The sequence below is a fragment of the Ranitomeya variabilis genome, chromosome 8 (assembly GCF_051348905.1).
Source record: "Ranitomeya variabilis isolate aRanVar5 chromosome 8, aRanVar5.hap1, whole genome shotgun sequence".
NCBI classification, from domain to species: domain Eukaryota; kingdom Metazoa; phylum Chordata; class Amphibia; order Anura; family Dendrobatidae; genus Ranitomeya; species Ranitomeya variabilis.
Window position 1 is genome coordinate 86,711,111 of NC_135239.1, and position 288,358 is coordinate 86,999,468.

The window sequence follows — 288,358 nt, forward strand, 5'->3', positions numbered from 1 at the left end:
CCAGTTTTATCTGTAAGTTCTCTATCTCTTTCGAGAACATGCCAATGCTTATGAATTACAGATCGGATCTCTCGATCTAAAGGACTATATTGAAAGCAGAACATAAATCGCTGCTCAGAAGTGGCAGGGGCCGTAATAGGGGAATGCAATGTCTCATTCTCAACTCGACTAACTGCTGATTTTAATACATCCTCTGGATACCCCCTCTCTCGAAATCTAGAGAGAAGCTCTTTAGATTGTGTCATATAACCCTCTTGTGTGTTATTAGTCCGTTTAGTCCTCACTAACTGACTATATGGCAGAGCCCTCCTAGTGTGATATGGATGGAAACTTTTATAGTGTAAGAGGGAATTTACTGCGGTAGGTTTCCTAAAGACCGACGTTTTTAACCCATTATCTGACACCTCCACTGAAACATCTAAGAAATCAAGACTAGACCCTCCAAACTTATAAGTAAATGACAAACCCATAGTATTGCAGCTGTTAAGATAAGTGACAAATGATTCGAATTCAATTTCTGTCCCATCCCAAACTACGAATAGGTCATCAACAAACCTCACAAAAAATTGTATATGTCTCAAGAACCTGTTCTTGCCTGAATAGAGGTAGTCCTCTTCAAAGACGGCCATATAGAGGTTGGCAAACGTACATGCGACCGGGGTCCCCATGGCAGTCCCAGTGGTCTGTCTGTACCAATCATCCGCAAAAGTAAAGGAGTTGTGTGTGAGTAAGTGGAGCCGCCTGAAGAATAGTCAGGTCATTTCTTTCATGCTTTGAATGTCGTGAAGCGGCTAACAGAAGCTAAAAAAAAGACAGAACATGTGCACAGCAAGTTGTTTTTACATTGTTGTGTATTTGTTTATTTGGTTTGGTGTTTTTTAGCACTTCCAGGCAAAATCTGTCTAAAAGGACGACATGTGTACATACACTAACAAAAGACTAAATGTCAGAACTTACCTTACATTAGACATATCATTGACTATGTTTGCGAGACTGACCTGATCTGAAAGAAATGTATTTCTAAAAGTGCATTTAGACTTGCCGAATGTAAAAGGGGTTGCCCAGTATTAGGCCTCCTTCACCCATCTTAAGGATTCCTGTACTGGAAAAAAAGATACTGGTGTAATCCCTGGTCCATGTCCGTGTGCCATCCGTGTGTCATGTGTGTGCCGTCCGTCTGTCCGTACTCTGTCAGTGTCAGATATATGGAATAAAACGCAGCATAGAATTTAAATAGTTTTATGTATTAAAGATGTTCAAAGATAGAGATGAGGATGATGATAGATATAAATAAGTAAATAAATAAAAATGGAGCGGGCTCCCTCGTAATTTTCGTAACCAGCAGAGGGAAAGCCCATGGCTGAGGGCTGATGTTTGTCGTGGCAAAAATGGATTATCGGAGGACAGGTGAGGAATACTGTGATTTTTTTATTTTTATTTTGAAAATAATAGATGGCTAAAAGATAGTTGTGGAGTTTTTATTTCAAATAAAGGAGTCTGTGTTTATTTCAATTAAAGGACTTTTCTCTGTGTGTATCTTTATTACATTTGACTATGGGGTTAGTAATGGTGGTGCTTACAGAAACCTCTCCGTTACTAACCTGTGGGCTTGACGTGAGCGGGCATAAAACAGCTGGCATCAACCACACAACTATTACCCCACTTGCCACCACACCAGGGCAAGTGGGAACAGCAAGGCAAAGCACCAGAATTGTTGCATCTTATGGATGCGCCATTTCTGAGGCGTCTGAGAGCTGATGTTCTTAGTATGGGAGGGGGACAATATCCATGGCCCCTTTCTAGGCTATTAATATCAGCCCACAGCTGTCTTGTTTAGCCTTTGCTGGTTAGTAATTATTATAGAAGGGACTCACCATAATTTTTTGGGGGGTCTCCACAATAATAACCAGTAATGGCTAAGCAAACAGCTGTGAGCTGATATTAATAGCCTAGGAACCTTAATGGTTATTGGCCCCTTGCCAAAATATTAACATCCGCTCCCAGCTGTGGGCTTTTCCTCTGTTGGTTATGAAAATTACGGGGGACTCCACGCTGATTTTTTTTAATTTATTTATTTAATACGCACTACACAGTGGCTGCTAACTACAACTGTCATCAGACTTGCCTGGTCTCGCTGATGGCAGGGAGACCAGGAGACAATGATGACAGTAGGATTCAGCACCCGGTGCCTGGGAGCAGTGAGAACTGTACTGCCTTATACCAGGTGCTGGTACACAAGGATGTGCGTACCACCATTGAATACAATGGGCATGCATATGTCTGTATTTGCTGTCCTTAAACGTGTGAAGGGGGCCTTAGTGACTCCAGACTTGTGAATCCTTGCATCCCATGCCCTGTGTGCTGTGAGGATTCTCCACTACCGGCACCAGGAGCTGCAGGTGTGTGACCACGAGTAAACAATTTGTTTACATGCGATCGCGTGCCAACTAGACGTGCACAGCCTCGCTCAATGCACGCTGTGAGGATTCACCAGTCTCCAGTCACATAGAGTGACTGCAAACTTGTCATCTAAGGCTGGACAACCCCTTTAAAGGTCCAACAATCAGATAAATGTTTGTCATTTGGTGGTGATTTATTAGCCGATAATCAGCCAGTGTGATTGCACCCTAAGACTCAACCTGCTTTTAATGTTAGTGTCCATTGAGTAGACTGACGTGTGTATCCACCTTTATAACTCGGCTCTCTCCACTCTACCTTTCTGCTTGAAAGTTAATCATTTGTTTGCCTCTATCTACCAGAACTTCTTATCTTCTCTCCTGTCACTTTACAACCTTAGTTCTGTTATCACATTGCAGGTGAAACATGTGACCCGAATCAGCCAATAGAGTGCGATAATCTCACTCATTACATCCCATCTCCAAATGGGACGGATGGTTTACAACAGGTCAGTAATGCTCAGAAGAGTACAGAGTCCAGGCCGAGAAATACCTGTTACTTTCTGCACTAGGAATCAGATTCTGAAAGTCTATAGTAACTTTCGCTGGGATATGCCAGAGTCCATCTGATTCCAAGGCCACCACATTACAGTTTTACAAGCAGTTCATTAAGAAAATCGATGCAGTATTCAAGGACGTGGACAATTTATGTTTGGAGTTGATCATGGCTGGAAGACATGAAAGTGTCATCATACAAGAGCCTATGAAACACGGATATAACGCGCAGGGTAAGTGAGCGCACTTTCTTATGCTGACCCACAGGGGGCAGGAGGAAATCCTAGGTGTTTATGGTACAGCTGAGAGGCAGATGTCACCCAAGGCTTTGGGATCCTACATTAGTAGGACCATACTATTAGTAAATCTTAGTATGGAGTTTTTTAGGAAGGCATTGGGAAATATTTTGCTTTATTTCCACTGAATGCACTTATTGAGTAATGAGAGGGATCTGAAATTGGGGCATAATTACTTATATAACTGGAAAATGCAAGCATGGAGGGAATTGATTCAGCTGCCTATGACTTACAGAACCTGGTGTGCAACAACCAGGGATTACAAGATGTATAACAGAATGGTTACATAGGATTATGGAAGAATAAAGGAGGTCTCAGGGTGAAATCGTCTGGACCAGTGGGAGGAGTTGAGAAAAGCAATAGGAGGAGTATGAAAAATAGGTGATGTCATATGAGGTAATGGGAGAGCTTGAAATTGTTTCAGAATTTCATTCAGATTCAAGACAGATGTTTTCTCAGTTTTCATTCTGTCACTTTCAATGAGGTAACAGAGGCATCAGCGACGTTACTGGAAGTGATCATCTACCCACCCCCATTAAACAGCGGTACTCTCCTAACAGATGGAAATGGGGTGTACCGTAGAGGATGCAGATGACATGTATATATAAAGTTTGCTTCTACTGAGCTTCTATATAGTCCCTGTGCCCAGCGTCATTTACATTCCTAGCATAAAAGATATGTGCATACTTATAAAGCCTTAAATATATATATATTTATACATATATATGTATGCTTTGGAGCTCTGGTACAGACTTGTGCAGGAAAGTAAATGTTTAGAAGTGTTAAGTGTTGCAGTCTGGACTGTGTCACTTTGGGTCACTTTAGCTGTTTCCATTCATTTGCACTGTGTTAATTAAGTAATGACTCCAGACTTGTTTTATACCACTCTGAAATGTCATTTAAGTGTGAATTTGAAAGCAAGGTCACACCTCAGAAATTGCTACCACCATGTGATTAAAGTGATGGCATTGTAGAGCAGACGCAGTCCAGAAGAGGAAGCTTATATGTTAACCCCATATAAATGGCATTTTCTGTTGATTTTCTGGTGAAAGAATGAATGAGCTGCCAGTCCAGCCTGCTGCTTTCTTACAGGGCCACACTGGTTTGTGCAATAGCACCCACTGAGCTCCGTCATTCCATCCAAACTAATTTGAGTTTAGCAAATGCTTTCCAAGAAATCTACCACTTAGATGGTAATGTGACATGTAGTGCATGCCTCCTGTCAGCCCCCTTACTCCTGTAGCTCATGGGCTTTAATGCAGGTGCTACTGCTCCTTCTAGAACAACATAATTAGAAGTTCTTGACAGATCTGACTGTAAAGTTGCCTGTCAGAAGACATCCTCTTCAATTTAAATGTTAACCCTGTGAAAACTCACCAAAAGACCACTAGACCATTTAACTCTATGGGTCCATATAAAATACTGGATGGCAGTCGGATGACATCAGAAGGTGGAAAAGCTTTTTTTTTCTCCACCTTCCCAAAAAATCGGATCACATTCTGATCAAATTCGGACCAAACTCTGATCAGAGTGTGATTAACATAATTGGACCGATTTTCTCGGATGAGAGTAACAGTTGTGTGACTCTAGCCTTAAGAAGATTATCCCTTTTATCCAGACCAGATTTCCTGCCACAGATACTGTGGTGTAGGTAGAGTCCGAAGGGCCCCGATGCAAGATTTGGACCAGGCCCATCCATCCTGGTGTAAAAATATACTGTATATTATTATTATTATTATTATTATTTATTCAGCACCATTAATTCCATGGTGCTGTACATGAGAAGGGGTTACATACAGAGTTCTAGATATCGTTTACAGTAAACAAATTTACAATGACAGAAAGGTACAGAGGGGAGAGGACCCTGTCCTTGCGGACTTACATTCTGCCTGTCCATCCTGGTTAGTGTCCCCATTCTGCTGCTGTTCTTTAATGCATAGAAAAAAATAAACAATTATGCTCACCTTCCATCCACTCCCCCGATGCGCTGCATCCTCTTCTGAAGCCGGCAGCTGACTTTAGCATGCAAGCAATGGGAGCTCATGATGTCACTGCCATGCACCACCAGTCAAGTGCATGCCAACATCAGCTGTTGTCCCCTAATTAACTGGCAGCGTGTATTGCCAAGCACGGATCCAACAGGTATCTGCTCCGCAATACACTTCATCTGAATGTGCGTCCGAGGTCACACATCCAGTTGAAGTTTGCACTAGCATCGATGGGGCCTTCACTTGCATGGGCCCGGTCGTGGTCGCTACCCCTGCGACCACAGTTGTTACGCCCTTACATGCTCGTAATCTTCTAAGAGCAGAAACACTATTTCTTCAAGTCAACTTTTCACTGCAATTTTGAATAGTCATTTCAAAGCGGTTTTGATGATTATTATACTAAACCTCATCTCTAGCTATTCCCACCATTATTGGTGTATAAATAGCTAACTTGTGAAACTTGATAAAATCACTAAATCATAGAAAGGGTAATACAGTGTTCTAGTAATCTCTCTCCAGACTTACTGGCAATGTCCAGGAGAAAGAAAAAAGCATGGAATAGTGGCGGCAAATTTGGAGCGACATTATTTACCGGGCAACTATGATGCTCAGAAGGTTTTCAGTATGAACTTTGCAACTACTAAGATACCAGCCAAAGCTTTGAGACCATTTTTCACCTTTGGTGCCTGGTGGTAATGGATTTACTTCCATTCTTAATTAGAACTTGAAATTCTCTTGGCTATAATGTCTTCTTTATAAGCAATTTTGTACTTTTCTGGCTAAAGGTATCTATGGTGCTTTACTCATGTATTTCATTACTAGAATACTTGTATTTATATATTATGCAAGCTCGTAAGTCCACCTCATATGACAAGGTTCTTGATCTCAGTGCACATAGTAAAGTTCAGAACAGATGTGCAACTTCAAGATTTAGGCCTCATTGCAAAATCTATAATAGCCCCCAGCAACCATTTCTTGCTGTATGTGTTCTTCATATTGGGTAGATGGAGTCTTCTGCCACCCTCAATCTCCAGAACCTGGGTATGATGATCACCTCTTCATTCCCTACTGAAAACCACCTGGTTACAAGGCAACATTTATAATTGGTTCCTTGAACGTTTTGGTCTTTCATTCCTAGACTAAAGCGCCCCATACCCATAAAATTAAAGTCAGCTGCATCTATCCATGCAGGTTCAGCCAACACTTTAATGTGTATGGGATCACCGACTCACTGATTGTCTGGAGAGATATCAATTGGCATGTACAATTTCGGATTGCCAATCACTTTGTTCTCCTAGAGAAAAGCCATGGATAGAAATGTCAGTCAGAAGCTTTTTCAAAAAGAACGCAGGAGTGCTCAGCCAAACAAGCGCTCCTGTGTATGGGAGAGCCAGTTGAGATAGCCGGCAGCCAAGCGATCCGCTGAAATATAGTTTAACTAAGGGTACTGTCACACAGTGCAATTTTGATCACTACGACGGTACGATTCGTGACGTTCTAGCGATATCGTTACGATATCGCAGTGTCTGACACGCAGCAGCGATCAGGGACCCTGCTGAGAATCGTACGTCGTAGCAGATCGTTTGGAACTTTCTTTCGTCGCTTGATCACCCACTGACATCGCTGGATCGTTGTGTGTGACACCGATTCAGCGATGTGTTCGCTTGTAACCAGGGTAAACATCGGGTAACTAAGCGCAGGGCCGCGCTTAGTAACCCGATGTTTACCCTGGTTACCAGCGTAAACGTAAAAAAAACAAACAGTACATACTCACATTCCGGTGTCTGTCCTCCGGCGTCTCAGCTTCTCTGCACTGTGAGCGCCTGCCGGCCGGAAAGCGAGCACAGCGGTGACGCGGTGACGTCACCGCTCTGCTTTCCGGCCGTTGTGCTTACACAGTGGAGAGAAGCAGAACGCCGGGGGACAGACACCGGAATGTAAGTATGTACTGTTGTTTTTTTTACGTTTACGCTGGTAACCAGGGTAAACATCGGGTTACTAAGCGCGGCCCTGCGCTTAGTAACCCGATGTTTACCCTGGTTACCCGGGGACTTCGGCATCGCTCCAGCGCCGTGATTGCAAAGTGTGACCGCAGTCTACGACGCTGGAGCGATAATCATACGACGCTGCGACGTCACGGATCGTGCCGTCGTAGTGATCAAAATTGCACTGTGTGACAGTACCCTAAGAGCTGTCTAATGTGTATTGGGACCTAAGGGGACCATGCACAATAGATAGCTGTCGGCTGAACAATGGTCAATCCAATCATTGGCCAGCAGCTATCTTTCCCAACTCCCACATAAACAGGAGACAGCTTATCTTGCAGAGAACTGTTGTGAATTTGGATTCTGGGCTCCCCCGGTGGCTACTGGTGGAATTGAACTTGTGACATCATCTTCCCTGTTCACCTGTTCTGATTAGATCTGGGTGTCGCTATATTACCTGGCTTCTCTGTTAGATGCTTGCCGGTCAACAATGTTATCAGAAGCCTCTCTGTGCTTGTTCCTGCTCCCAGACATCTACTAGATAAGTTGGACATTCGTCCATGTTTTGTTTTTGTATTTTGGTTCCAGTTCACAGCTGCAGTTTCGTTACTGTGTCTGGAAAGCTCTTGTTGATCAGGAATTGCCACTCTGGTATTATGAGTTAATGCCAGAGTCCTAAAGTAATTTCTGGATGTGTTTTGTTAGGGTTTTCTACTGACCATGAAAGTATGCTTTCTGTCTTCTGCTATCTAGAAAGCGGACCTCAAATTTGCTAAAACTATTTTCCTGCTGCGTTTGTTGTTTCATCTCATATCACCGCCAATATATGTGGGGGGCTTGTCATGATCTCTGCAGGCAGAGATCATAGCAAGCCTATAGAGGGACAAGCTCTCGGAAGATGGAACTATACTGACCATGAACTAAGCCTGCCGCGCAACTAGAAATAGCCAGGTAGCATTTCCTATTTATCGCTAGATGCCCAGCTCTGGCCTAAGACCTAAATAGCTAGCAGAGGGAAATATAAGACCTGGCTCACCTCTAGAGAAATATTCCAAAGAAGACAGTAGCCCCCCACATATAATGACGGTGAGTTCAGATGAAACAACAAACGCAGCAGGAAAATAGTCTTAGCAAATTTGAGGTCCGCTTACTAGATAGCAGAAGACAGATAGTATACTTTCATGGTCAGCAGAAAAACACTAACAAAACACCATCCAGAGATTACCTTAAACTCTGGCATTAACTCATAACGCCAGAGTAGCAATCCCTGATCAACGAGAGCTTTCCAGACACAGTAACAAAACTTCAGTTGTGAACTGGAACAAATAGGCAAAACAAAACATGGACAAAAGTCCAACTTATCTAGTAGTAGTCTAGAAGCAGGAACAAGCACTGAGAGGCATCAGATAACATTGTTGACCGGCAAGAAACCACCAGAGAAATGAGCTTAAATAGCGACACCCACTACTGATGGAATCAGGTGAAACAGGAAAGAGGATGACAAGTCCAATTCCACAAGCGGCCACCGGGGGAGCCCAGAATCCAAATTCACAACAGTACCCCCCCCTCAAGGAGGGGGCACCGAACCCTCACCAGATCCACCAGGGCGACCAGGATGAGCCCTATGGAAGGCACGAACAAGATCAGAAGCATGAACATCAGATGCATTGACCCAAGAATTATCCTCCTGGCCGTAACCCTTCCAGTTGACCAGATACTGGAGTTTCCGTCTGGAAACACGAGAGTCCAAAATTTTCTCCACAACGTACTCCAACTCACCCTCAACCAACACCGGAGCAGGAGGCTCAACTGAAGGTACAACAGGTACCTCATACCTGCGCAATAACGACCGATGAAAAACGTTATGAATGGAAAAGGACGCAGGGAGGTCCAAACGGAAAGAAACAGGATTAAGAATCTCCAATATTCTATAAGGGCCGATGAACCGAGGTTTAAACTTAGGAGAAGAGACCCTCATAGGGACAAAACGAGAAGACAACCACACTAAATCTCCAACACAAAGCCGAGAACCAACACGACGATGACGGTTGGCAAAACGCTGAGTCTTCTCCTGGGACAACTTCAAATTGTCCATAACCTGCCCCCAAATGTGATGCAATCTCTCTACCACCGCATCCACTCCAGGACAATCCGAGGATTCCACCTGACCGGAGGAAAATCGAGGGTGAAACCCCGAATTACAGAAAAACGGGGACACCAAGGTGGAAGAACTGGCCCGATTATTGAGGGCGAACTCTGCCAATGGCAAAAAAGCAACCCAATCATCCTGGTCAGCAGAGACAAAACACCTCAGATATGTCTCAAGGGTCTGATTAGTCCGCTCGGTCTGGCCATTAGTCTGAGGGTGAAAAGCAGACGAAAAAGACAAATCTATGCCCATCCTAGCACAGAATGCCCGCCAAAATCTAGACACAAATTGGGTACCTCTGTCAGAAACAATATTCTCAGGAATACCGTGCAATCGGACAACATTCTGAAAAAACAGAGGAACCAACTCAGAAGAAGAAGGCAACTTGGGCAGAGGAACCAAATGGACCATTTTAGAGAAACGGTCACAGACCACCCAGATGACAGACATCTTCTGGGAAACAGGCAGATCTGAAATAAAATCCATCGAGATGTGTGTCCAAGGCCTCTTAGGAACAGGCAAGGGCAACAGCAGTCCGCTAGCCCGAGAACTACAAGACTTGGCCCGAGCACAAACGTCACATGACTGCACAAAGACTCGCACATCTCGTGACAGAGAAGGCCACCAGAAGGATCTTGCCACCAAATCCCTGGTACCAAAAATTCCGGGATGACCTGCCAATGCAGAAGAATGTACCTCAGAGATGACTCTGCTGGTCCAATCATCCGGAACAAACAGTCTATCAGGCGGACAACGATCCGGTCTATCCGCCTGAAACTCTTGCAAGGACCGCCGCAGATCAGGAGAAACGGCCGACAAAATTACTCCCTCCCTAAGGATACCTGTGGGTTCAGAATTACCAGGAGAGTCCGGGTCAAAACTCCTAGAAAGGGCATCTGCCTTAACATTCTTAGAACCCGGTAGGTATGACACCACAAAATTAAAGCGAGAAAAAAATAAAGACCAGCGCGCCTGTCTAGGATTCAGGCGTCTGGCAGTCTCAAGATAAATCAAATTTTTGTGGTCAGTCAATACCACCACCTGATGTCTAGCCCCCTCGAGCCAATGGCGCCACTCCTCAAACGCCCACTTCATGGCCAAAAGCTCCCGATTCCCAACATCATAATTCCGCTCTGCGGGCGAAAATTTGCGAGAAAAGAAGGCACAAGGCCTAATGACGGAGCAGTCGGAACCTTTCTGCGACAACACTGCCCCAGCTCCGATCTCCGAAGCGTCAACCTCAACCTGAAAAGGCAGATTCACATCAGGCTGACGCAACACAGGGGCAGAGGCAAAACGGCGCTTAAGCTCCTGAAAGGCCTCTACAGCATGAGGGGACCAATTAGCAACATCAGCGCCTTGTCTGGTCAAATCAGTCAGTGGTTTAACGACATCCGAAAAACCAGCAATAAATCGGCGGTAAAAGTTGGCAAAGCCCAAAAATCTCTGAAGACCCTTAAGAGAGGAGGGCTGAGTCCAGTCACAAATAGCTTGCACCTTGACGGGATCCATCTCAATGGAAGAGGGAGAAAAAATATACCCCAAAAAGGAAATTTTCTGGACCCCAAAAACGCACTTAGACCCCTTCACACATAAAGAATTAGACCGCAGAACCTGAAAAACTCTCCTGACCTGCTGGACATGAGAGTCCCAGTCATCAGAAAAAATCAGAATATCATCCAGATATATTATCATAAATCTATCCAGAAAATCGCGGAAAATATCATGCATAAAAGACTGGAAAACTGAAGGGGCATTAGAAAGACCAAAAGGCATGACCAAATACTCAAAGTGGCCCTCGGGCGTATTAAATGCGGTCTTCCACTCATCCCCCTGCCTGATCCGCACCAAATTATACGCCCCACGAAGATCAATTTTAGAGAACCACTTAGCACCCTCTATACGAGCAAACAAATCAGTAAGCAATGGCAATGGGTATTGATACTTAACAGTGATCTTATTCAGAAGCCGATAATCAATACATGGTCTCAAAGAGCCGTCTTTTTTTGAGACAAAGAAAAACCCAGCTCCCAAGGGAGAAGAAGATGGACGAATATGTCCCTTTTCCAAAGACTCCTTTATATATTCCCGCATAGCAGCATGTTCCGGCACAGACAAATTAAACAAACGACCCTTTGGATATTTACAACCCGGTATCAAATCTATGGCACAATCGCACTCACGGTGCGGAGGTAACGACCCAAGCTTGGGTTCGTCAAAGACGTCTTGATAATCAGAGAGGAACTCAGGGACTTCAGAGGGAATGGACGACGAAATAGAAACCAAAGGTACGTCCCCATGAATACCCTTACATCCCCAGCTCAACACAGACATTGCTCTCCAGTCCAAGACTGGGTTGTGAGACTGCAACCATGGCAATCCCAGTACCAAATCGTCATGTAAATTATACAGCACCAGGAAACGAATAATCTCCTGGTGATCCGGATTGATACGCATGGTTACTTGTGTCCAGTATTGTGGTTTATTATTAGCCAATGGGGTGGAGTCAATCCCCTTCAGAGGAATAAGAGTCTCCAAAGGCTCTAAATCAAAACCACAACGATTGGCAAAGGACCAATCCATAAGACTCAGAGCGGCGCCAGAGTCAACATAGGCGTCCGTGGCAATGGATGACAAAGAGCAAATCAGGGTTACAGACAAAATAAACTTAGACTGAATGGTGCTAATGGAAACAGACTTATCAAGCTTCTTTGTACGCCTAGAGCATGCTGATATAACATGAGTAGAATCCCCACAATAGAAACACAATCCATTCTTCCGTCTAAAATTCTGTCGCTCGCTCCTGGACAGAATTCTATCACACTGCATACTTTCTGGCGTCTTTTCCATAGACACCGCCAGATGGTGCACCGGTTTGCGCTCCCGCAGACGCCTATCAATCTGAATAGCCATTGTCATGGACTCATTCAGACCTGCAGGCAAAGGGAACCCCACCATAACATCCTTAACGGCATCAGAGAGACCTTCTCTGAAAGTTGCCGCCAAGGCGCACTCATTCCACTGAGTAAGCACAGACCATTTACGGAATTTTTGGCAGAAAACTTCAGCTTCGTCTTGCCCCTGAGATAGTGCCATCAAAGTTTTTTCTGCCTGAAGTTCCAAATGAGGTTCCTCATAAAGCAAGCCCAAGGCCAGAAAAAACGCATCCACATCGCGTAACGCAGGATCCCCTGCTGGCAATGAGAAGGCCCAATCTTGAGGGTCACCCCTGAGCAAGGAAATCACAATCCTAACCTGCTGAGCAGGGTCTCCAGCTGAACGAGACTTCAGGGACAAATAAAGCTTACAATTATTTCGGAAATTCTGGAAGCTAGCTCTATTCCCTGTGAAGAACTCCGGCAAAGGAATTCTCGGCTCAGATACCGGAGCATGTACCACAAAATCTTGTAAATTTTGTACTTTCGTGATGAGATTATTCAAACCCGCAGTTACACTCTGGAGATCCATTATTGTCAGGTGCACACAGAGCATAAAGAGATTAGGAGGAGAGAGAGAGAAAAGACTGCAGCAAGGCAGACTGGAGGAAAAAAAAAAAAAAAAAAATTTCAGCAGACTTCTTATAACTCTCCTTTCTCAACCTGGGTCTTTAACACTTTATTGGCCGGTCAAACTGTCATGATCTCTGCAGGCAGAGATCATAGCAAGCCTATAGAGGGACAAGCTCTCGGAAGATGGAACTATACTGACCATGAACTAAGCCTGCCGCGCAACTAGAAATAGCCAGGTAGCATTTCCTATTTATCGCTAGATGCCCAGCTCTGGCCTAAGACCTAAATAGCTAGCAGAGGGAAATATAAGACCTGGCTCACCTCTAGAGAAATATTCCAAAGAAGACAGTAGCCCCCCACATATAATGACGGTGAGTTCAGATGAAACAACAAACGCAGCAGGAAAATAGTCTTAGCAAATTTGAGGTCCGCTTACTAGATAGCAGAAGACAGATAGTATACTTTCATGGTCAGCAGAAAAACACTAACAAAACACCATCCAGAGATTACCTTAAACTCTGGCATTAACTCATAACGCCAGAGTAGCAATCCCTGATCAACGAGAGCTTTCCAGACACAGTAACAAAACTTCAGCTGTGAACTGGAACAAATAGGCAAAACAAAACATGGACAAAAGTCCAACTTATCTAGTAGTAGTCTAGAAGCAGGAACAAGCACTGAGAGGCATCAGATAACATTGTTGACCGGCAAGAAACCACCAGAGAAATGAGCTTAAATAGCGACACCCACTACTGATGGAATCAGGTGAAACAGGAAAGAGGATGACAAGTCCAATTCCACAAGCGGCCACCGGGGGAGCCCAGAATCCAAATTCACAACAGGGGCTTCTGTCTCCTTTTTGGGCATTTCTCTAGAGGTGAGTCAGGTCTTATATTTCCCTCTGCTAGCATTATTTAGTTCTCCGGCCGGCGCTGGGCATATAGGGATAAAAAGTAGGACATGCTACCTGGCTACTTCTAGATGATGCGGTAGGTTTAGTTCATGGTCAGTACAGTTACATCTTCCAAGAGCTTGTTCCTATTGAGGCTTATGCTAGTTCTCTGGCCATGGAGATCATGACAGTTTGACCGGCCCACTAAAGGGTTAAAATCCTTGGCTGAGAAAGGAGAGAAATAAGAAGTCTGCTGAAAATTTTTTTTTTTTTTTTTTTTTCTCTAGTAGTTAGTGTGCTCTTAATTGGATCACTTGCCAGTCTGTCTATGCTGCAGTCTTTCTTTTTTTTCTCTCTCCTTCTAATCTTTGAATGGCTCTATGTTCACTTGTCTATAATGGATCTACAGAGTGTAACTGCAGGTTTGAATAATCTCGCCACGAAAGTACAAAGTTTGCAAGATTTTGTTGTTCATGCTCCGGTATCAGAGCCGAGAATTCCTTTGCCGGAATTCTTCTCAGGGAATAGATCTAGCTTTCAGAATTTTAGAAATAATTGTAAGTTATTTTTGTCCCTGAAATCTCGTTCTGCTGGAGACCCTGCACAGCAGGTTGGGATTGTGATTTCCTTGCTCCGCGGCGACCCTCAAGATTGGGCTTTTGCATTGGCACCAGGGGATCCTGCGTTGCGCAATGTGGATGCGTTTTTTCTGGCCTTGGGCTTGCTTTATGAGGAACCTCATTTGGAACTTCAGGCAGAAAAAACTTTGATGTCCCTATCGCAGGGGCAAGATGAAGCTGAAATTTACTGCCAAAAATTCCGTAAATGGTCTGTGCTTACTCAGTGGAATGAGTGTGCCTTGGCGGCTACTTTCAGAGAGGGTCTCTCTGATGCCATTAAGGATGTTATGGTGGGGTTCCCTGTGCCTGCAAGTCTGAATGAGTCCATGACAATGGCCATTCAGATCGATAGGCGTCTGCGGGAGCGCAAACCAGTGCACCATCTGGCGGTGTCCACTGAGAAGACGCCAGAAAACATGCAGTGTGATAGAATTCTGTCCAGAAGCGAGCGGCAGAATTTTAGACGGAAAAATGGGTTGTGTTTCTATTGTGGGGATTCTACTCATGTTATATCAGCATGCTCTAAGCGTACTAAAAAGCTTGATAAATCCGTTCCCATAGGCACTTTACAGTCTAAATTTATTTTGTCTGTGACCCTGATTTGCTCTTTGTCATCTATTACTACGGACGCCTATATCGACTCTGGCGCCGCTTTGAGTCTTATGGATTGGTCCTTTGCCAATCGTTGTGGGTATGATTTAGAGCCTTTGGAGACTCTTATTCCTCTGAAGGGGATTGACTCCACCCCATTGGCTAATAATAAACCACAATACTGGACACAAGTGACTATGTGTATTAATCCGGATCACCAGGAGACTATTCGTTTTCTGGTGCTGTATAATCTACATGATGATTTGGTGCTGGGATTGCCATGGCTGCAGTCTCACAACCCAGTCCTTGACTGGAGAGCTATGTCTGTGTTGAGCTGGGGATGTAAGGGGACTCATGGGGACGTACCTTTGGTGTCCATTTCATCATCTATTCCCTCTGAAATCCCTGAGTTCCTGTCTGATTATCGTGACGTCTTTGAAGAACCCAAGCTTGGTTCATTACCTCCGCACCGGGAGTGCGATTGTGCTATAGATTTAATTCCGGGTAGTAAATACCCAAAGGGTCGTTTATTTAATCTGTCTGTGCCTGAACATACTGCTATGCGAGAATATATAAAGGAGTCCTTGGAAAAGGGACATATTCGTCCATCGTCATCTCCCTTAGGAGCCGGTTTTTTCTTTGTGTCAAAAAAAGACGGCTCTTTGAGACCATGTATTGATTATCGGCTTTTGAATAAAATCACGGTTAAATATCAATATCCATTGCCGTTGCTGACTGATTTGTTTGCTCGCATAAAGGGGGCCAAGTGGTTCTCTAAGATTGATCTCCGTGGGGCGTATAATTTGGTGCGGATCAGGCAGGGGGATGAGTGGAAAACCGCATTTAATACGCCCGAGGGTCACTTTGAGTATTTGGTGATGCCTTTTGGTCTTTCTAATGCCCCTTCAGTCTTCCAGTCCTTTATGCATGATATTTTCCGCGATTTTTTGGATAAATTTATGATAGTGTATCTGGATGATATTCTGATTTTTTCGGATGATTGGGACTCTCATGTCCGGCAAGTTAAGAGGGTTTTTCAGGTTTTGCGGTCTAATTCTCTGTGTGTCAAGGGTTCTAAGTGCGTTTTTGGGGTTCAGAGAATTTCCTTTTTGGGATATATTTTTTCTCCCTCTTCCATTGAGATGGATCCTATCAAGGTTCAAGCTATTTGTGATTGGACGCAGCCCTCTTCTCTTAAAAGTCTTCAGAAATTTTTGGGCTTTGCCAACCGTCACCGTCGTGTTGGTCCTCGGCTTTGTGTTGGAGATTTGGTGTGGTTGTCTTCTCGTTTTGTCCCTATGAGGGTCTCATCTCCTAAGTTTAAGCCTCGGTTCATCGGTCCGTATAAAATATTGGAGATTCTTAACCCTGTTTCCTTCCGTTTGGACCTCCCTGCATCCTTTTCTATTCATAACGTTTTTCATCGGTCGTTATTGCGCAGGTATGAGGCACCGGTTGTGCCTTCCGTTGAGCCTCCTGCTCCGGTGTTGGTTGAGGGTGAGTTGGAGTACGTTGTGGAAAAAATCCTAGACTCCCGTGTTTCCAGACGGAGACTCCAGTATCTGGTCAAGTGGAAGGGATACGGCCAGGAGGATAATTCTTGGGTCACTGCATCTGATGTTCATGCCTCTGATCTGGTTCGTGCCTTTCATAGGGCCCATCCTGATCGCCCTGGTGGTTCTGGTGAGGGTTCGGTGCCCCCTCCTTGAGGGGGGGGTACTGTTGTGAATTTGGATTCTGGGCTCCCCCGGTGGCTACTGGTGGAATTGAACTTGTGACATCATCTTCCCTGTTCACCTGTTCTGATTAGATCTGGGTGTCGCTATATTACCTGGCTTCTCTGTTAGATGCTTGCCGGTCAACAATGTTATCAGAAGCCTCTCTGTGCTTGTTCCTGCTCCCAGACATCTACTAGATAAGTTGGACATTCGTCCATGTTTTGTTTTTGTATTTTGGTTCCAGTTCACAGCTGCAGTTTCGTTACTGTGTCTGGAAAGCTCTTGTTGATCAGGAATTGCCACTCTGGTATTATGAGTTAATGCCAGAGTCCTAAAGTAATTTCTGGATGTGTTTTGTTAGGGTTTTCTACTGACCATGAAAGTATGCTTTCTGTCTTCTGCTATCTAGAAAGCGGACCTCAAATTTGCTAAAACTATTTTCCTGCTGCGTTTGTTGTTTCATCTCATATCACCGCCAATATATGTGGGGGGCTTCTGTCTCCTTTTTGGGCATTTCTCTAGAGGTGAGTCAGGTCTTATATTTCCCTCTGCTAGCATTATTTAGTTCTCCGGCCGGCGCTGGGCATATAGGGATAAAAAGTAGGACATGCTACCTGGCTACTTCTAGATGATGCGGTAGGTTTAGTTCATGGTCAGTACAGTTACATCTTCCAAGAGCTTGTTCCTATTGAGGCTTATGCTAGTTCTCTGGCCATGGAGATCATGACAGAGAACAAAACAATCGACAGCCCGAAATTGTTCATGTTGGATGCTTATCATCAGGGGAGTACCAGGAGGTCCCCATACATTGTCAGACTAAAGCTGGAGTCACACTAAACGACTTACCAACGATCACGACCAGCGATACGACCTGGCCGTGATCGTTGGTAAGTCGTTGTGTGGTCGCTGGGGAGCTGTCACACAGACAGCTCTCTCCAGCGACCAACGATCAGGGGAATGACTTCGGCATTGTTGAAACTGTCTTCAACGATGCCGAAGTCCCCCTGCAGCACCCGGGTAACGAGGGTAAACATCGGGTTACTAAGTGCAGGGCCGCGCTTAGCAACCCCATATTTACCCTGGTTACCATTGTAAAAGTAAAAAAAAAAAAACTACATACTCACATTCTGATGTCTGTCACGTCCCCCGCCGGCGTCCACAGGGTTAAAACTGCTTTCGGCAAGAGCGCTGCTAATGCACGCGCTGCTGTCGAGAGCTTCCCTGCACTGAATGTGTCAGCGCCGGCAGTAACAGCGGTGACGTCACCGCTGTGCTCTGCTTTACGGCCGGCGCTGACACATTCAGTGCAGGGAAGCTCTCGGCAGCAGCGTGTGCATTAGCAGCGCTCCTGCCGAAAGCAGTTTTAACCCTGTGGATGCCGGGGGACGTGACAGACATCAGAATGTGAGTATGTACTGTTTTTTTTAAACTTTTACAATGGTAACCAGGGTAAATATCGGGTTACTAAGAGCGGCCCTGCGCTTAGTAACCTGATATTTACCCTGGTTACAAGTGAACACATCGCTGGATCGGCGTCACACACGCCGATCCAGCCATGACAGCGGGTGATCAGTGACCAAAAAATGGTCCTGATCATTCCCCAACGACCAACGATCTCCCAGCAGGGGCCTGATCGTTGGTCGCTGTCACACATAACGAGATCATTAGCGGGATCGTTGCTACGTCACCAAAAGCGTGTTGCAACGATATCGTTAACAATATCGTTATGTGTGACTCAGCCTTAACTTGCCGATATCATCAGGTTCACCCACCATTAGTCAAATATGTATGGTGTCTTTAATGTCTTCATGAAAATAGTGAATAAAGTCTTGTGTGTCTGTATTCTCATAATATCCAGCCTGTTTCCATACAATACCAGGTCTCATCATCTGCAACGTATCTCCAAATGCACAATCAGTCATTTCTAATACAAACTTGTGTCTTGAATATTCATCCTATAAACAATTTCCCTTTTCTACCTTCACGACATGTGTATGCATTTTATAGGGTGCTCGTATATGGTTCTAAGTTGTAGTTTGTAAATCCAGTCATTCCACCTCTGCTTTACTCGTATTTTCAGTCTCTGTCCCTGTGCACTCATGTACTAGCTCACTAGATGCTCCAAAATTGCTGACCACTTGAGAAATGTGACATCTGGAACGACACTGTAATTTTCCATATCTGATAGAAAAAAGAAGTATGGAAATTATAAGCATTCTCTAGATTAATTGTTTTGGTTTTTTAACTAATTAGTTATACATTAATTCTATATTTATTAAAGTAATTAATTAAAACACAAATTAATTAATTCTGAGATTTTCTGTACAAATTTTAGAAAAATGAGAGCTCAATATCTGTTACCAAAGGTTCAGACAGGATTAAAAATCTATGGTTATTTCGGCACATCGGCACATCTGTCCATAGATGGTGTCTGGTATCTAAAATTAGTCACAAAGCAACTTTATAAATCTCTTACTGTTTTGTGTCTATAGCTCCTATGCAGACCACTGTGTTTCCATATAACAGACTACAAGTTATCTATATCAACTGACCCTACAAATATACTTCTTTCTCTCTGTCCCCTATTTTTTTTTTAGTAACAAAGTCAAATAGATTATTTTATATGGAGTTGTTCCCCTAGGTTTAGTGTTTGTGCTTGAAAAAGCTCAAATCATTCAACCTAAACATCTTCACAGGGGTCAATTAATCGTAATTAAGCCAAAAAAAGTGTTCTTTGGTCTCCATGTGGCAGGAATATGTCACTATAGTGTGAAAAAAGAAGTATGCAATAGCATAGCAGACTACACTATTTTCAGATATGGGATGCTGAAAAAAACATATTTAAACCGGTGCTATATTAGCTTATAGGTGGCATTCGTTTATGGCATAAGTTATGAGTATCCATTCAATGGATACATTATGATCTTTCAATAGCTTTTAATGATGTATCTGTAAAACAGATGTCATTTTAGCCTATAGGGAACTGTGTCTGCAACAGATCTATCAGCTATAATGGAATCCTTTAAATGGATATATCATGAAAAAGATCACAATGTCTCCATTGTATGCATACTTCGGGAGCTCATGGCTCCTATTGAAGACCCCCATGACATTTTAGTATAAAACTCAGGTATAGCCCCCAAAGGGGAGTGATAAAAATATGTAAAAATGTGAAAAACAAAATTTTAGTCAAGTGTAGAAAAATGCTACTAAGTAAGAATGATGTAAAAAAAAGAAGTGTTAATAGTCTGCTTTGCTAATTAACAACATGCAAAGTGAATGGACAAAAGAGAAATCTAAATAAAATCAATATTCGGTGTGACCACCGTTTGCCTTCAAAACATCATCAATGCTTCTAGGTACACTTGCACAAAGTTTTTGAAAGAACTCAGCAGAGAAATTGCTCAAACCATCATGGAGAAGTAACCACAGTTCTTCTGTGGGTGTAGGCTGGAGTATATCCTTCTATCCCTGCATGTAATCCCAGACACAATTGATGATCTTTAGATCCAAGCTTTGTGGGGGCTGTATCATCATTTTGAGGGTTCCTTGTTACTGAAGATTCTTTAATGACAGTGGCTGTATGTTTAGGGTCATTCTCCTGTTGTAAAATAAATGTGGAGCCTCCTCGAAACAGTAGATGCATATTGTTAGGTCCAACCTGTTGATAACAGTTCTGATCTGATGGCACTGCTGGACACATTCCAGTTTTCAAGGGAACAAAACATAATATGTCCTTCATCTGCTGTACTGTAAGTTTCTGTGGCTGACCACTGGGATTTTGGTTCTCAAAGTTGTCCATTTCTTGGTGCTTTTTCAGAGAGCTTGAGTAGCACATTTTGAAACCTTAATTTGCTTTAAATATTTTTCCTGGGTGAGACCTTGCTCAGTCAGTGTAACTACCTTGTGTCTTGTTGATGTACTCTGTCTTGCCATGGTATATGATCTGTGAAATGACATTCTGTTCCACAGCCTCACCTTTGTAGCAGAGTTTGGCAGTTCCTCACCCAGTGTTAACCGTCACACACAGCTGTTTCTATTTCAGTTAAAAACTGTGTTTTAACTTAATATACTCGAGTATAAGTTGACCCGAGTATAAGCCGAGGCACCTAATTTTGCCACGAAAAACTGGGAAAACTTATTGACTCGAGTATAAGCCGGGTATGCGAGTCGCCCGCCAGGGCCTAGGGGCACTTGGTACCGCGTCCGGTCATTGTTAAAAAGGAAGTCATGGTGGCGGTGACCAGGTCTGTGGCCCTGGGCACCCAAGTAAAAGGGGAACAGTCTTTAAAGGGGATGTGAAAATAATAAAAGTTTGTGACACCACCTGTGGTTCTCGATCAGAGGTGAGCAACACTGCTTAAAGGGATCCTCTGGGAGGGATGGTGCTGCAGCAAAGATGGTGTCGCTTCCCACAGGTGAAGCGGGGTCCCCAGGGCTCCCGGTGTGTTTGGTCAAAGTGGTGTGGTGCCAGAATAAACAAAGGACACAGGGTTGCAATGTCTTTACTTGGTTTACTGTTGGCAGTCAGTTTCAGTCCAGGGTTCTGGCAACAGGCGACGGTGGAGTCCAGGCAGCCTGGAAACGGATTGAACCCCCTTGGTCAGGTCAGATTGGGAGTCTTCCACTATGCACTGAATATTAGTCCCTTGCTGCCTGCGGCTTTCTGGCAAGGTACTCTTTCTCTCCTGTCCTGGGACAGTACCTGCATGGTAGGCAACTTGAGCCGTTTCCTTGGGGTCTCTATTCACGGTGACTTCAGGCTCTGGTTGTTGCTGTACCTCAGGTGTAATGTGGGCAAGTCCCTTTCAGTTTCCTGCCCTCCGGTTCTGCCGTAGGACTTGTAGTTCCTCTCAGCTTTGGGCTCCCGGTGTCCGGTTTATGCGTTCTAGCTTAGAGGGAGTCCACTCGCAACTCTCTTCTAGCTCCTGACTTCTCCTGTGCTACTTCTCTGTTCCTTGTCTGCACCAGACTAACTAACTTCTCCTCCAGACCAGAATGAATATTATCTAGGGAAGTTCCCCTGAAAACTGGGTTCAGAATGTGTTGAATGCACAGCTTACCTGCCAAAGGGATTCTCCTCGTTTACAGGCATGGCATCACCCTCACGGAGAGAAAGGCAATACCACTGTGGTACCTGAACCCCTTGGGTGCCACATATGCATTAACTGCTCATCCCTATCCTGGTATGCATGGCTCCCCATCCCTGTGCTTGTATGCATGGCTCCCCATCCCCATCTTTGTATGCATGGCTCCCCATCCCTGTATGCATTGCTCCTTATCCCCTTCCCTGTATATTGGTCCTTATCCCCTATCCTTGTATGCATGGTTCCTATATAAAAAAACACATCCTACTTACCTTCACTGCGCGCCCTTGCTACATCTCGTTCCGGCGCCGGCAGCTCTTCCGGCCGAGCGATTAGGTGTTACCGCTCTTTAAAGTAATGTATGGGACTGGAGAGGGGTGAATATCCATTACCTTAATGAGTGGGGGACACGTGATCACTCGGCTGGAAGACTGGCACCAGAAGGAGATGCAGCATGGGCGCGCAGGGAAGGTAAGTAGGATGTGTGCCGGAAGCCGGCAGCTGCAGCAGTAACTGTGCACGCTATAAGAGAAATGAATATTTACTGCCAGCACAGTTAATATTAATTTCTCTTTAGCAGTGGGCACAGTGGCAGCCACAGCCGCTGGCTTCTGCCTCCTGTGATCCGCTATTCTGCCGCTCCCTCTCCCCCACCATCCTTCTGGAACAAAGCCGAGGGGGCATTTTCAGCACAAAAAAAATGTGCTGAAAAACTCAGCTTATACACAAGTATATATGAAAATTATTATTATCACCTCTGTGGTAAAATTGCCTACTCATACACCTAACTGTAACCCTTCAAAATCCCTGACTTTGTGCAATTGGAAATAGAAGAACTAATTCTGTTTCAAAGGTATATATGTACATATATATGTGTAAATACATACGTTGTGTTCACTTTGCACTTTATCAATTAACAAGATATAATGTGAATAATGAAAAATAGAAATGTCAATAAAACCAATTTTTTTGTGAACATTTTTTGCTTTGAATGTTTAATTACAAACTTTAAATCACCTCACCACTTTTCCTGACACTTATTATTTTTATTCTTAGATTTAAGAACTAACATGTTTTGTATGCTTGTGGGAATAATTGTCCAAGCTATTAAAATATCAAAATATCTATTCCTGAAATAAAAAGTCAGAATAGCTGTTTTTTTAATCACTTCACCCAAAAAAATCAGAATTAAAATAAATTAGACTGACATATGGACCTCAGAATTGAACCTATAAACACTACAGCATACTCCCCAGAAAGAAAAAGTCCTTATAAAATTCCATCAATAGAGAATCTCATAATATGGTAACTCTAAAACAATTTTTTTTGCAAGTTTTATATTTTTTAAGAAATGAAACAATAAAAACTATATAAATTTGGAATAACCATAACCAAACAGACCAAAAGTTACCGGGTCACTTTTACCACTTAGTGAATATCATTAAAACACAAAACAAAAAAGTATGTATGCTGAATTTTTAAATTCCACCCCACTTAGAATTCTTTTTCCTATTTTGCAGAGCATTATATGATAAATATTATAATTCAAAACTACAGTGCACCCAGCAAAATAAGCACTTACATGGCTACTTTCCCACTTAAGGGAACTCTGTCAGCACAGAATGACTGTTGGACTCAAGTTGAGGTGCTTGGTGCTTCATGGTAGCGCCAATCATGTAAATACACCTTCGCACCTGCTTGTTTTTCCTCAATCACCACCTCCTTCTTTGATTAACATATCTGGCTTCATAGAGCTAGAGAGAAGGGTGGAGACAGAAATAAAACAAGCAGGTTGGAAAGTGTATATAAATGATTGGCCCCGCCATGAAGCACCATGCGGTGTGACTTAATTTGAACAGTCCTTCTGTGCTGACAGAGTCCCTTTAAAACAGAAGAGAGTTATACTTCTGACTACTAGATTCTGCTTTTAGTAACAATCTTCTCAAGCCAGTTGAGAAGGGCATAAATTGGGGGTTCTTCCAACTGTCACTCTGTGTTGGGATGTGGTAATAGCCGCTGCTCATACTGAGCAATGATTGAAGCCACCTATATAACTGAAAGGATTAAAGTTAAAGAAGCACTCCTTCTCCCATGAAAACTTTTATCCTCTTAATATATTGCAGTTAGGGCCACAAACAGAGCATTATTGCCTATACTGGCGTATGGGGCACGTTGAACAGAAGGGGCCCGGACGGGCCCCCTCTGCTCACCGGACCCCAACGGCAGGGGAATCATGCCGGTCCAGCAACTGAACGTGCATCCTCGGACGCACATTCTGTTAAACTCTAATGCCGCGTGGGCCCGTATGGCAATAGTTAAAAGCCTCCTGCCAATCACAGGCTGGCAGCTGATGTCAGCGCTGGCAACACTATCATACGCCAGCAAGTCCGCACTTCAAATGGATGGAGGAGGTGACAATGCTGGACTGTGGCCAGGTAAGGAGAAAGTGTTTTGGTTTTTTTATTGAAAGCAACAAGCCACAATATGTAGACAGATTTGGCAGCATTATGGGACACATAGGGCAGGATGGAGACACATGGTGCAGGATCATGGGGCACGATGGAGACACATGGGGCAGGAAAGAGACACAAGGACCAGGATCATGGGGCAGGATGGAAATGATGGAGATACATGGGGCAGGATCAAGGGACACATGGGGCAGAATCATGGGACTCATGGAGCAGGATCATGAGACAGATGGGGCAGGATCATAGGACAGATGGGGCAGGATCATGGAACACATGAAAGGTTTTTAAGGGGAATGTTCGTGATGCCACCTGTGGTATTTGGTCAGGGTGACCGGCGCTGCTTTAGGGGTCCGCTGGGGTGATGTTATGGCAGCTAGATGGTATACCTTCCCACAGGAGAAGTATGTCCCCAGGGATTCCCAGTGTGTATATGGTAGGATGGTGAGAGGCGCAGAGAAAAATGAGGACACAAGATTGCAGTCTCTTTACCTTTACTGAAGACTTCAGCATCCACAGTCCAGGTCACCAGATCACAGGGCAGGCAGAGTCCGGCCAGTTTGGAGGCAAGTCCAGAGTTCCCTTATCCAGGTTGAAATCAGTAGCCTTCCTTTGCGCTGCGGTGGTGTAGCCCCTTACTGCCTATGGCTTCACATAAGGGTCTCACAGATTCGATGTTTTGCTCTCTCTGTCCCCCATATAGGATAGGACAATACCCGTATGACTGGTGACTTGAGCCTGTTTATAGGGTCTCTTAGATAACCCGGCTCTGTAGGTGTCATCATGCCTCCTGGGTGTAGGTGCGGACAGGTAACCTGCAATTAGCTGTCCTGCCGGTCTCTGAAATAAGGCATAGAGGTCCTTACTCCCTCGGTGTTCCGGCTACCGGGATTTTGCGCCTCAGAAGGAGGCAGCCTGAGCGGGGCTGGTCCCCTTCTGGTATCCTCTCCTTTGCTTTGACTTCCTTCACACTCGCTGCAATACAGTTCTGCCTTTCAATGTCTCTTTCTGGGGGCTGCAGCTCTGAGGGCATGCACAGCTCCTTTAACCCTCCATCCTCCTCAGACTCTGGTCTGAAATGTTCTAACTTTCCCTACAGACTACCAGTTATATACAGTATATATGTGGGGAGTGACCTAATAAATAGGAGCAGAAGCTCCCCCTGGTGGTCTGGAGTGTGAAATGTGTTGCATGTTTGTGATAGCTGGATGCAGTTATCCTTCTTTGCCTCCAAATGTAGCATCTCTCTCCCCGAGAGGAAAGCAATACCACTGCGATGACCAAGACCCTGGGGAGCTGCAGAAGCAAGGCTGTTCCCACTGGCTGGTGTCATGATCCATTCCAGGGTTTTATCCTGTCTGACCTTTTCCCGGGTGGATCATGTCAAGGGCTAACTTTGCTCTGCCCAGTTGCGTAGCTTAGGGGCTGAGGGGGCCCACCCGGAGCTACGCTACTGTAACTGCATACAATTACATTCTGCGGCAGAGCAGGGAGAATCGATCTCCCTGCTCTGCCGCTATGGGGCCCCTGAGCAGGCGGGCGGCCCTGGTGCCAGCAGTGTGCCCCCCGCCATCATCAGAAGATCAGCTGTACTGGCATTTAGCCGATACAGCTGATCGCAATGATGGGAGAAGGAGCGCTGCGCTCCTCCTCCCATCATCCCCCTGCCGACACTGACAGCGGGCGCGATGATGTCACTGCCCGACGCCCGCTGTCAGGAGATCAGCTGGAGCAGCGCAGGAACCAGGAAGAAGAGAGGTGAGTATTCTTTTTTTAATGGGTGCTGCTGCCTTATTACAGGGTCTGCCTATGGGGGGGCTGCCTTATTACAGGGTCTGCCTATAGGGGTGCTGCCTTATTACAGGGTCTGCCTATAGGGGTGCTGCCTTATTACAGGGTCTGCCTATGGGGGAACTGCCTTATTACATGGTCTGACTAAGGGGGCTGCCTTATTACAGGGTCTGACTATGGGGGCTGCCTCATTACAGGGTCTGACTATAGGAGTGCTGCCTCATTACAGGGTCTGACTATGGGGGCTGCCTTATTACAGGGTCTAACTATGGGGGTGCTGCCGTATTACAGGGTCCGCCTATAGGGGTGCTGCCTTATTACAGGGTCTGACTATAGCGGTGCTGCCTCATTACAGGGTCTGACTATGGGGGTGCTGCCTTTTTACAGGGTCTGCCTATATGGGGTGCTGCCTTATTACATTATGCTATAGAGTCTGCCTATGGGGAGTGCATTATACTATATTGTAGACTATTTGGTGCATTATGCTACTGTATATGGAGGCTATCTAGGGGGCCATCATACAGTATGGAGATTACAGTGTGGGGGTCATTATACATTGTTGGAGCCATCAAACAGTTTGGGGGCTACTAAGGAGTCAGTATACTGTGTATAAGAGAGCATCATGCTGTGAAAAGGGGAGCTGTACAGGGGGAGACGCGGGACTTTATTAAATGTAAAGTGGGCAGGCACTTATTGTTATAGGGGAACTCAGGTTACTGTGGCTATCAAAGGGGCACACAGGGCATTATTACTTTCTAGGGGCAAAATATGGGCACTGTTTTCTAGGGCACTTGCACCTGACATTACTATATTGTAGAGAGTTGCTTTAGAATTTAGAGGGCACAGAGGACCACACAGCAGGGACAGTAATTGGGGTATCAGGGGCAGTAATAGGGGCATATATGGCAGCAGCGGCTCAGTATTGGGGTATCAGGTGCAGTAATAGGGACACATACGGCAGCAGCGGCTCAGTATTGGGGTATCAGCAGGATGAGGAGTTTGTGCAGGTTGGGAATAGATGGTGATGGGGTTGGAATATGAGAAGTGAAATGTGTCTTTGTTGTTTTCTCTGCAGGTGAGTCGTTGCTGGAAGAAGTTGTCATGTCAGTCTGGGCCAGATGGAAAAGATGGGAAAAATGAACGATTCCATCAGAAAGGACGTCACCGGTAAGTCCTTATCTGTAACTGTGCTGTGATCTGTTATATGTTCTGTAGGGCTGGTATTTACCACTGACCATATGGCGGTAATATCAATATTGGTCTTTATATAGAGATTATCTTCAGTAACAGTGCGGTCATCTGCTGAGGTTCTCCTCCAGTATTAGGGCGCTTCACCGAGTTATAATCAAGGTTACCTGGTTAGGGGCCTGTTATGAACCTGGTGGTTAGGTGCACCAGGAATGACCTGATAGTTAAACACGGAATCAGGACGTGCTCTGGGGAAATGGGAACTCTGCTGACCGCAAACCCTACTCCTATCAACACAACTAGAAACAGCCGTGGAGTGTGCCTGACTCTGCCTAGACGCCTCTTCACAGCCTAAGAGCTAACTACCCCTAAAGAAAGGAAACAAAGCCTTACTTGCCTCAGAGAAATTTCCCCAAAGGTAAAAGCAGCCCCCCCACAAGTATTGACTGTGAGATAAGAGGAAATCACAAACACAGGATGAAATAGGTTTTAGCAAAGAGAGGCCAGTCTAACTAAACAGATTGAGGATAGAAAAGGGATCTTTGCGGTCAACACAAAAAGCTACAAAAACCACGCAGAGTGTGCAAAAAATACCCCCGCACCGACTCACGATGCGGTGGTGCCCCTCTGCAACCCCAGAACTTCCAGCTAGCCAGGTAGTTTCATGATAGCAAGCTGGACTAGAACTTAGCAAGAAAAACCATAAGTAACAAATGAACAAGCAGGAACTTAGCTTGTGCTGGAGTAGACAGGTCCTCAGAAAGATCCAGGAGAGATCTGAACCAGTACTAGAACATTGACAGCTGGCATGGAGTAACGATCTGAGTGGAGTTAAATAGAGAATCAGCCTAGCCCCAAACGAGGGCAGCTGGAGAAGGAATCTCAGAACCAGCAGCTCCACTCACAGCCACCAGAGGGAGTCCACGGACAGAACTCACCGAAGTACCATTCACGACCACAGGAGGGAGCCCGAGAACGGAACTCACAACAGGGGCCCCCTCAGAAGCTTCGCCCCCCCTGGACCAAAAGCCTAGCTACGCCTCTTGCTCTGCCTCATTCTGGGTTCAAGTTTGCTATTTAGCTCCGATGCATCCTGCTGGCGGTGTCAGCTATAGTTCTGCCTTCGGAATGTGAACCTGACTCTGGTAGCTCTTGGTATGTCCTGCTGTGATCCCTGACTTGCCCCGTGTCTGTTGACTCCCTCTGTCTGCCCTTTTCTCAGCGTTTCCCTGTTTTTTCGGTTTTTGATTATCTGGCATCTGACTTGGCTTGTATTCGGACTCGCTTCTGCCTTCTCACTTTGTCTTATCCGCTTCTGACCATTGCTGAACCTCCTGGCTTGTTCCTGACCACGTGTACTGCTGATCCTTTTAGTACTTCCGCCTATTGTTGTTTTTGACTCGGCTTGCTTGACCACTCTCTCACGACTTGATGGCACCTATGCTGCTGCTTTGTGGTGCTTCTCTGTGTATGCAGTCTCACTTTGCTCTCAAGCTCCCTCTGGTGGAGGTTGCATTATACTGCACTGCAGCAGCATGACAGCTGGGAGTATGTATAACACATACATAACCTCTGGTCCCAGGTCAGAAACCAAGTGCGAGTGCTGGGGGGAATCATAAGTCTGTGGTCAGTGACTGCAGACTTATCGATTTGGATCGGAAAATCCCTTTAATTCTTCTTTTTTCTAATAGGTCTATGACATTGGATGGTTAAAAACTGACTAGCTCAATCCTTCTAAGCTCAATGTAGAAACAGGAAGTCAATTTTTCCTGCATGAGTCATGAGTCACTGCAAAAGTCTCTGCTTCAGGGAAAGAAAGAGGAGCAGCTGGGTGAGGAGTTAAAGAGGGGAATGATTTTTGTAGTGAAAAGAGACTTCCTGTTTCTACATACAGCAGAAAAAAGAGAAGAATTAACTGAGTAGAAAGACAAAATTAGCAATTGTAAGTACACAGTGTTATATAATACGATGACTGCAATATAAATATATTAAGAGGATAAAAACTTTGCTGGGGTGCTTCTTCAATTTCCTCCCAACAGCCGGGCTTTCAAAGCGGTGGATGCACAGCTTTAGAACGCTATTAACCTACATATTCACCCAAATCTGCTACTTCCGGATCATGTGCACCTACCCTTGGGTGCCATGTTTTGGACACAGTCAAGATATGCAGTGTCAAAAACTCATCGTGGGAACACAGCCTACATTCCCAATTCCTCCATTGCATTAGCTGAACAATGTGTACAATGCCCTGATGTAAATTCCAACTGCAATGCTCTGATCCTTACATCTGACATCCTAGACTTCAGCAATATGCAGGAGGAAATTAATATATTCATGCTTGAGGGAGAAGAAGTCACAGTGCAACTGTGGTAGTTGCATAATACATAGGACCTGCCACAGACAGGAAAGCTGGCTACAAGTCTCACAGGACTTCAAGGATTACAGTAAAATACATTTACACTTATAACCATGTTCTATCCCTTCCCATGCGTATACTCATACCACAAACCTCTTTTGGTCTTGCCACACTAGTTTACAGGATTTGGAGGCTTAATAATCATGAAACTGACAGTGACTATTATGCAATCATATCTATAAGGTGTCAATATTATGAAAAAGGTGGTGTGTTAAAAAGCATCTTTCAACTACAAAGTTATATAACTTACTAATACTTCTATTATGATAGATGATCACAGTCCCCTTCATATATACTGCTGATGATATTCACGGCATGTCAAAGAAATGCTGCAATGTGCCATGAACCCTATAGATGTATAGCTAGTTTGCACATACCCTTAGGCTCCTCTCAGTTTATACTACAGATATATTTTGCAATATGTGCATGAGATTTCTTAAAATCTGATGCACTTTGCTGACAGTGAAATGCAGCACATTTTGGGCAAATAAGCAGAGGAATATCTGATGTGTTTTTTTCACACTGTGCAAACTTATCCTAAGGGTGCATTCACATTGCATTCAGAGACGTGCTCAGTGGCCCTGTAGGGGCATACGCCTGAACTCTCTGCAAAACGGAATGTTGACATATGTGCTGAAGGTACCATAGATTGTAATGATGCCGGCAGAGCAAATATGCTGGAGGCGGACACTCACACATAATAGACTGTGTCTGGGTGTCCACCTCCAGTAGGCATACACTCCCAAAAATGGTGCACATCAGAGCCGCATGTTCACTCTGCCGGCACCACTGTAGTCTGCAGTCTACAGGCAAGTCTGCGCATACGTCCAATTCCCATTTTGCAGAAGGGTTCAGATCTACCCTTATTTTTCGGACTATAAGACTCACCGGACCATAACGAAAAAGCAATGAAGGACAGCATCCAATCCAGGTGAAATGTTCAAAAACGATTTCTTTATTTGCCAAATGCAACGCTTCAACCACAAGGGTCTTTTTCACCCTTGTGGTTGAAACGTTGCATTTGGCAAATAAAGAAATCGTTTTTTAACATTTCACCTGTATTGGATGCTGTCCTTCATTGCTTTTTCGGTATGTACACTTTCCATGGGGTCCAGTGGAATTAGGACTTGCATCTACGTGTCTGATGTGCTGTCGGCTACTTGCTATTTTGTCACCGGACCATAAGACGGACCTACAGTTAGGTCCATATATATTTGGACAGAGACAACATTTTTCTAATTTTGGTTATAGACTTTACCACAATGAATTTTAAACAAAACAATTCAGATGTAGTTGAAGTTGAGACTTTCAGCTTTCATTTTAGGGTATCCACATTAAAATTGGATGAAGAGTTTAGGAGTTTCAGATCCTTAACTTGTACTACCCTGTTTTTAAAGGGACCAAAAGTAATTGGACAGAATCAATAATTTTAAATAAAATGTTCATTTCTAGTACTTGGTTGAAAACCCTTTGTTGGCAATGACTGCCTGAAGTCTTGAACTCATGGACATCACCAGATGCTGTGTTTCCTCCTTTTTGATGCTCTGCCAGGCCTTCACTGCGGTGGTCTTCAGTTGCTGTTTGTTTGTGGGCCTTTCTGTCTGAAGTTTAGTCTTAACAAGTGAAATGCATGCTCAATTGGGTTGAGATTAGGTGACTGACTTGGCCATTCAAAATATTCCACTTCTTTGCTTTAAAAAACTCCTGGGTTGCTTTGGCTTTATGTTTTGGGTCATTGTCCATCTGTAGTATGAAACAACAACCAATCAGTTTGGCTGCATTTGGCTGGATCTGAGCACACAGTATGTCTCTGAATACCTTAGAATTAATTTGGCTGCTTCTGTCCTGTGTCACATCATCAATAAACACTAGTGACCCAGTGCCACTTTCATCCATGCATGCCCAAGCCATCACACTGCCTCTGCCGTGTTTTACAGATGATGTGCTATGCTTTGGATCATGAGCTGTACCACGCCTTTGCCATACTTTTCTCTTTCCATCATTCTGGTTGAGGTTGATCTTGGTTTAATCTGTCCAAAGAATGTTCTTCCAGAACTGTGTTCGCTTTTTTAGATGTTTTTTAGCAAAGTCCAGTCTAGCCTTTTTATTCTTGATGCTTATGAGTGGCTTGCACCGTGCAGTGAACCCTCTGTATTTACTTTCATGCAGTCTTCTCTTTATGGTAGATTTGGATATTGATACGCCTACCTCCTGGAGAGTATTGTTCACTTGGTTGGCTGTTGTGAAGGGGTTTCTCTTCACCATGGCGATTATTCTGCTATCATCCACCACTGTTGTCTTCCGTGGGCGCCCAGGTCTTTTTGCATTGATGAGTTCACCAGTGCTTTCTTTCTTTCTCAGGATGTACCAAACTGTAGATTTTGCCACTCCTAATATTGTAGCAATTCCTCAGATGGGATTTTTCTGTTTTCGCAGCTTAAGTATGGCTTGTTTCAACTGCATGGAGCGCTCCTTTGACCGCATGTATACGTCACAGCAAAACCTTCCAAATGCAAGTACCACACCTCAAATCAACTCCAGGCCTTTTATCTGCTTCATTGAGAATGACATAACGAAGGGATTGCCCACACCTGTCCATGAAATAGCCTTGGAGTCAATTGTCCAATTACTTTTGGTCCCTTTAAAAACAGGGTGGCCCATGTTAAGGAACTGAAACTCCTAAACCCTTCATCCAATTTTAATGTGGATACCCTCAAATGAAAGCTGAAAGTCTGAACTTCAACTGCATCTGAATTGTTTTGTTTAAAATTCATTGTGGTAATGTCTATAACCAAAATTAGAAAATGTTGTCTCTGTCCAAATATATATGGACCTAACTGTATGTTTTAGAGAAGGAAAATAGAAAAAAAATTGAATAAAAAAATGGAGTCAAGAAACACTGTTATGAGGGAGGAGCTGCTGCTGACACTGCTATAGGGGTAATATCCCCCATCCTGGTATATATGTCCCCATCCAATTATACATGGCTCCCCATCCAGCTATATATGGCCCCTGTTTCTGGTATGCATGGCCCCCCATCCTCATCCTAGTATATATGGTCACCCATCCTGGTATATACACGGTCCCTCATCCTGGTATACATGGTCCCCATCCTGGTACACAAGGCCACCATCCCCATCTTGATATACATAGTGACTGTCCCCATCCTGGTATACATAAACACCTTCCCCAGCCTGACCATTCCCATCTTGATATACATGGCCATCATCCCCATCCTGGTATATATGGCCACCATCCCCATCCTGATATACATGGCCACCATCCCATCCTGGTATACATAAACACATTCCCCAGCCTGACCATTCCCATCCTGATATACATGGCCATCATCCCCATCCTGGTATATATGGCCACCATCCCCATTCTGGTATACATGGCCACCATCCTATCCTGGTATACATGGCCCCCATCCACTATTCTAGTATATTTGGCCATCATCCACCATCCTGGTATACATGGCCATCATCCCCATCTTGGTATGCATGGCCCCCCATCCTGGTAAACATGGCCCCATCACACAGCACACATTAAAAAAATAAATAATTCTACTTACCTTCCTTCTGTTCCCTCGCAGCGGTGTCCTGTTCTGATGCTAGCAGCAGATTTCAGTGTGTAACTGCGCATGACGTCACTGCCATGTACTCTCACACACTGTGGGCAGCTGACCGAAATATTCATTGCTCTCCACGCCCGGGACTACAGGCTTGTGGAGCAGTGAATATTAATGTCTTTTAATAGCTGGCACATTGTTAGCTGCAACCGCCAGCTTTCTGCAGCAACAGGGCTATCTCTTGTGCCTGCTATTAAAGAGAATAATTATTCACTGCAATCCACTCCCATGGGCATCTTATAGTCTGAAAAATACGGTATGTCCCCACTGGGCCACTGAGCGTACCCCTAAAGGCAATGTTAAAGCCCACTTACATGTCCATTCTTCTGGCATTTTCTGCTATGAAGGTTCTCAATACTTTCCAACAGAAGTTAGTGGGAAGGCTATAAAGTTGAACCCACTGATTTTGACAGGCGCACACAGCAGCTAAGGGCTCATTCAGATGTCCGTGAAACTCAGTCTGAACACGAACCGCAGTCTATGGACTGGCCACAGGTCTGCGAACTTAGCAGCCTTGTGCTACTGCTTAGACATATGCGCATATGAGGCTGCTGTGTTCAGGTCACCAGACATGTGGCCAGTCTGTGGATTACGGTCTGTGCTCAGAATGAGTTTCACGGATGTCTGAATGAGCCCTAAGACTAGTGTTACATGGAGACATTTCATGCCACAGCAATTATCTGAAAAGTTGCTCAACAAAACATCTGTGCCACTTTTTTAGAGCAGTGTTTTTGCGGTAAATAAAACAGCCAAGTTGCTCATAAGTCTCATGTCGCGTTTGACTTGCATTGAAGTCTACGGCAAGTGTGTTGCATGCGACTTGCGACAGAAAATCCAGCTAATTTGAAAACATTTGCTATGTCACAGTTACAGCATGTTGCAGGTCCCAGTGCAATACCATAGGAAATAATTGTATCCAATGTTGCAATGTGTCGCTACAATTCCAGTGTCACATGACACATGTCACAGTGTAGTCATAGCATTAAAGGACTTGTCCAGTCCAAATTGTTAAGTCTGCAGGCACTCTGTGTGACTGCAGACTTATGAATTCCTCCAATGCACGTTCGGACAGCTGCGGAAATTCACCGGTTTCTGAGACGGGACAAGAGGGTATGTATGCTCCCCACCAGTGGGAGTGGCCTTTCTTCCATACACTTGCATTGAGTGAGGCCGTGCCCCGTCTAGTGGCTGACTCAGTCCCGTCTCAGAAACCAGTGAATCCCAGCAGCTCTCAGTGCATGCTCTGGGGGGATGCATAAGTCTGCAGTCACACAGAGTGCCTGCAGACTTAAGGTACCTTCACACATAATAATTTCGTTAATGATATCGTTGCAACGTCACGCTTTTTTGTGACGTAGCAATGATCCTGCTAACGATCTCGTTATGTGTGACAGCGACCAACGATCAGGCCCCTGCTGGAAGATCATTGGTCGTAGGGAATGATCAGGACCTTTTTTTGGTCGCTGATCACCCACTGTCATCGCTGGATCGGCATGTGTGATGCCGATCCAGCGATGTGTTCACTTGTAACCAGGATAAACATCGGGTTACTAAGCGCAGGGCCGCGCTTAGTAACCCGATATTTACCCTGGTTACCATTGTAAAAGTTAAAAAAAAAAACAGTACATACTCACATTCCAATGTCTGTCACGTCCCCCGCCGTCAGCTTCCCGCACTGACTGTGTCAGCGCCGGCCGTAAAGCAGATCACAGCGGTGACAGACATCGGAATGTCAGTATGTAGTGTTTTGTTTGTTTTTTTAAACTTTTACAATGGTAACCAGGGTAAATATCGGGTTACTAAGCACGGCCCTGCGCTTAGTAACCCGATGTTTACCCTGGTTACCCGGGTGCTGCAGGGGGACTTCGGCATCGTTGAAGACAGTTTCAACGATGCCGAAGTCGTTCCCCTGATCGTTGGTCGCTGGAGAGAGCTGTCTGTGTGACCGCTCCCCAGCGACCACACAACGACTTACCAACGATCACGGCCAGGTCGTATTGCTGGTCGTGATCGTTGGTAAGTCGTTTAATGTAACGGTACCTTTATCGGCTTGGAACATGTAGCCACTTTAATTATTAGGAAATGTACTGATGATGGGAATCCACTAAGACTTTCCTGAAGTGGCTTCGCTACTGGTCTTGTTGTTCTAGTCATATTTTTTCTGTAGTTTATACTATAACTAGTGAATGGCTTCCTAGCAGAAACAAGAGCAGTGTACATGTTATTTCTTAATGCTTGGTTTCTGAACCCTGAAGTGATTAAAAGTAGTTACAAAATTCTGAGCATGTGCACAGCAATGTGGTTTTTACATTGATGTGCAGTATGTTCATTTTCTTGCAGATTTGTGGCACTTATTTAGGTAGGATCTAGGTGTAAGCTGCCTAGACACTGTGTATATACTCTATATCCTTATTGTTGTCTCCTGACTTTTCCCCAAAGAGTAGAAATCAGGGGGAAAATAAAATGAAGTGTTGGACTTTAACATGCCCAAACTTTGTGCTCACAAGAGCTAAGCACCGTTCAGACCCTTATTCAGGGTCTTTCTTGGTGTGTTTTCTCATACACTATTTCTGGTCATAAACAAGCATGCTGTTTTTTTTATTTTCCTGCACACATAATTCTTGCCAACACTACCCAGCACTGTCTGACAATCATCTCTGAAGCTCTTTCTTTTATATGTGTAGGCAACCTGGATGTATCAAAGTGCAATTGTGTATCTGTGTATTTAAAAGCCTCATTATCACTTGAGCTAATACATGTGATAGTGTTTACTACCAGTCATTCTATTATACTTGAAATGTTTAACACTGATTTTTATCTGTCTGGATTTAATAGACTTCTTAGATAAGCTTGGCTTGTGATAACCTTTTCTTATTCATGACTAGTTTAGACTGGACAATGCTATGGCAGAAACCAAAGCACTTTAGCAATACATCCCAAAACTCACACTTAAAGGGGCTTTCCCCTACTTATAGTCAATTTACACTGGCCAACTTGTGGAAAGAAATAACCTCAGATTGGATACATATTTGCTGATTAATAGCCATTTAACAGTCTGTTTAGACAGGCAGACATGATCTCCCATACACACTGAACGATCAGTAATAGATTGTTCCATACGCCATGGACCATTGTTCTTGGAGCACATGTCCTGTTTACAGAAGACAAAATGCTACTGAGAACTACAAATTTTTTAAGCTGACCAAAAGATCATTCATGTTGCAGGTTTACCGGGAAACAAGTGTTTCTAGGAAGGCTCATTCCTAAAAAATCATGCAGTGCAAATGCACCCCTTGCGGATTTTGATGATGCGGATCAGCAGCGTTTTTGGATGCGTGGAATTGCAAAAAAATCTGCAGTGTAGTGCACAACCAATGTTAGTCAATGGGAAATCCAGAATTGTTGTGCACATGCTGAGGAAAAATCCGCGCGGATTTGCAGCGTTTTATTTTCCGCAACATGTCAATTCTTTTTGTGGATCTGCAGCGTTTCTGCACCCATTGACTTCCATTGAGATAGTCAAATCTGCAATCTGGTGTAAAAAGATTTGCGGATTTTCTGTGGATGTGCGTGCGAAAAATGCTGCAGATAGGGAAGAGGAAGAGTATGTGGGCGGAGACTATGTGTATGGAGATGTGCGTGTCTGTGTGCGGGTGTCTGTGTGTATCTGTGTGTATCTGTGTGTGTGTGTGCAGGGGGTCTGCGGGTGTGTGCGCGGCTGTGTGTGTGTGGGTCTGTGTGTAGGCAGGCATCGTCCCATCCGGCTATTTCTGCTGTCACATAGAACAGTGACAGCATTAGCCAATGATGGGACAGTAGTAGTCCCATCATCCGGCTACTGTGTTGAATAACAAAAAAAGAACACATATACAGTACACATACAGTACACATACTTACCAAACAGCTAATCCCCAACGCCCTTGATCTCCTGCAAAAAATAAATAAATAAACCAACAGTATACTCCCTGTTCCGGTGTAATGCATTTAATAACAAGTGCCCCACGATGATCTCCCGTGTAGGGCTGTCACATCGGGAGATGTGACCGTTCTACAGGGGCTCCAGTGATACAGTGACCTCCCACACTGTACCGCACTCCACCGCCTAGAGGTCACCGGAGTTCATACTGTCACTTGCAGCAGCGTAAGAAAATTCTCATGCAGAGGTAGTGCTGTAAAGTGAGAGCACAAACTCCGATGAAGTACACTGCGGGAGTATTATATCTGGTCAGTGTGTCATCGGAGGCCCTGTGGAGCGGTCACATCTCTCTACACAGGAGATCCTCATGGGACACCCATTATTAAATGGATTACATAGGAAAAGGGAGTATTTGTGTTGGTTTAACGTCTTAATCTTATTACAGGAGATCGAGGGCGTTGCATGGATTAGCTGGATAATACATATGGGAAACTGTGTTTAGTGTTTTATTTCATTAAAAGACTTTATTCTGGCCGTGTCTTTATTTAACCCATAACAACTATAGGATTAGTACTGAATAGGTGTTTTATTGACACCTCTCCATTACTAAGCTGGCTTGATGTCACCTTACAATACAAAGGTGACATCAACCCCACAACTATTAGGGTACTGTCACACAGTGGCACTTTTGTCGCTATGACGGTACGATCTGTGACGTTCCAGCGATATCCATACGATATCGCTGTGTCTGACACGCAGCAGCGATCAGGGACCCTGCTGAGAATCGTACGTCGTAGCAGATCGTTTGAAACTTTATTTCGTCGCTGGATCTCCCGCTGTCATCGCTGGATCGTTGTGTGTGACACCGATCCAGCGATGCGTTCACTTGTAACCACGGTAAACATCGGGTTACTAAGCGCAGGGCCGCGCTTAGTAACCCGATGTTTACCGTGGTTACCAGCGTAAAAGTAAAAAAAAAAACGTACATACTCACATTCCGGTGTCCTTCAGGTCCCTTGCCGTCTGCTTCCCGCTCTGACTGACTGCCGGCCGGAAAGTGAAAGCAGATCACAGCGGTGACGTCACCGCTGTGATCTGCTTTCACTTTACGGCGGCACTCAGTCAGAGCGGGAAGCAGACGGCAAGGGACCTGAAGGACACCGGAATGTGAGTATGTACTTTTTTTTTGTTTTTTTTTTACGCTGGTAACCACGGTAAACATCGGGTTACTAAGCGCGGCCCTGCGCTTAGTAACCCGATGTTTACCCTGGTTACCCGGGACCTCGGCATCGTTGGTCGCTGGAGAGCGGTCTGTGTGACAGCTCTCCAGCAACCACACAACGACTTTCCAATGATCACGGCCAGGTCGTATCGCTGGTCGTGATCGTTGGAAAGTTGCAGAGTGTGACAGTACCCTTAAGCTATGGGCACACATTGAGGATTAGCCTCTGAAATTTTTTGTGCGGATTCTGCATCTCTTGGCAGAAAACGCAGGTGCGGATTTCATGCGTTTTTTATGCGGATTTTGTGCGGATTTCATGCGTTTTTACCTCTGCAGATTTCTATAATGGAATGGATGCAAAAACGCTGCAGATCCGCACAAAAGAAGTGACATGCTCCCTCTTTTAATCCGCAGCTTTTTCGTGCAGAATTTTCCGCACCATTAGCACAGCATTTTTTTTTCATTAATTTACATTGTACTGTAAATCACTTGCGGATCTGCAGCATTTCTGCACAGTAAAAAATGCTGCGGACCCACAGTAAATCCGCAACGTGTGCACATACCCTTACCCCACTTGCCACCACTACAAGGCAAGTCAGAAGAGAGAGGTTAGTGCCAGAATTTTAGAATCTTAGAGATGCACCATTTCTGGGGCGGCTGAGAGCTGGTGTTTGTAGCCAGGGGGGGCAATATCCATGGCCCCTTCCTAGGCTATTAATATCAGCCCACAGCTGTCTGCATAGCCTTTTCTGGTTACTATTTATAGGAGGCGCCCAAGCCATTTTGGGGGCTCCCCTATTTTAATAGCCAGTAAAGGCTAAGTATATGGCTGTGAGCTGATATTAATAGCCTGGGAAGCGCCATGGGTATTACCCCCTTCCCAGGCTGTAAACATCTGCCACCAGTCGCTGGCTTTCCCTCTCTGGTTTTGAAAATTGTGCGGGAGCCCACATCATTTTTTTTAAATTAAACAGATATTGCATTTAAGGCCGGGGTCACACTTGCGAGAAACTCTCACGAATCTCGCACCTCAGTATCCGGCACTCGGGACCAAAGTGCGCTGCTGCATGTATTTCTATGCAGCTGAACGGTCCGGTCCAAGTGCCGGGTATTAAGGTGTGAGACTCGTGCGAGTTTCTTGTAACTGTGACCCCGGCCTAACGCAGATTGTGTGTGTGTGTGTCTTTATTTAACTCTTTATGTACCATTCTATTATGTTCATTACTAAACACCGGGCTTGGTATTATCTATCTATTTGTAGATCTATCTATAGATAGATCTATCTATCTATTTATAGATATATCTATCTATCTATAGATACATCTATCTATAGATAGATCTATAGATTGACAGATCTATCTATAGACAGATAGATTTATTGATAGATAGATCTGAATCGCCCCCATGGGGCCGTGGGGTACTCGGTACTGGGTCCTGCGGTTCACAGGGGGATGTCACGGTGGCTGACCCGGTCTGTGGCCCTGGGACGTCCGTGTAAAAGGGAAAGGTCTTTAAAGGGATAGAGTTTGTGTTCGTGACACACCTGTGGTATTCGGTCAGGGTGACCGACGCTGCTTAAGGGGTCCACTGGGGTGATGTTATGGCAGCTAGATGGTATACCTTCCCACAGGTGAAGTATATCCCCAGGGCTTCCCGGTGTGTAGATGGTGGATGGTGAGAGGTGCAGAGGAGAACGAGGACACAAGGTTGCAGTCTCTTTACCTTTACTGAAGACTTCAGCACCCACAGTCCAGGGCACCAGATCACAGGGCAGGCAGAGTCCGGCCGGTTTGGAGGTAAGTCCAGAGTCCCCTTGTCCAGGTGGAAATCAGTAGCCTCCCTTTGCGCTGTAGTGGTGTAGTCCCTTACTGCCTATAGCTTCACATAAGGGTCTCACAGATGTGGTGTCTCTCTATCTCTGTCCCCCATATAGGATAGGACAAACCCATATGACTGGTGGCTTGAGGCTGTTTATAGGGACTCTAGCATGCCCCGGCCTCTAAGGGATTCCACCGTGCCTCCTGGGTATAGGTGTGGACAGGTAACCTGCAATTAGCAGTCCTGCCGGTCTCTGGAGCAAAGCATAAAGGTTCTTACTCCCTCGGTATTCCGGCTACCGGGCTTTTGCTGTGTAGGTCTGGTCTCCTACTGGTATCCTCTCCTTTGCTCTGACTTCCTTCACCCTCGCTGCAATACAGTTCTGCCTTCTGAATGTCTCTTTCTGGGAGCTGCAGCTCTGAGGGCATGCACAGCTCCTTGGATCCTCTGTCCACCTCAGACTACTGTCTGGAACGTTCTAACTTTCCCTACAGACTGCCAGTTATATAAATATGGGGAGTGACCTAATAAATAGGAGCAGAAGCTCCCCCTGGTGGTCTGGAGTGTGAAATGTGTTGCATGTTTGTGATACCTGGATGCAGTTATCCTTCTTTGCCTCCAAACGTAGCATCACTCTCCCCGAGAGGAAAGCAATACCACTGTGACGACCAGGACCCTGGGGCGCTGCAGACCTATAGATAGATAGATAGTTCTATAGATATCTATCTATAGATATATCTATCTATAGATATAGATTGGAGTGCTGCCTGTTTTTTTCTGATTTTCTACTTTGGAGGTTTGGTCATCACCATTACAGGTTCTATTGCACCCAGGTTTGTTTTTTTTGGTAGTGCTGCCAAATTTTCTTTAATTATATCTATCTATACATATATCTATCTATAGATATATCTATCTATAGATATTCACTTTGTTTTGTGTGTGTAAACATTATATGTGAACATGGTATGTGATGATATTATGGTATTCAATGGAGTATGTAAAAGAAGAGGTTGAACAAAGAAATGACATCAAAATTCTTTTTTTTGTTAAATAGTAGATCTTTATTTAGCTTACAAAAACACATACAAATCTGCATGAAAAAAACGCATGAAAATCCACATCAAAAACGCATCAAATCCGCGTGGATTTTCAACTGGGTTTTCTGCCAAGAGAGGAAGAATCCGCGCAGAAAATTCCACAGGCAAATCCATAATGTGTGCATATAGCCTTAGGGCTCGTGCAGAAAACCATATTTTCGGTCCAAGTCCAATCCAACAAAACATCGAATCGCACACAGACCAATGTTAATCTATGGGGTCGTGCACATGCCCATTTTTTTCCTTGGACTGATTCTGTACAAGGATAAAATCACAGCGTGCATGATTGGCATATGTAAATTGACTCATATATGGCAATGCAAGTCAATGGGTCCATCAAAAAATCAGACCACGCTTGGATGACATCCAAGTGCGGTATGATTTTCACGGGCTGACAAAATGGAAAAGATGAAGACATATTCTCTTCCATTTTCTCCACATCTGAGAAAATCAGATCATACTCTGATCGCACTCTGATCAAACTCTGATCAAAGTGTGATTAGCATAATCTGCCCAATTTTCTCAGAAGAGAGAAAATTGGTCATGTGATCCTAGCCATAGGTTGGGTTCAGACGAGCGTATGCAAAATTATCCATATTTCGCCAAGAAAAAAACTATTGTTTTTACTTCGATATTTTGTTTCGTAAGTCTGTTTTTCATATCTGTATTGCATCGGTATGTCCATTTTTTTAAGTCCTTCTACTATCCCTATGTTTGCTTTGTATATGTATATGGCACCCAATTTACACATGAACAATTAATTAATTTAATCATTAATAAATGACAAATACAGATTCTTATCTTAATGTATTGCATCTGTGAAAAACATATTACCTTTGGATAGTAAACCATATGTGATGCGCTTTTGCCCACCCATCTATTTATATAATTGCCTTGTAATGTTTTCATTTCCTGTTCTGTCCAGATGTTGCTGTATCTCAGAATTCCAAGCGGATGAAGTTCACCAACCGCCATATTGGGACACCCAAGTGATGGGTGTCTCAATATGGAAACTGCTGCTGGTACCAACCTATTGCGCGGTACCACCAGCGGAACACCGACACACCACACACACACACTGTATACACTGTATGCACCACACACACACACACTCATACTCACACACACACTCACACACACATTCACACACACACACACACACACACACACACACACACACACTCTCACACACTCACACACACATTCACACTCACATTCACACTCTCACACTCACAATAACACACTCACACTCACATATTCACATTCACACTCACTCCCTTATTAGCCCCCTGTATACTGTAGAAGCTTGTTCTACACACAGTACAGCTATGCTGCCAGAATGCCAGCTGAGAGAGACTGCCCTGCACGATTGATCATAACCTGGACCTACTATAGGACCTTTAACTTGGAGAAGTACCTTGGCATTACAAATTCCTCTATAATCATTATTAGGAGGGGGGTTAGTGAAAGACATTTGGGATGCTCCAAAATCACTGGTTTTAAAAAATTGTTCAATAAAAAACTACTTTTATATACTATTTTATATACTATTAAGGTTTTCACTTCTTTTTTTACTGGGCAACACCATAGCCTGGTCTATAGTTACCTGTATATTTTATTTAGCTGGAAGTGTTGACCATATATATGGTTTCTGTATCAATTTTAGGACTTCGTTTTGTGATAAATGAAGAGTAAATAAAGCTTGGAGGGGCATCCTTAAGTGGGGTGATATGTGCAAAATGGGGCAGATATCAAAATATATGTGTACATTATTATAAGACTGCATTATGATTTTGGGAATAATCCTTAATGAGGGCTGTATTCACTAATATTGTCTTCCCATGTTAAAGAATATAACCTATAAATTACAGTGCCTTGCGAAAGTATTCGGCTCCCTGGAACTTTTCAACCTTTTCCCACATATCATGCTTCAAACATAAAGATACCAAATGTAAATTTTTGGTGCAGAATCAACAACAAGTGGAACACAATTGTGAAGTTGAATGAAATTTATTGGTTATTTTAAATTTTTGTGGAAATTGAAAAACTGAAAAGTGGGGCATGCAATATTATTCGGTCCCTTTAACTTAATACTTTGTTGTGCCACCTTTTGCTGCTATTACAGCTTGGGGTATGTCACTCTCAGTTTTAGTACATCGAGAGACTTAAATTCTTGCCCATTCTTCCTTGGCAAACAGCTCGAGCTCAGTGAGGCTTGATGGAGATCATTTGTGAACAGCAGTTTTCAGCTCTTTCCACAGATTCTCGATTGGATTGAGGTCTGGACTTTGACTTGGCCATTCTAACACCTGCATACGTTTATTTGTGAACCACTCCATTGTAGATTTTACTTTATGTTTGGGATCATTGTCTTGTTGAAAGACAAATCTCCGTCCCAGTGTCAGGTCTTTTCCAGACTCAAACAGGTTTTCTTCAAGAATGATCCTGTATTTGGCTGCATCCATCTTCCCATCTTCCCATGCTGAAGAAAAGCAGGTCCAAACCATGATGCTGCCACCACCATGTTTGACAGTGGGGATGGTTTGTTCATGGTGATGAGCTGTGTTGCCTTTATACCAAACATATCGTTTGACATTGTTGCCAAAAAGATAGATTTTGGTTTCATCTGACCAGAGCACCTTCTTCCACATGTTTGGTGTGTCTCCCAGGTGGCTTGTTTCAAACTTTAAACAACACTTCGTATGGATATCTTTGAGAAATGGATTTCTTCTCGTAACTCTTCCATAAAGGCCAGATTTGTGCAGTGTACGACTGATTGTTGTCCTATGGACAGACTGTCCCACCTCAGCTGTAGATCTCTGCAGTTCATCCAGAGTGATCATGGGCCTCTTGGCTGCATCTCTGATCAGTCTTCTCCTTGTTTGAGGTGAAAGTTTAGAGGGACGGCCGGGTCTTGGTAGATTTGCAGTGGTATGATACTCCTTCCATTTCAATATGATCGCTTGCACAGTGCTCTGTTGTGATCCGCTTTTTGGGCTCCCCTAGTGGTGGCTGGTGGTACTGGAGACTTGTGTGTTCTTTTCTGCCTCAGCTCACCTGCTTCCATCAGTTTTGGGAGTTCCCTATTTAGCCTTTCTCTCCAGTCACTTCCTTGCCGGTCATCATTGTAACCTGAGTCCTTCAGTTGCATGTTCCTGCTACCAGTCTGCTGATCAGCTAAGTGGACTCTTGTCCTTTTTGTTTTGTATTTTTTGTCCAGTTTACAGTTTGTCATTTCCTGTTACTGGAAGCTCTTGTGGACTGAAATTGCCACTCCTGTGTCATGAGTTGACACAGGAGTCTTAAAGTAATTTCAGGATGGGTTTTTGAAAGGGTTTTTCAGCTGACCGTGAAGTCCTCTTTTGTATCCTTCCTCTATCTAGTAAGTGGACCTCGTTTTGCTAAATCTACCTTCATACTGTGTATGTCTTTTCCTCTGAACTCACCATTAATATATGTGGGGCCTACTATCATCTTTGGGGAATTTCACTAGAGGTAAGCCAGGTCTGTTCCTTCCTCTTCCAGGTGTAGTTAGTTCTCCGGCTGGCGCATGGCATCTAGGCAGCCGTAGGAATGCTTCCTGGCTACTGTTAGTTGTGTGGTAGATTTAGGTCACGGTCAGCTTGAGTTTCCATCACCCGAGGGCTAGTCTGTTATTTTGTGTTTCTGATGTTCCCATGCCATTGGGGAATCATGACAGTATGACCGGCCGCTGTTAAAGTAATTGTCAGAAGAAAGGAGAGTAAAAGAAGTCTGTAGATTTTTTTTTTTTTTTTTCCTCACATGTTTGCTACTTAGTTGGCTCAGTTGTATTTCTGCTCTATTTACAGCCTTGCCTTTCTCTCCTTCTAATCCTTGAATGGCTCTGATCTCTCCGGTTTAAGGATGGACTCTCAGAGTTTGGCTGCAGGTTTAAATAATCTTGCTACGAAGGTTCAGAATTTACAAGATTATGTTATACGTACTCCTATTTCTGAACCTAAGATTCCTACACCAGAGGTATTTTCCGGAGATAGATCTCGGTTTCAGAATTTCAAATGTAATTGTAAATTATTCCTTTCTCTCAGACCTCACTCCTCTGGAGATCCTGTTCAGCAGGTTAAGATTGTGATTTCTTTGCTGCGAGGTGACCCTCAAAATTGGGCATTTTCATTGACACCAGGGGATCCTGCGTTGCTCAATGTGGATGCGTTTTTTCTGGCTTTAGGGTTGCTGTATGAGGAACCTAATTTGGAGATTCAAGCTGAAAAAGCTTTAATAGCCCTGTCTCAAGGGCAAGATGAAGCTGAGATATACTGCCAAAAATTTCGTAAATGGTCTGTGCTTACTCAGTGGAATGAGTGTGCCCTAGCGGCAATTTTCAGAGAAGGCCTTTCTGATGCCGTTAAGGATGTCATGGTGGGGTTTCCTACGCCCACAGGTCTGAATGAGTCCATCACAATGGCGATTCAGATTGATCGGCGTTTGCGGGAGCGCAAACCCGTGCACCATTTGGCGGTATCTTCTGAAGGGACGCCAGAGAAAATGCAATGTGACAGAATTCTGTCAAGAAGCGAGCGGCAGAATTATAGGCGCAAAAATGGCTTGTGCTTCTACTGTGGTGATTCCGCGCATGTTATATCAGCATGCTCTAAACGTACTAGGAAGGTTGACAAGTCTGTTTCTATTGGCACTTTACAGTCTAAATTTCTTCTGTCTGTAACTCTGATTTGTTCATTATCAGTTATTACCGTGGATGCCTATGTGGACTCTGGCGCCGCTCTGGGTCTCATGGATTGGTCCTTCGCCAGGCGCTGTGGGTTTGATTTGGAGCCTCTGGAAGTTCCTATACCTCTGAAGGGTATTGATTCTACACCTCTGGCTTGTAATAGACCACAGTTCTGGACGCAAGTGACTATGCGTATGACTCCAGACCATCAGGAGATGATTCGCTTCCTCGTGGTGCATAATTTACATGATGTGTTAGTGCTTGGATTACCATGGTTGCAATCTCATAACCCAGTACTGGACTGGAAAACTATGTCTGTGTTAAGCTGGGGATGTCGGGGGGCTCATGGGGACATACCTTTGGTTTCTATCTCGTCATCTATTCCCTCTGAGGTTCCGGCATTTTTGTCGGATTTTGGGGATATTTTTGAAGAGCCTAAAATTGGTTCTCTCCCTCCCCACAGAGAGTGTGATTGCGCCATAGATCTGATTCCAGGCAGTAAATTTCCAAAGGGTCGTTTGTTTAACCTATCTGTACCTGAGCATGCTGCCATGCGAGAGTATGTTAAGGAGTCCCTGGAAAAGGGACATATTCGTCCTTCTTCATCACCTTTAGGAGCTGGGTTTTTCTTTGTCTCTAAAAAGGATGGCTCGCTGAGGCCTTGTATTGATTATCGACTCCTGAACAAAATTACTGTCAAATATCAGTATCCGTTGCCGCTGCTTACTGATTTGTTTGCTCGCATAAGGGGGGCTAAGTGGTTCTCCAAGATTGATCTCCGTGGGGCGTATAATTTGGTGCGAATTAAGCAAGGGGATGAGTGGAAAACCGCATTTAATACGCCTGAGGGCCACTTTGAGTATTTAGTAATGCCTTTCGGCCTTTCTAATGCACCTTCAGTTTTTCAGTCCTTTATGCATGATATTTTCCGTGAATATCTGGATAAATTTATGATTGTGTATTTGGACGATATTTTGATTTTTTCTGAGGACTGGGAGTCTCATGTTCAGCAGGTCAGGAGGGTTTTTCAGGTCTTGCGGGAGAATTCTCTGTGTGTAAAGGGTTCTAAGTGTGTTTTTGGGGTTCAAAAGATTTCCTTTTTGGGGTACATTTTTTCCCCTTCTTCTGTTGAGATGGACCCTGTCAAGGTTCGGGCTATTTGTGACTGGACGCAGCCTACTTCTCTAAAGGGTCTTCAGAAGTTCTTGGGCTTTGCTAATTTTTATCGTCGATTTATAACTGTTTTTTCTGGTGTTGCTAAGCCTCTTACGGATTTGACTAAGAAGGGTGCTGATGTTGCCAATTGGTCCTCTGCCGCTGTGGAGGCCTTTCGGGAACTTAAGCGCCGCTTTTCGTCTGCCCCTGTGTTGCGCCAGCCTGATGTCTCTCTCCCCTTTCAGGTTGAGGTCGATGCTTCCGAGATCGGAGCGGGGGCGGTTTTGTCGCAGAAAAGTTCCGATTGCTCAGTGATGAGACCTTGTGCGTTCTTTTCTCGAAAATTTTCTGCCGCCGAAAGAAATTATGATGTCGGTAATCGGGAGCTTTTGGCCATGAAGTGGGCATTTGAGGAGTGGCGTCATTGGCTTGAGGGTGCTAGACATCAGGTGGTGGTTTTGACTGATCACAAGAATCTGATTTATCGTGAGTCTGCCAGGCGCCTGAATCCTAGACAGGTGCGCTGGTCATTGTTTTTCTCTCGGTTTAATTTTGTGGTCTCATATCTACCAGGTTCTAAGAATGTGAAGGCAGATGCCCTTTCTAGGAGTTTTGAGCCTGATTCCCCTGGTGATTCGGAACCTACAGGTATCCTTAAGGATGGGGTGATATTATCCGCTATTTCCCCAGATCTGCGACGTGCTTTGCAAGAGTTTCAGGCGGATAGACCTGATCGCTGTCCACCTGGTAGACTGTTTGTTCCTGATGATTGGACCAGTAGAGTCATCTCGGAGGTTCATTCTTCTACGCTGGCGGGTCATCCTGGAATTTTTGGTACCAGGGATTTGGTGGCTAGATCCTTCTGGTGGCCATCTCTGTCTCGAGATGTGCGTGTTTTTGTGCAGTCTTGTGATGTGTGTGCTCGGGCCAAGCCTTGTTGTTCTAGGGCTAGCGGGTTGTTGTTGCCCTTGCCTATTCCGAAGAGGCCTTGGACGCACATCTCGATGGACTTTATTTCTGATCTTCCTGTCTCTCAGAGGATGTCTGTTAATCTGGGTGGTGTGTGACCGTTTTTCTAAGATGGTTCATTTGGTGCCATTGCCGAAGTTGCCTTCCTCGTCTTAGTTGGTTCCTTTGTTTTTTCAAAATGTGGTTCGCTTGCATGGTATTCCTGAAAATATCATTTCTGATAGGGGTACCCAGTTCGTTTCTAGATTTTGGCGGGCATTCTGTGCCAGGTTGGGCATTGATTTGTCTTTTTCGTCTGCCTTCCATCCTCAGACTAATGGCCAGACGGAGCGAACTAATCAGACTTTGGAGACGTATTTGAGGTGTTTTGTGTCTGCGGATCAGGATGATTGGGTTGCCTTTTTGCCGTTGGCGGAGTTTGCTCTTAATAATCGGGCTAGTTCGGCCACTTTGGTTTCCCCTTTCTTTTGCAATTCGGGGTTTCATCCCCGTTTTTCTTCTGGTCAGGCGGAGTCTTCGGATTGTCCTGGAGTAGATGCTGTGGTGGATCGGTTGTATCGGATTTGGGAACAAGTGGTGGACAATTTGAATTTGTCCCAGGAGAGGACTCAGCGGTTTGCTAACCGCCAGCGTCGGGTTGGTCCTCGCCTTCGTGTTGGGGACTTGGTGTGGTTGTCTTCCCGTTTTGTCCCAATGAGGGTTTCTTCTCCTAAATTTAAGCCTCGGTTCATCGGTCCCTATAGGATTTTGGAGATTATTAACCCTGTTTCCTTTCGTTTGGACCTCCCGGCATCTTTCGCTATCCATAATGTGTTCCATCGGTCGTTGTTGCGGAGATACGAGGTGCCGGTGGTTCCTTCTGCTGAGCCTCCTGCTCCTGTGCTGGTTGAGGGTGAATTGGAGTACGTTATAGAGAAGATCTTGGACTCCCGTATTTCCAGGCGGAGACTCCAGTATCTGGTTAAATGGAAGGGCTATGGTCAGGAAGATAATTCTTGGGTAACTGCCTCTGATGTTCATGCCTCGGATTTGGTTCGTGCCTTTCATAGGGCTCATCCAGGTCGCCCTGGCGGTTCTTGTGAGGGTTCGGTGCCCCCTCCTTAAGGGGGGGGTACTGTTGTGATCTGCTTTTTGGGCTCCCCTAGTGGTGGCTGGTGGTACTGGAGACTTGTGTGTTCTTTTCTGCCTCAGCTCACCTGCTTCCATCAGTTTTGGGAGTTCCCTATTTAGCCTTGTGTTGTGATTTTGCTTTTTGCTCCCTCTAGTGGTCATTAGTGATTTGACTCTGGAGCGTCTGTCTTTTTCTATATCCTCACCTGGGCCGTTAGTTCAGGGGCGTTGCTATATAAGCTCCCTGGACCTTCAGTTCAATGCCTGGCATCGTTGAAATCAGAGCTAATCTGTTGTGCTCTTGTCCTCTGATCCTGGTTCCTGTTTTTCAAGCTAAGTCTGCTTCTTTGCTTTTTGCTTTTGTTTTGTTTGGTATTTTTGTCCAGCTTGTTCCTATCTGTATCCTGACCTTTGCTGGAAGCTCTAGGGGGCTGGTGTTCTCCCCCCGGACCGTTAGACGGTTCGGGGGTTCTTGAATCTCCAGCGTGGATTTTTATAGGGTTTTTGTTGACCAGATAAGTTATCTTGCTATATTCTGCTATTAGTAAGCTGGCCTCTCTTTGCTGAACCTGGTTCATTTCTGTGTTTGTCATTTCCTCTTACCTCACCGTTATTATTTGTGGGGGGCTTGTATCTTGCTTTGGGGTCCCTTTCTCTGGAGGCAAGAGAGGTCTTTGTTTTCTTCTCCTAGGGGTAGTTAGATTCTCCGGCTGGCGCGAGTCATCTAGCGATCCCCGTAGGCATGATTCCCGGCTACTTCTAGTGTTGGCGTTAGGAGTAGCTATTTGGTCAACCCAGTTACCACAGCCCTATGAGCTGGATTTTTGTATCTTGCAGACTTACACGTTCCTCTGAGACCCTGTCCACTGGGGTCATAACAGTATGCCAGGCCAGTATTAAATGTTTAATGCATTGCAGAAGTGGGATTATAAGAAAGAAAATTTTGAGGTTTTTTTTTCCTCTCTCATTTTTTTTTTTTTTTTTCTTTTCCCCTTTACCTCAGAGTGGCTTAAGCTTGCTGCAGACATGAATGTCCAGACCTTGATTACAAGTGTGGACCAGCTTGCCGCTCGTGTGCAGGGTATACAAGATTATGTTACCAGAAATCCTAGGTCTGAACCCAAGATTCCGATTCCTGAACTGTTTTCAGGAGACCGATTTAAGTTTAGGAATTTCAGGAATAATTGTAAATTATTTTTGTCCCTGAAACCTTGTTCGTCTGGAGACTCTGCTCAACAAGTAAAAATTGTTATTTCATTCTTACGGGGTGACCCTCAGGATTGGGCTTTTTCGTTGGCGCCAGGAGATCCGGCATTGGCTGATATTGATGCGTTTTTTCTGGCGCTCGGTTTACTTTATGAGGAACCCAATCTTGAGATTCAGGCAGAGAAAGCCTTGCTGGCTATGTCTCAGGGCCAGGACGAGGCTGAGGTGTATTGCCAAAAATTTCGGAAATGGTCCGTGCTGACACATTGGAACGAGTGTGCACTGGCCGCTAATTTTAGAAATGGCCTTTCTGAGGCCATTAAGAATGTTATGGTGGGTTTTCCCATTCCCACAGGTCTGAATGATACCATGTCCCTGGCTATTCAAATTGACCGGCGGTTGCGGGAGCGCAAAACCGCAAATTCCCTCATGTTGTTGTCTGAACAGACACCTGATGTGATGCAATGTGATAGAAAAACCGCAAATTCCCTCATGGTGTTGTCTGAACGGACACCTGATTTGATGCAATGTGATAGAATCCTGACTAGAAATGAGAGGAAAATTCATAGACGCCGGAATGGCTTGTGCTACTACTGTGGTGATTCTACACATGTTATCTCAGCATGCTCTAAACGTATATCTAAGGTTGTTAGTCCTGTCACCGTTGGTAATTTGCATCCTAAGTTTATTCTGTCTGTAACTTTGATTTGCTCACTGTCATCTTATCCTGTCATGGCGTTTGTAGATTCAGGTGCTGCCCTGAGTCTTATGGATCTCTCATTTGCTAAGCGCTGTGGTTTTATTCTTGAACCATTAGAAAATCCTATCCCTCTTAGGGGTATTGATGCTACGCCATTGGCAGAAAATAAGCCGCAGTATTGGACACAGGTTACCATGTGCATGACTCCTGAACACCGCGAGGTGATACGTTTTCTCGTTCTACATAAAATGCATGATTTGGTTGTTTTGGGGCTGCCATGGTTACAGACCCATAATCCAGTCCTTGACTGGAAGGCTATGTCAGTGTCTAGTTGGGGCTGTCGTGGTATTCATGAGGATTCCCTGCCTGTGTCTATTGCTTCTTCTACGCCTTCGGAAGTTCCGGAGTACTTGTCTGATTATCAGGATGTCTTTAGCGAGTCCAGGTCCAGTGCATTGCCTCCTCATAGGGAATGTGACTGTGCAATAGATTTGATTCCAGGCAGTAAATTTCCTAAGGGAAGACTGTTTAATCTGTCGATACCTGAACATACCGCTATGCGTTCATATATCAAGGAGTCTCTGGAGAAAGGACACATCCGTCCGTCTTCTTCCCCTCTTGGTGCGGGATTCTTTTTTGTGGCTAAAAAGGACGGATCTTTGAGGCCTTGTATTGACTATCGGCTTTTAAATAAGATCACTGTCAAATTTCAGTATCCTTTGCCGCTGTTGTCTGACTTGTTTGCCCGGATTAAAGGTGCCAAGTGGTTTACCAAGATAGACCTTCGTGGTGCGTACAACCTTGTGCGCATTAAGCAAGGGGATGAATGGAAAACCGCATTCAATACGCCCGAAGGTCATTTTGAGTACTTGGTGATGCCTTTTGGGCTCTCTAATGCCCCTTCAGTTTTTCAGTCCTTTATGCATGACATTTTCCGGAACTATCTGGATAAATTTCTGATCGTTTATCTGGATGATATTCTGGTTTTTTCTGATAATTGGGACTCGCATGTGGAGCAGGTCAGGATGGTCTTTAAAATTTTGCGTGAAAATCCTTTGTTTGTCAAGGGCTCAAAGTGTCTTTTTGGTGTACAGAAGGTTCCCTTTTTGGGGTTCATTTTTTCCCCTTCTGCTGTGGAGATGGACCCAGTCAAGGTCCGAGCTATTCTTGATTGGACTCAGCCCTCGTCAGTTAAGAGTCTTCAGAAGTTCTTGGGTTTCGCTAACTTCTACCGTCGTTTTATCGCTAACTTTTCTAGCATTGTGAAACCTTTGACGGATATGACCAAGAAGGGCTCCGATGTGGTTAATTGGGCTCCTGCTGCCGTGGAGGCTTTCCAGGAGTTGAAACGTCGGTTTACTTCGGCGCCTGTTTTGTGCCAGCCTGATGTCTCGCTTCCCTTTCAAGTTGAGGTGGATGCTTCAGAGATTGGAGCAGGGGCCGTTTTGTCGCAGAGAGGCCCTGGTTGCTCTGTTATGAGACCTTGCGCCTTTTTCTCTAGGAAAATTTCGCCTGCGGAGCGAAATTATGATGTGGGCAATCGGGAGTTGTTGGCCATGAAATGGGCATTTGAGGAGTGGCGTCATTGGCTCGAGGGTGCTAAGCATCGTGTGGTGGTCTTGACTGATCACAAAAATCTGATGTATCTCGAGTCTGCTAAACGCCTGAATCCTAGACAGGCCCGCTGGTCATTGTTTTTCTCCCGTTTTGACTTTGTTGTCTCGTATTTACCAGGTTCAAAGAATGTGAAGGCCGATGCTCTTTCCAGGAGCTTTGTGCCTGATGCTCCTGGAGTCGCTGAACCTGTTGGTATTCTTAAGGATGGTATTATCTTGTCAGCTATTTCTCCAGATCTGCGACGTGTGTTGCAGAGATTTCAGGCTGATAGGCCTGATTCTTGTCCACCTGACAGACTGTTTGTGCCTGATAAGTGGACCAGCAGAGTCATTTCCGAGGTTCATTCCTCGGTGTTGGCAGGTCACCCAGGAATTTTTGGCACCAGAGATCTGGTGGCCAGATCCTTTTGGTGGCCTTCCTTGTCTAGGGATGTGCGGTCATTTGTACAGTCCTGTGGGACTTGTGCTCGAGCTAAGCCTTGCTGTTCTCGTGCCAGCGGGTTGCTCTTGCCCTTGCCTGTCCCTAAGAGACCTTGGACACATATCTCCATGGATTTCATTTCTGATCTTCCGGTGTCTCAGGGCATGTCTGTTATCTGGGTGATATGTGATCGCTTCTCCAAGATGGTCCATTTGGTTCCTTTGCCTAAGCTGCCTTCCTCTTCCGATCTGGTTCCTGTGTTTTTCCAGAACGTGGTTCGTTTGCACGGCATCCCTGAGAATATTGTGTCAGACAGAGGATCCCAGTTCGTTTCCAGATTCTGGCGATCCTTTTGTAGTAGGATGGGCATTGACTTGTCGTTTTCGTCTGCTTTCCATCCTCAGACTAATGGACAGACGGAGCGAACTAATCAGACTTTGGAGGCTTATTTGAGGTGTTTTGTCTCTGCTGATCAGGACGATTGGGTGACCTTCTTGCCGTTAGCTGAGTTTGCCCTTAATAATCGGGCTAGTTCCGCCACCTTGGTTTCGCCGTTTTTCTGCAACTCTGGTTTCCACCCTCGTTTTTCTTCGGGTCATGTGGAACCTTCTGACTGCCCTGGGGTGGATTCTGTGGTGGATAGGTTGCAGCGGATCTGGAATCTTGTGGTGGACAACTTGAAGTTGTCACAGGAGAGGGCTCAGCGCTTTGTCAACCGCCGCCGCGGTGTGGGTCCCCGACTACGTGTTGGGGATTTGGTGTGGCTTTCTTCCCGCTTTGTTCCTATGAAGGTTTCCTCTCCCAAATTTAAACCTCGTTTTATTGGTCCTTACAAGATATTGGAAATTCTTAATCCTGTATCCTTTCGTCTGGATCTTCCTGTGTCGTTTGCTATCCACAACGTGTTTCATAGGTCCTTGTTGCGGCGGTACGTTGTGCCTGTGGTTCCTTCTGCTGAGCCTCCTGCTCCGGTGTTGGTTGAGGGCGAGTTGGAGTACGTGGTGGAGAAGATCTTGGATTCTCGTCTCTCCAGGCGGAGGCTTCAGTACCTGGTCAAGTGGAAGGGCTATGGTCAGGAAGATAATTCCTGGGTGGTCGCCTCTGATGTTCATGCGGCCGATTTAGTTCGTGCCTTTCACGCCGCTCATCCTGATCGCCCTGGTGGTCGTGGTGAGGGTTCGGTGACCCCTCACTAAGGGGGGGGTACTGTTGTGATTTTGCTTTTTGCTCCCTCTAGTGGTCATTAGTGATTTGACTCTGGAGCGTCTGTCTTTTTCTATATCCTCACCTGGGCCGTTAGTTCAGGGGCGTTGCTATATAAGCTCCCTGGACCTTCAGTTCAATGCCTGGCATCGTTGAAATCAGAGCTAATCTGTTGTGCTCTTGTCCTCTGATCCTGGTTCCTGTTTTTCAAGCTAAGTCTGCTTCTTTGCTTTTTGCTTTTGTTTTGTTTGGTATTTTTGTCCAGCTTGTTCCTATCTGTATCCTGACCTTTGCTGGAAGCTCTAGGGGGCTGGTGTTCTCCCCCCGGACCGTTAGACGGTTCGGGGGTTCTTGAATCTCCAGCGTGGATTTTTATAGGGTTTTTGTTGACCAGATAAGTTATCTTGCTATATTCTGCTATTAGTAAGCTGGCCTCTCTTTGCTGAACCTGGTTCATTTCTGTGTTTGTCATTTCCTCTTACCTCACCGTTATTATTTGTGGGGGGCTTGTATCTTGCTTTGGGGTCCCTTTCTCTGGAGGCAAGAGAGGTCTTTGTTTTCTTCTCCTAGGGGTAGTTAGATTCTCCGGCTGGCGCGAGTCATCTAGCGATCCCCGTAGGCATGATCCCCGGCTACTTCTAGTGTTGGCGTTAGGAGTAGCTATTTGGTCAACCCAGTTACCACAGCCCTATGAGCTGGATTTTTGTATCTTGCAGACTTACACGTTCCTCTGAGACCCTGTCCACTGGGGTCATAACAGCCTTGCTCTCCAGTCACTTCCTTGCCGGTCATCATTGTAACCTGAGTCCTTCAGTTGCATGTTCCTGCTACCAGTCTGCTGATCAGCTAAGTGGACTCTTGTCCTTTTTGTTTTGTATTTTTTGTCCAGTTTACAGTTTGTCATTTCCTGTTACTGGAAGCTCTTGTGGACTGAAATTGCCACTCCTGTGTCATGAGTTGACACAGGAGTCTTAAACTAATTTCAAGATGGGTTTTTGAAAGGGTTTTTCAGCTGACCGTGAAGTCCTCTTTTGTATCCTTCCTCTATCTAGTAAGTGGACCTCGTTTTGCTAAATCTACCTTCATACTGTGTATGTCTTTTCCTCTGAACTCACCGTTAATATATGTGGGGGCTACTATCATCTTTGGGGAATTTCACTAGAGGTAAGCCAGGTCTGTTCCTTCCTCTTCCAGGTGTAGTTAGTTCTCCGGCTGGCGCATGGCATCTAGGCAGCCGTAGGAATGCTTCCTGGCTACTGTTAGTTGTGTGGTAGATTTAGGTCATGGTCAGCTTGAGTTTCCATCACCCGAGGGCTAGTCTGTTATTTTGTGTTTCTGATGTTCCCATGCCATTGGGGAATCATGACAGTGCTCCTTGGGATGTTTAAAGTTTTGGCAATCATTTTGTATCCAAATCCAGCTTTAAACTTCTCCACAACAGTATCATGGACCTGCCTGTTGTGTTCCTTGGTCTTTATGATGCTCTCTGTGCTTCAAACAGAACCCTGAGACTATAGGTACCTTCACACGAAACGACATCGCTAGCGATCCGTGACGTTGCAGCATCCTGGATAGCGATATCGTTTCGTTTGACACGCAGCAGCGATCAGGATCCTGCTGTGATGTCGCTGGTCGCTGAATAAAGTCCAGAACTTTATTTGGTCGTCCGATCGCTGTGTATCGTTGTGTTTGAAAGCAAAAGCAACGATACCAGCGATGTTTTACACTGGTAACCAGGGTAAACATCGGGTTACCAAGCGCAGGGCCACGCTTAGTAACCCGATGTTTACCCTGGTTACCAGCGTAAAAGTAAAAAAAACAAACAGCACATACTTACATGCGTCCCCCAGCGTCTGCTTCCTGACACTTACTGAGCGCCGGCCCTAAAAGTGAAAGTGAAAGCACAGCGGTGACGTCACCGCTGTGCTGTTAGGGCCGGAGCTCAGTCAGTGTCAGGAAGCAGACGCTGGGGGACGCATGTAAGTATGTGCTGTTTGTTTTTTTTACTTTTACGCTTGTAACCAGGATAAACATCGGGTTACTAAGCGCGGCCCTGCGCTTAGCAACCCGATGTTTACCCTGGTTACCCGGGGACCTCGGCATCGTTGGTCGCTGGAGAGCGGTCTGTGTGACAGCTCTCCAGCGATCAAACAGCGACGCTGCAGCGATCGGCATCGTTGTCGCTATCGCTGCAGCGTCGCTTCGTGTGAAGGTACCTTATCACAGAGCAGGTGCATTTATACAGAGACTTGATTACACACAGGTGGATTATATTTATCATCATTTGGCATTTAGAACAACATTGGATCATTCAGAGATCCACAATGAACTTCTAGTGAGTATGCAGCACTGAAAGTAAAGGGGCCGAATAATATTGCACGCCCCACTTTTCAGGTTTTGAATTTCCCAAAAAAATTAAAATAACCAATAAATTTCGTTCAATTTCACAATTGTGTTCCACTTGTTGTTGATTCTTCACCAAAAATTTGCATTTGGTATATTTATGTTTGAAGCATGATGTGTGGGAAAAGGTTGAAAAGTTCCAGGGGGCCGAATACCTTTGCGAGGCACTGTAGTTGATCACTTTGGTCAATGTCTTTCCACTTTTCCAGTAGTCGCATACATACTATTTGATTGTATAGTATGACCTGTGCAGTAAAATAAGTAGCATGAGTTTCTATCAGTCATGAAGAGAAATAATAAATCACTCGCACTATCCTACCAGGTTTCTACATTTCTTAAGAAGCCTTTGCAAATGGGTATTTTTTGGTTATTTTTCTAACATTCATTTCTAGGTTTACATACTGATTCACCAACTAATCTTTGCCGTTTCTGGCTAACACTGCTTGAAAGATTGCATATTTTTTACATAAACCATAGATATGCAAACAATTAGTTACTTTTACCAGCTATAAGTCAGTCTCATCCAGCTTTGCCAACCAGCAGAGCTAAGACCAGAAGGGACATGGCAGAATGCTACCAAAAAAATTAGCCATAATTTTCACCACAGAAGTCCGCCCCTGCTGCATTGATGCAAAGCTAGCAAAGGCCATATTGGCTGTTTGACAGCTGCAACACATGTAAGAAATGCCTGTTTGTTAGCCACTGTGAATTGATATAGTATTCAAGCACGCTGAAGATACTTTATTAGCATTCGAGCATGTTCGCTCATCACTAGTTATCACCTATCCAGGTTAGGTGACAGCTTGTTGATCTATGAAGGTTGAATGGCTGTGAGCCGCACAGATCTGCAGAACAGTGCACTTTTATTTCCCTTAAGGTACCGTCACACTAAGCGACGCTGCAGCGATATCGACAACGATGCCGATCGCTGCAGCGTCGCTGTGTGGTCGCTGGAGAGCTGTCACACAGACAGCTCTCCAGCGACCAACGATGCCGAAGTCCCCGAGTAACCAGGGTAAACATCGGGTTGCTAAGCGCAGGGCCGCGCTTAGTAACCTGATGTTTACCCTGGTTACCAGTGTAAATGTAAAAAAACAAACACTACATACTTACATTCGCGTCCCCCGGCGTCCGCTTCCCTGCACTGTGTAAGCGCCGGCAGTAGCAGGGCACAGCAGTGACGTCACCACTGTGCTTTGCTTTCCGGCCGGCACTGACACATTCAGTGCAGGAAGCTCTGAGCAGCAGCGCGGACGCCGGGGGACGTGACAGACATCAGAGGGTGAGTATGTACTGTTTTTTTTTTTACTTTTACAATGGTAACCAGGGTAAATATCGGGCTACTAAGCGCGGCCCTGCGCTTAGTAACCCGATATTTACCCTGGTTACCATTGTAAAACATCGCTGGCATCGTTGCTTTTGCTGTCAAACACAACGATACACGCCGATCTGACGACCAAATAAAGTTCTGAACTTTCAGCAACGACCAGCGATATCACAGCAGGATCCTGATCGCTGCTGCGTGTCAAACACAACGATATCGCTATCCAGGACGCTGCAATGTCACGGATCGCTGTCGTTATCGCTGCAAAGTCGTTTAGTGTGAAGGCACCTTTAGGATACGTTCCCATCATGAGCTTTTGGTGAGTTTTTGATGTTGCAGCATTTCTGTGCCATTATGTAAATTAGGTTACTTAATGGTTTTTTTCATTGCGTTTTGGAGTGTATTTTTCTCATGTGTGATTTTTTACTTTGCATTTTCATCTCATCTTCGTATGTCATGTTTTAGCACCTTCACAACATGGCCATTTTTTATTTTCGTTTTTTTCTTTCTCTGCCAAGAGCCATACATTTTTTATTTTTCCATAAAAAAATAGGGAGAGTTTTTTGCGGGATAAGTTGTACTTTTGAATGACACCATTCATTCTACCACATAATGTACTGGAAAACATGAAAAAAAAATTGTGCGTTGAAATTGCAAAAAAATTAAATTTTACAATTTTTTTAACATACAATGTTTACTTAGGGCTCCTTTTCACTTGCGAGACATACGGCCATGTCTTGCAGGTTAAAACCCTCCTCTGGCGCCGGAACTTGGGAGCGGTGCATGCAGCTCCATGTGTTGCTATGCGGCCACACGCTCCGCTCTGGAGTGCCGGCGCCAGAGGAGGGTTTTAACCATGTCTCGCAAGTGAAAAGGAGCCCTTAATAGTAAAAATGACCTGGCAATGTGATTCTACAGGTCAGTACAAGTACGAAGATACTAAACATATATATACAGGGTGGTCGAAAAGTAGGTGGACAGAAAATAATATTTATTTTGATTTTTTATTATTATTATTATTATTATTATTATTATTATTTATTTTGAATTTTTATTCTGCTAAACCAGAGAGTTATGTGACACAAAATAGTTAATAAATAACATTTCCCACATGTCTACTTTACATTAGCACAATTTTGGAAACAACATTTTTATGTTAGGAAGTTATAAGGGTTAAAAGATGACCAGTAATTTCTCATTTTTACAACAAAATTTACAAAACCATTTTTTTTAGGGACCATCTCACATTTGAAGTCAGTTTGAGGGGTCTATATGGCTGAAAATACCCAAACATGACACCATTCTAAAAACTGCACCCCTTACGGTGCTCAAAACCACATTCAAGAGGTTTATTAACCCTTCAGGTGTTTCACAGCAGCGGAAGCAACATGGAAGAAAAAAATGAACATTTAACTTTTTAGTCACAAAAATGATTTTTAGCAACATTTTTTTTTATTTTCCCAAGGGTAAAAGGAGAAAGTGGACCCCAAAAGTTGTTGTCCAATTTGTCCCGAGTATGCGGAAACTTCATATGTGGGGGTAAACCATGTTTGGGCACATGTCAGGGCTCGGAAGAGAAGTAGTGACGTTTTGGAATGCATACTTTGATGGAATGGTCTGCGGGCGTCATGTTGCATTTGCAAAGCCCCTGATGTTCCTAAACAGTAGAAACCCCCCACAAGTGACCCCATTTTGGAAACTAGACCACCCAAGAAACTTATCTAGATGTGTGGTGAGAACTTTGAACCCCAAAAACCATGTTTGATAAATCTCCCCCTTCATAACCCTACTACACATACTGTCAACCTACTTTTGGACCACCCTGTATATCTAATATATAAAGCTGAATGTGTGTGTGTGTGTATGTATGTATGTATGTATGTATGTCCGGGATTGGCATCTGAACCGTAGCAGCTACAGCCACAAAATTTTGCACAGTCACACGTCTGGACCCCGAGAGCGTCATAGGCTATGTTGTGAGGTGAAATTTTAACCCCGCGCTTTCCAATTCACCAAACAATTTTGCCCCTATCTACATAATGGGGAAAAAGTGAAAGGAAAAGTGTTGGAGGCGTCGCAGCTACAGGCACAAAATTTTGCACAGTCACACGTCTGGACCCTGAGAGCGTCAAAGCTATATTGTGAGGTGAAATTTTAACCCCGCGCTTTCCAAGTCACCAAACAATTTTGCCCCTATCTACATAATGGGGAAAAAATGAAAGGAAAAGTGTTGGAGGCAAATTAACAGCTGCCAGATGTGAACAAGGGGGACTTAAAGAATGACAGCGATGGCACCAAAGAGTATATACTGTACAGTTGCTAAGGTGGGGCCCCAACATGGGATAATCACACCACCACGGGGATATGAACACACACACAAAATGCGCCACACACTACCACGTGCTCGAACACATATACCACCCTCAGTGCACATTTCACCACACATACACCAACCTCGCCACATAAAAGTAGAAACACAAAAGTCGCCGCTCAAAACTCGCCACGCGCAAAACTCTCCACATGCAAAACTCGCCACACGTGCAAAACTCGCCACACGCAAAACTTGCACACGCAGAAAAATTGCCACACGCAGAAAAATTGCCACATGCACAAAAGTTGCAACACATGCAAAAGTTGCCTCACACAAAACTTGCACATACTCAAAAGGCACCACACATAAAACTCGCCACGCGCAAAACTCCCCATGCGCAAAACTTGCTGCACACAACTTGCTACACTAACCTGTCACATGCAACTCGACACACAAAAAGTTGCTACACGCATGTCGCCACACAAAACTCATCTCACAAAAGTCCCTACATGCATGTCGCCACACGCAACTCAACACACACAACTTGACACACGAAACTCGCCCTAAAACACACACAAGTCTGGTATCCTTCAAAAATAAAAATCTGATTAATAAGCAGACAAACTACAAGAGCAACAAATGTACCATATAGGAATCCGGCAGCTGTCAGTCACATGACCAGTCTATTATGTGTATGTGTGAGCTAATATATACTGCCAGGGGGTGGGCTTACTGTTGGCTGGGGATTTATCAGGCTGCCATTTTAGCTTACAAATACTGAGGTAAAAATACTGACCAAATAACGTGTGAACGAGGGCTAATACAGGAGGAGATGGCATACAGCTATATACTATATACAGGAGATGACACACAGGTATATACTATTTACAGGGGAGATGACACACAGGTATATACTATATACAGGAGGAGATGACACACAGATATATACTATATACAGGAGAGATGACACACAGGTATATACTATATAGAGGAGGAGATGACATACAGGTACATACTACATACAGGAGGAGATGACATACAGGTATATACTATATACAGGAGGAGATGACACACAGGTATATACTATATACAGGAGCAGATTACCTACAGGTATATAGTATATACAGGAGGAGATGACACAGGTATATGCTATGTATAGGAGGAGATGACATACAGGTATATACTATATACAGGAGATGACACACAGATATATACTATATATAGGTGAGATGACACACAGGTATATACTATATACAGGAGATTACATACAGGTATATCTAATATATAAAGCTGAATGTGTGTATGTATGTATGTGTGTATGTCCGGGATTGGCATCTGTACCGTCGCAGCTACAGCCACAAAATTTTGCACAGTCACACGTCTGGACCCCGAGAGCGTCATAGGCTATGTTGTGAGGTGAAATTTTAACCCCGCGCGTTCCAATTCACCAAACAATTTTGCTCCTATCTACATAATGGGGAAAAAGTGAAGGGAAAAGTGTTGGAGGAAAATTGACAGCTGCCAGATGTGAACAATGAGGACTTAAAGAATGAGAGCGATGGCGACAAAGAGTATATACCGTACAGTTGCTAAGGTGGGGCCCCGACATGGGATACTCACCACACACGGGGATATGAACACAAACACAAAATGCGCCACACACTACCACGTGCTTGAACACATATACCACCCTCAGCACACATTTCACCACACACACACACCAACCTCGCCACATAAAAGTCGAAACACAAAAGTCACCACTCAAAACTCGCTACATGCAAAACTCGCCATATGCAAAACTAGGCTCACGCAAAACTCGCCACACGTGCAAAACTCACCTCATGGAAAACTCACCTCATGCAAAACTTGCACACACAGAAAAATTGCCACATGTACAAAAGTTGCACCACATGCAAAAGTTGCCTCACACAAAACTTGCACATACTCAAAATGCACCACACATAAAACTCGCCACGCGCAAAACTCGCCATGCACAAATCTTGCTGCACACAACTTGCTACACTAACCTGTCACATGCAACTCAACACACAAAATGTTGCTACACGCATGTCGCCACACAAAACTCATCTCACAAAAGTCGCTACATGCATGTCGCCACACGCAACTCAACACACACAACTTGACACATAAAACTCGCCCTAAAACACACACAAGTCTGGTATTGTCCTTCAAAAATAAAAATCTGATTAATAAGCAAACTACAAGAGCAACAAATGTACCATATAGGAAATACGGCAGCTGTCAGTCACATGACCTGTCTATTATGTGTATGTGTGAGCTAATATATACTGCCAGGGGGGAGGGCTTCCTGTTGGCTGGGGATTTATCAGGCTGCCAATAGCAACCAATCACAGCTCAGCTTCTATTTTGCTACAGTTAATTAACCTGAGCTCTGATTGGTTAATATAGGCAACAAAGACATTCTCAGTATAACAAAGCTAATATATGTTGTGAAATGCTTCTATTTGCTTAGTTTTTGCCTTTTAATAATTACATTTCTATCTATTTGTTTTGTGGTTTTTGTGTGCAGAATAAATTTTTGTTAACACATTCTATTTTGCTAACAGCAGTCATTAACCCGGGCGAAGCCGGGTAGTACAGCTAGTCTAATATATAAAGCTGAATGTGTGTGTGTGTGTATGTATGTATGTATGTATGTATGTCCGGGATTGGCATCTGAACCGTAGCAGCTACAGCCACAAAATTTTGCACAGTCACACGTCTGGACCCCGAGAGCGTCATAGGCTATGTTGTGAGGTGAAATTTTAACCCCGCGCTTTCCAATTCACCAAACAATTTTGCCCCTATCTACATAATGGGGAAAAAGTGAAAGGAAAAGTGTTGGAGGCGTCGCAGCTACAGGCACAAAATTTTGCACAGTCACACGTCTGGACCCTGAGAGCGTCAAAGCTATATTGTGAGGTGAAATTTTAACCCCGCGCTTTCCAAGTCACCAAACAATTTTGCCCCTATCTACATAATGGGGAAAAAATGAAAGGAAAAGTGTTGGAGGCAAATTAACAGCTGCCAGATGTGAACAAGGGGGACTTAAAGAATGACAGCGATGGCACCAAAGAGTATATACTGTACAGTTGCTAAGGTGGGGCCCCAACATGGGATAATCACACCACCACGGGGATATGAACACACACACAAAATGCGCCACACACTACCACGTGCTCGAACACATATACCACCCTCAGTGCACATTTCACCACACATACACCAACCTCGCCACATAAAAGTAGAAACACAAAAGTCGCCGCTCAAAACTCGCCACGCGCAAAACTCTCCACATGCAAAACTCGCCACACGTGCAAAACTCGCCACACGCAAAACTTGCACACGCAGAAAAATTGCCACACGCAGAAAAATTGCCACATGCACAAAAGTTGCAACACATGCAAAAGTTGCCTCACACAAAACTTGCACATACTCAAAAGGCACCACACATAAAACTCGCCACGCGCAAAACTCCCCATGCGCAAAACTTGCTGCACACAACTTGCTACACTAACCTGTCACATGCAACTCGACACACAAAAAGTTGCTACACGCATGTCGCCACACAAAACTCATCTCACAAAAGTCCCTACATGCATGTCGCCACACGCAACTCAACACACACAACTTGACACACGAAACTCGCCCTAAAACACACACAAGTCTGGTATCCTTCAAAAATAAAAATCTGATTAATAAGCAGACAAACTACAAGAGCAACAAATGTACCATATAGGAATCCGGCAGCTGTCAGTCACATGACCAGTCTATTATGTGTATGTGTGAGCTAATATATACTGCCAGGGGGTGGGCTTACTGTTGGCTGGGGATTTATCAGGCTGCCATTTTAGCTTACAAATACTGAGGTAAAAATACTGACCAAATAACGTGTGAACGAGGGCTAATACAGGAGGAGATGGCATACAGCTATATACTATATACAGGAGATGACACACAGGTATATACTATTTACAGGGGAGATGACACACAGGTATATACTATATACAGGAGGAGATGACACACAGATATATACTATATACAGGAGAGATGACACACAGGTATATACTATATAGAGGAGGAGATGACATACAGGTACATACTACATACAGGAGGAGATGACATACAGGTATATACTATATACAGGAGGAGATGACACACAGGTATATACTATATACAGGAGCAGATTACCTACAGGTATATAGTATATACAGGAGGAGATGACACAGGTATATGCTATGTATAGGAGGAGATGACATACAGGTATATACTATATACAGGAGATGACACACAGATATATACTATATATAGGTGAGATGACACACAGGTATATACTATATACAGGAGATTACATACAGGTATATCTAATATATAAAGCTGAATGTGTGTATGTATGTATGTGTGTATGTCCGGGATTGGCATCTGTACCGTCGCAGCTACAGCCACAAAATTTTGCACAGTCACACGTCTGGACCCCGAGAGCGTCATAGGCTATGTTGTGAGGTGAAATTTTAACCCCGCGCGTTCCAATTCACCAAACAATTTTGCTCCTATCTACATAATGGGGAAAAAGTGAAGGGAAAAGTGTTGGAGGAAAATTGACAGCTGCCAGATGTGAACAATGAGGACTTAAAGAATGAGAGCGATGGCGACAAAGAGTATATACCGTACAGTTGCTAAGGTGGGGCCCCGACATGGGATACTCACCACACACGGGGATATGAACACAAACACAAAATGCGCCACACACTACCACGTGCTTGAACACATATACCACCCTCAGCACACATTTCACCACACACACACACCAACCTCGCCACATAAAAGTCGAAACACAAAAGTCACCACTCAAAACTCGCTACATGCAAAACTCGCCATATGCAAAACTAGGCTCACGCAAAACTCGCCACACGTGCAAAACTCACCTCATGGAAAACTCACCTCATGCAAAACTTGCACACACAGAAAAATTGCCACATGTACAAAAGTTGCACCACATGCAAAAGTTGCCTCACACAAAACTTGCACATACTCAAAATGCACCACACATAAAACTCGCCACGCGCAAAACTCGCCATGCACAAATCTTGCTGCACACAACTTGCTACACTAACCTGTCACATGCAACTCAACACACAAAATGTTGCTACACGCATGTCGCCACACAAAACTCATCTCACAAAAGTCGCTACATGCATGTCGCCACACGCAACTCAACACACACAACTTGACACATAAAACTCGCCCTAAAACACACACAAGTCTGGTATTGTCCTTCAAAAATAAAAATCTGATTAATAAGCAAACTACAAGAGCAACAAATGTACCATATAGGAAATACGGCAGCTGTCAGTCACATGACCTGTCTATTATGTGTATGTGTGAGCTAATATATACTGCCAGGGGGGAGGGCTTCCTGTTGGCTGGGGATTTATCAGGCTGCCAATAGCAACCAATCACAGCTCAGCTTCTATTTTGCTACAGTTAATTAACCTGAGCTCTGATTGGTTAATATAGGCAACAAAGACATTCTCAGTATAACAAAGCTAATATATGTTGTGAAATGCTTCTATTTGCTTAGTTTTTGCCTTTTAATAATTACATTTCTATCTATTTGTTTTGTGGTTTTTGTGTGCAGAATAAATTTTTGTTAACACATTCTATTTTGCTAACAGCAGTCATTAACCCGGGCGAAGCCGGGTAGTACAGCTAGTATACATATATATTTATTTTTATTTAAGAAGTGAAAAAAAATCTGAAATTTGTAAGAAAAAAATTTGCTTTTGTCGCCACAGGCGATGTTCGATGTTGTGATCACCACAGGCCTGCCAATGAGAGCTTGAAATGATGTGTGCCCTTGTCAACGCATGTTGAAAGCTGCTGTCAGAGATTGACAGCGAGATTTAACAGGTTAACACAGTCATGGGTGGAGCTCCACTCAACCTAAAGGTACCTTCACATTAAGCGACGCTGCAGCGATAGCGACAACGATACCGATCGCTGCAGCGTCGCTGTTTGATCGCTGGAGAGCTGTCACACAGACCGCTCTCCAGCGACCAACGATGCCGAGGTCCCCGGGTAAACAGGATAAACATCGGGTTACTAAGCGCAGGGCCGCGCTTAGTAACCCGATGTTTACCCTGGTTACCAGCGTAAAATGTAAAAAAAAAAAACAGTACATACTTACATTCGCGTCCCCCGGCGGCCGCTTCCTGCACTGACTGAGCGCCGGCCCTAACAGCAGAGCGGTGACGTCACCGCTGTGCTGTACTTTCACTTTCACTTTACGGCGCTCAGTCAGTGTGGGAAGCGGACGCCGGGGGACGCGAAGGTGAGTATGTACTGTTTGTTTTTTTTACATTTTACACTGGTAACCAGGGTAAACATTGGGTTACCTGCGCTTAGTAACCCGATGTTTACCCTGGTTACCAGTGTAAAACATCGCTGGTATCGTTGCTTTTGGTGTCAAACACGACGATACACGCTGGTCTGACGACCAAATAAAGTTCTGAACTTTGTTCAACGACCAGCGATATCACAGCAGGATCCTGATCGCTGCTGCGTGTCAAACACAACGATATCGCTATCCAGGACGCTGCAACGTCACGGATCGCTAGCGATATCGTTTAGTGTGAAGGTACCTTAAGGATGATAGGGGCACATGACGGCTGATTAATTCAGCTGTCATGTGCAGGGAAAGATGCAGGGAGCCATACTATGTTTATGTGAAATATCATGAAGGGGTTAAATAAAGCTGCTTTGTTTTTGTTACTTCCTGGTAATAAGCTTTGACAAAACTTTATTGATAAAGTCACATGCGGATGGTTTATGGTGCAATTCAGCTGCAGAAGCACACTAAAAAATGCATGTGCATTTTTTACCTGCAGATTTTCTGCACCTTATGTAAGTCTATAGAAAAATGTTCACAGAAAACTCAGTGCACCTGCAAGAGAAATTGACATGTTGCGTATTTGAAGCAGGTAAGTTTGCACTGAGTAAAAAAGAAACACAGTGGGTGTGAGATTTCTACAAATCCCATCCACTTTGCTGGAACTGTAAGGCTACCTTCCCACGATGAACTTGAAGGGGGGCACAGGGCCAGTTTGCTGTGGGCCGGACCTGAGTTCTGGTTGCCCTGAAACCCTTATTATTATTATTATTATTATTATTTATTGTTATAGCGCCATTTATTCCATGGCGCTTTACAAGTGAGGAGGGGTATACATAAGGCTACGTTCACATTTGCGGTGTGCGCCGCAGCGTCGCCGCCGCAACGCACAGCGCAAATGTGAACACATGCACAACGCTGCTTTTTGCGCCGCATGCGTCCTTTTTTCCATTGATTTTGGACGCAGCAAAAATGCAACTTGCTGCGTCCTCTGCGCCCCGACGCGGGCGCCGCAGGGACGCATGCGGCGCAAAAAGCAAGTGCACCGCATGTCCATGCGCCCCCATGTTAAATATAGGGGCGCATGATGCATGCAGCGCCGCTGCGGTGCCCGACGCTGCGGCGCTAGCCGCGAATGTGAACGTAGCCTAACAAAAACAAGTACAATAATCTTGAACAATACAAGTCATAACTGGTACAGTAGGAGAGAGGACCCTGCCCGCGAAGGCTCACAATCTACAAGGGATGGGTGAGAATACAGTAGGTGAGGATAGAGCTGGTCATGCAGCGGTTTGGTTGATTGGTGGTTACTGCAGGTTGTAGGCTTGTCGGAAGAGGTGGGTCTTCAGATTCTTTTTGAAGGTTTCGATGGTAGGCGAGAGTCTGATGTGTTGTGGTAGAGGGTTCCAGAGTAGGGGTGATACGCGAGAGAAGTCTTGTATACGATTGTGGGAAGAGGAGATAAGAGGGGAGTAGAGAAGGAGATCTTGTGAGGATCGGAGGTTGCGTGTAGGAAAGTACCGGGAGATGAGGTCACAGATGTAAGGAGGAGACAGGTTGTGGATGGCTTTGTACGTCATGGTTAGGGTTTTGTACTGGAGTCTCTGGGCAATGGGGAGCCAGTGAAGGGATTGACAGAGCGGAGAGGCCGGAGAATAGCGGGGGGACAGGTGGATTAGTCGGGCAGCAGAGTTTAGAATAGATTGGAGGGGTGCGAGAGTGTTTGAGGGGAGGCCACAGAGCAGGAGGTTGCAGTAGTCAAGGCGAGAGATGATGAGGGCATGGACTAGGGTTTTTGCAGATTCTTGGTTGAGGAATGAACGGATTTGTGAAATATTTTTGAGTTGAAGTCGGCAGGAAGTGGAAAGGGCTTGGATATGTGGTTTAAAGGAGAGATCAGCGTCAAGGATAACCCCGAGGCAGCGAGCTTGTGGGACTGGGGAGAGTGGGCAGCCATTTACTGTAATGGATAGGTTCGTTGGGGGGGTCACGTGAGATGGGGGAAAGATGATGAATTCTGTTTTGTCCATGTTAAGTTTCAGAAATCTAGCGGAGAAGAAGGATGAAATAGTGGACACTGGACAGACATTGAGGGATTCTGGTTAGTAGGGAGGTGATATCTGGTCCAGAGATGTAGATCTGTGTGTCATCAGCGTAGAGGTGATACTGAAAGCTATGAGATTCTATGAGCTGTCCCAGGCCAAAGGTGTAAATGGAGCAGAGCAGGGGCCCAAGGACTGAACCTTGTGGGACTCCGACAGATAGGGGGCGAGGTGAGGAGGTGGTGTGTGAGTGGGAGACGCCGAATGTCCGGTCTGTTAGGTATGATGAGATCCAGGATAGGGCCAAGTCTGTGATGCCAAGGGATGAGAGGGTCTGTAATAATAGGGAATGGTCCACTGTGTCAAAGGCAGCCGACAGGTCGAGGAGGAGGAGAACAGAGTAGTGTCGCTTGCTCTTGGCGGTTAAGAGGTCATTGGTGACCTTCTTATAAACAGAAATCTGGGTGGAGTACGTGTTGCAGTACGTTCCTTAGGCCAGGATCACACATGCGAGAAATACGACCGAGTCTCGCATGTTAATACCCAGCACTGCAGCCTGCACTCCGGAGCGGAGCATGCGGCTCCATGTTTTGCTATGCGGCCGCATGCTCCGCTTCTGAGTGCAGGCGGCAGTGCCGGGTATTAACATGTGAGACTTGGACATATTTCTCGCATGTGTGATCCCGGCCTTACTCACTTTTGCTTCAAGAGCCCTTATTACCTCCCCGTCCATAGGACCGGATCCGGCTACAAAAAAGACAGAAGACCTTGGGTCCGTGTTAACAGGTCAGACTTTACTGTGCAATTCATTTACACATGGCTGCAGCGTACAAATTAAGAAAAGTCTCTTTTTAGTGGTTTCCTTGGTTTTGTACTCCATCAGTCCTTGTCCCCGTCCTGAGACCCACCATCTTCACCCCACTCCGCCACCTGGGTGACATCTTCCTCATCAGGGAGACAAAGGCATGACTCTCTATGCCTCTTCTGGACCTTAGGCCCAAGAGTGTCCCAGCATCCAGACATGGCAGGAGATGAGCCCTCATTCTTCTAGGAAACTTGCACTCACTGAACTCTTTCTTCTCTGCTTCACCTTCACTGCATTAGAACCTGCTAACTCTGCTATGTTTTTCCTTGCTCTTTACTCTACCCAGTACTTGCACTTACTGAGTCTTTGACTCTAACTAACTGAAACCTGGAAAACATTTTCTACAAAAAACTGGTCCAACCCCTCCCAAACTGTGGGCTAATCCCAACCCTATTAAGTATCTAATCCCTAGTGTATTACAAACTGCATCCCTATCTACTGTATGGTTCCCATAGTGGACCGACCTCCCGCATTCCCAGGGATGACCTCAGGCATAGCCTATAGGAGAACCGAACACACAACACCACCCGTAGAGATAACATGACTTTTATCACAAACATAACATTATTATATAAAACTTCACACAATATCCTAACAACCTCATTATTGCCATCTTCATCATCCCAGCCTTCCCCCTAGAAACTTTTGGTGAGAATCTGATGCTGCATATTTTTACTGCAACAAAATTGTAGCATGTTACAGTTCCCCCCAAAAAATGGATGATATTCATAGAAATCCCATGCTCACTGTGCTTCTTTTTTACCCTAAGTAAACTGACCTGCGGAGCCTGACTCAAATCCGCAACATGATAGTGTCTCTTGCGATAACACTGAGTATTCTGTGCATGCATGCATGCTTTTAGTGGGTTTCCATTGTGGATTTGAATCAAAAACATATACAACCCCTGGCAAAAATGATGGAATCACCGGCCTTGGAGGATGTTCATTCAGTTGTTTAATTTTGTAGAAAAAAAGCAGATCATAGACATGGCACAAAACTAAAGTCATTTCAAATGGCAACTTCCTGGCTTTAAGAAACACTAAAAGAAATCAAGACCAAAAAATGTGGTAGTCAGTAATGGTTACTTTTTTAACTAAGCATAGGGGAAAAATTATGGAATCATTCAATTCTGAAATAAAAATTATGGAATCACCCTGTAAATTGTCATACCCAAAAATAACACCAGCATCAAATTAGATCTGCTCGTTAGTCTGCATCTAAAAAGTAGTGATCACACCTTGGTGAGCTGTTGCACCAAGTGGGCTGACATGAATCATGGCTCCAACACTAGAGATGTCAATTAAAACAAAGGAGAGGATTATCAAACTCTTAAAAGAGGGTAAATCATCACGCAATGTTGCAAAAGATGTTGGTTGTTCACAGTCAGTTGTGTCTAAAATCCAGACCAAATACAAACAACATGGGAAGGTTGTTAAAGGCAAACATACTGGTAGACAAAGGAAGACATCAAAACATCAAAAGCAGAAACTTAAAGCAATATGTCTCCAAAACAGGAAATGCACAACAAAACAAATGAGGAACAAATGGGTGGAAACTGGAGTCAACGTCTGTGACCGAAATGTAAGAAACCGCCTAAAGGAAATGGGATTTACATACAGAAAAGCTAAACGAAAGCCATCATTAACACCTAAACAGAAAAAAACAAGGTTACAGTGGGCTAAGGAAAAGCAATCGTGGACTGGGGATGACTGGATGAAAGTCATATTCAGTGATGAATCGCGAATCTGCATTGGCCAAGGTGATGATGCTGGAACTTTTGTTTGGTGCCATTCCAATGAGATTTATAAAGATGACTGCCTGAAGAGAACATGCAAATTTCCACAGTCATTGATGATATGGGGCTGCATGTCAGGTAAATGCACTGGGGAGATGGCTGTCATTACATCTTCAATAAATGCACAAGTTTATGTTGATATTTTGGACACTTTTCTTATCCCATCTATTGAAAGGATGTTTGGGGATGATGAAATCATTTTTCAAGATGATAATGCATCCTGCCATAGAGCAAAAACTGTGAAAACATTCCTTGAAAAAAGACACATAAGGTCAATGTCATGGCCTGCAAATAGTCAGGATCTCAATCCAATTGAAAATCTTTGGTGGAAGTTGAAGAAAATTGCCAATGACAAGGTCCAACCTGCAAAGCTGATCTGGCAACAGCAGAGAAAGTTGGAGCCAGATTGATGAAGAGTACTGTGTGACACTCATTAAGTCCATGCCTCAGAGACTGCAAGCTGTTATAAAAGCCAGAGGTGGGGCAACAAAATACTAGTGATGTTTGGAGTGTATTTTTGTTTGTTTGTTTTTCATGATTCCATCATTTTTTCCTCAGAATTGAGTGACTCCACAATTTTTTCCTATGCTTGGTTAAAAAAAAGTAACCATTACTGACCACCGCATTATTTGTTCTTGATTTCTTTTAGTGTTTCTTAAAGCCAGAAAGTTGCCATTTGAAATTACTTTAGTTTTGCGCCATGTCTGTGATCTGCTTTTTTTCTATAAAATTAAACAACTGAATTAACATCCTCCAAGGCCATCATTTTTGCCAGGGGTTGTATAATCTGTACCTAAGTATATCGATAAAATTTTGTCAAAGCCAAATACCAAGAAGTATCAAATACAAAGCATCTTTATTTAAAGCATGACACACCGAAAAGAGACAATAACCGGAGTAAAAAATGCAATAAAAATGCATGTAAAAAAAGCGCACTCAAAAACGGTATGAAAAAACAAAAGTATCCTAATTAACTTAATAGGTGCAGAAATTCTGCAACACCAAAAACTCACCAAAAGCTCATTGTGGGAACATAGTCTAAGAGGCTGTTTTCTGACACAGCAAAAATACGCAGTGCCAAAAACTCAATAAAATCCCATCATGGGCACACAGCCTTAGATTGGAGAGGCAGCGCACATCCTTGACCATTGCTTCAATAGTTCTTTATGGGGCTCAAGAGTAGGGATGAGAGGACCCTGGTTTTGGTACTCGACCCAAACTTTATTCCAAAGATTGGTTTGTGTACCAGAGTTGAACCAGAACCTGAACCCCATAGAAGACAATCAGGACTTGAACTTTTGAGCAGTAAAATTCTCTTTCTCTCTTTTTCTCCTCTTCCCCCTGAACTCCAAACACTGCAAAGGCCTCCCAGGAAAAGCACCGGACGCTAACTGTCCAGTATGAGCCTCCACCTTTTAAGTTCGGGTTCGCTCATCTCTACTCAAGAGAGCTACACTCGGCTTTTCCCTGCAGCTCATAGAGTAAGAATGGAGCAGTAGTCGGGTATCTGACCTGCCACTCCATTATGTAACTGGGATAAAAATTCCAAACCCCCACCGATCAACCCACCTATTCTGTGGTTAAGCACACACTGGACAACCCTTAGAAAATGATTAAGGGCATTCATTCCATTGATGTCCCCAACTTTCTTTACAGCATACAGTATAAATGATAAATAGATTTATGAAAATTGTCTAAATGATGAACAGTTTCTGTTGCCAATAGCAACCAATAACAGCACAACTAACAATATGTCTAAGGCGTCTGAGAAATGAAAGCTGGGCTCTGATAGGTTGCTATGGACAACACAAACTTTTCTTCTTTTTTAGTTTAAACAATTTTAATAACTGAGTCCTAAAATGTTAAAAGCAGAAAACAAAAAGTGGACTTAAAAAGACTCTTTTCCCAATAATGGAGCAGGAGCCAATCATCTGACAAAAGAGCAAAATACTCGTTTGTCAGGTGAAATCACTTTTAAAATTGCTTAAAAATGATCATTCTCGGCAGCACATCATCCCATGTAAATAATATGTGCTGCTGAGAATAATGACAACCTATGGACATGCGTTTGCTTTGTGCACATAGGGAGCGCAGTTAGTCGGCCTATTTATGCAATTGACGATCTGCAAACATGTAGCTGATCGCCAGTTATTTTCGGCCATAGGTCATGATTCAGTATAAACCAAGCTATACAGGGGTCGACTAGTCTAGTTGCAAACATGCAAAGTCATTTTAATAAGTTTTATATGATCCATGATCCCCTTCACTTAAATGGATGGAAAAAAGACTATTGAAATAATTGGGATAATAAAGGTTTCGATCGATCATTTAAATACTGAAATGAAAAGGAATCTGCCATCAAATTCATTCTGCCCGAACCACAGGCAGCATAAGGATTGGTATGCGGATTTGTCCGCACTGTTTTTGCAAAATCCGCAGGTAAACCGCACTACGGATTTGCCGCGGATTTACCGCGGTTTTTGTGCGGATTCCACCTGCGGTTTTACACCTTCGGATTCCTATTGAGGAGCAGGTGTAAACCGCTGCAGAATCCGCACAAAGAATTGACATGCTGCTGAAAAAACACCTCTGCGTTTCCGCGCGTTTTTTTCCACACCATGTGCACTGCGGATTTTGTTTTCCATAGGTTTACATGGTACTGTACAACGCATGAAAAACAGCAGCAGATCCGCAGCGTCAAATCCGCAACGTGTGCACATAGCGTGAATCTGACACAGTGACGACGTGATTGCATCCAGGAATGTTTTACTCTGTAACACTGCAGTGTTTTACAGTAGACACACTTTATAAAACTGGCCAAGACTACAGCCCCAATACATCAAAGTGTATACGCTAGAAATTTGGAATAAAACACTTTGGAAAGGCGGTAAATTTTTAAGCAACGCAATATTTTCTTGTTGTTTTCAGTTTGCCAAAATTTGGAGCAGGACAGGGCATGGTGACACACTCAACTAATTTATGGCAAGTTGTGGCTTACCTTTTGCCACAGATATTACTCCAATGATGTTAGTAAAGGTACCGTCACATTAAGCGACACTGCAGCGATATAGACAACGATGCTGATCGCTGCAGCGTCGCTGTTTCGTCATTGTGTGGTCGCTGGAGAGCTGTCACACAGACAGCCCTCCAGCGACCAACGATGCCGAAGTCCCCGGGTAACCAGGGTAAACATCGGGTTACTAAGCGCAGGGCCACGCTTAGTAACCCGATGTTTACCCTGGTTACCAGTGTAAATGTAAAAAAAACAAACACTACATACTTACATTCTGGTGTCTGTCGCGTTCCCCGGCGTCCGCTTCCCTGCACTGTGTAAGCGCCGGCCGTAAAGCAGAGCGGTGACGTCACCGCTGTGCTCTGCTTTACGGCTGGCACTGACACAGTGCAGGGAAGCGGACGCCGGGGGACGCCACAGACACCGGAATGTAAGTATGTAGTGTTTGTCTTTTTTTACATTTACAATGGTAACCAGGGTAAATATCGGGTTACTAAGCGCGGCCCTGCGCTTAGTAACCCGATGTTTACCCTGGTTACCAGTGAAGACATCCCTGAATCAGCGTCACACACGCCAACTCAGCGATGTCAGTGGGTGATCCAGCGACGAAATAAGGTGCTGGCCTTCTAGCTCCGACCAACGATGTCACAGCAGGATCCTGATCGCTGCTGCGTGTCAAACACAACGATATCGCTATCCAGGACGCTGCAACATCACGGATCGCTATCGTTATCGTTGTTAAGTTGTTCAGTGTGAAGGTACCTTAAGATTTGTGGCGAGGCGTATGGAGGCACACACCACTTTTAAGATGCTCCCGATTAATGAACAGGTGTGTGCCTCTTAATGAACTCCTAAAATGCCTCAGACTGAACCACGCTCCTTCATCAAGACTGGGGTAAACAATGCCTGCCTTAATAAATCGAGGCCTATGTGCCTCGGCTGACTAGTCAGAGGTAGGTCCTTAGCCGGCTTCTCCCTTCCCCGATCCCTTTGACTGATAAGTCTCTCACTGTCAAAGACTTGCCAGTCAATCGAAGCAGGGCAGGGAGAAGCCAGTTAATCAGAGCAGGGCAGGGAGAAGCTGGTCAATCAGAGCAGGGCAGGAAGAAGCCAGTTAACCGGAGCAGGACAGGGAGAAGCCAATCAACCAGTGCAGGGCAGGGAGAAGCCAGTCAACTGAACAGGGCAGGGAGAAGCCAGTCAACTGGAGCAGGGTAGGGAGAAGCCAGTCAACTGGAGCAGGACAGGGAGAAGCCAGTCAACTGGAGCAGGACAGGGAGAAACCAGTCAACTGGAGCAGGGTATGGAGAAGCCAGTCAACTGGAGCAGGGTATGGAGAAGCCAGTCAACTAGAGCAGGGCAGGAAGAAGCCAGTTAACTGGAGCAGGGTAGGGGGAAGCCAGTCAACTGGAGCAGGACAGGGAGAAGCCAGTTAACTGGAGCAGGGTAGGGAGAAGCCAATCAACTGGAGCAGGACAGGGAGAAACCAGTCAACTGGAGCAGGGTAGGGAGAAGCCAGTCAACTGGAGCAGGGTATGGAGAAGCCAGTCAACTGGAGCAGGGCAGGAAGAAGCCAGTCAACTGGAGCAGGGTAGAGAGAAGCCAGTCAGCTGGAGCAGGGTAGGGAAAAGCCAGTCAGCTGGAGCAGGGTAGGGAGAAGCCAGTCAACTGGAGCAGGGTAGGGAGAAACCAGTAAACTGGAGTAGGGTATGGAGAAGCCAGTCAACTGGAGTAGGGTAGGGAGAAGCCAGTCAACTGGAGCAGGACAGGGAGAAACCAGTAAACTGGAGTAGGGTATGGAGAAGCCAGTCAACTGGAGCAGGACAGGGAGAAGCCAGTTAACTGGAGCAGGGTAGGGAGAAGCCAGTCAACTGGAGCAGGACAGGGAGAAACAAGTCAACTGAAGCAGGGTATGGAGAAGCCAGTCAACTGGAGCAAGACAGGGAGAAGCCAGTCAACTGGAGCAGGACACGGAGAAACCAGTCAACTGGAGCAGGGTAGGGAGAAGCCAGTCAACTGGAGCAAGGTATGGAGAAGCCAGTCAACTGGAGCAGGGTAGGGAGAAGCCAGTCAACTGGAGCAGGGCAGGGAGAAGCCAGTCAACCAGAGAAGGGCAGGGAGATGCTAATCAGTGACCACATCAAAATAGTCAGCTCTGTGGTTCAGGCAGCATGAATCTGATGACAGGTTTCCTTTAAAGACATTTTTCCATTTGACATTCCATTAAATTAGTTTTTCTGCTTCAACTTTTTTTTTTGTAACTAATGTATGGTGGCCTCACCAAAAATGATAAAATCATCTGTTACTTATCCTCCCCATGTAGACGGCAGAAGCCAATGAACCAAGTGATTGGTTGCAGCGCTGTAGTCTTGACGACACCACTGTAGCCTATACGCAATTATGGGAACAGCAGCAGACATGTGTTGATCCTTCCACTTTGAAGTAAAGTCAGACCACATTTGCACAGAAAAAATGTAACATATTCCAATCCATGAGAGCTGCTACAATGTATCACTACCACTGATGTAATTTGTTATTATTATTATATATTTTGATTTATATTTATTATTCTGGATTGACACATAGCATTTAGGTCTAGATTTTTTTTTCTTTCATACGCTGATGATTAAAACCACTATAGCCAGATGTTTGCTTGTAGATAATATGCATTTTCTGTTGTGTTTCCAGAGCACAACATGCCCTGAGACAGGTATTTTTTTTAGATGTTTTGCACCAAAAGAAACGTTAACTTTAACAAACTCTGCTTCCAAAAACTGCAGTGTGACCTTTGCTGCAGTTTTTATGACTTTTGCAGTGTGTTTTTCAAGCAGACCAAACAAACTGCGAGCGCAGAGGGCCTTAATGAACTTCTCCTGACCACAGTGTAAATATCACACCGCAGCTATTTTCACACAAGGTAAATTTTTTGCAAAAAATTCGACAACAGAAAATCTTGTTTTCTGCAGTACGGTTTTTATGTGCACATATTTTGCCAAACCCCATTCAGATGTATAGAATGTCTGCAAATGGTTCCATTTAGGGCTCATTCAGATAATATAATTATATGTAAATGTGCTGTCCTGGTGAAAATCGGAAATCTCGCATTGATCCTGTATCGATGTGGAAAAAATCACAGCATACACATTTCTATTTCAGATTTCGGATGAGACTCATCTATTCAAGTCTATGGGGACGCCAAAAAACTAGGATTCTTTACAGATCATACATTTTGCATCCAAATGTTTCGGATACATTGCAATTATTAACTTAAGAACTGTATTTGGCCATGTAAATAGTATTTACTGCTGATATGTAAAAACGGATGTAATAAACAGATGACCAATGACATACAGATGGCACAGAAATTAGAATTCCACACCTGCGCTTTCTACGAAACATGTTTGCAGAAAAATGTACAAAGACTTGCCTCGCAGTTGTTAATATTTCCATGATTTTTGTGGAATAATATTCTGGATATTTCATTTATTTGCACTTATTTTTCTCATAGTCCTTTTTATAAGCACTACAAAATTACATGAAAGTGTATATACTGTGCAATATAACAATAAACTACATCAAAAGTGCCAAGAAAAATACTTATAAACACCTATAATACTTTTAAAATCTGGCATTTTATTCTAAGCTTCCACTATGAGCATTCAGTGTGTTTTTGATGTTGCAGATTTTCTGCACCAATAAGCTGAATGGTTTTTCATTGCATGTTTAGTGCATTTCTAATATGCATTTTTATCTTGTTTTTATTATGCTGCTTTTGTCTCAGTTTGTCTCAGTTTGGACATTTTGCTCCTGTTTAAAATAAATCTGCCTCATTTTGGATACCTCCTTCCACTTGGCTGTGACAAAACTTTCTTGGTAAAGTCAAATGTGGGTTTCATGTGTTTTTAGTACGCTTTATGTGCAGAAACATACTAAAAACCTGTATGTAAATACCTATATATATATTTTACCTGTGAATTTTCCACATCTATTCAAGTCTAAGGGGACAATCCACAAATAAAACATATATTTACCGCAACAGGTATTGATCTGTTATAGATTTCATATACGCACCATCGGTCAGTTTACGCTGTGTAAATAAAAACCACAGTGGGCATGAGATTACTAAAAATCCTATACGCTTTGCTGAAACTGTAAGATGCCGGGCTTTTTAAATAAAGCCCCAAATATTTATATGGGGAATTTACCCTTAAAATATTTATTTTTTTATTGTATTTTAAAAAGCCTGAAAAGAGGATAGTGTGAACAACTACATTACATTGGGCAGGTTTTTATTATTCATTCATTCATTCCTCTATTCATTTTGTGTGGCTGTGTGTTGAATCCTGAAAATAAGCTAATGCAAATATAGATTATTATCTATTATAGCACCATGTGAAAGGATGATAGAGGTATTATATATATATATATATATATATATATATATATATATATATATATATATATATGTATATATATATATATATATATATATATATATATATATATATATATACCCCTTTCATAAGTAAAGCTTCATGGAATAAATGGTGCTATAATAACTATATATATTTGCATTAGCTGACTTTCATGAGTGTGATATGTGTGTATGTATATGTGTATGTGTGTATATATATATATATATATATATATATATATATATATATACTACTTTTTTGTGCTGTTCTTCTTTTATATATATATATATATATATATATATATATATATATATATATATATATATATATATATATATGATTCTGATAATATAAACATTTATTGGACATAATATCCTACTACAGGACAGTGTTGGGCAGGAATAGTATTCTGAGCTTAGTGTATACAATTATACATATATACACTTGACATATGTTTGCATATGCCTATAAACCTGTCCATGAAACAGTAAAATGAAATACTTTATGATCTGTGTCCATGTTTGCAGTGGGCAAAATGTCATTTGAAATTCTTGCAGTATAGTAAAGTGGGCTTGGCTGCCTGTAAAGTAGAAGAATGAAGCTGGTTGCTTTGCAATGTGAAGTCAGTCCACCCAGGTTCTCTTGGGATTTTTAAATAAACTTACACATAGGTATTTCCTTACAGCACCTTCCTATTTCTTACCTAAATACAATGCACAACTGTAAGAAACTAGAAGCTCCTTAGTGAAAAAAATATATAATAATTAAAAAAAATGTAAATTTACCTTGGGATTCTGAAACTGTGGATTTTGTAAAGATCTGTGGGTTTCTTTGTTTTGTTCTAACGAAATATATGTTTATCAGTTTGAGTTGAAACGATGTGTAAGCTGTAAGCACACAGAGATAGTAGAAAAATACAACTGGTGTGAAAACTCAGACTGGCTGACTCTTGAGCAAAGTAAATGTTAAGGGATTTGCAAACGAAATCCTTTAAGATAAGTGACAGAAGACGCAGCCTTTCCAGGACTGAACACAATGGAACGAGCTGATACTTTCTGCTTAATGAGGGTATTGTGGAAGATTCTGCTGATTTGTTGATTACAAGTTGATGAAGTGTCCAAAATCAGATCCAGTAAAACACATTCAACTAATATCCATCCATCAATAGATCCATCTGACTATCTAACATCGAAAATGTACATTTTTCTTATTAAATTGCATTATTTTGTATTAAAATGCATTGGATTTGTAACTAAACATTACCCAGAATTATAACTTTTTGGCAGTGCAGAAAAATCCATATATAATATTGACAGATCGATCATTTGTATGAACACGTTACTGAGTCATTAGAACATTTGTCATTTATGTATCATTTACTTTTCATTTATAATAGCATTTCCCTAACATGTAAAAGCTGAAATAATTATTCCAAGTAATAACATATTTGATATAAAACCTAATCATAATTTGAGGGGTGGAGGTTTCGTTTGTCTTTTTTGTCTTTGGAATGCTGCTGGATATAAATTGTGTGTTTGCACAACCTCTTGACTCCAGCAGTTACATGGCGATAAGGTTAATTTTTAATTCAACTGTGATGTTGCATTGTGTAAAGAGAAGCTTTATTTACATAGAGGGGAATAAAAAACTCAGGAAAACTCCGAACTTGTACTTTTCGGATTGTGCAGAGATAGAAGAGCAGAGAAAGGGTGAAACTGCTACCTGGGTGCTGGGAGGACCGTGCGGTGGCACAACACCCGGCGGCACAGGGGCTGCTCATGGCTGCGCTCACAACCTGCTAGTTTGTATCATTCTTACCTGGTCATTCATGGATTTGGGATCCACAGTTACTTTTGGTCATTTCTTTCAGAGAGTAAAATGAAATGTAATTCCTTATTATTTCTATAGTAGACAGACAAACAGCTAGATAGATAAACTATAGATGTTAGATAGATAGATAGATAGATAGATAGATAGATAGATAGATAGATAGGTAGATAGATAGATAGATAGATAGATAGATAGATAGATAGATAGATAGATAGACTATAGATGATAGATAGATAGATGATAGCTAGTTAGATAAACTATATATGATTGATAGATAAATGATAGATAGATAGATGATAGATGATAGATAGATAGATAGATAGATAGATAAACTATAGATGATAGATAGATGATAGCTAGTTAGATAAACTATAGATGATAGATAGATAGATAGATAGATAGATAGATAGATAGATAGATAGATAAACTATAGATGATAGATAGATAGATAGATAGATAGATAGATAGATAGATAGATAGATAGACTATAGATGATTGATAGATAAATGATAGATAGATGATAGATAAGAAGATCAAAGCCACACAAGCTAAAAAAAAAATAGTTGTGATCCCAGCCCAAAGTTTGCAACCCACCAAACTATAAAATAGAGAATTCCCAAAAAAATCTGTCAGCACTCAATACCTGATTTCAGTAAATTAGCTATTTTATTGACCAGTGTGTCAAGCTAGTCAAAGGCTTAGTTGAGCCAAAATGTTGTCAGTCACCTGTTCACATGGGCCCGTAAAATATGTACTTTACTTTTTGGAATCAGGGATGTGCTGCCAGATATTTCCTGATTGGATAGATAGCTAGCTAGATAGGTAGATAGATGAATAAAAGGAGGAAAGGAGGCTGCACTCCATAGAATAGGGCAAAAAACTTGAGATGTATTAGCCCATCTGGCTGTGGCAACGTTTTGGTCCTATCATTGAACCTCTTTATTCTTATATTGGAATGAACAAATTGGGTAAATGTCCACAAATCTTTGTACCTATCACGGTTTGAATAGCACTTTTGGGCTGTTCTACTGAGTTGTTATTATATAGATAGATGATAGATAGATAGATAGATAGATAGATAGATAGATAGATAGATAGATAGATAGATAATACTCCATATAGTTTTGGTACTTGGTGTTTTCTATATATATGAGATAGATAGATATGGGATAGATAGCATGTAAGGCACAGAGCTGTTCTGGTGCCACTTCCCACCTCCATTACTAGGCAGCGCTGGGGTGTAGTGACCCGGGTGCTGTATACGGGGGGTGCTGTATACAGGGCGGTGCTGTATACAGGGGGTGCTGTATACAGGGGGGTGCTGTATACAGGGCGGTGCTGTATACAGGCGGTGCTGTATACAGGGGGTGCTGTATACAGGGCGGTGCTGCGGAGGAGGCGGCTGCCCCCAGCTCTGAGCATTGACCCCTATAGATGGATCCCTCACGGACAGCGCTGATCCCTGCAGACACCTCTCTGCCGATCGTCCTTCTCTGGGAGTTATCGGGCGATCGTCCCCCAGCACCATCTGCACTCATAGATCAGGCTGTTACCCCACTGTTCAGCTGTGTCGCGGTCGTTCCTGTTTCTGGTAAATGTGAGTGAGGGGCTCTGTGGCCCCCGGGGAATTGGTCCCCAGCTTTACCAGAGCTCATCACTCACACAGTGACATTGAGCACTGCCATGCTACATAACCGGGGAAGATCCTGAGACTGGCGAGAGGCCGATCTCCGGTGCTTGCAGATATTAGTATTGCAGTATCCGATCTTTCTGCATTGCTCTCTGTTATCAGCCTCTGTGTGACCAGTATGCAGCCCGTATCCCCAGCGCTGACCGCCTGCAGGGTGGCACATGTCTGTGGACGGACGCTATGGGGCTGGCAGGCAGCGGGGTCTGACCGTGCCGGGCGCAGCTCTGAGAGGAGCAGGAATGTGCGGCTGCAGACAGAACACCGGCAGCGGAGCAGGGGGAGGAGCCGCGGTGACAGGCGCCCCGCCCCCCGCGCCTCACACGGGTGACAGCACAGGCACCGCGCACAGTGGCCGGCGGCGCTGGAGGTGCGGGGAGGTCCGTCCTGCTCCACACACCGCACAGGTGACCGCCCGGAGACCCGCACACATGGAGCAGCTGTAGACCCGCACATGTGCAGCCCCGGAGCTCACACCCTGACTGCGCCGCTCACCAGCACCGACCGCGGGACAGCCGCACTCTGCCATGCTGCCCAAAGTGGAGTCCGAAGCTCTGGGACTGTCCCGGGCACACGGAGAGCAGGGGCAGATGCCGGACAGCATGCAGGGTAAGTGCCGGGAGAAGGCGGTCATGTCAGCACCATGCATGTATATATGTGCCTGTATATATGTGCACTGCTGGTACATAGCACCGGGCGCAGCCTGCTGGGGACACAACCTATAGCGCGGAATACATATACACATGTGCGGCGCAGAGACCGCGCTTCATGGAGCGTCCCCCAGCTGTGGGCTTATAGTGTGCAGGGAGCTGTGTGACTGTGTGTGGGCACAGCAAGAAGTAGAGGCCCGTGTAATGGGTCTGCATACAGATACTGGGGTGTATAGGTGCATCACACCTGTGTGCCAGTGTGTATGGGTATAAAAGTCTGTGTGTGTGTGTGTGTTCCCAAGAAACAGCTGATGCGTTTATGTAGATGTGTGTGATGTATGTGTATACCTATATATAGAGAGTGTTTGCTTTTATATATGTGTGTGTGTGTGTGTATATATATATATATATATATATATGTGTACATATATATGTACATTTCCATATATACATATATCTATATATGCATGTGTATATGTATATATATATATATATACAGTGTATGTTATATGTGTATGCACTTGTGTGTATTATATATGTATAGATATTATACACTATATATATATACACACACTGGTGTATGTGTATTTCTATGTCTATGTACATGTGAGCGTCTCCTACAATGGCCACATGCCGCCAGTCCCCGCTGAGTATATAGGATATCCTACTATAGGATGGTGCTGACAGTATATAGCAGATATGAGCTCTCGGGTTACTTGGCAGACTACACACAATGTGCACATGGAGGGGAGGCAGGACTAGATTGTGACTGCGCCGAGCTATTATTATGTTATTATAATGGCACAGGGAGTATTAGTATAGTTAGGTAATAATCCTGCACATACCGGTATATTATCCACAAGGCTGTAGGCTGTGACTGTGTATTAATAGTAGACTTTAATTTATTGATTTTTCTTTTATGCCTTTTATGTGATAACACTTTAGCATTACTTTCTAACATGCTGTTAGCTATTCTTTTGATAAAAACTAATTGTAATGCAATCATATCCTACACACTGTGGACTGTATATACAAACACAGGTAGATCAATGATTAGATATTGAAAGATTGTAAGACATTGTAAGAGAACTTTGAATTGGCTATAAAGTTATTTCCATTTTGCTGTGTTATGTAGTTTGTTTTTAATTGTGCTTTTGTTTTATTGTATTGTTAATACACTGATTAGCATTATCTCAGTGTAATCTGGAGTGTAGATCTGGTTGAGTTTTGGATTGTGAGATTTTTTTATTGAGTTTGGGAAGGTTGGTACACCAGTTCTCATGATTTTTGTATTCTATATTTAGAATTTGTTACAATGCAGATAACCAGAAATGAAGGCAAAATAATAAATTCTTATTTCAGAATGTCCTAGTTATGCACAATACTGTTTATTTTGCCAGCTATAAGATTTGCAATTCATGTAGTATAGATACTGTGTATTGTGTGTACATGTATTATTTACTCTGTATAAATGTATATGTATCCAATAAATATTTTCAAATCGCTTTCATTCACATTTCTTTACAAGTTATATTTATTACACAATTCATTACAATAATTAACATGTAGTAGCACAATAGTAGCGTGTTGATGTTTTTTATATATATATATATATATATATATATATATATATATATATATATATATTTCTATTTCTATATATATTCTGCACGTGCAAGTGCCATTAGTTGCTTTGATTGCTAAAATCCACTGATTCTCATTCTACAAATTTGTAATTATTTGGACTATGCATAAAGCTGCAAAGCATTTGATGAAGGAACTTTTTTTAAATTAATTTCTCTTAATATACAAAAAAAATATGTGACACTGTCTGAACTCCCAATTCTGAATGATTGCATAACTTTTCCAGTTTTCGGTCACATTTCAGAGCAGACATCAGTTTCTTTTCAGTGAATTTCTCAGCAGACATCTCTGAGGAATATACTAAGTCTATACTGAACAGTGATCAGGGCTTTTAAATGATTTTTTGTTACATCCAGCTCTTCTGAAAGTAAATGGACTATTAACATAGAACCCTTCAATGACATATTCTTTTCTTTTTAGAGAAGCTACAAATGGTTCGAAATTCTTACCAACAAATGTAAAATGTTTGACGTTAATGTAGCTTAAAAAGGTAGATCATATTATGGATGGAAATTATAGATATTTATATGGTGGGTATGTATACGTTTTTGCAAGTCATTCAAAGACATGGAATTAATTATTTATTGTATTTTATCTGTTTAAAGTTTTAGATCTGTTTATTTTTCTTATAATTATATGTGTATAAATATATATAAAATTATATATTTTAACTATAAATACAGATAGTAGTTTATTAGAGCATACGTGGTAACAGTTGCAGATTTTCTCTGCTTATTTATTGATAGCTTGCAGACCTTCTTCATACTTTTAAGAAGAAAAATCAACAATGAACAAACAATGGTGTATGTAGTATTTTGCTAAAATTTTAGTTGAATCATAAATATTATCTGTACCTTTGGCCAAGTGTGGAGTTAGATATAGTACAGAAACAGATAAGTATATTAGATATGGGAGGGCAGTAGGTAATAAGATGGAATATGTGAAAGTTTTGGAGTTGGCTTTTGCAGGGTTTTATCTGACTGTTGTATTTTCTGATCATCACTTAGTACAGCATATCAAAGAGCAAGCCTAATGGGTGTGGTGTAACCTTCATGTCTCAGCCATCAGTAACATTTCAGTGGCCATCACTTACTGTATCTTACTAGAGACATGTCTGTGCCAGAAAGAGCCACCATCTGAAGTCTGTCTGTACAGTAGCTTTAATGTAGTGATACAGTGTATACATTTTATGGACTGGGCTTGGACGTCATAATTAATGTTGTACAAGTACTGAGTTTGTGCCTCCTCTTCATTCAGTGTCGCAGTTTAAAATGATGGGCTACTCATACGATGACGACTTGGAGGAGCTGTGTCCAGTCTGCGGGGACAAGGTGTCTGGATATCATTATGGACTGCTAACCTGTGAAAGTTGTAAGGTGCGGAGTTGTTATTATTATTTTATTTTGTCAGTTATTACCAAATTAATTTTCTCTTTTCCGGTGACAGATTGCAATCCATTCTTATATATATATATATATATATATATATATATATATATATATATATATATATATATATATATATATATATATATATATATAAAAGATGGTTAGCTACAGTAGATAAATAGATAGATATGTGATAGATATGTAATATATAGGCAGATATAGATGACAGATAGATAACACATATAGGTGTATGATCTGGAATGTTTTAGGACATGTGGACTTTTGGATCCTATAATGTGGCGATAGGCTAAAAACACTAAATTGTACATATCTGTTATGAATGAATAAAATCTGTTACAATTTATATAGCAATTCCCTGTTACGGAACTTTCTAAAAAATGTATCAGATATTTGAGTTTTACAAATACTTCTTGATACTTTATAACTATTTTTATCATGGGCTCATTGGAGGATGCTCGCAAGTTCTAAAATAACCTATGTAATGAAAGAATGGTAGCTTGTTGAAATCTTCCATAATAACCCAAGGTGTACTGTTCTTTAGGAAATAATAGAAAAGGATCCGTCAGCCTTCATGTGCATGTTTACTGATTATTCTGTCTTTCTCCATATTCTCTAGGGTTTTTTCAAGCGGACAGTTCAGAACAATAAAAGATACACGTGTATTGAAAATCAGACCTGTCAGATTGATAAGACCCAGAGGAAGCGATGTCCTTACTGCAGGTTTCAGAAGTGTTTGAGTGTAGGGATGAAATTAGAAGGTAAGATAATAATGGACGAGAACTGAAGAGGTATGTGCTGATGGGAAAAAAATGATAACAAATATGTACATCGATAGAGAATGGATAGATTATTATTTATTTTATCCATTTTTTTCTTAATTACAGAATGCATATTTGTATGCATATTCATATATATATATCACATTATTAGGCATCTCAATTGCAATCTTTTCAATTTATACTTTGACTATAAATGCATCAATTGTATTTGTGATAATACTTTTCTCCAATATTTTACTTAAGCTTGCTGATTTTATTTGTGTGCAATAGTATATCAGATATTTCATGAGTTATCTTGAGTTAGACATAAACAACCTTATCTTAATCACACAAAATGACTAAATATATTCTCAATACTGAGACATCATAGAAATATTCCCATAAGAATTTTCCTAAATCACTAGAATGGCTGTGATCCCACAGCAAATCTTTGGCGAATAATTGTAGCAAAAGTAAAGTCAATGGCATAAGTGATTGCATTACTTTCTGAAAACAATGGGACAAATTCAGATTCTTATTAATTACAAGACTCTGATGATGGTTGGATGAGCACAATTTCTATGGCCATTCATATAACTGTGCTTGTAGTGAAAGATACATATTAATGTGTGTAATTGTTCTATTCAGTGTTACAATAGATAACGAGTTATATGTTCTTGTTATAAAAAAGTCTATGATGTGGTTTATCCAACCAGACGGTGCAAATGCAATTTTACCATGTCTGTCCAGCTCCAGTCTTGAGGTTTACAGCTACACTTGTGGATTATTGTAAAAGCCAGACCCCCGATCATTGTTTATAATGAAGTCGCATTCATTTAGCAGAATAACATGTTCTTCAATGATTCAGTAAATATTCTAAAAAGCAAATCTAAACAAAAGTTAAAATGTATCGAAAGAGAAGGGCAGAAAGCGTTTTGCCTTTTCTCATTTCCCTTTATCTTTCTATTTTCTGGATGCCGACAAACTGCTTGTTCTGTCTATTGTATCCCTTAAAACACATAAATTGGACCCAGCGATCATTTGTGAAGCATATGGAACACATTTAAGAGTGGACGATGTTCACTATGAGATAATACACATATGTATTTCATAACGCAACACGTCTGCTATAGAAAAAGTCTAGGCAGCTGTGCCCAGTTGAATTTTTTTTATAAGTGCCAAAAAAACTTTATATATCAATTTAAGAACTGCTGCAAAGGGACATTACAATATATACAATAAGAATGGGATTCATTTCAGATTTTGTGCTTTCATTTGAGGAGGTGAAATTAGTAAAAACCTCAATTTATTTTCAAGTATATCATTCCTAACAATAAGTACATTTCTTTATATGTTATTTCACAAGTTTGTACATAAAGTAAATGTAAACTTTGATGACATACATTTATGTTATCAACTGGAGGTATTGCCCAAAAAATGGTATACTTGTATACCAGAGCGAATCGGCAGGTACAGAATTTGTGCCCGCAATTATCAGAAGGATGGAGCCTCTAAATGAAAAAGCTCCGACCTTGGCCATTTAACCCTTAATGCAAGGGTTAAAGATGTTTTTACAAGTTGTTTTAAATAAATTACTTTAGATAATTAAAAGCATAAAAAGGCAAGATTACTTTATTTATTTTTCCAATTCTAAAAACACAAATTACCCAAATTATTCATTATTTACATGTACTCTAAATTATGAAAAAATACATAACGTGTTCCAGTTTAGAACTTGTGCTGGTATGTAATCTGGTAATGTTTGATAGATTTCAGAGAAGAAAAATGAAAAATGTTTTATCTTGTCCTTAAAGTCAAAACTAGCTTTACCACCAAGGGGTTAAAGTGAAGCTCTGTGATTGAATAACATTGATTGTATATATAATGGATGCACAGTGAGGTATATTTCCAACAGATCATGGGGCTTTATTTCGTAATTCTTAATAACGTCTGAAAAAAACAACATGATCAATAAAAAAGAGTCAATAAACAGTTTAGTTGATATTTACAGATCTCATCAGTCTTAGGCCTATTTCACATTATTGTATTTAAACTATATTTTACTTCTGTTTTTAGGCTTCTTTTCCAAAATATCATTTTTTTGCCATCTTAAACTTTGCTGAACAAAAACGTAAAAATGCCAGTGACACGCATTGTATATGCTGTTTATATGCATTGATCTCATTTTTTTGATTGGTCTCATTTTTTACATTCCTTTTATTAACTTTTTCAAATCCTATGGCAAAGCCTTGTGTCACAAAGCAATACCACTTACACCAAAAAAACACTAAGAATGCTGCAAAAAACAACAACATGATATGTGTGAATTTAGCGAAAAGTCAAAACCAAGAGTAGTTATTAAAAGAAGCTAAAAATGGAAATATTTTCTACTTTTCTTGTTTTATATTGAGATCTAATTCTAAATTAAAACAATGCTGATTTACTAGGCAAATGTGAATGAGGCCTAAGTATGTGTGACTATTTAGTACTGAAAGCTGACATTTTGAATACTCATTTGTTAATGATCCAACTGCTGTAACTTAATCTTGCTGCCCTGGGTGTTCATAATGAATCAGGTCCCATGGGGTATCGAGGTGCTAATGTGACAAACAGAACCGCAGCTCAATTAGCACACTTGTGTACATTCAGAGAACAAACCATACAAAAAATAGGCTACCCTACTTGCTCACAGTTTCCATGTAGCATTGGAAATATAAAAGAAATGTAAAGAGAAGAATCTGCAAATATTTGAAAACAGAGAAACAAAATATGTAAGATCTCTTCAATAATATAGCAATGTTAGCCCAAGGTGGAGCATGAAAGTTATGTTTTTAATAAATTACATTCTCTCGCATGAGAAAACATGCTTTTTTTTTATACGCAGACCAATCAGTGTCCATGCTGCATCCCAAGTGCCTACCTTACTACATTTCTGCAGTTTTTTCACTGCTTCATTCCTTGAAACCAAGGAAATGTACGTATTTGTATACAGAACTTTTGAGGGATAATCAACGGTGTTACTCTGTTTTGTGATTTATTAGTACAATCAAAGCTCGCACATAAAGCAATATGTTTTTTAATACACTGCAAAACATTAATGTAAAAAAACGACCTAAAAAGTTAAGATATTCTACCTGTTAAAGTAGAAGGGGATATTAAGATTAAGGGATGTAATACCACATCACAGTCAATTTTCTTTAAAAGAAGTCCATTTACACTGCGTTCAGTGCACCTTGGCTGCCATTGTTCTCGGCAGCACAAGTCCTGTTTATATAGGATGATGTGCTGCCGAGAATGATGATGTCTTATGCATCATTTCACCTTTCTTGCACATACATTACCTGTTTACACTGTACGATTATCGAAACGGGGGTTCCTAGGAATACTTGTTCAAGACAATCATGCAGCATAAATGCACATTTATGAAGGTTTCCTGCATTAAGCACATATCCTTATATCTCTGCCAGCCAACCACCATTAAACCCCCCTCATTATGTACTTTATCTCTTAATATTGGAGCCTGATAGCCTATAATAAATGTAGAAATTACACTCCAAATTGTGTAATCAACACGTAGACAAATCCAGTATAATGAACGAAATTGAAAGAGGAATATTGTTTTTTCTAGTCCTAAACCTTTATACCATTGATGACGGCAGTTCATTTGGCAAGAGCAGGTTTAGAGAGAAAGGTCACTCAGGTCAACCAAACCACAAATACGTTTTCTGATTATCACTCTGCAACCGATCTGTTCATTTGGGACGTCAAATTTTTTTTCACTTAAAAATAAAAAAAGGACACTTTTATAGGTTTCCAGATGTGGAAAGTATAGTATATAGAAAGGCTGAAAAGAAAAATAAACGTAGCAGACAGGGAAATGTGAGAGCGTACTGCTTTTTCCTCTGGAACTTTTTCAAAAAAAAAAAATCTTCTCTGTGTCTAATTATTGAAGGAATTTCGGAATTGTTTAAAAAAATAATACAGATTAAAAGAATACATTTCTCAATCATACACATACATATATGGGTATGCGTGTCATAATAATACATATTCATATATTATCTGACTGTTTTTAGGCTTCTGTCTTCTGTAACGCCTTCTCCTTGTAATGGCACCACAGTGTGTACTTTACTAATAGCCCTATTAAACATAAATTGCAGCCTATAAATTACTGAGATTCATTAATTGCAGAAGTCTTTATACAAGATGTGTATGTGAGATCTCCATGCATTTTTAATGGGGTTGTAATCACTCCTTTGCATAAGAGCCACTGGCCAAGGTAGACGCAGTCAGTGTCACTTGCTATCCCATTAAACTTGCACCACAATGAAACTTACCGCTGTGACAAACCCCATTAAAATCCCCCCCCTGGCTGCAGCTGAACCACATTTCTTCTTAATTATTCCTAAAACTGAAGACGTTGCTATTCAGAAGCTTTAGTGAAAATAAAATCAAATTTTCTTTTCTGCAAACTGACATCATTAGGATTCCTGGAATAAGACAAGTCATCAACACAAAGGAGAACGTTATAGAAAATGCATGGATGGGGGGAAACTATTTAGTAACTATGTATCTATAGAGAATATACAAGTGACTCCTTTTACATAGGGAGTCATTATATCATGGGCAAGCAGTATTAGTATTTTTTACTTTTTATGAATTGATCTTTTTGTTAGTCATTGTTTCTCTTCTTTTTGTTACAGCTAAATTAAATATAATACAAGTATTAGGAAATTAGAACTTTCTGTTCAGCTTTGATGTTTGCCTTTCTTTATCCTACAGCAGTGAGAGCCGACCGAATGCGCGGAGGGAGAAATAAATTTGGGCCAATGTACAAACGGGACCGAGCTCTCAAACAACAGAAAAAAGCTTTAATCCGAGCCAATGGACTTAAACTGGAAGCTATGAGTCAGGTCATCCAAGCCATTCCCACAGATTTAACTATTTCTTCGGCTATCCAAAATATCCACTCGGCATCCAAGGGTCTACCTCTAAACCATGCCGCCCTTCCTCCTACAGACTATGACAGAAGCCCCTTTGTGACGTCACCTATCAGCATGGCCATGCCACCTCACGGCAGCCTGCAAGGTTACCAGGCCTATGGCCACTTCCCCAGCCGTGCTATCAAATCGGAGTACCCGGACCCTTATACGAGTTCTCCAGAGTCTTTAATGGGATACTCTTATATGGACACTTATCAGTCCAGCTCCCCTTCCAATATCCCACATCTTATAGTGGAACTCTTGAAATGTGAGCCTGACGAGCCTCAAGTCCAAAGCAAGATCATGTCATACTTACAGCAGGAGCAGGCCAACAGGAGCAAACATGATAAACTCAACACATTTGGACTCATGTGCAAAATGGCCGATCAGACATTATTTTCCATTGTTGAATGGGCGAGGAGTAGCATATTCTTCAGAGAATTAAAGGTAAGACTGGCTGATCTGGCCAGTAATCATCTACTCATCTAATAATTACTATTTGTAAATGGGAATAAAGAGTAAATGAACTATTGGAATTACCACATAGTAACCAGCTGAGCAGTAACTTTCTATAGAGTTGACTTTGTAGCTTTTACTACAGTTAGCGGTTGAGTTTTCTTTAGTTATGGGGGTGACAGAAAGGGCGTATGCCGACATAAAATACATCAAAGAATTCATTTGAATCACATTCAGTAATTGCTATATTTGTGCATAGTACAGTCTTAAAAACTCATCGGAGTTATTGAAAATACTCACGGCTGATCCACAGGGTCAGGATTTTCCACGGTGGTGCTGAAAGGATGTTTAATTATTTAGGCTAACAAGTCATATATAATTAGGGATCTCAAAGTGTCTTAGAATTTTTTTTAAGGTATAAAAGCAGGAAATGTCTCTAACTGGCTTGATGAAAGCAATGTTCAGGTCTGTTCTTTCAATTACTCATCGCATACAGCAGACACAGCGGTGGGCCTATTGTAAAGGCAACTGAATGGTACAACTTCCCAGCAGTTGTTAAAAAGCAGTAATCACTTTCCAGCTCCTGGTCATGTGCATTAAATGGCTAAAGACTGTGAAAGGCACAGCAACTTACGGTACTTCAACTGGTGCTTAACCTGAAGTCCGCAGGATCATACATTGTGCCCCTCGGTCATCCGTACAGTGTCAGCTCCCTGCCGTCTCCCTTTCCTTACTGACCCCTGTACTGTCAATGGTTAATAATGAACATAGAGCTCTTCCAAGTTCCCGTCTAGAGGTAGATCCACACCGGAGAAAGAGCTAGAGGGCTATAATAATCGGAGCGCACAGAAGCCATGCCTGATCTCATTGGGAACATGATAGGAAGGGCATGTATTCATATGAGCCTTTTTGAGAAATTTTCAATTGTGTTTGATCATGTGCTTTATTAGTCATATCTGTCACTTACTATTCTTAATTACTGTAAGTGAAAACGCCAAATGATAAAATGATATAATGTTACAAATATTATTATTGGAAACTAATATGGAGATATACGTATAAATTTAAAGAAGGCCTCTATCATGGCCACAACTTCTGAACTACATATATTATCTTTTATCCTCAGAGTGATTCTAGCCTCGATAACACAGTCTAGGGCTCTGTTCACAGCATAGCCTCATTCTGCCCTATTTATCCAGAAAAAATGGACACCTAACAAAAACCTGATAAACCCATTCTAAATCAAGATCTTTAAGTTGTGTTACAAAAAAGCACAGAGCCTTAAATTGTAGTTAAAGAAACATTCTGGCAGAACTGATTCACTAGGTAAGACCGGGGTCTTACTTGTGTGTACAATGTGAGAAACTCGTGCGAGTCTCTCGCATCAATACCCGACACTGCCACCGGCACTCGGGACCGGAGTGTGTGGCTGCATGTATTTCTATGCACCATGTATTTCTATGCACCATGTATTTCTATGCACCATGCAGCCGCACCCTCCAGTCCCGAGTACCGGCGGCAGTGCCGGGTATTGATGCGAGAGACTCGCGCAAGTTTCTCGCATTGCACACACAAGTGTGACACCGGCCTTATGCCCAGTATATGGTAGTGGTGTATAACAGTGACAGGCGCTGCTCCATGAGGCCATCAGTGGACAATGCATCAGGTTTACCTGGAGTATTCCTTTCAGATTAGTTTCATTTACAGTAAGGTCAAGAGCATACAGACATATTTTCTATCAAAGTTCTGTCCGTGAAAAAACAGACAGCACATGGACAGCACTTACACCAGTGTTATTCAATGGGGTAGTGCAGATAAGTCAAGTTTTTCATGGACCGAATGTGAAAAAAAATTTGCAGCAAGTAATAGTTTCTCCCTAGTGTTGGACGAATTGAGGTCATTCAAGTTTATGGAATTGCAAACAAAAATAACAGATTCAATACAAAGCCACCATATAGGATCTGATTTTTACAGTTACATTGTTATTCTTTAACGCAGGAAACTATTTAGTCTTTAAGTTTTTAATAACTGCTGCTGTATAAAAACTGATCACAGACAGGTGAGAAATGAGAATAAAAAGTCATCCAAGTTTTATTTGATGAAAATCAGATGATTTTTTTATATGCTCGTGTGAACTTTGCCATTTAACTTTGCTTATGTAGAAAGGTTAGGCTATCGTGTATCAAGCAGACCTCTGTCTTCTTTTATATATTTGTCTACACATACGGTAGTGGTGTTGTGATTCACAAGCCTCTACGTTTCCTCCACAGAATATCAATAAAGGCACAGTTCACATAACCATTTTACCATTGACTAATCATTTGCTAAAACACAAAGAGTGATCACATAATATGATCGGAGGCATTTTTTAAAGTAATTTTTTAAAGTAAAAGGTACATTCAAAATCATTGGGTGAGGTACCAGTTTTACAAAATGTCGCTTGAATTTTTTAAATTTTTTTTGCCATAATTGAGCCATTATTTGCATTTTTTTATTAAAAAAGTAGCAATTAATAAATGAAGCTAAAACTGTCTATGTGCTAAATATGCTCACTTTGGCTTAAAAAAGCATCCGTCAGAAATGGCAAAAAAAATGAAAATTTGATGCAAGTCCATCATAATTTTAATAAAACCTATTGCAAAACCTTGCATTATATCCCAAATAAATGAAGTAAAATCAATAACCCCCGATATCTATAAATGTGTAAAATCAACCCAATCTATCAAATATAGCAGTCACTGATATGGACCTACATTCAGTTTTAAGTTTTGGATGCCAATTACAACTATACATTATGAATAGTGAAGCGCAAATATATTCGTTACTCGAGATTTCTCGAGCATGCTCGGGTATCCTCTCGAGTATTTTTTAGTGCTCGGAGATTTAGTTTTTCTTGCTGCAGCTGAATGATTTACATCTGTTAGCCAGCATAAGTACATGTGGGGATTCCCTAGCAACCAGGCAACCCCCACATGTACTTATGCTGGCTAACAGATGTAAGTCATTCAGCTGCGGCAAGAAAAACGAAATCTCTGAGCACTAAAAAATACTCGGAGGACCCCTGAACATGCTCAAGAAATCTCGAGTACCGAGTATAGTCGCTCATCACTAATTATGAACACTTTGGTGTCCAAAAGTTCATTCCTCTGCAGTCCATTCTTGTCGCTTTCGGAGACAGAAAAAGAAAATAGTTAAATTTATAAACCACAGAGAAGAATATTTTTGGGGCGAAGAATAACTTGTGGGCTGATATTCACTTGTTAAATGCTATAGAAACTATTGGGGTATTACTTTATTTATTTTGATGTGTTTCTTATTTTAATTAATATAGAAATAAAGTTGGTGTTTTTTTTAATCGTCCACCATCAGATTGTGACCCAGACAGACATACAGCCCCTATGACTCCTTTTACGAGACATTCGTGTATGAAATGTTGTTGTTTATTTGTCAGTGGTACTGATGACAAAACAAGTGCGATATTAGTATACTGAGTATTACTAAATATATTCAATGTTAGTTTATGGTGACAGGTTCACTTTAAGAATGGTAATCTGCTCTTAATTGCTTTATGAAAGTGTAATTGGATTGTAAACGGATTATGAGAAGCACATACTGTACCTGCAAGCCATGGGAGTAAACCGTTCAACACTATTTAAAACCATTCAACACTATTTAAAACCATTTTTTATTCTAAATACAGCCCAAATAGTGCGCGGATCTGGATTTGCCTCATAAACAGAGGAAATATAATGAATAAAGTGTTCTGCCCTGAGCTCGATTTTATATTTAGCACTTCCAGTAATATGAGCCAAGTAGGAACAAAAGGAGGGATAAATATAGAAGTGGGATAATAGATAGCCGTGAATATTCTTCAGATAGTGTTTCCATATCACAGGGAACGTTCAAAGGGGCAAGGGTTATTTTTAAGGATTTGTCAATTTAACAATGAGGCTTCAGTTTACGTTGCTGACTGCAAACATGACAGCGATGTATCCCTTCCATCGTCTGTGCACACAGGTATTGATATCACATGTAACAGGTCTGGAGGGGTGAACATATTTTGTGGGTCACCAAAGTCATTGAGTTGTGGGCTTCTGGCCACCAGTTGCTCACCACGCATTGCCCATTTGTAACACCTTAATTTTTCTATTATAATATGTCATTTAACAATGAAAACATCTGATGTGTTATGTGCTTGTAAATTATGGATGACTAGGGATTACTGTTGGGCAGTTACACAGTGAGGCCACATCACATATGGACAATCTTACTACACTATAAGGTCCCATCACACATGGACAATCTTACCACACTATAAGGCCCCATCACACATGGACAATCTTACTACACTCTAAGGCCCCATCACACATGGACAATCTTACTACACTATAAGGCCCCATCAACACATGGACAATCTTACCACACTATAAGGCCCCATCAACACATGGACAATCTTGCCACACTATAAGGCCCCATCACACATGCACAATCTTACTACACTATAAGGTCCCATCACACATGGACAATCTTACCACACTATAAGGCCCCATCACACATGGACAATCTTACTACACTATAAGGTCCCATCACACATGGACAATCTTACCACACTATAAGGCCCTATCAACACATGGACAATATTACTACACTATAAGGTCCCATCACACATGGACAATCTTACCACACTATAATGTCCCATCACACATGGACAATCTTACTATACTATAAGGCCCCATCACACATGGACAATCTTACCACCTTATAAGATCCCCCATCACACATGGACACTCTTACTACACTATAAGGTCCCATCACACATGGACAATCTTGCCACACTATAAGGTCCCATCACACATGGACAATCTTACTACACTATAAGGTCCCATCACACATGGACAATCTTACCACACTATAAGGTCCCATCACACATGGACAATCTTACTACACTATAAGGTCCCATCACACATGGACAATCTTACCACACTATAAGGTCCCATCGCACATGGACACTCTTACTACACTATAAGGCCCCATCACACATAGACAATCTTACTACACTATAAGGTCCCATAACACATGGACAATCTTACTACACTATAAGGTCCTATCACACATGGACAATCTTACCACCTTATAAGATCCCCCATCACACATGGACACTCTTACTACACTATAAGGTCCCATCACACATGGACAATCTTACTACACTATAAGGCCCCATCACACATGGACAATCTTAGTACACTGTAAGGACCTATCACACATGGACAATCTTACACACAGATTTTTTTTACCAAACTTAGGAGAATCTGTAACAAAAAAAAATCATGGTATACTGTACTCCATTACATGAGACGTCGCTGAGTCACAATATTGAGTGTCAACAGGTCCATAGTGTGGACAGTTAGTGAAACCCATGAGTCCTGGTGCAGAGCATTGCCCTATACCTTATCTCTAAGACTAGGTTCACAAGTCAAGTATTTGGTGTTTATTTTATGTATAGATTTCCCACATAAAATTTGCAGTACTTTATAATAGCAGTGATGTCAATAAGTTTTGACATAAGAGTAACTGAACTTTCATTATTTTTTTTTTAAACTATTTTGTCCAGAATGGAAAGTTATGTAACCCTGAAAATCACTATCAGGGGATTTCTCTTCATTCCTGTAAAAAACATACATGTAAGTTGCTTCCACACTTCTGCTTATCCCCAGTCTATATAGCTGCCTACAGAAGAAGAAGTGAGTTACTCATTCCCCAGGTGTTTTGTGCCCTGAAAACACTCTATACTTTATAATAGAAGTCAATGGAAAGAGGCTTCTTTTTGAGTATTTTCTTAGCGTTCTTGCTTGTAAAAGCAGTTAGCAGTTTCTTTATTATAGAATTAAGTTAAAAAAGTGTGGGAAACATCATAAAAAAGATGTGACACAAATTCTGGAAAGATACTAAAAACAAAGAAACATAAACACATTGTCTACAAAAAAAATGCCAGTGCAACAGGCCATAAAATACCCAGAATCCTACCTGTAACAGGGGTTAAAGTGGCCTAGGCTTCATTATACCCCAGGTATGTTATGACCTAGGCCAATTTATACTCCAGGGTAAAAATTAGCCTAGGCCATGTCATACCCCCTCATGCCAGATTATACACCCCTTGATATCAGCAGCATTGAGTGATTTACACAAGATTTGCTTAATTTTTCAATATCTTATTTGGGGGTTCAGGTTTGTGAGGTAAGTTATGTGAGACAATAACTGACTTAAATCTGAAAGTTCCAAACACATAATCTTTTATTACTTGAACCAGAAAAACTTAAATCAGTAAAAATATTAGATTTCCATAAAGCTATAATGAGGCAAAGAATCCTGCCGCACTTCTCAGTAGTTATACATACAAAGCAGCTGTGTGTCTGAGTATGACAGAAAGAGATCTGCAGACTTTTCAACCAATCAGAGACAGGGTGAGAAAATCAGTGAAGTGATAAGATCATGTTACAATTGCATTTTAAGGTAAAATCACTTATGTTATTGGACACCAGTGTAATCTCAGATGTAATGACTGTTATCCGTTACCAGTTACATTGTATTGTAAGAACAATCTTCATCATGTGACTAACAATACAAATACCTTCCAAACACGGGTAAGTCAGTTTTTAATAAATGGAAACTAAAATCTATCATTTACAAGGGCACATAAAGTAGAGGAGTATATTGTAGCCTGGAAGGATATAGTTTGGCTAGGCTATTTTACACCCCCAAGTATAGTTTGGCCTAGGATAGTTTATCCCTAGGGGTATACTCTGGCCTGGGCCAAACTATACCCGGGTTTAATTTGGCCTGTTACATCAGCATTTCCTGAAGTGTCTTCTGTTGACAAACTCAGCTGGTTTTCCCAAGATGATATTTGTGCATATCCTTAGTGAGACACAAGTTCTGACCCATCACTGCCAGCATCTGTACTCCAAATGTTGTTTTTACACCGTTCTCCTGATAAAGTGAATTGCAAAGTTTCATAGCTCTCCTTCCTGGACAAAACTATTAAAAAAAAGTTTAGTTACTATGTATCCTCCAATTGCTTCCTGCTTTTACCAATGCAGTCAGGTTTTTAGCAATGAGTTTAGTATTATGGACTGTGGACTGCACTGCAGTTATTTTGCAAAATATTGATGACTGTTAGGGTATGTATCCACGGTCCGGAAGCTCTGCGCTTTGGACGCAGCGGATACCCTGGTCCACCCAAAGTGCTGCCCCCTGCTGTATACGCTGTGATTCCGGATTTGTTCATTGAACACATGTGAAATCACCGAATCGTATTCATAGACCGGGTTATTTATCTTGCGGAGACGGAGCGTCTTCAAAAGATAAATAGACATGCTGTGGTCGGTAAAGACGCGCCGCATGTCCGGATACGCAGGGTTGCACGCATAGTGGAGACGGGATTTCATAAAATCCCCTCCACTATGCTGTAACATCTGGATGCTGCAGATTGGACGCTGCGGCAGTACGCAGCATCCAATCCGCAGCAAATCCTGATGTAATCTGGACAGTGGAAACATACCCTTAGGGTATATTCACACAATGCATTTGTTCTACATTTTTTGCTGCAATGTTACCAAACTCATGGAGAATTTGCTTCATTTTTGCAGGAAAGCATTGTTAGCACAATTTTGGAAAATTTTGCCAAAAAGTGCAACATGATTGCTTTCTATGAACATACCCGCAAACTTCCTTGACACAGAATTTTTTTTTTAGGAGCAAGCATTTTTTTCTGGCTTGTAAAAAGTACCATGATTTTTTGTTTTGTTTTGTTTTTTTTAAATACACAAATGCATTTTATTCTTACAATGAAACCTACTGTAATTAAGCATAAAAGTAACGCCACGACTGGAGCTGGCTGCATTTGAAACAATAAGAAGTCATGGACCCAAAAAATGTATCAAATGTAAAAAATTCAACATAAAATGCCATGCTTGTGTTGCATTTCATATTCTTATATTGACTCACATCCAAAATTTAGTTGAAGCATTTTTGCCAGAAGAAACACAAAAAAATGTAAGAAAACACAGCAAAAAATAATGTGACATTTTTCAAAAACAAAACAAAAAACACTGTGTGAAACCAAACTTAGTGTGCGCACATGGGTTATACACAGAATGTTTGCTGCATATTAGACTATTGTACAGTAATATAGTATTACAAAATCGTGATTTTCAGAGACAAGATGAAATATATGGCAAATCATGTCAATAGGACTGAAAACAGATGAATGGATGAGTTCCAAGACTCTCCAGCACAAAATCCATTGCAAGTAAGCAAAATGTGGAGCACACCAAGGCCAGGTTCTCACGTTGCATATTTGTTGGGGATTTTGCGTGTGTCTGAAACAGCGTTTCTGCAATTAAAATCCACATGTATTTTCTGCACATCTTCATGCTTTTTAGGCTGGCGTCACACTAGGCGTAAGACAATACGGTCCGTTTTTTACGGCCGTAATACAGCCGTAATACGCAGAAATGTTCCCAAAATAGTGATCCGTATGTCATCCGTAGGCAGGGTGTAGCAGCGTATTTTGTGCATGGCATCCTCCGTATGTAATCCGTATGGCATCCGTACTGCGAGATTTTCTCGCAGGCTTGCAAAACCGACATATAATGGATTTATGTGCTCAAATGTTCGGTAAAACATATATACAGTATATATATATATATATGTCATTGAGACACATATATATATATCTATATTTAATTCAGCGCGATATATGTGAAAAGCCGGTAATTCAATTGTCGGCCTTTCATTTCTCCTTCACAAACCCGACAGGATATGAGACATGGTTTACATACAGTAAACCATCTCATATCCCTTTTTGGGGGGCATATTCCACACTACTAATGTTAGTAGTGTGTATGTGCAAAATTTGGGCGTTGTAGCTTGTAAAATAAAGGGTTAAATCGCTGAAAAAGTTGGCGTGGGCTCCCGCGCAATTTTCTCCGCCAGAGTGGTAAAGCCAGTGACTGAGGGCAGATATTAATAGCCTAGAGAGGGTCCATGGTTATTGGCCCCCCTGGCTAAAAACATCTGCCCCCAGCCACCCCAGAAAAGGCACATCTGGAAGATGCGCCTATTCTGCCACTTGGCCACTCTCTTCCCACTCCCGTGTAGCGGTGGGATATGGGGTAATGAAGGGTTAATGTCACCTTGCTATTATAAGGTGACATTAAGCCAGATAAATAATGGAGAAGCGTAAATTATGACACCTATCCATTATTAGTACAATAGTATGAAATGGTTAATAAAACACACACACATTATTACAAAGTCCTTTAATGAAATAAAGACACAGGGTGTTGTAATATTTTATTAGACTCTTAATCCACCTGAAGACCCTCGTTCTGTAAAAAACGAAAAATAAAAAATCAACAATATCTCATACCTTCCGTTGCTCATGTCAAGTCCCACGACGTAAATCCATCTGAAGGGGTTAAATCATTTTACACCCAGGAGCTTTGCTAATGCAATTGTGCTCCTGTGTGTAAAACCCCGGGGAATGAATGAAATACAGGGGAATGTACATCTGGAAGATGCGCCTATTCTGGCACTTAGCCTCTCTCTTCCCACTCCCCTGTAGTGGTGGGATATGGGGTAATGAAGAGTTAATGTCACCTATCCATTATTAATCCAATAGTACGAAATGGTTAATAAAACACACACACATTATGAAAAAGTATTTTAATTAAATAAAGACACAGGTTGTTTTAATTTTAATTTTATTATACTCTTAATCCACCTGAAGACCCTTGTCACCTGAAATAATGTTAAACAAAACAAACAACAATATTCCATACCTTCCGTCGTTCAGTCTTTTCCCACGCTGTAAATCCATCTGAAGGGGTTAAATCATTTTACACCCAGGAGCTCTGCTAATGCAGCTGTGCTCCTGACTGTAAAACTTGGTGAATGAATGGAGTGCAGGGGAATGTACTGTAGTTACCTCGAGTCGCCGTGATGCGCCCTCTGCTGGATGAAATCATATGAACTAGAGCGTGGGAACTTTTCAGAATATTTTCCCAGGCTCGAGTTCATTTGAGTTCATCCAGCAGAGGGCGCATCACCGCGACTCGAGGTAACTACAGTACATTCCCCTGCACTCCATTCATTCACCAAGTTTTACAGACAGGAGCACAGCTGCATTAGCAGAGCTCCTGGGTGTAAAATGATTTAACCCTTTCAGATGGATTTACAGCGTGGGACAAGACTGAACGACGGAAGGTATGGAATATTGTTGTTTGTTTTGTTTAACTTTATTTCAGGTGACAAGGGTCTTCAGGTGGATTAAGAGTATAATAAAATATTAGCACAACGTGTGTCTTTATTTCATTAAAAAACTTTTTAATAATGTGTGTGTGTTTTATTAAATTAACCATTTCGTACTATTGGATTAATAATGGATAGGTGTCATAATTGACGCCTCTCCATTATTAACCTGGCTTAATGTCACCTTACAATAGCAAGTTGACATTAACCCTTCATTACCCCATATCCCACCGCTACACGGGAGTGGGAAGAGAGAGGCTAAGTGCCAGAATAGGTGCATCTTCCAGATGTGCCTTTTCTGGGGTGGCTGGGGGCAGATGTTTTTAGCCAGGGGGGTCCTATAACCATGGTACCTCCCTAGGCTATTAATATCTGCCCTCTGTCACTGGCTTTCCCACCCTGGCGGAGAAAATTGCGCGGGAGCCCATGCCAATTTTTTCCAGAAATTAACCCTTCAATTTAATAGCTAGAGACCCCAAATTTTACACAGAGACACTTGTTACATTAGTAAAGAGGAATATGTAATAAAATAAGGGATATGAGATGGTTTACTGTCTGTAAACCATGTCTCATATCCTGTCGGGTTTGTGAAGGAGAGAGGAAAAGCCGGCAATTGAATTACCGGCTTTTCTGCTGTCTACCGCTGAATTAAATATATATATATATATATATATATATATATATATTTATACCTATTCTATGTGTACACATTTATTCTGCCTATTCTATTCTATTCTGTCAGTGTGATTTTACTGTACACCGCACTGAATTGCCGGCTTTTCTAGAGAACACCGCTGCGTATTTCCCGCAAGTCACACACATGGTCCGTGTGTAATCCGTAATTTTCTCGCCCCCATAGACTTTCATTGGCGTATTTTTTACGCAATACGCTGACAAACGCAGCATGCTGCGATTTTCTCCGGCCGTACAAGACCGTATAATACGGATCCGTAAAATACGGCAGATAGGAGCTGGGCCATAGAGAATCATTGTACCGTATGCAATCCGTATTTTCTGCGCCTCTCATACGTCTGTAAAACACGCCAGTGTGACGCCGGCCTTAGGCTAGGGTCACACGACTGTTTTACTCTCATCTGAGGAAATAGGTCCGATTATTCTAATCACATTTGATCAAACTCTGATCAGAGTTTGATCAAAGTGTGATCCGATTTTCTCGGATGTGAATTTTTCAAATTCACCATTCTGTTAGTCTGTGTCATCTGTGTGTAGATTTTTTTCCATGGACCCACAGACTTGAATGGAGGAGTGCGATTAGGCTACGTTCACATTTGCGGTCAGCGCCGCAGCGTCGGGCGCCGCAGCGGCGCCGCATGCGTCATGCGCCCCTATACTTAACATGGGGGCGCATGGACATGCGTTGTGCTGCGTTTTGCGCCGCATGGCCGCAAGCGTTGGACGCAAGAAACGCTTCAAGTTGCATTTTTTTTGCGTCCAACTTGCGGGCAAAAACGACGCATGCGGCGCAAAACGCAGCGTTTTAGCGTGCGTTTTGCCGCGTTTTTGTTTGCGTTGTGCGCTGCGGCGCCGACGCTGCGGCGCACAACGCAAATGTGAACGTAGCCTTAGATAATCGGCTGCAATTCAGGTATGTTGCAATTTTTTTCCTCGGACTGACTCGGTCTGAGGAAAACGTTGGATATATTCATTACCTCAGACAATAACATGGGGACGAGTGTTACCTGTCAAAACGTCTGATTTTTATGGTAGTGTGTACGAGCCTTTAGACCTGCAGACACTGAGCTGCTTTATCACACATGTCCTGATAGAGCAGTGGGTTTTACCCCATGTTCAGTATTTGGTCAGCATTTTACCTCAGTATGTGTAAGCCAAAGTCAGGAGAGGAACAATCAGAGGAAAAGTATAATAGAAACACGTCACCACTACTGTATTTATCAAGAAAAAGGAAAATTTTTTAGTCAGCTCACCTTCCTCGTCTCACTCCAGGAGTCCGTCCTGAAGGTGCAGTGGATTCTTCATCACCGGGTCATATACATTTTTCTGGATTTTGTTACTGTATTTATCACCCACTCCTGATTTTGGCTTACAAATACTGAGGTAAAATACTGACAAAATACTGAATGTGTGAATGTGACCTTAATTAGACATACTATTATTTTTATACATAATTAGTAGATTTACAAAAAAAAATAATTATTCACTCATTTTGTTAATTGTCTTACATAAAGTAGTTGGCAGTATGGTGTATTAGAATCCAGGCTTAGAAACCAGAGCTCAATTGTTTTCACAGAGATGACATTGATTTTATGCATTAATAATTCATTAAACAATGGAAGCAATCTTAACAATTGTTGAAGCAAAAGCTTTGAACATGTGGTGCTTCCATTTTCCCGTGACATCTATTATTACATTGTAACACTGCTCGCCAGCACATAACACATTGTGTGCTGTATCCTGGTCCCATTTCTCAATGTAAATCTTAGGCCACGGTCACACGTTCAGTATTTGGTGAGTTTTTTACCTCAGTAGTTGTAAGCCAAAACTTGGAGTGGGTGATAAATACAGAAGTGGTGATTTGTTTCTATTATAATTTTCCTCTATTGGTTCCACTCCTGCTTTTGGCTTACAGATACTGAGGTAAAAAACTCACCAAATACTGCTAGTGTGCACATGGCTTTAATGTCTGCAGTAGTGTCACTACAGGGTAATGCTGGACATTCTCACAAACGTGTCACGTAGACTGTATACCTGCTTATCATCCTCGCTCTTCCTGTGTATCAGCCTTTGTTATTGTGTTTTTTCTTTCTGCGCTGATGTACAGAAAGTACACCACACTGAAAACTAGGGGACTGGAATGTACGACACATACTCACACATGCCATATTCACATTGCCCAGCACATTGTGACTATACATTAGCTTAAGTTGAATGCTCCAGGGTTATATTTGTGTAAGGACTGGTTATACTTTTTGTACATTGCATTTTTCCATGGCTTAAGTTGGGTCTGTTCATGCAATTTTTATTTTATTGATTGTATCTAGTGATGAGCGAATATACTCGTTGCTCAAGTTTTCCCGAGCATGCTCGGGTGGTCTCTGAGTATTTGTTAGTGTTCGAAGATATAGTTGTCATCGCCTCAGCTGAATGATTTACAGCTATTAGCCAGCTTGATTACATGTGGGGATTCCCTAGCAACCACGCAACCCCCACAAGTACTCAGCCTGGCTAATAGCTGTAAATCATTCAGCTGAGGCGATGAAAACTAAATCTCCGAACAGTAGCAAATACTCGGAGATCACCTGAGCGTGCTCGGGAAAACCCGTGCAACAAGTATACTCGCTCATCACTAATTGTATCCCAAAACTGGTTGTGAATGGCAATAGCAACAGTCAAAGTTTTAGTTCATTTTAGTGATGACCTGATCACTGTGGGCATTATAAATCTAGGGTTAAACCACCTTCCAATTAGAGTTAGATCAGAGTGGGATCCGATTTTTTTCAAGAAAAAAAAGTTTATCACACTTTTCCATTATGTCTGTCCATGACAATTTGACCGCACTAGGATATAATCCGATTTTTTTCACAGACCCATAGACAAGAATGGGCGAGTACGTTCCGACTCTTGGAGGCAAATCGTTCATGCTTCACTGCATTGGCCGAGTGAGATCCCATTTTTAACACAACACACTCTGACCAAAAATATGGCCATGTGCATGAGCCCTAACCGTTGGTGGATCATCCCATCATGTAACAGCCTACACAGTTCACATGTCTATTTTCTACGTTTGCTGAGATATTGTGTCCACACCTGCTCATACTGAGGCCGGCGTCACACTGGCGAGTTTTACGGACGTAAGAGCGCAGAAACTACGTCCGTAAAACTCGCATTACATACGGCACAATTATTCTCAATGGGGCTGCTCCTATTAGCCGTATATTACGGTTCAGTATTATACGGCTTTCTACGGCCGTACAAAATCGCAGCATGCTGCGTTTGTCAGCGTATTGCGCAAAAAAATCGCTAATGAAAGTCTATGGGGGCGAGAAAAATACGGATTCCACACGGACCTGCAGTGTGACTTGCGAGAAATACGCAGCGGTGTTAGTGAAAAGTCGGTAATTCAATTGCCGGCTTTTCATTTCTCCTGCACAAACCCGACAGGATATGAGACATGGTTTACATACAGTAAACCATCTCATATCCCCTTTTTTTTTGCATATTCCACACTACTAATGTTAGTAGTGTGTATGTGCAAAATTTCAGCGCTGTAGCTGCTGAAATAAAGGGTTAAATGGCGGAAAAAATTGGCGTGGGCTCCCGCGCAATTTTCTCTGCCAGAATGGTAAAGCCAGTGACTGAGGGCAGATATTAATAGCCAGGAGAGGGTCCATGGTTATTGGCCCCCCCCCCGTGGCTAAAAACATCTGCCCCCAGCCACCCCAGAAAAGGCACATCTGGAAGATGCGCCTATTCTGGCACTTGGCCACTCTCTTCCCACTCCCTGTAGCGGTGGGATATGGGGTAATGAAGGGTTAATGCCACCTTGCTATTGGAAGGTGACATTAAGCCAGATTAATAATGGAGAGGCGTCAATTATGTCACCTATCCATTATTAATCCAATTGTTGGAAAGGGTTAAAAAACACACACACACATGATTTAAAAGTATTTTAATGAAATAAACACAGCGGTTGTTGTAATAATTTATTGTTCTCTCAATCCATCAGGAACACCCTCGCTTGGAAAAATAATAAACGCACAAGATACATACCTTCTGGTGAACCGTCTCGTCCCACGATGTAATCCATCTGAAGGGGTTAACTAATATTACAGGCAGGAGCCCTGCTAAATGCAGCGGTGCTCCGTGCCTGTAATCCCCGGCGAATGAATGAAATGTAGGTCATTGACCTACATTTCCTTCAGTCGCGGTGATGCGCCCCCTGGTGGATGTCCTCATATGACCTGGAGCGTGGGAAAAAGTTCCCAGGCTGCAGTTCATGAGAACATCCAGCAGGGGCGCATCACCGCGACTCAATGTAAGTACAGATCACTGCTTTCCTTTCAGCACCCGGGGATTACAGGCACGGAGCACCGCTGCATTTAGCAGGGCTCCTGCCTGTAATATTAGTTAACCCCTTCAGATGGATTACTTCGTGGGACGAGACGGTTCACCAGAAGGTATGTATCTTGTGCGTTTATTATTTTTCCAAGCGAGGGTGTTCCTGATGGATTGAGAGAACAATAAATTATTACAACAACCGCTGTGTTTATTTTATTAAAATACTTTTAAATCATGTGTGTGTGTGTTTTTTAACCCTTTCCAACAATTGGATTAATAATGGATAGGTGTCATAATTGACGCCTCTCCATTATTAATCTGGCTTAATGTCACCTTCCAATAGCAAGGTGGCATTAACCCTTCATTACCCCATATCCCACCGCTACAGGGAGTGGGAAGAGAGTGGCCAAGTGCCAGAATAGGCGCATCTTCCAGATGTGCCTTTTCTGGGGTGGCTGGGGGCAGATGTTTTTAGCCACGGGGGGGCCAATAACCATGGACCCTCTCCTGGCTATTAATATCTGCCCTCAGTCACTGGCTTTACCATTCTGGCGGAGAAAATTGCGCGGGAGCCCACGCCAATTTTTTCCGCCATTTAACCCTTTATTTCAGCAGCTACAGCGCTGAAATTTTGCACATACACACTACTATCATTAGTAGTGTGGAATATGCAAAAAAAAAGGGGATATGAGATGGTTTACTGTATGAAAACCATGTCTCATATCCTGTCGGGTTTGTGCAGGAGAAATGAAAAGCCGGCAATTGAATTACCGGCTGTTCACAGATATCGCGCTGAATGAAATCTAAATACAGAATATATATATATGTGTGTGTCTCAATGACATATATATATATATATATATATATATATATATATATATATATATACTGTATACATGTTTTCCCGAACATTTGAGCACATAAATCCATGAGATGTCGGTTTTGCAAGCCTGCGCGAAAATCTCGCAGTACGGATGCCATACGGATTACATACCGAGGATGCCATGCGCAAAATACGCTGACACACCCTGACTACGGATCACTATTTTGGGAACATTTCACCGTATTTCGGCCGTATTACGGCCATAAAATACGGACCGTATTGTCTTACGCCGAGTGTGACGCCGGCCTAAGGCTTTTATTCTTTTCTTTTCTTGGTTAATGGTGACTATTAATTTGGATAAGATTCTTTAAATAGCAAAATGTCACAAATAAGGGGCAAAAACTATAAAAACGCAATGTTCAAATGTCAGCTAAGGCTATGCTTACTATTATGCTATGTGTTATTTTTGGTATTAACAGCAAGTAAAGTATAATCTACAGTATTATTATAGCTGTCAGAAAATCCACAATCAAAGCAGAAACCATATATACACCCTGTTATAAATCAGGATGATTGTCGGGATTCTTTATGATCTGTTAGAAAATGGATCACTCACTTCTGTCATGACTTCATTAAGACCTGATGGCCATGTCTACAGGCTCCAGTACTAAAAACTCTGCAGTTTGGTTTGAAAGTGAATTTAGTATTGATATTTTCAGGTTATTGAAGCCATTTCCCCTTATAAAAAATAGAATCCTGTACACTTCTGGACTTTTCTTTTTAGATGAAAACAGTTGTCTTAGTTGTCTTTTTGTTATTTTCTTAACCTTTTCTTCTCATTTTTTACTTCTTTCCGTGAAGTTAAAAAAGAAAATGTAAATATGAAGACTGCTGTGAACGTGTGCAGAACTTGTAGACACTGGGGCAGCTTCCTCCGTAACCTCACGCTGTGCTTCTTACTGTCTCCAGTCGTGCTCCTGAACTTTACATGCACAGGGATCACTTCCAGTTGTCCTTCGAAGTTTTTAGAGCTGTTTACTTTAATGAAGTGCTCCTTTATGTCACATGGCCAACAAAAACATACCTTTTTATAATCTGTCGGTTGCAGCCAGTGACAAATGACTTTTGCCCTTCATTTTACAATGCCTTAAGGTAGAACAGTGGATTATTCTCAGTTACTTAATGCAGAATTGTATTGATCTTTGATGTTTTTTAGATTAATTTTAATAATTCTATACATCTTAAAGACAGTATATCCCAGGATACCTACAGCAAAGGTGTTATTTCAGACAAAATCAATAAGGATCTGTTCATATCCCTTTGCGCCATGCTGTTAGTGTGTGTTTTATATTTTGATATGCTTCACAGATTTTGTTTTGTTTTGTTTGTTTTTTTTGTCTGCCGTTGCAGATGGATCTAAATATTCGCTGCGGAAAATATAACAAAATATATATAGTCAATTTCTTTCCATTTAACCACTTATTTTGTAAAATAAAACATACCATCCGTATGCATCGACATACAGAGCAGCAGATTGAGATGGATGTTTAATAAATCAGTATTAAGACATAAGGTGGTGACATGAATGCTACAAGGATGCACGGGAATTCAGACATAAGAACCTTTTTGTATACTAAAGTAATTGCAAATCTGAATGTGCAGTACACCACAGAAACAGACTTGTTTTTACTATATGTTTAAGGTTGAATGTAGGATAAACTTTACTTAAAAGGTCTAAAAAATTATCTTCAAATGTGTTTATAATATAAGGCTACTTTCACACATCAGGTTTTTTGTTTCTGGCAGAATCTGGCTAATGTTCCAAAACCCGGATCCGTTGCAAATAGTGAAAAAACTGATGCAACGGATCTGTTTTTCTTCCGGATCCGGTTTTGTATTTTTAACAGTTACAGTGACTTCCTGGAAGGGAGAGAGAGAGAAGGACCCCCAAAAGAGAAAATGTGCATGATTTCAATGGAAAATGCTTGGAAAACCGGATCCGGAGGCCGGATTCATCGTTTTATATTTCCGTTTCACACGTTTTTGGCCGGCTCCGTCACTGTGCGCTTTTTTCGCCGGACAAAAAAAAGTTGCTCTGGACGTTTTCTCCGTCCGCCGGAAACAACTATTTGGACGGATCCGGAAAAAAACGGATGAAACGTCTGGCCATCAGGCGCAATCCGGCGCTAATACAACTCTATGAGAAAAAACAGACCCGGCGTAAGAAAAAAAAAAATCTGTTTTTTTCAAAACTTGTCGGATTGTGCCTGAAACAAAAAACCTGATGTCTGAAACTAGCCTAATTCTATTAAAATTTCTAAATAACTTTTTTGCTTCAAAATATGTCCTGATATTTAGCTATGATCATGGCCTGGATGTATAAGTGTCATATCTAGCTTTTGGCACTTTGCAATATGTGGACAGTGGCAGCAAAAGTAAAAAAACAAAAAAACATAGGGTACTTGGGTAACACCCTTTTCTTCAAAAAGGCATGAAAGCCTTCTCACGCAACAAGGTGTACTCCATCACAGTGGACTCTTAACTTAAGGGCTGTCCCACACGTCCAGATAATTCCGGTAACTGAATAAATCGGTACCGGAGTTATCCGTGTCCGTGTGCCTGGGAACTCACGGAGGCCATACGTGCGGCACACGTGTGCCACCCGTATGGCGAGTGGGTACCACACGGAGCGTGTGGTACCCACTCTGCATGGTGCTGAAGCTGCGATTCATATCTTCCCTGCAGCAACGTTTGCTGTAGAGAAAATATGAAGAATAGTGTTTAAAATAAAGATCCATGTGTCCGCCGCCCCCCCCACCCCCTGTGCGCCCCCCCCGCTGGTCAGAAAATACTTACCCGCTCCCTCGCTGCTTCCTGGTCTGGCCGCGGCTTCTCCTGCATGCGGTCACGTGGGCCCGATCATTTACAGTCATGAATATGTGGCTCCACCTCCCATAGGGGCGGAGCCGACTATTCATGATTGTAAATGAGCGGCCCCACGTGACCGCATACAGTAGGAGGCGCGGCCAGACCAGGAAGGAGCGAGGGAGCGGGTGAGTATTTTCTGACCAGCGGGGGGGCGCACAGGGGGTGGGGGGGCGGCGGACACATGGATCTTTATTTTTAACACTATTCTTCATATTTTCTCTACAGCAAACGCTGCTACAGGGAAGATATGAATACCGGCTTCAGCACCATGTGGGGGGGACAGCGCTTACTGTAGCGCTGTCTCCTGCACGCACACGGACCCCAGACGGAGAATGTCCGTGTGAGGTCCGTGTTTTACGCGGACCCATTGACTCTATTGGGTCCGTGTAAAACGTGCGCTCCCACGAACACTGACATGTCTCCGTGTTTGGCACACGGAGACACGGTCCGCAAAAAATCAATGACATCTGAACAAATGCATTGATTTTTATGTGTCTACGTGTGTCAGTGTCTCCGGTACGTGAGGAAACTGTCACCTCACGTACCGGAGCCACTGACGTGTGAAACCGGCCTAAGTATGTGTTAACTAGGTCTCAACATAGACGGGCCAGTGTCTGGCTGTATTGGGAGCCATCGGGGAAGGCTGAATATAATATAATGGAGCACAACCCAGGGGGCCACACTCCCAATTGTACTGAGTACAAAATAACAAGAGAGAAACAAGCCAAGAACCAGCAGATTTTTTGATATAAGTGTAATATTCATGCACTGTGGCCATCAAGAAACAAACCCAGAATAAAAACATTGCGACTGCGCAGGAACACTGCAGAATGTGAACAGTTGCAGCAGAAGTAATTAACATAGGGTACTTCGTTAACACCCTTTCAATCAAAAAGGCAAAAAAGACATTTCAGCCCGACAAGGTCCAATCAGTCTTCATTCTGGGTTTGTTTGCTGATGGCCACAGAGTATGTGTGCACTGGCATATTACACTTTTATTAATAAGTGTGCCAGGCTTCATTTTTGATTTCACGTCTATCCACGTAGAAGAAAAATGTTCCTGTTTCAGACATGTCAACAATGCTGAAGGGGGCTGGTTCTATAGTCAACCAGCCCCCTTCACATAGAGTGCTTACAATTAGCAGACACAGGGAACTCTTTTAGGCTACTTTCACACTAGCGTCGTGCACTGCACGTCGCTATGCGTCGTTTTGTAGAAAAAACGCATCCTGCAAAAGTGCTTGCAGGATGTGTTTTTTCCATCGGTTGCGCCGTGTTGCGTCGGTCCGTCACCATCAAAAAACGTTGCATGTAACGTTTTTTGGTGCATCGAGACCGTCTTTTCCGACCACGCATGCGCGGCCGGAACTCCGCCCCCTCCTCCCCGCACCTCATAATGGGGCAGCGGATGTGTTGAAAAACAGCATCCGCTGCCCCCGTTGTGCGGCGCTTTCACTGCTTGTGTCGGTACGTCGCAATGACGCAATTCGTCGTGCGTCGTACGACACTAGTGTGAAAGTCGCCTTAGGCTGGAGTCACACTAAACGTATAAAAAATTGGTCTGATTCTCACTGCCGAGAGTCGCACGAGTGTAATGCAATTGTCATGCGAGTGTCATGCAAGTGCAATTGGATTTTTCACACCTAGCATCCGATTTACATCCGAATGAAATGCGATTTCTCTCCGATTGCAATGCGATTTTAACATGAGCATTTACATAGAGCAAGTCACATCATTTTCAAAGGAAATATTCTTCAAAACACATATGTGTATAATAGATAGAAAGATAGATAGATAGATGATAGATAGATAGAATAAAAGCCTTGTACAGTAAAATAACAGCGTGACAGGTTAGAGTAGAATAGATATATACACATAGAATACATGGATATATAGATGTCAGTGACACATATATATGTACAGTATATATATTACATAGATAGAAGAAAAGCCGGCAATTCAGCAGCCGCGGACTGTAAAATCACAGCAGGAGCCAACAGGATAGAAGAGATGGATTACATGCAGTAAATGCACATAGAATAGATAGTTATACAGATGTCAATAACATATACAATTAGTACGGTGTGTGCTGCTTACTGTACATTCATTTAATTAATAAAAGATTATTTTTCTGAAAAGGTTTGGGCTCCCGTGTAATTCTCTTAACCAGTAGAGAGAAAGCTGATGGCTCGGGGCTGATGTTTATAGGCTGGGATGGGGGTAATGCCTATGGAGCTTCCAAGGCTATTTAATATTAGCTCACAGCTGTATACATAGCCTTTACTGGCTATAAAAATGGGGGACCCTAAAAAAAATGACATAGGATTCTCTTATTATTAATAACCAGCAAAGGCTATGCAGACAGCTAGGGGCTGATATTAATAGCCTAGGAAGGAGCCATGGATACTGCCCCCAGGCTAAAAACATCAGGTCTCAGCTACCCCAAAAAAGGCACATCTTTAAGATATGCCAATTCTGGCACTTATCCTTGCTCTTCCCACTTGCCCTGTAGCGGAGGCAAGTGGGGTGATAGTTGGGGGGATTGATGTCACCTTTGTATTATCAGCTGACACCAAGCCCCGAGGTTAGTAATGGAGAGGTGTCAATAAGACACCCACATTACAAACCGCATAATCATATTGCATAAAAACACACACACACAGAAAAAAGTCCTTTAATTCAAAGAATGACACAGACTCCTTTAATAAATCTCAATTAAACCATACTTGCGACCTCACCAATTCCAACAATGCCATTGTCTTCTACAAAAGAGTTAAAAAAACAAACAACAATATTTGTCTCCTTTCCGCAGAGAAGATGATAATTCATTTGTCCCACATTGCGTCTAGCTCTGCTACATCTAGATAGCAGGCTGCATGGTTGTGTGATGCGACAATACAGCCTGTCATCCAACAGAGACACTGAGCAGCATGTGCTCAGTGTCTCGCTGTGAACTCATATTCCCTGTCTGACAGCACCGCAATCATGAGCAAGTTCTCCTTCTTGCGGTGCTGTCGGACAGGTCTTGGGAGATCACAGCCCATTAACTCACTTCATCTGTCTTCTGGACCCGTGGAAGTGTGGTTAATGTGAAACGGCCGTCGTCCTTTTTACTTCCACTGTCCCTGCCCTCTTTACCTTGTCCATGAATTCATATTGGAAATAAAGGACTAAGGTTTCTTCGTCACAAAACAGAAGTGTTGCTGCTTTCCTCTTCGTTTGGATTCACTTTATCTGTCTGATATCAGCGGGAGCTGAAGATTTATTAAAGGAGTCTGTGTCATTCTTTCAATTAAAATACTTTTTTCTGGGTGTTTGTTTTTATAAGATATAACTATGGAGTAAGTAATGGGGGGCGTCTTATTAATGCCTGTCCATTACTAACTTCGGGGCTTGATGTCCCATGATACTACAAAGGTGACATCAACCCCCCCATCTATCACCCCACTGTGATTTTACTGTATGCGGCACATGACTTGTCGGCTTTTCAAAGGACATCCATGGGTAAAAATAGGATAGCACTCGCATGGTCCAAGTGCTGTGGGATTTTTTTCTTGCACCCATAGGCTTGCATTGGTGAGTGTCGGCCGAGTCTCGGTGCCAGTCGCAGCATGCTGTGATTTCACACGCATTTCGAATACATCTGATAAAAAAAAACCACTGATGTGAGCTGCTCCATTGATTAATACTGGTCCGAGTGGTATGCAATGTTTTCTCGCATAGCACTTGACCTTATTCTATGGTAGTGTCACTCTGGCCATATTTTGAACACAGAACTTAAAGTGGTGATAACAAACCCGGGACCATATGGAGACAAAGTTTACACGAGCATATAAAACATCTTCGTTTCATACAGAAACAGATTCTTTTCTCATTTGTGATCCTTATGCATTCAGTCTGCAGTCTGTTTTTATACAGTAGCAGTTATTAAAAATGTACAAGACTAAATGCAATTGCATTTTTATGTAAAAAATTGCAATGTAACTGTAAAAATCGGATGCTACGCGGTTGCTTTATATGGAAGCCATTTTTGTTTGAGCACCTATAGACTTGATTGTACAAGTCTCATCTGACACATGGAAGACACTAGTACATGCTGTGATTTTCTCCACACGTAGATTCTGCATTGTTCCAATGAATATCTTTGGTCTGAGCACTAAGACCAATACAGTACATACAGAACATGGCCAAAAGTGTATTGGCAATCTTAAAATATTTGTATCCCAAACAGATGATTTTTAGGAAGTGGATAACACCTTAAATTGGGAAAAAAAATATTTGAAACATGCAAGACAAGGGGCTGACTTATTAATATTGTCCAAGGGACAATTTTTGATTCAGTGTCCAAACATCCATATATTATTTTTAAAATTTTCCATTTCAGAAATTGATTATTGGGTTTTATAGTAACTATAATAGAAAACTGTCAGTGTATGAACTACTGTAAATAGTCATCAAATTCTATATATTGGATTGTGAATATTATATAACTCCAGAATAAACCCGTCCCTCATTATATTACAAATAAATGTCAGGAAATTATAATCTCCCATCTATTCTTGTGTTCATTATGGTTATGGGAAAACATAGGTGCCCAATAGTGTAGACGCTCTTCCATAGCAGCTTATATAAAGTGGATACATTTACCCCAACAATGTATGCCCCATGTTATATATTAAACTAGATTATTACATACAGCACATTTCTGTAATATCACACTGTTCATGGTAGTGTATCTAAAAATATTACAGTATCAGCTCCAGAAATGTACAGTATACATCAAATGTGAACATAGACTCTGTCCATGCTGTCTTACAAAGCTAGGACCCCATTACAGCAGTTTTTCACGGACTATATATTGATAAAACTGTACAAATGCCCCATTACAGCTCTGTATCTATATGGATAACTCACTTGTTTTAAACAAATCCTCATTAAATGTAGTTTTCATGTTATTACTGTAAATGATTATACCAGGAGTATGTTAACATAGTCAATATTGAAAGTAGGATTTCCATTTATGCAGGAATACTGCTAGGATCAGCAACTATTGTCTTGTTTCAGCTGTACTAAGTACATCCTTATATTGACTTAATTTCGCTCGCAGTGACATGTTTAAGTGGCCGGCCCCCCTAAGAATAAAGTGTATTAATGGGAGTGAAATGTCTAATGGGTCTGTCTTCCTTAACCAGAATGCTTGCTGAGAACAACCATTATGTGACATCATGTCCTGTTAATATAATGTGTTTGCCATATACTTTGTCTCAGTTTGTTGGAACACATAGATGGAAGCAGACAGATGGTAGCTAGATAGAGATAGATAGAGATAGATAGATTGAAAGAGAGATAGAGGTAGAAAGATAGATAGACAGACAGATAGAGAGAGAGATAGATAGAAATATATGAGAGATAGGATAGATATGAGAGATTAGAAACATAGATAGATAGATAGATGTCAGTGTGTTTTCTAATCAGGGCTTTGTGTGCTTATTTTTCTGTACTTGTATTTATTTTTTAAATAAAAAAATGGTGTGGAGTCCCCCTATAATTTTCATAACCAGCAGAGGGAAAACCCACAGCTAGGGGCTTATGTTAATACTCTGGGAAGGGGACAATAGCCATAAAGGTTCCCAGGTTATTATTATTAGCTCACAGCTGTTTACTTAGCCTTTACTGGTTATCATACCCAAAAAATGACATGGGGTCCCCCCTATAATTACTAACCAGCAAAAAGTAAACTAGATAGATAGATAGATAGATAGATAGATAGATAGATAGATAGATAGATAGATAGATAGATAGATAGAAATAAAAAAGTAGGTGCAGCACTAGCAGTAGAAAAAATAGTCCTCACAGGCACAACCAGTCAGGTTAAATGAGAACATCGTCCAATCCAGGTGTAGAAATTTCAAAGGAACTTTATTCTGCCATATGCTCTACATAGAGTAGACTGCTACTGTTTTTGCAAGTGGGTTCCTTGGATCGACAGCGGACGTCCATACTTACTGAGTGCTGTCGGCCATTTCTATTATGTCTCACAGACACAACCAGTCCTCTAATATATACAAAAAATTGAGGCAGCTCTCTAACATAGAAAGATAGAAATATATTTAATAATCCATTGTGGCAATGGCGACGTTTTGGTCCAACTGAGGACCTTTCTCCTGCACTATGAGTTATTACATATTTTCCTATTTTTCTGTACTGGAGTGCTGCCTCCAGTTTTTGAATAGATAAATACAGTAGATGGATGAATTTTAGATAGAAAATTGGGACAATTTTCCTTACTGGAATATAAAAAGACTATAATAAATGTTGGCAAATGCTGAAAAGGTGGTTACTTTAAAAGGAACAGTTTATTCTGATGATTATGCCACATGCTATTAATACAGATCTTGGCACTAGGTACAAGTCGTCTTTCAACCCTTGTAATTCAACAAAAACTTTGCAGCATTCATATCACTCTTCAAATCTTATCAGACCTCAGGATCAAAATAAACCTACCAATGCCTGCAATACACCAGTTGTCTAAAACATGCTTGAAGATGTCACATCTGTATGAAACATGCCTGACTACTTTTTTTTATCTTTTGGTGGGGGTTAGAGATATATTGAGGTCTCATAGTTGCCATAGAGGGTAGCCAAGTAACTCCCTACTTTTTCTACTCCTATTGAAATCTCATCACTCAGAACATGTGAAAGCTTATTGATTTCATGTATGTCATGCATTTTTCATTTCATTACAATTTAATGTAAAATGAGAGAATCGGCCCACTTAGATTAGGGACAGTAATTATTAACTCCTGCTTTTCTGCAATTAAATCTACACTGATCTAGTAGCACTGCATGCGTCTATTCACACGTACTCACCCAATCTTATTCTTGTCCTATGTTCCTCCCATCTTCTCACATCTGTGCACCCTTTCAGTGGTCCCACTCATAACCCCTTATTCTACTCCTGTTTTTTTTAACAATTAGTCAAAATGTGTTTATTAATTAATAATTGCATGGGTACTGTATATCATGTGCTTGTAGTCTCTTTTTTTAATAACATTGTGTGCTTATACCCCTGATAATCACCAGCACTTATCATAGGAGACCTTTGTACTGTTTTAAAAACGTTCTTTTATCCTTGTGGAAGCCACAGAGTGAAGCCGTTTCCACACCGGCTGCCGGTGCTGGAGCTGTCTTCTGCTATTAGAGGTTATCCTTCTGCATAGTCACAGCTCTAGAAGCTTAAAGCTGTCACAGGTTTCCCTGCTTCATTGCCTTTGAATTATCTCTGAGCCCTCCCCATGTTCTACATCCTCACTAGATGAACAGCAAGTAAGAGGACAAGGGCAGGGTCGTCCTCTGAAGGACTAGGGGATACCAGGTGAAGTGTTAATGGACCTGGAGCGTATCCACTCTCGTGATATATGGGGCCACATCTTAAAGCCGGCATTGCTTTTCAAAGATATATTATTTCATTTGAGCAGAGCCGTCCGAAAGTGGCTTGCGCTGCTGTCCTGATAGATGAGCCTGTGTCCGCAATCTGTTATGGAGTGTGAGTTTTTCTCTACTGCCCCTTCCTGCAACTCATAAAAATTGTGCTGAGCTCTCTAAGTTTTCACCGCCTTCCCTTTAACCCCTTGGGTCACAGGTGCGGAGAACAATATGTTTATATATTATCACAGCCTGATAATGTACAAGGCAGACTAAAAGCTCTCGCTGATGACCCCTTTATTGTATTGGAACTAGTGGTAGGCTGTGAACATGGAGGGAAGTGGGTTCTTTGCCTCTGATATCAGTTTATGTCAGATTTCTGAAATGCATGAGCACATTCTGATCCACTAATATTCTATTCATACTAACATTTTATACCATTGCCTTATAATCAGTGGACGCAGATATTTGAGAGCAGTAATACTTCTGCTTGATTCGATTACTTTTAACGCCCTTTATAGGTTATGGGACACAAAATAATTTATTATGTATTTTTCATGGAGCCAAGAAATTCCTCAGCACTCTTTATGGAGTCTATACTGGCCAGTCCAGTGGGCACACAATCTTAGGTACACACATAATTAACCTATTCAGTGAGGAGTCATGAAGGCACATGGAGAAAAGTTTCAGCTGTAAATGGAGTTGGTGGGAATCGATTCACATGACCTGGAGCATTAGCCATGTCGGTAATCTGTGGTTGATGGATGGGAGTCGTAAGAAATCTCCTTTTACCAAGTCGGCCAGGCACAACATTAGAGTTGTGGTATGACGCACATGTGACGTCGCACTGGGCCGGCTAACCAAAAGAAAAAAGTGGTCCAAAGGACTGTGTCCTGCTAATTGATTTGCACTAGCTCTAGTTATGTGTTTTAACCTATAGTGACTTTCTACTGTTGACTTATACACACCTATGATGCCTGTGCATTTCCAGCGGTGTCAGCACTCACTTTCCCAGGGCTCGTCTCGTGTCATATTGTTATGTCTTGCGAGCGCTGCTCCCCACCCTTGGACTAACCCTAACCAGACATTAAGAGGAAGTGAGAGCTGTGGCTGGCCACTCATGTCTTCTTGATTTGTCCGAAGGCAGAGAGAGTGAAGCCAGCGATGACTGGACACAAGGCTTGCCATACATAGCAATTTGACGCGAGTCCCGGGAGAGTGAGTGCCGACAGTGGGAACGGCGCTGGTACCATAGATGTGTATAAGTGTTACTATTTTATTGGTGCAAATGTGCTGTTTGAGATGGGGCTGTCCAAGTAATGGACAACCCCTTTAAAGGAGTCTTCTAAAATTTAGAAAAATCTAGGCAAGAGCAGATAAAAGGTTAATTAAAAAACGAATCTACTCTCACCTCTTCAATTTCTCGTCACTCCCGCACCTTTACTCCGTTGGTTCTTGAAGTTCTATGCTTACTTTCATTAGTGATCGCTTGCCATACACTCATGTGACTGCAGGAGCCAATCACAGGCCTCAGCGGTCATGTGCTGTACATGGCATCATTACTGCTGAGGCCAGTAATTGGCTGCAGCGGTCATTGGGTTGCATGTACAGCGGGTGATCACTGCAGGAAGTAAGCAGATAGAGCTGTTAGGATAGGTTTTTTCCATTTAACCATTTCTTACTTTGGTTACATTTTTCTAAATCCCGGAAAACGCTTAATTTCATACATTGGACTTAGCATGTACAGCGCTAAAGTCTGTTAACACAAAATTCATCAGAAAATCGAAGTGAGTGTTGTAAGGTATTAAATGTGGCAGCGACAGCTACATCAATATGTGTAATACTGCGGCACGTGAGATCTTTGTGTGTGTGAACGGTCATTTACGGCTCCTCTGGAAGCAGCTCGATACGGAGAGGTGTGGGGTTTGCTTTGGTATTTGACAGTCTGTGTGATGCAGAGTTGAGTTACTAGCGTTTCATGACTGGGATTCTTTCCTAGATGTGTTTGACGTTACTGGTGTAATGTCATGTGGTCACACAATATGGGCATCAACATTAGAAGCATCACATTAAAGCTGCTGCACACAAATATATGGGAATTTGGCCAACGTTGTGCACATCTGTTTCTTCTTGCAAGTTGCAATAGTTATCTATCATTGAATATATTATTATCTTATGGATCCTGATGCACAAATTCACATCTTCCATTATTTCTGCTGTTTACTTTTATGTTAAATGGGAGTGGAATTCTCACATTTATGTCATGCTTGGATTTTTTGGGCAGTGCTGGAAAGTGTCTGGCTTTCAGGCAACACTGAGCTTATGAAGTTCTCCAAGAGCACACAAATGTGGTTGGTTAGACAATAGACTATTCTGAATCACCCAAACTAATGGGGTCATATATCAACATAGTGCAGCTGTCACCTCATGGAGAACTGACTATGACAGATGAAATCAGACTCATGTGCTAGGTTTCTTTTGTATAACATGAGAGATAAGTGGTCATGTTCTAAGTATCACATGGGAGCAAATATTTGCTAAGCATTAATGAATGATTTAAAGTAGCGGTTCATAACTTTCTTGTAATCCAAGTAACAAATTGTCACATTTACCTTAACTACTTTATAAGGAGCTGTAATAAAGAAACAATTGCATTTTGATGATAATTGCTGTGAGTGTCTTCTGGAGTTTGTAGCACATCTAGAGTTATATGAAATGTGCTCCATCACACAGGAACATCACAACAAGAGGTACTCAGTGTCAGTGTTTGAGTCACATGTGTCTACAAACAGTTAAAGGGAACTTGTCATGACACCCCTTTCCTGCTTAGAGTTAAAGGGGTTATCTAGGACTCTCATTTTTTTTACTACAGGCTTAAGAATTAGCAGGCAGGCAGTTACTAACAGCCTACCTGTTGTGCCTGGCACCGTTCCTCGCCGGCACAGATTGTCACAGACCACTCCTTCAGCGATTCAGCAGTTTTTGCTGATGTCACATGGACAGAGCTGCGGCCTCTCCTCCTCTCTGTTGAAGGGGTGTCACTGCCGACATCATGCTGCTTGACAGCCAGCTCCCCACTGCCTAACTGCAGAGGAGCCATCTGGAAACAGAACAAACCGGAAGAAGAGCTGCTCTGTTGCCATTGAACAGCTGTATTGGCAGCAGGAGCCGTCAGGGATCGCTCTGAGCCGGCACCGTGTAGAGCAGGAAGGTAGTTGCCTGTATTAGCAATTACCTGCATGTTAGGTTTTAGGACCATAGTAAAAAAAATATATAATAGTCATCGATAATCCCTTTAAGTGGTAAAACAAGACAGACACAGTGGGCAAATTTATCAACATGTATCAGTTGTAAAGAAAAAAATAGCGTCAGGAGTAGTGATGAGCGAATATACTTGTTACTCGAGATTTCCTGAGCACGCTCGGGTGTTCTCCGAGTATGTTTTAGTGCTCGGAGATTTAGTTTTCCTTGCAGCAGCTGAATGATTTACGGCTGCTAGCCAGCCTGAGTACATGTGGGGATTCCCTAGCAACCAGGCAACCCCCACATGTACTTATGCTGGCTAGTAGCTGTAAATCATTCAGCTGCGGCGATGAAAACTAAATCTCCAAACAGTCATAAATACTCAGAGGACACCCGAGCGTGCTGGGGAAAACCCGAGCAATGAGTATATTTGCTCATCACTAGTCAGGAGAGTTATTCATGTTCATAAAAGATAGTAAACCCTGTTGGAGACTCTAAAGCTGTTTGTCTAAGCTTATGATGTTGAAAACTTCTCATTGGGATAGGTTATCAAGACCAAATCATTGGGGTCCAACACCCAACACTTCACCAATCAGCTGTTTTCTGCTTTGGAGGTGACTGGATGTAAACTGTGAATAAGGCAGGACCAGCACGGCTCCTTTCATTATATAGTGGCCCAAGATGAGAACTGCCAAGCTGCTTCTATTTCCTAACAATATTTCCAGGGGGGCAGAGTCATACAGTGGCATGTAAAAATGCTGGCACCCCTGGTCAGATTTACTGTTATTGTGAATAGTTAAGTAAGTTGAAGGTGAAATGATCTCTAAAAGGCTTAAAGTTAAAGATGACACATTGCCTTTGTATTTTAGGCAAACATATATTGTCAATTTTTACATTTTACAAATTACAGAAAGGAAAATTAACCAATGCAAAAGTTTGGGTACCCTGCTTGGTTAATACCTAGTAGCACCCTCTTTTGCAAGTATCACAGTTTGTAAACTCTTTTTGTAGCTGACCAGAGTATTTCAATTATTGTTTGAGGGATTTTCATCCATTCTTCCTTGTAAATTCTTCCAGTTCTGTGAGATTCCAGTGTTGTCTTGCATGCACTGCTATTTTGAGGTCTAGTCACAGATTTTCAATAATGTTCAGAACAAAGGACTGTGAGGGCCATTGTAAAACCTTCAGCTTGCTCCTCTTGAGGTAGTCTATTGTGAATTTTGACGTGTGTTTGGGATTATTATTCATTTGTAGAAGCCATCCTCTTTTCAACTTCAGCTTTTTTTCAGATGGTGTTATGTTTGCATAAAGAATTTGTTCAAATTTTATTGAATCCATTCTTCCCTCTACCCTTGAAATGTTCCCCTTGCCATTGGCTGCAACACAACCCCAAAGCATGGTTGATCCACCCCCATGCTTAATGGTTGGCGTGATGTTCTTTTCCTGGAATTCTGTGCCCTTGTTTCTCCACACCATAAAAGAAAAAGAAAAAAGACTAAACTAATAATGGTATGCACATCCTCATGGTAAAATTTGAAAAACCTTTATTTCACCTTGAACACAATTAATTTAAAAACATTTAAAATGCAACACACAACCCAATAACCATCACCCCCATGAAGGCGAATTAAATGGACCTGTGAATAAGACCCATACATGCAAAGAAAACACAATTATGATAAACCATGCCCATGACAAATGTAATATACACCATAACCATCATAAGTTATACCATGTCAATCATGGAATATTAATAAAGCAGAATGATATGTGGAGACAGAAAAAAAAAATATATGCATGCACATGTATATCCCTAAACAGAACCAGACCTATATGGATCCATAGGATGACCAATATCTACCAAAAAGGGATATGTAATCCCAGGGACTAAACCTAAAAGTAGGCAAGATATGATGATAAACTTTAAACCCATATTTCTAATTCTCCCAATGGAACCCAGGGAAGAAGGGGAGAAAAAGTTCCAAATAATAATGCCTGGTATCTGAAGCAGGGTCCTATAACAGGTGGGCACTATAAAAGCTTAGATAGCCATAAGGTCCCAAATAGTCACCACATAGTCACCATATCACCAGCTCTGCTCAGGCACAAGAAAGGGCCATGATTGAAACCACATGAATGAGATGTCCTGATGGGCTCTCTCCTCACCCCCCTTTTCTTCCATCAGGACATCTCATTCATGTGGTGCCCTTCTGTAGGTGTATATTACATTTGGTTATGGTGTTTATTACATTTGTCATGGGCATGTGTTCAAGGTGAAATAAAGGTTTTTTAAATTTTACCATTAGGATGTGCATAACATTATTAGTTTACCCGTTTTTCTTTAACTTTTTTGGATCATTGTTGTATAGACTAGGTTGCACTCCGTTCTAATATTTCTGACAGTAGTGCGCTTCCTCCTCATTATTTCACTTGTTTCTCCACATATGCCTTTGATCATTGTTTGCCAAAGATTTCTATTTTAACCTCATCGGTCCACAGGACTTGTTTCCAAAATGCATCAGGCTTGTTGAGTTGTTCTTTTGCATAGATCTGACACTGAATTTTAGGTGTATTTATGAATGTTTAATTTCAGAGTTGTGTCCTATTTAAGAGGAACACAGTTAGGGTATGTGCACACATTAAAAATCAAAAGGTTACCAAAAGCAAATTGGACATATCAATATTAAATTGTATGGCTATAAATAGCGGATATATCTAATGTCCTTAATTGCGGAAAATACGTATATGTTCAACGCTATATACTTACAATCATATAAGAAAAATGCGTATACAGAACAAATATAGATATAATTTTATTGAAAAAGATCAAACATGAGGAGAAACACTTCCCTCAAAAATACAAAACATGTCTAAAAAGAAAACACCTAAATGCCACATGTGTGTTCTAATGGTGAGCCAACAAGAAAATACGTGGCACCACTCTGAGTATGCGTCTATAACAAAAAATATGCACTAGTTACACTGCAGTACCATATGTTTAAATGCATGATCAGTAATCAGACACAGCCCACTTGGGGTTAAATAACCACCGTATAGACCAAAAATTAGAGTAACCAAATCCATATATGATCAAATACAATATCAATTAGTGATACTGCAGCAAGCGAGTATATCAAATAGTAAAAGGGTACATTACCAGGAATACTCAGAGGATGGTGCCACTGCCCCAACGCGCGTTTCGGCGGCGTGCCTTCGTCAGGGGAAGTTGACTTCCCCTGACGAAGGCACGCCGCCGAAACGCGCGTTGGGGCAGTGGCACCATCCTCTGAGTATTCCTGGTAATGTACCCTTTTACTATTTGATATACTCGCTTGCTGCAGTATCACTAATTGATATTGTATTTGATCATATATGGATTTGGTTACTCTAATTTTTGGTCTATACGGTGGTTATTTAACCCCAAGTGGGCTGTGTCTGATTACTGATCATGCATTTAAACATATGGTACTGCAGTGTAACTAGTGCATATTTTTTGTTATAGACGCATACTCAGAGTGGTGCCACGTATTTTCTTGTTGGCTCACCATTAGAACACACATGTGGCATTTAGGTGTTTTCTTTTTAGACATGTTTTGTATTTTTGAGGGAAGTGTTTCTCCTCATGTTTGATCTTTTTCAATAAAATTATATCTATATTTGTTCTGTATACGCATTTTTCTTATATGATTGTATGTGCACACATTGCGGATTTGCTGTGGATTTTTGATGTGCAGAAACGCTGCAGATCCGCAATTGATTTACAGTACAATGTAAATCAATGAGAAAAAAAAAATGCTGTGCACACTTTGCAGAAAATCCGCTGCGGAAATGCTACGGTTTAAAAGAAGTAGCATGTCACTTCTTTTTTGTGAATCTGCAGCGTTTTTGTACCCACTCCATTATAGAAAACCGCAGGGGTAAAAACCGCAGCAAATCCGCAAGAAAACCGCAAGAAAACCGCAGCAAAAACGCACAAAAAAACGCAGGTGCGTTTTCTGCCAGGAGAGGCAGAATCCGCACCAGAAATTCCTAAGCCTAATCCGCAACGTGTGCACATAACCTTAGAGGGGTTTTCCAGGCACGCAGTTTATGAAAGCATCAAGGGTATCATAAATGGAAAAAACTTCAACTTCATAATTTACTTGTAATTAAAATTATGATTTGTTCCTGAGCTGATGTGTCTCTGTTCTATATCTATTTGTTCTTGAGCTGTGAAATGTGAGGATGTGCCCTCCAGCTCATTATTTCCTGCTACAATCTGTTCAAGCACAGAGTACAGAGATTTCCTGCCTGTACTTTGAATGGTTCAGCCAGTAGCTTTGCAGTGAGCTCTGAACAGAGAAGTCATGAAGATCCTGGCTTGTGATCCTCTGCATGTTCCACAAGGAGAGAGATGATGGAGACTAAGTTAGGCTAAGGCGATCTGTAGCATCGCTTGGAAAACTGACTGACAGGTTGGTCACACTTGTCAAACATACTGTTTGACAAGTGTGACCAACTTTTTACTATAGATGCTGTCTATGCCGCATCTATAGTAAAAGGTAGAATGTTAAAAAATAATAAAAATAATAAAAAACATGGTTATACTCACCTGCAGACCTCAGCGGCGTCCGTTCCTATAGCTGCTGGGCGGTGAAGGACCTGCGATGACATCACGGTCTTGTGACTGGTCACGTGGCCGGTCACATGCGGTCTCGCGACCAATCACAAGACCGTGACGTCATCGCACATCGCAGGTCCTTCACCGCCCAGCAGCTATAGGAACCGAGGCGGCAGCGTGCAGCGGAGAGGCCGGAAGACTGCGGGGGACATCGAAGGTGAGTATATCACTATTTTTTATTTTAATTCTTTTATTTTTTACCAATTATATGGTGCCCAGTCCGTGGAGGAGAATCTCCTCTCCTCCACCCTGGGTACCAACCGCACATGATCTGCTTACTTCCCGCATGGTGTGCACAGCCCCGTGCGGGAAGTAAGCAGATCAATGCACTCCTATGGGTGCAGAATCGCCGCGATTCCGCAATTTTAATGAACATGCTGCGTTTTTTTCTGGAATGCGATTCCGCTCAGGAAAAAAATGCAGCATGTGCACAAAAAAATGCGGAATGCATTCTATTACATAGGATGCTTAATGGTAGCGTTTTTTTCGTGGTTTTATAGCGTTTTTATAGCGAAAAACCGCAAAAAAACGCCAAAAAATCTGCTACGTGTGCACACAGCCTAACAGAACAAGTATTCAGATTAGCTTGTGGCTTTAACCAGAGGGGGCCCTGCTGGGTCTTCCAGACTGTCAGGTTCCGTTACAATAATGTGCACACGTCCGGAATGCATGCAGAATTTTCCTGCGATAAACCTGAGGTTTTCCGCAGGAATTCTGCATGCGTTTTTTGCGTGGTTTTTTTTTGCGGACTTTATGCGGATTTTGTGCGTTTTTTTCCGGACACTACAAAACAATGGGAAATCCGCATAAAATCCGCAAAAATAATGAACATGATGCTTCTTTTCCCACAATGCTTTTTTTTCACGGAAAAAAACGCATCATGTGCACAAAAATTGCAGAATGCATTGTAAATGATAGGATGCATATGTATGTGTTTTTTATGCATTTTTATAGCGTTTTTATCGTGAAAAAACGCGCAAATTCCTGAACGTGTGCACATACCCTCAATGACAACATTATATTACTGATTGTTCTCCTGCAGTACCCTGATCCTGTGTGGTACCACTGTTGGCACAAGTAATATTTCCGATTGCAGGAGAGTATCAGGATAGCACATACTAGGTGAAATGGGAGGAATGTTAGGAATGAGAAACTGCATGAAGCTATTTATCCATCTTGAGACAGAATAGCAGTCTCAGGAGGGTGCTTTATAGGTGGAGTGAGCAGGCACTGAGGGGGGGAGTGTGAACTGTGGGACAGATACAGCTCTGCCTCTTGGAAAATATAGTTAGTGATACAGAGAGAGCTAGCTGGAAGCTCAGGATATAAGCAATAACAAACCACAAGGATGGCTGCAGGAGGCTAATAAAACGCAAAAAAAATTAAAATGGTAACAGGATTGATTACATGGTCAGATAGATTGTTTTCATTTTGGGGGGGCACAAAAACCCTTTAAGCAAGGTCACGGCAGGTCACCTTGGGGGACAAAAATCTCCTCTCTTATGTGTAATGTTTGTTTATTTCCAAGATGTCATAGTCTGTAGCTGTGGCTATATACCTGTTGTTTACAGGACAAAATGAGTATCTCCCCATCTAAACGAAAGTACATGCCATCCATCTTGTACTGTATGCACTCTGGGGAAGTCATGTATAAGAATGAAAAACATGAATGTCTTTGCCCTCTGAATCAGTGATTATGCTCCTCCAATAACTTCTACTAAACTCTCATATTTAATGAATCAGTCACTAGTACTACATGGAGCGCCCCCACACCGCCGCAGGGCCGAGGGGGGGGGTACCCGGAGCCGGGCCTCTAGTTCTCAGTCTCGGGGTTGTCACGGTGGCTAGACCCGGTCCGTGGCCCTGTCCGTCAGTGGGGGACGTCCGGTGAAATAGGTAGTAGTAATGGTAGCGATGTAGCGGTGCGGTTGTGGGGTGTAAGTCGCGGTAAATAACGAGGACACCAGGTTGCAGTCTCTTTACCTCTTTACTGGAGATCTCTGAGTCCTCAGTCCAGAACACGGTTCACCAGGCTACGCAAGTCCGGCCGGTCCAATGGCACCTCCAGAGTTCTCCTCTCAGGTGGAAATATGTGCCTTCCTTCTAGCGCTATGTGTTGTAGTCCTTCCCTGCTGTGCTTACGGAAAGTAACCCCACAACGGTTGTGTCTGTTTCTTAAGTTCCTCACAACTCGATTTGATGTTCCTCTGTAATCCACCCCTTCCCTGTATTCAGGTTGGAATGGCACCCGTTTGTCAGGTAGGCCTGGAGTTCTTCCGGGACCCTAGAGTCGCCCCTCTCCCGCAATTGCCCCCCAAGACTTCATAGGTGATATGTGGTAGACAGCCCGCCTGAGACCGACTGTCCTGCCGCTGTTTGGAGTATGGCTTGAAGCTGTATTCTAATCCACTCCCTCGGCGTTCCGGCCACCGGTATTGCGCCTCAGCAAGGTGCTGCCTCTTTCAGCACAACCCCTGCTGGTATTCTCCTTCTGCTTGATCTCGTTTCTCACTCAGCACAATCTGTCTCGCTTCTAGTCCTTTCTTGAGTCCCGCCGCTTCCAGGAGCCTGCGCGGACCCGTTACGTTCTTTCAATGCCAAGCCTCTGCCAGGATCCCACCCCTGGCAGAGACCCTACAGTCTCTCCATTCACAACACCCCCTGCCACAGGGTGTTGCTCCGTTCAATCCCGTCAGCGTTCTCTCTAACTTCCTGCCTGACCCCCAGTTTACCCACTATGGTGGGGAGTGGCCTAATGAATAGCACCCTTAGCTCCCCCCGGAGGCCCAGCTGTGAAACATATTGGTGTCTGTGATACCTGATTGGAGGAACTCCTTCGGTGCCATCGAACGTACCATGGCTCCCCTTAGCGGTGAAGCCACAGCACTGCAACGACCAGGACTCTGGGGCGCTGCACTCCCCCCTGGTTAAACACAGTACTCCGGGACTGGGAAGAAAAACAACAATACAGATTAACAAACAGACATACAATTTTGTTGAGTGCAAAACAATAAGTATACTTGAACAGGCTTCCCTTTATGGGAGGTGAGGACACTTTTAACGTTACAAACATAGTCAACATTATAAATTACAGGCTATACATAACTCCTGTTACCCAACCGGGTATTCTACTTAGTGCAAATTCTGGAACAATAAATTAACATTGCCTTTAAGAAACATACACTCTTAGTTTACCAAAGGCCTTCCTATAATCACATTACAGGGTAAGGTAACTTCACATTCTCCTACTTTGAACCTGCAGGACCGCCTGTCCCTATGGCACCAGACCTACTGCCTCTCCTTTCTTTTACAGGACCGCCCCGTTCAGCCAGGGCCTACTGCCTTTCGCTACTATACATAGTATAGACATAACATTCCTTTCGTTTATAGAACTCTGAGCCCGCTCTACTCGGCTCCTTTAAGGACTCACTCTCTAACCCCTACGGGTCCGCTTTCTGTCCTTAGCAACAAAGTAACTTTCTATGGGGACGCAGGGTTTACCTTCTATCCTCACTTTCATCATTACTTCTTTACTTTCAACTATGCAGATCTCTACTTCTACCCCTGCGGGCTCTCTGCACCTTTCAAAACATTATTCAGGTTTCACATTTCAAACAATTTAAACACATTTAACTTTTCATGTAAAACAGTTACATTTCTTTTCAAAGCATCATCATGGCATTACTGTTCTGCAACAGTATCTTTCTCAAGTTCAATTCTTCACATCCCCTTTAAGAGGGGACCAAGTCTCTCTGAGGTAGCTCGTTCTCTCAGCCTACCAGTCCATGCAAAGGTTCCAGCATTGATATCTTCGCAAAGTGTCTTTGGCTAAAACCAGTAGGAAAAGTATCTTCGCAAAGTGTCTTTGGCTAAAACCAGTAGGAAAAGTATCTTCACAAAGTGTCTTTGGCTAAAACCAGTAGGGAGCACCTTTAAGAAGGTGCAAACTATTTACAAAGGAAGTTCGAATCATGCACAGTCCATGATTTCTGCAGTTCTTTAAACTTGTGCAAAAACTTCAGAAAAAAAGGAAAACAATAGTGACCCCGGGTCAACAAAGGGGTCACCTTTTAAAGTTTACCCTGGACGGGTTGTAGCAGCAAACAATCAGGAATAGTTAAAACAATAAAATAGCAACTATTTACATTCTCTTACAGCAATGTCTTACTGAGGTTCTGCGGAAGGTGATCTCTTTTCTGGCCTCACCAGACCAACAGATCGACCCGGTGAGCCAGGACGCCGTTCTGGTCCCAGTAAGGATAGAATTCCCCGCCGGGAGGTCCTCCTTGCCGGCAGATGCACACGTCCCTCTGGTGCGCGGCGAGGCTGGACTTCTGGCGGTTCCGCGGGGCCGGGTCCCGCTGCCTTTCCTCCGGGACTATCCTCTTCTGGTGCCCCAGCAGCAGCCTGGAGGGCGACACATCGTTGGACCCCCCGGGCAAACCAGCCCGTCTCACTGGTGTTCCTTCTCCACCTCGTATAGGTGACGGCGTCCCCCGGCTCCAGGTTACAATCAAACCGCCTGCCAGAAGGTTCCACCTCTTCTCGGTCCACCCGGACCTGGATCGGCTCCCCGATCTCCTGTATGACCCCTCTCCCTTGCTGGGGATGGAAGGCCACCACAACACCCCAGTGTGAGGGCGGGATCTCGGGGACACCAACCAAGTCCACTTGTTCTGCAGGCTGGGGCCGGCTCCGCCACTCTGCCATAAGGCGCCGTAAGTGCTCCGCATCCGGCATGATCTTCAGACCCGGTGTAGGTGGGGTGCCTCCAGCCGGGACCGGGTAAGGGGCAATGGGAGACAGCTTGATCTCGGTGGGTTGGCCTTCCCTGGTGAGTACGCGGGCATCAGCCCTCAGTCGGCGGGCCAGCTGGCGGGCCTCGGCTGCAGCCACACGTTCCTCCGATAGCGGCAACGGAGGTCGGCCCATCGGGGGCTCGGTAAGGGTCAGACCTCGCAGCAGCGGCGTTTCGGAGCCTATCTCAGATGCTACGGCCTCAGGCTGGGCCGATTCAGCTCCGCATGGTGCTTCTGGTGCCGCCATTTCTTGCTCTTTTCCCGCGTCTTCTTCCCGCGGTCTCTTCCGTGGGCGGCCCCCTCCCCATGGCCTCCACCCTCCGACCAAGATCAGGAGGCGTACCTCAGCTGTTGACGGGCACGTCCTCAGGACACAAAAATACTTAGACTGGGCGGCCATTGCTGTTCGCGCTCTCCAGCTCGTCTACGCCCACTCCACGCCCCTCTTCTCTTCCTGCGCTCTCCTCAGCGCTGCAATGGCGGCGGATTTTGGCGGCAACTAGCGCAGCACAGTCTTTGTAATAAAGTACAGTCCAAGCACAACAAATCACAGTCTCTAGGCACACATGACCTGATTCTTCAGGCTTAAGTAGATCCTGTTCGTGACGCCAAGTTGGAGCGCCCCCACACCGCCGCAGGGCCGAGGGGGGGGTACCCGGAGCCGGGCCTCTAGTTCTCAGTCTCGGGGTTGTCACGGTGGCTAGACCCGGTCCGTGGCCCTGTCCGTCAGTGGGGGACGTCCGGTGAAATAGGTAGTAGTAATGGTAGCGATGTAGCGGTGCGGTTGTGGGGTGTAAGTCGCGGTAAATAACGAGGACACCAGGTTGCAGTCTCTTTACCTCTTTACTGGAGATCTCTGAGTCCTCAGTCCAGAACACGGTTCACCAGGCTACGCAAGTCCGGCCGGTCCAATGGCACCTCCAGAGTTCTCCTCTCAGGTGGAAATCTGTGCCTTCCTTCTAGCGCTATGTGTTGTAGTCCTTCCCTGCTGTGCTTACGGAAAGTAACCCCACAATGGTTGTGTCTGTTTCTTAAGTTCCCTCACAACTCGATTTGATGTTCCTCTGTAATCCACCCCTTCCCTGTATTCAGGTTGGAATGGCACCCGTTTGTCAGGTAGGCCTGGAGTTCTTCCGGGACCCTAGAGTCGCCCCTCTCCCGCAATTGCCCCCCAAGACTTCATAGGTGATATGTGGTAGACAGCCCGCCTGAGACCGACTGTCCTGCCGCTGTTTGGAGTATGGCTTGAAGCTGTATTCTAATCCACTCCCTCGGCGTTCCGGCCACCGGTATTGCGCCTCAGCAAGGTGCTGCCTCTTTCAGCACAACCCCTGCTGGTATTCTCCTTCTGCTTGATCTCGTTTCTCACTCAGCACAATCTGTCTCGCTTCTAGTCCTTTCTTGAGTCCCGCCGCTTCCAGGAGCCTGCGCGGACCCGTTACGTTCTTTCAATGCCAAGCCTCTGCCAGGATCCCACCCCTGGCAGAGACCCTACAGTCTCTCCCTTCACAACACCCCCTGCCACAGGGTGTTGCTCCGTTCAATCCCGTCAGCGTTCTCTCTAACTTCCTGCCTGACCCCCAGTTTACCCACTATGGTGGGGAGTGGCCTAATGAATAGCACCCTTAGCTCCCCCCAGAGGCCCAGCTGTGAAACATATTGGTGTCTGTGATACCTGATTGGAGGAACTCCTTCGGTGCCATCGAACGTACCATGGCTCCCCTTAGCGGCGAAGCCACAGCACTGCAACGACCAGGACTCTGGGGCGCTGCACTACACATAACTAAAGTAGGTTATAGCATCATCCCCATTCATTTGCATTTCTAGAGATATGTTAAGATGACAAATGACTGCCAAGATGTAAACACTGGCATAATCAAATCTACTCATAATACTTTAAATCTGGTTACCTTGAAGAATACTACCATTGTTTTTCGCTTAAAGGTAATCTGGTTATGCTTTTGCTACCCCATCTGAGATATAATGTAGGGGCAGAGGCCCTGTTTTCAGCAGTGTATCACTTTTAGGCTAGTTTCACACTAGCATTCAGCAGGGCTGCAGAGGGCTGCGGACTTCCTCCGTGAATCCCTGCCCTCTGCCGCGCCTCCTCATTCAGCTCCGCCTACAGCTGCATGCGTCCTGCGTAGCCTATCTTTAAAGGGAACCTGTCACCCCCAAAATCGATGGTGAGGTAAGCTCACCATCATCAGAGGCTTATCTACAGCATTCTGTAATGCTGTAGATAAGCCGCCGATGTTACCTGAGAGAGGAGAAAAAGACGTTAGATTATACTCACCCAGGGGCGGTCCCGCTCCGATGGGCGTCTCAGGTCCGGTACAGCGCCTCCCATCTTCATTCCATGACGTCCTCTTCTGGTCTTCACGCCGCGGCTCCGGTGCAGGCGTACTTTGTCTGACCTGTTGAGGGCAGAGCAAAGTACTGCAGTGCGCAGGCGGCAGAAAGGTCAGAGAGGCCCGGCGCCTGCGCACTGCAGTACTTTGCTCTGCCCTCAACAGGACAGCAAAAGTACCCCTGCGCCGGAGCTGCGGCGTGAAGACCAGAGGAGGACGTCATGGAATGAAGATAGGAGGCGCCGGAGCGGACCGGAGACGCCCATTTGACCGGACCGCAGCGGGACCGCCCCTGGGTGAGTATAATCTAACCTCTTTTTCTCCTCTTTCAGGTAACATCGGAGGCTTATCTACAGCATTACAGAATGCTGGAGATAAGCCCCTGATGACGGTGAGCTTACCTCACCATCAATTTTGGGGGTATAAGGTTCCCTTTAACATTGGGTATGCAGGCCATGCAGATGCCTCCGCATGCGTCGTCCTGACGCTGCACTGACCTGCATCAAACGCAACATGTTAGGATTTTGTTGTGGTCGGCGCAGCTTCAAAACCACGCATTAGGAGGCATCCGCATACATCCGCATGACCTGCATACCCAATGTTAAAGATAAGCTACGCAGGACGCATGCAGCCATAGGTGGAGCTGAATGAAGAGGCGCGGCAGTGGGCGAGGCTTCACGGAGGAACTCCGCAGCCCTCCGCAGCCCTGCTGAACGCTAGTGTGAAACTAGCCTTACTTGGGCTGTTTGATGGCATTTTGATAAAATCACAGTTTACTCTGCTGCAGATCTAGCAGTTCTCTGAATGCTGAGCATTGTATAACCCCGCCCACAACTGTCAGCTTTCTGTGAACACTGTGCATAGGCAGAAAGCTGCCAATCAGTGGTGGGGGTGAGGTTATACAGAGCAGGGCTGGCTCCAGGTTTTCATGGGTCCCAAGCAAAAGAGTCTCAGTGGGCCCCTTTAACACATGCCACAATTCATGATGCACAGGTGCAACAGAGAAATATAGGTATAGTCCAATGCCAAAGATTTCACTTCTTACATTGCACGAGTGATATCTATTGTAAATTCTACAATAGCTCAGACAGTATAGTCCTCCATAACGTTATTATGGACACCACATAGTGCTTCGTACAGAAAATAAGTCCTATATATTGCTTCATACAGAATAATGGACCCCATATAATGCTACATAACAGTATAAGGAGACCCATATATTGCTCCATACAGTATTACGGGCACCACATAGTGCACCATACAGAATAATGAGCCCCATACATTGCGCCATACAGATTAATGGACCCCATATAATGCTTCATACAGTATAAGGAGACCCATATATTGCTCCATGCAAAATTATGGGCACCACATAGTGCACCATACAGAATATTGAGTCCCATATATTGCTTCATACAGAATAATGGACCCCATATAATGCTACATACAGTATAAGGAGACCCATATATTGCTCCATACAGTATTATGGGCACCACATAGTGCACTATACGGAATAATGAGCCCCAAACATTGCGCCATACAGAATGGACCCCATATATTGTTCCATACAGAATATGAGCCCCATATATTGCTCCATACAGTAGAATGAGCCCCATATAATGCTCCATACAGTATAATGAGCCCCACATATTGCTCTATACAGTATAATGGGCCCCATGTAATGCTCTATACAGTATAATGAGTCCCATATAATTCTCCATAGATAATATTGAGCCCCATATATTGCTCCATGCAGTATAATGAGCCCCATATAATGCTCCAAACAGTATAATAAGCACCAGATAATGATCCATACAGTATAATGAGACCCATATCTTGCTCCATACATAATGAGCCCCATATATTGCTCCATACATAATTGGCCCCATATAATGCTCCATACAGTATATGATAGGCCCAATATATTGTTCCATACAGTATAATGGGCCCCATATAATGCTCCATACAGTATATAATGGGCCCCATATAATGCTCCATACAATATAATGGGTACCATATAATGCCCCATACAGTAATGGGTGTCATATAATGCTCCATACAGTAAATGATGGTCCTCATATATTGCTCCATACATAATGGGCCCCATATAATGCTCCATACATGGCTCTGTGCACTGTGACTAGTCCTCTAATGATCTCTCCTGATAATAAAACAGTGATTTTATCAAAACTACAGCAAGCAGCCCTGTCAGTGACACATTGCTGGAATCAGGGTCACACTGCTGCTCTGCTCTGGGATTAGGTGTCAAAAACCTGGTGATAACATAAAGAAAATGATGTATGCTTTCTTCCATAAGCAGTGCCACGTCTGTCAACAGGTTGTGTGTGGTACTGCGGCTCAAGCCCATTCTCTTCAATGGAGCAGACATGAATGGGGCAGAGCTGCTATACCGTATAACACTAGACACATGTGGCCTTGCTTCTCTGGTTTACAAGCACTGCCATTTGTTGCCTATAGATACTGTAGGATAATCCATACACTAGGACCTAATTAGTAGCCACAATGGATCTTGTGGCCTAATTCTTTATGTTACCCCGATGGAGAATGCCTGGACATGAACAATCTATAGTATAATCTTCTCCTCTGCTTTTCTCTTGCTTTGTATATTCCTTATACTGATACACAGAAACTAAAATATGCGCAAAAATTCAGTAAATGGTGTACACTTCTTACTAAAAATTTGGTACATCTGACTACTGCTGACTCTTCATCAAGACTGGCATGTAAAAGTCTTGATAAATTCACCCGGTTTTGGCTTGTAATTCATTACACAAACCCCCTCCCAATAAAATCAATGGACATTGTAAAAAGGAATATATCTGGGAAAAAGTGTCTATCATCTGTATGTGTGATGTGTGTTTCGGGTTACAAGTGCTGCCATAGCAGCTTGTTATTGGCCCGTGTGGCCCGCGGTGTATACAGTGACGCTCTCCGCTCCATCCTGAGTTAATATTAATCATTCATTCTCGCTTCTGTGGTTGGGTGTAATTAGCTCTGTAAAAACACTCATTAGTTTCTTCACGGCTGTCCTTAATAAGAACCCTTAATTAAATTCTGACTTAGTGGGGGTCAGGTCAGTGTCACTGGGTGGCAGCAGGGGACTTCTCCATCTTCTCATTTCCGGTTGGGATATCCGAGATTTATTTGTAATATATTCTAGGGGATATTGCTTTATGGAAGCTGAGGTTAGGCACATATAACCAATTTATTTGTCTTGGTGGTCTCTTTTCGCTGTCCAACTAATCTGTCACAGGGTGCTTGCTGGTGAGTTAGTATATATATATTTCTTTTATTGATGTGGTCTCTGAAGGTTTGACTACAAGCTATGGATATAATTCACTATATTTTAAATGGGTGTTATTATTTCATTAATGTATGCTAAAGCAGGTAAGCAAAAGGGAAGAAGGAAGGAAGACTGTCTCAGTATCGGCTTGAATTTCCTGCCACTAGAAAAATTGCAAACATTTGTACAGAATGAATCATCAATGGGTCATAGCTTCAGAAGAGGTCATTAATTAACGGAGATGTTTACATGAGGCCAGGACTTTACCTAATTTATTAACAATGTTAAATGTGATCTTACACAATCTTGGACCCTTAAAATGTGACTTTCACTAAAAGTATAGGGAGAAATAGCTGCAAACTTCGGCATATATCTGTTTTGTGCAAACACTTGTAACTTTATGATTTGGCAACACTTTTTTTTAGCGGGAGATCTGATAAATCTACTATAATTTACACCAGAAATTAGGGTCTACTGTACCACAAATAGAGCCCAGCCCATAGCTGTCATGGATTTACAGGCAAACATGCAAGAAATGCATTAACAAGTCTGTGCCTCTTAGTGCATTTGTAGTATTTTGCTACAGTGCATTTTTCATTAAGGTTAGTGTAGAAATACAAATCTTATTTTAATGCATCCAATCCCAAAAGTTGACCAGCTCGCTGCCTGTGCAACTGTTGCATTTGCATCCCTTCTTATACGAGTCTGTTGACAACATTTTCCCATGTCATACTGTTCTGTGGAATATAAGATAAATGCATCCTATAGACTTGACCTAGATGTTTACTGATTATTCTGCTTTTATCCATATTGTTAGATCGATAGATAGATAAACAAAACAATAAGCAGAATTTGAAAGGTTTAAATTAATCAAAATTGGTGCTTTTGAAAATAAAAACTGGACTACTCTGTCACAAGATGTATGCTAATATGTGTCCATGTTTGGCCACCCGTGGATTGCAGCCTGTCAAGGGTTCTGCCCATACTGTATGTCACTATATCAAGTCCCTAATCAAACTCAAGAAAAGGTAAAGGTGTACACATGTTCAAAAAAAATGCAAAAACAGCATCCAAAAAAACATTTATTGACCCTTGTAGTTCAATGTATACTACAGTAAAGTGCAAAAATAAAGTAAGTGAACCCTAATGTTGGCATAGCGCAGCATTTCCTCATCAGTATATGTCTTCCTAAAATCTGCATGTTCTAGACACCTCTAATCTGCTGTTTATATACCTAATAGACACCTAATATTTTTCTGAATAATTGATTGAACAATGAGCCACATATAATTAGTTCCTAGTCAGGCTGTTGGAGCCGTCTTTCAGCCTCCAAGCTGTTTTAATTTATTAGTAATATATATAAGGATAATGCATCTAGAGGTTAACGGCAAAGCTTTTTTAATTTATTCCATGGGGAAAATTAGGGATTTCAGTGGTGTGAACAAGGCAATCTCCATGTTCTCAAAGCATCTGATCATCTTAAATCCTCCATCTCATATCAACATTGTGTCCTGAGGGGCAAGATATCTTTATATTAACTGATTTCATTTTAAGCAAGTTTTTGATCCATTTTAGTTAACATAACACCATTACCACCAAATCTATACCCCAACATAACAGCAAGCTGAGGGGCTAATGTCGTCCTTCTCTTTTGCTCTGACATTTTATAACATGAGCAGATAAGTCTTAAGGTGATATAGGTAATACACAATTGTACTTACAGTAAAATAACATATTTTAGCCATGATTCCTCAAGACCAGTGATTTATTTTCAACAGTCTTGATGAGGAAGTGTTTTGGAGTCAGACAGTCCTGATTCACTAAGTGGTGCAGCCTCTTAAAGGAAACCTGTTAGCGGGTTTTTGCTATGTAAGGCTTCTTTTACACTTACCGTGTTTTTTTGCTGCCCATTATTGCCACAATTTTCACAGTCTGCTGCAATAAGGGGCCGCAAAAAACTTGCGGATCACCGTTTTTCAGTTTCCAATACTATGGAAATAATATTGAAAAAAAACGGCGTTCCGCAAAACCAGAAGTCACGGTGCACCGCAAAAACAGGCTTCCGATGTTCTTGCGGCCCCATTGATTTTCAATGGGGGCCATGTCCATAAGCCGTGAAAAATATCGAGTAGGCTCGATATTTTTTCACGGCCGTAATTACGACCCTCACAGCCATACGGCGTACGGCACTTCATGGAATTATTACGGCACGTTTTTGCTGCCCCATAGAAATCTATTGGAGCCGCAAAAATGGGACGCAAAACCATGGTAAGTATAAAAGAAGCCTTCGCTGAAGACGGAGGAGACAGAGGTTGAAACACAGAATTCAGGGATGTGTCACCTGTCAAAGTGCTTAATGTTTTTTACTAACCGTGAAGGATTCATAACTAAAAGATTAATGTTGCAGCACACGTCCAGCAACTAAGCCCCTCACTGTCTATGGACTTTGTACATGGAGAGTTTACACTCCCTGACAGAAGTTATGTCCCTTATCCATGTTATGTAAATAAAAGCTTATAACCTGACGTTAAATTCATCCATTGGTTGTATAAATTCTTTTGAAATCTGAAACCCTCCAAAATGTGGTTTAGGTTAAGAAAATAAATTGGCATCAATGCAGAAATATTGATCAGTTAATCAACACAGAATGGTCAGATTTTGGCAAGACAATAGTTTTGTCGTCTGGTCATACAATGCACCCAATCATAGTTTACTTCCTTACCTGCGCTCAGTAAATGATCGGTTAATTAGTGTGTGTGTATAAAAAGAAACCCAGCACCCCAGACTTTCACTTGAACTGCAACTTGAGCTCTGACAACATGCCAAAAATCCACCCTGCGACCAAAGCCTGGATTATCAAGAGGCTGAAGACCAGATCCACTGCAGAGGCGGCTGGCACCTTTAATGTGTCTCAGCGTCAAGTACAAAGAATTAAAAGAAGATTTGAAGAGACTGGAGATGTGTTTGACAAGCCCAGGTCTGGCAGACCCCACAAGACAACTGCTCAGGAGGAACGTTTGTTGGTTAGAAAATCCAAAGCAAGCCCCTCTTCCACTGCAGCAGAGCTCCAACAGATCTGGTCACCTCAAGTCCCTGTGTCAACTAGAACAGTTTGTAGGATCCTGTCTCAAAATGGCCTCCATGGTCGAATCAGTGACCAGAGGCCAGCACTAAACAGAAGGCAAATAAAAAACTGTTTGGCATTTGCAAAGTCCCACAGCCTGCTAAACAAATGGACGATGGAAAAGTGGCAGAAGGTGGATTTCTCTGATGAATCTTCAGTAGAATTACACCACAGCCATCGCAAATACTGCAGGAGACCTACTGGAGCCCATATGAATCCAAAATACACCCAGAAAACAGTTAAATTAGGTGGTGGAAAGATCATGGTCTGGGGTTAAATTTGGTATGGGGGTGTGCGAAACATTAGCAAGGTGGAAGGCAATATCAATAGGCTAATATATCAAGAAGTATTAGCTACCTCTTATATTCCAAATCATAAAAGGAGTCAAATTCTGCAGCAGGATGGTGCTCCATCTCATACATCCATCTCTACAACAAAGTTCCTCCAGGCAAAAAAGATCAAGGTGCTCTTGAGGTTTGGGGTAGGATGCAAGACGAAGCTTGGAAGACAAAACCAAAGAATCTAGATGAACTCTGGGAGGCATGTAAGACTGCATTCTTTGCTATTCCTGAAGACTTCATTAATAAATTGTATGAATCATTGTTGAACCGCATGGATGCAGTCCTTCAAGCTCATGGAAGTCACACAAAATATTAAATATGACTCTAATACCACCACAACTTCATTCACCAATTTTATGCAACATATATTTGTATTTTAAGTTAATTATTTGTTTGAATATCACATTACTTTCTGTGGGTGACAAAACTTTTGTCTTGCCAAAATCTGACCATTCTGTGTCCATTAACTGATCAATATTTCTGCATTGATGCCAATTTATTTTCTTAACCTAAACCACATTTTGGAGGGTTTCAGCTTTCAAAAGAATAATTTATACAACCAATGGATGAATTTAACATCAGGTTATAAGCTTTTATTTACATAACATGGATAAGCGACATAACTTCTGTCAGGGAGTGTAGTGTGGGTGGGATTAGCTGTTATGTGGGCATGGTTAGCTGTGATGTGGGTGGGGTTAGCTTTCTCAGCTCTGCTTAATTCTAAGTTGAAAAGTTCTGATTGTGTCAAAACTGCTGCACCCAGTAATCTAAGTGATACATTATTGGATTCAGCTTCTCTTTGCCTACATCATGCTGCTCTCAGATGAGGTAGCAAAAGCTTGCTGACAGGCTCCCTTTAATGAATCAGGAGCGTCAGACAAGTGGTGTGTGCATCCACAAATCTTACTCCAATTTCAAGCTGGAGTATAATTTATGGCATTAGAAATGCCACAACTAGTCATTAATTAAACGAGCTGTGATATGTTGGCCTCATCCTACCCCAGATTTGTCCATTTTGATGGATCTGGGAGAAACTGGTGTGAAAATGTCAAAAGTTGCAACAATATGAATCAGGGCTGTTGTGTCTAAGGGGTAAAGTTTTACTTGTAGAGAGCACCAATTTGGAGAATGATGAAAACTATAAATTCTGGGCTGTTTCCCAAACTTGTTTCCCCCTCTCCTTGCCACGGCTGGGTCTATAGTCAACATCATCTTTCTTTGCCATCCTTGAAACTGGGTTCTACTCTTCCATTTACCCACACGCTATGCTGCAAAACCCCAATAGTGTCAAATCATCACTGACAGTTTTAGACTTTGTAGGACACATACTATTGCCAGGTGAGTGGTAAAACCCTGTTGCCTATTAAGGCTGGACTACACGTTGACTTTTTGTATACTTTTACAAAGTACATGTCATGGCAAGAGAGGCACCAGCTCCTCTTGTTGACATTCTCTTTTCTTCTCCTTCCAGCCTACACTTCCTTGACAACTTCTAGTTGATGATGGCAGTCTGCTGCAAATGACATCTTTGAGCTCTTATTTCTGCAGCCTGCTAAATAAATCTAGACCCATGATGACACCCCTAAAAATTAGACTTTCAAACAAGCCCCTAAATTTAAATCCTAAACTACACCACTAAGTAAATTCAGACGCTTTCTTTACTTCAGACTTCAGATTACATTCCAGAACAAATATAGTGCCAGAATAAAATAGACATCAGAAGGATCCAGCTTGAGTGATAAATACCTCCAGCTAGAGCCCCTAAATGACCAGGGCCAGACTGGGACTAAAATTCAGCCCTGGCATTTGAAGTTACACAGGCTGTTCTGTCTTCATACACGTTGATACGGTGTGTGATCCAACATACAGCATAAACCACTTCTGTCTTCCAAAGTAAGCAGACTGTTTTCTGTAGTCTAACTTGTTTATTGGTAACAGGTATTGAAATGCGGTAAAACTATAAGAATACAAATGATTTGGGTAAGTATTGGGCACATAACAGCACAACTGATACTATAACTAACAGGGAAAGCATACAGGATGATGCAACTTCTACATGCAGCTACATACAGTAACTCACAGATAATAGATTTCCCGGGTACTAGTTGCTATACGGTAATCACATTCTATAGAACAATATATTACAAAAACAAGGATAGCAATCTTACCGGATAAACTAACCAGGGTGGCAGGTAAATGAAGTAGTTCCAACACAGCTGAATAACACGAGTGAACAGGAAATACACAGAGAAGAGACTGGGGAATTTCCCAATCCCATGATGCTTTGCTGAAACCCACAATGCAACACTCTATTATTACATGGAAACACAGGTTATAAATGTATCCACCACTGGGTGGTGCTTTAACACAGCAAAACCAAAACTATGATAATAGTGAAACTTTTAATGCTGGACGAACCCCTGTCCTCCATTAGGAAGGGCAGAACACTCCCCGCTTGGCATCAACCGATGCCACCTACAGGTTCTTTTGGCGAAAACAGTAAGACAAGTTCCGCCACTGGTCTGAGGAATAGTTTGCTTTCCCCGGACTTGCCTACTTTGACCTCAACCTTACGGATCTTCCCATCTTTGCTTGGGAATACTTTAGTGATGAGGCCTAGTGGCCACTCGTTACGGTGTGACTGGCTGTCTTTCATGAGAACGACATCACCGGTTTTGATGTTTGGTTTATCGGTCTGCCACTTCTTCCTTGGTTGTAAGGTGGAGAGGTACTGCTTCCTCCATCTGTCCCAGAAGGTATTGGAGAGACTTTGGACTTGTCTCCATTGTCGTCTGTAGAGGTCCTTGTTGCTAAATTCTCCAGGTGGAGCGCTGAGAACGCTGGCTTTCTGAGTAACATGGTAGGAGTGAGAATGGTCGGATCCTCAGAGTCACTAGAGAGTGAAGTCAATGGTCTGGCATTAATGATGGCCAAAACTTCTGCCAGGAATGTGGTCAAACTTTCATGTGTGAGTCTTGCACTACCTTCTTGCAAGAAAATGGAGTCAAGGATTCTGCGTGCTATTCCTATCATCCTCTCCCAAGCACCTCCCATGTGAGAAGAGTGTGGTAGATTGAAAGTCCAGGTACATCCCTGCTCACTCAGGCATCTTTCCACACCGGTGGTGTCTAGGTTGGAAGGAATTTGAAGTTCTTTCACTGCTCCTACAAAGTTGGTACCTCTATCGGAGCGTATGTGCTTCACGGGACCTCTGATGGCGATGAAACGTCGGAGTGCATTTATAAACCCTGAAGTGTCCATGGACTCAATTACTTCAATGTGGACTGCTCTAATGGACATACAGGTGAACATAACAGCCCAGCGTTTGGCATTGGCCTGGACTCTTCTAGTGTTCCGTGCAACCACAGACCATGGCCCGAATACGTCCAGTCCGACGTTGGTAAAGGGAGGTTCTGTACTAAGTCTGTCTGGTGGGAGATTGGCCATCTTCGGCTTTTGAGTCCCGCCACGGAGTTTGCGACAAATCACGCAATTGTAAATGAGTTTACTCACGCATCGCTTTGCTCCGACTATCCATAGTCCAGCAGTTCGTAGATTTCCTTCAGTAAACAGTCGTCCCTGATGTTTCACCAAGACGTGGTGGTGTTGCACAAGCAGGGTCGTGACATGATGATGTCCAGGAATTATTATAGGGTGCTTCTCCCCAAATTCCACTTCAGCTTCTTGAAGACGACCTCCAATTCTTAACAGCCCATCCTGGTCAATGATTGGATCAAGCTTCTTCAAGACACTATCTCTGGAAACGGGTTGGCTTTTATTGAGGTTATCTATTTCTTTGGCGTAACATTCACGTTGTATGGTACGAATTATAACGTTCTTGGCATTTTCCATGCTTGGAACGGTAAAGGCAAGCTTGCAGTGGTGCCAACCTTTGCAAGGTTTCTGGATGGCGGGTGACGTTGACTTGTAGGATCGAACCACATGAATTAAACAAACGAGGGCACGAACAAGTGAGTCCCAAGTTGAGAACCTGTTGAAGCGGTGGGATTTGAGGTGATTGTCTTTAGTCACCGTATGTAGAACGGATACCTGAGGACGGATTTCCTCATCTGCCTCTGGATCCACCAATTCAAAGATGTTTGACTCGTCCACATATGGCGTCGAATGGTATAAGAATGTAGGGCCGGTGAACCAGGTTGTGTCCTTAAAGGAAAGGTGCCGCATTTTATTTTTTGTATTAAAAATAATTGTTTATATAAACAATTGTTTTTCATACAAACTTCCTTTTTTTAACTTTAACATTTTTTTTATTATTAATTTTTTTTTAAGCCACTGGGCGCCGCCATTTTGCTTTGCAGGAGTGTAAGTGAAGCTGCACGTCACTTACACTCTGCATTTACGGCAGCCCAGGGCATAGAGATCTGCGGTCGGGAGGCGACTCTATACCTACCATTATAAGCTGCTCCCTGCTCTGGTCTGGCCACGCCCCCTGAGCCGTCCACAGCACGGCAGAGGCAGGAGACCAGCGTCATCTTCCTGGAGCTCACACTGCAGCTGTGAGCTCTAGGCCAGCTTCCCAGGATGATCGCAGGAGCCCTGCAGTCATAGGAGAAGGAGGAGACCATGGACGGGAGGGAGAAGCACTCAGCAGGCAGCCGTGAGTATCAGTGGGGAGGGGGAGAGGGAATCTAATCCTCTCCTTTGTGGTGCTGAGTGCTGACTCTGAGCAATTATCTCCTCCCATGTATGTTACTGAGCTGTGTATCTACTCCTCTCCTGTGTGATACTGTCTGCTTAGCCATGCATCTAATCATCTCCTGTGTGATACTAACTGAGCTGTGTACCTAGTCCTCTACTGTGTGCTGAGCCATGCATCTAATCCTATACTGTGTGATACTATGCTGAGCCATGCATCTAATCCTATACTGTGTGATACTATGCTGAGCCATGCATCTAATCCTATACTGTGTGATACTATGCTGAGCCGTGTATCTAATCCTATACTGTGTGATACTATGCTGAGCCATGCATCTAATCCTATACTGTGTGATACTATGCTGAGCCATGCATCTAATCCTATACTGTGTGATACTTTGCTGAGCTGTGTACCTAATCCTATACTGTTTGATACTGTGTGCTGAGCCGTGTATCTAATCCTATCCTGTGTGATACTGTCTGGTGAACAGTGTATCTAATCCTCTCCTATGCATTCCTTTCCCCCCTGCATGTCTTTCCCCATTGCACACAACTCTATGCGTGCGATAACAGGAGCTGCAGGGGTCATGCTGTATTATGGCATTATGTGAGATCTATATGACGGTATTATGTGATCTGTATGGTGGTTTTATGCTTGATCAGAATTGTGAGAATTATATGGTGGTATTGTGTGTGATCTATATGGCGGTATTATGTGAGATCTATATGGCGGCATTGTGAGAAGTATGTGGCGGTATTGTGTGATCTATATGGCGGTATGCGAGAACACTGGCGGTATGTGTGATCTATATGGTGGTATTATGTGAACTGTATGACAGTATTATGTGATCTATTTGATAGTATTGTGTGTGATCTATATGGCGGTATTATGTGTGATCTATATGGCGGTATTATGTGAGAACACTATGGCAGTATTATCTTCAGAAAGCGGACCCATTCTATGGTGGTTCTGGCTGAGCACCTGCACGCGGGTCTGGGGTAATAGAGGGGGCAGCATGACCTCCAGTTAGGTGCAGTCAGGGCTGGTGAGGCAGCTTTAGAGAGGGGTCTCATTTTTATCGTTACTATATGGCTACATTTCCCCCCAGCGTCACCCCAGACTGCGCCTGTCGTCTCACTTTCACACATCGCCAAGACAGGATCTGAGGAGCCCGACGTACCGACGCATGCTGTGAAAGAAATGCCCGACGTGGGCAGCGGAAGCAGTCTTACAACGCTTCCGCTGCCCCATTGCAAGGTCCGGGCAGGAGGGGGCGGAGTTTCGGCCTTGCATGCGCGGTCGAAAATGGTGGGACTCGACAAACAAAAAAAGTTACATGTAACGTTTTTTTGTGGCGGCGGTCGCACGACGGTTGCGACGTGTGGCAATACATCGCAATGCGTCGGTAATGTTAGTCTATGGGGAAAAAACGCATCCTGCAGACAACTTTGCAGGATGTGTTTTTTCTCCTAAACGACGCATTGCGACGTATTGCAAACAACGCTAGTGTGAAAGTAGCCTAAGGCTGCCGTCACACTAGCAGTATTTGGTCAGTATTTTACCTCAGTATTTGTAAGCCAAAACCAGGAGTGGGTGATAAATGCAGAAGTGGTGCATATGTTTCTATTATACTTCTCTAAGTGTTCCACTCCTGGTTTTGGCTTACAGATACTGAGGTAAAATGGTGACCAAATACTGCTAGTGTGACGGCAGCCTTACTCTGCAGTCACCAACAAAATGGCTGCTCACTGGGTTCCTGAATATCATCCTCATCCCTTAGCAGACACCCAGAAGGGAAGGAGAGGAGTGACATCACACACACGTCAGCAGACTCCGCCCATAATTACTGCAGTGCTGTAATGTGAGCTAGTTGTACACGAGGTTTTTCTGAAATTTCAGCAGCTGCTCCCCCTAGTGTTTAAAAGTGGAAATTCCAAAACTTTTCAAATTATTTTTCATATTTTACTAAATTATAAACAAATGATAATATTTTTTAAGAAAATGTAAACATTAATTCTTTACATTTTTACAATTGCTGTAAAAAAATTTTTTTTGATGGCACCTTCCCTTTAAGTTGTCTTGCTTCAACGGATCTGGTTGCGTGGTCCGCCGGATTGTGGTGCGTGGACACATAGTGCCACTGTTTAGGTTCGGTGGATCTCCTGATCCTTAGCACCCGATTGCTAACATAGACATAGAAGCGACGAGTTTCATTGCAAATGTACCCCAGCACTACCTTGCTGTCAGTGTAGAACTCGACTTCTTTGATTTCCAGGTCCATTTCTGTCGAGATAAGCTCAGCTAACTCTACTGCCAGCACAGCTGCACAGAGTTCCAGTCTGGGTACTGTGTGTTCACGGAGTGGGGACAATTTTGTCCGGCTCATAACAAGCCTTACGTGGCATTGTTCATTGATGTCAGTTGTTTTCAAATACGCCACTGCTGCAATTGCCTTGGTTGAAGCATCGCAGAAGATACAAAGCCTTTGCACCTTGATTTCTGATGAAGGCACAGAAGCATATGGTCGTGCCACGTAGAGACTTGACAGGGTTTCTAAAGAATTTCTCCATCTTTCCCACAATTCTCTTTTATCTAATATTACAGTCATGAAGCACCAATATACTTTGTATAGATGAGTGGTAAATACCAACTCTCTCTAGGCACTCCTCAGGTGCCCTTCCGGGACTACTCCAAACCAATACATAAACAAAAACACGGAGAAAAAAAGTCCACTTCAACATATTTAGAAAACAATATACAAAAGGTTTATTAAGTAATCAATCATATACAAATACAAATATGTAAAATACAAAACATGGGTGTATTGTCAATACCGCCATAAGGCAGAAGACACATAGGAGGAAATGCGGCAATGACCAAGTCAGGGGGGGAGTTCACATATACACCTTTTGGGTGGCAGAGTCAGCTCAGAAAGTAAAGAGAACGTACGATCAAATACAATCACTACGTCTAACTCACATGGCAGAATAGCCCAAAGTACAGGATCATATCTTCATAAGTAAATATAATTGCTGCTTACCCATTATGGATCAGGTGTGTTCTCCCCACCTCACTCGGTCCCCCCGGACGCGCGTTTCGCGTGGCTTTTTCAACAGGGTGTATCCATAGTGTGTCTCATTGTGTTTAAATATCATAAACCCGGAAGTAGAGCCGGTGACGCCGGCGCATGCGCAGTAGCGTCCAGAGTGCATCGTTCAATAGGGCCATCACAGTGGGGAGTGTATGAGAGGCGGAGCTCCACCTTCCAAGCACAAGAAGTGTATCTCTCCCCACTTGTAAGTGATAGGCCCACAAGAAGATGGCTACGATGGACGACACCGGGCATGCGCACCACCAGCTCCCAATAAAAAAGGCCCTGGCTACAGCCATTTTCTTAGTGATAAAAATAAGATCGCTCAAAAAACAGAACGCCGCAGCATCCCGAAATATACGTAAACCGGAACGCTAGATAGATTAGAAACGTCCTCAATAGAGTGAAAAAGCGAGACGCTAGAAAGATGCAGAAAATAATAACGCACCTCATATGTTTAAAGTATATACAGTTACATAAAAACAATAAGAAGAAAAAGAAAAGAAGCACTATAATAAAAAGACAAATTACAAAAAGAAACAATAACATACATATAAAATTGTGAACAGAGCATATATCATGCGTATAAAGCATATATGTGATACCGTGTATATGTTATAAAGCAAACCCCACTACACAATGGGGAATAAATTATACTATGTATTAATAGTCGCTTACAGCCCCAAAATACATTTTTAATATCAAAAGGTCCTCTAAAGGCCCTAAAATATAAACCAACAAGGTTAAAATTGATATGTGATCCTGCACATTCTTAAAAGACGCAGGAATGTAAAGTGAAACCTAGTGAATAACTAATGGCCCCCAACCCCTAGACTAGACCAGAACATATAGGCTCATACAAACATTCACTAAGAAATAATGTTTGCATATAAAAACCACATAAAAGTGCAAACTCATGAAAAAACACACGTAAGCCACGTGTAAGAAAACACATATAAAGACAACATGTAGACAATATGTAAAGGACACTCCTTCTCTTCAGGTTCCGAAACGTTCAACGGGTTTTGCTGCGGCGTCATCACCAATGCGTAGCCATGGACGACTAATAAAAACTAAAAAGAAAAACACACAACAAGACAGTAAATACATAAAACTATTAAAAGCGAATGGTGAAAGAGTCACCCAAGAGAGGACAGCCAGGTCAAAGGTCATGGACCATTGTCCATATTACATCCATATTGTATCGCTGCATATCAGAACAAAGCCGAAAAATTAAAAAATATATATACTTTTGAAACCAAGTAAAGGTGTCAGACACAACAGAGAACCTACGGGACTCTCACAGGAAAGGAGCGAAGCTGAGCTGTTCATTAAGTCCCCTAGGGGCAAGGGTGTCAAGGGTGACAATCCACTTACACTCGCACTGTGCGAGTAACTTAGTCATGTTGCCACCCCTGACACCTCCATGTATTAAATCTATCCCTCTCACTTTTAAGCCCCTAGGGTCTGATCCGTGAAACAGCCGAAAGTGCCTGGGTATTGTTTTTAAGACCGATGGATCTTCTACCTCTTTACCTGCCAAAATGTCCCTTACGTGTTCGCGCGTCCGAACCTTGAGTTCCCTAGATGTGAGACCGACATAGATCAGGGAGCAGGGACAGGTCGCATAATAGACCACAAAAGTAGTGTTACATGAGATATACTCTCTTATCTTAAATTCCCTGCTCCCATCTGAACTCTTGAAGGTCCCACATCTAAGGATGTTCGGACACGCGACACACGAGCCACAAGGATAACATCCCTGTCTGGGACTCCTCACACCAAGAAATGTTTTACTTTTTGTTGTTATATAATGGCTCCTTACCAGAGTATCTTTCAAGTTTCTGGCTCTCCTTTGTGTCATCAGAGGAGATTTTGTGAGATATGGGGCCAGAGCACTATCGGTCTGCAGCACGGACCAGTGTTTACTGAACACCTCACGGATGCGATGCCATTGGCAATTCGCAGTAGAAATGAATCTAATTGCCATCTCGTCATTCGCTCCTGATCTGTTCGACTCCCTAAGCAGATCCTCTCTCCGTGTATGTCTGGCCCGTCCATACCCTGCCCTAATGCTACGATGGCTGTATCCTCGTGCCCTAAACCGTTCCGTGAGGATGGCGGACTGTCTCTCGAAGCGGGCATCCGTAGAGCAAACCCGCCTATTCCTCAAGAATTGTCCAACTGGGATGGCTTTAATAACCGAATAATTGTGTGCCGAGGAGGCATGAAGCAAGGAATTCACAGAGGATTCCTTGCGATACAAATCTGTTTCAATAGAGCCATCCTCGGCAACATACAGCGTAATATCCAAAAAATTAATTTCCCTAGAATGCCAAGTATACATAAATTTCAAATTAAAGTTGTTAATGTTCAGGGCCTGCATAAATTTGGATAGGCTGGCCTCGCTACCACTTCACACCATCAGAATGTCATCAATGTAGCGAAACCAGCCCACCACTGGGTCCGCGGCGTGTGCGCCATCATTGATGTCAGTTGTTTTCAAATACGCCACTGCTGCAATTGCCTTGGTTGAAGCATCGCAGAAGATACAAAGCCTTTGCACCTTGATTTCTGATAAAGGCACAGAAGCATATGGTCGTGCCACGTAGAGACTTGACAGGGTTTCTAAAGAATTTCTCCATCTTTCCCACAATTCTCTTTTATCGCTGGGAAGTGGATCATCCCAATCGGATGTCTCTTGGGTGAAGTCTCTCAACATCATTTTACCTTGGATAGTTACAGGGGTTACAAATCCCAGAGGATCGTACAAGCTGTTCACAACGGACAGGACGCCTCTACGCGTGAAGGGTTTCTCTTCTTCGCTGATCTGGAAGGTGAATGCATCCTTTTTCAAATCCCAGAGTAGACCCAGGCTCCGCTGCATGGGAAGGGAGTCCGTGCTTAAATCCAAGTCTTTTAAATCAGTTGAGTAATCTTGAGAGGGAAAGGCTGCCATTAGTTTCTGGCTGTTGGAAGCAATTTTGTGCAACCTCAAATTGGATGAAGCGAGCATTTCTTGTGCCCTTTTCAGGAGACTGACTGCCGACTCCTCTGTGGGTGTGGATTTCAGGCAGTCATCTACGTAGAAATCCTTTTCCACAAAAGATCTTACATCCGATCCATACTTCGCTTCACCTTCTCTGGCTAAATGTCTAAGGCCATAGATAGCGACAGCAGGGGAAGGGCTGTTCCCGAAGATGTGAACCTTCATACGATATTCCATGATGTCCTTGTAGGGGTCATTATTGCGGTACCAGAAGAACCTCAAGTAGTTTCTGTGTTCTTCTTTAACAAGGAAGCAGTGAAACATCTGTTGTATGTCGGCCATAAATGCTACTGCATCTTTGCGGAAACAAAGAAGTACTCCCAGAAGTCTGTTGTTGAGGTCTGGGCAAGACAGGAAGACGTCGTTTAGAGAAACACCTTCGTATCTGGCACTTGAGTCGAATACCACTCTTATCTGACCTGGTTTCTTCGGATGATACACGCCGAAAATAGGTAAAGTACCAACATTCCTCGGAATCTTGAAGAACAGGTGCAATTTCCGCGTGGCCACTCTGGAATATTCTCTCCATGAAGGTAAAGAAGTGTTGTTTTGTTTCTGGTGCCTTCTGCAGTTTGCGATTAAGGGAGACAAATCGACTGTAGACAAGTTCTCTGTTGTTGGGTAAGCGTTGCCTCTGTGGTTTGAATGGTAAAGGTGCGACCCAACTCTTTGATTCATCTCTTACTATCTCTCGCTCCATGATGTCCAAGAACAGTCTGTCCTCTATGGACATTGCTACCTGGTTGTCTTGTCTTGTCCTGTGGAAAACTGTGCACCCTATATGATCTTGCTCACCGTCGCACGCATGGTCTTCACAGGAAGGATCAGCTAACGCACAAGGTGGAGGGGTGTGGTGTGGCAATTCTTTAATAAGGAAACTGCTCTCGCATGGCTGGAAGAGAGACGGGCGTCCATTCTTGAGGGTATTGGTGAGCATGCTGTTGACTGATGTCGGCCTGTGTGCTCCACCCAAACAGACATCTCCCACAATGACCCATCCTAGGTCAAGTCTCTGAGCATATGGGGCGTTTTGTGGGCCGTTGATCTGTCCTCTAGCCTTGTGGACCCGTAGTATGTCTCTTCCGAGAAGTAAGACGATAGGAGCTCCTTGGTCGAGCTCTGGTATCAGGTGAGCTATACATCTCAAGTGGGTGTGATGAGCTGCTACCTCTGGTGTAGGTATCTCAGACCTGTTGTCTGGAATCTGGTTGCACTCCAGTATTGATGGCAAGGATAAGCAGGTTTGACCGTCTATAGACTCTACTTTGAATCCAGTTGCTCTCCTCCCCGCCGTCTCGACAGTACCTGCACATGTCTTCAAGGAGTACGGAGAGCCGGGACCAGCAATGTTGAAGGTGTCGAAGAGAAAGGACTTAGCTAGAGACCTGTTGCTCTGATCATCCAAGATTGCATATACCTTGATCGCCTTATCCCATTGGCTCGCTGGGAATACTCTGACAAGACAGATCTTTGAGCAGGATCTTCCTGCTACGAGTTCTTTGCAGATCTCTGTGCACCGAGAAGTGACCACTGGGGTGTCCATGTCAGTGTCCATCTGTTTTTCGGCAGACTCTTCTACTCGCGACGATACCCCTGAGGGTGGTCCAGGATGTAAGGCCGTGTTGTGCTCCACACTACTACATTCTGTGCATTTCACACTGGTTTCACAGTTCTTGGCGAAGTGTGAGGTTGTCGCGCAGCATCTGAAGCATATCTTGTTTTCTTTTAGGAAACTCTTCCGGTCTTCTAGGGACTTCTCCCTGAAGGCTCTACATTTTAGTAGAGGATGAGGTTTCTTGTGTAGGGGGCAGTGTTTGCTGAGATCCTGCGGTTTGTCCTCTTCTGGAGAGGACTTACTTGCCCTGTAAGGAAAACCTGTGGAGGTAACATTAGTTTTGTGGACTGCCACTGGTGTTTTACTGGATTTTACACCAGAGGCAGCGGTACATGACATAGTGAAATCGAAACTAGGGTCATTTCTAACTTTAGCCTGCTGAGCAACAAAGTCTACAAACACCCCAAAGGGAGGAAATGGTACCTTATGAGCCTGTTTGTAACGGGACCCGTGACTGACCCACTTTTCTTGTAAGTTGTAAGGGAGCTTTTGGACAATCGGGTTGACACCTCTGGCAGTGTCCAGGAATGCCAACCCTGGTAGATCACCTTCTGCCTGAGCAGCATGTACCTCCATTAACAAGTCGCTCAGTTCCCTGAGCTTTTGATAACCCTTATTTGCTATCTTGGGGAAATCATCAATTCTTTTATACAAAGCATTTTCTATAGCTTCTATTGACCCATAACATTCTTCGAGTCTCTCCCACACCATACGAAGTCCTGTGTGTGGGTACTTTATGTTAATGTTCCTGATTCTTTTGGCATGTTCAGCTGACTCGCTCCCAAGCCACTTAACCAATAGATCTAACTCTTCACTACTGGAAAGATGCAAGTCTCTGATGGCATTCTGAAAAGAGGCTCGCCATGCTCTGTAGCTTTCAGCTCGATCAGTGAACTTTACAAGTCCCTTGGTCACCAGCTCCCGGCAAGTAAAGAACCTTGCAAAGTTCATAGTGGCTGAGTCTGTGCCGACGTGAGCTGGTGTGCTGTTGTTATGCGGTGTTTGTGGTGCATCCTCATACCTGGTAGGAGCTTCTGGCATAGGAAAGTCTGTATAAACCCGGTCAGTGGCGAAGGGTGTCCCTGTCAGTCTGGGCGGAGGCCGTACCTTCTGTTCCGTAGGACGGTAGTGGTGATCAATGTCGTTTCGCAGTATACTTTCCTGCTTCCAGTACGGTGTTTGGAGGAAGGATCTCTGGTAATCTGTATAGGCTGGTTGGTGTAACGGATCAGAGTTGTCTTCCACTTTGGGATGTTGGCGGACATATTCTGAGACGCGTTGAGCAGGGTCCTGATGATCAAGGTCTGGTCCGCGTATGTCGCTGCCTCGCTCGGATTCAGGAAACTCCACGGCTTCTAAAAACTCAGCTTTGGCTATTGCAGCTGCTGCTTCTTTTTCAGCGGAAAGCCTTTCTAATGTCGCTTGCAGGCGGGCTCTTTCTGCTTCTTGCTCTGCTCGCAGGCGGGCTCTTTCTGCTTCTTGGCGGGCTCTTTCTGCTTCTTGCTCTGCTTGCAGGCGGGCTCTTTCTGCTTCTTGGCGGGCTCTTTCTGCTTCTTGCTCTGCTTGCAGGCGGGCTCTTTCTGCTTCTTGGCGGGCTCTTTCTGCTTCTTGCTCTGCTTGCAGGCGAGCTCTTTCTGCTTCTTGGTCTGCTTGTCTTAACTTTAACTGCATCTCTTGTGCAGCGAAGGAGGATCTTACTTTCGCCGCCTCAGCTTCTGCTCGGGCGAGGGTGGCAGACCTTTTCGAGGAAGACTTGCTAGAGCGGCTTGTTTGGGATCTCGTCTTGAGTGAAGATGTTTGACTTGGAGACATTTTATGTCCGTTTGCAGGCTGTAGGACGTCTCAGAGCGGGTAGGGGTGACTTCGGCGTGGACTGAGACGTGTGGTGCTTGGTGGGCTGCACTCTCGGTACTTGTGACTGTATGGCGGCCGCTGCGGTATCTGCAGGTAGTGCGGTGTGGTACAAGCGGCTGCGTAGGTGGTATTTGCTATCGCTGGCGTCTAGCCTCCCTTTACTGTAATCCCGGCGCCTAGCTTCCGTTTTACTGTTCTGTCTTCATACACGTTGATACGGTGTGTGATCCAACATACAGCATAAACCACTTCTGTCTTCCAAAGTAAGCAGACTGTTTTCTGTAGTCTAACTTGTTTATTGGTAACAGGTATTGAAATGCGGTAAAACTATAAGAATACAAATGATTTGGGTAAGTATTGGGCACATAACAGCACAACTGATACTATAACTAACAGGGAAAGCATACAGGATGATGCAACTTCTACATGCAGCTACATACAGTAACTCACAGATAATAGATTTCCCGGGTACTAGTTGCTATACGGTAATCACATTCTATAGAACAATATATTACAAGAACAAGGATAGCAATCTTACCGGATAAACTAACCAGGGTGGCAGGTAAATGAAGTAGTTCCAACACAGCTGAATAACACGAGTGAACAGGAAATACACAGAGAAGAGACTGGGGAATTCCCCAATCCCATGATGCTTTGCTGAAACCCACAATGCAACACTCTATTATTACATGGAAACACAGGTTATAAATGTATCCACCACTGGGTGGTGCTATAACACAGCAAAACCAAAACTATGATAATAGTGAAACTTTTAATGCTGGACGAACCCCTGTCCTCCATTAGGAAGGGCAGAACACAGGCCCACTTGTCACATGGTGACTGTATAATATCTTTGTACACTTGTAGGCAGGGCCGGTTTTAGGCAAAATGGGGCCCTAGGTAAAGTTTAAAATGGGGCCCCAAATGCTAACATATTGCACATCACACAAAAGCATTTCTGTTGTATTTACGTGCGCTGAGTTCAGGCCGCTAAATGAGTTTGATCGACAATATGGAAGTTGTTCAACGCTTGTTTCCTGGCCTCTTTCCACCAACTGAGGAATAATGATGGGACAGAACGATCACTAATAGATCACTAACAGATCACCATACAGTATCATGTTATCAGCAGCACATCTACAGTTTACGCTGGCGATGTGCTGCTGAGAACAATGATTTTTGTTCCAGCAAGAACAATCTGAATATGCAGCATTTTACTTGTTTAGTAAAATACACCCCATAGTCCTCCATATATTATAATGTGCCCCACAGTCCTCCATATAGTATAATACACTCCCTATAGTCCTCCATATTAAAATACACTGCTCAGTCCTCCACATAGTATAATACACTCCTCACAGTGCTCCATATAGTATAATGCACTGCCATAGTCATCCATGTACTACAATTCACTTCCCATAGTATAATGCACCCCATAGTTCTTCATATAGTATAACGTATTCCCCATAGTCCTCGATACAGTATAATGCAGCCCACATATAGTATAATGCAGCCACCCCACAGAGTATAATGTAACCCCCCATAGAATATAATACAGCCCACCTCCCCATAATATATAATGTAGCCCCCATAGAATATAATGCAGCCCCCCATAGTATATAACACAGCCTCCCCCATAGTATATAACACAGCCTCCCCCATAGTATATAATATACCCCCACAATAGTATATAACACAGCCACATAGTACATAACATGGCCTCCCCCATAGAATATAATATACTCCCCATAGTATCTAGCAAAGCCCGCATAGTATATAGCACAAACCGTATAGTATATAGCACAGCCTGCATAATATAGCACAGCGCATGTAGTAGATAACAGCCCACGCAGTAGTATACAGCAAAGACCAAACAGTAGTATACAGCACAGCCCAGAGTACTATATACAGCACAGCCCACAGAGTACTATATACAGCACAGCCCACAGAGCACTATATACAGCACAGGCCACAGAGCACTATATACAGCACAGCCCACAGAGCACTATATACAGCACAGCCCACAGAGCACTAAATACAGCACAGCCCACAGAGCACTAAATACAGCACAGCCCACAGAGCACTAAATACAGCACAGCCCACAGAGTAATATATACAGCACAGCCCACAGAGTACTATATATAGCACAGCCCACAGAGCAATATATACAGCACAGCCCACAGAGCACTATATACAGCACAGCCCACAGAGCACTATATACAGCACAGCCCACAGAGCACTATATACAGCACAGCCCACAGAGCACTATATACAGCACAGCCCACAGAGCACTAAATACAGCACAGCCCACAGAGCACTAAATACAGCACAGCCCACAGAGCACTAAATACAGCACAGCCCACAGAGTAATATATACAGCACAGCCCACAGAGTAATATATATAGCACAGCCCACAGAGTACTATATATAGCACAGCCCACAGAGCAATATATACAGCACAGCCCAGAGTGCTATATATAGCACAGCCCAGAGTACTATATACAGCACATCCCAGAGTACTATATACAGCACAGCCCACAGAGTACTATATACAGCACAGCCCACAGAGCACTATATACAGCACAGCCCACAGAGCACTATATACAGCACAGCCCACAGAGTACTATATACAGCACAGCCCACAGAGTACTATATACAGCACAGCCCACAGAGTAATATATATAGCACAGCCCACAGAGTACTATATATACAGCACAGCCCACAGAGTACTATATACAGCACAGCCCACAGAGCACTATATACAGCACAGCCCACAGAGCACTATATACAGCACAGCCCACAGAGTACTATATACAGCACAGCCCACAGAGTAATATATATAGCACAGCCCACAGAGTACTATATATAGCACAGCCCACACAGTAGTATACAGCACAGAGCACAGCCCGCATCTCTTCTCTTCCTCCACCCCCCCGAGAATGGCCCCACACAGTCCAGTAAAAAAAAAAAAACTCTCCTCACCTCTCCTCGTGCCCCGCGTTGCTTCCTGGTTCCTGCTCCTGTCTCAGCAGCTGCAGTCTGCCCGGGCCACAGCAGGTGCGCGATGATATGACGTCATCGCGCACCCGCAGTGTCAGAGGCAGAGCGGGGAATGATGGGAGAGGGAGCGTCTGTAGACGCTCTCTCCTCCATCATTGCGTTCAACTGTACCGGCGTCTATACGCCGGTATAGTTGAATGCGACGGCGGGGGTGGGGGGAGGCGGATCGAGCGGCCCACTACTGGCACCGGCCCTTCTGGCATTTGCCAGAAGTGCCCGATGGCCAGTCCGGCCCTGCTAATGACATACCCTAGACAGAACTCCCTAAACTGATACACATCCCTGACTATTACCAATAAATACAGTCCACTGACCTCTTAAACTAATACAGTCTCTACACCATAAACTCTAAACTAATACTAATTCTTGAGCAGACCCATATAGACCCCAGACCAGATCCTCTACACTTAGGCAGTAGTTCACACTCCTTTTCTTTGGAGCCTTTTAGCTGTTCTGTCCTCTGCTTTTAGGGCCTACAAAGAAGTAGTCATACAATCAGGTCCTTTAACAATGACAAGACTCACACATAAGATCTTGTATTGGGGACCATTGCACATGCCAGGTTTCTTCTGTTGCTTATGCTGAGAGCATGCACTAGTATGCATTATACTATGAATAATAGTTATTAAAAATAATAAGTAAATGTAAAATAGATCTTCAGGACGATTCTTTGGCAAAAGCTACTTCAATAACTTCCACCTTTTCTTCAATTACCAGGCTGCATAAGAAATGAATTCAAAAGTACATATCTTAATATTTATAATTGGTAATCACAATTCTATTCAGCAATTATAATATGTCCTGTAGCAATGCCTGAGGATATATGGTAAAAAAAAATCCATATGTGTCATAATTTAAAAAAAAAAAGTCTTATAACTGTAAGATATGGAAGTGCTGTCGGTGGGGAGAACATGGGGTCAAAGGTCACAGTAATGAAGTTCTTCTTGCGGTTCTTATATAGGGACAGATCAATTTCCTTGCTTTAGGTTATTGATCTCACATTCATTGGTCTATCTTCTCTTAGATTGATTGGCGTGTGCAATATGGGGTGGATGAATTTCTGACCCCGAACATCATAAAAGAGAGAGTGGGTGACACGGTGTCCTGATCTATTGCCAGCCTATTATTGGCGCTTACTGCGATTCAGTTCACTAGGCATGAAATAGGAAGCAGGAACTTATGGCCGAGGAATGGTGGGTCAGAAGATGTCCAGTGCAGATCTGACACTTCAGATGGGCAATTCCTGCCAGCTTGCTAATAGATCAATAATATAAACAAAGTAGCAGTGCCATTTCCTTTCTCAATTAGTTGTAATTAGGGGTAATGTGCTGATTTTTTTCCGTATGTTTAGTACACATGAAAAGTTTGCTGGCGAATTCAAGGTGATGCTATGTTCCCTTCAAAAATATTTGGATTTTATGTCAGACGGATTTCCTTTGAGAGTTTATCATTTTCATCCTATGAGAAACAAATAAACATTTAATAGTCGTCTACCTGAAAATAGAACAAAGTACGGAATAACGTGTTTATAATATCGATGTAGTGGCAGATCCTAGGGGGGCAGCAGAGGTCTCAAATAGTCATTGAGCTGAAAATAAAGCCACTGTCAGGAGCAGACCCAGGCTGGCACTGGCCCACTGGGGAACAGGTAAATTCCCTGGTGGGCCCTCCACCCCTTATATGAGCAGTTGTTGGCACAATTGACAAAACCATCATCTCATCATTCATTTATCGAGCTACCCAGTTCAATATCATTTACATGCATACTTAAATTTGTGAATGGGGGTGATGTAATATTTGCATGTAATAAGAGTGTGCCCCAACAGTCTATGTTACTGGTGGGCCCTTGGCATTCCAGTCTGACACTGCACAGACCTCATAGCTAAATGCCTGTAGTCTAGGTAGAGTCCTGCACCCATGTGCCTACACAGACTCACGGCGGAGGTCGCACACCTGCTTATACAGTCACTCAGATATCACAATACACACATATACGGCCACACTCTCCTGGGCTTTGCTATAAGCAGCCGCTTCCTCCATCTTCTTCCTATTGTTACGCATGAACAAGTGTGTGATCTGAGGCAGAAAATGTGTTAGGATAAAAATTCTTTCGCCTCTGATCCCATAACACAGGAAGGAAATTTTGCTGTATACAGGAAGATTCTGCTACATCCCTTCAACACCAGAGCTATAAACTGGTTACATCACTTGTGTGTTCTTACAGTGCTCCTGCTGTATACTCATGTCGGCCACGGTCCCCAGTGCCCAATGGGAACAACTATTATACTCAGCAAGCAATAGAAATCTCTCAAATTCTATGAATACATCTTAGTAAGCAAGCATTCTCAACATTTTACATACTCTCCTCTTCCTCAGATTTCCACCATACACCGCTAAAGCTTAGTAACAAAACAACAGTACGTTCTTTTCAGATGTAGCTGTGTCTCCCAAAAAAATAGGCAACTTGTGTCCCCATAATAATACCACCCAGAGCCCTAAACCCTGTCCACCTTCCGTAATAAAGCTAGCCAAACTAGTTCCAAGATAAAGGTGAGTGCAAACAGTAGCCCCCTAACCCCCAAAACTTACCTTATGGTAGTGGCTCTTAAATAGAACCTGTCACATGAAGAAGATATATCAACCTGCAGATATGGGGTAATCTGCAGGCTAATAGCTTTGTGAACCTGCCCAGTACCGGACACATAGACCCCCTCTGCCTATTCCCCCATCAGTGTTTCGGTTCCAGTCATGAGGGCCGCGCCAGCTCGGGATCAGTCACCGATCTGTAGCTGCGCCCCCGGCACAGACTTATAGCCGGCCCTAATGATGAGCTGTTGTATTATTGCAATATTGTGTCATCAGTGTTTTGTAACCGAGTTTCATCACAGTTTGGTCAGTTGTCAGGTTTTACCATGAGTGATTTCCACGTATGGATAAATAAATAAAATGAATTGTAACGTTTTTCCTATCAATGTAAATCACGCATAGCACACGGATGACATTGAATGTACTATCCATGATTCTCAAGGACCCATATATTTTTCAACCATGATGCTGGTAAAAAAAGAATATCATTGAATCATAGAATCACGTGTGCTATATCATGCCTATGTCAATGTGTATAATATCATAGGATGTGTCTATGTGCATGCACACACAAGCTGCAGAACAACTTGAGATGTAAACAGCCCCAGAGATTATCATTGTTAGGCTGCAGTCACACTAGCAGTATCTGGTCAGTATTTCTCATCATTATTTGTAAGCCAAAACCAGGAGTGGGTGACAAATACAGAAGTGGTGCACATGTTTCTATTATACTTTTCCTCTGATTGTTCCTCACCTGGTTTTGGCTTCCAAATACTGATGTAAAATACTGACCAAATACTAATAGTGTGACTGCAGCCTTACTTGTTAACCCCTTTCTACCATTGGACAAACTATTCCGCCCACGTGGGGTAGGCCCTACTTCCAAAGGACGGAATAGTACATCCAGATCGATCAGCCACGCTCACGGGGGGAGCGCGGGCGATCGCGGCCGGGTGTCAGCTGACTATCGTAGCTGACATCAGGCACTATGTGCCAGGAGTGGTCACGGACTGCCCCCGGCACATTAACCCCCGGCAGACTGCGATCAAACATGATCGCAGTGTTCCGGCGGTATAGGGAAGCATCGCACAGGGAGGGGAATCCCTGCGTGCTTCCCTGAGACCCTCGGAGTAACTCGATATGATCGCGTTGCTGCGAGGGTCTCTTACCTCCTCCTCCCTGCAGGTCCGGATCCAAAATGGCCGGGGGGCTGCATCCGGGTCCTGCAGGGAGGTGGCTTCACAGCGCCTGCTCAGAGCAGGCGCCGTGCAGCCTCCCGGCCGTGCATGTCAGATCTGTCACTTTACTGTGATCCCCCCCCCCCCCCGGGGCAAAGTAGAAAAGTAAAAAAGAAAATTAAAAAAAAATTACCTGTGTGAAAAAAAAAAAATCCTAAATAAATAATAATAAAAAAAATATTGTTCCAATAAATACATTCCTTTATCTAAATAATAATAAAAAAAAACCAATAAAAGTACACATATTTAGTATCGCCGCGTCCGTAACGACCCGACCTATAAAACTGTTCCACTAGTTAACCCCTTTAGTGAACACCGTAAAAAAAAAAAAAACAAGGCAAAAACCAACGCTTTATTATCATACCGCCGAACAAAACATGGAATAACATGCGATCAAAAAGACGGATATAAATAACCATGGTACCGCTGAAAACGTCATCTTGTCCCGCAAAAAACGAGCCGCCATACAGCATCATCAGCGAAAACATAAAAAAATTATATAAATGAGGTATCGTTGTAATCATACTGACCCGAAGAATAAAACTGCGTTATCCATTTTACCAAACGCGGAACGGTCTAAATAGCTGGTTTTTGGTCATTCTGCCTCACAAAAATCAGAATAAAAAGCGATCAAAAAATGTCACATGCCCGAAAATGTTACCAATAAAAACATCAACTCGTCCCGCAAAAAACAAGACCTCACATGACTCTGTGGACCAAAATATGGAAAAATTATAGCTCTCAAAATGTGGTAATGCAAAAAATATTTTTTGCAATAAAAAGCGTCTTTTAGTGTGTGATGGCTGATAATCATAAAAATCCACTAAAAAACCCGCTATAAAAGTAAATCAAACCCCCCTTCATCACCCCCTTAATTAGGGAAAAATTAAAAAATTAAAAAAATTTATTTATTTCCATTTTCCCATTAGGGTTAGGGCTAGGGTTAGGGTTAGGGTTAGGGTTGGGGCTAGGGTTAGGGCTAGAGTTAGGGTTGGGGCTAAAGTTAGGGTTGGGGCTAAAGTTATGGTTAGGGTTTGGATTACATTTACGGTTGGGAATAGGGTTGGGATTAGGGTTAGGGGTGTGTCAGGGTTAGGGGTGTGGTTAGGGTTACCTTTGAGATTAGGGTTAGGGATGTGTTTGGATTAGGGTTTCAGTTATAATTGGTTGGTTTCCACTGTTTAGGCACATCAGGGGCTCTCCAAACGCGACATGGCATCCGATCTCAATTCCAGCCAATTCTGTGTTGAAAAAGTAAAACAGTGCTCTTTCCCTTCCGAGCTCTCCCGTGCACCCAAACAGGGGTTTACCCCAACATATGGGGTATCAGTGTACTCAGGACACATTGTACAAAAACTTTTGAGGTCCAATTTCTCCTGTTACCCTTGGGAAAATACAAAACTTGGGGCTAAAAAATAATTTTTGTTGGAATTTTTATTTTTATTTTCACGGCTCTGCGTTATAAACTGTAGTGAAACACTTGGGAGTTCAAAGCTCTCACAACACATCTAGATGAGTTCCTTAGGGGGTCTACTTTCTAAAATGGTGTCACTTGTGGGGAGTTTCAATGTTTAGGCACATCAGTGGCTCTCCAAATGCAACATGGCGTCCCATCTCAATTCCAGTCAATTTTGCATTGAAAAGTCAAACGGCGCTCCTTCCCTTCTGAGCTCCCCCTTGCGCCCAAACAGTGGTTTACCCCCACATATGGGGTATCAACGTACTCAGGACAAATTGTACAACAACTTTTGGGGTCCAATTTCTTCTCTTACCCTTGGGAAAATTGGGGGCGAAAAGATCATTTTTGTGAAAAAATATGATTTTTTATTTTTACGGCTCTGCATTATAAACGTCTGTGAATCACTTAATGGGTCAAAGTGCTCACCACACATCTAGATAAGTTCGTTAGGGGGTCTACTTTCCAAAATGGTGTCACTTGTGGGGGGTTTCAATGTTTAGGCACATCAGGGGCTCTCCAGACGCAACATGGCGTCCCATCTCAATTCCAGTCAATTTTGCATTGAAAAGTCAAATGGCAGTCCTTCGCTTCCGAGCTCTGCCATGCGCCCAAACAGTTGTTTACCCCCACATATGGGATATCGGCTTACTCAGGACAAATTGTACAACTGTTGGGGTCCATTTTCTCCTTTTACCCTTGATAAAATAAAACAAATTGGAGCTGAAGTAAATTTTGTGTGAAAAAAGTTAAATGTTCATTTTTATTTAAGAAATTTTGTGTGAAAAAAGTTAAATGTTCATTTTTATTTAAACATTCCAAAAATTCCTGTGAAACACCTGAAGGGTTAATAAACTTCTTAAATGTGGTTTTGAGCACCTTGAGGGGTGCAGTTTTTAGATTGGTATCACACTTGATTATTTCCTATTATATAGACACCTCCAAATGACTTCAAATGAGATGTGGTCCCTATAAAAAAATGGTGTTGTAAAAATGAGAAATTGCTGGTCAATTTTAACCCTTATAACTCCCTAACAAAAAATGCTGTGTGCTGATGTAAAGTATACATGTCGGAAATGTTACTTATTAAGTATTTTGTGTGACATATCTCTGTGATTTAATTGCATAAAAATTCAAAGTTGGAAAATTGCGAAATTTTCAAAATTTTCGCCAAATTTCTGTTTTTTTCACAAATAAACGCAGGTAATATCAAAGAAATTTTATCACTATCATGAAGTACAATATGTCATGAGAAAACGTTGTCAGAATCACCGGGATCCGTTGAAGCGTTCCAGAGTTATAACCACATAAAGGGACAGTGGTCAGAATTGTAAAAATTGGCCCGGTCATTAACGTGCAAACCACCCTTGGGGGTAAAGGGGTTAAAGTCAGATACAACCTGATCCGTTGATTAAGGGATCATTTCTACTTGCGAGGAAAACGGACGAGTGCAATCCGATAAAAAATCGGATTGCACTCGGACCAATGTTATTCAATAGGTGTCTTTTCATTTGCGATTTTTTTTCTCAGCCGAAATCGGACTGAGAAAAAAATCGCAGCATGCTGCGTCTTGCTGCGATTCTCGGACCAGACTCGCCAATGTAAGTCAATGGGTGCGAGAAAAAAGTCGCACAGCACTCGCACCATGCGAGTTCTGTCCGATTTTTATGCACCGGTGTCCTTTGAAAAGCCGGCTATTCAGCGCGGTGTACAGTAAAATCACACTGACAGGTTAGAATAGAATAGATATATGCACATAGAATAGGTATATATACATATATATATATATGTCAGTGAGACACACACATATATATATATATATATATATATATATATATATATATATATATATTTATTTATTTAATGCAGTGCTAGATAGCAGAAAAGCCGGTAATTCAATTGCCGGCTTTTGCTATCTCCTTCACAAATCCGACAGGATATGAGACATGGTTTACATACAGTAAAGCTTTTCATATCCCTTATTTTATTACATATTCCTGACTACTAATGTAAGAAGTGTCTTTGTGTAAAATTTGGTGGCTCTAGCTGTTAAAATAAAGGGTTAAATCACGGAAAAAATTGGTGTGGGCTCCCTTTTGGTATAAACTCATATGAACTCGAGCGTGGGAATTTTTCTGAATATTTTCTCACGCTTGAGTTCATATGAGTTTATACCACCAGGGGGCGCAGCACCGCAAGTCTAGGTAGCTACGTTCCCCTGCTTTCCATTCATTCCCCAGATTTTACAGGCAGGAGCACAGCTGCATTAGCAGAGCTCCTGGCTGTAAAATTATTTAACCCGTTCAGATGGATTTACAGCGTGGGACAAGACTGAACGACGGAAGGTATGGGATATTGTTGATTTTTTATTTTAACTTTGTTTCAGGTGACAAGGGTCTTCAATTGGATTGAGAGTATAATAAACTATTACAACACCATGCGTCTTTATTTCATTAAAATACTTTATTCCTAATGTGTGTGTGTTTTATTAAACATTTACTAGTATTGGATTAATAAAGGATAGGTGTCTTACTGACACCTCTCCATTATTAACCAGGCTTAATGTCACCTTACAATAGCAAGGTGGCATTAACCCTTTATTACCCCATATCCCACAGCTACACGGGAGTGGGAAGAGAGTGGCCAAGTGCCAGAAAAGGCACATCTCACAGATGCGCCTCTTCTGGGGTGGCTGGGGGCAGATGTTTTTGGCCAGGGGGGGGCAATAACCATGGTCCCTCTCTAGGCTATTAATATCTACCCTCAGTCACTGGCTTTACCACTCTGGCGGAGAAAATTACGCGGCAGCCCATGCCATTTTTTTCCGTGATTTAACCCTTTATTTTAACAGCTAGAGCCACCAAATTTTACACAAAGACACTTCTTACATTAGTAGTCAGGAATATGTAATAAAATAACGGATATGAAATGGTTTACTGTATGTAAACCATGTCTCATATCCTGTCGGGTTTGTGAAGGAGATAGCAAATGCCGGCAAATGAATTACCCACTTTTCTGCTATCTAGCACTGCATTAAATATAAATATATATATATAGGTGTCTCACTGACATATATACAGTGGGGCAAAAAAGTATTTAGTCAGTCAGCAATAGTGCAAGTTCCACCACTTAAAAAGATGAGAGGCGTCTGTAATTTACATCATAGGTAGACCTCAACTATGGGAGACAAACTGAGAAAAAAAAATGCAGAAAATCACATTGTCTGTTTTTTAAACATTTAATTTGCATATTATGGTGGAAAATAAGTATTTGGTCAGAAACAAACAATCAAGATTTCTGGCTCTCACAGACCTGTAACTTCTTCTTTAAGAGTCTCCTCTTTCCTCCCCTCATTACCTGCCTGTAGTAATGGCACCTGTTTAAACTTGTTATCAGTATAAAAAGACACCTGTGCACACCCTCAAACAGTCTGACTCCAAACTCCACTATGGTGAAGACCAAAGAGCTGTCAAAGGACACCAGAAACAAAATTGTAGCCCTGCACCAGGCTGGGAAGACTGAATCTGCAATAGCCAACCAGCTTGGAGTGAAGAAATCAACAGTGGGAGCAATAATTAGAAAATGGAAGACATACAAGACCACTGATAATCTCCCTTGATCTGGGGCTCCACGCAAAATCCCACCCCGTGGGGTCAGAATGATCACAAGAACGGTGAGCAAAAATCCCAAAACCACGCGGGGGGACCTAGTGAATGAACTGCAGAGAGCTGGGACCAATGTAACAAGGCCTACCATAAGTAACACACTACGCCACCATGGACTCAGATCCTGCAGTGCCAGACGTGTCCCACTGCTTAAGCCAGTACATGTCCGGGCCCGTCTGAAGTTTGCTAGAGAGCATTTGGATGATCCAGAGGAGTTTTGGGAGAATGTCCTATGGTCTGATGAAACCAAACTGGAACTGTTTGGTAGAAACACAACTTGTCGTGTTTGGAGGAAAAAGAATACTGAGTTGCATCCATCAAACACCATACCTACTGTAAAGCATGGTGGTGGAAACATCATGCTTTGGGGCTGTTTCTCTGCAAAGGGGCCAGGACGACTGATCCGGGTACATGAAAGAATGAATGGGGCCATGTATCGTGAGATTTTGAGTGCAAACCTCCTTCCATCAGCAAGGGCATTGAAGATGAAACGTGGCTGGGTCTTTCAACATGACAATGATCCAAAGCACACCGCCAGGGCAAGGAAGGAGTGGCTTCGTAAGAAGCATTTCAAGGTCCTGGAGTGGCCTAGCCAGTCTCCAGATCTCAACCCTATAGAAAACCTTTGGAGGGAGTTGAAAGTCCGTGTTGCCAAGCGAAAAGCCAAAAACATCACTGCTCTAGAGGAGATCTGCATGGAGGAATGGGCCAACATACCAACAACAGTGTGTGGCAACCTTGTGAAGACTTACAGAAAACGTTTGACCTCTGTCATTGCCAACAAAGGATATTTTACAAAGTATTGAGATGAAATTTTGTTTCTGACCAAATACTTATTTTCCACCATAATATGCAAATTAAATGTTAAAAAAACAGACAATGTGATTTTCTGGATTTTTTTTTCTCAGTTTGTCTCCCATAGTTGAGGTCTACTTATGATGTAAATTACAGACGCCTCTCATCTTTTTAAGTGGTGGAACTTGCACTATTGCTGGCTGACTAAATACTTTTTTGCCCCACTGTATATGTATATATACCTATTCTATGTGTATATATCTACTCTATTCTAATCTGTCAGTGTGATTTTACTGTACACAGCACTGATTTGCTGGCTTTTCAAAGGACACCGGTGCGTAAAAATCGGACAGCAATATGGATGTCATACGGATGTTGCGATAAAAAATCGCATGACACTCACATGACACTCGCATGACAATCACATGATTTACCTCCGTTTTTTCAGTCCGTAAATCGGACCGTTTTTTTTCTCGCAAGTGGAAATGAGCCCTAATTCTCATGCACCATTGGTGATCATGTGCCTTCTCTGTGCGACCTCCCACCTGGTCCAGAAAACAGCAGAAAATATTTTCTAAATATTATGGGGTCTTAGGCAGATTCACATGTCCAATTTTCATGTATGTGTGCTATCCGCTTTGTTAACAAAGAGCACACAGCACATTACAGCCTATGGTCCTTTCCACATGTCTTTTTTTGGACCAAGTTTACCCATTCAAGGTCAATAGAAAAAAACAGACACCAGTGTTTTATTTATGTTTCATCTGTATTTGGTCCGTTCTTTACTGATTTGTTACTAGCAAAAGCTTGGGAAACATCTATCAGTTTTATTTTTTCAATTGAAAAAAAATAGATGACACACGGATTATAATAATCGATATACACAACAAAAACAGATATAAATCAGATCCAGTACACTGATGAGGAATCATAATTGTACATATTAACAGGCTGTACAAATCACACAAAAATGAGCAAAAATGCTTCCTCATCAGATGACATAATTTTAAAGGGAATCTGTCATAAAGATTTTATAAGAAGGAATATAAACCAGCTCACCCGTGATGCATAAACCAATCCTCGGGAGCATGGACCCGCTGTGTTCAGGCATATAGAGTCCAAAAAAGAAAAGAATGTCCAGCTTCACCGAATCCGTAAAAAAGAGTTTTCTTTATTCACAAACTTTTAAGCATAGAGGATACAGACTTCAGCACAAGCCATATGGGTAAGAATCTCAACGCGTTTCTGGAGACTAAGGCCGCTTTCACATTTGCGGTTGTGTCCGCAGCGTTTCTTCCGCAAATATCTGCATGCGTTGTGTATTCCTATCTTTAACATTATGGACGCATGCGTTTTTCTATGTTCGCGTTTTGCCGCGTTTGACGACGCATGCGTCGTCTAGCCGTCTGCGTCTTGGCGCGGAAATGCAACATGTAGTAATTTTTAGAGGCGTCAATTTGCCGCCTGGAAACGCATGCGGCTGATTGCGCAAGGTTTGCGCCCAAAAAACGCATTGTAGTCTATGTAAACGCATGCGTTTTCCAGTACATGCGTTTGCTTGCGTTTGCCGACGCATGCGTCTCAATTGAGAAAAACATGTCTAGACACTGATAAGCCACCCCCCACATAGAAGGTGATAAAGGGAGGAAGTGGACATTTGCAGGTCACTAGTCAGCAGACTGCCTTGCAGACGAGACGCCCCACAGCCCCTTGGATCAGCAAACAAGCCTCAGAACTATGTGAGTATATCCTATCCAAAGCATTTCTTTTCTATAATCTGTGTCTATGTGCCCTAATTTCTGTCATTCCTTTCTTTCTGCACACATCAGAATGTCTTCTGCTTCTGATGAGGAAACGCCTGGGCCTGCACAAGGGGAACATGTCAGCGAAGTGAGTATTCACCTCCTCAGATTGGTAAGTATTCACTGTCACATCTACACATATGACAATGTATATTTTCCCTTTTTCAGACCACTTCTTCTACAGCGGAAGACACTGAGCAGGAGACTGGGCAGGAGCAGCGTAGTCACGGCCGGGCAACACGGCGGCATCGTGTAAGTATAGCTGGCTGAATGTGTATTGTATCCTCACTTTATAATTCTGGAATCTTCATTTCTTTCTACTTCTCTCTTTCTTTCCCTTTGGCTTCAGCACCAGTGTTTTTTTTTATTTCAATATTCATGCCATTCCTCTGATTCTGTTTTCTGTCTTCCGTATGTGAATGCCTCCAATATTAATGTCCTTTTTGTTGTTAGGTTCCAGAGGAGGATGAGGACCTAATTGAGAATGAACACCTCATCTCCCTGGTTCACGAGCGAGTCGCATTGTGGGACACCAGGGATCCACTGCACGCCAACAATGTGACGATCCGGAGGCTTTGGAATGAGGTGGCCGCAGCGTTGTGGGATGGCTGGGCCAATGCCCCGGCTCGGGTCCGTTCTGCATTTGGTAAGTATCGCAATGCAGTGTGATGTAGTCAATACCTTGGCCATGCTCACACAACTGTGTATGATGTCAGAAAGTCATTACTTTTTCACAGCACATACAGTTGTGTGACCATGGTCAAAAGACCATTGTCCTAACTATTATGTTTTGTTTTGCCAACAGTGTCAAAAGTGAAAACACGTTGGAGATCGATGAAGGACCGCTTCAACAAGGACCTGCGCCAAGAGAGCCGGCTTCCAAGTGGTTCTGCAGCAAGGATACGCAAATACAAGTACCACCGCATCCTTGCGTTTTTGAGACCAGTCCTTGCACGAAGAACGTAAGTATATTGGTTAAAAAAGAAAAAAAAATGGTGTATAATGCAATTTGTTGTTGGTCATTATTTCCCATCAGTATTTGTAATCCGAAACCTTGATTGATTGATAGATGCAGCAGTGGGGTACGTGTTCTTTGAATACTTTCCCTCACATAGTTCCTCTCCAGGTTTTGGCTTACCAATACTGATTTGAAATACTGATCAAATACTGAGAGTGTGATGGCAGCCTGCACAACAGATCTATACTCAGCAAGTTAGGTGTCAGAAATAATGAATTCAGGATGCCAATGGCTCCTCAATTCATTTTTCCTGACACTTGTCCTGGTGAGTATACAGGTGGCTTGTATGTCCTCTGTCGTCAATTCGTATTTCCCATCAGTATTTGTAATCCGAAACCTTGATTGATTGATAGATGCAGCAGTGGGGTACGTGTTCTTTGAATACTTTCCCTCACATAGTTCCTCTCCAGGTTTTGGCTTACCAATACTGATTTGAAATACTGATCAAATACTGAGAGTGTGATGGCAGCCTGCACAACAGATCTATACTCAGCAAGTTAGGTGTCAGAAATAATGAATTCAGGATGCCAATGGCTCCTCAATTCATTTTTCCTGACACTTGTCCTGGTGAGTATACAGGTGGCTTGTATGTCCTCTGTCGTCAATTCGTATTTCCCATCAGTATTTGTAATCCGAAACCTTGATTGATTGATAGATGCAGCAGTGGGGTACGTGTTCTTTGAATACTTTCCCTCACATAGTTCCTCTCCAGGTTTTGGCTTACCAATACTGATTTGAAATACTGATCAAATACTGAGAGTGTGATGGCAGCCTGCACAACAGATCTATACTCAGCAAGTTAGGTGTCAGAAATAATGAATTCAGGATGCCAATGGCTCCTCAATTCATTTTTCCTGACACTTGTCCTGGTGAGTATACAGGTGGCTTGTATGTCCTCTGTCGTCAATTCGTATTTCCCATCAGTATTTGTAATCCGAAACCTTGATTGATTGATAGATGCAGCAGTGGGGTACGTGTTCTTTGAATACTTTCCCTCACATAGTTCCTCTCCAGGTTTTGGCTTACCAATACTGATTTGAAATACTGATCAAATACTGAGAGTGTGATGGCAGCCTGCACAACAGATCTATACTCAGCAAGTTAGGTGTCAGAAATAATGAATTCAGGATGCCAATGGCTCCTCAATTCATTTTTCCTGACACTTGTCCTGGTGAGTATACAGGTGGCTTGTATGTCCTCTGTCGTCAATTCGTATTTCCCATCAGTATTTGTAATCCGAAACCTTGATTGATTGATAGATGCAGCAGTGGGGTACGTGTTCTTTGAATACTTTCCCTCACATAGTTCCTCTCCAGGTTTTGGCTTACCAATACTGATTTGAAATACTGATCAAATACTGAGAGTGTGATGGCAGCCTGCACAACAGATCTATACTCAGCAAGTTAGGTGTCAGAAATAATGAATTCAGGATGCCAATGGCTCCTCAATTCATTTTTCCTGACACTTGTCCTGGTGAGTATACAGGTGGCTTGTATGTCCTCTGTCGTCAATTCGTATTTCCCATCAGTATTTGTAATCCGAAACCTTGATTGATTGATAGATGCAGCAGTGGGGTACGTGTTCTTTGAATACTTTCCCTCACATAGTTCCTCTCCAGGTTTTGGCTTACCAATACCTTGTATAGAGATATGGCTTGTATTGCCTCCATCGTCTCTTCATAGTTTACATCAGTTTTTGTAATCCCCAAGGACTGGTCGATGCATGCAGAAGTATAGCATGTTGTTTTATGAAACTTTTATTCCTACTGTTGAACTCCTGGCTTGAAAATTCTGATGTAAAATTCACTACAAATAGTAGTGTGACCTTTCCCTATCTGAATGTGTATCTAACTGTTCAGTTATCTTTTTGTAAATGTTTTGTAATATTTTTTTTTTTTCACAGCACTTGGAGCTCCACTGTTGGCCCAGGTTCTGGAGCGGTCCTTCATCAGTCAGCCACGGACCCGTCCCAGCCATCCTCCAGCGCTGCAGCAAGTGGGCCTGCCACACAACCTGGAGACCAGGAAGCTGGTCCATCAGATGTTCCCCTTCCCCAGTCCTCTGCCTCTAGCCAATTTTTTATGGGCTCCTCCCGGCAGCGGCAGAGGGCCGCGGACAGGTCACTCATGCCCGAGTTTTTGCACTTGAGCTCGGTCTTCCATGAGGGACTCAAGGCGATGGGTGACCGACTGGATACTGCCATTCGTCATATGAGCACATGTATCCAGGAGGTAACCACAGCCCTTGCCCAAGTGAAAGCCGACCTCCAGAGGCCAGCACATCATTTTTTTAATCAGATAGAACAGGGCATGTCGGAACACCTTAGTCCTGAGCTCCAGATTACTATTATGCAGGCCTGCAATGCTGCTTACGTGCAGGCTATGCAGCAGAGTCGGTATTTTCAGCAGACAGTGGGGGCATTTCCAACAGTGCCCACACTGTCACGCTTTACATCAATGCCGACATCTGCTGCATACCACTGCACGGCCACCTCCATTCCAAACACTTCCGGACCGTATTATAGCACCACCACCATGCCCAGTGCAGTGGGTCAGCCCACCGCCACCACCATGACAACTGCTGCTCCTGCTTGGGCCTCCTCCACTGCCACCAGCATGCTGCCGCCGCCGGACCCTGCCCTGGTGTTTCCTGGCACCACCACTACCAGACTGCCGCCGCCGGACCCTGCCCTGGTGTTTCCTGGCACCACCACTACCAGACTGCCGCCGGTGGACCCTGCCCTGGTGTTTCCTGGCACCACCACTACCAGACTGCCGCCGCCGGACCCTGCCCTGGCGTTCTCTGGCACCACCACTACCAGACTGCCGTTGCCGGACCCTGCCCTGGCGTTCTCTGGCACCACCACTACCAGACTGCCATTGCCGGACCCTGCCCTGGCGTTCTCTGGCACCACCACTACCAGACTGCCATTGCCGGACACTGCCCTGGCGTTCTCTGGCACCACCACTACCAGACTGCCATTGCCGGACACTGCCCTGGCGTTCTCTGGCACCACCACTACCAGACTGCCATTGCCGGACCCTGCCCTGGCGTTTCCTGGCACCACCACCACCAGACTGCCGTTGACGGACCCTGCCCTGGCGTTTCCTGGCACCACCACCACCAGACTGCCGTTGACGGACCCTGCCCTGGCGTTTCCTGGCACCACCACCACCAGACTGCCGTTGACGGACCCTGCCCTGGCGTTCCCTGCCACCACGACAACGTGCCCGCGCAAAACAAGAAAGGGGAAAGGCAAAAAAAAACAAAAAACCATAGCTATCCCTCCCCCCTCACCTCCCAATGTGTCTGTAATGTCTGGTTTGTCTCACCCTTCCAGTGTGTCTCAACCCTCTCATGTGTCTAGCCCTATCCCTGAATATCCTGACCCCAGTAGTTTCATAGCGCCTTCTCCTGCCACCCCTATGTCGGCTACAGTAATAAGCCAGACCTCACTACTCAACACCCCACAATATCGGCACTCAACCCCAAGCAGGCGCAGTTAATTTTTTGGTTTGTGTGTGTTTAATAAACCTGTGTTTTTTGCCCCAATAAGGTTTGGTTAATTGTGTATTTCGCCACCGTCACCACACAGCCTGCGCCAATAACAAATTATGCGTCAAACACATTTTTGGGGGCCACCTCCAACCTCCAGTACCTACTTAGCAGAACACTGAAGCTTGGTGTGTTTGGTTGAGAGATATGAGGTTGCCCCCAAAAATAACACTTGTATTTTCTCCAAAAACAGTTCTTTCTGTTTACTCCGTGACTTTTGGTCGCACACAGAAGACAAAATGGTGGTAATACACAGCACAACTATACTCAACAGGTCCTTTCTTATCCGAAACATTATTTATGACCCCTGACCTGCTGATTTTAGAAATGCATTGTATTACCTCCATTTTATCTTATTGGTACATATACATATATTTCACACAAAGTGAAGGAACAATGTACATGGCATATCTATACTCACCCGGACAAGTGTCAGGAAAAATGAATTCAAGAGCAAATAGCATCATGAATTCATTAGTTCAGACACGTGACTTGATGACTATAGATCTCTGGTGTAGGCTGCCATCACACTGTCAGTATTCGCTCTGTATTTTACAGCACTATTTGTAAGCCAAAACCTGGAGTGGAACTATGTGAGGAAAAGTACATTAAACAGATATGCACCACTAAAAGCATTTAACTACCGCTCCTGGTTTAGGCTTACAAATACTGATGTTAAGTACTGGACAAATACTGCGACAATAACGGACATCGTCTATACAGTCTGCGGCAAAAAGCTAATGGTGAACCAAGACAGGACTCACGTCAACAACCTAAGCCCAAAAACCCAAAGTGGTTTGTTAAGGAAATAGATAGGAGACATGGTGAAGAAAGTAAAACACAATTATTTTATTTGAAAAAACATTAACATTCCAAACATAAATTTGCAGACCCGAAACCAGCAGTACATTTTACACCATATTGTCCTGCCATGGCACACGTCCAATGTCAGAATCAAAAAACGCTGCAAATTGGTCCCGCATGTGGCCTACTTCAACTGTTGACCGCAGCGGATGATGACGGTAATCAGGCAAAGGGTTGGCAACAGGTTCATCAAGTTCTATGGTGGGTCGCTCCTTAGCCAGAATGAAATTGTGGAGAACCACACAGGCTTTAACTACCTCATCCACTGTCTCCATTTTTAGATTTATTGCAGTTGCTAGAATGCGCCATTTGGACACCATAATCCCAAAGGCACACTCTACTGTTCTGCGTGCCCTGGTTAGTCTGTAGTTGTAGATCCGTTTTGTGCGGTTCAAGTCCCGACTTGAATAGGGCTTCAGGAGATTTTCACTCATCTGAAAGGCCTCATCCCCAACCATTACAAATGGCAGCGGTGGGCCTTGAGTGTAGGGGAGTGGTCGTGGCTGTGGGAAATTAAAATTTTTGCCATAAACACGTCGGCCCATATCAGAGGTTTTAAAAGTCTGTGAATCGTTGCCACGGCCAAAAGCACCAATGTCCACAGCAATGAAGCGACAGTCCGCATCGGCTATTGCCATAAGAACTACAGAAAAATATTTTTTGTAGTTGAAGAACTGTGATCCCGTTCTGGCTGGTTTGGTAATCCGGATGTGCTTCCCATCCACCGCACCCAAACAGTTGGGAAAATCACAAACAGTCCAAAATTTGTCAGCAATTTCTTTCCACATGTCCTCCGTGGGTATGGGTATAAATTCCTCACGGAGAATGGTCCATAAAGCCCGGCAGGTTTCAAAAACAATTCCGGACAGCGTGGAAATCCCAAGGCGGTACTGGAAATGAAGGGATGACAAGCTCTCTCCAGTTGCAAGAAATCTGTAGTAAGAATAAATAATTTACAAAATAGGCAAAAAAACATCAGACCTGCAAAAAATTTTGGTTAGCTTTTGTTTAGAATTATTACGTACCTTAAGGTAACCAGGAGACGTTCCGCTGGTGGAATGGCTCTACGGAGCTGTGTATCCTGTCTCCGGATGGCTCCTTGGACACGATCAAGCAAATCCCGGAAAGAGTCTTGTGACATCCTGGTATATTCTGGGAATTTTTCTGGGTTCTCATTGAGCTCGCCATACAGGGTGTGATATGCACCACGGCTCTCCCGCAGTTCTACAATGGGGTGTTGCCAAAACCGCCTACGCCTTGTCCTTCTCTGTCTTTCCCGGTTTCGGTGTTGCTCCCAAGCAAACGCACATGCCAGAAAAATCTTGATGCTCAGATCCAGTTTAAAGTAATAGCTATCCATGTGAAGATCCATCTTCTCACAGGACACAGGAGCAAAATCTGAAGATTTCAGCTGTCCTAGGGTCTATATATAGATTTCACATAATACACGCCCTCTGTAGTCCCATTGGCTGGTTCTTGCATCTAGAATTTTTCTCTGGTGAAATTTTGCGCCATGCGCACAAAAAACGCAAACGCATAGAAAACGCAAGCAAAAGCATGTAAACGCTGCGTTTTAATGACGCATGCGGTAACCGTAAGCGTTTTAAAAACGCTGCGTTTACACGCGTTTTCATGCGTTTTTCGTGTCCTTGCGTTTGCGGATTAAACGCTGCAGATTCAAACGCTAATGTGAAAGTAGCCTAAGCTCCCTTAATCATGAAGCTGGACATAAAGATTTTATACCTCAAACTATTTATTTGTGCATGGGGCTATTTCAAAGACATTTCCAGCAATATCTTTAGATTGACAGTCCATTGCTCCATTACTGAGAAATCTAATATGCAAATTGCCTCTTCCAAGAAAAAGAGGATTTAAACTCTATAGCGCCACCTGTTGGAAGTAGCGATCCTACAAGTCACAATCAACCCTTTAACGAGTCGTGCAATATAACTTAGGATAAAAGCCAAATCAGTATCTCAGTTCGCAGACACTGTGTCTGCGAATTGAGATACTGATTTGGCTTTTATCCTAAGTTATATTGCACGACTCGTTAAAGGGTTGTGACTTGTAGGATCGCTACTTCCAACAGGTGGCGCTATAGAGTTTAAGTCCTCTTTTTCTCGGAAGAGGCAATTTGCATATTATATTTCCCAGAGGAGCATTGCATGGCGAATAAGCCTCCTTACCTTGACAAGCCAGAGCTGGTATGTCACTCTCCATAAGGAGAAACGTTGCCCCTTAGACCCCGTTACTGAGAAATCAGCATTTGAATTGATATGGAAACAAGACTGAAGAGCATTTGATGTGTGGGAGCTCTTCAAGCCTCTGCCACTCCGGCTCTATTCCCTACAATGTTCTTACCTTTCTTACTTGACTAAAAACTCCTTTGCTTGAAGTAACAGAGCAAAGAGAACTATCAGCCAAGCAGGAACAGGTGTTCATAAGTGGGAAATAGAGAATGAAAGAGACTTGGGTAGTGCTTCTGTAGTGTCTGCCAGCACCTCCGCATGGCTTCCCTCGTCCCACCATGCAGGGATGCCGGCTCACTGACCGCCTCGGCTCCAGTGTGGTCCTCGGTGTGCTACTGTATCCTGGCCTGTGTGCATGCTACAGTTTTCAATAGCTGGGAGGCATTTTGTATCAAAGGCACCCTCCTCAATAGGAAAGTGCCTGAGCAACCCGTATAGTAAGTATTAGTGGTGTTGGTGTATGCAACTGAATGTTGCAGTCTCCCCCATCCCTAGTATATTCTAAATATAAAAGAGGAAAACAGAGCAGCACAGCAAGCAAAAATAAAGAGTCCAGGTGCAAAGAGCTCCCAAAAGGCAAACACCAAACCTTGTATGTAGAAATTCAAAAAACAGGAGCAGCACACCGTGATCAGTGGAAAAAAGGAGCCCCTTTATATAGCTCATGACAGTTCATTTGTCTGAACCGAAACGTCGCTGTCATGAGCTAAATAAAGGCTCATTTTTTCTACTGATCACGGTGTGCTGCTCCTGTTTTTTGGATTTCTAGTATATTCTAAAGTTATTCCCGTCTCCCGTTACTCTAGTATTGTTTGCCCGCATTTCTGTCACTGCTTCGGTGACATCCTATTCCTGAAACCACAACTGTGGTATCTATACCCTACCTCTGGTCACGGTGCGGCCAGTCCTGTGTTCTTTGTCCCTGGTCTTAGTGCAGCCAGCTCCAGAACTGTTCCTTTTATCTACAGATCTGGACAAGAACCTATCTTCTACATCCACGTTGTCCATACAGTCCGACCGTCTCTGGTTCTGGCTACTCAGTGACCTTGATCACGTCTCTCCGCATCAGCGAACCCGACCTCTGGAATTGGCAGCTGCAGTACTGGCCCCTGCTTAGGAATGGTACCTGGCTGCTACCTGCAGCCTAGTCTGTCTCCACCATCAGGAGCTCCAGTGAACAACAGGCAGCCGCTTAGCTACACTCTTTTCTAGGCAGGTCTAGCCCTGTAGCACAGTGGGTCCACGAACCATGTATGCCACCTGAGGTCGTGACAGCTTCCACATGCCAAAAGGGCCTTAGCCTTATTTGCATTCCAACAAATGATTTCTAGTAACAGAGGAATAGTTTGTGTCACGCTCACCGGAGGCTCACATGGTTTATGGACCCACTGTGTTACCGGTCAGGCTTGCCAAGTGGGGGGCGTAGCTAAGCAGCTATCTGATGTTCACTGGAGCTCCTTATGGTGGAGTCAGGCTTGTGCTGCAGGTAGCCACCAGGTACCACTCGTAGGCTATAGGATTCAGGTACCGCCAGAACGGCTTCAGGGTCATGAATAAACTACACAGGACTACAGGGATAGTACAGGATAGGGAAATAACTAGAATAGACTAAGGATGGGAGACCTGGCAAGATACAGTTGTACGCAAACCACCACTAACAACCTATAGGTGTTGCTCAGGCACCTACCTGTCGGGGAGGATACATTTTATACAAGATGCCTCTAAGTACTGGCTAGAGGCATCTTTGTAGGTAGGCACACTGCCCTTTTACGCGCACCGGAAGACAGTGCTGTATACACGGGAGAAGGGAAGAAGGGCAAGGAAGCTGCCATAGCCAGGGTGGTGAGTATGTTGGTATCCCCGCATGGACAGAGCAGGGGAACCTTGCAGGGGATGCCCGACAATGGATGTTACAGACTGTATAGGTTAGGACTAGTGATGAGCGAGTATACTCGTTGCTAGGGTGGTCTCCAAGTATTTGTCACTGCTCGGACATTTAGTTTTCATTGCTGCAGCTGAATGATTTACAGCTACTAGACAGTTTGAATACATGTGGGGATTCCCTAGCAACCAGGCAACCCCCACATTTACTCAGGCTCGCTAGCAGCCGTAGATCATGCAGCTGCATCAACAAAAACTAAATCTCCGAGCAGTTACAAATACTCTGAGACCACCCGAAAGTGCTCATGAAAACCCGAGCAACAAGTATACTCGCTCATCACTAGTTAGGACTCATACTCCTCTGCGTTTAAAATGGACGATTGCAATCCGATAAATAAAATCGGATTGCACTCTGACTAATGTTAGTCAATGATTCTGTGTTCATCTGTGATTTTTTTCGCAACATGCTGCGAGTGACCACGTATATTGGACGAGACTCACCAATGCAAATCAATGGGTGCGAGAAAAAAATATTTTTTACGCACCTATGTCATAGGCGACGTTTCTTCAGCCATGTACAGTAAAATCACTTTGTGAACCATCAGAAAAGAATAGATAGAATAGATAAATGGATAGGGTAGATAGATGGATAGAAAGATGTCATTGAGATATATAATTAGTGTGGTGCATGTGTATCTCACTGTACATGTAGTTCACTAATAATTAAATAAATTAAGGCAAAAATGGTGTGGGGTCCCCCTTAACTATCACAACGGGTTGATGTTTATAGTCTGGGAAGGGGGTAATTAAAATGGAGTTTCCCAGGATATTAATATCAGCTCACAGCTGTCTGTGTAGCCTTGGATATTAATAGCCTAGAAAGAAGCCATGGATGTTTGCCCCCTCCCAGGCTTAGAACATCAGCCCTCAGCCGCCTCAGAAATGGTGCATTCATTAGATGCGCCAATTCTGGCACTTACTCTCATCTCTTCCCATTTTCCCTGGTGCGGTGGCAAGTGGGATAATAGTATTGGGGTTGATGTTACTTTTGTAAAGTCATCTGACATCAAGCCCAGGAGTTAGTAATGGAAAAGCGTCTATAAGACACCCCCATTACTAACCATTTTCTAACCCGTAGTAAAAATTAAATAAAGACACACACACACACACACACACAAAAGTCCTTTATTTGAAATATCACTCCCCATCCACTCTTACTGACATATTTCCATCTATCTACCTATCTACCTAAGTCCAAAGATGGAGGCAGCACACGATTCAAGTGAAAATAGTTTCTTATTTAATGGCACAACATGGTGACCCATGAGGCTTGATGAAGGTTCTCACTAAGGGCTTGTTTCCACTTGCGAGAATCATGTCTGTGTCTGGCATGTGGAAACCAAGCTGTGGCGCCGGCACTCCAGAGCGGAGCGTGCGGCCGCATAGGAACACATGGAGCTGCACAGCTCCGCTCCAAAGTGCCGGCGCCAGAGCTTGGTTTCCACATGCGAGACACGGACATGTTTCTCGCAAGTGGAAACAAGCCCTTAGGAATCAAAACGTTACCATGTTGGGCCATTAAATAAAAAGCTTTTTCACTTGAATGGTGTGCTGCCTCCAATCTTTGGACTTATATTGAAGGTTTGGTAAATACCTGGGGGGCTTTGCACCCAAACAGCTCTTTTCTGTGCTGTTCATATTTTTTCTTCTTTGATATCTATCTATCTATCTATCTATCTATCTATCTATCTATCTATCTATCTATCTATCTCTATCTATCTATCTATCTATCTATCTATCTATCTATCTATCTATCTATCTATCTATCTATCTATCTCTGTTTAAAAGATTGTTTTCTTAGTAAGAAAACTTGCTTGAAATTACCAAGAATTACAGTATGTAAAAGCTGAGGTTAAAATCTCATTGCATACGCATGTCATCCAGATGCTAAGTGAAAAAAATCACATTGTGCTTGCATAACACTCGTCTTACTTTTTAGGAACAACATCACATCGATTTTATTTACTCTGTTGAGTGTGAGACCAAAAGGTATTGCTGGACTTGTCTTTGAAAGAGCTACATGTGTATGTAAATAATTTGAGGCAGATAAATTGCCTTTAAGCCTGCTTATAAATCATTGTTTTCAGCTGCACATTATCCTGTGTAAACTGGATGTGTTGTCAAGAACAATCTGTTACTGATTGTTCTGTGCACATTGGAAGCATGGTCAGCCTGTGTAAACAGGCTACTAGGGCTAGTTTCACACTAGCGTTCGGCAGGGCTGCAGATGGTAGCCTTCTACCTCCATTAAGCCCCGCCCACTGCCACACCTCTTCCTTCAGCTCCGCCTATGTCTGCATGCCCTATCTTTAACATTGGGTATGCAGGTCACGCGGATGTATGCAGATGCCTCTGCATGCATCGTTTTGACGCTGCGCCGACAGCAACAAAACGCAACATTTTGCGTTCAATGCAGGTCAGCACAGCGTCAAAATGATGCATGCGGAGGCATCCGCATACATCCGCATACCCAATATTAAAGATAGGGTACACAGGACGCATGCAGATGTAGGCGGAGCTGAAGGAAGAGGTGTGGCAATGGGCGGGGCTTAACAGAGGAAGAATGTTTTCATCCGCAGCCCTGCCGAATGCAAGTCTGAAATCAGCCTAAATGCCTGCTGATTGGCAAACATGTAGGATAGGGGACTTAGCAACATACTTTTTCACACAAACTACCACTAACAAACTATAGGGGTTGCTCAGGCACCTCCCTATTGGGGAGGGTGCCTTTTATACAAGAAGCCAGCCAGCTATTGTCTGAGAGGCACCTGGAAGGTGATCGTTTCTGTATGCAATGCTCCTATCTGGAGCTCTACTTATTCTGTGACTTGAGCAACTCCTGATAGGTCCTTTCCTTCAATGGATGATACTCTCAGCGGATTTGGCAGCGTCAGACGGGAATCTGATACGATCCACCCTGGCTTGCTGAAGGTAATTTCCTACTGAGCAGGAGTAAAGAAAAGCTGTCTCGATGATGAGGATACCTCCACAGGACACAAACACATTCAAAGTCAGTGTCGAAGTATTTCCACTCTCACCTCTATTGGCCCTAGGTTTTGGAGTTTTTCAGACCCCTCCGGACAGCAACAAATGAAATGTTCCATGCTACCGCAGCCATAGCACACTCCCTTGGCATGATCACGTTCCGGCTGCTGCACCGCCAGCCTATCACGATCAACCTGCATGGGTTCAGAGTAGATACATGTCTCTTGAAACAAGGAAAAAATGATGATCGTTTCAGAAAATATTCTCTCATCTGTACTCCCATTGACTTCAAAGGCGTTCGACTATGTTCAGTGAATATTGCAAATACGGCGATTGTAATTCGAAACGAATATTGAAATATTCGCTCATCTCTACTTATAAATCATTGCTTTGTGCAGCACATTGTCCTGTGTAAACTGGATGTGTTGTCAAGAGCATTCTATTACTGATTGTTCTGTGCACATTGGAAGCATGGTCAGCCTGTGTAATCGGGTTACTTTGTAATTGGCTAACACATAGCTGATCGTTAAACACCTAAAGTCATAAAGTGTAAATGCACCTTATCATGGAATGAATTCTTCATATAGACTCCTTCATTCATTTGCAAATATCGCTACAAAATTCGACCATGTCCTATATTTCTACTAAATAAGAACACATTTGAAACTAGATCATAGGCAAAAGATAAAGTGTTTGTTTCTGATTGGTAAGTGGAACAGGATGTTAAAACTATTACTTTTTACCATCAGCCTGTAATTTCCCATTAGTTGTTCATCCTGTAAAAATCGTGAGTGTGTTTCCTAAGGTATTATTTTTCGCAGCTAAGGAACAAGTAGATAAAATGTAAAGAATGCATCTGTCAAATAACTTGGGACACACTTGCTTACGTTGCGCTAGGATGCAAACTGCTCATTTGGGGTTTCCTATGAAATACAACAAAGTCACATTATTCCAGTGTTGTGGGAGTTGTCCCAGTAGCAGGAGAGACCATCTACCAGGAACACTAATTTATTCACATTTTGCATATTGGACTATTGCAGGGTGAAACAACAGCTGTCACATCACATTTTAGGCCTCATTCGGACATTTTTCATGGATAGAACATATACCCATTATAGTCTATGAAGCTGTTCACATGTCCTTGTTGTTTTGAAAACTATTCGCAAAAAAATCACGGAGATGTGTCCGATTTTGATCTTAAATCTCAGCTGGAAGAGTATAGCCCTTTAAGTTAAAACATAACCTTTACTAATGATATTATTAAAAATGGACAAACAATAAATAACAAAATAACAAAATAAAGTGCTCACGCCGAAAACTGTGCTCTATATAAAAAACTGGTTTGATCTCACCAATTGTGGACAAGGGGTACCCATGTAGATGATAGGGGGTCCCAGGGAGGGTCCGAAAGTAGTGAGGCAGTGAGAAGGGGACGGGGACCTTTTTCCTATTCCCCTGTCGTGCCCCAGCAATAACTCCTGTCCTTACAAGGACAGGCCCGAATGAGCCCTATTATGGACACCCCCCACCGTGTATGATGTAGTCAATGCCTCCTTGGGGCATTATTTTGCATGCAAGATATATTTACACTTAAAGCACCACTCCAGCGTTTTTTTTTATTTCAGCGCTAAGCATTCCTAGTGCCCCCACATAGTTAAGAGGCCTCTTAGTGTCCATCACTTCTGCCCCTAAGTGCCCCCACACAGAAATGATGCCTGCTTAGTGTCTTCTTCAAAGTAATGATGCCCCCCTAAGTTGCCAAGAAATTATGTATAGTACATAGCAGGGCCAGTTTTAGACAAAGTGAGGCCCTGGGTAAAAGTTTAAAGTAGGCCCCCAAATGCTAACACATTGCACCATCACACAAAACATTTGGTTGTATTTACATGTGACGAGCTCAGGCCGCTAAGCTAGCGCGATCAACATTATTGAAATCGTTCGACGCTTGTTCCCGGGCTTCTTTACAACTGGCTGAGGAACAATGATGGGGATAGAACAATCACTAATAAATCAATCTAATACACCCATTAGTCTTCCACATAGTATAATGCACCTCCTAGTCCTCCATATAGTATAATGTGCCCCATAGTCCTCCCTATATAGTATAATACACTCCCCATAGCCCTCCATATAATATAATACACTCCACTCACCATAGTCCTCCGTATAGTATAATAAACTCACCATAGTACTCCATAAAATATAATACACTTCCCATAGTCCTCCATATACTATAATACACTTCTCAAAGTCCTCCATATACTATAATACACTTCTCATAGTCCTCCATATAGTATCATACACTCCCAATAGTCCTCCATATAGTATCATACACTCCTCTTTGTTCTTCATATATTATAATACAGTCCTCAGTCCTCCATATAGTGTAACACACTCCTCATAGTCTTCCATACTGCATAATGCACTCCCCATAGGATAATGCCCCCCTTAGTTCTTCATATAGTATAATGCATTCACCATAGTCCTCAATACGGCATAATGCAGGTCCCATATAGTACACATAGTATAATGCACTCCCCATAGTCCAATTAGAGTATAATGCAGCCACCTTATAGTATAATGCACTCCATAGACCTCAATATAGTATAATACAGCCCCTCTCAGAGTATAATGCAGCCACCTCATAGAGTATAATGCAACCCCCTCATAGAGCATAAAGCAACCAACCATAGTATACAATGCAACCACCCCATAGAATATTATGCAGCCCCCACCCATAGAGTATAATGCAGCCCCATAGTCCTGCAGTATTATGGCCACCATGTACTCAGTGATGTAAAAAAAAGTTTAATACCTCTCCTCCTCATTCTCCCACTATTCTTGTCTTTCCAGATCATCTCAGCAGCTCCACTGCCCAGCACAGCATGGTGTGCGATGACGTGACATCATTGCACACCATGCTGTGTAAAGATTCAGAGGGGAATGATGGGGGAGGGAACGTCATCTGACACTCTCTCCTTCATCATTGCTTTCAACTGTATCTGCATCTATGATTGAGCCCCCCTAATTGACGGACCCATAGCAGCTGCGTGATGTGCCACTATAAGTGGCACCCCACTGGCTGGGTTCCCCTGGTGGATCGGGGGCCCTGGGCAGATGCCTAGTCTGCCTGCCCCTAATGCCGGCCCTTGTATATAGTGATTCTCAGGGATGTGGCTGCTCTTTCATCAGCTGAATGAACCTGTTTGATTTTAGACCTGGCTTTAATCTGAATCATGTATATTTAATATTCTGTATTTTTTTTTTATTTTGTAAGTGTCATTAGAAGTGTAAATTCAGAGTTATTTTCCGTTAAATGATGATTAATACCAGGCATTTGATGAGTGGAGCTGATATTTGACACGGCATTTTTCTTGCATGTTTACAGAAGTTTTGCTCTTTCATGAAAACAGGACGTCTTTAATCATTAACGATGCTGCCCCTGAGAACACTCACCCCTCTAACAATACCACTCCTGTATGACTCTCATTCCTGCGCACGGCATCAATATTGGGAAGTCTCATGTCTCTGCGAGCCAAGATAATTCTGCCTCCCTCCCGTAATTAATGGGATAAATATATAAGTATATTCCTGGATTCGGAGGGGGACAGACCAGGTTCCCAGAGAAGAAAGCACCTGGCTGTACAAATCTTTAATTCTTCTGCTGCCACTGAAAAAAAATCCTTCTAGGAAAAGAGAGATAAAATTTTAATATGAAGATAAGAATAAGTGTTTCCAGGGTTTTGCCATACTAGCAGGTTATTGTGGGAGCGGACAGATGGTTCACATTCATTTTCACACAACACTGTTGTGCATCTGCTTGACGTGTACTTTTCTTCATTTTGTTAAAATGTCTATCTAGCTAAAAGCTGTAAAATAATAAACGTGGCCACCACATCAGCTTCAGCAGAGCTGGTCACTCGGCAGTCTTATAAAAGATCTGCCTGAGTTATACATCCATGTTCCTAGTAGGATATTTAAGAAGATTTCTAATCATGACAACACCTTTTTATATGAAGCCCGGTCTCGCTCCAGAAGTTCCATTTGGCCATATATTCCACCTTCTGCAACCAGGGATGACATGTAGTCCATGGGGAGTCTGTCCATTTAGGGACAAAAGATGCTTTTCCATATGTGAACAGTCTGTTCTTGAAATTGATGTGGGAAGCATGAAAAATAAGCAAGCTTTAGCCTAAGTTTACACTAGCCATTTTTGCAGTGTTTTTTAATGCAAATTTTCAGCTGCGTTTTACAGTACCAACAAAGTCTATGAGATTTCAGATATTTCCTGCACACACATTGTTTTTTTTTCAGTATATTGTGCTTTGCTTGTTTTTTTTTTACAGAATAGACAGACCTCCCAACCGTCCCAAATTCAGCAGGACAGTCCTGATTTTGAGACTGTCCCGCTGTCCCGGCCGGGATCTTACTTTTCCCACACTGTACTGAGGTTGTACCAGCCTCAGGAGAAACCATAGAAGCAGCGCACGGACATGTGGGTCACATAACTGTGATAAGTCAGAACTTGTCTAGTCGGGAACCTGAACCCTGCCTCCTCTAGTGATGTTACTCACCTATTTCCGCCGCATCCAGAAGCTTCAGGAGCTCGGAGTCACTGATGAGGAGTCTTCATTCTCCTCACACGGTGCTCAGTCTGCCCCTCCTGTGGTGTCTGTCTCTGTTACCAGGAGTGCTATGTAGTTACCGGAGCCACTCCTGACATGCTCCATCCTGAAATTAAGAAGCTTACAACCTGGAGTGAGGTGTGTGGGCATGTCTGGGGTCACGTGGTGTAAACATCTGTGTCGTTTTACCACAGACTACTAGCACAGCATGCAGTGTCAGTAATCTGTGGTAAAGCTACCACTCCTAGTATGCAGTATCAGTAATCTGTGGTAAAGCTACCACTCCTAGTATGCAGTGTCAGTAATCTGTGGTAAAGCTACCAGTCCTAGTATGCAGTGTCAGTAATCTGTGGTAAAGCTACCACTCCTAGTTTGCAGTGTCAGTAATTTGTGGTAAATCTACTACTCCCAGCATGCAGTGTCAGTAATCTGTGATAAATCTACTACTCCCAGCATGCAGTGTCAGTAATCTGTGATAAATCTACTACTCCCAGCATGCAGTGTCAGTAATCTGTGGTAAAACTACTACTCCCAGCATACTGTGCTTGTAATCCATGATAAAACTGATACTCCCAGCATGGTAAAACTACTACTCAGTAGTTTTTACCATGCTGGGAGTAGTAGTTTTATCATGTATCACTGACACAGCATGCTAGGAGTAGTAGATTTATCACAGATTACTGACACTGCATGCTGGGAGTAGTAGTTTTATCATGGATTACAAGCACAGCATGCTGGGAGTTGTAGCTTTACCACAGATTACAGACCTAGCATGCTGTGAGTAGTAGCTTTACCACAGATTACTGACCTAGCATGCTGGGAGAAGTAGTTTTATACATAGTGTACAGGGTATATGTACAGAGGGAGGGGAATAGTGTGAGGAGACAGTATGGGGGGAGAAAAGTGAGTGGGCACAGAATAGAAACTGAGCAGTGTAGGCGTAGCATGTACTTTAATTCATTACTTGTAAATACATTTATTTTTTTTTCTGTTTATTATTATTGTTTATGAAACAGTGTGATCAGCGACGCTAAATGGGAGTGGTTGGGCCGTGGATATGGGTGTGACTAGTTGTGAAATGGGAGTGGTCATGGGCGTGGCCTAAATGTCTCCCTCTTTCCCTTCAAAAGTTGGGAGGTATAGAATAGAGCATGTCACTTCTTTCAACATTTTTTCAGCTTTTTTCACCCATTGAAAGGAATGGGTGATGAAAAACGCAGATATCATATTTTGCTGCATTTTTGGTGCCCAAAACTGATTCTACAGAATAGGACTTTTTTCAACACTAAATTTTATCAGCATGCCCAAGAGACAAAGCTAGCATGCCAAAATTGCAGCAAAAAAAAATACAAAAAAACGCAAGAAAAACATGCTTTTTTCTGCAGCTTCTTTCCTGCCAAAAGATCAGGTTTTGCTGCAGAAAAAAACGCTGAAAAAACGCCTAGTGTGAACTTACCCTAAGGAACTGAGTGACTTTAACAAGTGCCAAATTGAAATGGCTAAAAAATTTGGGCCAGGGCACTAAAAAAAAGAAGGTTTTGTGGTGTGTTCCCAATATATACTGGTTAATACCTACCAAAGTGGTCCGAGGCAGGGGTTACATGGGGACTTTGGCCGCCACACAAGTCGTGTGTCCACGATCGCTATGTGTCGCCGCTACATCGCAGTGAACATAATTGAATTGTGACCCATCGGGTGCTGCAACAAGCAAGTCACAAAAAGTCAGACTTTTTGCACTTTGCTTGTCACAGTCACGGTATCCTAGGGGTTGTGATGCAAACGTATTTACCTGCATTATTCTGCAATGCAGCACATAGCTATTTCTGGTCACATATTGTCTACTTCTGATAAAACCCAAGAGAAAAATAAAATGAGCATATACCCTAAAGAAAGTATATAAGTAACTAGATAATAATAATAATCTATTTATATAGCGCCAACATATTCTGCAGCGTTTTGCAGTTTTTGCACACACTATCATCGCTGTCCCCGATGGGGCTCACAATCTAAATTCCCTGTCAGTATGTCTTTGGATATAGGTATAGTACATGTAAATAACATGGGGTACCTAGTTAACACTATTTTAACCCCTTAACGTACAATGACGGGCATAGTCCGTTATTGGACCCCTCCCCCTGTTTGGTGCTTGCTCCGGCTTTTTGGACACATGATCAGCTGACATGGGCCCCTAACAGCCACGGGTAGAATAGCGATCTACACGCGGCTGTTAACATGCTAAATTCCACTGTCAAACTTTGACCGCAGCATTTAACATGCATGCGCTGGAAGCGCGTCATTACCTCCTCGCATCGGCGCACACATGACCGCGGGCCACCGATGGGTCGGCATGACGACTAGAGGTCTCCTGGATACATCTATGGTTGTCACTGCCGGATTGCTATGAGCGCCACCCAGTGGTAGGTGCTCATAGCAAGTGAGTAATTCTGCTACATGTAGGTAATCTGATCATCGCCTGTATGTAGCAGAGGCAATCGAGTTATGGCAGCATCTAGTCTCCCATGGAGACTATTGAAGCATGCCAAAAGTAAAAAAAAAGTTTAAAAAAAATAAAAAGCTAAAAAAATATAAAAGTTCAAATCACCCCCTTTCGCCCCATTTAAAATAAAACAATTAAAAAAAAAATAAAACATAGACATATTTGGTATCGCCGCGTTTAAATAAAAAAAAAATATTAACCTGATTGTTAAACGGCGCAGCGATAAAAAAAGTCAAGACGCTAAAATTACTTTTTTTGATCGCCACGACATTGCATTAAAATGCAATAACGGGCGATCAAAAAAACATATTTGCACCAAAATGGTATAATTAAAAACATCAGCTCAGTACCTAAAAAATAAGCCCTCACCCAACCTGAGATCATAAAAAATAGAGACGCTACGGGTATCAGAAAATGGCATGTTTTTTTTGGCATTTTTTTTCACCACTTAGATAAAAAAGAACCTAGACATGTTTGGTGTCTATGAACTCGTAATGATCTGGAGAATCATAATGGCAGGTAATGCTTGTAAAATATTTTAACCCCTTCAGATGGATTACCTCGTGGGACGTGACGATTCATCTGAGGGTATGTATTTTGTGGGTTTATTATTTTGCCAAGCGAGGGTCTTAAAATGGATTGAGAGAGCAATAAAATATTAAAACAACCTGTGTGTTTATTTAATTAAAATACTTTTGAATCATGTGTGTGTGTTTTTTAACCCTTTCAAACAATTGGATTAATAATGGATAGGTGTCATAATTGACACCTCTCCATTATTAATCTGGCTTAATGTCACCTTACAATAGCAAGGTGGCATTAACCCTTCATTACCCCATATCCCACCGCTACAGGGAGTGGGAAGAGAGTGGCCAAGTGCCAGAATAGGCGCATCTTCCAGATGTGCCTTTTCTGGGGTGGCTGGGGGCAGATGTTTGTAGCCACGGGGGGGCCAATAACCATGGACCCTCTCTAGGCTATTAATATCTGCCCTCAGTCACTGGCTTTACTACTCTGGCGGAGAAAATTGCGCGGGAGCCCACGCCAATTTTTTCCGCCATTTAACCCTTTATTTGAGCAGCTACAGCGGCCAAATTTTGCACATGCACACTACTAACATTAGTAGTGTGGAATATGCAAAAAAAAGGGGGATATGAGATGGTTTACTGTATGTAAACCATGTCTCATATCCTGTCGGGTTTAGGCAGGAGAATTGTGAAGCCGGCAATTGAATTACCGGCTTTTCACAGATATCGCGCTGAATGAAATCTAAATACAGAATATATATATATGTGTCTCAATGACATATATATATATATATATATATATATATATATATATATATATATATATATACTGTATATATGTTTTCCCGAACATTTGAGCACATAAATCCATTAGATGTCGGTTTTGCAAGCTTGCGAGAAAAACTCGGCATACGGATGCCATACGGATGTCACACGGATGTCACACGGATCATTTGATGCGAGGAAATTGCATCCTCGCACTGCACACGGATCACTGTTTTTGAAACATTTGTGCGATTCTCGGCCGTGAAAAACAGACCGTTTTTTTATACGTTAAGTGTGTCCCCGGCCTTATAGTCCAACTCATTTCTTTGGTTTTGCACGTCTCCATTTTGCAGTAACTCGGTGTGGTACTGCATTTTGTAAAAGACACATGTCAGGCTACTGATTTCCCTGATACATATGCCGACCACCTGTTTTTTACCTCCTTATTTTCTTTGTAATACCATGGCGCTGATTCAAAATTGTTGATGGTCACACTGATCTTGAAGAGGGAGCATCTTGAAGTCAGAGGCACCTGATTCATTAAGATACGAACTCCTCTTAATGAATCAGGGGTGCCTGACGAATATTTTGTACCTCCATGTGCCTCTCCACAAATCTTACTACAGTTTGTGACTGGAGTAAGATGTCCGATGTAAGGAACATCACAGCTTGTCATGTATTAGGGTATGTGTCCACGTTCAGGATTGCATCAGGATTTGGTCAGGATTTTCCATCAGTATTTGTAAGCCAAAACCAGGAGTGGGTGATAAATGCTTAAGTGGTGCCTATGTTTCTGTTATACTTTTCCTCTAATTGTTACACTCCTGGTTTTGGCTTACAAATACTGATGGAAAATCCTGACCAAATCCTGATGCAAACCTGTGTGTCACACCACTGTAGCACCTCCGATCCACCCATTTCAACAGAGCTGGTAGAAAATATGAAAACACTTAAGACCACGTTCACAGGTTCAGTATTTGGTCAGTGTTTTACCTCAATATATGTAAACCAAAACCAGGAGTGGAACAGTCAGAGGAAAAGTATATAACCGGGATCACACTTGCAAGAAACTCGCACGAGTCTTGCATCTCAATACGCGGCTCAGCCTCCAGCACTCGGAACCGGAGTGTGTGGCTGCATGTATTTCTATGCAGCTGAACGCTCCGGTCCGAGTGCCGGCGGCAGTGCCGGGTATTGAGATGTGAGACTCGTGTGAGTTTCTTGCAAGTGTGATCCCGGCCTAATAGAAACACGTCACTACGTCTGCGTTTATCACCCTCTCCTGATTTTGGCTTACAGATACTGACGTGAAAACTAAAAAAATACACAAAGTGTTCACGTGATTTCAAGGTCTCACAATTTGTGCAAAAAATGTTACAACTTTTCAAGGCCATTTACACAAGAATTCTGGCGGAATCACATTAAAAAATTGGGGACTAAATGCTTGCTTAATAAACTGATTGATTGATTTCCATTTTTTTCGCATCATTAGTGTGGGTACAATTTTGTGGTAGATTACTGGTACTCTAACTTTAATCTAATTTTAATTAACAAAGAAATATATTTATTATTTATTACCACAGGTAGATGACCAGATGAAGCTTTTGCAAAATTGTTGGAGTGAGTTGCTAATTCTGGATCATATATTTCGGCAAGTTCTACATGGGAAAGAAGGCTCCATACTCCTGGTTACAGGCCAGCAGGTGGGTTCTGGCTTTTGTGATTGTGACTCACTTATCAATATCTAATGACAGAATTTTAGACAAGGTCTTGTATCAGAACAGTTGTCATTAGTAGACATACAGTATATACTTCTTTCAAACATCAGTGTGTCCCGTATATGTGATGACAGTTTTCACACATACCGGACACACACGTAGACATATTGAAATCTATGTTGCTGTGCACGTCAGGTTTTTTCCACAGACCGTGTGTCCTTGTGACCCACACGTAGACATGTCCATTTTTACCGACAGCAGGGGCCGCAAAACTTTCCACACACTTGGAAACAGATGACACACATGTCATCATGTGACATGTCCCGACGCCTGAGAAGCAGTGCTACTGTAAGCGCTGTTCTCCGGCACCAGGTGCTGAAGACGGCTCTCATCATTCTCCCATGCTGCTAGCGATCAGCGCGAGCAGGGGAGAATGATGAGAGTTATATTCAAGTGATAACAATGAGAGCTGATGGGACTATTACTCCGCTAATAACAGTGAGAGCAGGAGCAGCTGATGGGAATATCCTTCACCCACTGCCTGCACTATAAAGAAATTAAAAAAACAGCGTAGATTCCCCCGTATTTTTGATAACCAGCCAGGCAAAACTCACAGCTGGGGGCTGCAACCCTCAGCTGTCAGTTTCAGCAACGCTGGTTATCAAGAATAGAGGGGTCCTCAAGCTGTTTTTTTATTATATAAATAATTTTTTTTTTAAATGGCATGGCAAATGGGTTTATATTTGTAGACTTGATGGCACCTTTGTATAGGTGATATCAAACCCACGGCTTAGCAATGGAGAGGCGTCTAAAAGACACCTTACTAATCCAATAGTTATCCAAAAAAGAAAAAAGATGAAGCGCACTCACCGGTAGTAAATCCAAGTCTTTATTCCAAGTGTTTATTCGGACATAACTTAATGTGCTGCAGGGAGGGTGGTGAACACTCGGACGACAGCTGTTTCGTGCTTAATGCACTTCAACAGGACCTGTTGAAGTGCATTAAGCACGAAACAGCTGTCGTCCGAGTGTTCACCACCCTCCCTGCAGCACATTAAGTTATGTCCGAATAAAGACTTGGAATAAAGACTTGGATTTACTACCGGTGAGTGCGCTTCATCTTTTTTCTTTTTTGGATATCATTTATGGACTATTATACAGCAGCACCCCGGTAAATTTGTTCCATATTTCAGGCTAAAGCGGCAATTGGCAATAACATAGGGAGACTCAAGGGTCTAACTTATAACAGCAGTGCGGAAGTGTTTTTTTTCCTTTTTCATTTTTGGTGCTAATCCAATAGTTATATGGTAAATGAAGACACAGCCAGGATAAAGTCCTGGAAGGTGCCAAGAGAATTTCTCACCGTGACGGTGAAGTCACAGAGCTTGAACTGCAGTGAACCTCATCAGCGACTTTTTCCCCACGCAGCCTCACTGACCGGCAGTATCCTTAATGATGTCACCGCTGGTCAATGATGCTGCGCTCACAGCAGCTCATTCCCCAGTGATTCTCAGCCTGGACGGTTGCATCTTGACACCATCCAGGTTGAAAACTATTTATCCCCCAAACATGGATTACAGTGGACAGGTGAGGGATATTGTTGTTTTTTTATTTTTGTTTTATTACAGGAGACGAGTGATTCAGTGGAATTAGGTGTTAGGTGTGTTTATTTTTAAATAAAAATGATAAATTGTGTTTTGTTTTATTTCTAATAAAGGACTTTATTCTGGCTGTGTCTTTATTTACCATATAATTATAGAAATAGTAATGGATATGTGTATTATAGATGCCTCTTCATTACTAAGCTGGGGACTTGATGTCACCTGACAATATAAAGGTGACATCAACCCCACAAATATGAAACCCATTTGCCACCGCTACAGGGCAAGTGGGAAGAGCAAGGCAAAGTTCCAGAATTGGTGCATCTAATACAGTAGATGTGCCTTTTCTGGTCAGTTGTGGGCTGCTATTTTCAAGCTGGAGGGGGCCAATATCCATGGCCCCTTACCAGCCTGAGAATAGCAGACCCCAGCTGTCAAATTTAGCTGGTTGTCAAAAATGGGGGGATCCAATGCCTTTTTTTTTTCAATTATTTAAATAATTGAAAATAAAACAAAGTGAGGACCCCTCTATTCTTGATAACCAGCCTTGCTAACGCTGACAGCTGAGGGTTGCAGCCCCCAGCTGTGAGTTTTGCCTAGTTGGTGATCAAAAATACAGAGGAACCCACGCTGTTTTTTTCTCTTTTATTTATTTATGGGAGTAATAGTCCCATCAGCCGCCGCCTGCTCTCATTGTTATCACTTGAATATAACTCTTATCATTCTTCCCTGCTTGCGCTGATAGCCAGCAGAGCAGGGGAGAATGATGAGAGCCGTCTTCAGGACCCGGCGCTTGGGAACAGCGCTTACTGTACCGCTGCTTCTCAGGCATCGGTGCGTGTGGTACTGATGTGGCACATGGTTGCCACCCGTGTGCCGCAAGTATTACACACACAGACATCTCCTTTACCGGTTTTTCTGGTGCCGGAAATATCCGGATGTATGAAACCGGCCTTATAAAGAGTTGCTCTGTATTTAAATGCATGCGTAGGGGTCAAATCGTCATGAGAATTTTTACCCCTTTCCCACCGCGACCAATTTTCATTTTTATTTTTTCCTCTCCTTTTTCCAAGAGATCTATCTAAAGACATCTTAAAAACGAAAGCACGCCCAATTTTTCAGATGTAAAAGAATGTTTAAAATGAATTAAAATTTGCCTCATGCCAGAAAACCACCTCAAAAAGTCAGATTTTACTCCAAATACTTGGCGCAAAAGCAATAATAGTTGAGCCCCATAGTATTGAACTTGCACCAGTAACAAATCAGCCCCAGTGTGGTGAAATGGAGAGACGCAATGGTGTGTACACTCGCTGGCAAACACAGGAGCCAATATAAGATAAGAACTGACCTACAATGTCTATTTCTGGACCCATATACAGCACGAGAGCAGGTGCACATTGTCACAGCTGTCACCAGCTCTGAACTTGTCACCTGCTTCCATGCTTACATTTCACAGGCAGAACTTTGGGCGACCTTATTGACTTTGAGGTGTTTATAGGGTGAAAGGGCGGTCCAACTCCAAAGTAATTTAATGACAGAGGCATGTATAATGAGACAAAGAGTTAACCCCAAATAGGTTCATGGCATACTTCATGGGTTAGAGGTCAATCCTATGTGGAAGCAAACTGTACTAATGTTTTGTTTGCTAAAAAAGACCCGGCTGCGGCTCGCTCTTGGTAGAATACATTCAATATATTACAAGCCACTAGCCCTGTGAAGTAAAAGATGGCCATACATGTCTTTCTTCTTCTACACTAGCAGTTGATCAGACGGATAGTTACACAATTGATACAAATACTATTAGTTTGTGATCAGAGTTAGGCCGGGGTCACACTTGCAAGTATGATGCACGAGAATAGTTGGGAAGTCCAAGGGTGGGCAAATATCTCTCTTCTAGCTGGTTTTAACGAAGCTTTCTATGACAAGCGCTGCCATCATCAGCTGGGCATGGACTGACTAGTGTTTTATTAGAGGAATAAGATCCAGAGAAATGTCCGCCCCAGGTTTACTGCTTTGACTCAAGTATATCATGTTCTGAGAAACGGCTCCATAAATATTTTACATACATATTCTTTTATGATAGGAACTTCTATTTTTATAATTTTTACTTTTAAATCGCCTTTTATAGGAATGTGACTTTTCAGGGTTAAAAAAAAAGTTTACATGCAATGCTTTCCCAGTAGCATGATCAGACAACTATATGTTTTAGGATATGTGCACTCGGCATCATTTTCAGGGGGATTATGCTTGCAAAAATGATAAATGAGCGTTAAAAACAATGAACTTGTGCACAGCAATATCAAAACGACTTGCTGTGCACATGTTCTGCCTTTTTTAACTTCTTTTAAGGCCGGCGTCACACTCAGCGTATGAAAGTACGGTCTGTTTTTTACGGCCGTAATACGCAGAAATGTTCCCAAAATAGTGATCCGTATGTCATCCGTAGGCAGGGTGCGGCAGCGTATTTTGCGTATGTCATCCTCCGTATGTAATCCGTATGGCATCCGTACTGCGAGATTTTCTCGCAGGCTTGCAAAACCGACATCTAATGGATTTATGGGCATATATACAGTGTATATATATATATGTCATTGAGACACATATATACTGTATATTTATATATATATATATATATATATATATATATATATATATACAGTGGGGCAAAAAAGTATTTAGTCAGTCAGCAATAGTGCAAGTTCCACCACTTAAAAAGATGAGAGGCGTCTGTAATTTACATCTTAGGTAGACCTCAACTATGGGAGACAAACTGAGAAAAAAAAATCCAGAAAATCACATTGTCTGTTTTTTTATCATTTTATTTGCATTTTATGGTGGAAAATAAGTATTTGGTCAGAAACAAACAATCAAGATTTCTGGCTCTCACAGACCTGTAACTTCTTCTGTAAGAGTCTCCTCTTTCCTCCACTCATTACCTGTAGTAATGGCACCTGTTTAAACTTGTTATCAGTATAAAAAGACACCTGTGCACACCCTCAAACAGTCTGACTCCAAACTCCACTATGGTGAAGACAAAATTGTAGCCCTGCACCAGGCTGGGAAGACTGAATCTGCAATAGCCAACCAGCTTGGAGTGAAGAAATTAACAGTGGGAGCAATAATTAGAAAATGGAAGACATACAAGACCACTGATAATCTCCCTCGATCTGGGGCTCCATGCAAAATCCCACCCCGTGGGGTCAGAATGATCACAAGAACGGTGAGCAAAAATCCCAGAACCACGCGGGGGGACCTAGTGAATGAACTGCAGAGAGCTGGGACCAATGTAACAAGGCCTACCATAAGTAACACACTACGCCACCATGGACTCAGATCCTGCAGTGCCAGACGTGTCCCACTGCTTAAGCCAGTACATGTCCGGGCCCATCTGAAGTTTGCTAGAGAGCATTTAGATGATCCAGAGGAGTTTTGGGAGAATGTCCTATGGTCTGATGAAACCAAACTGGAACTGTTTGGTAGAAACACAACTTGTCGTGTTTGGAGGAAAAAGAATACTGAGTTGCATCCATCAAACACCATACCTACTGTAAAGCATGGTGGTGGAAACATCATGCTTTGGGGCTGTTTCTCTGCAAAGGGGCCAGGACGACTGATCCGGGTACATGAAAGAATTAATGGGGCCATGTTTCGTGAGATTTTGAGTGCAAACCTCCTTCCATCAGCAAGGGCATTGAAGATGAAACGTGGCTGGGTCTTTCAACATGACAATGATCCAAAGCACACCGCCAGGGCAACGAAGGAGTGGCTTCGTAAGAAGCATTTCAAGGTCCTGGAGTGGCCTAGCCAGTCTCCAGATCTCAACCCTATAGAAAACCTTTGGAGGGAGTTGAAAGTCCGTGTTGCCAAGCGAAAAGCCAAAAACATCACTGCTCTAGAGGAGATCTGCATGGAGGAATGGGCCAACATACCAACAACAGTGTGTGGCAACCTTGTGAAGACTTACAGAAAACGTTTGACCTCTGTCATTGCCAACAAGGGATGTATTACAAAGTATTGAGATGAAATTTTGTTTCTGACCAAATACTTATTTTCCACCATAAAATGCAAATAAAATGATAAAAAAACAGACAATGTGATTTTCTGGATTTTTTTTCTCAGTTTGTCTCCCATAGTTGAGGTCTACCTATGATGTAAATTACAGACGCCTCTCATCTTTTTAAGTGGTGGAACTTGCACTATTGCTGACTGACTAAATACTTTTTTGCCCCACTGTATATATATATACACTGTATTTATATTTAATTCAGCGCGAGATAGCTTAAAAGCCAGTAATTCAATTGCCGGCTTTTGCTATCTCCTTCCCAAACCCGACAGGATATGAGACATGGTTTACATACAGTAAACCATCTCATATCCCTTTTTTTTAAAGGCGTGTATTCCGGAGGACAGAGAATGAACTTCAATCCAATATTGCGGCCAGCATGCAGCCAGCGGGTAAGGAAAGGGTGAATCAAACACCCGAAAACCCCACCCATATGACCCAAAACCGGACCCGCCAAATTCAGGTGACCGGTTCCCTTTAATATTAGAAAGGGTGGAGGGCACCACAAATCAATTAAAGACAAGAGGGCTCGCCATGGGCTTGGGGATAGACATAACAAAGAACAAGAAAAAGATCATGCCCACATATACAGGAACACCTCGATGTATAAAAAATATAATACTTTATTGGTAGGTATCAAAAAAATTTCCGACGCACGCATACAGCGTACAGCTCATGGGGCTCCTATGCGTCAGAATTTTCCTTAGCGCATGCGCAGTACTACTCTCATACAACTTTATTGTAAAACCATGGCTATGGACATGGGCAAGATGGCCGCGGCTTTACAGCGTTCCATGTCCTTGATCACCAGAGGTCTCCTACACAGGTGAATACCTTTGAATTATCACAAATATGTATATATAAACACAGCATGCTATTCTTTCCCTGAGGAAGCCGCAACTTGTGCGGCGATACGTGTGGGAACCTATCCCACATCTATTCCCCCACTGCTTACATGGCTCCATTCTGAACCCTTGGACTGTTGGTATGAGGGTATATTGGTTTGAAGATTAGGCTTTTTTATATTAGTTCCCTTTCCTCTTATTACTCTCCACATATCCAATTGACTTTTCTCTTTTGGTGCCCTGGACTAGGCACACACTTTGTGCCAGAGTGATATATCTTTTTCTGGGCCCATATGGTACTGTGATATTGACATAGTTATGTATATTAATTGACTGCATACTGTGGTTCAGATTTATTTCATTTTACGAGCAATATTGCACTCATTGCTTTGGGGGATATTCTTGTGGGTTATCATTGCCCCCATATCAGGGCATGATATTTGTATAGGTTTATGTTGCATGTTTGCAATTTTTAAGTGTTTTTAATTATTCCTGTGTTTTGTCTTTCATGTATTTTTTTATACCCTAAGGGTAGGTGCACACGTTGCGGAAAGGTGAGCGGATTTTTCCTTACTGATTTTGGTAAATCCGCAGGAAATCCGCAACATGTGAACATACCCTAAAACTTCTCTCAGCCTGGACATTGGTATCCATGGCACCTCAGGCTTACAGGAAAGTACCCCAGCTCTCTTCCCACTGCTGACAACTAAGGATCGTATGAAGACATCTCATCTCTGATCCCAGACTTATGTCGTCTGGCATTTTGACACTTTTTGAACCGCTCAGGACATTATGTCTCATGCGGCTGCAGAGATTTTGTTGGAGTCCCAACAGCAACCACAGCGAAGACACTGGCTGGCCTCCTTGATTGCCAGCACCTCCCAATCCCAGGGGTACAGGGTTGCTTCACCTCAGTAATTGTCCTGCGGGAGCTGCTACCCATTAGCCTTCACAATGTCCTTTACACCAGTTACATTTATGTGTGTGTGTAAAAATGGCTGAAGAGCTGACTTCTCACACCATCAGAGTTCACACACATTTGTGACGGCTGACTTTGCAGGACACCACACTATAGTCACAGGACTGTATTTCCTATGTGTCTGATTATGCTAATCATACTCTGATCAGAGTTTGATCAGCATGTGATCACAGTGTGATCCGATTTTCTTAGATGAGAAGATGGAAAACAAATTCTCCCTCTTCTCCATTCTGTCTGTGAAAATAATAATAATAATAATAATAATAATTTTATTTATATAGCGCCAACATATTCCGCAGCGCTTTACAAATTATAGAGGGGACTTGTACAGACAATAGACATTACAGCATAACAGAAATCATAGTTCAAAACAGATACCAGGAGGAATGAGGGCCCTGCTCGCAAGCTTACAACCTATGAGGAAAAGGGGAGACACGAGAGGTGGATGGTAACAATTGCTTTAGTTATTCGGACCAGCCATAGTGTAATACTGCAGATCCAGGATTCCAATCCAGATAGTTACAAAGAGGCAAAGATGGTCAACAAACACCATGTATAAAAACAGAAAATAATAAATAGACAAACTGTATAAGACCACACTCAGATGTCATCCGAGTGCAGTCTGCTTTTATTCCCACTGACTCATTGACTTGCATTGCTGAATGCGATCTGAATGTCGGGTGCAAATCGTGCATGCTGCAATTTTTTTCTAGGACAGACTCTTTCTGAGACAAAAATCATGTACATGGCCTTATAGAATAACATTGAGTACATTCATATATTTTTTCAGATCACACTCGGACCAAAAATACGGGATGGTGCACGAGCCCTTATACACATGTGTTAAACAATACTTAGCTGGCATTATCAACAACTATTTTCTGGTGTCATGTTAATGGCTCATAAGTAAGAATACACCTTTCATCTCTCCGATAATTGAATGCTGCATGTGTCTTTCATGGCGATCGTCATTGTCACCAGTGACATTTGGGCATTAGTAACTGGCATTAGTGTTAAGTGCAGTTGTACAGGAAGTCCAGACCATGGGCAAAAAGCAACGAGACATACCTCTAATGTATTATACCAGAGCGTGGCTATTCATTCTTTACTCGGCTGCTGTATTTACTTTCCCAAAGAGGATAGCAAAGCAAACATACAAAGGGAATGGCTGAGTACCACCGACATGGACACCACAACATATATAAAAGGGCAACTGCATAATACCGGGTACCAACTAATGCGGCGATCTAGATTTATTCCATGCTACAGTTCAAAACAGGTAAATCTGATATATTTGTGGGAACACTGCCTGAAACTATGCATTCTGCAATAGGATAGATTATGGATATGATTTAGTCCGGGCTGGCCAGGAAGTTCTACAACTCCAAGCCTCAGATTTTCCACCATCTAAAAATAAAACTATTAATAAGATTGCTCACTGTTTTTAATTGCAAATCCTTGCAATACAATCTCTAGATATCCCCATTGAAGCTGAGGGGGAGGATGGCGCACATAATTATGGAAATTAGCCATCAATACATATAAAAAATTCATCTAACTTGGTCTGGCTGACTGACAGGTGAGAGAGGAAGGGAGATACAAAAAAATGATATTGCTGCGGCGGCAGATATTCAGTGTACTCGTTGTTTATGGTTATTTGCTACTTGCGTGGCGTCTCCGGAGTATATTAGGATTGGGGTAATTAATGAGACAAAATGTTGTGGTGTAAAATGATATGGGTTTCTAGAACAAATGAAAAAGTACTGTGCATTGTCAGCCCTTGGAGTGCTTCATACATATACTGTGTGTGTATACATACAGTATTTATACATATTGTCGAGATCGTACTCACTCACGTGAGGCAGGAGGAAGACAGGAGGCGCGTTTCTTTAAAAAGCCCGTGTGGGTTTATTTGCTTCATAAACCCCTAAGCAACAACAAAAGGTAAACGGCCTTTAGAGCTGGCAAATCAACACAAAATGTCCTCTGCTCACCCAGGCCTGTGGGCACACAGGCTGGGGCAATGTCTAGCATGCAGACTCGGTCTGGAGCCATACAAACAGGAGGGCTTCTCCCTCCCAAGACACAGACCATGTGCCAAACAGCCTCCATTATGTAGGCTGTAGCCACACCCACAGGTGAGGTATGTGGGTAGCCAGACCTGCCCATCTCTCATAGCTACCCGCAACCCAGACCCCGGTGCACTAAACATCCTAGTGCTTACGTGCACTAAAGAAAAATACTCCAGGTTACATCACAAGGAGCAGCCATCCCTGTGACACATACCTCCCCTTGATTACACAGCCATTAGCCTCCTTACAATATATATATATATATATATATATATATATATATATATATATACAGTGGGGCAAAAAAGTATTTAGTCAGTCAGCAATAGTGCAAGTTCCACCACTTAAAAAGATGAGAGGCGTCTGTAATTTACATCATAGGTAGACCTCAACTATGGGGCACAAACTGAGAAAAAAAAATCCAGAAAATCACTTTGTCTGTTTTTTTATCATTTTATTTGCATATTATGGTGGAAAATAAGTATTTGGTCAGAAACAAACAATCAAGATTTCTGGCTCTCACAGACCTGTAACTTCTTCTTTAAGAGTCTCGTCTTTCCTCCACTCATTACCTGTAGTAATGCCACCTGTTTAAACTTGTTATCAGTATAAAAAGACACCTGTGCACACCCTCAAACAGTCTGACTTCAAACTCCACTATGGTGAAGACCAAAGAGCTGTCAAAGGACACCAGAAACAAAATTGTAGCCCTGCACCAGGCTGGGAAGACTGAATCTGCAATAGCCAACCAGCTTGGAGTGAAGAAATCAACAGTGGGAGCAATAATTAGAAAATGGAAGACATTCAGACCACTGATAATCTCCCTCGATCTGGGGCTCCACGCAAAATCCCACCCCGTGGGGTCAGAATGATCACAAGAACGGTGAGCAAAAATCCCAGAACCACGCGGGGGGACCTAGTGAATGAACTGCAGAGAGCTGGGACCAATGTAACAAGGCCTACCATAAGTAACACACTACGCCACCATGGACTCAGATCCTGCAGTGCCAGACGTGTCCCACTGCTTAAGCCAGTACATGTCTGGGCCCGTCTGAAGTTTGCTAGAGAGCATTTGGATGATCCAGAGGAGTTTTGGGAGAATGTCCTATGGTCTGATGAAACCAAACTGGAACTGTTTGGTAGAAACACAACTTGTCGTGTTTGGAGGAAAAAGAATACCGAGTTGCATCCATCAAACACCATACCTACTGTAAAGCATGGTGGTGGAAACATCATGCTTTGGGGCTGTTTCTCTGCAAAGGGACCAGGACGACTGATCCGGGTACATGAAAGAATGAATGGGGCCATGTATCGTGAGATTTTGCGTGCAAACCTTCTTCCATCAGCAAGGGCATTGAAGATGAAACGTGGCTGGGTCTTTCAAAATGACAATGATCCAAAGCACACCGCCAGGGCAACGAAGGAGTGGCTTCGTAAGAAGCATTTCAAGGTCCTGGAGTGGCCTAGCCAGTCTGCAGATCTCAACCCTATAGAAAACTTTTGGAGGGAGTTGAAAGTCCGTGTTGCCAAGCGAAAAGCCAAAAACATCACTGCTCTAGAGGAGATCTGCATGGAGGAATGGGCCAACATACCAACAACAGTGTGTGGCAACCTTGTGAAGACTTACAGAAAACGTTTGACCTCTGTCATTGCCAACAAAGGATGTATTACAAAGTATTGAGATGAAATTTAGTTTCTGACCAAATACTTATTTTCCACCATAATATGCAAATAAAATGATAAAAAAACAGACAAAGTGATTTTGTGGATTTTTTTTTCTCAGTTTGTCTACCATAGTTGAGGTCTTCCTATGATGTAAATTACAGACGCCTCTCATCTTTTTAAGTGGTGGAACTTGCACTATTGCTGACTGACTAAATACTTTTTTGCCCCACTGTATATATATGTGTGTATATATATATATACTGTATATGTATGTAACTTTTAGGCTGGTGTGGAAAAAATGGTGCAAAGAATGCTTTCGGAAATGGGAGTGTTAACAGTTTCATGAAGTGAATGAACAAAAGTAAAATCTAATTTAAATCTATTTTTGGTGCGATCATCCTTTCCCTTTTAAAATGTCATCAAAGCATCAACTCTTCTAGATACGCTTAAACAAAGTCAGGTATTTGGTAGTCTTAGATATATCAGTTGCCAATTATAATAAACAGGTGAAAATAATCATCATTTTCATATGGAGGTTGAAATACAATCATGAAATGGTTTGGTCAAAACTTTTCATTGATGGCCTACTCTTGGGAAAAGCCATCAATATCTGATCAGAGAAGGTGAGACTCTTGGCACCTTGCAGATTAGTTGTTCCCAGTGCTGGCAGTGGCTGGAAGCTCTTGGATGCTTCTGAAGCATAGCATCTCTGAGAACAGAGAACATTACAGCTGATCAATTGGGGTGCTGGGTTTCACACTACCACCGGTTGGATAGACCATCAATAAAAAAGTAGTGACTAAACCCTTTAACTCAAACATCTTTGAGGACTTAAAACTAGTTGAGAAACAGACAAATTATGTTACAAAGATGACTTTGCAGAAAACAGAGATTTGTCACAGGTCATACACCATAGTAAAATTGAACTGAGCAGCAACACACAAGGTAGGTTTACTGCATCAGCAAGCTCTCACCCAAGCAAAGATTTCAAAGCAAACGGGGGTTTCAATATGTGTAGCTCAAGCTCTTCTAAATAAGCACCAAGACATTGGAAACATTGAGTTATATAGACACAACTGTTGGCCAAGGAAACTTAGTGCAGCAGATAAAAGACATGTCGTGCCTAATTCCCTTAAAAATCAGCAATACTGGCAGGAACCAGTGAACCAGTGATACCCAGAAACACTTCTCTACTGTTCGGAGAAGTCTAGCCAGAAGCGGGCTTCAATGAAGAATTGCAACCAAAAAGCAATCTCTTTGACACGTAAATAAGGCCATGTGACTCGGCTATGCAGGAAAACATAGGAACATGGGTGCATACAAATGAAATCAGGTGCCAAAGTCAGTAAGCACTATCTTCAGTGTAAGAAAACCCAAGGAGTCCTGGATGTGAAGATATGGCCCCCAATACAATACAATACACAATGCAAAATAATCAGATACCACATTTACAGGTTTTTCTAGCCTTTATGCTGTTGTCAGCTTGTATTCCACACACTGGTAAATAATAACTATCATCATAAAATGACACCACTATCTTTCACTGATTTTTTTCCATTTTGCACATCTCAGTACTAGTTTTTTATTGGTGTGATGTAGTTGGAATCAATGCAGATTTCTGAAACTTCTGCTATATTATGGCTATATGATGTTCTAATCTCTTTCAGGTGGATTACTCTGTTATTGTCACGCAGGCTGGTACCACATTAAACAACCTCATGAGCCATGCACAAGATCTGGTGGCCAAGCTTCGATCACTGCAGTTTGACTTAAGAGAGTTTGTTTGTCTGAAGTTCCTGGTGCTCTTCAGCCTTGGTAAGTAGATGGCCATTCAGGGTTGTTTTAATAGATGAATTCTAACCAGCAGTTATTGTGAACATGGCACTAAAACCATCATAAGAAGGCAGAAGCTGACCTATGATGGATGTGATGTATGATGGAGCCATTCTTCTGGTTTTCGTACCAAGCAAATAATGTAGCTGACCATTCTATTCTGCACATTTAAAAAAAAGATTTTTTACCTAAGGGACCGTAACCCGACAGTAGTCTGAATATAATCTAATGCACAAACTGTGATTCTAGCAGAAGTAGTAAGAGAGGAGGACACTGGAAAAGCAGAAGGAGAATATTGTGATTTTGGTAGGGTTCAGAGTAAATATAGTGAAATAAGTCTTAAGCTTTAGACCTCTTTCCAATGGACATTTTTTCCATGGTTGTGATAGACACATGTTCAGCAAATTGAACAGTGGTGGCCTATGTGTTTGTGCCCATGAGCAATTTTCTACTAAAAAATTAGGTAAAAAAAATGCAACAAGCACTATTTTGGTCTGTTTACAGATGAGAATAGTGTAAGTACCGTAATGGCAGGCAGCTTCTGGAGCTATCAGTGATGCACATGAGCCCATGGAGCACTTGGTCCCAGTCATCTGCGCAAGTTGCTGACATGAATAACATTTCCCTGGCCATTGAAACTTGGGATCAAGATGAGTTGTGCCACTAATGTGATGCCGGGGGGAGGCTAACTGGAAAAGGAAATTGTCTTTTGTATGTCATGATCAATGAAAATGCTTATGATGCATTATACAGAGACTATCAAAATCAGGGAGCACATTATGATGTCCATGTAAAGTCACAGTGCTTAGGGTGCAATATACTCTATTTCTCCCGACTTCTCCATAAACAATAAAAGTTGGTGTTGGCAGAGTGTTTGTGTTTTCAATTGGGAAAGTGGAGTAAGTTGCTGAGAGACACCTCTCTATTCTTCTCTCAATACATATTAACCAAAAGCGAAGAAATGAGCTGGAGCACACGTTAGTAGAAGTGTAATGTGCAGGTGCATATTCACACTGTGACCACTAACAGACTAAATCTAAAATAAAAGCAAAATGAGTAAATGCCCCACGGTAAGTAAATAAGTAATAATAGCACATGTAAATAACATGGAGTAATTAGTTGACACTATTTTGATCAAAACAGCATAAAAGCGATCCCACCGCGACAAGGTGTACCCATCAGTGTGGACACTATCTCTTGTAGTTCCCCTCGCTATGTGTTAGTAGGCCTCAAAATAGAGAGGGGCAGAGAGGGCCCAGACATTTACTTACAGCAAGATATTGCTCATTTTGTTTTTTATCCTAGGCTTTGTCTAAATACACATTTGTTGGTTATTTGGTCACTCCAAAATCATTGACGAAACAAGTCTGTTTATTATTCCCTAATTGTGACCATGTAAAGTCCCAAATATGGTACGGCTAGGCTGTCTCAATTTGTTATTTTACTTTGAAGTGTTATCCAGGACTATTTTATTTTTTAAAATATTGGCCTAAGAACTGACAGGTGGGTAGTTGCTAACTCCCTGCCTATTCTACCTGGCAGTGGCTTGGAGCACTCGCAGACTGCTCCTGACGGCGATTCTACTGCTTCACTTCAACAGAGCAGCTCATCCTTTTCCCGCTGGTTTTGTCAACAGCATGTAGAAAAGCCGCGGAGACACCATCACGTGTTTCTCAACGCAAGCAATGAATAGCCAGGTCTTTCACCGGGAAGGAACAACCACGGGAAGGGCAGCATCCAATAAAGGAAAACCACCTATGCCAAAACATGGTATCCATCCACAGACAGCTGTTTCGGGGTATTGTTCCTTCCCGGTGAAAGACCTGGCTATTCATTGCTTGCGTTGAGAAACACGTGATGGTGTCTCCGCGGCTTTTCTACATGCATTTGCATATTTCCCATAAGGGATGGGGGCAGTGTTCTGGATCACTGCATTGAGAAACACGTGATGGTGTCTCCGCAGTGATGGATGTTTTGATCTCCCCGAGGTCATTCATCCTTATGTTTGTTGGTTTGTTTGCCGATGTCATGCAGATTGGCTGCTAGGAGTCGGCTGTCAATCAGCATGACATCGGCAGTCACAACCGGTGAACAGAGTAGAGCGAAAGAGAAGTGTCTGCCTTGTCCTTGTGATGTTACCGGAAGCCACAGAATCGCTCGAGTGTCCTGTGACTGCTCTGAGTCAGCAGTGAACAATACTGGGCAAAACGGGCTAAGGACAGGGTAGTTCTTAGGCCCATAGTAAAAAAAAATAAACCTTTTTAAATGTTACTTTTGTTTTTACACTTCACTTCAGACATTCTGGTACTAACATCCTTATGTTCATTTTGCACTTTGTACTCATGCCAGTAGCATAATACAGCAAGAACATCCTTAGAACAAAATATTGTTTTAACTAAAGTGCTGCTGAGATTTCTGTGAAGTTAAAAGAACATTTGCAGTTGTTTGATCCGACTGGAGATACCTTGCGATGCTTGTTGTTCCTTAGAACCAGACACTCAATTATGACTTTTGTGATTTCATGTGATGATAATTGTGATGGGTCCTTCCATGTTAGTTTACATTCAGATATACGGTATGCTTAGAGTATGGACACTTGGTTTTCTGGCTGTTTGCACAATGATTTTGATAGAAGACGATGCAGATATCCTTATACAACTGTAGAATGTAATGTCAAATCCTTCAATGCTTAAGTCATTGTCTTTTACAATCTCATCTTGGTAATTTTCCTAATCAATATGTATATATGAGTGAATGTTCATGACTTCCCTCAGTAGCATACACCCTGTCCTGTAGAATTGTTTTTTTTTTTTTTTATAGAATCCCATCCTATTGATTTACCTGGGAGCCAGTAAGTCCCCATAGAGAGTAGACTAGTGAGACAGGTACAGGGATGCTTTTCAATTTATATAGTGTGTCTGGGTTGGAAATAAAAGCATATAAAGGCCACATATACATTAAAGTAAGCCAGAAACTTGCAGCCAACCTTCCAATGTGTATAAGGTCCTCCCAACTCTCCCACAGATGATTTTGAGAGAAAGAAGAACCGTCAATTAAAATTACAGAGTCCTTTTATTTTTAAGAGTGATAAGCCGCTGCCAGATGTGTCTGGCGGTTGCAATCTCCCCTCTCCCCATTAACAACACATGAATGCTCAACTGAATGCTGTTATGCATGGGTAAGTTTCCAGACATGACTATCAGCTAAACAAGAATAGCTGTCTCATTTGTATGGGAACCTTAAAGGGAATCTGTCAGCAGGATCAACCTATATGGGCATGTAGGTCATAGGAAGCTGAATAAAATGATACTTTGATATCTGTGATCCAATGCCTTATTTCAGAGAAATCAACAGTTCTCTTATATGTAAATGAGTTGTTAGGATCTATGGGTCGGACACTGATCTGAATGACAATCTGCTGCCAGAACTTATTTTTAAGTAAAAGGAGGAGTTACCAGTGTGAGACAAGTAACTAACACAGAACGGAAAACCTGAACTTTGTTTCCTTACAAACACATTTTTTGCTTATTTCTGAGCGCTGCTGAATTGTAACAATATCGCAGTCCTGTCTGCCTGTGAGCTGGAAGCTGAAGCCAAGAGGAACCTGCAGATGTGTCAGGTATAATCACACACAGCTTTGCAGTGAGATCAGGAGAGCAGAGGGCAGCCATTACTCATCTCACTGGAAACAACTCCTTTCATGTAAAATAATCTCCGGGGGCAGATTCTCATACAGATCAGTATGCGGCCAATAGCCTGGAACAGTTCATAAATGGTCGCTTGCCACTATTTGATTGGAATCTTAATGGCTTAGAAGGGTTAAAAAAAAATAAAAACATAAGGCTAGACAGCATAGTTGTGATGCTGTAATGACACAGTAGATTCAGATGTTCGAAAATCCATGTGGAGTTGACTGCATGCATGAACAAACATGTTTAGATACCGTATATACTCGAGTATAAGCCGACCCAAGTATAAGCCGACTTCCCCCTAATTTTGCAACAAAAAACTGGGAAAACTTATTGACTCGAGTATAAGCCTAGGGTGGAAAATGCAGCAGCTACCGGTAAATGTCAAAAATAAAAATAGATACCAATAAAAGTATAATTAATTGAGACATCAGTAGGTTAAGTGTTTTTGAATATCCATATTGAATCAGGAGCCCCATATAATGCTCCATACAGTTCTTTATGGCCCCATAAGATGCCCCATATAATGCTCCATGCAGGTCTTTATGGCCCCATAAGATGCCCCATATAATGCTCCATTCAGTTCTTTATGGCCCCATAGATGCTCCATATAATGCTCCATGCAGTTCTTAATGGCCCCATAGATGCTCCATATAATGCTCCATGCAGTTCTTTATGGCCCCATGTAATGCTCCATATAATGCTCCATGCAGTTCTTTATGGCCCCATAGATGCCCCATATAATGCTCCATGCAGTTCATTATGGCCACATAGATGCCCCATATAATGCTCCATGCAGTTATGTCCCCATAGATGCTCCATGCAGTTCTTTATGGCCCCATAGATGCCCCATATAATGCTCCATGCAGTTATGGCCCCATAGATGCCCCATATAATGCTCCATGCAGTTCATTATGGCCCCATAGATGCCCCATATAATGCTCCATGCAGTTCTTTATGGCCCCATAGATGCCCCATATAATGCTCCATGCAGTTATGTCCCCATAGATGCTCCATATAATGCTCCATGCAGTTCTTTATGGCCCCATAGATGCCCCATATAATGCTCCATGCAGTTATGGCCCCATAGATGCCCCATATAATGCCCCATATAATGTTCCATGCAGTTCATTATGGCCCCATAGATGCCCCATATAATGCTCCATGCAGTTATGGCCCCATAGATGCCCCATATAATGCTCCATGCAGTTATGGCCCCATAGATGCCCCATATAATGCTCCATGCAGTTCTTTATGGCCCCATAGACGCTTCATATAGCATTGTGCCACATGTAATGCTGCTGCTGCACTAAAAAAAAATGACATACTCACCTCTCGTCGCTGCCCGCTGCTCCTCAGCGTCCCGTCTCTCCGCACTGACTGTTCAGGCAGAGGGCGGCACGCACACTAATACATCATCGCGCCCTCTGACCTGAACAGTCACTGCAGAGGACGCGGAAGACGAGGCGGCGGTGGATCGCGGAAAGGTAAATATGACATACTCACCTGCTCCCTGCGCTCCTGACGCGGTCCCCGCATGCCCCAGGTCTCCGGGAGCCAGCAGCTTCTTCCTGTAGTGAGCGGTCATGTGGCACCGCTCATTACAGTAATGAATATGCGGCTCCACCCCTATGGGAGTGGAGTCCATATTCATTACTTTAATGAGCGGTACCAGTGACCGCTGAACAGGGGAAGAAGCTGCAGCGCCCGAACACTGTGGGACATGCGGGGACCGTGTCAGGAGCGCCGGGAGCAGGTGAGTATTTGACAGTCGTCGCTCCCCCTCACCCGCTAACCCCCCCCGCCTTCCATGACTCGAGTATAAGCCGAGAGGAGCACTTTCAGACCATGGGGAGTGCATTATAATGTAAGGAGGACCATGGGGAGATCATTTTATTATATGGAGAACCATGGAGAATGCATTATATTGTATGGAGGACCATGGGGAGAACATTTTATTATATGGAGGACCATGGGGAGTGCATTATATTGTGTGGAGGACTATTGAGAGTGCATCAAATTGTATGGAGGATCATGGGGAGTGCATTATATTGTATGGAGGACCATTGAGAGTGCATTATAATGTATGTATGACCATGGGGAGAGCATTTTATTATATGGAGGACCATGGAGAATGCATTATATTGTATGTAGGACTATGTGGAGTGCATTATACTATATGTCGGACTATGGGGGTGTATTATACTATATGGAGGACTATATGAGGCCCATTATAGTATATCGAAGGCTGTGTGAGGCCATTATAATATTTGGAGGGCTATGTGGGGGCCATTATACTGTATGCAAGCCATTATACAGTGTGAAGGTTTGTGTGGGGCCCATCATACTGTGTGGAGGGCTGTGGGGGGCCATTATACTGTTTGGAGAGCTAGTACGGGCCATTATACAGTGTGGAGAGGTGTGGGGCCATTATAATGTATGTAGGCCCATTATACTGCATGGAGGACTGTGTGGGGGTCACAGTCGAGGGATCATACTGTGTTGGGGTCACCATACTTTGCCTTACGAGTTGTGGTAGGGTACAGTTGGTACAAATTGCAAGCTTTTGAGACTACACAGGTCTCTTCATCAGGTATAGACTAAAAGAAATTCTGGAGAATCACATATTTATGCACAACACATCACAGAAAAAAAAACATAGATAAGACAGGTGACATGAAGCAGAATTATCATGAGTGATAAACAGTTATGTCCATAAATATTGGACCAGTTTTTAGATAAGGGATGTTTTTAGTGCAGGAATGAATGTTTTGCATGGATATATGTCTTTTTAAATCAACTAAGGAACTAAGGAATTTGCCCCTCAGACCATTTGGGGTCATCACAACAGAACCAGATCCTAATCAGAGGACAATAAAACATTCCTTATCTAAGAACTGGCCCAATATTTATGGACATAACTGTTTATCACTCATGGTAATTCTGCTTCATGTCACCTGTCTTATCCATGTTTTTTTTTCTGTGCTATGTGTGCATAAATATGTGATTTTCCAGAATTTCTTTTAGTCTATGCCTGATGAAGAGACCTGTGTAGTCTCGAAAGCTTGCAATTTGTTACCATCTTTTCAGTTAGCCATTAAAAGTTATCAACCACTGAGGACTCTCAAATCTACATATTTATGTAAAGGCAGGAAGATATGCTCTTCTGTGACCTCAACAATTATTATTATTATTTTTTTTTTTTGGGGGGGGGGTGCCCAGTTAGAACTTCTGCTACGGGGCCACGTGATTTCTATGTATACCCCTGATTGAACACAGATTATTATTACATATAATAACAGTTTTCACATAGTACGTCTGTGTTCTTCAGGTGCCGGAGCAGGGTAAGACAGTCCACATCCCTACATTTGCATGCTTCTGGATCCTCACAGCGAGCAATGATTCTCCGCTAAACCTGCACAATTAATTAAATTTGGGTTCTGTTGTCAAAAAATTCACTTTCTAAACCATGATTGTCTATGCAAAAAAACACTTGCAGTCAACTGCATGTATTTTTTTGTTTCTTTGACCACATTGACTGTGCCATGTCACATGCTGTCTTAACTTACTTTGATACACAACTCAGCTGTCCGTTCGAGCATATTCCAGCCACATTTTTGGTGAGAGGATTGAGAAAAATGAGATTCCAAATACTGTATCAATGAACTAATAATTACCTGGACGGTATAGATCTGTGCCTTGTGTCCCTCGTCAGGAAATAGTGCAAGAGTCATCACTTGAGTCATCATAAAAGTGGTTAAGCGTCTGGATGTCATCCTGACTCCATTATCTGCAACCTCATAATCCTACTCAGTGCTGATAGCTACTGTCCTATTTATTAAGAAGAATCTCTCATTGTATCATATATCACCCTCCCGCATGCATATTAAAGCAAATTAAATCACGCTGGAATCTTCCCTAGTAGTTAATTGAATCGGATTGGATTTTCATTATGTGGTTGTCTGATGTGACAAAAGGCTAATAAGACTGAACAGCGTCTTGTTAAAGATGCCCTAAGTGTCTGGGCTAATGAAATAGCAGAAGAATGAATTTGGGAAGTTCTTCGTAGTAGATAAATGTTTCTGATCTAATATGACATGGCAGCTGGTGATGTCCTGGGTAAGGATGTTGCAGCCTTCATTGGATGAGCGCAAACATTTATCTGTGCTTGCATCGATCAATTGGCAGTGACTGCGAGGGGTTAAATTTCTCTTGCCTGAGTTGCATCTTTATTAAACCCAATGTAATAAGTATTTTTTTTTTCATTTTGTGACTAAAGCAGATCATTGATCATAAGTCACGGTGAGATTTTATGTTCGATCAATAGTTATTTGTTCAGCAAGATGGAAAAATAATGTAAAATATATGGAGAGTGCTGAGTATTTTTAAATAGCTTAATAAAATGTTTATATTGCATCTTATTTATTTACTCACCATTGGGGTGGTGGAGAGGAGGGGTAGGATATGGTGGGAGCATCACAGAATGCAAACACCCAAGTGTAAGATTTAGACCTCGTTTCTGCACAGGTCCTTTCCTTCTCCACAGATTCATCCTTTTTCTACAGGTCCATCACTTCTCCACAGATTCATCCTTTCTCTAGAGTTCCATATCTTCTCCACAGGTCCATTCCTTCCTCACAGGTCCTTTCCTTCTCCACAGATTAATTCCTTCTCTACAGGTCCATTCCTTTTCCATAGGTCCATTCCTTCTCCACAGGTCCAACCCTTCTCTACAGGTCCATCTCTTCAGCACAGGTCCATCACTCCTTCACAGATTCATCCCTACTCCACAGGTACATTCCTTCTCCACGGTTCCATCCCATTGTAAAGTGGCTTCCATGCCCGGCATGCTACATGAAAATAGGGGTCCTGACTGTGTGTGTGTGGACCTTGTCTACTGTGGTTCTACGTTCTTGCAGGCCATGTAACATAGATGAGGGACAGCCACAGGATGTCAGAAGACATGCACGAAGATTAGATAATATAATATAAATATTTAATAACCAGTTTATAAAAACAAAGGAAAGGATGGTAGGTAAACAGTGTATAAGTAACAAATACAGTGACAGCAGAATTAACAGTTATATGCAAACAAAACACACGTGATTAACCCTTTTTATGCATAAATCCCTAAAACGACAGTACTCTAGTAATCCCCTACTCGGAGCAGTTTTTGAAGTGTTTCTTACAGAAGAGGTCTTTTCGCCTAACTAACTAGACCTCTACAAAGTTATTTATATATGCGTATTTATATTCAGATGTGAGATGGTACCGGTATGTCCTGAGACTGAAGTAGAAGGGTCCTTGCTGGGCTGAGTCCCGAAAAATCAGAAACGTTCAATAGAAGCTTTTAGAGAAAGACCAATCTCTCCAATGCAGGGCTTCTCTAAGTCCTTAGAAATAAGGCCTCACGTAGCCTAGCCCAAGATGCTGTGTCCTTGGTTGTCCTCACTGAGTTGGCTCATGTCAAATCGAACAACAAATCCCAGAGTCACCAAAAACAGATCCAGAGTCACACCGCTCTATCCAGACCTTTTCCCAATGATTTACAGCTCCAATAACCCCCCCCCCCCGCTGTAACTTTGGTTGTCCTATACTGGCCAGATCATATATTACATCACAAATCTCCAACAATACAGTAAACTGTGATTGACCCTTATAGCCACATGATGCCGATGACTTCAGTTGGCCAGGACCAAATGTTGTACAGTTCAATGTTAAAGATAAGTACGCAGGCCGCATGCAGAAGTAGGCGGAGCTAGCGGCGGAGGTGCGGCCGAGGGTGGGGCTTCACGGAGGAAGTCCGCAGCCCTCCGCAGCTCCTCAAAACGCTAATTTGAAACCGGCCTAAGACTGTTTAGAAATTGCACAAGGATTATTCCCCGAGTGGTTAAAGTTTGGACTGTTACTAGAAGGGGCTGCCATGTATATTATGCAGCGACCTCCCTTATATGAAAATTATTGCTCCTAGCACATTCTATGCTATTGCAGTATGTGATCTTCCTTTTTCTTAAACACATTTTCTACACTTTGCATGATCTTATTATTCACTTCCCAAAAATTCTCTTAATTGTTTCCCTGTCCATATCTTTTCTCTCTTCTACCCCTATCCTCCCCTCCTACTGTTTTTGTGCTGTACCTATCGTCTATCACTTTCCGTAACTTACTGTCGGAAGCACCAAATAATGCAGCGTCTCTCCTCCTCAGCGTGAAACATTTTGCTTTCTTTTTCTATTGATGTAACACTTACAGGCAGCCATGGAAAAATCAATAGAGACTTTTCATTTAGCGTCCGCATGTGGACCCAGCCAGGACTTGCGATGGCCACACGATTAATCGCTGTTATTTCACTTTCGGTAAAAAATGTCTGTGTGGGTCCTCTTCTTATTTAGACATAGGAGAGTTATATGTCATGATGCTTCAAAAGAAATTCTGTGCTTGCTGAACATAGAGTTCTCTCTATTTACATACTATATGACTGTGAGGAGTTCATAGGAATGAGGAAATAAAGCCGCACACAGCCATGTTTAATATACCGTATATATGTATATATATATACAGTGGCAACCAAAAGTTTTGTATTTTTTTAAAAACTGCAATTACTTCTGTCCGGTTGTTGTGATGCCACTTTCCTGGTGATTAATTTAAATTGCATGAAGTTGTCATCATGCAAGACCTTAATTTTAACCAAAATGCTTTAGAATAAAGGCATGGTCATTTAATTACAGAAAACTGACAGACAAAAAGCTTTGCGTATACTATTTATTGAGCACAACATATAGAGTAATTTATTGATTACAATGCCATAACTTAGTATTTTGTAGCACAACCTCCTGCTTTAATTACTGTACCGCACTGATGGGGCACTGTAGCCATTCGGGTATTCAGGACATCCTGATGGATCTTTCTCCATTCCATTTGCAAATCTGCAAACAATTAATCTTTATTGCTCTGGGTATGGGCCCCAACTCGTCGCCCTAACTCATCCAAAAGGTGCACTATAGGGGTTAAATCAGTTGATTGGCTTGGCCATTGCAATGGGTGAACATTTTTCTTTGCTAACCATTTTTTACTACATTGGATGTGTGCTTAAGATCATTGTCTTGCAGGAATTTTCAGCCCCTGCCTACTTCAGTTTTACCTTGTGGCAGCATTACATTCTCCAGTATATCCTTGTACATGGTAGCATTCATATTTATATCAATTCTATGCAGAGGGACAATGTCAGATGCAGAAAAGCAGCCCCAAACCATGACATTGCTTCCACCATGTTTCACTGTAGGTGTCTAGTACCTTACTTCATTACGTTTTATAATTGGGCAGTATTTATAGTGCTTGCCATCACTGCCAAACAGATTGAACTTGGATTCATCCTACCACAACACCTTAGACCAACCTGTCTCTTTCCATTGGCTCTGTTCTTCAGCAAATTCAAGTCGGACCTTCCGGTTCTTTGCAGAGATGAAAGGCTTCTTGACTGGAACTCGTGTATTCAACCCTACTGCTCTTAGCCATCACACCCTATATTCTTCATTCATTTTCATGTGAAATCCATACAGCACTTTTATGGACATCAGATACAGACTTTTTCTTAAAGGGACTCTGTCACCTGAATTTGGAGGGAACAATTTTCAGCCATGGAGGCGGGGTTTTCGGGTGTTTGATTCACCCTTTCCTTACTCGCTGGCTGCATGCTGGCTGCAATATTGGATTGAAGTTCATTCTCTGTCCTCCATAGTACACGCCTGCGTAAGGCAAGATTGCCTTGTGCAGACATGTACTACGGAGGACAGAGAATGAACTTCAATCCAATATTGCAGCCAGCATGCAGCCAGCGAGTAAGGAAAGGGTGAATCAAACACCCGAAAACCCCGCCTCCATGGCTGAAAATTGTTCCCTCCAAATTCAGGTGACAGAGTCCCTTTAATAATGTGATCACCTTTGGAGGAAGTTTTCCATGGTCATCCACTTGTAGGTTTGTGAGCTGTTCCATAACCTTCTTTTCTTTCTTATACGTGACACTTGACTCTTTTTGGCTTTTGCCTGACTTCACTCTTAGAATAATAAGCTTCCTGACATCTGGTGATCAATTTGGCTTTGTTATTGCCACTATTTAACTGAAAAACACACACAGAAAAAAAAACGTAGGCAAAATCGACCACTGCTAATGTTGAAAACGAACACAAAGGGATAAAGCAATGTCAAACACAAATTTCATCCTTCTAAGTAACAACCAGTTGCTTCCAGTTTACTAAAATCACCAGGAAAATGGCATCATAACAACCAGACAGAAGTAATCAGACTTTAAAAAAAATGCCACACTTTTGGTTGCTACTGTAGATAGGTGATAGATATGATATAGACAGATAAATATGAGCTAGATTTAGCATAGTTAGGTGCATAGATGGGATAGATAGAAAGATAGATAGAAAGATGGATAGGATAGGATAGGATAGGAAAGATGGATGGATCGCATAGATAGCTAGATATTGATCTTATATTTGAGTGGACAAATTGGGTAAATCTATTCAAAGCTTTGCACCTATCACTTTAGCATTTTTGTGCTGTTCCACTGCAATGTTGTTTTGATTGATAGATTCTCACTTAGAACTGAAACGTCGCCAATGTGGGCTATTAAATAGCACTTTTTTCACTTTTTCAGTTAGTGTGCTGCCTCCATTTTCTCTATTTTTTCTAATTTTAGATAGATATGATGTAGGTGGGTATTAAAAAGATAGAAGAAAGCTAGGTAAATGATTATTAGATAGAAGGGGGATAGACAGATGCTTGATAAATGTGACAAAGTTACATGGCAATAACACTTATTTTACGATGTTTGTTGTGTGAGATTATCTAGTACCATTTATCGGCACACACTAATTGCAGGTGCAGCAAAATGGAAAATCAGAATAAAAATGTAAACTGTTGCCTTAAAGCAGTGTTCCCCAAGTCCGGTCCTCAAGAGCCACCAACAGGTCAGGTTTTCAGGATTTCCTTAGTATTGCACAGGTGATAATTGCATTACCTGCACAGGCAATAATTCCATCACCTGTGCAATACTAAGGAAATCCTGAAAACCTGACCTGTTGGTGGCTCTTGAGGACCGGACTTGGGGAACACTGCCTTAAAGGCTGCAGAGGGCATGGATAGCAGTCACAACCTGGCCCTCATGCCTGAGGGGCCCAAATGCACTCTTGCCACCTAAGAAGACACTGAATTATAAATGCCACCTGGTAATTGGGGGTCCTATTAATGATTTTGCATTGTGTCCTAGAAACCTTATATTACACCTTTCCCCTCTTATAAGATGTACCCAAATGCATGCCCCTGCAGTTATCTCCCTGAGGGGAAGACATGTAGAACCTGTTAATTGCTGCCAATCATCGTCCTGGCACGGCGTCTTCCCGCAGAGTCTGTGGCACATTATCATGTGACGGTGAAGTGGTGGCTCTCATTACTTACCTCTGCATGTATGGTATATCCTATACCTTGCCTTTATATTTCACATCCAGACACTGAATTTCATGTCGTTGCCTTGGGACACAGCAATCAAAGTGAGTTAAAAGCCGAACAGAAAGTCTTCAGTCAGCACTGTGTCTCCATGCGGCTGAGATCCGAAGCCTCCCCGGCTGCACTATGGATTTGCTGTCTATCAAATGCAGAATACACTACTCAGGTTAATGGATGGATTATTCCGTGTAATGATATTAGGGCATTATTGATACAGACGGCAAGGAGGTGACCTTGTTAGACCAAGACAACTATATTAATTGATCATTTGGTTTCTACAAGTTGAATCCCCTGGTACTTATTAACCCTTTCTAGAGGTTTCCTACATTTTCAGAGACATTGCAGGATATCTGTGGGTTGTCACGACAGCCAGTGGTCTGCAGAAGACCCCGTGCCTGTCATTCTGAATTTTCTATGAACGCCGGCTCATAGCCATCATTCATAAAAGATTGTGATTTCTGCTACACATGCTATGTGTAGTACAGGCTATCGTATGATTGCACCTTCAAGACTCCTAAAGAGACTATTGAAGCCAGTAAAAAAAAAATTATAAATAAGTTTTAAAACCTTAAAAAATTTAAAAAATCACAAAAGTTCACATCACCCCCCTTTTGCCCCATTGAAAATAAAACAAACAAAAAAAAGAATGATAATAATCTTTATTTTTATATAGCGCTAACATAGTCCGCAGCGCTTTACAGTTTGCACACATTATCATCGCTGTCCCCGATGGGGCTCACAATCTAAATTCCCTATCAGTATGTCTTTGTAGTGTGGGAGGAAACCGGAGAACCCGGAGGAAACCCACACAAACACGGGGAGAACATACAAACTCCTTGCAGATGTTGTCCTTGATGGGATTTGAACCCAGGACTCCAGCGCTGCAAGGCTGCAGTGCTAACCACTGAGCCACCGTGCTGCCGTGAATATACACATATTTGCTGTCACTGCCTTCAGAAATGTCCGATCTATCAAAATATGTAAAAAATATACAATAAATAAATCCAATTGGTAATGGTGTAACAAGAAAAATAAATACAGTTTTTTTGTCCACCCCAAAATTGCAATAAAATGCAATATCAGGCGAACAAAACATCATATCTACCCCAAAATATTATCATTAAAAACATCAGCACAGGACCCAGGAAATAAGCCAGCACTCAGCCCCAAATCTTGAAAAATGCAGACACTTCGGGTCTTGGAAAATGGCGACAGAAGCTAATTTTTTTTAATAACAAATTTCAGATTTTTTTTCACCACTTAAATAAAAAAAGAACCTATACATGTTTGGTGTCTATGAACTCGTAATGACCTAGAGAATCATATTGCCCGGTCAGTTTTATCATTTAGTAACATGGTAAATAAAAAAATTTAAAAAATTGTGAAATTGCACTTTTTTTGCAATTTCAACACACTTTGATTTTTTTTTTACCGCTTTCCAGTACACGATATGATAAAAATTAATGGTGCCATTCAAAAGTACAACTTGTTTCATGAAAACATCATATGGTTATACTGATGGAAAAATAAAAAAGTTATGGCTTTGGGAAGAAGGGGAGCAAAAAACGAATGTGCAAAAACTGAAAATCGCACGGTCATGAAGGGTTAATTCTTGTGTAAATGCACCATTAGTCCATAGTATAGCTTTTATGAATGAGAGATAAAACTTAAAAAGTTTCAGCGTTTGTGCTTTCAATAATTTAATACCTTAATTAAAATGCAATTACCATACAAAATAAAGATAAATATGCTACATACATAACCTTACATGTATATATATGAGGATGCCTAGAAAGCCAAGATTAAATTATATCTTACCCAAATCCCAACAGAACTGAGACGCATGAGCTTGTATTGCTTTGGAAATGTAGGCATCTCAGTCTTTCTGTTGGGGAACTTCTGTGTTATTTAACATCTCCATAAAAGATATTTGGAAAGTCCTTCATATTTCAGTGTAATGTTGCTTTTTTTCTGAGCACTGTCCACTTTAATGGTTTAAACAGCAAGATAACAGTACACTATAGAGAAAAAGTGGGGAGAATGATTTATGAGAAACAATTCTGTGGATCAATGCAGTTATATAGAGCAATGAGAGCGATCTCCGTGAGCTGTAGATATCAGTAGATGGTGCAATACTATAAGATATATGGAGCCGCAAGAAGCCTTGTAAATACAGCAGTATTAAAGTTTACAAGGAAAGCTTTGATTAGTAGCTGAGAACAGTGCAGGGCAGCTCATGATTCCATCCGGATACATCTGCTTATGTATAGTCACATTACAGAACAATTTCATAAACTGAAGAGTCTAAAGGTAGGGCAACTCTACTTCCACATTTTCCAGGTAGGGCAACTTTACTTCCACATTTTCCAGGTAGGACAACTCTACTTCCACATTTTCCAGGTAGGACAACTCTACTTCCACATTTTCCAGGTAGGGCAACTCTGCTTCTACATTTCCCAGGTAGGGCAACTCTACCTCCACATTTTCCAGGAACGGCAACTCTACTTCTACATTTTCCAGGTAGGGCAACTCTACTTCCACATTTCCCAGGTAGGGCAACTCTACTTCCACATTTTCCAAGTAGGGCAACTCTATTTCTACATTTTCCAGGTAGAGCAACTCTACTTCCACATTTCCCAGGTAGGGCAACTCTACTTCCGCATTTTTCAAGTAAGGCAACACTATTTCTACGTTTTCAAGGTAGAGGAACTCTACTTCCACATTTCTCAGGTAGATCAACTCTACTTCCACATTTCTCAGGTAGGGCAACTCTACTTCCACATTTCTCAGGTAGGGCAACTCTACTTCCACATTTCCCAGGTAGCGCAACTCCCACATTTTTCAAGTAGGGCAACTCTACTTCTACGTTTTTCAGGTAGAGCAACTCTACTTCCACATTTCTCAGGTAGGGCAACTCTACTTCTACATTTTCCAGGTAGGGCAACTCTACTTCTACATTTTCCAGGTAGAGCACCTCTACTTCCACATTTCCCAGGTAGGGCAACTCTACTTCCACATTTTCCAGGTAGGGCAACTCTACTTCCACGTTTTCAAGGTTGGGCAACTCTATTTCCACATTTTCTAGGTAGGGCAACTCTACTTACACATTTTCCAGGTAGGGCAACTCTACTTACACATTTTCCAGGTAGGGCAACTCTACTTACACATTTTCCAGGTAGGGCAACTCTACTTACACATCTCCCCCTGACGAAGGCACGTCGCCAAAACATGTGTAAGGGAAGTGGCACCATCACCTGGGTATAGGTAAGTTATTTCTACATGTATTTTTAGGGGTTTTGTTAACCTTTCTGGCAGTTTCAGTGCATCATTACAATATCACCTGCATATTTTATATGGGCACGCTATATGACCCTACTTGTCTGACTTAATGGTATGTACTATTAGTGTCCCAGCCTATTCAACTTGAATTTTCTATAGACATTTGATTTAGCGCTGTTTTCAATTACTTAATGCCATATAGATGTCATTTCCAGACTTTCCTGCCCAGGGTGGTGCGACCTAAATCTTTTTGACTCTTTTTTCGAGCACCATTGGCTATTTTTTAAATATTTGTATTTGTACTTGTTGTTTTGCTATTAATAAAGTTTTTCTACCTTGTTCATCATATGCTTTTAGTTTATATGCTTATATCTATTTAGCATAGAACTGCCTATATACAGTTTCCTATTTTGGAAGCGGTTACTTTCTAATTTCGTCTTAAGAAATTATCTTATACCATCTCACGTCCCATTCTGTTAAGGGTACTAATTTGGTTTCTTCCACATTTCCCAGATACAGCAACTCTACTTCCACATTTTCCAGGTAGGGCAACTCTACTTCCACATTTTCCAGGAAGGTCAACTCTTCTTCCACATTTTCCAGTTAGGGCAACTCTACTTCCACATTTTCCAGGAAGGTCAACTCTGCTTCCACATTTTCCTTGACATATAAGAGAGCTTCCTCTTCTACCCTGCCACCGTGACATGTACAGAGAGGGCAGATGATTGGGTCATTGTAATAGTTAAAATAAATAGTTTTCCACCTCTGGGCAAATATTCGACAATTAGTCCAGCTTGCTGAATGCTGGTAGCTTGCTGAAATTACAGAGGAGTTGATGGATCCCCTTTATTGATCACATTAAATGTTCACTCAGACGAGCATTTTTCCGGTCCGTATGCTGTCAGTGTGCCAAATGCACTGCACACAGATCAATTCAAGAGAATGGGGTAGTTATATGTACTTGGGGTAATGGGGTAGTTATATGTACTAAAAAAAAACCACAATGTGTTACACTGATCCATTTTTCAGACTGGACTCAATGGGTGTATAAATAACAGATATCATAGATGATGACATGAATGACAATTCATCCGTTTTCCTTTTTTTTTTGTGTTGAAGAATACCAAGTCACCATAATTTTCTTTCTATAGTAAGTGTCCGATGAGGCTCTTCGCACGTCCATCTTTGTAGACGATGAAGCCATCTTTATTGCACAGTGCCATCTTTATTAGGCTACTAATTGTAAAAGGGTTAATGATGTATTTGATTAGTGGATATCAATTGGTGACCTTCACAGCTAAATAACGCTGTTAGTTTTACTCCATTAAGAAAGCTAAGCAGTGCCCTGATACTGATATTCGCTTTAATTAGCAGACTGAATGCTTGATTACAATAATGTATGCAGGATAGTCTGGGTGTGTACACGGGGAATCACTCTGCTGTCTGCCTACGTGTAATATATTCAAAAGGACCTTAGGGTCTGCTGTTCAATAAAGATGGAAGAATATACATGGCCCCTTCTCATGCTCATTCTGAGCTTGTTTTATGAAAAAAAAGTAAGTAATTAGTCCCAGAGTGAATAAACCGGATTAGATTAGATAGGGCTTGTAAAATGGAACCAAAAGGATGTTCTGCTTAAGATATTACTATGTAAACTTTGCATTTACAAGCAAATATTTTAGTTTGAAGACTGTTTGACATAGAAGTACAACATCCTGTCTTCAGGATCCTTTGCCTTTTGCTCATACCTGTGCATAGCCTTATGTTTAGTATATCTATAAGGACCGATCACCATTATATGTAATATATTTGAGTCTAAAAGCTTTCTGCCCATAAATGAGCACCAGTTAAGTAAATGCAAGTTGAACTGTATGGTCACAGCACGATTGTTAATATGATCATTCTGTCCCCATACAGTTGCATTGTATGGCAGAATATTGCATACCTATACTGGGCAATGAACTGCCGATAACATAGATTTTTATATGATATGAATGATTAGCTAGCGAATAAGCAAGCATTTTGCTCTTTTGGCGTTTGATTGGTGGCATATTAGAACGCTTGCAATTATTGGCCCCTTTAAATGGGCCTTAAGTTCACCTAGACACTAAATGTTGCCACCAATCTCAGTACCATATTCCTATATTAGTTTTTTTTAATATAACGCCCTCTTGCTTCCTGTAATATACCTTACCAAAATTAAAGACTTCTCCATGCACATTTGGATGGCCACCTGGTCCAGCTAAGATCAAAAGGTTTGACAGGACGTTAATTTAATGCATACAGCACCTTATCATCTATAGATCATTTAAAATCCAGTGCATATCCTTTAAAGAGACTCTGTCAGCACAGAATGGCTGTACAAACCAAGTAGTGGCGCTCAGTTCTTCATGGCGGGACCAAACATTTAAATGCACCTTCCCATCTGCTTGTTTTCCCTCAATATCCATCTCCATCTTCTTGGATTGACAGATTTGACTTAAACAGAGCCAGAGTATGGTGGAGATAGATGGAAAACAAGCAGGTGGGAAGGTGTATTCAAATGATTGGCCCCGCCGTGAAGCACCAAGTGCCTGTACTTGGTTTTAACAGTCATTCTATTGTGACAGAGGCCCTTTAAGCCTACATCTCTGTACCCTGCACTAGCATATTTTCAGCAATATGCCACCAGGGCCTACTAGGTTTTGGGAGTCCATGGCAAGCTGAGTAAAACTACAGGCAGGCGCATAACTATAATAGCTGTAAGAGTTGCAGTCACACCTGGGCCCTGGAGCCCACAAGATTCCTTTACCCCAGTGTTCCCCAACTCTGGTCCTCATGAGCCACCAACAGGTCATGTTTTCAGGATTACCTTAGTAATACAATTATCACTTGGGCAATACTAAGGAGATCCTAAAAACATGAGCCGTTGGTGGCTCTTGAGGACCGGAGTTGGGGATCACTGCTTTAGCCCATAAGAGAACACCAAGACTATTATAAATCTACGATAGATTAGAGCCTTTTGGATGTTTTGTATTGGGGCACACGGGTTTTAAGTTACACTACTCCCTGCAGGTGCACAGTAAAACCCGCGATTGCACCTGGAAACCTTCCATATGTTAATTATGACATTATTGGAACTTTATCTATTTCCCCATCCACTAAACCTTTTACTTGACAACCTGACAGATTTGTTCTGGAAAATTTTATTTGAATCTTATGTATTTTCACTATACAAATCAAATTGTTGTATCCCACCTTTCACCTATCCTGGCTCTTCACCCAGGGCTGCCACAAAGAATTTCAGGGCCCCATACCAGCTACATTTTTGGGTGCCCTTGAGACTCCGCCTAGGAACCACCCTAGCTCCGTTTCCACCCCTCAAGCCTTCCACAGTCCCACCACCCACTCTTGTAAGAACTCACTTCTGCACCACGTCCTCACGAATCACATATTAACAGTACCCATCAAACACTATATCACATACATAGCAATTAGCTTTTGTTTTGTACAAAGGATTTTTTAATCCTGCCAGCACGACAAGGTAGACTCTTTTGATAGGGCCCTACTCTACTCTAACCTATTAAACATTTCTTAAAATATCCAATACTCTTTAGGCATATTTTTATTTATTTTGCTTTAATGGAATATGTCGCATATATTTTTTGAAATGACCAATAATGCCATATACAGAGGAGAAATACCACCACACCATGGCCAGACCACATATTACCACCACATAGTGACCGAATAAGTCCGCATACAAGGAACAAATACCACCACACCGTGACCAGACCACATATTACCACCACATTGTTACCAAATAATACCACATATAATGAACAAATACCGTCACATCATGACCAGCCTACATATTACCACCACAACATAGTGACTGAATACTACAATACTGATCATTAATTACAATACTAATATTACAATACTAATATTACCATAAGTGCCATTATATAAAGGAGTTCTGTGTATAGTGTATAGTGTATAGTGTTCAGGTACTACAGGGATCACCAGTGACATTATACATGGGAGCTCTGTATATAGTGTCAGTGTACAGGAAATACAGTGATCACCAGTGACATTATACACAGGAGCTCTGTATATAGTGTCAGTGTACAGGAAATACTATGCTCACCAGTGACATTATACATAGGAGCTCTGTATGTAGTGTCAATGTACAGGTTATACAGTGATCACCTGTGACTAGTGTTGAGCATTCCGATACTGCAAGTATCGGGTATCGGCCGATATTCGCTGTATCGGAATTCCGATACCGAGTTCCGATATTTTTGTGATATCGGAAATCGGAATCGGAAGTTCCCAGTGTATGGTTCCCAGGGTCTGGAGGAGAGGAGACTCTCCTTCAGGCCCTGGGATCCACATTCATGTAAAAAATAAAGAATAAAAATAAAAAATATGGATATACTCACCCCTCCGACGGACCTTGGACCTTAGCGGTGCAATCGGCAGCCTCCGTTCCTAAGAATGCAGTGAGTGTACAGGACCTGCGATGATGTCGTGGTCTTGTGATTGGTCGCGTGACCGCTCATGTGACCGCTCATGTGACCGCGACATCATCGAAGGTCCTTCACTCACTGCATTCTTTGGAACGGAGGCTGCCGGTTGCACTGCTAAGGTCCAGGGCCCGTCCGAGGGTGAGTATATCCATATTTTTTATTTTTATTCTTTATTTTTTACATGAATATGGATCCCAGGGCCTGAAGGAGAGTTTCCTCTCCTTCAGACCCTGGGAACCATCCAGGATACCTTCCGATATTTGTGTCCCATTGACTTGTATTGGTATCGGTATCAGCGATATCCGATATTTTTTGGATATCGGCCGATCCAATCCGATACCGATACTTTTGAATATCGGAAGGTATCGCTCAACACTACCTGTGACATTATACACAGGAGCTTTGTATATAGTATAAAGTGTATAGTGTAAGTGTACAGGTAATTTAAACTGACTCACCGGTGATGTCTTTAGTTGAACTTCTTCATCTTCACTTTTCTTCTTCATCTTGCATAGAACACCATCACTTCTTCCAGCCAGGACTTATCTCAGCAAAAAAGAGCACACAGTTATCTTGAAAACCGTTTCCAGAGCATATTCCCCACTTATTCCCCAACTTCTATACTATGCAGCTGAAAACAGATGTGCACCCACAATTAAAATATAATTAGTTATTATGCAACCCACCATTCCAAATATAAATTGTAATCCACCACTGTACTGCCACTAACTATAAATAGCCACTTTCCCACCCAATAAATATATAAATGAATTAGAACCCGTATTCTTTCCCCAATTCACTATCAGTAAGTCTCCTGCATCCTCAACACCTCAACACCCTCAACTCTGTACCTTCCGCTTTCCCAATCCATTATATTTACATGACCCCCTCTGCCCCTATTCAGTATGTCATGTTCTTTCTTTGTCTCCCACCCCACCCTCAATTCATCATTTTGTCTCCCCCACCCTCAGTTCATTTACTGTCCCCCTTCCCCCAGTCTCAATTCAAGATCATTTGCTCTGCCCACCCTCAATTCATTATCATTTGCTGTACCTCACTTTAAATTCATCATTATTTGCTCTCCCCCATCCCCCACCCTCAATTCCTCATTTGCTGTCCCCACCCCAATTCATCATTATTTGCACTCCGCCACCTCAAAACATCATCATTCACAGTCCCCTGCCTAACACCCTCAAATTTTAATAATTTGCTCCCCTCAAGCCATTTAATCAATTTTATAAAAAAAAATAAAAAATTAATCCTTACCTCTTATATGATCCCCTGCAGGCCCAGCACTCCTTCTGCTGTTCTGGCATGTATGCGCCATCACCGGCACGTCACAGAAGAGGCAGAGTGACTCCTTCGGTTGTTCCGTGGAACTCTAGGAAGGCTCCCTGCTCAGAATGTGTGCCGCCACACAATATTTTATTATACTCTGGGGCCCAGTGAGCAGAAGCACAAGAGGGGGGGGCTGGACACAGTCTCTTTACTTCTGCGAACCAGGCCCTATGCAACAGTAAGGGTAGTAATGCCATGATAGCGAACTTGACTTCACCTCTCCATCTGGTCCTCAGCTGGCCCCCTTTCTTTCTCCAGCTTCTCTTCTGGTGGTCACTAGGCCTCATGACACACGTCATCCCACCAGAGGCACTGAAGTTTTAAGATGGAAGAGAAGACTGGAGTGGAAGGGAGTTAGTGAGGACTGGGTGATTAGCTGCAGTGCTAAAACATGTGAGAGGTGAGTATCATGTTTTTTATTTTTTAACCTCTTTTCAAACCTACAAAGAATAGGGCAAAATTTCAGCCAGCTATTTTTCTTGATTCAAATAAATCAAATCACAAAAAAATGCTGGTTCTGGTAGATCTGACTTTTTTGTGAACTATGAAGCAAATTTAAATGACCTTAAATCAATTCACTCATCTCTATTAATTACCCCTTTCAGCTAAAACCAGAAAATTCAGAACCAGTATTTTCCTTGTTGATTTATACTTTGTCCTAAGCTACAATTCTTTAGAAGCTATTTCACCTCCCATCATTGAGTCCTCGATAATATATGTATCTGTCATACAAATTTTTATAAGAAATGAGGCAGAAAAGCTATTTAAACTTCCATGAAAATTGTATCTTTCAATATTCTCACATTTTTAGAGATTAGCTGTGTGACTTTATAGTCAAGGATACCAGAATACGCTATATACACAGAAATTATATGGTTGTACACTGAAAAAAACACTTAGAAGTTAGATTTTAAGTGCTGTGCCTGGACAAATATGTTTACAAATGCAAATGTCTTGTTTTGGATGCGGTGGCACTTGACTGTACTTAACCAATGAAACATGACAATGTCCTTGATTCACGATCATCCTATAAGAGGTGACACTTTAACCTTCTACTCTGCTCACCTCGGATGAGGATATATTGTCTATTCGATATAAAAATAAAAATTCATGAGAATCTTCTGCAAGGTTAAAGGCCAGCAGTCCATCTATTTTCCACCGATGATCAGTCACAGAGATATATATTTTAGGAGGAGGTGCCTTGTGAAGATCATTTTGCTCTCCAGCTGAGTGTAGCAGATGGTTCATTAGCATAATCTTGGCCTGTCCCAGGATTTCGCTATCATTTAGAAAAATGTCTCATGGAAACAGGACTTCTTGTCTTATTTTATTAGAATTAACGGTGTGGCGGGCTGGTTTCTAAATTCACCTTGGGTCAGAAAAATTAATCCGGAATGATATGAATTGTTCAGTACTCTGGTTTAAAGATAGGAAGGACTCTGGAGACTCATTAGGCGACCATATATTATATTCTGGCTCTGAAAATCTACAACCTTTGTGTCACTAAAGGGTTTGACCTTGTTCTATTTAAGCTATCCTTGATTCTACTTGATTGAAGTTTTATAAAGAGTTTCTAATGGAAACATACCTAAGCTATTTTGTGTTTCATTATAACTCTCAGTATTCCATAAGATAAGCACTATCAACAATTAATACAAACCACTTCATTAGTGTGAACCGCACTTTGCTTGGAGCAAAAATTAGAGGATTTTCATACATTTAGTTATGAGTTACGTTTCTCATAGGTATGTAATTATTCACAGAAAATTAGTCACAAGTGAAGAAATATGGACAGTGATCACTTATTAGCACTGAAAGGTTGTCGCTTGTTACTTACTACTATATATAATGCCTAATCTATAAATATAGATTTTCTTAGCACCTAAAGGGGCCAACTCATTATAAGCCTATTACTGGATATGAACAAAATAGTGGGAGACAACCATCTTCTACACAGGGTACAGAGACACCAATAAGAAGTACCTTCTGCTCTGCTGGACAATATGTATCAGTGTATTGTATGGATACCCTTTCATTTGTTGGGCTGCATGTAATACGTACTGTATTTCCCATTTGGCAAAATGAACAATTAAAGCAAAAATGTTATTACTCTCTGAAGAAGCTATGTAGCGAAACATGCCTTGTAGTAGCGGTGAGTTGGGCTATATCATGCAATCGGGTGAGAATAATCACCGTAGCATTATTGTTGTTTATAAATATTCATATTTATTTACATAACTTCTATTTTACTATTATATGGTTGACTTATACATCTCCAATGATTATTATATTATGGTATATTTAAATGGTGAAATACATGTTTAATTATTTCTCTGATCATCTTGAACAATTATTATTTCTTCAAAATCACATATTTCTATTTTTGTCTGGTCCCCCACCAACTATTATTACCGTAATCATGTCCCAGCGAGTTACATGTTTTTATTGTGTGGCCAATGTTTTGCAAAATGAAAAATAAATATTGCAAATGTGTTGTTTCTAAATGTAAAACATTTCATCTGATACTATCTTGATTATGTCTCCAAGCTTTATTCATTCAATAGTTTTCCACTACATGAGATATTTTTTATATTTTATTCTTAATTGGGTTTTGATTTAAAATCTTCTGACTGTTGGGGAGCTTTGGAGCCCTGTTTTCAAATTGTTCCAGTTGTGCATGATGAGGCAACCCCCAAAATAGTGCCTACAATATATGAAATATTACTATTGTATGTCTTGACTGAAAATCTAAAACTTGATTAAGGATGGTGTCCATAAAAGTATAGTCCGGGTGATGATCATGTGTGGTATGTCGCTTGTTTTCTAATGGTGGAGTCTCCATCTGATGGCCATTTGCCACATACAGGTGCTTCTCGCAAAATTAGAATATCATTAAAAAGTTAATTTATTTCAGTTCTTCAATACAAAAAGTGAAATTCATATGTTATATAGAGTCATTACAAACAGAGTGATCGATTTCCAGTGTTTATTTCTGTTAATGTTGATTATGGCTTACAGCCAATGAAAACCCAAAAGTCATTATCTCAGTAAATTAGAATAATTAACAAAAAAAAAAACCTGCAATGGCTTCGTAAGCGTTTATAAAGATCACTTAGTCTATTTCAGTAGGCTCCACAATCATGGGGAAGAATGCTGACGTGACAGATATCCAGAAGGCAGTCACTGACACACTCCACAAGGAGGGTAAGCCACAAAAAGTCATTGCTAAAGAAGCTGGCTGTTCACAGAGTGCTGTATCCAAGTATATTAATGGATACCTGAGTGGAAGGAAAAAGTGTGGTAGAAAAAAGGTGCACAAGCAACCAGGATAACTGCAGCCTTGAAAGGATTGTTAAGAAAAGGCCATTCAATAATTTCGGGGAGATTCACAAGGAGTGGACTGCTGCTGGAGTCACTGCTTCAAGAGCCGCCACACACAGACGTATCCAGGACATGGGCTACAAGTGTCGAATTCCTTGTGTCAAGTCACTCATGACCAATAGACAACGCCAGAATCGTCTTACCTGGGCCAAGGAGAAAAAGAACTGGACTGTTGCTCAGTGGTCCAAGGTGATGTTTAAAGATGAAAGTAAATTTTGCATTTCATTTGGAAATCAAGGTCCCAGAGTCTGGAGGAAGAGTGGAGAGGCACAGAATCCAAGCTGCTTGCGGTCTAGTGTGAAGTTTCCACAATCAATGATGGTTTGGGGAGCCATGTCATCTGCTGGTGTAGGTCTACTGTGTTTGATCAAGACCAAAATCAGCGCAGCTGTCTACCATGAAATTTTAGAGCACTTCATGCTTCCTTCTGCAGACAAACTTTTTGGAGATTCTCCAGCAGGACTTGGCACCTGTCCACACTGCCAAAAGTACCAATACCTGGTTTAAAAACAACAGTATCACTGTGCTTGATTGGCAGCAAACTCGCCTGAACTTCACCTCATAGAGAATCCATGGGGTATTGGCAAGGGGAAGATGAGACAACCAGACCCAACAATGCAGACGAGCTGAAGGCTGCTATCAAAGCAACCTGGGCTTCCATAACACCTCAGCAGTGCCACAGGCTGATCGCCTCCATGCCACGCCACAATGATGCAGTAATTAATGCAAAATACGACATGACCAAGTATTGAGTGCATTTACTGAACATACATTTCAGTAGGCCAATATTTTGGATATTAAAATAATTTTTCCAATCGGTGTTATAAAGTATTTAATTTACAGAGATAATGAGTTTTTGGGCTTTCATTGGCTGTAAGCCATAATCATCAACATTAACAGAAATAAACACTGGAATAGATCACTGTTTGAAATGACTCTATATAATATGAGTTTCACTTTTTGTATTGAAGAACTGAAACAAATTAACTTTTTGATGATATTCTAATTTTGTGAGAAGCACCTGTATTTTCATAGATTTTAAGCTCTTACAATTAAGGCTCTCACATCACTGTTGTCTGTACATGGGCCCTGTAAGTTGTAAATCGTTGCAGAATATGTTAGCGCTATATATAAATGATTGTTATTAATCATCTATGACTATAATAATAAAGTGTGCTAATTAGTGTCTTTCCTATTTGTTCTCCAGATGTGAAGAACTTGGAGAACTTTCAGTTGGTAGAGGGAGTTCAGGAACAAGTAAATGCTGCTCTTCTGGACTATACCCTGTGCAACTACCCACAGCAAACAGACAAATTTGGGCAGCTCCTGCTACGACTACCAGAAATCCGTGCAATAAGTTTGCAGGCAGAAGAATATCTATATTATAAACATCTCAATGGTGATGTGCCATGTAACAATCTTCTCATTGAAATGCTTCATGCGAAGAGGGCCTGACCCCTCCCGAATTCACCTTGGATTTCAGCACAAACCTTGACAAAGACTATTTAATTTTAAGGACATTTAAAAGTAAAAAAAGGTATAATAATCACATTTCTTAATAGTAAATACGTGATGCATCAGGGTATTTGTATTTCAAACTGTGAATGACATTACATATTCCCAAAGGACTCTGCACGGGACACTGCCTGATCTCAACATAGCCAATAGGGAGGATTGCAAAAAGGTCGGTCCATTGCTACTAAAGAAAGATCGAAGAGAAGATTGGAAAGACAGAAAAAACCAAGAACAGAACAATTCCTCAAAAAGCTACTTAAACCCTTGAAGTCATTATATAGTTACACCGAGTATGTCTATGCATTTCCATTTTTGGAGTGTTTTCTTTAAAGGTTGGCCAAAAACAGAATTCAAACCAAAAAAATGTTCATATATATACATATATATATATAGAAATATATGGATCTAAATATCTGCACGTGGAAGACTCTTTACCTTTGTTTCATGGTGGTCTTGCTGGAGAAGGGGCAAAATGCACAGAGATGCTCAGTATAACTGTAGAAAATAGGGAATCTGTCCTTATAGGCTGCCTAAGGTCAACCTCTATGGTTAACCCTAAAACACAATGTTTTTTTTAATGAATCAGAAGTTGTGCATTCAGTGGGAGAGATGCTACTGTGTTGCTCATACGTACTTTGCACTGTGTTCGCTGTATTACTTATTGTTACAGGCTGTTTGTTAACAGTTATGGAGATGGCAGTGCTTGCTCTCTTTCTTTCCTTAAAGCCATCCAGCCATCAGAAATCAAACTCTTCATTGTAAAACAAAGAACAAAGTTGTGTGTATATCATGTTGTGCTAGCAAATGTTCAATACCTGTATTGAAAATATTCCCATTGTGTCACTGCTACATTGTGACAAGACTTTCCCTATGTTGTTTTACCTTAGCGACAACATTCTTCACATTTAGATTTCTTTTATTAATATATTAGTAAGTTTACTTTAATCTAAATGGTACTAGTGGAACCGGGCAGCACTATTTGTGTATTTCCAAATAAACCCCCAAATTGTACTGCACATTTACATAATTAAGTTAATGCTCTCTGCTTTTTGGTTCAATTCACCTTTAATTTGTCTATATTTTGTAATCGTTTTTCTGCATTTTGTCATTTTCTGTTCAACTTTTCGAAAATCTCCTGTACAACCTGTGGTCATGCAAATGAAGAAAACTCATTTACATTTAAGGTGTCCGTTCATGTATCGTAGCTCATTCAGCCGATAGCTGTCTCTCCCGCCTTCCCCTTTCTCATGGCCTGGCTGAGCGTTCAAGTGTTTTCTACAGGGAGAGTGAAATCGAGTTATCCCAATACGCACTGAATGGTTGGCCGGTCCCACTTAGACGGGTTTGGCTGACTTTAAGGCCTCATTCAGACATCCGTGTTGCATGTACGTGTTCTATCCGTGTTTTTTTTTTTTTCACAGATAAAACACATACACATTACAATCTATAGTGCTATTTTCATGTCCGTATTTTTTCCGGCAGTACGGATGAAGAGAGCCAATATAAGTCTATGGAGCGTATAGATGGCGTCAGTGTGCAATCTGGGTGCTGTCCTGTGTTTAACATTGCAAAGTATAGGAAAAGCTTTGTAATTTATTTCTATATCCATCCGTGAAAAACATGGATGCCACACTGATGGTAAATACGGGCACACGGATGCCAAACTAGTAGTAAAAATGGACACACTGATGCCACATTGATGGTAAAAACCGGTCACACGGTCCATACACTGGTGTAAAATACCGATGACACAGGTTGCATTTTTCAAGTACATGTTTACATGCAGTCGTGTGAATGAGGCCTTATGTGTACAGGACGCTCTCCTTGGAGGACTCACAAAAGCAATATACAGTAACAAATATCCATTACAGCATATAATAGATGTTACAAGATTTGTCACCATCTTATTTCTGTTCAACCGTTTCATTTATTAAATTAAATGCCCAATGACTGCCACAAGTCTGCTCTGGAATAATACTTCTAATGCCTTCCCTTCACCCGTCCATAAAAAAAAATCCCCAAAAAACAAAGATACTCATTTTGGACTAATTCTTTGTTCTTTAAGGAAAGGTCACTTTAGGTACACAGTATAGGTGTTTTCTTGCAGATGGTTCTCATTTTCTTGAATTGTGCAAATTTTCCCTATTGCAGACATACAGTATGTCGCTTCTTCCAAAGAAGATGTGTAGATGGTCACCATCACTGTCCTCTCTAAACTGTGTGTTCTAGAAAAGAAGTAATATAAAAGATTAATGAGGATAGACTGGCACAATAAAAGCTCCACCTGTGGGCAAAGTCTGGAGCTTTAAAAACTCATCACAACTCATAGCTCAGATGGAACATCCAGACATACCTAAAGTGAAAGAACCAGAGGAAACAGTTCTGGTGGCTTCACACTTGTCAGATATTCAGTAATGCATTTTATTGAAAACCACACAAAACTATTTTAATTCATTCTGCTGAAAAAATGTTCAAAAAAATTCAGTGAATTTTGGCATTTGTAGGACGCCTCTGGCAGCTGTGATAAGTTTTTGAAAAGTGGTGGTGTCAGAGTGTGGCTCCACACTATCGTTTTTGCCTTAGAAAGGTCATAAATGACACATAAATTGACTCTAGTTTTGATGAATCAAAATCAGATCCTACTGATCTATTGATATTATCTCAGGACTGAATTACACAATTATTTATCCGAAATAATCCAAACATTCTAATAAGAAAATATCAGTAGAACAATTCAAACAAGAAAAGATGCAACACATTGATATCTGAAAACTGAAGGAATAGGTGGAAATAGATTAATGGGAAAACAACTATATAAGTAAATCTACACAACTTGCTCATAATATATTGTATCCTATTGTTATCATCCACAGTAGGTTAACATCTGTTTTGTAGTTTGTCTAGGTCAGTTGTGTGATATCATCTCTTGGTCTGTAAGAACTGGCCAGTCCAGGTCCCAAATGCAGCCTCTGAGGCTGTCAGTAGCGTGTTTGCAATACCCTAGTCCAATAGTTGGTGCCACCTGCATGGGGTAAATGGTACAATAGCATTTCATTCTATAGACGTAATGTCACATTCCTATTTTTGCACTAAAGAAGATTATCGGAGATTTGTGAATTCCATAAATAATTTCCAACAGAACCAGGAAAAGTAATTAAAAGAAAGAAAAGCACTTTCAGTATTAAAATGAAAAGGAACCTGTCAAGCGATTTATGCTGCCCACACTGCGGCATGACTGCACGATGGATGTTACTTTGGACCGCCCTGACATTTCAGAGAAAGTACCGTTTGGAGATCCGGCTGGGCACCATAGAAGACCCCTGGCTGGCTCCTCCCAGCAACACTACAGGTGATTGATGGGTCTATCCCTCGTGTGTACATAGAGCGAGACCAGTCAGTCACCTCTAGCAGCGCAGGAAAGAGTCTCCCGGGACAGTGCCAGACTAGTCTCATCTGTAGTTATGGTTCCCAGCCCATTCTTCAAAGTACCGTATATTTTTTCTGAAATGCTCAGTATGTCGTGGAGCCAGGCTGAGATTTATGCTGCCCGAGGTCTGGGGTCTCATGAGACGTCGTGACAGGTTTCCTTTAATCCAGTCCCATTTATATGTGACCACCAAGCTGTTTATTGAAAATGAAGAATTAACCCATCGTATCTGGTAAATATCTGAATGTATAAAGTGATATAATAAGAAATTCACTTATGATCAGTGTTTGTATCAGAGATGAACCAACAGTGAGACCAGGGGCCAGATATTGACAATGGAGACCCCTGCACGAGAACAATAAATAGGGCCATTTTCCTGCTTATTTGATTCAGGGTGCCAGCCATAGACCACCTCAATCATGGCTGATGGCAAAATGCCTCACTGGCATGGCACTCCACTGGTATATAAGTGCAAACAGATATTTCTTTTAAGATGGCAGTGCGCCCCCTGTCTGCTCCGCTGCACTTGTGGCATATCCACTCTCCCTGGAGTGTCATTGTATGGAGGTGAAATATGTGGTTTAACAGCTTTATAGTAAATGACCTCCCTCTACAATATGGTATGTGCTGAGGAACAGCGTCATCTCCAGGGGTCTCTGATGGCTCATCTCTGGTTTGCTTAAAAAAAGCAAAAGCTATGGTTGCTTCAGGGGGTTTTCAATCTGCCCCAATTCAGCAGTTAAATATGAATACGCAGTGTTTAATTGATGTCATGAGACATTAAAATTCCAAAATCTCATTCTTTGTTTGCCTTTTTACTCATCTCCTTACTGTTTCCAAATGGCAAGTTATGTCTCAGGAACCTACAGAGCACTTTGTACGGGGCTTAGACAAATGGCCATCAAATCAAATGAGTAGATAAATGTAGCACTGCTGAGCGATTTTTCTGCCTGCAGAGCGATTCATCTGCGTGCAGAGCAATTCATCTGTGTGCAGAGCGATTCATCAGTGTGGAGAGCGATTCATCTGTGTGGAGAGCGATTCATCTGTGTGCAGAGCGATTCATCTGTGTGCAGAGTGACCCATCTGTGTGCAGAGCCATTCATCTGTGTGCAGAGCGACCCATCTGTGTGTAGAGCGACCCATCTGTGCAGAGCGATTCATCTGTGTGCTAAGTGATTCATCTGTGTGCAGAGCGACTCATCTGTCTGCTGAGCGACTCATCTGTGTGCAGAACGACACATCTGTGTGCAGAGTGATTCATCTGTGTGCAGAGCCATTCATATGTGTGCAGAGCGACCCATCTGTGTGCAGAGCAGCTCATCTGTGTGCAGAGCGATTCATCTGTGTACAGAGCAGCTCATCTGTGTACAGAGCAGCTCATCTGTGTGCAGAGCAGCTCATCTGTGTGCAGAGCGATTCATCTGTGTGCAGAGCGACCCATCTGTGTGCAGAGCGGCTCATCTGTGTGCAGAGTGATTCATCTGTGTGCAGAGCCATTCATATGTGTGCAGAGCCATTCATATGTGTGCAGAGCGACCCATCTGTGTGCAGAGCAGCTCATCTGTGTGCAGAGCGATTCATCTGTGTACAGAGCAGCTCATCTGTGTGCAGAGCAGCTCATCTGTGTGCAGAGTGATTCATCTGTGTGCAGAGCCATTCATCTGTGTGCAGAGCGACCCATCTGTGTGCAGAGCGGCTCATCTGTGTGCAGAGCGGCTCATCTGTGTGCAGAGCGATTCATCTGTGTGCAGAGCAGCTCAAATGTGTGCAGAGCGATTCATCTGTGTACAGAGCAGCTCATCTGTGTGCAGAGCAGCTCATCTGTGTGCAGAGCGGCTCATCTGAGTGCTAAGTGATTCATCTGTGTGCTGCGCGACCCATCTGTGTGCAGAGCGACTCATTTGTGTGCAGAGCGATTCATCTGTGTGCAGAACGATTCATCTGTGTACAGAGCGACCCATCTGTCTGCAGAGCGACCCATCTGTCTGCAGAGCGACCCATCTGTCTGCAGAGCGACCCATCTGTGTGCAGAGCGATTCATCTGTGTGCAGAACGATTCATCTGTGTACAGAGCGACCCATCTGTGTGCAGAGCGACCCATCTGTGTGCAGAGCGATTCATCTGTGTGCAGAACGATTCATCTGTGTACAGAGCGACTCATCTGTCTGCAGAGCGACCCATCTGTGTGCAGAGCGACCCATCTGTGTGCAGAGCGATTCATCTGTGTGCAGAACGATTCATCTGTCTGCAGAGCGACCCATCTGTGTGCAGAGCGACCCATCTGTGTGCAGAGCGACCCATCTGTGTGCAGAGCAATCTGTGTAAAGTTCCTGACTATTAATGTGTATCTGACCCAGGTACGGACTGGGGCTGAAATTTAGTCTTGCCATTTGAAATCACACAGGCCCATGTTGTCCCCGTCCCCATGGGATATATTACTAATATTACCCTGGATGGAGGAAAGGAAGATTTTCTACAAGACCAATATTTCTAATGATATCGGAGGCCTGCTGGGGTAAGTGACGGAGTCATCAACTTTGTGCTCCATCACAACTCCAGTATGGGTGTCTTGAGAACACAGATTCTGTTAACAACGTAGCAGACAAGGCAGCCCACAACCAGACAGGCCCTTCTGGCATTTGCCAGAATTGCCAGATGGCCAGTCTGGCCCTGATTTGAACCATATTGTACCTGATGAGGTGTAGCTGAGTACTAGACCTGCAGAACGCAGCATTCTGAGTCTCGCATGGAGCAAAATATCCCGTGTACAGTAATACCAGCAATGTCCTCCCACCAGCTGCACAATCATTCCGACAGAACTGTCAGTCATTGTGTTACTCGCTTTATAAATAGTTTATTTTTATGGATCAGCTGTTCCGACTGTAGACAATTCCAATTTTAATTTATTGTCCTCATGGTTTCAAATTCTGTAAAATATATCCATAATAAAGGAGCCAAATATGCCATTTATATGTGGTGTTAATGTTATTTGGGCTTATGGTGCGCATTGATTTATACCGCTGACAGATCACGGAAATAATGATAATATTGCGATTATTCTACACAACACCTCATTTATTCCAACACTAGGTTTGCACGTGATGATACAGTCGCTGCTTTAAAAGTGGTTAACTGAGACTTAATCCTCCATATAAAGAAGACTAGCATCAACTGAAACCCACCGATAACGGGTTAGACCGACGGTTGAATGTGTATGGGGCCCTAGACAGATGAATGTCGGGGAGTTAAACAGTAACCATTGTTTTAATTTTTATTCATAGATAAATAGTAAACATGAAAATAAGAAAGTTTCTTATATTTCTTATCACAGAAATCGTCTTCTTTCTCCACCAGGACTGATCTCTCATTCTCAATATTCTCAATGCACAGGTAAAATCTGTCTTCACTGAATATTTTTTTCCCATTGCTAAGATAGGAAATGATATTTAGTGCTCATTAAAGGGGATGTCCGCCCTTTGGCTACAAGTCTACTGTTACTCTGTGTCACTCTATGTGACAGCACACTTGTGAATTCTTTGGTGCGAGCAAGTATGTGATTTACATTCTTCCGGTCACATGCAAACTAGACGGGCGCAACCTCCCTCAATGCAAGTGTATTGAGCAAGGCTGGACAAATCTAGTTGGAATGTGGCTGGAAGTATGAAAAGTTCATACTTGCGGTCACATGACCACCTGCTCCATCGGAGAATCCTCACAAGGCTGCAGTCACTCTTTGTGACTGCAGACTTGTAGCCAGAGGCAAGTGAACCCCTTTATGTTCTGTAGAGTATATACCAGGATGCAGGACATATACAGTACAGACCAAAAGTTTGGACACACCTTCTCATTTAAAGATTTTTCTGTATTTTCATGACTATGAAAATTGTACATTCACACTGAAGGCATCAAAGCTATGAATTAACACATGTGGAATTATATACTTAACAAAAAAGTGTGAAACAACTGAAATTATGTCTTATATACTAGGTTCTTCAAAGTAGCCACCTTTTGCTTTGATGAATGCTTTGCACACTCTTGGCATTCTCTTGATGAGCTTCAAGAGGTAGTCACCGGGAATGGTCTTCCAACAATCTTGAAGGAGTTCCTACAGATGCTTAGCACTTGTTGGCCCTTTTGCCTTCACTCTGCTGTCCAGCTCACACCAAACCATCTCGATTGGGTTCAGGTCTGGTGACTGTGGAGGCCAGGTCATCTGGCGTAGCACCCCATCACTCTCCTTCTTGGTCAAATAGCCCTTACACAGCCTGGAGGTGTGTTTGGGGTCATTGTCCTGTTGAAAAATAAATGATGGTCCAACTGAGCGCAAATCGGATGCAATAGCATGCCGCTGCAAGATGCTGTGGTAGCCATGCTGGTTCAGTATGCCTTCAATTTTGAATAAATCCCACACAGTGTCACCAGCAAAGCACCCCCATACCATCACACCTCCTCCTCCATGCTTCACGGTGGGAACCAGGAATGTACAGTCCATCTGTTCACCTTTTAGGCATCGCACAAAGACACAGTGTTTGGAACCAAAGATCTAAAATTTGGACTCATCAGACCAAAGCACAGATTTCCACTGGTTTAATGTCCATTCCTTGTATTCTTTGGCCAAACAAGTCTCTTCTGCTTGTTGCCTGTCCTTAGCAGTGGTTTCTTAGCAGCTATTTTACCATGAAGGCCTGCTGCACAAAGTCTCCTCTTAACAGTTGTTGCAGAGATGCGTCTGCTGCTAGAACTCTGTGTGGCATTGACCTGGTCTCTAATCTGAGCTGCTGTTGACCTGCAATTTCTGAGGCTGGTGACTCGGATAAACTTATCCTCAGAAGCAGAGGTGCTTCTTGGTCTTCCTTTCCTGGGGCGGTCCTCATGTGAGCCAGTTTCTTTGTAGCGCTTGATGGGTTTTGCCACTGCACTTGGAGACACTTTCAAAGTTTTCCCAATTTTTTGGACTGACTGACCTTCATTTCTTAAAGTAATGATGGCCACTCGTTTTTCATTACTTAGCTGCTTTTTTCTTGCCATAACACAAATTCTAACAGTCTATTCAGTAGGACTATCAGCTGTATATCCACCAGACTTCTGCACAACACAACTGATGGTCCCAACACCATTTATAAGCCAAGAAATCCCACTTATTAAACCTGACAGGACACACCTGTGAAGTGAAAACCATTCCCGGTGACTACCTCTTGAAGCTCAACAAGAGAATGCCGAGAGTGTGCACAGCAGTTATCAAAGCAAAAGGTGGCTACTTTGAAGAACCTAAAATATAAGACATAATTTCAGGTGTTTCACACTTTTTTGTTAAGTATATAGTTCCACATGTGTTAATTCATAGTTTTGATGCCTTCAGTGTGAATGTACAATTTTCATAGTCATGAAAATACAGAAAAATCTTTAAATGAGAAGGTGTATCCAAACTTTTGGTCTGTACTGTATACCAGGATGGGGGACATACAGTACATACATACCAGAAATGGGCCCAGAATGGGAGACATATACCAGGATTGGCTCAGGATGGGAGATGTATATACCAGGATGGAAGGCATATATACCAGGAGGGGGCTTAGGTTGTGAGACATATAAACCAGGATGGGGAATGTATGTGTAACACCCCAGGTAAGCAGTTGTTACAGTGATGCTGCCTTCCCTTTGGCTAGGGTAATATGCTTGGAGGCAAGAAGGATTTTCTTTACCAGGTAAGCACCTACATGCAACACATTCTGAATCCAGGCCAGAAAGGGGCAGCTCTGAACCTGGATTCAGGGGACTTCCCCCAGCTTTATGTATTCTGGTCAGGAGGAGGAGTTAGTGAGTTGTTCAGAGACAGTGGAAGAGAGAGAACGGAAGAGCAGAGAGTGGAGCCATGCAGCCAGGTGTGAGCTGCGGCTCCAGGACAGAAGATAACCTGAAGGGTTGGAATGTAGTAAGCATATGAGGAAAGGAGCAAAGGAGAAGGAAAGGTCTTAGAGGGGAACTGTGACCGGGCACCCTCTGAGCCGAAGCGCAGAAACCGGGCACCGGGAGCCCGAAGTTGTGTTGAACTCTAGGTCGCACAGCAGAACCGGAGGGCAAAGGACTTTATGTAGTTTGCCCGCACCCACACCTGAAGGTGCAGCAGTACATGAAGAGCCCGGGTCGTGATAGAGACCCTATAAAAAGGCTAACACTGTCCACCATACGGGTAACTGTCCCAGGACAGGAGAGAGGACTATATAAAAAAGCCACAGGCAGTGAGGACCTCGCATACGAGCGCGAGTAGGAAGGCTTATAGACCTCACGTGGGAGAGAGATCCACCTTTGACTCCAGGCTGGCTGGACCATATCACCCCCTGTTACTGGTACCCTGCACTGTGACATGCTACCACCACTAAACCAAGTAAAGAAGTAACAAACTTGTGTCCTCCGTTTATTTGCCGGCATTCACCACCCTTTCCATACACCTTGGGAGCCCTGGGGACTTCATCTGTGGGAGGCATCACCATCTTTGCTGCAGTAACATCACCCCAGAGGACCCTTTTAAGCAGCGTCGGTGAGCTCTGACCGAGAACCACAAGTGGCGTCACGAACTTTCATTACTTTAACAACTCCCTTTAAGAACTATCCCTTTTACTTGGGCGCCCAGGGCCACGGACAGGGTCACGGACACCGTGACATCCCCTTTAACGATGACCGGACCTGGTACCGAGTATCCCCACGGCTCTGGCGGGCGTTCCATATGTACCAGGTTGGAGGATAAACATACTAGGATGGGTGACGTATGTAACATGATGGGGGACATATATACCGGGAATGGCCTCAGGATGGGGAAAACATGGACCAGGAAGTGGGACATATATACCAGGAAGGGGCCCAGGATGGAGGGCATATATACCAGGATGGCGGTCATATATACCAAGATGGGTCCAGGAAGGGACACATATATACTAGGATGGAAGATATAAATACCAGAATAGGGGACATATATACCAGGAAGGGAGGCCTATATACCAGGATGGTGCCCAGGATTGGGGATATATACCAGGAAAAGGGCCAGAAGGGGTGACCATTATACCAGGATGGTGGGTATATATATCAGGATAGGAGTCATATATAGCAAGATGGGTCCAGGATGGGAGACATATAAACCAGGATCGAGGACATATTTACTAGGATGGGAGACATACATACCAGGATGGATGACTTTTGTACCAGGAATTGGCCAGGATGTGGGACATACAGCTCTGGCAAAAATTAAGAGACCACCACATCAAAACCCCGTTCATGGACAGCTCAATCTCCAGACCTGAACCCCATTGAAAACCTCTGAAATGTAATCAAGAGGATGATGGATAGTCACAATCCATCAAATAAGGAATAACTGCTTAAATTTTTGCGCCAGAAGCAGTGTGAAAGACTGGTGGAAAGCATGCAAAGACGCTTGAAAGCTGTGATTACAAATCATGGTTATTCCACAAAATATTGATTTCGGAGCTCTTCCTGAGTTAAAACATTAGTATTGTTGTTTCTAAATGATTGTGAACTTGTTTTCGTTGCATTATTTGAGGTCTGAAAGCACAGGTTTTTTTAAAAAATTTTGACCATTTCTCCTTTTTCGAAAAAAAATACAAAATTTATTGCTTGGAAATTCGGAGACATGTTGTCAGAAGTTTATAGACTAAAAGAACAATTTACATTTTATTCAAAAATATACCTATAAAGAGAAAAATCAGAGAAATTGAAAATTTTGCAGTGGTCTCCTAATTTTTGCCAGAGCTGTATATACCAGGATGGGGGACAAATGACACGCCCACCAGGGCCGTGGGGTACTCAGAACCGGGACGGACAGTTCTTTGGGGAAGTCACGGGGCCGTGACCCGACTCCGTGGCCCTGGCTGTGCCATAAAATGGGGAATATGTATATGGGATTTAACATGACGCCACCTGTGGTGTTCGACAACAGATGGCCGACGCTGCTAAAGGAGACTGCTGGGGCTGATGGTGACGCTACTGGGATGGTTCTGCTCCCCACAGGTGTCAGGCTTCGTGTACCTTGTAGTGCAGGACTCAGGATGCAAGAGATCACTGGAGGACACATGGACTGTAGTTTTCCTTTACTTGATGGCTGATAGTACAGACCGGGGTACTGGTAACAGATCATAATGGAGAGCCAGGCAGCCTGGAAGCAATTTTGGATACATCTGGCAGGTAGGTACGGAGCCCTTCCTTCTGCCCTGTCCTCCCTTTTTTATTGCTGCCTCACCGCTCGTCCTCCTGAAGCCAACTGTCACTCTCAGTTTTTAAAAACAAACTTTGCCCGCATGGCAGGCAGCTCAAGCCTTCTACAGGTCACACTCCTTTGTGTTGGCTCCAGGCTCTGGTATGCTGCTGTGCTGCCGGGTATTAGATCGAGCCAGGAGAGCCGGAAGTCCCCTGCCCTCTGGATTTAGCTGCCGGAACTTCACTACCCACGCAACCATGGACTCCAGTATCCGGTTCCTAGGGCTCAGCTCTGGGGCGAATTTAAGCACAGCTCCACTCCCCAGGTTCTGCTCTACTTCTCTCCTACTGACGCCTGGTAAGAGGACCCCTCCTTGCTTCCAGGCATGACATTTCTCCCTGTGAGGGAGGCAATGCCACTGTGGCAAACAGACTCCTGGGGTGCCACACATATATACAGGATGGGGCTCATATATACCAGGATGGTCCCAGGATGAGAGACATACTGTATATAACAGGATAGGGGACCTATATAGCAGGATGGGAGACATATATACCAGGATAGAGGACATTAGTATAGGATGGGGGACATTACTACATAATGACAGGGGGCAACACATATGTCTTTATAGGAATTAGAACACTACAAGGGCCCATACATCTAACCATCATGCAGGGGGAGCACCAGATTCAAGTTTTCCCAAGGGACCCATCAAACTCTAATTAGGCCACTATGCATATGTGATCTGTGAAATACATAGAACACGTGTAAAACATAGACATCTGAATGAGGCTCAATCACCAATGTCCAAAAATAATGTGACTGGCACTTCTAAATATAATATAATCACCGATAGTTACCCTAGAGAGTGACTATCATGAAGAGATCCAGAGTAACAGTAATTAAAGCTTTTATTGGAAAAATTCATAAAACGCATAAAAATGCCCAAGCACCCTAACATAAGGTGGAGGGTAGGTGCAGTGCATCATTACATTATATCAATTGCAAGGTAGTAATGTCCTCATGATGTATACAATTCCGTGCACATAGGTTGCATATAAGTTGCCTAAGCATACCAACAGTATATAAACAATATCAATGTACACAGATCAAATTAAACAATCCCAGTGATATCTACCTGCAGGCTGCACCACTCTCCACCTCACCCCAACGCGCGTTTCGCACCGAGCTTCTTCCAGGAAGAAGGGGCCCGAGGCGTTTGGCACTTTGCTCTGTGGGGGCCAGAGGGCGCACAACACGTCTCTACTCACAGTCTCTGTGGGCGACAGCAGGGATCTCCGGGCTACGGCCTGCGCTGCTACGGTGCTCGAAGGATGGAGCACTCACCTCCCCCTGCTGCGTGCTGTCTTTTCCCGCCAAGTCTGACAGCTTCCGCGCACGCTTCTTCTTTTTAAGCTCTGGCACGCCCCCTGCTGCCATGTCCAAAGGTTGGTCCGGTTCTCTAAGCTTTCCCCCGGACAACAGGGGAGACAGCCCTGACAGTTCCGGACCTGACGCAAGGAAGGTACCCCCAGCCCGGTCCTTCTGCTTACAGATACAGTATAGAATCTGTATTTTTATGGATACTTTGCAATTCTGTAACATAGGAAACTGTAAATGGTCCTGTAATGGTCTTGTAACTGATTAATAGCTCCTACTGCAATAAAACGGATTGAATATAGATGACAAGTGAGAAAAAATCGTCTCACTTTTCTGGATGAAACTATTACTCATATTTTCTATACTGTCGTGTTAACCTACCTTGAAGGTGAGAAATCTTCTGCTAAGAAGAGCCTAGCAGACTCAATATCTTTCACACGCTTGCTAACAAACCAAAACCAGGTTTATTGATCCCGATGATCAATGGCTGACTTTGGTATAAGGGAATATGGCATTGGCTGCTTAACAATATCTCAGATAGGTGTATGGGCATTACAGAATGAGAGACTTCACTCAATCTCCATCAGCGTTAATCAGAACATGGCTGCATGATACAACTGTAAGTAAAACTCTACGTATAAACACGTTTAAAGGGTATAGCAGGGACTTTTCGAAAAACAAAAAATTTGCCTAAGCACCAACAGGCAAGTAAATCAAACCTATATGTAACAAGGAAGCCTAAATGCTAAGTATAAAAAAATTACAAATCTTTATTAGGACATATTCATACATACAATAAAAATATATTAAAGATGTAGATACAAATACAAAAATACTGCATTCAGGGAGAGTACACTCTAGTCAAAGGTAACTCCATATGTTTTAATTGAATATCCAATATAGTAAAAGACCAACGAAGATACAGTTGTAAGACACTAGGTCACTATGTAAATTATAGAGGAAGTTAAACTAGGTCAGAAACAACCTTAGTATAGAGTACAAAGGAAAAATAGCACTCATGTAATTAATTTTGGTGTAAGAAAACATTCTTAGAAATGCAAAAGATATAGCCTCAGTGGGTCACTATTATCAAAAACTGCATACATTAAGTGTTCAAGTAAAACCACCTAGACAATTCTAAAGCAATGTTGAAAGAATGCTAGGCCTAGGTTGGGTTGAGCAATATGAACAGGAAGGCTATATAAAAAAGTTATTATGTCATATGGACAATCATACAAAAAAATGTCAACAAAAGCTTGAAGTGCATAAGGTACAGTGAAATCATGCTTGCTGCAAGCTAAGTAAAGTGTAAATAAAGTGCATTATAGTCAAGTGCTTAAATATAAATTAGCAGCATATCAATATCCTGACAACATCATAGCACTGAAATTCCACAGAATTAATAGACAAAGCATGACTGCAGAGTTAAATAAATAGATGAATAAGACAAGTGTACATAACCTGAGGGTGCAGCGAAGGTCCCCGACGCGCGTTTCGCGTTTGCTTCATCCTGGGGGGCTCAGTAGTGTGGTAGGTAGAGAAGTGTAGTCTATTTATATGTTCCTTAATACCGTATATACTCGAGTATAAGCCGACCCGAGTATAAGCCGACCCCCCTAATTTTGCCACAAAAAACTGGGAAAACTTATTGACTCGAGTATAAGCCTAGGGTGGAAAATGCAGCAGCTACTGGTGAATTTCAAAAATAAAAATAGATGCTCCATACCGTTCATTATGGCCCCATAGCTGTGCCATATAGTGCTCTGCACCATTCATTATTGCCCCATAGCTGTACCATAGAAAGCTGTGCCATATAGTGCTCTGCACCGTTCATTATTGCCCCATAGCTGTGCCATATAGTGCTCTGCACCGTTCATTATTGCCCCATAGCTGTGCCATATAGTGCTCTGCACCGTTCATTATTGCCCCATAGCTGTGCCATATAGTGCTCTGCACCGTTCATTATTGCCCCATAGCTGTGCCATATAGTGCTCTGCACCGTTCATTATTGCCCCATGCCATAGCTGTGCGATATAGTGCTCTGCACCGTTCATTATTGCCCCATAGCTGTGCCATATAGTGCTCTGCACCGTTCATAATTGCCCCATAGCTGTGCCATATAGTGCTCTGCACCGTTCATTATTGCCCCATAGATGTGCCATAGAAAGCTGTGCCTTAGAAAGCTGTGCACCGTTCATAATTGCCCCATAGCGCTCTGCACCGTTCATAATTGCCCCATAGTGCTCTGCACCGTTCATAATTGCCCCATAGCTGTGCCATATAGTGCTCTGCACCGTTCATTATTGCCCCATAGCTGTGCCATATAGTGCTCTGCACCGTTCATTATTGCCCCATAGCTGTGCCATATAGTGCTCTGCACCGTTCATTATTGCCCCATAGCTGTGCCATATAGTGCTCTGCACCATTCATTATTGCCCCATAGCTGTGCCATACAGTGCTCTGCACCATTATTGCCCCATAGCTGTGCCATATAGTGCTCTGCACCGTCCATTATTGCCCCATAGCTGTGCCATATAGTGCTCTGCACCGTTCATTATTGCCCCATAGCTGTGCCATATAGTGCTCTGCACCGTTCATTATTGCCCCATAGCTGTGCCATATAGTGCTCTGCACCGTTATTGCCCCATAGCTGTGCCATATAGTGCTCTGCACCGTTCATAATTGCCCCATAGCTGTGCCATAGAAAGCTGTGCTGCTGCTGCTGCAATAAAAATAATAAAACACATACTCACCTCTCTTGCTTGCAGCTCCTCAGCGTCCCGTCCCGGTGTCTCTCTGCACTGACTGATCAGGCAGAGGGCGGCGCGCACACTATATGCGTCATCGCGCCCTCTGACCTGCACAGTCAGTGCGGAGAGACGCCGGGAAGACAGAGCGGCGCCCGGCGTGTGGAACGTGGACAGGTGAATATGTAATACTTACCTGCTCCCGGCGTCCCGCTGCTTCCCCCGGACAGCTGGTCTTCGGTGCCGCAGCTCTTCCTCTATCAGCGGTCACCGGCACCGCTGATTAGAGAAATGAATAGGCGGCTCCGCCCCTATGGGAGGTGGAGTCGCCTATTCATTTCTCTAATGAGCGGTCCCACGTGACTGCTGAACAGGGGAAGAGCTGCGGCACCCGGAGACCGTGGGACTGCAGGGACAGTGCCAGGAGCCCCGGAAGCTGGTAAGTATGCCTCAGCGCCCTCTCCCTGTCATGATCTCAATGGCAAGAGAACATAGCATAAGCATATATAGGAACTAGCTCTTGGAAGATGGGAACTGAGCTGACCATGAACTAAACCTAACGCACAACTAGCAGTGGCCGGGTAGCATGCCTACGTTGATTCTAGATGCCCAGCCCAGCCGGAGGACTAAATAAAGCTAGCAGAGGAAAATATTAGTCCTAGCTCACCTCTAGAGAAATACCCCGAAAGGAGACAGAGGCCCCCCACATGTATTGGCGGTGAGTTGAGATGAAATAACAAACGTAGTATGAAAATAGGTTTAGCAAATTTGAGGTCCACTTACTACATAGCAGAAGACAGAAAGGACACTTTCATGGTCAGCCGAAAACCCTATCAAAAACACCATCCAGAAATTACTTTAAAACTCTGGCATTAACTCATAACACCAGAGTGGCAATTCCCGTTCACAAGAGCTTTCCAGACACAGTAACGAAACTACAGCTGTGAACTGGAACAAAATGCAAAAACAAACATGGACAAGAGTCCAACTTATCTAGTAGTTGTCTAGGAGCAGGAACAAGCACAGAGAGGCTTCTGATAACATTGTTGACCGGCAAGCAACTAACAGAGCAGCAAGGTTATATAGCGACTCCCACATCTAGATGGGAACAGGTGAACAGAGAAGATGAAGACACCAGTTCAATTCCACCAGTAGCCACCGGGGGAGCCCAAAATCCAAATTCACAACAGTACCCCCCCCTCAAGGAGGGGGCACCGAACCCTCACCAGAACCACCAGGGCGATCAGGATGGGCCCTATGAAAGGCACGAACCAGATCGGAGGCATGAACATCAGATGCATTCACCCAAGAATTATCCTCCTGGCCGTATCCCTTCCACTTGACCAGATACTGGAGTCTCCGTCTGGAAACACGAGAGTCCAAGATTTTCTCCACAACGTACTCCAACTCACCCTCAACCAACACCGGAGCAGGAGGCTCAACGGAAGGCACAACCGGTACCTCATACCTGCGCAATAATGACCGATGAAAAACGTTATGAATAGAAAAGGATGCAGGGAGGTCCAAACGGAAGGAAACAGGGTTAAGAATCTCCAATATCTTATACGGGCCGATAAACCGAGGCTTAAACTTAGGAGAAGAGACCCTCATAGGGACAAAACGAGAAGACAACCACACCAAATCCCCAACAGAAAGCCGAGGACCAACACGACGGTGGCGGTTGGCAAAAAGCTGAGTCTTCTCCTGGGACAACCTCAAATTGTCCACCACCTGCCCCCAGATCTGATGCAATCTCTCCACCACAGCATCCACTCCAGGACAATCCGAAGATTCCACCTGACCAGAGGAAAATCGAGGATGAAACCCCGAATTACAGAAAAACGGGGACACCAAAGTGGCAGAGCTGGCCCGATTATTGAGAGCGAACTCCGCCAATGGCAAAAAAGCAACCCAATCATCCTGGTCAGCAGACACAAAACACCTCAGATATGTCTCCAGGGTCTGATTAATCCGCTCGGTCTGGCCATTCGTCTGAGGATGGAAAGCGGACGAAAAAGATAAATCTATGCCCATCCTAGCACAGAATGCCCGCCAAAATCTAGACACGAATTGGGTCCCTCTGTCAGAAACGATATTCTCAGGAATACCATGCAAACGAACAACATTTTGAAAAAACAGAGGAACCAACTCGGAAGAAGAAGGTAACTTGGGCAGAGGAACCAAATGGACCATCTTAGAAAAACGGTCACACACCACCCAGATGACAGACATCTTCTGAGAAACAGGCAGATCTGAAATAAAATCCATCGAGATGTGCGTCCAAGGCCTCTTAGGAATAGGCAAGGGCAACAATAATCCACTAGCCCGAGAACAACAAGGCTTGGCCCGAGCACAAACGTCACAAGACTGCACAAAGCCTCGCACATCTCGTGACAGGGAAGGCCACCAGAAGGACCTTGCCACCAAATCCCTGGTACCAAAAATGCCAGGATGACCTGCCAACGCAGAAGAATGAACCTCAGAGATGACTCTACTGGTCCAATCATCAGGAACAAACAGTTTATCAGGTGGGCAACGATCAGGTCTCTCCGCCTGAAACTCCTGCAAGGCCCGCCGCAGGTCTGGAGAAACGGCTGACAATACCACTCCATCCTTAAGGATACCTGTGGGCTCAGAGTTACCAGGCGAGTCAGGCTCAAAACTCCTAGAAAGGGCATCCGCCTTAACATTCTTAGAACCCGGTAGGTATGACACCACAAAATTAAACCGAGAGAAAAATAATGACCAGCGCGCCTGTCTAGGATTCAGGCGCCTGGCGGTCTCAAGATAAATCAAATTTTTGTGGTCAGTCAATACCACCACCTGATGTCTGGCCCCCTCAAGCCAATGGCGCCACTCCTCAAAAGCCCACTTCATGGCCAAAAGCTCCCGATTCCCAACATCATAATTCCGCTCAGCGGGCGAAAATTTACGGGAAAAGAAGGCACAAGGCCTCATCACGGAGCAGTCAGAACTTTTCTGCGACAACACTGCCCCAGCTCCGATCTCAGAAGCGTCGACCTCAACCTGAAAAGGTAGAGCAACATCAGGCTGACGCAACACAGGGGCAGAGGAAAAACGGCGCTTAAGCTCCCGAAAGGCCTCCACAGCATCAGGGGACCAATCAGCAACATCAGCACCCTTCTTAGTCAAATCGGTCAATGGCTTAGCAATATCCGAAAAACCAGCAATAAATCGACGATAAAAGTTAGCAAAGCCCAAAAATTTCTGAAGACTCTTAAGAGAAGAGGGCTGCGTCCAATCACAAATAGCTTGAACCTTGACAGGATCCATTTCAATGGAAGAGGGGGAAAAAATATATCCCAAAAAGGAAATCCTCTGTACCCCAAAAACACACTTAGAACCCTTCACACACAAAGAATTAGACCGCAAAACCTGAAAAACCCTCTTGACTTGCTGGACATGAGAGTCCCAGTCATCCGAAAAAATCAGAATATCATCCAGATACACAATCATAAATTTATCCAAATAATCGCGAAAAATATCATGCATAAAGGACTGGAAAACTGACGGAGCATTTGAAAGACCAAAAGGCATCACTAAATACTCAAAGTGGCCCTCGGGCGTATTAAATGCGGTTTTCCACTCATCCCCCTGCCTGATTCGCACCAAATTATACGCCCCACGAAGGTCAATCTTAGAGAACCACTTGGCCCCCTTTATGCGAGCAAACAAATCAGTCAGCAACGGCAATGGGTATTGATATTTAACAGTGATTTTATTCAAAAGCCGATAATCAATACATGGTCTCAAAGAGCCGTCTTTTTTTGACACAAAGAAAAAACCGGCTCCTAAGGGAGATGACGATGGACGAATATGTCCCTTTTCCAAGGACTCCTTTATATATTCTCGCATAGCAGCATGTTCAGGCACAGACAGATTAAATAAACGACCCTTTGGGTATTTACTACCCGGGATTAAATCTATGGCACAATCGCACTCTCGGTGCGGAGGTAACGAACCAAGCTTGGATTCTTCAAAGACGTCACGATAGTCAGACAGGAACTCAGGAATTTCAGAGGGAATGGATGATGAAATGGAAACCACAGGTACATCCCCATGAGCCCCCTTACATCCCCAGCTCAACACAGACATAGCTCTCCAGTCGAGGACTGGGTTGTGAGATTGCAGCCAAGGCAATCCTAGCACCAAATCATCATGTAGATTATACAGCACCAGAAAGCGAATAATCTCCTGGTGATCCGGATTAATACGCATAGTTACTTGTGTCCAGTATTGTGGTTTATTATTAGCCAATGGGGTGGAGTCAATCCCCTTCAGAGGAATAGGAGTCTCCAAAGGCTCTAAATCATACCCACAGCGTTTGGCAAAGGACCAATCCATAAGACTCAAAGCGGCGCCAGAGTCGACATAGGCGTCCGTGGTAATAGATGACAAAGAGCAAATCAGGGTCACAGATAGAATAAATTTAGACGGTAAGGTGCAAATGGAAACAGATTTACCAAGCTTTTTAGTGCGCTTAGAGCATGCTGATATAACATGAGTAGAATCACCACAATAGAAACACAACCCATTTTTCCGTCTAAAATTCTGCCGCTCGCTTCGGGACAGAATTCTATCACACTGCATACTCTCTGGCGACTTCTCAGTGGACACCGCCAGATGGTGCACTGGTTTGCGCTCCCGCAAACGCCTATCGATCTGAATAGCCATTGTCATGGACTCATTCAGACCCGCAGGCACAGGGAACCCCACCATAACATCCTTAATGGCATCAGAGAGACCCTCTCTGAAAGTCGCCGCCAGGGCGCACTCATTCCACTGAGTAAGCACAGACCATTTACGGAATCTTTGGCAGTAAATTTCCGCTTCATCTTGCCCCTGAGATAGGGACATCAAAGTTTTTTCTGCCTGAAGCTCCAAATGAGGTTCGTCATAAAGCAACCCCAAGGCCAGAAAAAACGCATCCACATTGAGCAACGCAGGATCCCCTGGTGTCAATGAAAAAGCCCAGTCTTGAGGGTCGCCCCGGAGCAAGGAAATCACAATCCTGACCTGCTGTGCAGGGTCTCCGGCAGAGCGAGATTTCAGAGACAAAAATAATTTGCAATTATTTCGAAAATTCTGAAACCCGGATCTATTCCCCGAGAAAAATTCCGGCAAAGGAATTCTCGGCTCAGATACAGGTGCATGACAAACAAAATCTTGCAAATTTTGTACCTTCGTGGCGAGATTATTCAAACCTGCAGTTACACTCTGAAGATCCATTACAAACAGGTGGACACAGAGCCATTCAAGGGTTAAGAGGAGGTAAGAAGCAGCTAGACAGCAATTAAGGGCTAGGCAGCAAAACTCTGAGGGGAAAAAAAAAAAAAATTTCCCTTCAACACTTCTTTTTCTCCTGCTTCAGCCCAAACAATTAACACTTTGCGGGCCGGTCAAACTGTCATGATCTCAATGGCAAGAGAACATAGCATAAGCATATATAGGAACTAGCTCTTGGAAGATGGGAACTGAGCTGACCATGAACTAAACCTAATGCACAACTAGCAGTGGCCGGGTAGCATGCCTACGTTGATTCTAGATGCCCAGCCCAGCCGGAGGACTAAATAAAGCTAGCAGAGGAAAATATTAGTCCTAGCTCACCTCTAGAGAAATACCCCGAAAGGAGACAGAGGCCCCCCACATGTATTGGCGGTGAGTTGAGATGAAATAACAAACGTAGTATGAAAATAGGTTTAGCAAATTTGAGGTCCACTTACTACATAGCAGAAGACAGAAAGGACACTTTCATGGTCAGCCGAAAACCCTATCAAAAACACCATCCAGAAATTACTTTAAAACTCTGGCATTAACTCATAACACCAGAGTGGCAATTCCCGTTCACAAGAGCTTTCCAGACACAGTAACGAAACTACAGCTGTGAACTGGAACAAAATGCAAAAACAAACATGGACAAGAGTCCAACTTATCTAGTAGTTGTCTAGGAGCAGGAACAAGCACAGAGAGGCTTCTGATAACATTGTTGACCGGCAAGCAACTAACAGAGCAGCAAGGTTATATAGCGACTCCCACATCTAGATGGGAACAGGTGAACAGAGAAGATGAAGACACCAGTTCAATTCCACCAGTAGCCACCGGGGGAGCCCAAAATCCAAATTCACAACATCTCCCCCTCACCCGCCGACCCTGCCGCCGACCGTGACTCGAGTATAAGCCGAGAGGGGCACTTTCAGCCCAAAAATTTGGGCTGAAAATCTCGGCTTATACTCGAGTATATACGGTAAGTGGTGGCAGCAGTACAGATGCGGTGCTCTCGACGACGGACCGGAGGTGACATCAGCACAGTACGGCAGTGCACTACAAACAGGTAAGTAGCAACTACCTGCCTCTTGGTACAAAACCAACACATTGGCCTAGATTGATGGCACTTCCATCAAGTTTGATTTACTTAAAGGAAGTGCCATCAATCTAGGCCAATATATTGGTTTGCACAAACAGGCAGGTAGTTGCTACTTACCTGTTTGTTGTGTACTGCGCCGTTCTTCTGTGGCACAGAGCCATCACAGACCGATTCTGCTGTGATTCAGCTGCCTCTGCTAAGGCGACGTGACGTGACTTCTGACGTCATTCTGATTGACAGCCGACTCCCCCTGGTAGGCAGCGGTAATTCACCTGTCAATCAGCAATCCCGCCCCTTCAACAGGAGCAGAAAAGAAGCCTCCGCTCTCATGACGTGATGTCAGCAGAGTCAGCTTAATCCCTGTCAAGAGTAATCTGTGACAATTCTGTCTCGGATACCAATTTATTTCAGTTCTTCAATACAAAAAATGAAACTCATATATTAGATAGTCATTACAAACAGAGTGGTGTATTCCAAGTGTTTATTTCTGTTAATGTTGATGATTATGGCTTACAGCCAATGAAAACCCAAAAGTCATTATCTCAGTAAATTAGAATACTTTATAACACCAGCTTGAAAAATGATTTTAAAATCCGAAATGTTGGCCTACTGAAATGTATGTTCAGTAAATGCACTCAATACTTGGTCGGGGCTCCTTTTGCATCAATTACTGCATCAATGCGGCGTGCCATGGAGGTAATCAGCCTGCAGCACTGCTGAGGTGTTATGGAAGCCCAGGTTGCTTTGATAGCAGCCTTTAGCTCATCTGCATTGTTGAGTCTGGTGTCTCTTATCTTCCTCTTGACAATACCCCATAGAATCTCTATAGGGTTAAGGTCAGGAGAGTTTGTGGGCTAATCAAGCACAGTGATACTGTTGTTTTTAAACCAGGTATTGGTACTTTTGGCAGTGTGGACAGGTGCCAAGTCCTGCTGGAGAATGAAATTTCTGTCTCCAAAAAACTTGTTGGCAGAGGAAAGCATGAAGTGCTTTAAAATTTCCTGGTAGACGGCTGCACTGACTTTGTTCTTGATAAAACACAGTGGACCTACACCAGCAGATGACATATGCAACACCCGCTAGGGCCGTGGGGCACTGGGAACTGGGTCACACGGCTCTTGAAGAGGTGGTCACGGCAGCGGTGACCCGGTCCGTGGCCCTGAGTGCGCAATGAGGGTATGTGCACATGTTGTGGATTCGTGTGCAGATTTTTCTGCACAGATTCTGATAAATTTAAAAACACAGATGGACCAAAAAATCACTAATGAATTCTAGATATAATCAATTGTATATCAAATTACAGTGATTGGTGCTCTGTGAGAATGTGAGAAACCACTTATACAAGGGATACCAAACCAAACCAATATACGGATAACCAGAAAAACACCAGACAGAAAGCAGATATAAAAATACCTTTATTACATATAATTGGCCAGTTAAAAACAAAACATGTGTGCGCACACCAGGACAAAAGAATATAAACCATAAAAATGTTCAATAATATAGTGGTTGTGGCTGACCCAGTAATTTATATCAGTAGTGCCTCCCAAAAATAACGGTAACATTAGAAGATGAGGGGAAGTGAAAAAATATTTTTTTGAGCTAGAAGAGGAAGTTCCAATAACTCATAAATAAAATAGTACAAAAAATGCACCAAATATCCACATAGCAGTGCAAAGTGCAAATAGTGCAATGTGTAAACCTACAATTAATGTTAAAACCCACAACAAAAAATATATAAATATGATCTACGCACTAATCCACAAAATGTCCTCTAATAATAAAAAGGTGCAATTAGTGCAGTGCAAAAGCAGTAATTAAAGTGCAATGCCACAGCAGGAAATATAATCCATACAAAAGTGCAAAGTGCAAGATATGGGAGATACAAAATTCTGATAAATCCGCAGGTAAAACGCCCTGCGTTTTACCTGTCGATTACCTGCAGATTTACAGCGATTTTTGTGCGGTTTTCACATGCGTTTTTACACCTGCGGATTCCAATTATGGAACAGGTGTAAAACGCTGCGGAATTCGCACAAGGAATTGACATGCTGCGGAAAATAAACTGCAGCGTTTCCGCGCGGTATTTTCCGCAGCATGTGCACTGCGGATTTGGTTTTCCATTTGTTTACACGGTACTGTACAACTCATGGAAAACTGCTTTGAATCTGCAGCGTCAAATCCAGTGTGGATCCGCAGCCAAATCCGCAACGTGTGCACATACCCTAAAGGGATGAGGGACTGTTTGTAGGGCATTGTTCGTGATGCCACCTGTGGTATTTGGCTATAAATGGCCGATGCTGCTTATGGAGTCCGCTGGGGCCGTTGGAGATACAGCTGGGATGGTTCTGCTCCCCACAGGTGGAGCGGGGCCCCAGGGCTACCGATACAGTTTATGAGGGATGGTGGACATTGGGGTGCAGGACTGAGGGTGCGGGAAAAGGAGTAGAGGACACAAGGGCTGCAGTTTTCTTTACCTTTAATTCCTGGTCAAGGTGCAGGCCGGAGCACAGGTAACAGGTATTATTGGAGATCCGGGCAGCCTGGAAGCAATTCTGAATCCCCCTAGCCAGGTGGGGATGGAAGCCTCCCTGCTGCGCTGTTCTCTGGGTTCCTGATGCTTTATGCTGTTCCCAAACAACCATGGACTCCGGTGTCCGATCTTTGGCGCTCAGTACTTGGTGAGCTAAGTCACAGCTCCTATCCCCCAGATTCTCCTGACTCCTTACCTCCAGGCATGACATCACACCCCCCCCCCCCCCCCCCCCGTGAGGAGGGCAATGCCATTGTGGCAACCGGACTCCTGGGGTGCCACACATGGCTCCCCAAACCATCACTGATTGTGGAAACTTCACATTAGACCTCAAGCAGCTTGGATTGTGGCCTCTCCACTCTTCCTCCAGACTATGGGACCTTGATTTCCAAATTAAATGCAAAATTTAATTTCATCTGAAATTCAGAAAGGTAATGTCCAATGTGGCATAGAACGGCTTTTATGTGCACGGCTCACAAGGAGGGGTGGGCATTATTCTATTGTTTTCTTGTTTCTACAAGACTAGGGAGGTTTCCACCCATCCTTGTGAGCCGTGCACATAAAAGCTGTTCTATGCTGCGTGTCCACATTGGACATTACCTTTCTGAATCCTGTTCATACAGGTATTATACATATGACCAGGTTTTTAAATACATCAGATAGGGATCACATACATTAGTTAGGACTGCTCTAATATGGGTATACCTTGACGTTTGGCAGAGAGGCTTAATATACATTTTTTGAAAAAAAAAACGTATTAACCAAATACCCTGTGTTTTTCCATCTTTTTATTAGCACTTGCTGTTTACTGTTATTTTTTTTGCAACAGAGTATTTTTTTGGTTTTACTGTGCCTTTTTGTGTAGTTTGTCTCCTGGTGATGTGAACAGTGTCCCTACAGGCCTGTTCACTGTGTGCACGGTTCATGTGTTTCTGTTTGTGTATAGAGGACTGTTGGAAATTATACTGTGTGTAGGAGCTATGGAATATTATATTATACTAGCTGAAGAGCCCGGCGTTGCCTGGGCATAGTAAATATCTGTGGTTAGTTATAGCACCTCACTTCTCTTATTTTCCCATCACGCCTCTCATTTTCCCCATCACATCTTTCATTTTCCCCCTCACATCTCTCATTTTCTCCCTCACACCTCTCATTCCCCCCTAACACTTGTCATTTCGACCTCACATCTGTCATTTTCCAATCACTCCACTATTTTCCCTCACTCCTCTCATTTTGCACTCACACCTTTTCATTTTCACCTCACACCTCTCATTTTCACCTCAGTATATACATGTTTGTCATCTCCCTTATATATAGTATACACCTGTATGTCATCTCCTGTATATAGTATATACCTGTATGTCATCTCCCTTGTATATAGTATATACCTGCTGTGTGTCATGTCCCCTGTATATAGTATATACCTGTATGTCATCTCCTATATATAGTATATACCTGTATGTAATCTCCTCCTGTATATAGTATATACCTGTGTGTCATCTCACCTATATATAGTATATATCTGTGTGTCATCTCCTCCTGTATATAGTATATACCTGTATGTCATCTCCTCCTGTATATACTATGTACCTGTAGGTAATCTGCTCCTGTCTATAGTATATACCTGTGTGTCATCTCCTCCTGTATATAGTATATACCTGTATGTCATCTCCTGCTGTATGTAGTATGTACCTGTATGTCATCTCCTCCTCTATATAGTATATACCTGTGTGTCATCTCTCCTGTATATAGTATATATCTGTGTGTCATCTCCTCCTGTATATAGTATATACCTGTGTGTCATCTCCTCCTGTATATAGTATATACCTGTATGTCATCTCCTGCTGTATGTAGTATGTACCTGTATGTCATCTCCTCCTCTATATAGTATATACCTGTGTGTCATCTCCTCCTGTATATAGTATATATCTGTATGTCATCTCCTCCTGTATTAGAGCTCGTTCACACGTTATTTGGTCAGTATTTTTACCTCAGTATTTGTAAGCTAAATTGGCAGCCTGATAAATCCCCAGCCAACAGTAAGCCCACCCCCTGGCAGTATATATTAGCTCACACATACACATAATAGACTGGTCATGTGACTGACAGCTGCCGGATTCCTATATGGTACATTTGTTGCTCTTGTGTTGTGAATTAGACTTTTTGGCTCCCTCTTGTGGTCACTAGTGGTATGACTCTGGGATTGTCTTTTTTCTGTTTGGCACTCACCTGGGTCATTAGTCCAGGGGTGTCGCTATATTAACTTCCTGGATCCTTAGTCCAGTGCCTGGCATCGTTGTAATCAGATCCTTCTGTTGCTTCTGTCTGCTGGTCCTGGCTCTTGCAAAATTAAGCTAAGTCTTGCTTCTTTGTTTTTTGAGTTACTTGCTTTGCTACTATTTTTGTCCAGCTTGTACTAAATGTGATTTCTGACCTTGCTGGAAGCTCTAGGGGGCTGGTGTTCTCCCCCCGGCCGTTAGACGGTTCGGGGGTTCTTGAATATCCAGCGTGGATATTTTAATAGGGTTTTTGCTGACCATATAAGTCATCTTACTATATTCTGCTATTAGCTAGTGGGCCTCTCTTTGCTAAATACCTAGCTCATTCTTTTGTTTGTCTTTTCCTCTTGCCTCACCGTTATTATTTGTTGGGGGCTTGTATCCAACTTTTGGGGTCTTTTCTCTGGAGGCAAGAAAGGTCTTTCTTTTCCCTTCTAGGGTTAGTTAGTTCTCCGGCTGGCGCGAGACGTCTAGAACCAACGTAGGCACGTTCCCCGGCTACTTCTATTTGTGGTGCTAGGATTAGATATATGGTCAGCCCAGTTACCACTGCCCTATGAGCTGTTTTTTTGTGTTTGCAGACTTGGTATTTATTCCTGAGACCCTCTGCCATTGGGGTCATAACAGTATGCCAGGCCAACATTGAATGTTTAATGCATTGCAGAAGTGGGATATAAGAAAGGAAATTCTGAATTTTTTTTTTTCCTCTCTTCCTCCCCTTTACCTCTGAGTGGCTTGAGCTTGCTGCAGACATGAATGTCCAGACCTTGATTACAAGTGTGGACCAGCTTGCTGCTCGTGTGCAAAGCATACAAGATTTTGTTACCAGTAGTCCTATGTCTGAACCTAAAATACCTATTCCTGAACTGTTTTCTGGAGACCGATTTAAGTTTAGGAATTTCAGGGATAATTGTAAATTGTTTCTATCTCTGAGACCCCGTTCATCTGGAGACTCAGTTCAGCAAGTTAAAATTATTATCTCTTTTTTACGGGGCGACCCTCAGGATTGGGCCTTCTCGCTAGCGCCAGGAGATCCGGCATTGGCAAATATTGATGCGTTTTTTCTGGCGCTCGGATTGCTTTACGAGGAACCCAATCTTGAGGTTCAGGCAGAAAAAGCCTTGCTGGCTATTTCTCAGGGCCAGGATGAAGCTGAAGTGTATTGCCAAAAATTTCGGAAATGGTCCGTGCTCACTCAGTGGAATGAGTGTGCTCTGGCCGCAAACTTCAGAAATGGCCTTTCTGAAGCCATTAAGAATGTGATGGTGGGTTTCTCCATTCCTACAAGTCTGAATGATTCCATGGCGCTGGCTATTCAAATTGACCGGCGTTTGCGGGAGCGCAAAACCGCTAATCCTCTGGTGGTGTTGTCTAAACAAACACCTGATTTGATGCAATGTGATAGAATTCAGACCAGAAATGAGCGGAAAAATCATAGACGTCAGAATGGGTTGTGTTTTTACTGTGGTGATTCTACACATGTTATATCAGCATGCTCTAAACGCCTAACAAGGGTTGTTAGTCCTGTCGCCATTGGTAATTTGCAACCTAAATTTATTTTGTCTGTGACTTTAATTTGCTCATTGTCCTCTTACCCTGTTATGGCATTTGTGGATTCAGGTGCTGCCCTGAGTCTTATGGATCTGTCATTTGCCAAGCGCTGTGGTTTTGTTCTTGAGCCGTTGGTTAATCCTATCCCTCTGAGGGGTATTGATGCTACGCCATTGGCGGAAAATAAACCGCAGTTTTGGACACAGGTAACCATGTGCATGACTCCTGAACATCGGGAGGTGATTCGTTTTCTTGTTCTGCATAAAATGCATGATTTGGTTGGTTTGGGGTTGCCATGGTTACAGACTCATAATCCAGTCTTGGATTGGAAGGCAATGTCTGTGTCAAGTTGGGGCTGTCAGGGTATTCATGGTGATTCCCCGCCGGTGTCTATTGCTTCCTCTACTCCTTCGGAAGTTCCTGAGTATTTGTCTGATTATCAGGATGTGTTCAGCGAGTCCAGGTCCAGTGTTCTGCCTCCTCATAGGGACTGTGACTGTGCCATAGATTTGATTCCAGGTAGCAAATTTCCTAAGGGAAGACTATTTAATCTGTCTGTACCTGAGCATACCGCAATGTGTTCGTATATCAAGGAATCTCTGGAGAAGGGGCATATCCGTCCTTCCTCTTCCCCTCTTGGTGCGGGATTTTTTTTTGTGGCCAAGAAGGACGGATCTTTGAGACCTTGTATTGACTATCGGCTTTTGAATAAAATCACTGTTAAATTTCAGTATCCTTTGCCTCTGTTGTCAGACTTGTTTGCCCGAATTAAAGGTGCCAAGTGGTTCACCAAGATAGATCTTCGTGGTGCGTACAACCTTGTGCGCATTAAGCGAGGAGATGAATGGAAAACCGCGTTTAATACGCCCGAAGGTCATTTTGAGTACTTGGTGATGCCTTTTGGGCTCTCTAATGCTCCTTCAGTGTTTCAGTCCTTTATGCATGATATTTTCCGGAAGTATCTGGATAAATTTATGATCGTTTATCTGGATGATATTCTGGTTTTTTCTGATGATTGGGACTCACATGTAGAGCAGGTCAGGATGGTGTTTCAGGTTTTGCGTGAGAATGCTTTATTTGTTAAGGGCTCAAAGTGTCTCTTTGGAGTACAGAAGGTTCCCTTTTTGGGGTTTATTTTTCCCCTTCTGCGGTGGAGATGGACCCAGTCAAGGTCCGTGCTATTCATGATTGGACTCAACCCACGTCAGTTAAGAGTCTTCAGAAGTTCTTGGGTTTTGCTAACTTCTACCGTCGTTTTATTGCTAATTTTTCTAGCATTGCTAAACCTTTGACGGATATGACCAAGAAAGGTTCTGATGTTGCTAACTGGGCTCCTGCAGCCGTGGAGGCTTTCCAGGAGTTGAAGCGCCGGTTTACTTCGGCGCCTGTTTTGTGCCAGCCTGATGTCTCACTTCCCTTTCAGGTTGAAGTGGATGCTTCTGAGATTGGGGCAGGGGCCGTTTTGTCGCAGAGAGGCCCTGGTTGCTCTGTGATGAGACCTTGTGCCTTTTTCTCGAGGAAGTTTTCGCCTGCTGAGCGGAATTATGATGTTGGCAATCGGGAGTTGTTGGCCATGAAGTGGGCATTTGAGGAGTGGCGTCATTGGCTCGAGGGTGCTAAGCATCGTGTGGTGGTCTTGACTGATCACAAAAATTTGATGTATCTCGAGTCTGCTAAACGCCTGAATCCTAGACAGGCCCGCTGGTCATTGTTTTTCTCCCGTTTTGACTTTGTGGTCTCGTATTTACCAGGTTCAAAGAATGTGAAGGCTGATGCTCTTTCAAGGAGCTTTGTGCCTGACTCTCCTGGAGTCGCAGAACCAGTTGGTATTCTTAAAGAGGGAGTTATCTTGTCAGCCATTTCTCCAGATTTGCGACGTGTGTTGCAGAGATTTCAGGCTGGTAGACCTGACTCTTGTCCACCTGACAGACTGTTTGTTCCTGATAAGTGGACCAGCAGAGTCATTTCCGAGGTTCATTCCTCGGTGTTGGCAGGGCATCCGGGAATTTTTGGCACCAGAGATCTGGTGGCTAGGTCCTTTTGGTGGCCTTCCTTGTCACGGGATGTGCGGTCGTTTGTGCAGTCCTGTGGGACTTGTGCTCGAGCTAAGCCTTGCTGTTCGCGTGCCAGCGGGTTGCTCTTGCCCTTGCCTGTCCCGAAGAGGCCTTGGACACACATTTCCATGGATTTCATTTCAGATCTCCCGGTGTCTCAGGGCATGTCTGTCATCTGGGTGGTATGTGATCGCTTTTCTAAGATGGTCCATTTGGTACCTTTGCCTAAGCTGCCTTCCTCTTCCGATCTGGTTCCTTTGTTCTTTCAGAATGTGGTTCGTTTACACGGCATTCCTGAGAATATTGTGTCTGACAGAGGATCCCAGTTTGTTTCCAGGTTCTGGCGATCCTTTTGTGCTAGGATGGGCATTGAGTTGTCGTTTTCGTCTGCCTTTCATCCTCAGACTAATGGACAAACGGAGCGAACTAATCAGACTCTGGAGGCTTATTTGAGGTGTTTTGTCTCTTCTGATCAGGATGATTGGGTGACCTTCTTGCCGTTGGCTGAGTTTGCCCTTAATAATCGGGCTAGTTCCGCTACATTGGTTTCGCCATTTTTCTGCAACTCTGGTTTCCATCCTCGTTTTTCCTCGGGACATGTGGAGCCTTCTGACTGTCCTGGGGTAGATTCTGTGGTGGATAGGTTGCAGCAGATCTGGAATCATGTGGTGGACAACTTAAAGTTGTCACAAGAGAAGGCTCAGCGTTTTGCCAACCGCCGCCGCGGTGTGGGTCCCCGACTTCGTGTTGGGGATTTGGTATGGCTGTCTTCTCGATTTGTTCCTATGAAGGTCTCCTCTCCTAAATTTAAGCCTCGCTTCATCGGTCCTTACAAGATATTGGAAATCCTTAATCCTGTGTCCTTTCGCTTGGATCTTCCTGTGTCGTTTGCCATTCACAACGTGTTCCATAGGTCTTTGTTGCGGCGGTACGTTGTACCTGTGGTTCCTTCTGTTGAGCCTCCTGCTCCGGTGTTGGTTGAGGGCGAGTTGGAGTACGTGGTGGAGAAGATCTTGGATTCTCGTCTCTCCAGGCGGAGGCTTCAGTATCTGGTCAAGTGGAAGGGCTATGGTCAGGAGGATAATTCATGGGTGGTTGCCTCTGATGTGCATGCGGCCGATTTAGTTCGTGCCTTTCACGCTGCTCATCCTGATCGCCCTGGTGGTCTTGGTGAGGGTTCGGTGACCCCTCCTTAAGGGGGGGTACTGTTGTGAATTAGACTTTTTGGCTCCCTCTTGTGGTCACTAGTGGTATGACTCTGGGATTGTCTTTTTTCTGTTTGGCACTCACCTGGGTCGTTAGTCCAGGGGTGTCGCTATATTAACTTCCTGGATCCTTAGTCCAGTGCCTGGCATCGTTGTAATCAGATCCTTCTGTTGCTCCTGTCTGCTGGTCCTGGCTCTTGCAAAATTAAGCTAAGTCTTGCTTCTTTGTTTTTTGAGTTACTTGCTTTGCTACTATTTTTGTCCAGCTTGTACTAAATGTGATTTCTGACCTTGCTGGAAGCTCTAGGGGGCTGGTGTTCTCCCCCCGGCCGTTAGACGGTTCGGGGGTTCTTGAATATCCAGCGTGGATATTTTAATAGGGTTTTTGCTGACCATATAAGTCATCTTACTATATTCTGCTATTAGCTAGTGGGCCTCTCTTTGCTAAATACCTAGCTCATTCTTTTGTTTGTCTTTTCCTCTTGCCTCACTGTTATTATTTGTTGGGGGCTTGTATCCAACTTTTGGGGTCTTTTCTCTGGAGGCAAGAAAGGTCTTTCTTTTCCCTTCTAGGGTTAGTTAGTTCTCCGGCTGGCGCGAGACGTCTAGAACCAACGTAGGCACGTTCCCTGGCTACTTCTATTTGTGGTGCTAGGATTAGATATATGGTCAGCCCAGTTACCACTGCCCTATGAGCTGTTTTTTTGTGTTTGCAGACTTGGTATTTATTCCTGAGACCCTCTGCCATTGGGGTCATAACATCTTGTAGTTTGTCTGCTTATTAATGAGATTTTTATTTTTGAAGGATAATACCAGACTTGTGTGTGTTTTAGGGCGAGTTTCGTGTGTCAAGTTGTGTGTGTTGAGTTGCGTGTAGCGACATGCATGTAGCGACTTTTGTGAGATGAGTTTTGTGTGGCGACATGCGTGTAGCAACTTTTTGTGTGTCGAGTGGCATGTGACAGGTTAGTGTAGCAAGTTGTGTGCATGGCGAGTTTTGCGCGTGGCGAGTTTTATGTGTGGTGCCTTTTGAGTATGTGCAAGCTTTGTGTGAGGCAACTTTTGCATGTGTTGCAACTTTTGTGCATGTGGCATTTTTTCCGCGTGTGCAAGTTTTGCGTGTGGCGAGTTTTCCATGAGGTGAGTTTTGCACGTGTGGCGAGTTTTGCATGTGGAGAGTTTTGCGCGTGGCGAGTTTTGAGCGGCGACTTTTGTGTTTCGACTTTTATGTGGCGAGGTTGGTGTATGTGTGGTGAAATGTGCGCTGAGGGTGGTATATGTGTTCGAGCACGTTGGAGTGTGTGGCGCATTTTGTGTGTGTTCATATCCCCGTGGTGGTGTGGTGATTATCCCATGTCGGGGCCCCACCTTAGCAACTGTACAGTATATACTCTTTGGCGCCATCGCTCTCATTCTTTAAGTCCCCCTTGTTCACATCTGGCAGCTGTTAATTTGCCTCCAACACTTTTCCTTTCATTTTTTCCCCATTATGTAGATAGGGGCAAAATTGTTTGGTCAATTGGAAAGCGCGGGGTTAAAATTTCACCTCACAACATAGCCTATGACGCTCTCGGGGTCCAGACGTGTGACTGTGCAAAATTTTGTGGCTGTAGCTGCGACGGTTCAGATGCCAATCCCGGACATACACACACACACACACACACACACATACACACATTCAGCTTTATATATTAGATATAGAGGGGGTATGGGGCATCATACTGTCTATAGAATGACTATGTGGCATAATACTGGTTATAGGGGCTGTGGTGGCTACATACTGTGCATAGGGAGCTGTGTGGCATCTGATTAGAAGGGAATTTACAGTGGGGGCATCATACTGTGTATAAGGGTGTTTTGGAGCATTGTATTGTGTATGGGGGACTGTGGTGACCATTATGGGGTAGTGGGAGATTATTATAATTTTAGGGAAGCACAGAGGTATTATTATTATAAGAGAGCTTGAGAGTGGGTGTTTTATGATAATAATTATGTCCATGTACCTCCTTTTAATAATTATTACAAGGATGTACAGAAAAGGTCTCAAACTTGGCTTGGTATATGGGCCGCATATAGCAAAAAATTGAACTTGGGGGGTCACATTCTTTGAAGGAAAAAGTGACATTTTTAGTTATACCATTTTTTTTCTATACACCTTTTGAACATTTTTGCAGTGTAATTTTATTTTTTAGAGCTTGGGTCGTTATGTATGTGGTGATAAAAAATATGCACTCATATTGTAGTTACAGTGCCTTGTGAAAGTATTTGGCCCCCTGGAACTTTTCAACCTTTTCCCACATATCATGCTTCAAACATAAAGATACCAAATGTACATTTTTGGTGAAGAATCAACAACAAGTGGAACACAGTTATGAAGTTGAACGAAATTTATTGGTTATTTTACATTTTTGTGGAAATTCAAAAACTGAAAAGTGGGGCGTGCAATATTATTCGGGCCCTTTAACTTAATACTTTGTTGTGCCACCTTTTGCTGCGATTACAGCTGCAAGTCACTTGGAGTATGTCTCTATAAGTTTTGTACATCGAGAGACTGAAATTCTTGCCCATTCTTCCTTGGCAAACAGTTCGAGCTCAGTGAGGTTTGATGGAGATCATTTGTAAACAGCAGTTTTCAACCTTTTCCATAGATTCTCAATTAGATTGAGGTCTGGACTTTGACTTTGCCATTCTAACACCTGGATATGTTTATTTGTGAACTATTCCATTGTAGATTTTGCTTTATGTTTGGGATCATTGTCTTGTTGGAAGACAAATCTCCATCCCAGTCTCAGGTCTTTTGCAGACTCCAACAGGTTTTCTTCTAGAATGGTCCTGTATTTGGCTCCATCCATCTTCCCATCAAATTTAACCATCTTCCCTGTCCCTGCTGAAGAAAAGCAGGCCCAAACCATGATTCTTCCACCACCATGTTTGACAGTGGGGATGGTGTGTTCAGGGTGATGAGCTGTGTTGCCTTTACGCCAAACATATCGTTTGGCATTGTTGCCAAAAAGTTCGATTTTGGTTTCATCTGACCAGAGCACCTTCTTCCACATGCTTGGTGTGTCTCCCAGGTGGCTTGTTGCAAACTTTAAACAACACTTTTTATGGATATCTTTGAGAAATGGCTTTCTTCTTGCCACTCTTCCATAAACGCCGGATTTGTGCAGTGTACGACTGATTGTTGTCCTATGGACAGACTGTCCCACCTCAGCTGTAGATCTCTGCAGTTCATCTAGAGTGATCATGGGCCTCTTGGCTGCATCTCTGATCAGTCTTCTCCTTGTTTGAAATGAAGGTTTAGAGGGACGGACGGGTCTTGGTAGATTTGCAGTGGAATGATACTCCTTCCATTTCAATATGATCGCTTGCACAGTGCTCCTTGGGATGTTTAAAGTTTTGGAAATCATTTTGTATCCAAATCCGGCTTTAAACTTCTCCACAACAGGATCACGAACCTGCCTGCTGTGTTCCTTGGTCTTCATGATGCTCTCTGTGCTTCAAACAGAACCCTGAGACTATCACAGAGCAGGTGCATTTGTACAGAGACTTGATTACACACAGGTGGATTATATTTATCATCATTAGGCATTTAGGACAACATTGGATCATTCAGAGATCCACAATGAACTTCTTGAGTGAATTTGCTGCACTGAAAGTAAAGGGGCCGAATAATTTTGCTCGTCCCACTTTTCAGTTTTTGAATTTCCACCAAAATTTAAAATAACCAATACATTTCGTTCAACTTCACTTCTTGTTGATTCTTCACCAAAAATTTACATTTGGTATCTTTATGTTTGAAGCATCATGATATGTGAAAAATGGTTGAAAAGTTCCAGGGGGCAGAATACTTTCACAAGGCTCTGTATGTCCCCATCCAGGTCCCCATATTGTAGTTATGTCCCTATCAAAGTCCTCATATTATAGTTATGTCCCCATATCCAGGTCCCCATATTGTAGTTATGACCCCATCCAGGTCCTCATATTGTAGTTATGTCCCCATATTGTAGTTATATCCCCATCCAAGTCCCCATATTGTAGTTATGAAATTCAAGGGAAAAGAAAGCTGTCACTGGGGAGCGCAGTGAGGGTCACAGTTAAACACTGCACATTTACTGCATATTGTAGTTATGTCTCTATCCACATCAACATATCTTAGTTATGTCCCCATCCAGGTTCTCATATTGCAGTCATGTCCCCATATTATAGTTATGTCCCCATATGCAGGTCCCCATATTGTAGCTATGTCCCCATATTGTAGTTATGTCCCCATATCCAGGTCCCCATATTGTACATACAGTGGGTACGGAAAGTATTCATACCCCTTTAAATTCTTCACTTTGTTTTCATTGCAGCCATTTGGTAAATTCAAAAAAGTTAATTTTTTCTCATTAATGTACACTCTGCACCCCATCTTGCCTGAAAAAAACAAAAATGTAGCAATTTTTGCAAATTTATTAAAAAAGAAAAACTGAAATATCACATGGTCATAAGTAGTGTTGAGCATTCCGATACTGCAAGTATCGGGTATCGGCCGATACTTGCTGTATCGGAATTTCCGATACCGAGATCCGATACTTTTGTGGTATCGGGTATCGGGTATCGCAACAACATTAATGTAATAATGTGTAAAAAAGAGAATTAAAATAAAAAATATCGCTATACTCACCTGTCCGACGCAGCCGGGATCTCAGCGAGGGAACCGGCAGCGTTGTTTGTTTAAATTTCGCGCTTTTACTTGGTTACGTGAAGTCCCGGCTTGTGATTGGTCAGGGCGGCCATGTTGCCGGGACGCGGACCAATCACAGCAAGCCGTGACGAAATTACGTCACGGCTTGCTGTGATTGGTCCGCGTCCCGGCAACATGGCCGCCATTAACCAATCACAAGCCGTGACGTCACGGGAGGCTGGACATGCGCGTATTTTGAAAAGCGCGCGTGTCCAGCCTCCAGTGACGTCCCGGCAACATGGCCGCCATTAACCAATCACAAGCCGGGACGTCACGGGAGGCTGGACATGCGCGTATTTTGAAAAGCGCGCGTGTCCAGCCTCCCGTGACGTCACGGCTTGTGATTGGTTAATGGCGGCCATGTTGCCGGGACGCGGACCAATCACAGCAAGCCGTGACGTAATTTCGTCACGGCTTGCTGTGATTGGTCCGCGTCCCGGCAACATGGCGCCGTGAGTCCCGTGACCAATCATAAGCCGGGACGTCACTGGAGGCTGGACACGCGCGCTTTTCAAAATACGCGCATGTCCAGCCTCCCGTGACGTCACGGCTTGTGATTGGTTAATGGCGGCCATGTTGCCGGGACGCGGACCAATCACAGCAAGCCGTGACGTAATTTCGTCACGGCTTGCTGTGATTGGTCCGCGTCCCGGCAACATGGCCGCCCTGACCAATCACAAGCCGGGACCTCACGTAACCAAGTAAAAGCGCGAATTTTAAACAAACAACGCTGCCGGTTCCCTCGCTGAGGTCCCGGCTGCGTCGGACAGGTGAGTATAGCAATATTTTTTATTTTAATTCTTTCTTTTACACATTAATATGGTTCCCAGGGCCTGAAGGAGAGTTTCCTCTCCTTCAGACCCTGGGAACCATCAGGGATACCGTCCGATACCTGAGTCCCATTGACTTGTATTGGTATCGGGTATCGGTATCGGATTGGATCCGATACTTTGCCGGTATCGGCCGATACTTTCCGATACCGATACTTTCAAGTATCGGACGGTATCGCTCAACACTAGTCATAAGTATTCAGACCCTTTGCTCAGTATTGAGTAGAAGCACCCTTTTGAGCTAGTACAGCCATGAGTTTTCTTGGGAATGATGCAACAAGTTTTTCACACCTGGATTTGGGGATCCTCTGCCATTCTTCCTTGCAGATTCTCTCCAGTTCCATCAGGTAGGACGGTGAACGTTGGTGGACAGCCATTTTCAGGTCTCGCCAGAGATGCTCAATTGGGTTTAGGTCAGGGCTCTGGCTGGGCCAGTCAAGAATGGTCACAGAGTTGCTCTGAAGCCATTCCTTTGTTATTTTAGCTGTGTGCTTAGCGTCATTGTCTTGTTGGAAGGTGGACCTTTGGCCAAGTCTGAGGTCCAGAGCACTCTGGAAGAGGTTTTCATCAGGATATCTCTGTATTTGGCCGCATTCATGTTTCCTTCAATGACAACCAGTCATTGTGTCCCTGCAGCTGAAAAACACCCCCATCGCATGATGCTGCCACCACCATGTTTCACTGCTGGGATTGTATTGGGCAGGTGATGAGCAATGTCTGATTTTCTCCACACATACCACTTAGAATTATCATCAAAAAAGTCTATCTTCGTCTTATCAGACCAGAAAATCTCATTTCTCATAGTCTGGGAGTCCTTCATGTGATTTTTAGCAAACTGTATGTGGGCATTCATATGTCTTGCACTGAGGAGAGACTTCCTTCGGGCCACTCTGCCATAAAGGCCTGACTGGTGGAGGGATGCAGTGATAGTTGACTTTGTGTAACTTTCTCCCATCTCCCTACTGCATCTCTGGAGCTCAGCCACAGTGATCTTGGGTTTCTTCTTTACCTCTCTCACCAAGGCTCTTCTTCCACGATTGCTCAGTGTGGCTGGACGGTCTAGCAAATAATAAAGCACTTGACACTCAGAGATTCATTTGCAAAAAAACGTGAAAGTTTTTGTTTATTTGTGCGACCAGTTCAAAAAATGTTTAAACGTTTTCGGTCATAAGACCTTCATCAGAAACATCTCTCATGAAACTGGAAGCAGGACAGCGCAATGTACAGGTCTCAGAGACCCACATGCATGTATGAAAGACCTGGCAAAAGCCACCTCGGGGGTCCTGGAGGATATGTGAGAAGGAGAGCGCACTGGGAGGGCAAACAACTGCTGCAGGAAATGGCGCCTATAGATCCAGGTCCGGAGTGCCGAGGTGCTGTGGGGCCGGTGTAGCCAGAAGCGGAGTATAATGCAGATACACACAATACTTACCTCTCCCACCGCTGCTCTGGCTTCTGCGGCACGAATCATCGGCTCCACTGCTGGCACAGCATGGCGTATGATGAAGTGAAGTCATCGTGCGTCCGCTGAGTCAGAAGCAGAGGAGGAATGATGGGAGAAGGAGCGTCATCTGACACTCTCTCCTCCATCACTGCTTTCAACTGTTTTGGCATCTATGATGCCTGATGACTTGAATGCGAGTAGGGGAGGCGCAACGCCGGGCCCCATAGCGGCTTGGTCTGCCTGACCTGCATGCGCGCCGCATGAAGAAGTGTCAGGCCGCGTTTTGAGACCCGTGATGTACAGGGTCATTATTATTATCATTATTATAAGAAAACAAAAGGAGATTATTTCACAGCACTATTACATTTAAGTGTTATTGGTAGGAATAACACTTATTGGTAGCAATTACTGGTTGAATTTCAGTCCAAGCCCGTCCCTGACTGGAGATCAATTTCTAGCATCCTATTATTGTAAATTCACATTATTCAAATAATTGCCCTTGGAGTTTGAATTTAAAGGCTCACAGGGAAGACCCCAAAATGTAACTTTTTTTTAAATCTAATAATGTTAAAAAAATTTTTGCAAACACAAAATGTCAAATACACAAAACACCATCACCAACTTAAACACTAGACAGAAGACACTAGATAGAAGAGCTGGGAGTGCCTTCCCTTGTTCTATTAATGTACAGTCCTACCTACCAAAGGAGGTTGGCACCCTATTCCTGCGCATATGGCGCCCCTGCTCAACCTCCTAACCCTGCTAGGTCCTAATTGGGAACAGCATAGAAAAACTTACTGTTATATAACAGTTATAAGACTGACAAAAGGTTTTAATCTAGCCCTGAGGATCTTCTAATGTAAAGGAGCTAGTCAGTCTGGTGGGGAGAAAGGAAAATTAGTTATTGATAAATTAGAGGAAGGCACAAATAAAAATAGATATAAACTCTCCCTATGGTGCCTTCGACCTATCAGCGGAGGTTGACACCCTTTAATAAGGCGAGAATGGCGCCCCCACTCCTCGATGGCTATCCTTTGTAGCCCCGATAGGCTTACTTCATCACAACAGTAATATTGATGTTGAAAATATCTTAAAAAAACTTTAAGAATAGTTCAAAGATAACTATACAATGAGACAGTTATAATCTTAATGCAATCGATGTGTTGTTTTCAAAAGCCATATATCCAAGGTACCACAAAAATATAGTATCAACCACATTAGCAGGTAAATGAGCAGGGAAATGAGTGCACCATCAGTTCAGTTAGGAAAAGAATAAACACTATATATGTAATTTGTCAGCTCGATGCATTTCCTCTCCACAGAAGTTCATCAAGAGTAGCATATTAGTGTATATATAAAGTTAGAGGGACTATTTAGCTGTCAGTCATAATGTTTAGCAGTAGAGTCCTTAGCACATACAAAGAATCCCCTCTTGATGCAGTGCCTAAGCAGCATGGAAATAAATGTATGTTATATAGTCTCCTAAAATTAAAAGAACCAAATCACCTGTGTTGATCAATGTGCATGTCAAGAGGCGTCTCAAAACCACGGGAAAACAGTTATCATATGCAAATTTGAGGGCAAGATGACCATCGAAATGTTGCATAGTTCACATATTCAACACATACAGCAAACCCTATAAGAATTTATAATAAAAGAAACTTATTTTGTTAATAATCATGGATCAGAGGGTCAAATACATATTGAGATGTGGTATCAAAAAGATAAAACTCTTCTTTATATAAAGAAAGACATGGTAATCAAAAACTGACCCTTCATAGTCAATGAACTACAGGTAAACTCATATCAAGGCATATCAACTCATAGGGCAGAGGGATAGACGAGTAAGGGCATCAAATGTAGCGATCAAAATTCTTCTGATGATTTAGACAACTGGTGGAGACTATATTGAGCCTATGAATCCATCTAAGATCTTTTTGAAGAATTCTTTATTTCAAGTTGCCTCACCTTATAGAGGGGGCAATCACTTCAACAGCACAAAAGAAAAGGAATCGAGATCACCCTGGTGCACCTCCCGAAAGCATCTTGAGATGGGAGTTTCTCTTGCATGTCTAATATCACCTATGTGGTCCTCAATCCATCTCCTAAATTCTCTTTTCATTTTGCTGACGTAATTTAGGGGACAGGTACATTTAAAAAGATAAATTATACCACACTGGTATTGAAATTTGCAAAATGCCTACTGTTAAAGGTTTTACCAGTGCTTATGCTTGTAAATTGATCCTCAACTTCTATACACCTAGAGAAGGAACATCCACCGCATCTAACAGTACCGAATTTCCTCTTATCCAACCAGGTACCACTCTTTTTAGGACGGACAGAGGTGCTGTGCACAAGTTGATCACCTATAGACCTTCCTCTTCTAAAGGTGATGGCAGATGTAGCTGGTAAAAACTCCCTTATGTCCATATCAGCCAAAAGGATATCCCAGTGTTTACTCATGATATCTCTGACTTCCTGGGAGCAGTCATCAAAATTGCCTATTAGTCTCAGAAGAGAGTCCTGGTTGTTTTTTACTGTCAGTTGTAGGAGACTAGTCCTTGGCCGTGATTCTGTTGTGTAAATGCTTCATGAAGGACACCTTTAGGGTACCCCCTATCCAAAAGCCTATTCTTCAGTTCTCGTGCCTCGGTATAGAAAGATGGTCTAGAAGAGCAATTCCTCCTCCTCACCCTTAGGTATTGTCCCTTGTCTCAACATTGATTGTAGTTAACCAGTTAGAGGTAGAAGATACGTTTTTGGTGTTAAGTTGATAAATCTTGCTAAAGGGTCAATTTGTGAGAATTAAGTAAAAGCAACCGAAAAAGGGAGACGGTAAGCAATAGTTGTGTCACGTCTCTGTTGTTGGATATCCCGGGGCCAAGGGCTCCTGCCCTCTCCCTAGCACTAGGGGGAACATTAGCTATCCCTGCTCCCCGGATTACTTTTAATGGTGAAGACGCTGGGGCCACATACCTTGCTGAGCTCCTGAAACCGCCTTAAGTTTGTTAACTCCCCCACCCAGGGAAGGGGGAAGTAATAGTGTATGGAAATACAGCAACCAGACTAACAAGGAAATACGTATAGGGATAAAGGAAAATACCAATCATACAATTATACTCTCACAAACAACAGAGGGAAACACCGGGAAGTGATAGAAGGGAAAAATCAAAGCAGACGAAGAAGAGGATTTGCTTACAACCAAAACCAAGCAGCATAGAATCATAGAATAATAGAATGTTAAAGTTGGAAGGGACTTCCAGGGTCATCGTGTCCAACACCCTGCTCAACGCAGGATTCACTAAACCATCTCAGACAGTTGTCTGTCCAGCCTCTGTTTGGAGACTTCCATTGAAGGAGAACTCACCACCTCTCATGGCAGCCTATTCCACTCATTGATCACCCTCACTGTCAAAAAGTTTTTCCTAATATCTAATCTGTATCTTCTACCTTTCAGATTCATTCCATTGCTTCTCGTGTTTCCATGTGCAAATGAGAATAATGATGATCCCTCTGCACTGTGACATCCCTTCAGATATTTGTGGACAGGTATTAAGCGCCCTCATAGTCTTCTTTTTAGCAAGCTAAACATTCCCAGATACTTTAACAGTTCCTCGTAGAACATGCTTTGCAGTCCACTTACCATCCAGGTAGCTTTTCTCTGAACTTGCTCCAGTTTTTCAATGTCTTTTTTAAAATGTGGCGATCGAAACTTGACACAGTATTCCAGATGAGGCCTGACCAAGAAGGAGTAGAGGGAGATAATTACTTAATGTGATCTAGACTCTATGCTTCTCTCAATACATCCTAGAACTTTATTTGCCTTTTTTTGCTGCTATATCACATTGTTGACTCATGTGCAGTCTGTGATCTATTAGTATACCCAAATCTTTTTCACACGTGCTATTGCTTAGTTTTATTCCTCACATTCTTTAGATATAATTTTCATTTTTCTTGCCCAGATGTAGTCTTGCATTTCTCCCTGTTAAATACTATTCTATTAGTAACTGCCCATTGTTCAACCTTATTTAGATCCTTCTGAATCCTTTCCCTGTCTTCTCTAGTGTTAGCTATCCCTCTTAGCTTTGCATTGTCTGCAAATTTGACTAGTGTATGTTCAGTTCCCTTATCGAGATCATTTATAAAAATGTTGAACAACACTGGGGCCAGGACAGAGCCTTGTGGTACCCCACTTGAAACACTTTTCCATTTGGATATGCAACCATTTGCTACCACTCTTTGAGTATGATCACTGAGCCAGTTATGAATCCACGTAACCGTAGCCTTAAAAAAAAAAAAAAAAAAAAAAAAAAAAGGGGTACAGGTTTAATGGTAGATTTAAAGTAGGAGGGCAAAAAAGTATTGTAAAATAGCCTTTAAGACAAGTATCAGGGCAAATGATGGCACAAAGGTTCACACATGTGGAAGCTAGCTTAGGCAATGCCTGCTTGCCGGAGGCCAGTATATATAGGAGAAGGGAGTGGTCAACACTGAATAGCTAAGAGCAGCAATGCAGGTAAGCACCCAAGAGCTCTCAACTTCACAGATTAACCCCTGCACTTCTAGAAGAAACATGCACTGTTTAATATGAAGGTGAAGTGCTTCTAATCAGTGCAGGAGTAGGCGAAATCAGACAGCGCAGTCTTCTTGCTCTTCTCTGTCACGGTAAACCCGTGACAAGTTGTTTTACTACTCCCTTTTGTCATTTTATAAAAGAGCAGACAGATAGCTGTATATAGATCATGTAGATAATGATAGATAGGCTTGTCTTGCAAATATCTCCTTTGTGGCAATAAAGCATATATTTAAATCTTAAAAATATGGCAAGCTGTCTAAATTGCTTAAATTGTGGTGTAGTCCTAATAATGCTAATTGTGTCAAAAATTACTTTTGAAGGGTGAGAATAATGTCTGTACCTCACCTTTAGCTGGAAGTTTGTTGTGCCGGCTGGTCACTACATTCTCCCATTCTCCACCTTTCCCGGTAATGAGACATCCTCTGGTAGGCGTGCTTGAGGTTGATATTTGCAGTTGGAAATGGTAACGTTTTTAGAAGCGGTAGGGTACAATCTCTACTTCTCTCTTCTACCTGCCCCTGCTGAGGCCAATATGAGGCCAAGGACCAAGAGTGCAGTGTAGACTGCAACTGAATGGAGCGTCTTCAGACTATGGTCAAGATGATCAGTGCAATCTAAGGAGCATGTTTCTTTTAGTTATGATTAGCAGGGGAGTGACCCAGAAACTAAGGAGTTAGCAAAGATCTTTGAGAATTTTGCTCTCTCTTCCTGGTACTCCCATTTCCTTTTCTGTTGGTCAACAGTAGGTTTGTTCTGTATATTTATAGTGCTTTGGAACAAAGCACTATACTGTTATTCCACCGTGGTAAACTTCTTCTTATTCTTCTTATTATAGTGCTTTGGAACAAAGCACTATACTGTTATTCCATCGTGGATAACTTCTTATTCTTATTATTATAGTGCTTTGGAACAAAGCACTATACTGTTATTCCACCGTGGTAAACTTCTTATTATAGTGCTTTGGAACAAAGCACTATACTGTTATTCCATTGTGGATAACTTCTTATTCTTATTATAGTGCTTTGGAACAAAGCACTATACTGTTATTCCACCGTGGTAAACTTCTTATTATAGTGCTTTGGAACAAAGCACTATACTGTTATTCCACCGTGGTAAACTTCTTATTATAGTGCTTTGGAACAAAGCACTATACTGTTATTCCACCGTGGTAAACTTCTTATTATAGTGCTTTGGAACAAAGCACTATACTGTTATTCCACCGTGGTAAACTTCTTCTTATTCTTCTTATTATAGTGCTTTGGAACAAAGCACTATACTGTTATTCCATCGTGGATAACTTCTTCTTATTCTTATTATTATAGTGCTTTGGAACAAAGCACTATACTGTTATTCCACCGTGGTAAACTTCTTATTATAGTGCTTTGGAACAAAGCACTATACTGTTATTCCATTGTGGATAACTTCTTATTCTTATTATAGTGCTTTGGAACAAAGCACTATACTGTTATTCCACCGTGGTAAACTTTTTATTATAGTGCTTTGGAACAAAGCACTATACTGTTATTCCACCGTGGTAAACTTCTTATTATAGTGCTTTGGAACAAAGCACTATACTGTTATTCCACCGTGGTAAACTTCTTATTATAGTGCTTTGGAACAAAGCACTATACTGTTATTCCACCGTGGTAAACTTCTTCTTATTCTTATTATTCAGTCCGCACGTAATGCGGCCCGAACCGCTAAACTCACAGACTCCAGTGAGGTGTCATTTCGAAGCCAGCGTTCCTGAGAGGTGTGCTAAGTATTTTTCGTGTCGATCGGATTTGTAGTTTTTGCGCAATTTGTGTTTGAAAAAAGTCTTTCAATGCGTTTCAATGGAGAAATTTTCCTATACGTTTATAATGGGCTGGTTTCTGAGGCAATTTCTAAAAATAACTGCCACCTGGCTGATTAGCTCATTGATATGCGCAGTCAGACACAGTTACTATGCCAACTCCTATGAAATCTACATCAGCTCACCAGGTCACAAGTTTTGTCAGATAATATCAGCTCTTAAAGTGACAGTACAGCACAATTCCAAACCACTATCCGTAGTCTTATGATTATTAGACTGTGGCCCGATTCTAACTCATCGGGTATTCTAGAATATGCATGTCCACGTAGTATATTGCACAGCCACGCAGTATACAGTGCAGAGCCGTGCAGTACACAGCGCAGAGCCGCGCAGTACACAGCGCAGAGCCGCGCAGTACACAGCGCAGAGCCGCACAGTATAAAGCGCAGAGCCGCGCAGTACACAGCGCAGAGCCGCGCAGTACACAGCGCAGAGCCGTGCAGTACACAGCGCAGAGCCGCGCAGTATAAAGCGCAGAGCCGTGCAGTACACAGCGCAGAGCCGCGCAGTACACAGCGCAGAGCCGTGCAGTACACAGCGCAGAGCCGCGCAGTATAAAGCGCAGAGCCGCGCAGTATAAAGCGCAGAGCCGCGCAGTACACAGCGCAGAGCCGCGCAGTACACAGCGCAGAGCCGTGCAGTACACAGCGCAGAGCCGCGCAGTATAAAGCGCAGAGCCGTGCAGTACACAGCGCAGAGCCGCGCAGTACACAGCGCAGAGCCGTGCAGTACACAGCGCAGAGCCGCGCAGTATAAAGCGCAGAGCCGTGCAGTACACAGCGCAGAGCCGTGCAGTACACAGCGCAGAGCCGCGCAGTACACAGCGCAGAGCCATGCAGTACACAGCGCAAAGCCGCGCAGTATAAAGCGCAGAGCCGCGCAGTATAAAGCGGAGAGCCGCGCAGTACACAGCGCAGAGCCGAGCAGTACACAGCGCAGAGCCGCGCAGTAGACAGCGCAGAGCCGTGCAGTACAGAGCGCAGAGCCGCACAGTATAAAGCGCAGAGCCGCGCAGTATACCGCGCAGAGCCGCGCAGTACACAGCGCAGAGCCGCGCAGTACACAGCGCAGAGCCGCGCAGTACACAGCGCAGAGCCGCGCAGTACACAGCGCAGAGCCGCGCAGTACACAGCGCAGAGCCGAGCAGTACACAGCGCAGAGCCGCGCAGTACACAGCGCAGAGCCGCGCAGTACACAGCGCAGAGCCGCGCAGTATACAGCGCAGAGCTGCGCAGTACACAGCGCAGAGCCGCGCAGTACAGAGCGCAGAGCCGCACAGTATAAAGCGCAGAGCCGCGCAGTACACAGCGCAGAGCCGCGCAGTACACAGCGCAGAGCCGCGCAGTACACAGTGCAGAGCCGCACAGTACACAGCACAGAGCCGCGCAGTACACAGCGCAGAGCCACCCAGTATACAGCGCAGAGCCGCGCAGTACGCAGCGTAGAGCCACGCAGTATGCAGCTCAGAGCTGCGCAGTATACAGCGCTGAGCCGCGTAGTATACAGCGCAGAGCCCCGCAGTATACAGTGCAGAGCCCCGCAGTATACAGCGCAGACACGCGCAGTACACAGCACGGACACGCGCAGTACACAGCGCAGAGCCGCGCAGTACACAGCGCAGAGCCGCGTAGTATACAGCGAAGAGCCACGCAGTATATAGCGCAGAGCCGCGCAGTACAAAGCGCAGAGCTGCGCAGAGCTGCGCAGTATACAGCGCAGAGCCGCGCAGTATACAGCGCAGAACGCGCAGTACACAGTGCAGAGCCGCGCAGTACACAGCGCAGAGCCGTGCAGTACACAGCGCAGAGCCGCGCAGTACACAGCGCAGAGCCACGCAGTATACAGCGCAGAGCCGCGTAGTATACAGCGCAGAGCCGCGTAGTATACAGCGCAGAGCCACGCAGTATACAGCACAGAGCCACGCAGTATACAGCGCAGAGCCACGTAGTTATACTGCCCAGTCACGTAGTATATTGTCCAGTCACATAGTATACTGCATATCCCTGTTAAAAAAAAAAAGAATTAAAATAAAAAAGTTACATACCTCCTGGAGCGGCCGGTATCTGATGGTTGTTGCACCTCCTAGAGCGGCCGGTACACGATGCTTGTTGCACCTGGAGTGGCCGGTACCCGATGCTTGTTGCGCGCTCCGGTCCCAAGAGTGCATTGCGGTCTCACGAGATGATGACGTAGCGGTGTTGTGAGACAGAAAGACGGAAGTGCCCTTAGATAATTAGATAGTAGATTACCCCGCTCACCAATTCGGAACCCGAGAGGCCCGGCCCACCAAATCGGACCCCGAGGGGCCCGGCCCACCAGATCGGACCCAGAGTGACCCCGCCCCCTAAATCAGACCCAGAGTGACCCCGCCCACCAAATCGGACCCAGAGTGGCTCCGCCCACCAAATCGGACCCAGAGTGACCCCTTCCACCAAATCAGACCCAGAGTGACCCCTTCCACCAAATCGGACCCAGAGTGACCCCTTCCACCAAATCGGGCCCAGAGTGACCCCGCCCACCAAATCAGACCCAGAGTGACCCCACCCACCAAATCGGACCCTGAGGTGCCCAGCCCACCAAATCAGACCCTGAGGTGCCCAGCCCACCAAATCGGACCGAGTGACCCCACCCACCAAATTGGTCCCTAAGGTGCCCCGCCCACCAAATCGGACCCAGAGTGGCTCCGCCCACCGAATCGGACCCAGAGTGGCCGCGCCCACAGAATCGGACCAAAAGTGACCCCGCCCACCGAATCGGACCTAGATTTACCCCGCCCACAAAATCAGACCCAGATTGACCCAACCCACCAAATCGGACCGCCTGAGGGGCACCCAAGTGTGAAAGTCTTGCAGGGGCAGCCCGGGCACCATTCCAAAGCACTATCTGTAGTTCCTTCAGGAAATACCCATCTAGTTATAGTGCTTTGGAACAAAGCACTATACTGTTATTCCACCGTGGTAAACTTCTTCTTATTCTTATTATTCAGTCCGCACGTAATGCGGCCCGAACCGCTAAACTCACAGACTCCAGTGAGGTGTCATTTCGAAGCCAGCGTCCCCAAGAGGTGTGCTAAGTATTTTTCGTGTCGATCGGATTTGTAGTTTTTGCGCAATTTGTGTTTGAAAAAAGTCTTTCAATGCGTTTCAATGGAGAAATTTTCCTATACGTTTATAATGGGCTGGTTTCTGAGGCAATTTCTAAAAATAACTGCCACCTGGCTGATTAGCTCATTGATATGCGCAGTCAGACACAGTTACTATGCCAACTCCTATGAAATCTACATCAGCTCACCAGGTCACAAGTTTTGTCAGATAATATCAGCTCTTAAAGTGACAGTACAGCACAATTCCAAACCACTATCCGTAGTCTTATGATTATTAGACTGTGGCCCGATTCTAACTCATCGGGTATTCTAGAATATGCATGTCCACGTAGTATATTGCACAGCCACGCAGTATACAGTGCAGAGCCGTGCAGTACACAGCGCAGAGCCGTGCAGTACACAGCGCAGAGCCGCGCAGTACACAGCGCAGAGCCGCGCAGTATAAAGCGCAGAGCCGCGCAGTACACAGCGCAGAGCCGCGCAGTACACAGCGCAGAGCCGTGCAGTACACAGCGCAGAGCCGCGCAGTACACAGCGCAGAGCCGTGCAGTACACAGCGCAGAGCCGCGCAGTATAAAGCGCAGAGCCGTGCAGTACACAGCGCAGAGCCGCGCAGTACACAGCGCAGAGCCGTGCAGTACACAGCGCAGAGCCGCGCAGTATAAAGCGCAGAGCCGTGCAGTACACAGCGCAGAGCCGCGCAGTACACAGCGCAGAGCCGCGTAGTATACAGCGAAGAGCCACGCAGTATATAGCGCAGAGCCGCGCAGTACAAAGCGCAGAGCTGCGCAGTATACAGCGCAGAGCTGCGCAGTATACAGCGCAGAGCCGCGCAGTATACAGCGCAGAACGCGCAGTACACAGCGCAGAGCCGCGCAGTACACAGCGCAGAGCCGTGCAGTACACAGCGCAGAGCCGCGCAGTACACAGCGCAGAGCCACGCAGTATACAGCGCAGAGCCGCGTAGTATACAGCGCAGAGCCGCGTAGTATACAGCGCAGAGCCACGCAGTATACAGCACAGAGCCACGCAGTATACAGCACAGAGCCACGTAGTTATACTGCCCAGTCACGTAGTATATTGTCCAGTCACATAGTATACTGCATATCCCTGTTAAAAAAAAAAAGAATTAAAATAAAAAAGTTACATACTCACCTCCTGGAGCGGCCGGTATCTGATGGTTGTTGCACCTCCTAGAGCGGCCGGTACACGATGCTTGTTGCACCTGGAGTGGCCGGTACCCGATGCTTGTTGCGCGCTCCGGTCCCAAGAGTGCATTGCGGTCTCACGAGATGATGACGTAGCAGTGTTGTGAGACAGAAAGACGGAAGTGCCCTTAGACAGTTAGATAGTAGATTACCCCGCTCACCAATTCGGAACCCGAGAGGCCCGGCCCACCAAATCGGACCCCGAGGGGCCCGGCCCACCAAATCGGACCCAGAGTGACCCCGCCCCCTAAATCGGACCCAGAGTGACCCCGCCCACCAAATCGGACCCAGAGTGGCTCCGCCCACCAAATCGGACCCAGAGTGACCCCTTCCACCAAATCAGACCCAGAGTGACCCCTTCCACCAAATCGGACCCAGAGTGACCCCTTCCACCAAATCGGGCCCAGAGTGACCCCGCCCACCAAATCGGACCCAGAGTGACCCCACCCACCAAATCGGACCCTGAGGTGCCCAGCCCACCAAATCAGACCCTGAGGTGCCCAGCCCACCAAATCGGACCGAGTGACCCCACCCACCAAATTGGTCCCTAAGGTGCCCCGCCCACCAAATCGGACCCAGAGTGGCTCCGCCCACCGAATCGGACCCAGAGTGGCCGCGCCCACAGAATCGGACCAAAAGTGACCCCGCCCACCGAATCGGACCTAGATTTACCCCGCCCACAAAATCAGACCCAGATTGACCCAACCCACCAAATCGGACCGCCTGAGGGGCACCCAAGTGTGAGTCTTGCAGGGGCAGCCCGGGCACCATTCCAAAGCACTATCTGTAGTTCCTTCAGGAAATACCCATCTAGTATTATTATTGTAATCCGAACGTGGAAATCTTATTATTCAGTTTTTTTCCGCAATTAATGCGGCCCGAACCGCTGCACGCACAGACTCCAGTGAGGCGTCATTTCGAAGCCAGCGTCCACGAGAGGTGTGCTAAGTATTTTTCGTGTCGATCCGATTTGTAGTTTTTTAAAAAATTGCATTTAAAAAAAAAATTCCCATAGGAAATAATGGCGAACTTTCCATTACCCCCAACTTGACCTTCCAAAGATGGCAGCTATGCAAATGTATGGTGTCCATTTTAGGACATGATCATTTATCAAAGTCAAACATCAGAATAAAGTGACTATGACACCCTCTCATCCCGTGTGTGAAAAGTAAGTGCACCCCCGATCCCGTGTGAAAAGTAAGTGCACCGAGTGGCCCCGCCCCCCAAATTGGACCCCGAGTGGCCCCGCCCACAAAATCAGACCTAGATTGACCCAACCCGCCAAATCAGACCCAGAGTGACTCTGCCTACCAAATCGGACCGCCTGAGGGGCACCCAAGTGTGAAAATCTTGCAGGGGCAGCCCGGGCACCATTCCAAAGCACTATCTGTAGTTCCTTCAGGAAATACCCATCTAGTTCTTATTATTATTATTCAGTCCGCACGTAATGCGGCCCGAACCGCTAAACTCACAGACTCCAGTGAGGTGTCATTTCGAAGCCAGCGTTCCTGAGAGGTGTGCTAAGTATTTTTCATGTCGATCGGATTTGTAGTTTTGGTGCAATTTGCGTTTGAAAAAAGTGTCTCAATGCATTTCAATAGGGAAATTTTCCAATACGTTTATAATGGGCCTGATTTCTGAGGCAATTTCTAAAAATAACTGCCACCTGGCTGATTACCTCATTGATATGCGCAGTGAGACCCAGTTACTATGCCAACGCCTATAAACTCTACCAGCCCACCAGGTCACAAGTTTTGTCAGATAATATCAGCTCTTAAAGTGACAGTACAGCACAATTACAAAGCACTATCTGTAGTCTTATCATTATTGCCCCGCTCACCAAATTGGACCCAGCCCACCAAATCGGACCAGAGTGCCCCCGCTTGCCAAATCGGACCCAGAGTGCCCCCGCCCGCCAAATCGGACCCAGAGTGGCGCCGCCCGCCAAATCAGACCCAGAGTGACCCGGCCCGCCAAATCGGACCCAGAGTGACCCGGCCCGCCAAATCGGACCCAGAGTGACCCGGCCCGCCAAATCGGACCCAGAGTGACCCGGCCCGCCAAATCGGACCCAGAGTGACCCGGCCCGCCAAATCGGACCCAGAGTGACCCGGTCCGCCAAATCGGACCCAGAGTGGCGCCGCCCACCAAGTCGGACCCAGAGTGGCGCCGCCCGCCAAGTCGGACCCAGAGTGGCGCCGCCCGCCAAGTCGGACCCAGAGTGGCGCCGCGCACCAAGTCGGACCCAGAGTGGCGCCGCCCGCCAAGTCGGACCCAGAGTGGCGCCGCCCGTCAAATCGGACCCAGAGTGGCGCCGCCCGCCAAATCGGACCCAGAGTGACCCGGCCCGCCAAATCGGACCCAGAGTGACCCGGCCCGCCAAATCGGACCCAGAGTGACCCGGCCCGCCAAATCGGACCCAGAGTGACCCGGCCCGCCAAATCGGACCCAGAGTGACCCGGCCCGCCAAATCGGACCCAGAGTGACCCGGCCAGCCAAATCGGACCCAGAGTGACCCGGCCAGCCAAATCGGACCAAGAGTGGCGCCGCCCGCCAAGTCGGACCCAGAGTGGCGCCGCCCGCCAAGTCGGACCCAGAGTGGCGCCGCCCGCCAAGTCGGACCCAGAGTGGCGCCGCCCGCCAAGTCGGACCCAGAGTGGCGCCGCCCGCCAAGTCGGACCCAGAGTGGCGCCGCCCGTCAAATCGGACCCAGAGTGGCGCCGCCCGTCAAATCGGACCCAGAGTGACCCGGGCCACCAAATCGGACCCAGAGTGACCCGGGCCACCAAATTGGACCCAGAGTGACCCGGGCCACCAAATCGGACCCAGAGTGACCCGGGCCACCAAATCGGACCCAGAGTGACCCGGCCCGCCAAATCAGACCCAGAGTGACCCGGCCCGCCAAATCGGACCCAGAGTGACCCGGCCCGCCAAATCGGACCCAGAGTGACCCGGCCCGCCAAATCGGACCCAGAGTGACCCGGCCCGCCAAATCGGACCCAGAGTGACCCGGCCCACCAAATCGGACCAAGAGTGGCGCCGCCCGCCAAGTCGGACCCAGAGTGGCGCCGCCCGCCAAGTCGGACCCAGAGTGGCGCCGCCCGCCAAGTCGAACCCAGAGTGGCGCCGCCCGCCAAGTCGGACCCAGAGTGGCGCCGCCCGCCAAGTCGGACCCAGAGTGGCGCCGCCCGCCAAGTCGGACCCAGAGTGGCGCCGCCCGTCAAATCGGACCCAGAGTGGCGCCGCCCATCAAATCGGACCCAGAGTGACCCGGGCCACCAAATCGGACCCAGAGTGACCCGGCCCGCCAAATCAGACCCAGAGTGACCCGGCCCGCCAAATCGGACCCAGAGTGACCCGGCCCGCCAAATCGGACCCAGAGGGACCCGGCCCGCCAAATCGGACCCAGAGTGACCCGGCCCGCCAAATCGGACCCAGAGTGACCCGGCCCACCAAATCGGACCAAGAGTGGCGCCGCCCGCCAAGTCGGACCCAGAGTGGCGCCGCCCGCCAAGTCGGACCCAGAGTGGCGCCGCCCGCCAAGTCGGACCCAGAGTGGCGCCGCCCGCCAAGTCGGACCCAGAGTGGCGCCGCCCGCAAATTCGGACCCAGAGTGGCGCCGCCCGCCAAGTCGGACCCAGAGTGGCGCCGCCCATCAAATCGGACCCAGAGTGGCGCCGCCCGTCAAATCGGACCCAGAGTGACCCGGGCCACCAAATCGGACCCAGAGTGACCCGGGCCACCAAATCGGACCCAGAGTGACCCGGGCCACCAAATCGGACCCAGAGTGACCCGGGCCACCAAATCGGACCCAGAGTGACCCGGGCCACCAAATCGGACCCAGAGTGACCCGGGCCACCAAATCGGACCCAGAGTGACCCGGGCCACCAAATCGGACCCAGAGTGACCCGGCCCACCAAACCGGACCCAGAGTGACCCGGCCCACCAAATCGGACCCAGAGTGACCCGGGCCACCAAATCGGACCCAGAGTGACCCGGGCCACCAAATCGGACCCAGGGTGACCCGGGCCACCAAATCGGACCCAGAGTGACCCGGGCCACCAAATCGGACCCAGAGTGACCCGGGCCACCAAATCGGACCCAGAGTGACCCGGGCCACCAAATCGGCCCCAGAGTGACCCGGGCCACCAAATCGGGCCCAGAGTGACCCGGGCCACCAAATCGGACCCAGAGTGACCCGGGCCACCAAATCGGACCCAGAGTGACCCGGGCCACCAAATCGGACCCAGAGTGACCCGGGCCACTAAATCGGACCCAGAGTGACCCGGGCCACCAAATCGGACCCAGAGTGACCCGGGCCACCAAATCGGACCCAGAGTGGCCCCGCCCACCAAATCAGACCCAGAGTGAAACGGCCCACCAAATCGGACCCAGAGTGACCCGGGCCACCAAATCGGACCCAGAGTGACCCGGGCCACCAAATCGGACCCAGAGTGACCCGGCCCGCCAAATCAGACCCAGAGTGACCCGGCCCGCCAAATCGGACCCAGAGTGACCCGGCCCGCCAAATCGGACCCAGAGTGACCCGGCCCGCCAAATCGGACCCAGAGTGACCCGGCCCGCCAAATCGGACCCAGAGTGACCCGGCCCACCAAATCGGACCAAGAGTGGCGCCGCCCGCCAAGTCGGACCCAGAGTGGCGCCGCCCGCCAAGTCGGACCCAGAGTGGCGCCGCCCGCCAAGTCGAACCCAGAGTGGCGCCGCCCGCCAAGTCGGACCCAGAGTGGCGCCGCCCGCCAAGTCGGACCCAGAGTGGCGCCGCCCGCCAAGTCGGACCCAGAGTGGCGCCGCCCGTCAAATCGGACCCAGAGTGGCGCCGCCCATCAAATCGGACCCAGAGTGACCCGGGCCACCAAATCGGACCCAGAGTGACCCGGCCCGCCAAATCAGACCCAGAGTGACCCGGCCCGCCAAATCGGACCCAGAGTGACCCGGCCCGCCAAATCGGACCCAGAGGGACCCGGCCCGCCAAATCGGACCCAGAGTGACCCGGCCCGCCAAATCGGACCCAGAGTGACCCGGCCCACCAAATCGGACCAAGAGTGGCGCCGCCCGCCAAGTCGGACCCAGAGTGGCGCCGCCCGCCAAGTCGGACCCAGAGTGGCGCCGCCCGCCAAGTCGGACCCAGAGTGGCGCCGCCCGCCAAGTCGGACCCAGAGTGGCGCCGCCCGCAAATTCGGACCCAGAGTGGCGCCGCCCGCCAAGTCGGACCCAGAGTGGCGCCGCCCATCAAATCGGACCCAGAGTGGCGCCGCCCGTCAAATCGGACCCAGAGTGACCCGGGCCACCAAATCGGACCCAGAGTGACCCGGGCCACCAAATCGGACCCAGAGTGACCCGGGCCACCAAATCGGACCCAGAGTGACCCGGGCCACCAAATCGGACCCAGAGTGACCCGGGCCACCAAATCGGACCCAGAGTGACCCGGGCCACCAAATCGGACCCAGAGTGACCCGGGCCACCAAATCGGACCCAGAGTGACCCGGCCCACCAAACCGGACCCAGAGTGACCCGGCCCACCAAATCGGACCCAGAGTGACCCGGGCCACCAAATCGGACCCAGAGTGACCCGGGCCACCAAATCGGACCCAGGGTGACCCGGGCCACCAAATCGGACCCAGAGTGACCCGGGCCACCAAATCGGACCCAGAGTGACCCGGGCCACCAAATCGGACCCAGAGTGACCCGGGCCACCAAATCGGCCCCAGAGTGACCCGGGCCACCAAATCGGGCCCAGAGTGACCCGGGCCACCAAATCGGACCCAGAGTGACCCGGGCCACCAAATCGGACCCAGAGTGACCCGGGCCACCAAATCGGACCCAGAGTGACCCGGGCCACTAAATCGGACCCAGAGTGACCCGGGCCACCAAATCGGACCCAGAGTGACCCGGGCCACCAAATCGGACCCAGAGTGGCCCCGCCCACCAAATCAGACCCAGAGTGAAACGGCCCACCAAATCGCTCCCAGAGTGACCCGGGCCACCAAATCGGACCCAGAGTGACCCGGGCCACCAAATCGGACCCAGAGTGACCCGGCCCGCCAAATCAGACCCAGAGTGACCCGGCCCGCCAAATCGGACCCAGAGTGACCCGGCCCGCCAAATCGGACCCAGAGTGACCCGGCCCGCCAAATCGGACCCAGAGTGACCCGGCCCGCCAAATCGGACCCAGA

At 43.5% G+C, this 288,358-nt stretch overlaps 1 protein-coding gene across 2 annotated transcripts; it reads left to right on the plus strand.

Annotated features, from left to right (window-relative positions):
• Positions 1-2,918: 2,918 nt before the first annotated feature.
• Positions 2,919-239,038, plus strand: NR5A2 (nuclear receptor subfamily 5 group A member 2). Of its 2 annotated transcripts, none has more exons than XM_077276230.1 (7): positions 2,919-3,184; positions 86,064-86,182; positions 86,832-86,973; positions 91,756-92,402; positions 192,234-192,353; positions 205,261-205,408; positions 232,342-239,038. In XM_077276230.1, the coding sequence occupies exons 1-7, from the start codon at positions 3,121-3,123 to the stop codon at positions 232,587-232,589; spliced, it is 1,488 nt and encodes a 495-aa protein (XP_077132345.1). In that variant the 5' UTR covers positions 2,919-3,120; the 3' UTR covers positions 232,590-239,038. The 2 variants fall into 2 exon arrangements, with proteins under 2 accessions (XP_077132345.1, XP_077132344.1); XM_077276229.1 differs by lacking the exon at positions 2,919-3,184 and adding an exon at positions 82,798-83,121.
• The last annotated feature ends 49,320 nt before the right edge of the window (positions 239,039-288,358 follow it).

Bases quoted from the DNA above. Each gene is read 5' to 3' on its own strand.
- NR5A2 (XM_077276229.1), top strand. From the start codon at position 83,040: ATGCTGCCCAAAGTGGAGTCCGAAGCTCTGGGACTGTCCCGGGCACAC. The intron at 86,183-86,831 runs GTGCGGAGTTGT...CATATTCTCTAG, and splicing joins TAACCTGTGAAAGTTGTAAG to GGTTTTTTCAAGCGGACAGT. The intron at 192,354-205,260 runs GTGGGTTCTGGC...AATCTCTTTCAG, and splicing joins TCCTGGTTACAGGCCAGCAG to GTGGATTACTCTGTTATTGT.